Source organism: Nycticebus coucang, chromosome 2 (genome assembly GCF_027406575.1).
Source record: "Nycticebus coucang isolate mNycCou1 chromosome 2, mNycCou1.pri, whole genome shotgun sequence".
In the NCBI taxonomy this organism is placed as follows: Eukaryota; Metazoa; Chordata; class Mammalia; order Primates; family Lorisidae; genus Nycticebus; species Nycticebus coucang.
The window spans coordinates 41,923,277-42,211,634 of record NC_069781.1 but is presented as its reverse complement, the minus strand read 5'-3'; the positions used below and the strand labels follow the sequence as shown (position 1 = coordinate 42,211,634).

Below are 288,358 nucleotides of genomic sequence, written 5' to 3'. Positions count from 1 at the left end.
GTTATAAGGAAATATGGAGGAAAACATCACCTGGCCACACTGAGATGGAGGACTGGAGGCTGGGTGGGTCCCTGGTGGATCCGGATGACCCTTGGTTTACACACTGTGCCCTTCTCTGGAGCTACATGCAAATGTCAGGGACATGGCTTTTCTTTTTTTTTTTTTTTTTTGTAGAGACAGAGTCTCACTGTACCGCCCTCGGGTAGAGTACCGTGGCATCACACAGCTCACAGCAACCTCTAACTCCTGGGCTTAAGCGATTCTCTTGCCTCAGCCTCCCGAGCAGCTGGGACTACAGGCGCCCGTCACAACGCCCGGCTATTTTTTTGTTGCAGTTTGGCCGGGGCTGGGTTTGAACCCATCACCCTCGGCATATGGGGCCGGTGCCCTACTCACTGAGCCACAGGCGCCGCCCAGGGACATGGCTTTTCTTCAAGTGAAAACTACCCCCATCCACCTACTCCTCTGTGGCCAGAGCCTGGGCAGCCAGGGAGCTCCCATGGCATTGGCGGCTGCACAGGTGACATGGGCCAAGAAGGTGATTTGTTACCAACCCTGTCCTCTGCCTCTATTCCAGGCTCCTGGTCACGCCTCCAGCCAGCATTGAATAAATGGAGGCCTGTGTCCAGGTGGGGGCTGCAGAAGTCTCCTATCATCAGCTTCGGTCAGCATTTCAGATTCAACACGAGGCCTCTTACTTTATCACTTAAAAAAAAAAAACAACAGGGTGGTGCCTGTGGCTCAAGGAGTAGGGCCCCAGTCCCATATGCCGGAGGTGGCGGGTTCAAACCCAGCCCCGGCCAAAAAAAAAAACAAAACAACAAACCTTTGTTGCTTACTTTTATCATTATACAAATAGCGCACATTTGTGATTAAAGCCAGAAATTATAGATAAGCAAAAAGAAGAACATAAAAGTCATATATAATCCCAACATTGAGGGAAACCCTTTATAACTTTTCGGGATCTATTATTATCTCTGAATAGGTATTTTTCATCTTTACAGAAAAAGGATCAGATTATTATGCATTATTTTTTCATTTAATATAATCCTAAAATCTTTATGTTCTACTAAATATACTTCTTCAACATTATTTTCAGCAACCACATTGTATTCTACTAGGAGCTGAAATGCAGCCAATCATCTCTTATAGATACATACCTTTTATATTTCTAATGTTTTGGTTTTATAAAACTGAACAACATGAAATTTCTGACATTTGATCTAAAATATGGCAATTTTGTATTATGTGACCTAACATAAAGAATGCTGTGGCTTGAGACTAATCTTTGCATAATTTTTTTGATTACCTATATAATTTTTTTCTTATTACTTCTAGGATTACGTTCCTAGAAATGCACTTTCTGAGTCAAAAAGATGCCTGCTTTTAAGCAGATCCATATAACACACTGATCTCCTGGTGTGTGTCCACAGCAAAGACCAAAAGAGTGAAGGCCTGTGGATGAGGAAATTTCAGGAGCTGCCTGCTAGGCACTGGGGATGGAGCAGGAGTCCCCGCTGCTTCCTGACCCGGCTGTGGCCCTGGATCAGTCACTGCACAGAGGAGTAACTCACTGTGAAGAGCAACCAGTAGGCTCTTCATGGTGGGACAACTGGTGTTTCGTTTCATAGATACTGGAGTGGTTGGAATTTCAAACTCTGCCCACCTTCCATCAGGCTTTGAAACTCTTTGAGTTTCAGATGCCCTGAGCCTTGAGATCAGAAATCCCCTTTTCCAGGGAATACGGCCTTTGCCCTTTCTGCAAAGAAGGACCCTTTTTTAAAGGACTCACAACTGCTTCTGTGGTTTTGAATGTTTAAAAATGAAACTTGGCCTTGAGGGTGGACCCAGGCCTGGCTGTGCAGTGAGGTTCTGATGGATTCTGTGGCAGCAGACCTCTGGAATCATCGAAGCGTGCAGGCTGAATTTTAAAAATAATTGTCCTTTTTTAATGATGTAAAACATGTCATCTAGATTAAAAAATAAACACACTTTATTACTTTCCCAGCCCTTTCTTCCTCCCTCCCAGGGTCAGATGGGGATTACTCGAATATTTCTGGCGTATTTCACATATTTAATAACGCCCTTGGAGGTTCTTACCAGAGCTGATGAAAATGTGGGATTGAGCTCTGCCCACAGACACTGTTCACAGGAAAGAAAGCTGGTGGCAGGCGGCTGTGTGCTGGGGTGGGAATGGGGGTGGGAGGGTTAATTCTGTTTTCGAAGCAGCGGGGCCTACAAGTCCAAAGGCATGTACTTTTTATTTTGAACAACAAAGAAAATTGTTTTTGTGGGTCCCCATCTCCTCCTTCGTGCCTTTGGGGGTGGGGGAGGCGAGAGGGAAACAGCAGCTAAGCCAACTACAGCTGCTTCTAGAAAGAGCAGCCTTCCCCGACAGCTTTCCGCCAGCTCTCTTGAGCCGCAGCGAATCCAAGAAAATAATTAAAGCTGTAATTTATTTATACATCTTCTCTATAGATATTATGGATCCGACAATTGCCGCCTCCTGGTTTATTACGCACGCGGAGCCCGCAGTAGCCGGCGCAGAACAATGGCTCGGGGCGCGGCGGCCGCCGGGCGCACCTGGGTGATGGGCACCCCCGAGACTCCCCGGGACGAGGGCCTGACAGGCGCGGGGCTGCCTCCTTAATAGACTGCGGGCGCGTTCTCCGGGAGAAGTCTGCGGCGGTCCCCGAGGAGAGATCATCAGGCAGAGTGGTCCCCGGAGCAGGATTTATTAGCAGACAGGATGGGGAAGTTGATTAGCCTGCGCGGCAGAACGGACACCCTGTCAGACAGGCCTCTTAATCCAATCACTTACCTGTCGAGGGGCGCGGCGCGGCGCTCCCTCCCGCCCGGCTCGGCGCCCCGACCCGCTGTCTGCAGCGCGGGGCCGGGCTCCCTGGGCTCCTCCAGCCCTCCAGCGCCGGTCTCGCTCTCTGATTCCATTTCCGTGGCGATGGAAGGTTGCTCTTCTGGAGCACAGCCCTGGCGGTGACTCTCCACTGCACGGAAACCTCACCTTCTGTGGCTCCCTATTCTCCACTCAGGAAAATCCCACATCACTCGACCCTGACCCACCTTTTCAGCTTCATTCCCTGCTGTTCCGAGTGTCCTCTCTGCTGGGCACTGCTCTCCCCATTTCCCAGACCTCTCTTCGCTGTCCCCCACCCTCACCCTGCCCTTGCTCCGGGTAGGAGGTCTACCAGAGTGCTCTCTCTCCTTCCAAACCCTTCTTGTTCTTGGATATCTGGTTCAGAAGCCTCATCTTCTCTAACAACATCCTCCACCTGGCTAATTTCTCCTTGCTCTGAAGCTTTATCTATCTGTGCTAAACTGAGGACTCTGGGCCTCCCGCTTCCAGCAAATTCTAGCTCTGGCTTCCTGCTCCTGGGCACCAGGGCAGCAAGTTCCTACGGGGGTGTGCTGAGGACCAGTAAGGGGATGCAGGCTGGCAGCTGGGGTGATGCCTGGCTTGCAGTAGCACTCAGTTGTCAATATATGTCCTGCCTGTGTGGGGGTGATGCTGTGTGGTGCTGAGTTCCCTTAGGACAGGGGCCGGACCATCCCCCCTCCTCCCCTGCTCCCACCCCTGCCCCCAACACCATGTACAGCCCTGTACAGATGAGATGGTGAGTGACCTGGGGGCTCCAATCCAAATCCTTCTTGTTCTTGGATATCCTCATTTCCAGCTGACCCAACCACGGGAGAAGCAGCAGTGTGAGGACAGGGCCCCCGTCTGCTTCTGTGGGACAGGCATTGAGACGTGTGTTCTCTCCAGCTCTTGTCAAGAGTTTAGGAATTCAGATCCTATTGATCCACTGCATCCTCACAGCCATCCATCATCATTAAGAAATAGGACCTGAGCCCTGGATGGGGCGGGTGGCACTGAGTAATTTAGAGGGTTTTACACACACACACACACACACACACACACACACACACACACACACACACACCCAGATGTAGTTAAGAGAAGTCAGCCGAGGCAAGCACTGAACACTTAGCAGCAGGGAGGGAAAGGACCCAAGGGACTTGTAGAAACCAAAGGTAACTGCCCAGGACATACATTCAATTCTACTGCCTGGTCGGGGATTTTTGTGGTTGCTTGTAATTGCCTGTGAGCATTTGACTTTGGCAAGCGTGGACGCTGAGGTCTCACCAGGCCCTGCCACTTCCTGCTGATGTCTGTCTCTTCTTGTTGTTCACAACCATCAGTCTTGTCAGGGCCACTGGTCTCTGATGTGGGCCACCTTCCTTATTTCCCTTTAAAACAAACCAGAATAACATTTGCCAGGCCACAATCATCAGGCATATTTCCCATGCCTTGATGTTTCTCAAAGATCTCTAACCATGGCCAGGTAATCTCAGCATGGCGGAACTTAGCATTGGAAAGGGATCTAGAGCACAGGGCCTGGCCAGGCACTGCAAATTTGCTGTGTGGTCCTAGGTGGGGGAGGGGGCCATCAACCTATCTTCTGTTGTCTCCAGTTCTTGCTTTGGGCCTCTCTATTCAGACCTGTAGTGCCCTCTCCAAAGGGGACCAGCTGAAAACTTTCCATGCCAGGGAGCTGGGCTCCCCTCAGGGGTACAGCAGGTGCTGACTGAGGCTTCCTTGCCCCTCTCAGAGGCACATGCTGGTGCATAGACCTGGTCTGCGTCTCCTAGAGGCACAAGTGGTCTCTTGGGTTATGCTATGAATGATTCTCATGGAAGCTGGGAAAAGGGAAAGGGACTCTCTGCCCAGCCTGTGGGCACTGCCTTGGGACCTCCAGAACCCTTCTTAGATAGGCAGGAGTGGTTAGGATGTGGCAAGAATGAGGAGGATAAATTTGCTCAGGTTGATCAAAACTTGTGAAGGGAAACTCCTGATGTTTCCAAGATGATTAAGGCTTTAAAGCTGAGAGTTGGATGCACAATACAAGTGGTGTGTTGTGGAGTACAAGATCCTGATTCCTTTGCCTGTTAGGGGTCAGCCTCTGCATATAAAGCAAGGGCAATGACACAGATTTGAGAAGAATAAACTGGTGTTTGGCTGAAATCACTGAACTATTGACCGAGCCTAAAGGGCCCGGTTCCTGAATATTCTGAGGTTTGAAAGTTGCCCAGTGTAAATCTGGGAATATGGGGCTCCTTGGTTCTCTGTGGCAGTTCCACAGGGCTTCTCATGCTGCACCAGGGTCCCCCCACTCCTGTCCAGAACCTCTGTGCCTACTCAAACCCTAGTAAGGAGCCAGTCACTCCAAATGGCCAGGAGTGGGCAGAATGGGATCGCATAGTCATGTGATGCTGGCTGGCTGTGGGAGAAGGGAGGTGGGAGAAGGGAGACAGCTGGTTGGGGTTTTGGGATCAGGGACAATGTTCTAATAAGCTTTGTGTCCCCAGCACAGAGTACAGGGTAGGTGCTCAGAAAATGTGTTGTTGAGTCAGAGGATAGCTAATTAGGAGTCCGTGTGTAGTAGAGAAAGGATAGGACACTGCAGACTGAAGAAACTGTGAGCAAAGGCCACCGTGCGGGACAAGGCTGAAGAGGGCATGCTGGGGAACTCAGCATTGGAGGGCTTTAGAGAGCTGCCCACTTCAAGTTCCCTCCCCATTCTGAATCCATTCTATAGCCCCAGCAGCAGCCTTGCTGGAGATATTCTGGCTTTACTTGAATGCCTCTTAAGGCAGGGAGCTCATTCCCTTGACATCCCTCTGTGTCTTAGGGCATCTTTGGTGGCTACTAAATTAATTGCTTAAACTAGATGGGCACTGATTGTTTTAGGGGCCCTGCTCCCCAAATGCCTACTGTTTTGGTGCTACATTACCAACGGCTTTGAGGGTCAGGTCAAGCAATTCAGTCTTTATTATGCACACAGAGGGAGCCTAGGGCAGCCTCTGGGCAGGAGGACCATGAACAGGCAGAGCTCTGCTTAGAAAGATGCCCTGCTGGCCCAAGCAGGGCTGGAGTCCTAGAGGCAGGGAAACCCAGAGTCTGCCTGTCTCTTTCTGCACTTATTCATACCCACTGAGTGAATGAATGGATCTGAGGGTAGAAACCCACTGATGACTGTTTCTCTCCTCAGACAAACATGTCCAAGGCACATATAAATGTTTATGTCTTAGGTTCATCCCAAGTCTGAGTGTCATAGAAGCCTCCCAAACCCTGTTGCCCCTCTAGCAGGGGTCTTCAACTTTTTAAACAGGGGGCCAGTTCATTGTCCCTCAGACCATTGGAGGGCCAGACTATAGTTTTAAAAAAAAAACTATGAACAAATTCCTATGCACACTGCACATATCTTATTTTGAAGTAAAAAAACAAAATGGGAACAAATACAATCACACTGCCTCATGTGGCCCATGGGCTGCAGTTTGAGGACCCCTGTTCTAGAGTCTGTCTTTCCACAGAACCAAAGATGGCAGGCAGGTGTGGGTACCTGGAGTCTTGGGGTAAAGAGAGTCGCCAGCTCTCCTTTGGCCCTGATAGAGGATTGGCACTTAGTGGGACGGGCATTTGGCCCTCCATCCCCAAGGTCAGGGGGCACTAAGGTGGGCCTGCAGCACCTTTACCTACCCCAAGATCCCTGCTGACCTTTTTGGTCTCCAAAAAAAGTCAAGGTAATGACAAGACAGATCTATTGCATCTCAGCCATCATTGCAGTTGAAAGATGGGCCCGGAGCAGGTGGACTGCTTCAGTTATGATGGATGAGGACGGTGACAGCTCTCTGGAGAGATGCAGGAACCTGGCAAGTGTTCACTCAGCTATGACTCCTCTGGTAGCAATTTGACAAGATCAGAGCACTTTATGGAAGTGGAAAGTTTGGGGACCTTGGAGTTTGCTTGGCCCAGGGACTCTGGCTGTGGAAGCCCGGAACACAGGGCAGGTCACCACTGCTGGCTGCTCTCCTAGGAAGGCTGGTGTGGGGCAGGCAGGTGTGGCTGGGGGGAGGGGCTCTGCCTTGTGAGGCCTCCTGGCCTGGAATGCAAGTCAGGGACTTGCCTGCTTCAATCTTTCTTCCTTGCCACTAAGAGTGGTCCCCACTGCCACTCAGGGAACACCATCACAGCTACTATCACAACCTCGCAGGATGACTGGGCATCTCCTCTGAGCCAGGCCCTGTGCTGGGCACTGGGTGACAAGGGTAAACAAGCAAGTCACATCCCGTCCTCATGGTGCTTTCCGTGTAGACTTCCAGATAGTTCCTCCCATTTGTGGTCAGATGTGACACTGGACATGGCCCCTCTACTCTCTGAGCTCTGGTAGGGCCATTTCTTTATGGGATGGTGGATGCCTATTAGGTGGAGTAAACCACAAGGAGCACCCTGCTTGTCAAGGGTGGTGTTGACCAAGTGCCGGCTTTCCTTTCCTGGGCTCTGAGGAGATACCCAGTCATCTTGTGAGGTTGTGGAAATAGCTGTGATGGTGTCCCCTGGCTGGCAGGGGGGACCATTCTTAGTGGCAAGGAAGAGAGATTGAAGCAGACATGTCCCGGACTTGTGCTCCGGGCTAGGGAGGCCTCACAAGGCAGAGCCCTTCCCCCCAGTTTACCAGTTCAGTTGTACTTTGGTACGTTTCTTTATTCATTCAGCAAACTTGGCAGAACCCTTCCTGTGTCAGGCGCTGGGCTTGGCTCCTGGGAGTTAGAAGTGATTGCAGATGAGAGGCTGGCAGTTTCACCTGCTTAGGGGATGTGGACCTGGTTGGGTCAGACTGTCCCATGGCCCTTGCTGCCCTGCAGGGGTTGCTGGGTGGAGGCGCCTGTCTTGCAGAGTGATGGCAGGACACAGCCCTGGCTACCACGCTTCTGGGCTAGAAGCTGAGGCCTGGGGATCCCTGGGTCTTCCAGGCACTCGTGGCTTTCTTTGCACCAGTTCTGTTCTGAAGCCAGAATTCAGAGAATTCTTTGCTCTCGAGGGTCACCTTCCTGCAGCTGGTTGGGGGTCTCCAGTGCAGGCAGCTCAGCCCAGAGGTACTTCAGTCCCTCAACTCTGCCCTGGGGAGAAAGTTGGGGGAGAAGCAGATAAGACTCAGCCAGGTACTACCCTCCAGGGGCTCTTGGGCCAGGATAAGGATGGTGAGGCGTGAGGCATCAAATGGCATACAAGTGCTGGCAAGGAGGCCCTGGGGGCTTCAGCCACGCTCTGAAGAAGGTACTATCCATTCTGGCAAAGATATTGGGGAGGGCTTTGGAAAAGAGATGTTCTGTGAACTCAGAGGAATGCCCCAGAAGAGCATCACATTTGAGCCCTCACCAAGGGCACCTAGGCAAGGCCTCTGTGTCTCCATTTACACGGTGACAAGGCTGTGTCTGGGGTTTGCCTCAGTCCTCTGGGTCCAGACACTGGCAAGCTCAGGTCTCCACCTTCCCCTCAGAGTCAGCACCCAGGGGAGCTGCCCTAAAGTCCTCCCCAGAGACTTCCCCGGTGCCCCAGAAGCTCCCTGCACCCCGCGCCCCCTACCTGAGGAAGAATCCTCAGCACAGTCATACCCACGCAGATATTAAATAAATGGTGCTACACAGTTTACTGAACTATTATTATTTTGGATGGAGAAGATTTTGATGGTGATGTTGATGGCAAGAATATTAAAATCACTCACCAGCTGTGTGTCCTTGGGAAAATGACACCCTCTCTGGGCCTTAATTTGTTCCCGTATAAAACGGATGTGTTAGTCCTGCCTGGTGTAAAGTGCTACCTCCAGGAAAAAGCTGATAGTGGAGGAGACCTGGTGAGGGAGATTTAAGAGGAATGATTTCCAAGAAAGTCAATGCCAAAGTGCCAACATCTGCCCTGCTTCTGCAGCCTCTTGTTGCTGTGTGTGTGGGGAAGGGTGGCGGAGTGTTGTAGCATTTTCCTCCCAGACACACGTGGCCAGATACTGACAGGGCTGGTTTCTCCCATTTCTGCCTCAGGCTACCTCTCAGGATAGCCTCCAGCAGGCACAGGGCACTTGGCAAGGGCAAGGGCTGCTCCACACAGACCAGATCCCCATTGAGCTTGGAGGAACCCCAGAGTCGAGCCCACAAGCTTACCTGGGTTATCTCCTGGACCTTCTTTTCTGGTCTCTTCTGTGTCCTAACAATCACTTCAAGGAAAATGGAAGACCCCCAGTCCAGCTGCCACTGTCCAGGCCTGTGGATCCAGAGGACTCTGGCCCCACTTTTCTCAGTCCCACCTCATTCCTACCATGTCTCTTGGTCTAGGAGCCAACTCTTCAGTTCCGATCCTTCCTGTTTTTGAGACTGAGAAGATTTTCCAGTGTCTCTTTCAACTTGCCAAGTTAGTGTTTCATGAGCAGGGAGGCAAAAAGCCTGGACTCTGGGTCCAGCTGGCCTGGCTTAGCCACTTTCTAACTGGATGACACTGAGCAGATCATTTCATCTCTCTGAGTCTCAGTTTCTTTACCTGCAAAATGGGTATTAAAAGTGCCTATTTCACAGGGTGGTTGTGAAGTATAATGAGATAATATGTGTGACACTGGAGTGAACTTTTATGTTTTTCTGCCTAGTCAAGCACCCCCCTCTCCTGAGAAGCGCTTCCTGTTGTCCCTAGGGCTGCACATCCCCATGTGACCAAGGGGAGCCAACTAGAGTCTGTCCTTAGACATTTTGTACTCTAGCTAGGGAAAGAAGCTGTAGTAAAGATATAAGATGTAAGCTTGAAATTGCCTTACAGACAGGGTTCTGGTCTTGGAAAGACAGATGACCCATCAGGAAAAAGGCTGGAGAAAAGCAGAGAAGGGAAAAGAGAGAGAGAGAGGGATATGCACTTGGATACCTGGTTCCAGTAATTTATTGGTTGAATGTCATCCCTGTCCTTCCTGAGGTTTCACTACTTGGGTGAATGCCCATAACATTTCCCTTTTAGATTAAGTTTGTTGGAGTTGGGTTTCTGTAACGTGCAACCAAAGGATCCCAACTAACATAATATATACTTAACACGGTACTTGACTCATTGCAAGGGCTCCGTTAAGTGTGATCTCTCAATATTGACCCGAGTCAGCTCTGTGAGGCTTGATGTTGGTGCTGAATTTCCGTCTCCATTTACCCTGGCTACCCTGGCGTGAGTGCTTGTGTGTCCCTCCTGCTACCCAGAACCCAGGACTCTTGGGCTGCCTGCGTGAAGCACCAGGCTTGTGGGTGGCCTGAGGCCCGAGTCTGCCTGGTGAGGAAGGCAGCGGTGCTGGCCCTTGTACAAGCAGGACCATGGACAGCGGCAGCCCAGCATGCAAATGCCTGCCGCAGGACACAGACACAATCAAGCTGCCGACATCCTTCCCCATGTCGGGGCCTGATAATGAACAAGTAATTTATGTCCAGGAGTCAGTGGAGCCTGTCGCAGGCCAAGGCTGAAATGTTACTACGAGGGATTCTTATGAAGGTCATTGCCCTGCTCTTGTCACTGTTAAGGGTTGTCTGTAAATGGCATCCCCTTGGAGGTGTCACCTTGTTCTCCTGGCTTCTTTTGGGGGAGAAAGGTAGACCTTTGAAAAGGTGGGTTGGGAAAAGCACTGGGCTTCCTTTGAGGCATTCCCTTGAAGTGGTCCTGGAATCTTTGTAAGGTATGACCTCAAATAGTCTATGGGTAAGAAGAGGTGGCGCATTTGACCAGGTGGCGCCTGTGTAGAATCCGTGAGTGTGTGTGTGGGGGTGGGGGGTGGGGGGTAGGAATTGGGTGTCCTTCATTCGGGTAAAAAATATGGCTCCAAAGGTCTTCTGTCTGAATTAATTTGAATCAAATGGCAGATATGATAGGAACAGTATTCTGGGGACGATGTAATGGAGCATCTCTTTTGAGAGTATGAAAGGACAGAACGGGATGAAGGAGAAAGCATTAGGCTAGTGGGGAGATGAATCACTCAGCCTCCTTGTATGGGCCTAGTTTTCCTACCTATAAAGGTACTAGAGAGTTTTTGACATTCTGGGATATGATCAGATCGTGTTTTAACAGTCCCATTTCATGGATGAAGAAACCAAGGCTTAGAAGTTAAGTCAGGTGGCTTCTATATTCCAGAGTTGGGCTTTTAGATTCTTGGCTGTTTCTGGAGAGTCTGGGATCTCTCTTGGGATCCCAGCCTCTGCCCCTCTATCATTTCAGAGTAACCTTCCTTTGGAGGTCACCAGGCTGACTCCTGCTGGTGGGGACAGGGTGTCCCTTGAGATTGAGTTCATCTTACAGAGGTTTGTGTTTGTGCCTCAGCTGGTCTAGGTTCTGGAGGGCCTGAAAGCAGGACCATGTCCCTGTTCCTGCAACATGGGGCCATCAGTGGCTTCCTTTCAGTCCCTTTGCTATGGTGGAGGCTGGAGTTTTCAACCTGAAACATAACCAGTGTGCCCTCCGCTGAGGGCTGCAGTCTTTTCCTTCCAGGTAGAAATCACATTTAAATTGACTCGAAGGTTGAAAAATAATACCTTCTATAGGAGACCAAAAAAGGGATGGGAACTTTCCTACTAACAAGAGAACATATCAACCTAAGCCAGTCCCCACAGCTGTGAGCGGAGCCTGCTCTGGAAGCCTGGGTCTTGGTAACCACATTTCATCCATCAGGTAGAGTCATACTGATAGCGTGGTTGGCTCCTATGACTTGGGCTTCTACGAAATATCCCCAAACCCAGCTTTTCTTTTTAGGTCCCCTTTGCAAATTCTGGAAAGCAGGAAGGTCCTGGGTTATCACACCCATTTTGTAGGTGAGGAGATGTGGCTCAGAGTGGGAGCGTGGAGGAGACAAGCAGGTCCTCACATAGGACCCTTTCTGCTGCATCACCTCTCTGTACCCCCTCCAGCATCAGCAGGTGCAGAAGGGGCTGCACAGACCCCCAGGGCTCTGGGGCACCAGGCCAGATGCTCCCTGAGCAAGTTAGAGGAGGCAGTTTCCCTCCCTCGGTCTCAGAGCTGGGAGTCCCTGAGCCCCACACATCTTGCGTGTTTCTTCTATTCCTTGAATCATCACCCTCCTTGTCTGTGAGAATGTCCCAATAATAAACTGTATTGGTTTTATTTTTATGGGGAGATTTGCAAAAGGGATATGTGACTATTTTGAAATATTGGGAAAACAAAGCTGAAAGGGTCCCGGGTCCGGCTGGTCATTCTTTTCTGCCTCTTTCTCCTGCCTGAACCCTTCTTTATTGCTCACCAACTGCTTGTGCTGTCCAGAGTCACTGGGAGTCAGACTGGGTCCAGACATCAACCCCACCACATCCTAGCTTGTGACCTGGGGAAAGTTACCTAAATTCTCTGAGCCTCTGTCTCTTCATCTATAGAGGGAATAACAATTAGGGTGACTGTGAAGGTTATCCAGACAGGGACATTATTGAGAGTGAAAGCAGAACTCTTTTTTTTTTTGAGACAGAGTTTCACTTTGCTGCCTTCAGTTGAGGGCCATGGTGTCATAGCTCACAGCAACTTTAAACTCTTGGTCTCAAGTGATCCTCTTGCCCCAGACTTCCAAGTGGCTCGGACTGCAGACACCTGCCACAACACCCGGCTATTTTTTTAGAGATGGGGTTTTGCTCTTGCTCAGGCTGGTCTCAAACTCCTGGGATCAAGCAATCCTCCCCCCTTGACCTCCCAGAGTACTGGGATTAAAAAGCAGAACTCTTAATGAGTATGTTAGGACATCAGGTGTAACTCAGGACTGTCCTGGTAAACCAGGATGTGCAGGCACTTACTGATTACAGAAGTACCTGCTCGTGGGTGATTGTAAGGATGAAATGCTAGAGTGCACAGAGAAACTAGCACAGAGCAGGGAGTGCAAGTTCTCAATGTAAGACAGCTCAATTGTTATTTTGTGTTTTCTTTTAATCTCAGGACAACTGTGTGACTTTCTTTTGAGACTGGGGGAACATAAAATGGCCTGATATGGGATTATTTATCTTCCACATGTGCATAATTCTATGCAGTATTGTCTTGTTTAGGATTGCATTTTGGGAATGAGCCCAATGGCTCTGAAGCATCTCTGACTGGGGCTCTGCTCTCAGACCATGATGGCATGGGGTCACATATGGCCCCATGAGGTCACCAGCCAAGATCCTGAGAGCACACATCTCTGAATTGGGTCACATTTGTAAGTTTATTCCTCTGGTTTCTCTCACTAATACTTCCCATTGCTTATGGGATGTAGGTTGTTAGGGTGATGGCTGGGTAGTGGGGAAGGGCAATTTTGCTCAGGGAGAGAGTAAGTCTAGACAATCCTTTTAGAAAGTTCACTCCTGGGGCTCAGCTGAGGAGGGTGCTGACCATACCTTCTCCTGTGGGCTGAGATTAGACAGCCAGACTAGTCTCTGTCCTGGCATTCTATCCTGGAGAACCCAGGAAAGCCAGCTACCAAGGGGCCCTAGTAATTCAGAAAAACACAGAAGACCATCAAAATAACTGGGTGCCCTGCATCCCTGGATGTGGCTGACCACAGTTCACATTTTAAGGCCAGGTCTCCTGTCTGATGTGGGCGTGTATTCATATATACTCTGTGGGAAAGAATCTCACAGCCCAAGATCTGGGTGCAAGGTAGATGCTTGCAGATGTAATTTAATTCTTCCTGGAACTGGATTTTGCTTCTTTCTTATGCCCCCATCTGCCTGATGCAGAAAAATCAGTCTAGTTCCTTCTTACTGAAGCAATTATTCAGAGACTTCTTAGTGCTCCGAGTTGTGCTCTGTTGCACTCAGGACTGCTTCCTCCATCAGGGCTTCCTCTCTGTCTGCTCACTTCCAGTTGACACTAGGTGATGAGGAAGGCACTGTGATTCTGCCCAGGGAGGGTGTGAACCCTGGGGCTGGAAACCCACCAAGTATGGCTGAACATACCCAGACCCTCTTAGGAGGGTGTACGAGCCGTGAAACCTTCACTGGCCCATGACCTTCTCTTCCAGGCAACTTCAGGGCCCTATTTGGAGCCATAAGAATGCTCTGGGTGTGCACCCCGTGCAGTCCTTGCATGGCTGGGTCAACAGTGGGCATCACATGCCTATGTGCACCGTGTCGCTTGTGTTTCTCCATCAGCTGCCTCCTTGATAGCTGGGTGGAGGCACAGGAGCTCTCTGTCCGGGGTCTCCACACTTATCAGGGGCCTTTTAGCAATCTCTCCCCTCTCATGAGATTTGGCCCAAAGCAGGTAGATGGCAGAGGCCAGGGCTCTCCTGCACCAGCAACACAGCTGTAGCCTCATCTGCAGACTCCCGTGCCTTTATTTAGTCTACTGGGCAGGGGAAAACTGATCCATGTGGGCCATGGCCCCCCACACTGACTTGTCCAGCCTCCCCTTAGACCAGGGCTCCTGACTTAAACCTGAGAACTTTCTGACAATGACCCCGGGAGGTAACAATGGGACCGGAGTGGAGCCTAATGTGATCTTACAGAGAATGACGGCTGTCCATGGGGCAGGGGAGGCAGAAGACAGGGTGAACTTGCCAGAGTAATGTCCTGTCTCAGAGATGTGAAAACAGAGCAGCTGGGACTCCCATTCCTTCCTGGTGGGGATGCAAGATGGCACAGCCATTAGGGAAGACAGTTTGGTGGCTTCTTACAAAACCAAACATACTCTTACCAGAAATCATTCTCCTTGGTGTTTACCCAAAGGAGCTGAAAGATTGAAATGTTTATAAACATTGCACATGGATATTTTTAGCAGCTTTATTCCTAGTTACCAAAGCTTGGAAACCACCAAGTTATTGTTCAGTAGGTGAGTGGATAAGTCAATGGTGGTATGCTTAGACAAGAGAATGTTAGCAATTCATTGCCAAAAAGAAATGGTCTATGAAGCTATGAAAAGACATGAAGGAAACTTAAATACACATTACTGAGCGAAAGAAGCCAATCTGAACAGGACACGTACTGTATGACATTCTGCAGAAGGCAGAACTATAAGGGCAGTAGAAAGACCGTGGTTGCCCAGGGGCAGGGGCAGAGAGGGATGAATGGGTGGAGAACAGTGGAGTTTCAGGGCAGTAAAACTCCTCTTCACAATATTCTAGCGGTGGATCCCCCCACCCCGCCCCGCCAACTTGCCTTCACGGCTGCCACACTTCAGCTGTCCACTCTTCTGGCTATTCCTGAGGTGAGCCCTCCCCTTTCTGGCCACACACGTTACTGATTTTTTGCCCTGCCTGGAACTCCATTCCCCTGTTGAATGGCGTTCTACCACAGCCCCGTTCCACCCCCTCCAGGAAGCCTTCCTCAGCCTCCAGATGAGACGAAGCTTTGCTTCCTCCTTTTCCTTACACTTGCTCCCTCCAGCTTGCCTGTGGCAGCTGGCCTTGTTCTCAGCATGGTTTCTTCTGTGGCTATCTGCATCCGTTTCTGTCTTTCCCTATAGGCTGTGGGCTACTGGGAGCAGAGTCTGTGAGCTGCACATCCCTGTCAGCAGCAGAGCCCAACACAGAGCTCGGCGCAGAGCAGCTGCTCCAAGGAAAGTGTTCATTGCCCGGAGGGAGCGGCGGAAGCCGGGCACGGAAAGGCAGAGGGAGGAATAACTGGACTGGAAGGCGCGGCATGCTGTAGAGAAGGCGACCGGAACTCAGCTCTGAAGGGCCAGAAAGGTAGTAGATAAAAAGAGACAGAGGAACAGATAGTCCAGGCAGAGGAGTCGGTGCTGGCAAAGGCCTGCAAGGGGGGAAGTCAGTGTGTGTTTAGGGGAAAGCGAGGGCTCCCGTGGCTGAAGGGGGTGGGGTGGGGGGAGGTATCAGAGAAAGAGAGGCTGCAATCTGACCAAAGAGGGAGATGCCCAATGACCCCAGGGTTTGCTTGATGTGAAAACTCTCCAGCTGGGCATGACCAGGATTGCACATAAGGGGTATGAAATAAAATATAGACACCATGTTAAGCTTGAATTTCAGATAAACAAATAGGAAGCATGGGACATACTTACACTTCAAACTTATTCCTCATTTGTCTGGAATTCAAATTTAGCTGGGTGTTCTGTTTTTATTTGCTGAGTCTGGCAAACCTGTATGTGAGGAACACAGAGACAGTGCAGTGTCAGAGGTGTCATTACCATTTTTTGGGCCATTGCTTCATGAGCAAAGACAGATCCAAGTGCGTAAATCCCCACAGCACCTAAGCGCAGATAAACATGACGAACGGTAATGGCTCCAGAGGAATCGTCAGTAGCGTTTGTAGCAGCAGGTGAGTGATGGACACTGGAAATGGCTCGGGCCCCACCTGCCATCACGGGGTCTGAGGTTCACAGGGGGCGTCTCTTCTGAAGGAGCAATGCTTGGGCCTGGATAAACAAGGCTAAAATGAGTGATTAGGTTCCCAGACTAGCTCACTCCAAGTCTGTTTTGCTATTAAGAGGCAGGGTTTTAGCAATATTATGAATGAGATTGGTTTGGGGGCTTGCCTGGAGCCCAGCTTTTATATGGAGTCCCATTTCTTTGGTAATGGGAACTCTGTGGTCCCTGTTTCCATAGAAAGATTGAGGCAGCAGAAACTTAGTTCCCTCCACCCCCACCTGGCTTCAGTGGTCTCTGGGCCATGGTTTAAGGAAGTCGGGGGTGGGGAGCATTCATTTTATTGGAAACTGGGGAGTGATGAAAAGGTGAGATTCCCATCACCTTTCTTCTCTAGCTGCCAGACACCCAATGGTGGGAAGTATTATTGGCTAGGCACAAACAATGAGCTAAACGCTTTGGGTAATTATATAATTTTACAACACTTAATTTGATTATCTTATTTTATGGAGATGGGAACTGAGGCTCAGAGAAAAGAAATAATCCACCCAAGGGCATATAGCTCAAAAATAGCAAAGCCAGGGCTAGAACCTATGTGTATGTCGCTTCAAAATCTTGTTTTTTTTTTTTATTTTGGGCCACATTGGAAATAATTCCCTAGGAGTCCCCACCACGGGCCCCAGACACTGACTACAGGATTTCCTATTCCTGATCCTCTGAGCTGCCCACAGCTCCTGATCCAGCCAGGCCCAGTGGAATTGATTGGTCATTTGTTCACCAAGGAACTTGCTCTGACACCAAATCTGGTGGCTGCTGCCATGCTCCTAGGAGGACTCAGTGCTGCTGCTACTTTTCCCCAGAGCCCTCCTGCTCCTGTTTGTACCTGAACTACTTAGTCTTTAGGCTCTTTGAGCCTTAGTTTTCCCCTGTTTATGGACCTAGAATTACAGGCAACCCTAAGTGGCGAGCTCTTGGGATGGGAGTTGGGCAAGCACTGAGTTCTCTCTTCCTCTCTGGTGCTCCAGACGTGTCCGGGGAAGGGAGAGAGCTCTGCAGTCCAGAGAGCAGTCTGGACTAAAAGAGGTGGTGACCTGTCTGCCCGCAGGAATGCTGACTGGGCTGGACTGAGCTTATCTGCCTGGATTGTTTAATATCTGATATCTCAAGAGAGCAATGGTGCATTAGTTAAGGTAATGCCAGCTACTTTAACCAATTCTCAAATACATGGTGGTTGAAATGCAGCAGATGTTTATGTCTAACTTGTAAGTACCAGACAGATGTTTAGGGTTGCTAGATAAAATCCAGGACACCTAGTTAAATGGAATTTCAGATAAACACAAAATTGTTTGTATAAGAAGTTCCTAAGTGGTAGCTATCTGTCCAGTTTCCATAAGGGCCCAGAACTGCTCCAGAAAGGGGTTGCCTCTGTCCCTAGCTTGGGACATATTATACTAAAAAAGTATATTCATTGCTTATTTGAAATTCAAACTTGACTAGTTGAGTGTCCTGTTTTTGTTTTTGCTAATTTGGTGACTCTAATAGGTGGATAGTTCTCCTGTCCCAGGCTCCTTCACCTTCAAGCTCTGCCCCTTCAACCTGTGGTTTTCAAGGTCATGACACTCATTTGAGGATGGGAGGTAGGTTTCTTCAGACCAGAGCAGTAACCAGAATACATGGCTCTGCTGCATTCTGTTGGCCAGAACCAATCACATGGCAATACTTAACTGCAAAGAAGGTTGGGAAGTGCAGTCTAGCTCTGTGCTCAGGAAGAAGTGGAAAGAGGATTCACGAACAGCTGGCCAGTCTCTGCCACACTTGCATACACTCATGCACACATGCATACACAGGCTTTTAAAAAGAAGGCATGAAGCTTTTTCTAGGATCATCTTTTGAAGACTACAGCGTTATTTCAGCAAACACACACTCCAGGAGGGAGCAAACCTGTGTCCATGTTTCTTGAAAATACTTATTCTCTCACTTCCTTTGCAGAAAACAAACACAACATTTATTTCTTCCACTTTGAGGATATTTTTTTCTACACAAACTCCTGGTAATGGATAGTCAAGTTTTATGTTCTTAAGCAGCAGAAGGGAGAACCATACTTTGAATCTACTTATCCCCCAATTCATATGTTGAAATACTAACTTCCAAGGCAATGTTATTAGGAAGTGAGTCCTTCAGTAGGTGGTCAGATCATGAGGGTAGAGCCCTCATGAATGGGATTAGTGCTCTTATAAAAGAGGCCAAAGGGAGCCTCCTACCATGTGAGGATACACCATCAGGACACTGTCTATGAACCAGGAAGTGAGTTTTCACCAGACACAGAATCTGCCAACACCTTCATCTTGGACTTCATAGCCCTTTGAACCATGAGGAATACATTTTTGTTGGTTTTAAGCTACCCAGTCTATGATATTCTATTCTAGCAGCCCAATGGGCTAAGTTTGCATCCAGCAGACTTGGGATGGATCCTGGTGGAGCCTAGAACAGCTCACTAGCTGTAGAACCTTAGAAAGTTACTTAAGCTCCTTGAGTTTCAGTTTCCTTATCTGTGAAATGGGGCTAATGGCATTTACACAATGAGTTGCTATGAGGACATAGCCTAGTCCAGCACTTGGCATATACTTAGAGCTCAACAAATAGGAATCACCTTGCAGTTCCTGTGCCATTAACATGCCTGTTACAGGGTCCCAATTTAATCCTGAGTTGAGTCCATCTGGGGGATTGATTGAAAGATCCTCCAGGTATCTTCCTGTGGCAAGGAGAACCAGGTTGACAAACTCAGCCTGGCAACCTGCCTGAGCTGTCACCAAGGAGAAATATTTGTCTCCTGGTCCGAGCCCATCAAGGATTCATGTCTGCGGACTCTGGGGGAGAGAGTTGTACAGGGTAAACATGGAAAAGCCTGTCCTTATAAGACTTCTGCAAAACACTGGAATGAAAGCTTCTCTGCAACAATACTAAAGTTGGGGAGAGGCAGCCCCCACGGGACACAGAATGGCTGTACCCATCTTAGGTACGGACACATCTGTGGTGGAGATGGCGCTGCCCAGTGGGAGATGGCTTCAGGCACAGAGACAGAGGAGGGTATTCTCCGATGACTAGTAGAGAGCTGAAGGGGGAGAAGGAGAAGAGTAGCCAATAAGACCTCCTGGTAAAAACATAGGAGTTTTTCTGGAAATAATTGAGGAGGTACTGAAAGTAGCTAAATAGCCAGAATTATCAGGTGGAAGGGGCACAGTAAATCAGTGAAACATCAGTTACCAATTATGGTGTGACCCCATTTTAAACCTAGAGTTGATATGACTGGGGTAACCTAGGTCATGTCATTTCTTGAAAAGGTTAGCTCCCCAAACTACATTTGGTTGCCCTTTGCATGATGGGTCTCTTTGACTCTCACCCACCAATTGATCTGCCTCCCCCCAGGGCTCTGTATCCTCCAGTAGAAATGGTTTGTCATCCTTCATTCAGACTCAACCTCTCTGCTCTTCCCCTGCCTGTGTCCCACACCCCTCTGATTATGGAAAGATTGTCTTTTGGTCTTCAAATCATTCATTTTGGTGGTGTAGCTTTTGCCTAGGAGAGCATTTTCTTCTCTATAAAACTCTGATTATAAATAGTTCAATAATACATGACTCAGGCTTATGTAATTGGAAATCTGGATGTGAAGCATGTTAAAGCTGATGCCATAAAGACAGTAAAATAATTAATCACTTTGCTCTGTTTAATAGATTCTAGGGCATGGGAATAGCCTTCTGGCCAGGGTGAGTCATCAGGGGTGGCACTTGCTATCACGGTGCTCTTGGCAGGCTCTGGGGAGACAGGCCCTGGAAATCAGCCTGGGGGTCAGAGGATGAGCCCTCACCAAGACGTGCCCCTCCAAACTTCATGAGGCCCTACCTATCGAGGTGCCAGGCATCTGTGATCCTCTGGTCTCCTCAACTCCCTTCTTGTCCCAGGCTTCCTGTGCATTGTGGATGTCCTCAGATTCACACAAACCTGGTCCACCCAGCTGACTCCCTGGGCATGGTTGCTCTGATTAGAATATCCATCTCCCTCCCACAAAGGACTTTTACACCCTTTGTTTTACTCTATCCTCACAAGACTGTGTGATGAAAATAGGACAGTTATTCTTTCCGGCTCACTTTCCTAAGAAAAAAACAGAGGCTCATTGGTTCTAGGGGAAATGGTCCATCATACACTTATCTTTCTCAAAGTCACACAGCCATTTGGTGGATCCAGGCCTTGCATTTCCCAGGAGGGTGATGCCTCAGCCTGTACTGTCTTGGCTCTGCCTCACTGGCTGCTGGAGCAGCTGAGAGCACAAGGGTGTGGGCGTCCACCCTGGGGAGGCTGCAGGGACCAGCTGGGAGAGCCAACATTATTTGTACATTGACAATGTGCCAGGGCCTATTCTAACCACTCTCACACCCACTCACCTCACTTCTTCTTCAAATCACCATCTAAAGTAGCTGCTGTTCCCAGTTTATAAAGAAACCAAGGTACAGAAAGGGTAGGAAGCTCATGCAAGATCACACAGCTAATAAATGGTAGATGGAATTTGAACTTGTGCTCTTAACCACTGTAGCCCTGGGCTCCTTGGAAATCCAGGAGCAACCTTGAGATGGGATTAATCTCTTACTTCACCTGGTGCCTCATAGTTGATTTCAGGGCCTGGCACAAGGAAGGAGTTCATGAACCTTTTTTTTGGAGGACTGGGAAGCCTGGCCTGGTGTGGTCCTGTAGCCTCTGCGCTGACCAGGCCCACACTGTCCTCATTTGTCTGTTCCTATCACAATCATTTCCTGTTCTGGGAATACAGTTGTGGATGAGCCACAACCTCTGTCTGTGAGGACAGGTGTGCAGTGGGGCAGATCATAGCCAAGTCATATGGTAAGTGCACCATGGATGCCCCATAAAGAGCCATATGACTTGGTCTATGACAGGGCAGCCCAGCAAGATGACAGCGGGAGAGGACAGGCACATCAAGTGGAGGGGACCATACCTGCAAAGGCCTGGAGGCAGAAAACAGCCGGGTGAGTGGGGTCCATACAAATTACAGGGGATGGGCAGGAGATTGTAAGGCTTTGAAGGCTAAGGTAAAGACTTTGGGCTTTCTCTAGAGCCACGGGGGAGTTTCCTGAGGCAGTGTTGTTTTAGGAAGACAGGTGTGGTGAGAGAGCCTGGAGGTCAGGAGGCTGGGAAGAGAGAAGGGATGCAGTGGGAATCAGGGCAGTGGCTCTTGGGGGTAGAGTAGAGGGGACACTTGGGGGCCTGCCTTGACTTATGCATGTTTGTGTCAATGCCAGGTTAAGGCTTTATCTGTGGGCTGCAAATGAGCTCTGGAGAGCAGGTGGGAGTGATGCATTTGAGTTTCCCAACCCTCTGGGCTTGCAGACTCTCTGAAGTCGGCAGCAATTCTTCTGTCGGGGTTCTTGGTACTTTCTGCCTGAGTCTGTCCAAGGTGACTTCTCAGAGCAGGGGCAGCCCGAGGCAGTGGAGATCATCTCTGAAACCAGACTGACCTTGGTTTCAATCTCAGTCCTACCACTCAAAAGCTATGTGACCTTGGAGAAATTATGTCTCCTCTTCAAGCCTCTGTTTTCTTATCTGTGAGGTGGGGGTGACAGTCATCCTGCTGTTAAGCTGCTGGGAGGCTCAAGCAGGCTTTATCTGGGAAGTGTCGGGCACGCCTGCTGGCACTGAGAGGTGCTCAGTTACAGGTCATTCCCGGCGCCTTTGTCATCCCTGCGCTGGAATCAACACCTCATCGGTGCTCAGGAAGCACTTAAGAAACTGCAAAGGGATGTGGTTGAAGTTATCTTGTGGCTGCCCAATGGCTCGCAGGCAGTGGCAGGTGGTGACCTGAGCACTTCTGCCGTCTCCAGTGAGGGATGCACTGCTCAGGTGAGAAGGGCCTTGCTCAGGGTGACTGTGAGCTCTCAGTGTGCTGGCAAATGGACCCCATCCATCCTGGGGAGGAGGGACCCCAGGCTCTCACCCCACACACTTGCTAAGGTGGGCATGAGCTCTCCAGGCACCCAGAGGAGCATGACAGCTAGCTTCCTTAGGACCCCAACAGCTGAGGACAATGCCTGGTGCCAAGCCATCCAGTGCCTGTTGGGTGACCTTGAGGAGTTGCCTTCCCTGGTGGGTGCTGGTAGAAGTGGGGGAACAGAGCTCAACCACAGGATGGAGGTGGAACATGTGTGGATGTGTGTAGTGGAGAGCATCACCCCAGCATCTTTGGGGGAAGCAGAGTATCCTAGGCCCTGTCAGCTTGTCAGACAGGAGGGGAAATCTGGGAGAGCCTGACCCAGGCAAGGTCCACTCCGATGTCCTCCCTGGGATCTGAGCTGGAACCTGTTTCTGCCCAGTCTAGCTGACTCTTCCACCTACAATGAGTTGCAACCATAATCACAGGTAACAGTATGTGTCAAGTACTCTTTAAAGTATACATCTATATCTCAACCCACTTTGCAGCTGGGGAAACCATGGCACAAAGGGCTTAAATAGTCCAAAGTCACACGGACACCAAGGGGCAAAGTCAAGATTTGGAATCTGCTCCCAGCACCCACCAGTCACTTCCTCCCATCCTGCTGCCTCAGAGGGCCACATGCTCAAGAAATGCTCTTGACCTGAAGCAGCTTAGCTTCTGTTGGGGGCCCAGAGAAGTCAGGTAATGTCCTGTGGGCTTCAGAGAAGGAAGAGGACCAAAACGGCAGGCGTGTGGTGTGTGGTACCTTTGTGGGTATGCAATGCGTGTGATGTATGTATTTGTATGTATGGCATGTGCATATGTGTGGGGTCTGTGTGTGTGTGGAGAGTTATGGAGGAGGTGGCATGGGCACTTACCCACAAAGAGTGGGGAGGGCATTCCAGACCAGGGGACTAGCAGTGAGCAGTGGGACAGAGGTGTACAATGCTGTGAATGTGCAGCTTGGTCGAGATGTCGAACATACAAAGTATTGTTATGAAAAAATAAGATTGGTTGAATTGGTGTTAGATTGTGGAGGACACTGACTATCAAGCTAAAAATTGTGAGATTTATTGTGAGAGTACCGGTAGCCATCGCAGGTCTTTAAGCAGCAGAGTGACTGATGAGGTTTGAAGTATGTTTCGGGAAGGCTCAGCTGGCAGTGGGCGGGTGAACACAGATTAGAAAGCGACAAGGGACGAGACGAGATGATAAAGACAGGAACGAGAGCAACAGAGACGTGGGATGGGGTCTGCAGGGCTGGACTGGGGAAGAGCTGGGGATGCTGGGTTTTCTGGTCAAGAAAACTGAGAGACTGGAGACCTCACTGACAGAAGAGGAGGGCCAAGTCTGGGGAGAACTGATGCCTCACTGACCAGAACTGTTTGCTCAAGCACCACTTCCTCAGTGGGGCTCAGCTTTTATCTCTTCAGAACAATGATTATTATACGGCAAATAATTGCACTCATCACATACTTGTATTTTTTTTAATCTGTCCCCAACTAGCATAGAGAGAAGGGTTTCTGTCTGTCTTGTCAGTTTGCAAACTCACGCTAGAAAATGTGCTATGCACCTCGTTGCTAACTATCACTACAGTGACCTTCCGTTGTACTCTCTTTGGCCATCTGGTGACCAAGAACTTACAGCTGTCCCCAGAACTTACAACAGTGTCCAGCACATAGCGGATGATCCCTACATATTTTTTTCAGAAAATTATTTTATTTCATTTTATTTCATAAAATGAAATTATTATTTCATTTTAATTAAATATTTTAAATTTCAGAATATTACAGGAGTACTAATGTGTTGGTTATATACATTGCTTTTGTACTATTTGAATCAAAGTTATAGGTGTGCCCATCATCCAGATAGTGTGCATTGTACCCAATAGGTGTGAATTTACCCATTCCTTCTTCCCCCTCCCACCTACTTGATTTTTGATGAGTGTTATTTCTATATGTGCACATAAATGTCTATTGATTTGTTCTAGTTTATTAGCGAGTACCTGTGATGTTTGGTTTTCCATTTTTGTGATATTTCACTCAGAAGAATGATTTTCTTTTTTTTTTTTTGAGACAGAATCTCACTATGTCGCCCTTGGTAGAGTGCTGTGGCATCACAGCTCACAGCAACCTCAAGCTCTTGGGCTTAAGTGATTCTCTTGCCTCAGCCTCCCAAGTAGCTGGGACTTACAGGTGCCGCCACAATGCCCAGCTATTTTGTTGTTGTTGTTGTTGTTTAGTAGGCCTGGGCTGGGTTTCAACCCACCAGGCCTGGTTCATGTGGCCAGTGCCCTAACCACTGAGCTACGGGTGCTGAGCTAGAAGAATGATTTTCATTTCCTTCCAAGTAAATGAATGTAAGAGGTATTAGTTCACCATTTTCCCTGGTATACATATACCACATTTTATTAATCTACTGATGTATATTGATGGGTACTTGGGTTGTTTATACATCTTTGCAATTGTGAATTGTGCTGCTATAAACATTTGAATGCAAGTGTCTTTTTTTATAAAATGTCTTTTCTTTCCTTTGGGTAAAGACCCAGAAGTAGGATTGCTGGGTCAAATGGTGGTCTGCTTATAGTTTTTGAGGTGTTTCTGTACTACTTTCTGTAGAGGTTGTACTTGGTCCCACCAACAGTGTATGAATGTTCCTATCTCTTCACACCCGCACCAGCATTTGTTGTTTTGGGACTTTTTTGTTTGTTTGTTTGTTTTTGCTGTGTTTGGCTGGGGCTGGGTTTGAACCCATCACCTCTGGCATATGGGGCCGGCGCCCTCCCCCTTTGAGCCACAGGAGCTGCCCAGTTTGGGGACTTTTTGATAAAAGCCATTCTCACTGGAGTTAAGTGATATCTCATTGTGGTTTTGATTTGCATTTTTGTGATAATTATAGATGTGGAGCATTTTTCACATGTTTGCTGGCCATTAGTCTATCTTCTTTTGAAAAGTTTCTCTTCAGGGCGGCGCCTGTGGCTCAGTGGGTAAGGCACTGGCCCCATATACCGAGGGTGGCGGGTTCAAACCCGGCCCCGGCCAAACTGCAACCAAAAAATAGCTGGGCATTGTGGCAGGCGCCTGTAGTCCCAGCTGCTCGGGAGGCTGAGGCAAGAGAATCGCTTAAGCCCAGGAATTGGAGGTTGCTGTGAGCTGTGTGAGGCCACGGCACTCTACCGAGGGCCATAAAGTGAGACTCTGTCTCTACAAAAAAAAAAAAAAACAAAAAAAAAAAAAAAGAAAAGTTTCTCTTCATGTCTTTTGCCCGCTTTTTCATGGGGCTGTTTGTTTTTTCTTGCTGATTTGCTTTTTTTTTGGTCTGGTAGATTCTGGTTATTAACGCTTTATTGGATGCATGGTATGCAAATACTTTCTCCCATTCTGTCGGTTGTTTATTCATTCTATTGTTTCTTTGGCTGTGCAGAGGCTTTTTAATTTGACCAAGTTCTATTTATTTATTTTTGATGTTATTGTGATTGCTTTTAGTGTCTTCTTCATGAATTCTTTGCCTAAGCCAATGTCTGTAAGAGTTTTCCCAACATTTTCTTCTAGAATTCTTATGATTTCAGGCCTTAAGTTTAGGTCTATTATCCACTGTGAGTTAATTTTTGTGAGTGGTGATGGGGTACGAATCCTGTTTCAGTCTTCTACATGTGGCTATTCAATTTTCCCAGCACCATTTATTAAATAGGGATTATTTTCCCCAGTGTATGTTTTTGTCTGTTTTGTCAAATGTTATGGCAACATGAGGAGGGTTTTATATCTGGCTTCTCCGTTCTGATCCATTGTTCTATGTCTCTGTTCTTATGATAGTACCATGCTGTTTTGGTTACTACAGCCTTGTAGTATAGGTTGAAGTCTGATAAATTGATGTCTTAAAATATGTTCTTATTGCTTAAGGTTGATTTATCTATACAGGGTATTATATGGTCCCATACAAAGTATAGAATTATTTTTTCTAGATTTTCAAAAAATGACTTTCGTATTTAATGGGGATTTCATTGAATCCATAGATCACTTCAGGTAGCCTAGACATTTTGACAATGTTGATTCTGATAATCCATGAGTATGATATATTTTTCCATCTGTTAACATTTTCTGCTATTTCCTCCTTCAATGTTTTGTAGTTCTTCCTATAGAGATCTTTCACCTCCTTAGTTAAATATGTTCCTAGGTATATAGTCAATATTCTTTGTTGCTTTTGTGAAGGGTATTGAGTCTTTGATTTGGTTCTCATCTTGACTGTTGTTGGCATATGTGAATGCTATTGCTTTGTGAACATTGCTTTTGTAACCTGAGACTTTTCTGGATTTATTTATCAATTCTAGGAGTCTCTTGGCAGAATCTCTGGCATTTTCTAGATCATCAGCAAAGAATAATATTTTGACCTCTTCCTTCCCCATTCCTTTGGATACCTTTGATTTCCTTCTCTTGTCTAATTGCTCTGGTTAGGATTTCCAGCACTATGTTGAACTGAAGTGGTGATAGTGGGCAACCTTGTCTGGTTCCAGTTCTAAGTAGGAATGCTTTCAGTTTTTCCCCATTCAGTATGATGTTGGTTGTGGGCTTGTCATATATGGCTTTTATAATTTTGAGGGAAGTCTCATCTATGCCTACTTATTAAGTGTTCTTATCATAAAAGGATGCTGAATTTTGTCAAATACTTTTTCTGCACCTATCAAGAGGATCATGTAGTCTTTGTTTTTACTTGTATTTTTGTGGTGAATTACATTTATAGTTTTGTTAACGTAATGGGGATGCCTGGGATGCCCACTTGGTCAGGGTGAATTATTTTTTTAATGTGAAGCTGAATTAGGTTTGCTAGGATTTTATTGAAAAATTTTGCATTTATATTCATAAGGGATATTGGTCTTTAGTATTCTTTCTTGTTGAGTCCTTTCCTGGAGTTGATATCAAGGTGAGATTGGCTTCATAAAATGTGTTGGGAGGACTCCTTCCTTCTCAATGTTATGGAATAACTTCTGTAGGATTGGGGTTACTAGTTCTTTGTAGGGTTGGTAAAATTTAGGTGTGAAACCATCTGGTATGGGACTTTTTTTTTGGTTGGGAGATTTTTTTATTGCTATTTCAATACTGGTACTTGAGTTTGGTTAGTTTAGGAATTCTAAGTCTTCCTGATTGAGCCTAAGGGGGATGTGTGTTTCTAGAATTTGTCCATTTCCTCTACATGTTCAAGTTCATGTATACAGAGATTTTTCTAGTATTCAGAGAGGATATTTTGTATTTCTTTGGTATTGGTTGTTATTTCTCCTTTTAACATTCCTAATTGAGCTTATGAGAGTCTTTTCTGCTTCTGGTTAATCTCAAGAGTGGCTTGTCAATTTTGTATATCTTTTCAAAGAACCTACTTTTTGTTTCATAATCTTCTGTATAATTACTTTGTTCTCAATTTCATTTAGTTCTGCTCTGATCTTGGCATATGTGAATGCTACTGCATATGTGAATGCACAGCTTCCCTCCTGCTGAGTTTGGGATTGGTTTGTTTATCCTCTTCCAATTGCTCCAGACATTTTATTAGATTATTTGTGATTTTTCTGTCTTTTGGAGTAGGAATTTAAGGCTATGAATTTTCCTCTTAGGACTGCTTTAGCGTGTCCCAAAGCTCTTGTTAACTTGTGTCCCCTTATCATTTGGTTCAAAGGATCTTTTGATTTTCATATTAATTTCCTCCTTGGCATGACTATCATTCAGCAGTAGGTTGTTTAGTTTCCATGACTTTGTGTAGAGATGAGTGTTGCTGTTGGAGTTGATTTCCAATTTTATTTCACTGTGATCTGAGAATATGCATGGTATAATTTCTATTTCTTAAAACTTTGTTGAGACATGTTTAATGTGTGGCCTAGGATGTGATCAATCTTACAGAATGTTTCATGAGCTGATGAGAAGAATGAATATTCAGTGGTTTTTGAGCAGAATGTTCTATAAATGTCTGTTAGCCTATTTGTTCTAGAGTTCTATTTAGGTCTATTGTTTCTTTTTTATGTTCTCTTTGGAGGCTCTGTTCCACTCTGTTAGAGGAGCTTTGAAGTCCAAGCTATTATGCTACTATGCTGCTACTGTTTATCATTCCTACTTGATCTAAATAAAGATCAAGTGGGAATTGCTTTATGAATATGGGTTCATAGTAGCATATTCAAATATGCTACTATGCTGCTACTGTTTATCATTCCTACTTGATCTAAATAAAGATCAAGTAGGAATTGCTTTATGAATATGGGTTCATCGGTGTTAGGTGCATAAACATTTATGATTGTTATGTCTTATGTCTTCTTGTTTAATTGCTCCCTTTATAGTATAATGACCATCTTTGTCTTTCTTTACTTTTGTTGATTTGAAGTCTATGTTATCTGATATGAGAACTGCTACACCAATTTTCTTTTGGTTTCCATTTGTTTGGAATATTGTTTTCTATCCCCTCACCATGAGTCTGAATGAATCTTTGTGAGTTAGATGTGTTTCCTAGAGACAGCAAATGCTTATATTTTTTATCCATTGAGCCAGCCTATGTCTTTTCAGTGGGGAGTTCAAGTCATTCACATTTATTGAAAGAATTGATAAGTGGGGTAGATTTCTGTTCTTCCTATTGAGTAGAACCTTATTGCTCTATTATGCCCCTTGAACCATTGTGGTGACCGCCCTCTTATCTTTACCCTGGGACGGGGGTTTACATGGATGAGCATCTATTGTGCTGATCCATGTGTAGTGCAGGTTTGAGTACTTCCTGCATGGCAGGTCTGGACTTGGCAAATTCCTTCAGCATTTGCTTGTCTGAAAAATACTTAATTTCTCCATCAAATGTGAAACTTACTGTGATCTGTTTGCAGGAACAAAATTCTAGCCTGGCAATTGTTTTGTTTAAAAATATTGAAGATGGAGGTATAGTCTTTTACGGCTTGTAAGATTTCCATTGATGCTTATGGTTTTTTCCTTGCTTGTGTCCAGCTGCTTATAGAATTTTTCTCTTTTACTTTTACTTTGGCCAGGTTGAATGCTGTGTGTCTTGGAGATGTTCTATTTGCTATGAATCTTCCTGGAGTTCAATGACCATCCTGTATCAGGATGTCTGGATCTCTGGTGATACTGAGGATGTTTTACACAATAATTCCCTCAAATAAATTCTCCATGCTTTTAGCACTTTCTTCTTCTCCCTTGGGGATACCTATAATTTACATTTTTGTTCGTCTTGTGTAGTTCTATATTTCTCTAAGAGGTTGCTCTGCCCTTGTTGTTCTCTTCTCTATCTCTCTAAATGTTTGGGTTAGCTTGTCTTCAAGCTCAGAGATACTTTCTACTCCTTGGTTTAATCCATTGCTGGACCTTTCTGCTGCATTTTGACAATCCCCGAATGACTCTTTACTTCTTTAAGTTCTATCATATTCTTCCTAAATTTTGTCAAGCTCCTTTAGTGACTTTTTCATTAATTTCCTAAAATATTTTTTTTGGCTTCTTTTTGTTGGTTTTCAGATTTTCTCTTCAATTCCATTCATTTTATTTGCCTTCTATATTCTGAATTCCATTTCTGTCATTTCGATAATTTCCATGTAGTTGGAGTTCACTGCTTTAGCTCTGTTGTGATTATTTGGGGGTGATGATCTGTTTTGATTTTTCATGTTGCCAAGGTTCTTTTGGAGGTTTCTTCTTATCTGAAACCTCTGTTCTCTATTCTCTGTTTTGGGTTACTAGGGTTGCAGGGCTCTCACTCCTTGCTCAGAGCTCTCCTGATAGTTATAGGATATTTAAGTTGGGGGCTGGATGAGACTTTCTTCACTAAGCCTAGTATTGTGGGGATTTCTCTGCCCAGGATCTCCCCACAAAGGCAATTGCAGAAGCTGGGTGAGATTGTTGTGGGTTCCCAGTCGTGGGTTTGTTCAAAGCATGTTGCTGTATGCTGGTGGCTTGAGGCTGAGGGCTCATTAGAAGGCTGTTGGGTTTGGGGAAGCTGTCCCAGCCTTGCTTTGGTGGTGGAGGCTCTATGGTGAGGTATTGAGGGTCCAGGTGCAGAAATGGAGACTTGGGAGTGGTGTTATAGGCCTTGTGGGAGTTCTGAGGGCACAGGGGTGGAGCATCAGGCTCTAGCAGGAGAGCCTCAGAGCTGGGATCCAGGAGGAGCTGGAAGCAAGACCACCAGCAGGGACTTTATGCCTAAAATGGAGCTGTGCTGACCCAAGCTAGAGAATGGGGTCAGGGCCAGGCAGGCAGGAGGCAGGTGGAGTCCAGGGGCTGGATTTGGGTGAAGCAAGCAGCAGGTTATTTTTCAGGCACAGGAGTCCCATGGATGCCTGATCAGGTGTGCAAAGGTCACAGCTCTCCATGCGATACCCAGGACCTGCCTAAGTGGTGGCCCAACCCTTCTCGGATCAGAGCTTATTGTGCCCTGGCATAAGTGCCTCTGAGCTGGGACTGGAGTGGAGCTGGAAGCAAAGTTTCTATTCAGAGTCCCTGGGCTGGAAGTAGGCCATGCAGATGGTGGCTAAACTGACCTGGAGGGCAGGGTCAGGACCAAGCAGGCAGGAGGCTGCTGGTACCTGGAGGGTGAATTTGGGCTAAGCAAGCAGCAGGCTACTTGTCTGGCTCAAGTGTCTGGTGGGTGTCTACTCAGATGTGTAGAAGTAATAAGTCTCCATGTCCCACCCAGGACCCACCAAAGTGGTCACCCAAGGCCTCTCAGGTCAGAGCCTGCTGCGTTCCAGTCAGTTCCCTCCCCTGCCTGGTACAGGCCTGGTGTGGTGCACTTGAAAGTTCAGGATGGCTTTGGCTGTTGTCTGATCCCCACAGTGCCTGCCATACAGCACAATGGCTCTGCACTGCTTTCAGGCAGAACCCTATCAAGCAGGTAGGAGGTCAGATTGCACTGTGCCAGGAGGATGAGCATGGTGCTCCTGCACTCCTGCACTCTAGTCTCCTGTTGTTCCCCTAGCATTCTCTGATCTTATTATATATATCATTCTGTCACCTTCCCCCCCGCCCCCTCACACACACACTGAGTGTCCTGTGTTGCTTTTCTGTAGCTTTCACTTCTTTTCTTGGCAGCAGGATGCTGGGAGGCTGCCTCTAGCCCACCATTTTTGCCCTCCTTGGTATATATATATATTTTTTTTTTTTTTGTAGTTTTTGGCTGGGGCTGGGTTTGAACCTACCACCTCCAGCACATGGGGCTGGCGCCCTACTCCGTTGAGCCACAGGCGCCGCCCCCAGGGTATATTTTTTTAATGACTCATGTGGTGCTGGAAGGGGACTGTAGGACAAGTATCCATCTGAGCAAACAAGAATCTTCCACACTTGGAGGTCAGTAGTGCCAATCCCAGTAGAGCATCTGAGATGGTCCAAAGAGAATGTACAGGAAGAACTCTGGCTCACATTTTGTACTGCTGGCACCTGTACATAGCCTGGCACATAGTAGGTTCTAAGCGTTTGTTGACTGAATCAATGGATGTACCTACTCTTTGGCCAGGAGTGAACCTTCTGGTCCGTAGGGCTAAAGCAGGAAGCAAGAGTTATTTAAGTAGGAGGCCCCAGCTCCAGGGGTGCCCATGTCAGAAGTGTGACTCCTGGGAGGCTCTGAGCAGGGGGCAGTGGGAGCTTGGGGAAGGAACAACATGGTAGAGCCTTTGCTTAAGGCCAGGGAGGTGGAACTTCTTAGGGCAGGTGGGTGGCCAATACAGAGGTGCACTGAAGAAGAGCCTGCCCCTGAACCTCAGTTGTAGAGGAAGCCCTGGGCTGACCCCACTGGCCTCATCCCAAGCACTTCGAGCTCACAGTTATCCCGACACGCACTCACCTCCAGGCTGCCATGGTGGCCTGTGAGGCCCCAGAGGGGCTCTGGGCTGGGCCTTTATCATCTGCCTTCCCCTGGCAAAGGCTCTAGATCTCATCCTTCAGGTTTCCATTACCTTAGGCTTCTTTTCTTTTAGGCAAATACTGGTCAAGGGTTAGCTTAGTGAGTCTGGTTTAACAACATGTACATATTCGGTACTTCTGCGCCAGGTGCTGGCCTTGTTTCTGAGGATACAGCTTCAGACCCTGCCGTCATGGGCCTCACAGTCTAGGGGTGGAAATAGCAGAAACATACCCTCAGTATACTCTCTAATTACATGTTGTCATAAGCGTGCCAAGAAACAAAATAATGGGCACAATTTAGGAAGCACTACTGGGAAAGCAACATTTGGGCTGGGCTTGAGAGAAGGATTTCATTCCAGGTTGGAGATTGGAGATGTCCCCAGGAAGAGGGAACAGGATAGGCAAAGTCCCGGAACCTGAATTGAGCTTGCTACATGCAGGGCTGAGCCCCCAGGCTGGAGGGGAAGGCCCGAGGTGAGAGCAGAGTGGGACAGGAGACACAGAGCTCCTTTGGCTGTTTTTAGGAGTTTAGATTTTTTTCCTCAGGATACTGGAAAGCTCCTAAAGATTTTATAGGGAAGTGTCATGTGATTTTCAAACAATTATTCTGACTTTGTGTGCAGGATAGATTGGGGAAGAGCGAGAAACTTTCTATTGGGGTAGCCTAATTTTATGGTAATTAAAGGGAATTTGACATTCAGAACTTTGACTTGAAGGGCAGAGCATGAGAGCAGGCCTAGGTTAGCCCCAATCCTCTCCAGAAATATCTGAGCTTGCCATGTGGCTTGAGCAGGCAACGGCCAGGACTCAGATCAGGAGGGGAGGGAGGGAAGAAAGACACGGGGTTATTTAAGCCACACAGGTCTGTCCAGGTGCTCCCCTCATCCGAAGGTATTCCGCATATCCTGCCTGAGGATAGGCACCAATCCTGCCACCCCATTTTCCCAGCTGGGCTCTTCTCAAGTCCTGGGGAGCCAGAAGACAGGATGTGCATTCCTGAGTTCCTCCGTTTCCTCACAGGAAGCCTTCACCCTTCTTGTTTGGATGTTCTGTTTCTGAGAGGCATTTACCTTTAAAAAATCTGACCACTTGAACTCGTAGTTGAAGCAGGGTCCAAACAGTTCATAGCAAATGCGAAGTGCCCTGTGTAGCCAGCAGTGGTTGGAGAGGCGGCTGCGTTGCTCCTCGAGGTTGTGGAGACGGTAAGAGCAGGTGCTGGTGAGTTTCTACTTGGCCCTGCATTCCCCGCACCTCGACATAGCATAGCATGTCCTCAGCAAAATAAATATTTGCTGTGAGCATGAGGCTTTTGCCATGTTTTCTAGACTCTAAGGTGCCATCAACTATAAGAAATACTGTCAATTCATTTACAACTCTTCAGGAAATACAGACGGTAGACATGACACTAGATATGCACACCAATTATAAGATGCATTTTGACAACAGGAACAATAAACTATGAAAAAAAAATGCATGCATTTGAGAAGTCAGAGCTTGTGTTTTAACAGTTATCTGTCTGAGAACCAGTTTGCAAACCAACTCAAGTGGCCAATTCAGCCGTGAAGGGCCCAGTGCTTTCTCGTTCTCCCACCAGGGCTTACTTTTCTGTAGACACATCCTGAGGCCTGAGGATTTCTCGAGCCCAGTTTTCCTCTCCTCTAGAAAGTAGCCACAGCCCTCCATCAGCAGATGTGCATGGGTGAGCCCCCTATGCCATCTCACCACCGACTTTGTAAACGATGGACTCCACAACATGTTTTCTTTGGAGGTTATAGGAATAATGGAAGTGACATAGAACCATGCAGCCAGATTCAAATGAAAGGACAAATGTAGTTGGCCAAAATGAACAATTATAGGAAACAAAGGGAAAATAACGATTAAAGATCTTTCATTACAGCTGGCTAATTATCATGAGTTCTGGACTTAACTGTTCAGGCATAGAATTAAAAACCTTAATTATATTGTCACCTTTGTCTCTCAGCTCCCATTGCCACAAATGAATCCATTTACTGTAAGTGCTGCTGATGAGCAGAAATTGATGGCAGTCCCAGCGAGGTGGGAGAGGGGGCCCAGGAATGTGGGGGGCAGGGCGCCAGGCAGTACTACCAGGCCCGCACAGCTGGGTGGCATCTGCATTCCAGGACATTATAAATTAGAAACACCTTTAATGAGACAAATACAGGTTTGATGGATTTTATGATTTCTTCTCCCCTTCAAACACCACTAACAACGCTCCTCCTCTTTCTGCCTTTCTATTAGAGCTGGCCTCTTGTTAAGTGATGGCGTTAATGGTCTTTGGAGACAGGCTGAGCGAGGGAGGACAAGAGGGACTTCCCTTGTGAAGGCACTGGAAGGCTCTTCTCTCTGAAAGAAGACTATTCCTGGCTATTGTTTCAAATGGGAGCCTTTTAAAGCCCGGCTCAATGAGTAGAAATGTGAGATCACTTTGCAAGAAAGGGAAATTGGAAAAGAAAGCAGCAGGCTGGTTGGGGAGATAAAATCCTCAAATCAGCCAGTTGGTCAGTTTGATAGGCCAGGCAGTTCAGTGAGAGCCAGGCGAGGCTACTGGAGAGATGGCCACGTGGTCAATTTCCTGACTTCAGGGTATACTGGGAGACAGCTGGGAGTGAGGGCCCTGGAATTACAATCAAATGTAGTATTGCAGTTCTGGACACAAACTCAAGAGCCAGACTGCCTGAGCTTAAGTCCAGGCTCCATCTCTTCCTGTGTGACTCTGGGCAATTTACCTAACCTTTCTGTGCTTCAATTGCCTTCTTTGTAATTTTCCTCCTTTGGCGCTATTGGTAGTATCTGCCTATAGTAATGAGGATTGGAAGAGTTCATATGCGAAAAACACCAAACAGTGTCTGGCATAGTGTAGGAACTACATTAAAGTATTAAATATCCCAAGTAAAAACAACCTGAAATGCAAATTTAAGTCTCCGACTTCATGGCATTGTGACCTTGAGCATGCCACTGGGCTTCCATTTCTTCTATAAAATGAGGAGAAACACCATGTATTCTTCAGAGGGTTTTTTTGTTTGTTTGTTTGCAGTTTTTGGCCAGGGCTAGGTTGAACCTGCCACCTCTGATATATGGGGTTAGCGCCCCACTCCTTTGAGCCACAGACGCCACCCTACACTTCAGCGTTTTACACCAGGGAGTCAATGAGGAAATCTTGACAGCATGGCCGCTGCTACTATCACTACGTGAGCTCCAGGTCTGCTGTGTGCCCAGAGCTGTGCAGAGAAAAGGCAGGTAAGTGGTCGTGGACAAACTTAACCTAAAATAAGCTGAAAGCCATCTGCGAACACTCAGTGGCCAAGGCTGTCTTGGGTGAGGGGTTGTTTCTGGAGACAGGTGCTGGGCTGGGCGCATAGTAGGAGCTCGGCAGTGCGGCTGCTCCCCGGAAGGAGCTGAGGTCTCGGCCGCCCTGTGTGTCGGTGGAGTTCAGACCCACCCCGGTGTTGGCGGCCTATCTCCTATCTTTGGGAGAATAGGGAGCCTGCGTTGCCATGGTGACGTGGAGGAGTTAATGGGATGGAACTTGTCGCAGGGCTGGCAGTGGGATGGCAGCAGCGTTAAGATGTGGAAAACAAGGGCAAGCACCTCAGCCACGCAGGGTCACACTCAAACCCGGCTCTGGGGTTTCCAGAGAGCAGGAAGGAACCTCTGCTGCCACGCCTCCCGCCACTGTCTGGGTCCTCGCCCCGCCTCGACGCCCCGCCCCCAGGGTCCACCCCCAGCACTCTCGGGAAGGGTCCTGAGGAAGCGCAAAGGTAGGGCAGGAAGCGGACGTCAGGGAGAGGCCAACCAGGCCAGGCAGGGGAAAGAGGGCACGAGCGGACACAGAGAACAATGTCTTTCCTACTCTCTCACACCATGAAGGTCTCAGTGAAGACCACACACAGCCGGGGCTTTTGTGTCCTTTATGACCTTTGTTTCTCCAGAAACCCTAGGAGGAACCAAAGCAAGGTTTATCGTGCCCATTTTTCTGATGAGCAAACTGAGACCCTGTGAGATTATGAGCTTTCCTCAGGTCAGCGTCCAAGCTAGACTCAGCCTTCTAACTCTAGGTCTAGCATCCCTTTTCTTAACCAGGAGATGGGCAGGACTTTGGGGTTGGAACAGGCAGAAACTCCACTGCCCTCACTCCAGGCCTCTGTGTCTTTGTGGCTCTGGCTGTTGTGCAGAAGTCCAGGCACCTTCTTCAGCCCTGAGACCAAGTCACGGTGCCAGGGAAGCCAGCCTGCTGAGAGCCGTTGCTCCTTCTGCAGGTCCAGCTCCTCCCCCAGCAGGATCTCTAGCATTGACTGAGGGCTTGTTGGAGGAGATGGAGGTGAGCGGCATGGGTCGTCAGGAGAGGGCCGGCCCAACCCACACCCCCACCAGGAGCTCAGTGGCAGACCTGGAGTTAGCATCCCCCTGAGACTCAGCTTCCTGATCTGTAAAATTGGCCAGGCATCACCTGCCCTCCCACCTCACAGGTTGGCTGAGACACTTAGTAAGGTGAATAGTGTGCTTGTGATGAGCATGAGCTGGGATGCTGGTGGATGTAGAAGCTGCTGGTGTCCCCATGGCTCCTGCAACCCTCAGGATGCAGTGTGAGCTCCCAGCCTGACCCTGCCATCCAGAGGGCTCCTCCCCATCCAGCACAGCCCTCCTCTCCATGGTTCCCAAACTCCCAAGACTCTGAGTCTTTGCTCCTGTTGGTTCTCCCACCTGTAACTGCTGCACGGATGCTTTCCTGATCCCGGAGCTGTGCCCTCCTTGGTGTCTCACTGCACTGCAGGGTCATTTGCTAACACTATTGCCTTATTCGAGGCCCTTCTCCTCAGTCAGACCAAGTGTGTGAAGGCCCCTGCCTGGTGAGCGTTTGCTGACAGCCTGATGGGTGTGGGCTGCACGGCTATCTTCATGGTACAGATGTGGAGACAGAGGCTCAAATCAGCCCAGTGGCTCCCCGAGTACCTGTGTGGGCTTGAAGCAGTGGTCATCATTCTGGCCCTGGTCTCCCCCCTTCCTTGCTTGTGTGGGTCCCATCCTTGAGGCCCGGTACATTGATGGGAATGTGTCTGCATGAATCAGCATTCATGTGGTTGCAGATAATAAAAGTAACTTTAGCTGTTTAAGAAAAAAAGGGATTTAAGAAGGGGACCAGGTGATTATAGAATCACAGAAGGGTGAAAGGAGCAGGGCCTTGGTGGGGGCTCCAGAGATGATGCCCAGGACAGCAGTGTGGTGCTGGTCTGCCAGAGCAGCCCCCACCTGTGCCACTATCAGGGGCATGGGGAATCCAGAAGCAGCCACCAGGTAGTTCCACAACAGCAAAACAGTGATGGCTAGGGTACTGCCTCTTACCTTACTGGGACTACTGCAAATACTCCTGTGCAAACGGAAGGAGCAGAAACGCAGCCCCCTGCCTCACCTTCACCTGCCAAAGGCCCTTGCCCAAGAACCTCTGATCGGCTGGACCTAAACCATGTCTTAGCTTAGGGCCTCTGGGACTTGGTCTTCCTGACTCTGTGGTATAGGACAGCCCACTGGAAGGAGGCTGGAAATGATGTTGTACACAGAGCCACCACATCTATCACACAGCTGTGAGGCTGAGCTAAGGACAAGAGTCAGGGACCAAATTGGACCAGAAGGGTTGTTTACCCAGGGAAGAACCTGTCCTTGGCTAAAGGCTCCTGCAGTGTCCCATTTTAAGCAAACGAGTTTTGTACATGTACATAGAGTCTAGCGCCCTCAGGCTCCCATTTCTATCTATAACTGATGGTGACTTTGGACAGCTCTCCACAGGTGCACCAGGACACATCCCCATGCAACTGGCCCTGGGACGAGCAGGAAGGGCTGGTGGGGAGGAACCTCTATAGCTTAGTCTCTGCTTGAGTCCATGTGTTGGAGTCTTTAAGATCTTGTCTCTGGAGTCAGGCTGCTTGATGTGTGGGCCATTCTGTGAGCTTGCCTCATTCTGCCACCATCTGTTGAAAGCCAGGGTCCAGGAGAGGTTAAGAGCACGGCTATGAGTCCACATCTGACGGCCAGCCTGTGCCCGCCCTACTCCAGAGAGCTGCCTCAGAGCTAGAGTCCTACCGCCTACTGGCTGTGACTGCCCTGTGCCCCCACCTTAACCAAGATGAGGAACTGACACCCAGAGAGGTGAGGTGATGAGTGTGGCCCAGCCATGGGGCCAGAGGTGAAATCTGCCCTGTAGGACCCATGGGACCCTGGTCAGCTATCGCCTCCTCTAAGCCTCTGGCTCTCGTCATAAAACTGCCTTCCTGTCAGTGTCACCTAAGGCTTAAGGTGAGGAAGAAAAGTGACACAATTCAAGCAAGGCGCAGTGCCCTGGACTCAATATAGGAGCAGCAAACATCTGCTTTGCAGCCATCATGGCTTCAAGTCTGTGTCCCCACTGATGCGTCATAACCAGTGTGTCATTATTCCCTGCCTCTCCTTGTACAGGTCACTGCAGGGGCTGCCCCTGAGCCCACTGAACCCTGTCATACATTAACCATTTGGTGGCTGGCAAGTTGCTGATCTTGGGGCCTGAGGAAAGGAATGGGTGTGTGAGTAAATTGGGACTGAGCTTCTCGGCCCTGGCTGCACACTGACAAATACTGATGCCAGCTCCAAAGGCAGAGATGGGATGGAATTGGTCCAGGCTGGGGTCTGGGCATCATGATTTGTTTACTTATTTATTTATAAAATAAAGCTGATAAGTTTCCTGGTGATGCTGACATGTAGCCCAAGCTGAGACACCCTGAACCAGTTGTCTGATCCTGTGATTTGGTTCGGTTCGGACAGAATAATGTTGACCCTTGCATCTCCTAGCGTATATCCTTGGCTTCTCTGCTTCCTTGCAGGGTAGGAATTAAGATCCATTTCTATGGATAAAGAGAGTGAGGCTCGTCGGGCTTGGAGGACCCTGCCTCAGCCCTCTGAAAGGGCAATGAAGAAGCAGAAGACTATCACTTTTCTGCTCTTACTTTGTAAGAATCCCCCAGAGGAATTACAATCAATAAAGAATCTGTTGTTAGGCCCATTGGGCTCTTGTAGGAGCCAAGGATTTCCAGGGGTCCTCAAACTTTTTAAACAGGGAGCCAGTTCACTGTCCTTCAGACCGTTGGAGGGATGGACTATAGTTACAAAAAAAAAACAACAACTACGAACAAATTCCTATGCACACTGCACCTATCTTATTTTGAAGTAAAAAAACAAAACAGGAACAAACACAATCACACCGCCTTATGTTGCCTGTGGGCCGCAGTTTGAGGACCCCTGCTTGGACTGTCTGGCGAGGTTCAGGCTGCCTTCCCCTGCCCCTAGCCTGCCTTGTCTCCTGCTGCAGGGGATGTGCAAAGGGTCCTGTCATTCTTTGAGGGAAATAAAATATCTGGTGGTAAGAGGAAAGAATTCCTGCATGGAACAAAGTGCAGTTCCTTTCAGGGGACCCATCTGTGTGGTGGCTTCTTGAGCCCAACAAACCCAGAGAACAGTTTGTCACATGGGCTCAGCCCTAAAAGTGGCTGCTTGATTCTCCCAGTGAGAATTTTACCTCCTGCCACGTGACTGGGGCACATTCATCACACTGAGTGTCTCAAGCATTGAAAGAGATGGGATTATAGATGGCGCCAGGAGAAAAATGGAGCTCTCGCTCCTGAGTAAATGAATTTATCTATTCCCAGAGCCAGGTTGGACAATGCCGGCAGGAGGAAGTCATTTATCTCTTTGAGAGATGATTTGAAAAATACAGTTGTGGATGTGTCAGTTCTGTGCTTTGCGACTTAAGGGTGAGATGGGAAGAACCAAAGTGTCTTCTGCCACTGAAGACGGCAGGAGGCCCCACGGTGACCAACTGCTCTGCCTGACAGCGGGCTCCAGGCACCGGGTGCTAATTACTACATCCTTTGCTGAATTGGAGTCTGTGCTGTTCCCCTCCACTTCCTTTTGATTATCTCGGGGCAATTTTGAGAGAGCCTGGGACGAATTAAGCAGAGCTGGTGTGCACATTATTATGGCCTCTCTCTGGGCGTAAATGGCTCTCGAAAATAGGCCTTTTTATTTATCCTCTCATCTCCTCTCCTTAAATTGTAGCCCAGCCCTAAAGGCGTGGATTGATTGTGCATATCTTGTGCCTTGTAATGAGCTTGTTTATCACTTTGGTAGGTGGGAATTAGGAGAGATGGGCTGCCCGGAAGGCTCCTCCCACCAGCTCTCTGGGCCACTGACACCAAAGGCAGCTCTCCCTCCAACCCTTCCATTAGGGGCTGGTGGACATAAGATGTATGTGATGGGCAACTGGAGTTTTTGTTTATTTCCCCATGAGCGAATGGGCCTTGGCTCAGAACAGGGACCTTTAAAGGTCTATTCAGATGAGGGAAGCCATACCCATTAATGTCCGGGTGGCAGGGTCATAACAGATGGCCCTGGGCCCAGAAGGCATCCAGATGAACTTTCATCAGTCAGGAGCCTCTGATTTCTGTCCCAGGGCAGCGATTTGTTCCCTGACTTCTGATTATGGGAGTTAATGGCAAAGCTGGGACCAGAGGCTGGCCCTCTCACTGACTCTTTCCACAACAGCCTTCTAATCTTTCCTTGATCTTGACTTTATCAACATTTTAACTCTTTGACAACTTTTTTTTTGGGAGGGCCAGAGAGACAGAGCCCACATTGTGTGCCCGGGCTTGTGCCCCTTGCAGTGGTAGTGGTCCTGCAGGCAACACACCCCTCTTGGGGCGCTGTGAATGGACTTTGGCTGGCGGGAATGATGCTGGCTGATGCAGGCTTTCCTCTGCACCGGGCCCTGTGCCAAATGCTTCCCGAGGATTAACCACTGAATCCTCACAACAGCTCTCTGACACTGTGCTATTATTATCCCCACAGTACAGGTGAAAACACCAATGCATAGAGAGGTTATATAACTTGCCCATGGTCACACATCCAGTGAGGGAAAGCCAGGACCAAACTCAGGCAGGCTGGCACCTCACCTTGAGTTCTTCACCACCCCCTGACGGAGCCTGTTTCTGTTTGGCCTTCTTAGGCCCTGGATAACTGATGCTGTGTGTACATGTTACTCTATTTGTAAAGCAAGTTTAATTATTTCTATTTTTGGAGCCTAAAGCAAATATAAATTCATTTTAGAAAATTTGGACAATCTGGAGAATCTCAGAAGAAAATTAAAAATATTCTCTATTCTGTGTTTATTTCATATTCTAAAATAAAAGAAAAAAGATCGAAAAGATCTATACCAAAATATTGACTTGAGGACTATCTCAGAATGGCTTTTAGACTTTAGCCACATCTGTGAAGTGACATGCACCCATAGTAATCCCCCTTCTTTGGGCCACGTTAATGTACTAATGTACTCCTTCCTTGCTGCTTGGATCAATACCATACTTACTGTAGATTAAGTAAATGAGCCAGCACAGCTGGGAATGAGCTTCAGAGACAATTACTATGGAAAATGTGGCCATATTTTAGCGGGCACCACATGCATGAGGCTCTTTGCAAATATCAATATGTATTTGCTTGCTTGACAAATATAGATCAAATCTGAGTCAGGAGAAGAATCCAAATGATCAGACTGGCAATGATCCTTATTGTACAAAATGTGGCAAACCTTAACCTTTTACGTGGTTGCTGTCATTTAGATTGTGCTGGAAATAACCCCAAACGGGCTGGTGGCTGGTCCATGCAGTAGAAATAGTAATGATGCTGACGGTGATAGCCATCATATTTTCATAGGATTATCTCACTTGATCTCCACCACAACCTTAGAATGCTCAACAAATGCTTATTTAACAAATCCGTTCATTTAATAAATAATTCTTGAGTAGCCTTAATGTCCTGGGCATTGTTCGAGGTCTAGGGGAACAGTGGTGAACAGGACAGAGTCCTTTTCAGTGGAGCTTAAAGCCTGGCAAGGCTTACAATAAACCAGTGGCTCTCAACCTTCCTAATGCCGCGACCCTTTAAAACAGTTCCTCAGGTTGTGGTGACTCCCAACCATAAAATTATTTTTGTTGCTACTTTATAACTGTAATTTTGCTGCTGTTATGAATCATAATGTAAATATCTGATATGCAGGATATATTCAGGTGACCCCTGTGAAAGGGTTATTCAACCTCCAAAGGGGTCGCAACCCATAGGTTGACAACTGCTGCAATAAACAAAGAAAACAATACAAATGGATATGTGATCTCATATTGAGGCAAATGCTCCCTACGAAGAGAAAAAGACACGGTGCTGTGTAAAGGAAATACCTGAGGTGCTGGTGCTTAATTTTAGTGGGTGGTTGCAGAAGGCTTCTCCAATGAGGTGACCCTGAAGTTATAGTTGTTGGATGAGGAGGGAACCAAGGGTAAACCAGGACGAGAGGAGAGGAGAGCGAGAGTTCCAGGCTGAGGGACCTGCTTCTGCAGATGGTGTGGGCTGGGACTGAGGTGGACAGTTGCAAAGAACAGAAAGGCTGCTGTGTCGGGCTGGAGCCTGGGGAGAAAGGGAAGAACAGCACACCACCAGGAGCGACAGTGGACAGAGGCCAGACCACACAGGCCCTGCAGGGCACGGTAAGGAATTTGTATTTTATTTCAAGGGGGATGGGAAAGCCATCAAAGGACTTTATAGAGGGAGAGGACATGGTCCAATTTACAATTTTAAAAAGATCACTCTAGGTCCTGGGTAGAGAATGAGAGGTATTCTATGTTCATTTTGATAAGCTGGTTCCGGAAGAATAACAGATATAAGTAGCCAGGCTGGCAAGGTGCATATGGGGGCCTGAGGTAGAGTCTCCGAAGGGCTCACTGGGATGCGAGGGCCTGCCACATCTGCAGCCTCTGGGTCTGAATTTTGTCTCATTTCCCATCTCATCTCACAGCACCGCTTTCCCTTGGGAAGGCTTGTCACTGGCATGATCCTTGGCCCAGTGAAAAGGCAAGTCAAAGGGTGGAGAAGAAAAGAGAGTTAGGAATCTTTGATGTCAGCCTCACTGTCCCAGCCCTGGCTGCTCTGATGCTCGTTTCCATCCCAAAGAATAGTATGGGAGCCCTGTCACTGCACGCTCAGGCCACTGGGCACAGAGCTTGAGTGGGCTCCTGCTGGCTGGTGGCCCAGGCTCAGGGAGCAGGTAACCTACCTGAAGCCCTACTCTCCTGAAGATTGGGTGGCTGGTTGACAAGGTCTCTGGCCACCTCAGCACTCAGACTGTGCTCAGGTTCTTCTGATCACTCACCCAGCACTATCCTGGCAAAAGTCAGTTTCCTGTCCTTGGACCCAACAAGTCTCCCATCCTTCCCCCAAAATCTTCTTGGTTCTCTCCACACTTCTTCACACAAGTTTTACCTGAAAAAATGACAACAGTGCCTTTGCTGGGTGTTTGAAAACAAGTTACAATTCTAGTTAAAGAAGTTTGGGGTGTAGTGATTACAAAAGGAGTTCGATGGAGACCCGTTGTCTTTAGACTTGAAGAAGCATAAAACTCAGTCGGTACTTAAATGTTCAAAAGGTCAACACCGAACAACCAGGAGCAGAGAGTATGACCTCAAAACTAGCAGAGGCGGAAGGTACCAGAGAAAACAGAGCCCACCAGATGGTCGGCTGACTTCTAGTAGGGCAAGTGACAGAGAGAGGGGAAAGGAGAGAAAGAGAGGGGAATGAGCTGAGTTTCATTTTATAAACAGGTTGAATATTCTTATCTTATCCCAGAAAACCTGGGGCAGTTCTCTTAGGAGGTTGATGGGGACGTGGCAGGCATCTCTGTCCGCACACCTGGTCAACAATTCACACATCTCTCTTCAGTTTTAAGTAAGGTCCTCGGGTGGCAAGGCCAGACCTAGTCTGTCTCTGTACATCCCCTGCAGGAAAATAAGAGTCTGTGCTGTTTTCAACACAGACGCTTTGCCCTTTGCCCTTTCTTTTGGCTAACGCCATCTTCTTTCTTTTTTTAAATTTCAGATGAATACAAGGGTATAAACAGTTACATCATTATATTTGAGCTTGTTAAGTGAGGTCCTGTTGGAGTTGCGTCCTGCCCCCAGGAGGTGTGGCATATACTCTTACGCTGGGCACCCCGTGCTTTTCCATAAAATGTCACCCCTCCGCCCCTTCCCCACCTCCTGTGGGGCTCGAACAGTAGGACAACCACCACCTCCACGGTTACAGGGTGGCTCCTCTCTTGCTGGTGGGAGCACCCATCCTCCTCCCCCCAACTAAATGGAGTTTTCTCCTGTGCGGATGTGTAGTAGTTCCCCCATCGCAATGCCATCTTCTGAAAGGGCTGGATTCAGAGCCAACTCTGAAGGCAAAGAAAGTCAGCAGAGCAGACCCAGAAGCTAAGGACCCGTGTCAGTGTGAATCTCGCTGCGGATGAACCAGCAGGCACAAAGCTCTGGATATTTGGGGACATGAGGTTTTCTTACCACACTGGCTCCCCTTGTCATTTTCCCCTCCTCCCTTTCTCCTCTTCCTCTTCCTCCTGCCTCTTTTGACTTTACCCTGTGGGGGTACCTGAAATAAAGCAGTTTTCTGAAAGGCAAATACGAATTTCCCTTGGGAACTCTGAGACCCATGAAGACTTCCCTTAATTCTCTCTGGTCCCCAGAGCACTGGGGAGCCGCCATATGAGACTAGTGCTGTCCCAGAGGTACAAGGATAACATAGTGCCCACCATCCGCAGGGGCCTTCAGGATGAGGAGTCTGCAGAGATGACTCACACCCGCACCAGTGACCTCCGCAGAAACACAGGGAGAAGGCCGGAAGAGGGCGGTGTGGCAGGATCTTGCTCTGGGCTAGAAAAGTCCATCTGCTCGTTACCCGACCTTTGCTAAGTACACCAACTAATGGAGCGAGAGACATGAAAGATCTTCCAGGCCACGTGGAAATGTAATTCAAACCCAGCCCGAGGAGGTCACAGTAAGCTAGATTAATTTTCATCCTGCCTTTCCTTACAATGCTAACCTTTGCCTTACAGAAAAGTTCTTTAAAAAGAGATAAGCCGGCATTTATTTGGCATTTGAAGGAGTTTGAATACTAGCCATCCTGCTGGAAGTGTTTCTGTTTCCCTGGGATTCAGTGCAGGAAACTGTGTATTGATCCTTTACGTCAGAGATAATTGTTCCAGATTTGAAATCTATCAACTACTGGAAATTCAAATTAAATCAGTTGTGACATTCTGTTTAACAAGGGTTATCAGCTGGGAGAGTCGCTTATTAGTGGCACCTGTGGGCCTCTTGGCCCCCCTCTGCAATGCTTCTGAGGGGCCTAGGTCTTTTTTGGGCTAGTAAATGGCAGGCAGCCCACCCTCCCCCCTACTCTCCAGTTCTCTTTCTGCTCAGATCTCCTGAACAGACCAATTTCAAGCACTGAGATCAAAGAAACAATAAAAAAATCTTCCAACAAAAAAATGCCCTGGTCTGGATGGCTTCACACTAGAATTTTATCAAACTTTCAAAGAAGAGCTTATCCCTGTACTGCAGAAATTATTCCGAAAAGTTGAGGAGAAAGGAATTTTCCCCAACACATTCTATGAAGCAAACATCACCCTGATACCAAAACCAGGAAAAGACCCAACTAGAAAGGAGAATTTCAGACCAATTTCACTAATGAATATAGATGCAAAAATTCTCAAAAAAATCTTAGCCAATATATTACAGCTTATCATCAAAAAAGTTATACATCATGATCAAGTAGGTTTCACCTTAGGGATGCAAGGCTGGTTTAATATATGCAAGTCCATAAACGTTATTCACCCTATCAACAGTAGCAAAACCAAAGACTATATGATCCTCTCAATAGATGCAGAAAAAGCATTTGATAAAATCCAGCATCCTTGTCTAATTAGAACACTGAGGAGTATCAGCATAGGTAGCATATTTCTGAAACTGATTGAAGCTATCTATGACAAACCTACAGCTAATATTTTAAACTGGAGTAAAACTGAAAGCTTTTCCTCTTAGAACTGGAACCAGACAAGGGTGTCCTCTGTCACCATTACTTTTCAACATAGTGCTGGAAGTTCTAGCCAATACAATTAGGCAAGACAAGGAAATAAAGGGAATCCAAATGGGAGCAGAGGAGATCAAACTCTCCCTCTTTGCTGACAACATGATTTTATACTTAGAGAACCCCAAAGACTCAACCACAAGACTTCTGGAAGTCATCAAAAAATATAGTAATGTCTCAGGATATAAAATCAACGTCCACATATCAGTTGCCTTTGTATACACCAATAACAGTCAAGATGAGAGGCTAATTAAGGAGACAACTCCCTTCGCCATAGCTTCAATGAAAATGAAATACCTAGGAATATACCTAACAAAAGAGGTGAAGGACCTCTATAAAGAAAATTATGAAACCCTAAGAAAGGACATAGCAGAAGACATTAACAAATGGAAGAACATACCATGGTCATGACTGGGAAGAATCAACATTGTTAAAATGTCTATACTTCCCAGAGCAATTTACCAATTCAATGCCATTCCTATCAAAATACCAACATCATACTTTCAAGTCTTGGAAAAAATGATTCTGCATTTTGTATGGAACCAGAAAAAAACCCGCATGGCTAAGGCAGTTCTTAGTAATAAAAATAAAGCCAGGGGTATCACCATATCGATTTCAGGCTGTATTACAAGGCCATAGTGGTCAAGGTAGCATGGTACTGGCACAAAAATAGAGACATAGACATTTGGAATCAAATAGAAAACCAGGAAATGAAACTAACAACTTACAGCCACCTAATCTTCCATAAACCAAAGAAGAACATCCACTGGGGGAAAGATTCCCTATTCAATAAATGGTGCTGGGAGAACTGGATATCCACGTATAGAAAACCAAAAGTGGACTCACACCTTTCTCCACTCACAAAAATTGATTCAAGATGGATAAAGGACTTAAATTTAAGGCACGAAATAATAAAAATCCTCAAAGAAAGCATAGGAAAAACACTGGAAGATATTGGCCTGGGGAAAGACTTTATGAGGAAGACTGCCATGGCAATTGCAATAACAACAAAAATAAACAAATGGGACTTCATTAAACTGAAAAGCTTCTGTACAGCTAAGGAGACAACAACCAAAGCAAAGAGACAACCTACACAATGGGAAAGGATATTTGCATATTTTAAATCAGACAAACTCTTGATAACCAGGATCTATACAGAACTTCAATTAATCCACAAGAAAAAAACCCAACAATCCCATACATCAATGGGGAAGAGAGATGAATAGAATCTTCTCTAAAGACGACAGACGAATGGCCAGCAAACATATGAAAAAATGTTCATCATCCCTAATTATTAGAGAAATGCAAATTAAAACCACCCTGAGATATCATCTAACCCCAGCGAGAATGGCCTATATCACAAAATCTCAAAACCGCAGATGCTGGCGCGGATGTGGAGAAAAAGTAACACTTTTACAGTGTTGGTGGGACTGCAAACTAATACAACCTTTTTGGAAGGAAGTATGGAGAAACCTAAAAGAATTCTTTCTTTCTTTCTTTTTTTTTTAGAGACAGAGTCTCACTTTATCGCCCTTGGTAGAGTGCTGTGCTGTCACAGCTCACAGCAACCTCCAGCTCTTGGGCTTAGGCGATTCTCCTGCCTCAGCCTCCCGAGTAGCTGGGACCACAGGCGCCCGTCACAACGCCCAGCTATTTTTTGTTGCAGTTTGGCCGGGGCTGGGTTCGAAACCCGCCACCCTTGGTACGTGGGGCTGGCGCCTTACCCACTGAGCCCCAGGCGCCGCCCCAGTTCTCTTTCCATGCCAATCCCTGTCTTTCGTTTCCCATTCCCTTCTTTCTCCTCCCATTGCCTGTTTATTCTGTGTCCCGCCTTCCTTCCAGCCTCCTGCCTCTTTCTTCTCCCGTCAGAGGCCTCTGAAACTCTCCAAATCCTCCTTCAACATGTTAGGTTTTATTAAATTATTAAAGCGTATCCACTTTATTTTTTAGACAGCGTTTCCTTCTGTTGTGCTGCGTAGAGGACAGTGACATCATGGTTCACAATAACCTTAAACTCTTGGGCTCAAGTGATCCTCTTGCCTCAGTCTCCCGAGTAGCTGGGACTACAGGCTCCCATCTCAATGCCCGGGTAATTTTTTCTATTTTTAGTAGAGCTAAAAGTCTTGCTCTTGCTCAGGTTGGTCTCCAACTCCTGAGCTAAAGCAATCCACCTACCTTGGCCTCCCAGAGTGCTAGGATTACAGGCAGGAGCCACCACAACAGGCACACATTTTTTATTATAGCACTTTTCACTTGGGCCCGAAACGCCATCTTTTGCCCTCCATGAACTGTCTCCTGAGCACCTGGGTCCGGAGTCGATGGCGAGTTGCCCGAGTTCTTCTCCAGCCTTCTGAGTTTTATGGAATGTGACCTTGCGTATTCTCACAGCCCAGGGGACTCCATACTGAAAGGTTCTACTGCTCAGGGGAAGCAGTAGGGCACTGCTTTTGAGTACTTAACTGTCTTTTGGTGGGACTCTGTCAGCCCTGGGTTTCTTGGAGACGACAAAGGACCAGACTGGAAAGTTGCTTGGAGAGGAATTGCAGGACACGGGAGGCATGTGGCATCAGTGACCCTTGCCCCGTCTCTTCCTGCCCGTCCTTCCTTTACTTCTCTCCCAGCCAGCCAGCAAACCTTTCTTAAAGGCCAGTTTCCTAAGGCCACACGTGAACTTCATGTATATCTGCCTTCATTTCCTTTCTTCTAATTCTCTCTGCTTCAAACTTGGGAGGCGGATTTTCCCTGATGAAAACTCCCTTCAGGCCCGTGGTGCCACCTGCTGACCACTCTCTGGGTTTTGATCCATGAGGACTATGTGGATCGCCCTGTGTCATTTTTAAGAGACTTAGTTTATTACGTGGCAAGAAACGAAGGACATCCTCAAATAGTAACATATGCAGGGGACACACCGAGGGGGCAAGATGACAAAGTCCCCGGGACCCATGTGGGACAGTAAGGTTCTGCAGAGCTGGATGCCCATGTGTGGATTGGTTCAACCCAAATCAGGGAGCTTAATCAAAAACATGGCTGTTTATTGACTCCCACCCCTGACCTCTGGCCCCTGGATGGAGAGTCTCAATAGTGAGTGTCATCAGCACAGGATATTAAGTGTGACTTCCAATCAGGCCTCTCTTGAGAAGCAGCGTGCTGCCCTGCTATGTGAGCTACACAACCTTAGGCAGTTTCCTCGTTTAAAAAATGGGGATAAAAATAGCACAGCCTTATAGAGCTGCTGTGAATAGTGAGTTAATTTATGAAAAGTTGTTAAATCAGAATGGAACCGCTAGTAAGGACTATGTAAGTATAAGCAGCTAAACTTTTGTTGTTGTTGTTGTTGTTGTTGAGGCAGAGTGCCACCCTATGCCCTGAGCAGAGGGCAATGGCATAGAAGCTCACTGCAACCTCAGACTCAGGCTGTGGGCAGCCTGCTGCCTCAGCCTCCGAAGCTGCTGGGATTATAGGCACTCGCCATGGCGCCCAGCTGGATTTTTCTTTTCTTTTCTTTTCTTTTCTTGTGGTTTTTGGCTGGGGCTAGGTTTGAACCTGCCACCTCCGGCATATGGGACCGGCGCTTTACTCCTTGAGCCACAGGCGCCACCCGGATTTTTCTTTTTTTTTTTTCATGAGTCAGGGTCTCACTCTCGCTCAGGCAAGCCTCGAATTCCTGAGCTCAAGCAATCCTCCCACCTCAGCCTCCCACAGTGCTGGGATTACAGGCTTGAGCCACTCTGCCTGGCTGCTGTAACAAAGTTTCACAAACTGGGTGGCTTAAACAACAGAAATTTATTGTGTCCCCGGTGGTGCCTGTGGCTCAGTGAGTAGGGCGCCAGCCGGTTCAAACCCTACCATAGTCGAACTGCAACAAAAAAATAGCTGGCCGTTGTGGCGGGTGCCTGTAGTCCCAGCTACTCGGGAGGCGGAGGCGAGAGAATCATCTAAGCACAAGAGCTGGAGGTTGCTGTGAGCTGTGATGCCATAGCACTCTACTGAGGCCAACAAAGTGAGACTCTGTCTCTAAAAAAGAAAAATTCATTTAGAAATTTATTATCTCCCAGTACAGGAGGCTGGAAGTCTGAAATGGAGTTGTTGCCGGGGTGAGGCTCCCTCTGAAACTGCAGACTGAATACGTTCCTGCCTTTTCTTAGTCTCTGGGGGTTTGCAGCAATCTTTGGCATTCTTGGCTTATAAGAGCTTCACTTCAATCCTCTGTGCCTCCACACCATCTTCCCTCTGTGGGCCTTGGTGTCCAGATTTCTCCTGTTATAAGGATGCTGCTCATACTGGAGGAGGGCTCAATCTCGTGACCTTGTTTTAACTTGGTTCCTTCTTTAAAGACCATATTTTCAGTTGCTGAGGATTAAGACTGCATCATGTCTCCCTCTCTCTCTGTCTATCCATCCTCTTTCTTTTGCTTTCCTCTGTGTTAGCTTCATTCAATGGAAGATTTCCCCCAGGCTTTGGCAGAGGTGGTCATCGCAGTTCTGGGATTACAGTCTCCTGTCCTGGCTTCTTACCATCTTTTCTAACAGTTTCAGGAAAAGTCTCTGATTGTCTTTGGCTCAGCTTGGATCACGTGCCCACTCTGGAGCCTGTGTCCAAGGGCACGTGGTGCTCACACTGGGATCTCTGGAGCAGGGGCTGAGGTCATTCCCACTCAGATCATACAGATTATGGGCTGGGCAGAGGTGGTTTCCCAGAACAAAGACCCAGCTTTTATTTCCTTCCCGGGAGAGGGGTGCTGAGAAGAGAAATAGATGAGCCTTAAATACTAGAAAGAACATGGTCCTGGAAAGATGTCTTCAATGCTCTTAATGCCATTATCTGAAATGGGGTTGGGTTTATCTGGGGAGGATGGTCAGAAAGCTAGAGAAGACCAGTGGGAAGAAGGACAAGTGGCATATTTAATCTCAATATGAGGAGTACTCCCGGGACACAGAGCAGTCAACAATGGAAGGGGCTCCTTTCTTGGTATAAGGTGGTCTGGATCCTACTCCTGGAGGTGAGCAACAGTTGCTGTGTATTTTACTGAGAATGCTGTAAAGGTGATTCACATAGGGGGAGGTGACTTTCAAACACCCATTACCATGACCCACAGATATGGATTTATAGTGTGAACCAACACACACACACAGACAAAACAAAAGTTTCACAAAGCAATTTTACCTTTACAATGAGCAATGCACACTGACATCCTGATATAGTCCCTTCTCTTCTATTTCATTTTTAAAACACTTCCAGCTTGCTACATTGATTGCCCAGCCTAGAGTTTGGAAACTTGGACTAGATGACTTCTGAGGTTCCTGCAGCTCAGCGATTCTGGGATTCTCTGACAGGTACTACTGAGACAAGAAGGAGGAAGTGTGACTTCCTACTACCAAAAAACACCTGCATAGTCAGTGGTGACACTGGACTGGAGCCCGGCTCTCTGGACCCTCATTCAGTGCTTCTCTCATACAACCTGCAGCCCAACTTTTGATCCTCCTTCTGGCCTTCTCCTCCATCTTTGATGGCTGCCTTGTGAGCCTGGAAAATGGAGCATTTGTGATCACATCACTTTTTGCCCAGATGCCTCCAGGGGTTCCCCAGTATTCAGGGTAAAGGTCAATGTTTTCATCTGTTGACCTCACAACCTTACCCAGGAATCTCTCCCAGTGTTTTTACAAAGGTCTAGCCCCTTTGAGCTGTCACCTCCACCATGGTTAAACTCACACCCTTAGACCTACCCTTCCCTTGGTTTGGGTGTCTTCCTCTTTCCCCCCTTCTCAAAATTCTCCCTATCATCCCAGGTACAAAGTCAATATCCCTCTTCTAGGGGCACCTTCAGCTGGCAAGAAGCTTCTGCTCCTCTGAGTCCTTTCAGACTTATATTGTTCCTGTCACTCCCAGGCCATGAAACCACTGACTGAGGAGGGTGTGGTCATTTCTGTGAGTTCCCCATAATACCCAGCCTGGCATGTTGAGAAAAGATGCTCAATAAATGCTTCAAGGATGGATTGATGGATGGAGGAACAGATGGATGGGCTTCATGACACTGAATCTAACTCACTCATTCATTCATTTGACACATATCTCTGAGCACCCATTGTGTGCCAGACACTATTCTAGGCACTGGGAATACCACATTGAACAAAACAGACAAAGACCCCTGTCCTCATGGAGCTTACACTCTATGAAGAAAACATGGTATATAGTGCACATGGTATATAGTGACAGGACCAAGAAGAAAAATTAAACAGTGGAGGGGAGTGGTGGAGCTACTGCACTTGTACATAGGACGGCCAAAGAAGGCCTCCCTAAGAAGGTGACATTTGAGTAAAGAGGAACGTGGGCGCATGGGGAAGACCCTCCCAGGCAGGGGTAGAGCAAGGACAGAGGCCCTGGAGCAGGGCATGCCCATCATGCTGAGAGGCAGCAAGGAGGCAGCCTGGCTGGAGCGGAGAGAGGAGAATGGCGGAGGCTAAGGTGAGAGGTGGAAGTTAGGGGCACAGCTCCCAGGGCTTTTTCATAGGTTGTATTCCCCATGAAGCAGACTCTGCTGAGATGAATGTTAGTGGGTGGTGCTCTTGGGCTCAACACATATGGGAAAGGAAGGGAAGAAAAGGGAGGAGAAGGGAAGGGAAAGGGAAGGGAAGGGAAAGAGGGGCAGGAAGCAGGACGAGGCGAGGGGGATGGTGACAGTGGGCAGAGCTGCATTCTCAATGGAGGCCTCAGACCACCCTGCAGGGAGGTGTGAAGAGGGGATAACCCTCTCCAGGGGTGCGGAACTGGGCTGAGATGGCTGGGTCTTTTGCCCCTGTGTTGATCAGGCATTGGGTGCAGGTTGTCCAAGAAGAGACCTTGGGTGAGGGGTCTCTCTTCAGTTGTACAGTCCCTACAGGGATGGTGGCTGCAGACTGAGGACTAGTGCTGCTCCCAGAATGGGGTGGGAGGGGCATAAGTCCTTTATTCCTGAAGGGGAATCCAAGGGGCATGTCATGGCATCTGTAGCCTTGTAGACCAATGTGGGGACTTGTTACTCTGAGTGACACAGGGAGATGGTGGAGGGTTTTGAGACCAGCAATGACATAACCAGTCTTAGATGTTTAGAGCCTCCCTCTGGCCACTTGTGGACAGCAGTGGCAGGGAGGCAGCGGGAGCTCAGCCAGGGGTCAACCTCACACAGTCCAGATGAGCAGTGAGGGCTCCCCGGGGAGGCAGCAGAGGCCGTGTGAGAAGTGGGCAGATCTGGGACATATCTTGAAAGCAGAGCTGCTAGGATTTGCTGATAGATTTGATGTGGGGTTTGGGAGAAATAGAGGAAGAAGGATGATTCTGAGCAGCTCCAAGGATAGAGTTGTGGTGACCTGAGATGAGGAGCTGGGTATGGAGGAGGTTGGGAGAGAAGTTTTACACGGGCTTAGTCTGACATACCTGCTAGCCATCCTGGAGTCATGGCTGGTCAGTGTGGAGCCCAGGTCTGCAGTGCAGGGCAGAAGCATGGGCCGGACGTATTGGTTTGGTGGTCATTAGCATCTGGACCCTCCATCAGCAAAGGCTGAGAGTGTGTGTGTATACACATGGGTACACATGTGTGAAGGACATGGGGGAACAGTTGGGATACCTGTGTGTGGCTGTGTCAGACGCAGGGCTGCCCTTTCCTGACTGTGGCTGACAGAAGGATCTCTCCAGGGAGCATCTCAGGTCAGGCTGACGGAGCATCGTAGGGGCTGCCCACCCCTTGGAGTGGTCTGAGCACTGGTGGGCCTCTGTCCCTGCACTGGGGGGCTGAGAGTGGAGTCTTGATATGGGGACAAGGTGAGGCAGTTGCCTCTTAGGTCCCTTCCTGCCGTGATCCTTCCTCACCTCCCTTCGCTCCTCACACATCTTGCCCTATCCCCTCAGGAGCCACTTCCCTGGGAGGCTGCAGGTATTTCCCTTGTTTCATTCTCAGTCTCCTCAAACTTCCCAGTGTTATAAGTAGGGCGCAGCCTGAAGAGGAGAGGCGAGTTGACAAAATGAATTCTGACAAAGATAATTGCGTGAATTCTTCAAAGCTCAGCCCTCAACATGGCTCCACACTGTCAGTTTTTATTTCGTTCAAATCCTGGAGTTAAGCGTCTGTCCACCTGCAGGTGAGGGAGTGGTGCGAGGTGAGGAGAAGGGGACAGGGATGCAGGCCAAAGGCAAGCTTTACCCCCCTGCCATGGGAGCCTTCTAGGGACAGGGCTACCATGTCATCTCCATGGGCTGTCTTTGGTTTGGGGACCTAACACTCTCTGGGATGGATAGACCGACATGTGAAGGGCTTAAGGGACCACCACACTGGCACTGCCTGCCAGGCTGGGAATCACAGCCTTAATGAACATTGAGTTTCTTGATGAAGCAGGCACAGGCTTGTCCCTCTTGGGTGAGAAGGGGGAGCCCCTGGAAGGAGGGGGGTCATAGTGACCTTGCAGAATGCACTGCAGCTGGCTCTCCTCAGGGCTCCCTGCCGTCATAGCTGGCAGGGGCCTCTGGGCCACCACCGCCCTCCACGTGTGCTCTCCCTCCAAATTTCCCAGCTGCCATTTGCCAGACTGCACCCCAGAGCCCAGGCTCACGGGGTTTTTTGAGTCAGGAGCCAAGTGGTCCCGGGGTGGTTGGTGTGAATGGTCCTGTGGGTGGGCCCTAAGGCTGAGCTTCTGCCTGACCTGGTCTCTTTGCCTAGAGTGACCTTTCTCCACATCCCAATTTTTGCTTGTGAAATCCAGGTCCCCCATCAGCACTTTAGTCTTCTCAACACAGGCTGTAGGCAACTGTGACCCGCAATGACCACTGGCAAGTGAGGTGAAACACATTTACCGTTTTAGTGACGTTGGTTTAGTTTACTTGTAACACGTGCCGTAGGTATCAGATGTGGTCTGGCCTCTATTATGACAGTTTTTCATGTTTGGTGGTGAATGTTTGATCATTGTGCACAATGTTCTTAATCAGGAAAGGATAAACTCAAACAGCTAGATAGTTGAGCCCATCCTTTTGGAGGTCAAGTTGACCTGCCCCATAGCTGTTTAACACATAAAAAAATTATGTGAGCAAATGCCTACATTCCCCACATTAAAGGCCCTAACACACACGTATACATTTTTTAAGGACCCTAATAGGTGAGTATGTGTGTCCTGTCACTCACTTCTGTGAGTAAATCAGTCTTGCCAGTGGAACTGGCCCAAACACTCGCTGAGGCAATCTCCATAGAAACCTGCCATCCAGAGTTAATTGTTTTTTTTTTTCTTCCTTCTTGATCTGGAATGACCCCTTGGCCCTCATTGCATGGAATAACATCTCAAAGAACTAGGAGTTGTTGGAAGGGGGAAAACGTTTACTGCAGCTGAGGACCTCTGAGATGGCTTCCTGGAAAAGTGAGATTAGATATATTGGGAAGGCAGAAAGTTAAGAAGTTTGAGGCTGCAGTGAGCTATAATGACACCACTGCTCTTTAGCCTGGGCGACAGAGCAAGACTCCATCTCAAGAAAAAAAAAATGGGAGAGGAAATGATAGGCTTCTCCCAGGCTGTTGCATATAGCATGAACAGCCACATCAGGCTTTTAAGGACTTGAGCTACACAGTATCAGATATCAGCCTAGGCCTATTCCTGCCATTGTCAGTGGGATTAATATTAATACACCATGAACAGCTTAATAAGTGCGCAACCATTGTCTTTGTCTAATAGAGTCGGCCTGGTACCTTTCTCTCTACAGCTAATCAGTCAATTTTAAAGGAACATTTCATGACTGTGTTGGAAGAAGGAATGATGGAAGCTTTATTCACTCCCTCCTTCCTGCCAGGCCAAGACTTTAGTCATCGTTATCAGCTGTCCCAGGTTCCTGGGCTTAAGGCACGGAGCTCTGGGAACTGACCACCTGACTGAGACATGGCTGGTGTTTGGACCTCAGAGTGCATGTTCCTGTAGCCATTAGCCCTTTATCAGATGTATAGTTTGCAAAAAAATTTTATCCCATTCTATAGGTCATCTATTCACTCTGTCGATTATTTACTTTTCCGGAGAGAAGCTTTTGGATTTAATCAAGTCCCATTTATTTATTTATTTTATTTATTTGCCTTTGGGGTCTTAGTCATAAATTATTTGCCTAGGCCATGTCTAGAAGAGTTTTCCTACATTTTCTTCTAGAATTTTTATGATTTCATACCTTACATTTAAGTCTTTTATCCATCTTGAATTAATTTTTGTATAAGTTGAGAGTTAGGAGTCTTGTTCATTCATCTGCATGTGGCTATCTAGTTTCCCCAGCACCATTTATTGAATAGGGCTTCTTTTTTCCAGTGGGGGGTGTTGTCTGTTTTATTGAAGATCAGCTGGGTGTAGGTAGATGGTTTTATAACTGGGTTCTCTATTCTGGCTCACTGGTTTATGTCTCCTCTTTTATACCACTACCATGCTGTTTTGATTACTATAGTATAATTTGAAATCTGGTAATATATTGCTTCCAGATTTGTTTCTTTTTGCTTAAGATTGCTTTTGCTATTCAGGCTCTTTTTTGGTTCCAAATAAAGCCTCAAATTATATCTTCTAGATCTGTGAACTATGACATTGATATTTTGACCAGGATTGTGTTGAATCTGTAAATCACTTTGTGTACTATGGACATTTAAACAATGTTGATTCTACCAACCCATGAGCATGAGATGTTTTTCCATTTGTTTGTGTCATTTGTGACTTTTCACCAGTGTTTTAGAGTTCTTCTTGTAGAGATTTTTCACCTCCTTGGTAAAATATATCCCTAAGTATTTTATTTTCTTTATAACTATTGTCCTATGGAAATAGATATTAAATGGTTATTTGGTGCCCAGGCCAGCTGACAAAGGCTGTGTAATCAATCCTTTGTGGAACTATGGCCATTTAATATAAGATTCTCTACATTCATCTGATAAAAAAAAACAAATATAGAAGCAAAACTTTCCTTAAAGCTAAAAGAGGGCTCTATAACTATCCCTCTATGGCAGGACCAGGAGAATGACAATTGTGTTCAAAATCGTACAGCTATTCAGTGGCTGGATTGCAAATGAACTAGCAAAGAAGCTATACTACATGTACCAGTGAGGAAATAAAATTCCAAGTCCACAAAGCTTATGAGAAATAGGTTGTTATTTATCTTGAATATTGATGTCTGAGAAAAAGCTGGTTGAATTAGATGAGAGATGATAGATACCTTTATGAAGTTCTAAAGGGCTTCCAAATACCTTTAAAGAGGTTCAAGATCATCATACATGATAATACGTGGTGGTTCATACTTGTAATCTTAGTACCCTGGAAGGCCGAGGTGGGTGGATTGCTTCAGCTCAGGAATTCAAGGCCAGCTGAGCAAGAGCAAGACCCTGTCTCTATTAAAAAAATAAATAGAAACACTAGCTGAATGTTGTGGTGGGTACCTGTAGTCCTGGCTACTTGGGAGGCTGAGGCATACGGATCACTTGAGTTTAAGAGTTTGAGGTTGCTGTGAGCTATGGTGCCATGCCACTCAACCCCGGGGTGACTAAGTGAGACCCTGTCTCAAAAAAAAAAAGATTTTTTTACATGAACACTTTCTCTCTCTGGGCATGTGTATGTGTATCTGTAGAGAACACATACATAAATAAGAAAACAACTGTTTTTTTTTATAATTTTTTTCCTTTTAAGAGTTGAAATTTGTATTTCTCTCTTACATAAAGTAGAGCAATATTGTCCAATAGAAATTTCTGCAATGATAAAAAAGTTTCACATCTGCACTGTCCAATACAGTGACGCTGACTACATGTGGCTATTGAACACTTGAAATGTGGGTAGTGCCACAGAGAAATGGAATTTTAATGAAGTTTTCTAGATGTTAATGAATGGAAATTTAAGAGTGAATAACCACTTGTGGACTTGTGGCTAGTGGCTACCATATTGAACAGTGCAGGGCAGCATTATTACTGAGATGATCAGCCACAACAGATGTGAGGCTCTCGGATGGAACAAAGTGGGGTAGACTGGGGAGGACAAAACACAATAGAGACAAAGGAAGAAATCTAATTAAAGGTAATTAGACAAAAGCTAGAGAGGACGTGCGTTTACATGTAAGGGGGCGTCTGAAGCAGCATAAATTGAGTCATGAACAATAAGAGGCAGAGAGAAGGAAGTGCTTAAAATGCTCAATACTCTCCTGTAGGGTTAAATAAGGAAGCAGGTGGTGAAGAAGCAATGGTTGGACAGTTCCACCCACATCTTGGACATAAGGGTCCCCCATCGACCCAGTGTAGCTTGGTTGCTGAGGGGAGAGGGGCGAGGTATTCCTGGCAGGGAGAAGAAGGGTGACACAGAAAAGCAGCAGGGTGGTCAAAGGGGAGGAGGCGATGACTCAGCACATTGTGCTAAGCGCCACTTCGCACACTTTACAAACACTACCCTATCAGTTAGCCTCCATTTTATCACCCCCATTTTGCAGGTGGGGCAACTAAGGCACAAATAGTTTGGATAAATAATTTGGCTAAAGTCACAGAGTTTAGAATTGGGAAACAAACTAAGTGTGGCTCCAGAGTCTGGGTTAACTATTATACTCTGCTACTCCCAAGGGAATCCTGCCACCCGTAAGGTTCTGGAGCCTTGCATAGAGTGTGGAAGTATATTACCACTCCGCTGGGTTAGCTCCATTCACTCTCAGTGGGAAGCTATTGGAAAGGTGTGTGCAAAATATTATATTCTTTGTACTTTTTTTTTTTTTTTTGGCCTATAGCCACTTTTCATTTTCACTCATTTGTCCATTCAGGTGTCCAACAAGTAAACATGGCACATGCTCCGTGCTGAGGCCACCTTCAGGAATTTTCAGCTTGTCAGGGGAGATAGGAAATGGATGCAAATACTTGCTACACACATGCATGGCATACTGCCTTGGGGTGGGGACCGAAACAAAGGGTCCTTGCCAGCTGGGGTGTCCCACAAGGTTTCTTAGAGGAGGGGGCCCTGGTCGTGAACTGTGAGGACAAGGCAGCATTTGAGCAGGTCAACCTTTTGTGTTTTGGTGCCCTTCTGCTGTGGGTTGACAAGCTGTGTTGCCACTCACTGGAGGACAACCTTTACCTGAAATTCAGAGTTCCGCTCATCTGGGGTTGGACTATCCTGTCCCTTGGTTGTGTGATCTGGTGTGCTGTGAGAAGGCGTCCGCTCATTCAGGCTCCTCCTGCCTCCCCACCACTGACCTCCCTCAGCCAGAACAGTGACAGCTGACCTCTGAGGCCTGACCTTCCGCACAGGCCTTGCCCACACTCCGGGTGCCTGGATACCTCACAAGCCAGCTCCCAGGGCCTGTCCAGCAAGGCTTGGAAGCTCAGGTCCCCACAGACCTGCTAGTTAATGAGTTCTGCAAAAAACTAGGTCTATCTGTAATCAAAGTGGGAGTACGAGGCTCAGGCAGTCTCTGAATTAATTCAGCCCTGTTAGAAAGAGAGCAAGGCAGAGTTTCCGCTGCTGCCTGCAGGACCCATGGAGGGTTCTGTCTGCCCTTACTTCCATTTGGGGACCCATTGTTTTCCATCACTTCAGCACAATCTGGAAAACATTCTCCAAGTCTATTATTCCTGTCTCCTGCTGCCACACTGAGGCAGTTGTTAACAATGCCCTCTGCCCACCCTAGACGGCTTCTCCATTTAAATACCAGTCTGATGGGCAAAGAGAGTATTTAATGACTGCTCCAGACTAAAACATTCCTATTATTTTATTCCCTTTTTACTCTTGCTCAATTTCCTTCCAGATGGGGACAGGTGGGTATAAAATAAATGAAGCTGGAATTACAATCACAAGAAGACAGGTCTGGATCCACTGGGGGAAATTAGATGTGGTTGGAAAATTTCTCCAGGTCCCTACAGGTGTGTCTCCTGAGAATTCTTAGGTTGTCCTCCCTGCCCTGAGTTTGGCTGTTCTCTGAATGGTCTGGGAATGGAGAATAAGAGTGACCAAATCTCCCCTCCTATTGAATCTGTCTGACAATCCAGATAGGAGGAACGAGGTACTCAGCAAGGGGGGTGACAGCCTTTAAGAGATGCAGGCAACGCCAACCCAGGGCTGCCTGACCAACAGATGTTAGGTCCTCAGTGTGACAGCACGTAGGCTTTGTGCCTTTCTTCTGGGATTCTCTTCTCTCCTCTCTGTACTCAAATATCATCTCCACTGGGAAGCCTTCCTTGATTACTCCAGAGTCAGCTTCTTCCTCCTTCGTGCTGCCCCAAGTCTCTGTTAATGTCCCTATGAAATGATTATTGGCCTATGATATGCTTCTGCATTGCAACCCTGTCTCCTCTTTTGATGGCTGGTGACTTCCTATCCAGAGACTCAAGCATGTGCTTGAGTACGTGACTCCTGTTTCCCACTTGCTTGCTGTGTGAGTTTGCACAAATTTCTTAGATCTCTAGCACTCAGTAACTCCATCTGCAACATGGGGACAATAAAATCTAAGTTACAAGGCTGTTATACGGAGGTAATGAGATCTCAACTCCCTTCTCTCTGCCGCACAACGATTTGTTTATATTCACTATTAGGGCACTGGGCTTCTGGAGTCAGGCCAATATCCCGCCCATTGTACTCTGACTTGGGGGGCTCCCTCCATGGCGTCATAGTACCTACAAAGGAGGCACAGACAGAAACATGATGGCAAACGGCCTCCTGGAGGCCTAGACTTTCTAGAGTGGGTGTACATGGAGTTGGGGCATGAAGGGCAGGACGTCTGTTCTGGGTGTTTGGAGGAGTCAGAGTATGGGCTGGAGGTGAGGGGAAGAGTGAGATTGGGGTCAGTATTGATGGCAGCAGCATTGCCTCCGTCGTGCAGACCAACCTCAGGCAGCTACCTGTGTCATAAATACTATAGAAAGGAATGTTGATCATGACATCCTGGCAGATGGCAGCAAATGTCTGGAGGAAGGGGTGCTGGGCTGGGCCTCTCTGCCCCCACCCCTCTCACTGCTGCCCTGGGTCCTGGAAAGCTGATGTCTACAGTCAGCATCTACCAGGGTCTCTGCTCTGTGGCTTCCTGCTTAGCCAATGGAAGGGACCAGCAGGGGATGGGAGGTGAGGGTGTGGGGGGAGAGAGTCTTGGCTGTGACTGTGTGCCTCTGTCAGTCTCCTCTCAGATGCAGATGCAGCTCCAGTGGGATTTCATAACTACTTTCTCCTGATGTCTCTTAGGCCTAAGGGTGGCAACGGCTCCACTCTGTCACTAGTGAGTTTCACCACTCTTTGCCGATCCTTTTATTAACCATGGCCGCATCTTCACAAATAATGTCTTCATTAAACTCTCTCAATCACCCCTTTTGAGTCACCCATGTGTCTCCTGCCAAAATCCTGAAAATATAGGACTCTTTCGTAATTCACACAGTGATGCTAATAGCAGCTTCCAAAGCCTATTCTGTAAGGTATATGGGCATTATTCTGCACAGGGACGTCAGGGCACAGCCCAGACTCCATCTCTCGTGGGATGGCTGAAGCAAAGATGACAGAAGAGGACAGGGACAATGTGTTGGGATCGTTTGCCCTTTCTCAAGACTGTTGGCACCTCCTAGGATCTCTGTGAATATTGTGCTGAATTTATTAAATTTTGCAAGCCAGGGCAGAAGAGGTGGGGGCTCTGGTTGTAAATAACAGTGACCAGCAGGTGCATGCCCCTCCCTGCTCTCACTTATAGGTGGGCTTGTTGCCTCAGTTTCCCCATTAGATTGTGAAGCCTTCCAGGGCTGGGCCTGGCTTCTCACCTCTTGGCAAGTACAGCCTCATGGGAAAATAGTGGAAGTGAGCTGAGTTGAGCCGGTTTGAGTTGAGCCGAAAACCTCCTCTGTTGGACCCCTGGTAGGTACACTTACCCATGTCAGAAAAAAGTCAGACTTAAAAGGATTTGGAAAACACCATTTTAGTCTTTTTCAAATCGTACAGTGAATGATCAAGAGCATTCCTCCTGAGTCCAATGCTGTTTCCTCTCCAGTTCACTGCCCCTCAAGCCAAATCCCAAGTCTGCTTTAATGAATATAGAAAACTCACTTGTCATTAGTTGGACAAAAGCTAATGGACTGGAGTCCTTTAGGACGGTGGGTCTCTTGAGCAAATTAAACACTCCCCTTGCAATCTCGAAGTCAATGTTAAATTGTTTATCAAACCTTTCCTTCCCAGATAGCATTAAGGTGAAATTTTCCAAGTTCTAGCCATTAGGTCAGAAAATTTTATTGGACTGGAGACAGGAGGAAGGAGGCAATTTCAAAACAGTTCTGTTTTGAAGAGGAAAAAGTCATGTTGGTTAAGGTCTGGGGAAGGGTCCATAAATATGCCTCACCTCTGGTGTCACTCTGGCCATTGCTTGTGGCAGACATTACTAATCGATCATATACTCCTTCTTATCAACTCAGAACAAAAACTACTTGCAAACCAAGGCCTAGAGTAAGTAGGGCCTGTAGTCAGAAAAGAGGATGTGTTGTGAGGCAGAAGAATGTGCGCTGTGCTGGATGTCAGAAAGCCTGGCCCCCGTTCGGCTTTGTGACCTTCCTTGGAACCAGTTCCCCTTTGCTCAAGTGAGGAAGACTTCCCTACCGGCCACCTGAGGCTGTTGTAAGAATCTGTCAAGGGTTTGGCCAGAGGAGCTTGCCAGGGCTACAGAGCTCTGCCATGCCAGCTGCGGTCATAGTTGCCCTGAACACTGCCATTTGGCACACACCGCTGTGAGCTCTCCAAAGAGTGGAGATGGCTCTTCAGTGGCTTCTTCCTTATAAGGCTGATGACGTTTTTGTCCTCTGTGCTGCACAGCCATGTTGTGGCCTGTGGGGTGAGGGATGTGACTTGGGAGGATGTCTTAGGTCTAGGGCTTCCAGGGCAGTGGTGTCAGAGAAGCAGAATGATAGGGCATGGTGGTGATGGTGGTTGGGGATTGAGAGCCTGGTCTTAAGTGGCAAAGAGTCCTTTGGTTGTCCATTTGTTCATTTGTTTCTTATGAATTAATTCATCCATACATGTTTTCTGTGAGGGTCTAAGCTGGCTCTGATGATTCACCATCAGCTCAAGCTGGAGCTGATCAGTACCCTTTTATGGATGTGCACAATCTCATCGTTGAGAGAAGCCCTATAAGAGGGCATGGCTTTGGAGACAGATCCACCATTGACTGGCTATGCGTCCTTGGGCAAGCCATTTCCCCTGTGCAAGTCTCAGTCTCTTCATCTGTGAATCAGGGGAAATATTCCCATGAGCAGGCCCTCCTGGGAGATAAAATGAGATCATATCTGTAAAAAGGCCTAGCACATAGCATTCAAGAACACCAGCCAACTGCTCGGCATCACGACGGAGCAAATGCTTACAGAAATGGAATTCATGCAAATACGCAAAAGAAGGGCTTTGGAAGTGCTGGAAACATTCTCATATTTGTGCAAGAAGAGAACAAATATTATTTTCTCTAAAACTGTGAGGAGCATGCTAAAAGGCTCAGAATGAGGTCGTTGAAAATTGAATAACTTCACTTGCAGACGTGGCGTCAATTTCATTCAATTTGTAAGCAATTGTCTCTGTAGTCAGAAGGAAAAATGAACTCAGCTTGATCAATCAGCCTGTTCCTGGATGGTTTGGGGGAAGCCACCCTCTTTCAAAGGCCCAGGAGGCTTGGTGTCACCTGGAACAGAGCAACCGGAACCTGGTTGTTTTTGTGGCAAGTTGAGGATAATACACACTTCATCAATTGCCTTATTTTTTCTCTGTCCCAGATCAGGTATTTGCAAGGAGTGGCTTTGAGAAGGTATCTCGGCCCCATGTTTGGGGGGGCATTTGGAGAGGATCAGTGAGGGCATGCTATGGCTCCCTCTGCAGCCACAGTTCAATGCCAAGATGAGAAACACACAAGCAGAAGAGGGGCATGTCTGCCCAGGAAAGGCAAAGAGAAGATGGAAGGTAATTCCAGGAAGTGGCCACAGCCTTCTTCACCTCCCCTTCTCACCTCTGTTTTGCAGTACTTAACCAGGCCTCTGAGCATGCCCGTGGCCATGGCTAAGTACAGACGTATATCTTTCTGGCATGGACATTGCTGTGAAGGAACTCTAGGACTAGGTCTCTGATACCCACCTTGTCATTCCTCCCGTGGCTCAGAGCAAAGGTGCTGAAAGCAGAAACCAGAGACTTGAAAGGAAAGAGGGGCTTACCCACTAAGCACAGGTACCGATGAAAACGGTTTTACCTACCCCATGGTGGTCCTCTTTCTCCTTTCTCTCCCCTTCTTTAAACATTCCAGCCTGGCCAACCCACCTAATGTCCCACTGGGATTCTTTAAGTCAGGACTTGCCATCAGGAGCTGCGTTTCTATAAATTGAGTGCTCAAGTATCATAGCTGCTACCGAAGGCAAGAAGATGTGTCGATGACCTATATTCCCCAGTCCCTGGCCACTTAAATGAGGCCAAGACATGTCAGAATCAGGAGATATGGCCAAGCTGGGAGAGGTGGGCACTCGAGTGGGGCCAGTGTTTGCATTTGTCCTGCCCCACCTCCTCGACAAAAGGAAACCAGGAAGGGGAGAAGGAGGGGGATGATCTCGTGAGAGAACCCCGTCTGTTGGCGTTTGTGCTCAGTTCAGAAGACAAGACAAGCCGCGCTCAGCCCTGCCAACACCACCCCCACCATGAAACAAGCTCTGATTGTGTTAAATGTTGTCTATTCTTGTGCCACACCCCCTTGGGGACAGATTCTGGCGAAGATGATCGATAGACCTTGGAGTGGGAAAGCAGATGATGTTTGAAAACATAGCACTGGGGGAGAACCTGTCTGGGGCTCAGAGAGAAGAACACATTTTGTTTGTTTCAGCTGGATCACGTTCAAGAGAGAGAGGGGAGGCTGCAAAATGCCCCCTGTGTCGGCTGCAGGAGCTGAGGCTTCAGGAGGCTGGTGTTCAGCATCCTATGCTGCAGTGTCAGAAGTTCCCCCTCCAGGTCAGAGGCCAGACCTTTGGGGTCTCTGGAGACACAGAAAGAAATCAGATGTGGTCCCTGCCCTGAGCACGTCAGTCTGAGGGGAGACAGAGCCTGTGCAGACAAGGATGGTGCAGAGCGGCCGTGCTGGGATGGGGCGGGACCGGGGGCTGGGGAACATGTGTGCGTGTGCGTGTGCGTCTCCGTGTGCATTAGTGTGATGGACAGAAGAAAATGAAAAGGATCGGGGAGGAGGGGATTCCTACCTGTTTGTGTCTGGGAGGTCTGGGTAATACGAAGTCACGTACGGGTGGTGGCCAATGCCAGGGTCTCGTGTAGAGAAAAGACAGGAATAAACACTGAGGAGGAAGCAGGAAGCAGTTCATGGTGGGTCTTGAGTTCCAGAACTTTCTTGTGAGAGCACTGGAGAGACACAAAATGGTCTTAATAAAGAGGGACCCAGTGTGATTGGAACTTTGGGAGAAGGATCTCTCAGGACGGGAGGGAGAGAGTGGAGCAGGGGAGAAGCAAGTCCATTCGCTTCCTCCCCTACCCGTGGGGCCCAAGCTGCCTCTGTAAAAACCGTGGTTGCCCAATCAGCAGGCTGAGGTGGGAAAGCAGTTAGGCAGAGCACCAGGGAGAAAGAAGAAAGGAGGAAGTGTCATAATGTAGTGGTGGGAGCACAGACTTTGGAATCAGACAAACATAACTTCACATTCCAGCTCCATATTACTTAACATTACTGTATCAGTCAGGATGTCTAGGTTACAATGTAGTAACAAACAGCTCTGAAATCTAAGTGGCTTAAAATGACAGAGGTTGATCTCTTGCTCATGCTACATGTTCACGTGGGATTTTCTAGAGGCTCTATTCATAGCAGTAACTCCAGTTTATGTGAGGAGGGCATGCTGACTCACTGGTCCTTACAACGAGCCACCTCACTTCTATTCACATTTCACTGGCCAGAGCCAGTCTAGCCATGCTTATCTTCACAGGGAGTGGGGAAGTGAGAACTGAAATAGTTGTGAACAACCCACATGAGCCTCTACATGTGTCTCCATTTTCTTTTTTTGTAGAGGCAGAGTCTCACTTTATGGCCCTTGGTAGAGTGCCGTGGCCTCACACAGCTCACAGCAACCTCCAACTCCTGGGCTTAAGCGATTCTCTTGCCTCAGCCTCCCGAGCAGCTGGGACTACAGGCGCCCGCCACAATGCCCAGCTATTTTTTTGGTTGCAGTTTGGCTGGGGCCGGGTTTGAACCCGCCACCCTCGGTATATGGGGCCGGCGCCCTACGGACTGAGCCACAGGCGCCGCTCGTGTCTCCATTTTCTTATCTACACAATGGGAATAAAACTACCAGCCTCAGATGGGCAGTGTAAGTCTGATAAGAGAATGCCTACGGTGATGGAGGTGAAATACAGTCACATTTAAACCATGACGGCCAAAACCAAAAAAAGGTATGGACAAAAGGGGACTACCATGAAGCATTTGTTGCTTTGGGGGTTTTCTAAACATCATGGTTGATTTACCTGGGAAAAGCAATCGTGTCTGGGACAGCTGTATCAGAGCTGCAGCTCTGCATGTGACCCCTTGGATCTGTCCCTGGTGCTCCTGGAACTCCAGCTGGTGAAAGGCTTTGCCAGCCTCCAGGAGTCTCAGAGCTGAGCTGGGGGTGTTCTCAGAGGCAGCTTTGGGCCTCCTCTCCAAGACTGTGCATTTCAAACACCAACCTAATGCCTTTCCTGCTGCTGCTGCAGCCCCCTGGAAATAGCATTTCTATTCCACGACTCAGCTCCCATTCATCACCGTGAAGCACGATACCTGGGGGGAAATGGTAACTGAGACTTTGTGATTCTCCAAAGACTGGAATGTGTCTGCATGAGCTGAGTAATTAGAGCAGTTTTCTGCACACATGCCTAATCTTTATTTAAGACATTTCACTTAGGTACACATCTAAGTTATTCAAAAGTCAGTTAGATTTGAGACATGTATATCATCAAACACTTTCTCGTCGCTATTTGAGTGGTTCAATAAGCACCGCTAACCACAACTACCAAGTATTTATCAAGGCTAAATCAAGTATTTATGTGCTCAGCAACTGAACTCAGCATTTTACTCAAAATAACTCATTAACTTCTTGTAATGATCCTTTATTGTTTTCTGTACCTGATCTGAGAGACTTATAGGACTCCTAAATTATTTCCATATGAAGTAATCATAAATAATCTTAAAGGAGAATATGGTGAATAAATAGAGAACATTTAGTCTATGAGACTAAGAAAATAATGGTAGTTAACATGTACACAGAGCATAGTATGTTCCAGGCACTTAGGTATATATGCTCATCAATCCTCTCAATAGGGTGGCACCTGTGGCTCTGTGAGTAGGGTGCCGGCCCCATACACCAATGGTGGTGGGTTCAAACCCAGCCCTGGCCAAACTGCAACAACAACAACAAAAAAAATAGCCGGGCATTGTGGTGGGCGCCTGTGGTCTGAGCTACTCAGGAGGCTGAGGCAAGAGAATCGGCTAAGCCCAAGAGCTGGAGGTTGCTGTGAGCTGTGACGCCACAGCACTCTACTGAGGGCGACAAAGTAACACTGTCTCTTAAAAAAAAAAAAATCCTCTCAACAATCATTCAAGATAAATACTATTGTTACCATTTTATGGCAAAGATAACTAAGGTATGGATTACATAACTCTCTCAATAAGAGGTGGCAGGTAGTAGAAGCAGGGGTTTGAACCCAAATAGTTAGGTTCTTAACCAGTACACTATATTGCCTCTTGGGGTCTCGCAATCTCAACGTCTCAACATACTGGGGACACTGTCATGTGGAAGACAAGAACGGGATGATTTTTCGCTAACTTCTAGATAACTGAATCAGGATCTATGGTAGAAAGCCACAAAGAGGCAAATTTTGGCTTCACTCGTGGCAGAACATCCTCTTCTCTAATGTTGATCAAAGATCAGGGTTCCTTGTAGAGAATCACCAGAAAGCCTCAAGAATGGGCTGGGTGACCACTGTTGGAGAAACGTGGGCAAGATTCCTTCCCCAAGACTGACTTAGATGTCCTCTGCTGTCCTTTAACATAATTTTATGACCACAACAACTGCCATGACATCAGAATATGGCAACACATTTTCAAACTTTTAAAATTCAGAGCAGATGACAAAGCTCCATGGTAAATATGAAGGCCTAGGATACCTTACTGGAGCTCAGTGGTATCATCAAATTAAACTCATAGCAAAGCTATTCTGACACATGATAATGATGCAAATAATTGTTGTTACCTGGATGATCAATTAACCTCAATTCACTTCATTGATTCTAAGTAGTATAATTTTTATTAGTCAAAGCCACATTTTTATGTTTTTCTGTTCTAGCTTTATTAATTTACCTGATTTTTAAAGTGGGGCTAAATGCAGTAGTTATTCTTGATGCTGCAGGGAGGTTTTTTTTTCCTTCTTGGAGCAGCCATAAGAGGACAGGAAGCTGGAACGTCACTCCTTGTGCCAGATGAGCGAGGTCAGAGCCAAGGACCAGTGTGGTAAGTGGGGAGCCCTGCATAAGGGAGACCCTGAGAGGAGTATGCTGGGGTCTGGGTCTGGAGGGAGCAGACACGTTGGAAGCAGAAGGTCAAAATGCAGAACCTGTAGCGATCCCATAAAACTGATCCCAGGCACCCCAGGGAGAAAGCCCAGGGCAAAGGGTAAGGAATGGGTCAGGGTCAACAAAACAGGGCAAAAGCAGGACGCACACACGGAAGAGACTTAGCTCTTGCTTTAGCTTCTGCTTCCCCAGGGCAGTGCCAGATGCGTGTGCTTAGGCTTTGGATACCAGGAAAGAAATTAATTGGTGAAAGCAAAAAGACACAGCCCAGGGCTCCCAGGAGCTCCTGGTAGCAAGTCCAGACCAGCGTTTGCAGGCAAACCTCCTCCCTCCCCTGGCTCTTATCCCCACTGAGACCACAGGGCCAGGGCTCCCTGCCTCAGTACGCAGCCTCCTTCTCTGGCCTCAGTTGCTCATCTCTATAGGGGAAGAATTGGCCTAGAGATTACCAAAGGACCTCCTGGGTGTGAGGCAAACACAACAGAGGCAGCTCTCACACATTTTCTTTCCCTTCCAAAGGTCTGGCAGGGTGGTTTAAACCAACTTTGAGTATCTCTCTCCTAGTCTCAAGAATTGAGGATTTCTATGAACTCAAATTTTTGATTTACAGTCCCAAGAGCAAAGTGATGCAGGAGGGAATAATAAGCTCTTTAGACTTGGAAGCTCCTGCAAGAAATGATGGATGTCCTCAAGGGAAGGTACATACAGGAAAAATGTCCCCAGGCCCCCAGCAGGAATCAATCTCCCTGTCCCCTGAATGCCTGACATCTCCCTAATAGCATTTTCTACTTGTGTTTTGAGCAGCTGTGTATGTGTCTTATATCCCCCAAGTAGGTCATGCACCCGCTGACATCAGAGACCTTGCACCTAGGGGGCTCGTGGGCCATATTCATGGAATGGCTGCTGTCTGGATGACTGGATGGGGCTTCTCTGACTTTTAACCAAGTCTTCTTTCTGAAGGTGAAAGTATCCCACATCATCCTGTTGGGATGATCTGCCAGGATCTGTGCTGCTTTAAAATTACACAAAATCCCTTGTACTTTGAGGTTTTTTCAAGTAGAAAAAATCATGGGGGTGGAAGGTCAGGGTAGGTGGAAGCCTACCTTGGATTGGGACCCCAGGAAGCTTTGTCATCCTGTCTATGGCCTTGATTCCACTAACACTACAGCATAGACTCCTGCGGACCCAGGTCTCAGGCTGGCATGGGGGCCCTACCAAAGACTTCTCACTGCCTTCTGAGTGTTAGCGACTCAAGAGCTGGGACCTAGTGGCACCGTGCTCCAAATAACAGAAATAATTGTTAACATCTCTGAGAACATGTATTTGTATAAATCAAAGCTAAGCACTGGGCGGCGCCTGTGGTTCAAAGGAGTAGGGCGCCGGCCCCATATGCTGGAGGTGGCGGGTTCAAGCCCAGCCCTGGGCCAAAAACTGCAAAAGAACAAAACAAAGCTAAGCACTTTACCCACTGAGTTTTCTCTCATCATGACCTCATAGTGGTAGAACTACAATCACCCCTAATTCACATAAAGAAACTGAGGTCTAAATCCACACAGCCAGGGATGTTTTCCTCTGGCTTCTTGTACAGACCCTTCTTGCTCCTGAGGCCTCTCCTCAAGCACCCCTTGCTCAGGCTGGCCTTTTAGACCACCATGGTAAAGTAGCTTTTTACCACCCCATTATTCTATTTCTTAGGTCCTCAAACTCGAGCACACACCTGAGCCAGTTGGAGGGCTTGTTAAAACCCAGCTGTTTGGTCCCACCCCAGAGTTTCTGATTCAGTAGGTCTGGAGTGGGGCCTGAGAATCAGTATTTCTAACATACTCCCAGCTGATAGCAATGCTGTTGGCCCAGCACTACACTTTAATATCCATTGCTTACAGCACTGTTTATTTCCTTTAAAATACTAATTGGAGTCTGTGATTATTCAGTTTAGTTATCTGATTGATTGATTATTGTCTCTTCTACCAGATTATAAGTTTCAGGAGGGCAAGGACAATATCTGTTTTGTTCACCTCTGTGTTGCTAGCTCCCAGCACAGTACCTGGCACATAATGTATGTTCAATATTTTTGAGCAAATGAGCAGAGTGGTGGGGCTGGTATTAAATCCAGGCTTATCTGGCTGCAGAGCCTGTGTTCCAAACACTGCTTGGTACTGTGTTCCCCTGACTTTACACCCTCCGGCCTGGATACCACACCACTATCTGTGCCCAAAGTGAGAGTTCTGCCACAGTCTAGTGGTGTATATTCTGGAATGATCATCAGAGCTGTTGTCGTATGAGAATCTGACAATTGAGTTCAAGAGCATGCCACCATGTGCTTATGTTGGCAGCACTGTACAAACAATTCAGTAAGGGGTCATAACCTTGGTATATCAGTGTCTCACAGCTGTGTTGTGTTGACAAGAGGCAGTGTCTTGCCAAATGGTGTTCATTATTATTGTTGCGTGTTTTCATGTGCCACATGACATCTGTGATGGCCATTCCAGAAAGAGTTCCAAAATTGCTTTGAAGGGTAGACAAGGCACTGGCTTCTATACATAGCTACCCCAAGAGGAGTGCTTTGAAGGTGACCATAGTGATATTTAGCAATGAGGTATGTAGCATTTTTTCTAGGGTGAGTTCACAGACCTCAATAATAAAAGAAAATTGCACACCCTTGCCTCTTTTTTGCCAAAGTAAATGCTCATTGAAATTAAGATAAGCTTGACAGACTTTTGTTAGCAGTTTTGGGGACCTATGTGAGAATATTTTGCCTTAAGAGACTTTTATTAGAATTGACTCCATAACTAATAATGTGGTCTCTGTCACTTAACTCAAAAGTCCCTCCTGGATCAGCACAGTGAAGCGTTAAGCAAATGAAATATTTTTTTTTTCTACAAATACAGCAAAGTTTGATTTGTTGAGAACATTTCTTCAACTGACAAGTTACAAGCCATGTCTGAGAGGCCCACTGGGAACTTTCAAAATTTGAGCAGCAGTTTCTAATCACTGGCGATCATTAGCATTTTAGTGAATAGATTTTTGATAAGAAAAATCTTAGCTCTGTGGGAAGAAAAATAAACCCTAACATTTGATAATGCAAACAGAGTAGCAATTTTAATTAGGCCTCCAGCCCTCCTTGGTGTAGCAAACATTGCACAAGATCCAGATGTTTTCCATCTTGTAGGATATGAATCTAAGGCTACGTCAAGGTCATTACCAGGTACTGTGTCACCAACTGGATCTCCAGGGCAAACAATATGTGCCATTATTTCCTGAGCACTTACTATGAGCCAGATGCTCTGCTGTTTCACATGCAGTGCTTCAATTAGCCCTCATATTAGTCTTCAGAGGTGGCTACCATTATTATTACCCCCATTTTACAGATGGGAAAAGAAAAGCTCAGAAAGTTTCACAAACCTGAAGTCCCCGAGGTTGCTAGTGATGAAGACACTCACCCAAGTCTGTGTGTGACTCCAGATTTTCCACACTTGCCCACTGAGATACCATTCAAATGGGGACAGGCTGAGTGAACAGGGAGGAGTGTTAGGCTCTCACCCTGGCTCTGTCACTGAGTGTGTGACGATTCAGTGACCTCTCCTAGCCTCAGCCTCCCTGTCAATGGAATAGGGTTACTATCAGCCACATCTCCTTCCTTGGACTCTTGGGAGAACCTCAAAAGTGGGTGGCTATACTTAGGAGAATGTTCTTTCTTCCCAGACACCGAGTACCATCTTTCCCTTGATTTTAGCCCTATCCTTGGGGGCCAACAAGAAGAAATCTGATCCCTTGCCCCAAGATCTTTGGGAATTTGTAATGAACTCTCAGGCTTTTAGGTTTTTTTGATTTTATATTCTCTGAACTAAACACCTCTGATTCCTTCGACTAGTCTCCAGATGCCACGACATCGAGTTTCACTATTCATGTAGTACAGATCTGTCATCTGCATAATGGAAAATAATGATGGTCAACATGAAGATTGACTAAGTTTTTGTATGATGCTCTGAGAACAAGGGCTAGGATTGTAAGTAAGTGTGTGTGTGTGTGTGTATGTGTGTACACGTATGCATGCATGCCTAATTGCCTGCCAAATATCCATCTTCCTCTAAGTGATGAAGCCAAACTATTATCTGAAACACCCAGAGGACATTATTGCCCAGCTTCCCTTGAAGATAGGGGTTGACCCATGCGCTATAATTTGCACAAAATGAACTGGTCAGATCTCAACTGTACGTTCCTTTGACAGAACTTTCCAGGAAACCCCATCCTCACCCCCAGTTTTGTCTATTCTAGAATAAGTGGAATCACATGTTAATATACTTTTCAAGTCTGGCTTCTTCCTTTTGTCATAATATTTTTGAGATTCATCCATGTTGCAGGAATCTGTAGTCTGTTCTTTTGTATTGCTGAGTGGTGTTCCACTGGATGACTATAACACAGCTTACTTATTCATTCTTCTGCTGTTAGACAGTTGTTGCCAGTTTTAAAACTATTTCAATAAAATTTCTATGATAATCCGGTACCAGGCTTTTTGAGGTCACAGGTTTTGAGGTCACCCAGTGAAATTGCTGGGTCATAGGGAAGTTATATGTTTAGCTTTTCAAGAAATCATGAAACAGTTTTCAAAAGTGGTTGTACTATATTATCTAGCAAACTGCAATACATGAGTTACAGTTGCTATACATCCTCTCCGAGATCTGCTGCTATAAGCCTTGATCATTTTAGCCATTCTAGACAGCATGTAATGATCTTTTGTTGTGGTTTTGGTTTGCATTTTCCTGATGACTAATGATATCGAATGACTTTTTGTGTCCTTTTTGACCATTTATATCTTTTCTTTTGTGAAGTGTCTGTTAAAGTCTTTTGCTCTTAAAAAAAATAAATTAGGCTGTTTTTATAGTATATTCTAGAGTTGTGGGCATCTATATATTCTAAATACAAATCTTTTGTCAAGTAATTGTGTTGTAAATATTTTTCTCATTCTATGGATTACCCATTTATTTTCTAGATGGTACTTTTTGATGAGCAGGTTTTAATTTAGATCAAGTCCCTTAATTCTGTTCTATCCTTTTGCCAAAACCACACTGTTTTGATTGTTATAGCTTTATAGTAAGTCTTACAATCTGGCACAGTATGTCTCCTCATTTTGTAATTCATTTTTGAGTTTGTTTTGGCTATTATTGATCTTTTGCCTTTCCAATAAATTTTAAAATCTTTTTAATTGAGATTACATTGACTCTTATAGTAATATTAATACTATATAGTTATAGTAATATTGAGCCTTTCAATGATGACTTTTTAATTCAAATTTTAATTAACTTGATTTATTTAGGTCTTTTAATTCCTTTCAGCATTATTTTACAGTTACAGTGTATTAATAGAATATATTATTATGTTTTGTTAAGCTTATCCTTAGTATCTCATGTTTTTGAATGCTATTTTTAATAGAATTTTCTAATTCTTCATTCAATGTATAGAAATGCAATTGATTTTTAATTGCTTTTGTATATTATGATACTCTGAATTTATTTATAGTTCTATTAGGTTTGTATATTTATTTTTGTAGATTCTTTGGCATCTCCTATGTAAATTGTCATATCATCTATAAACAGAGATCATTTCAGTTCTTTCTTTGCCATTGTATGCCTTTTATGTATTTTTCTTGTCTTATTGCACTAGCTAGGCTTTTCCCCTTTGATACCTCTCAAGACATTCTTGATTTTGGTAAAAGTCAGTCTTTGCACAGGTCACAGGTATTGGGATTTGAGGTGTTCTTTTTTTTTTTTTGCCTTCCTGATAAAAAGCACAACTAATCAGTTACAAAAGTCCCTTTTACCTACAAAGTTGCTATTTTTCCAGATTTAATGACAAGCTCAAGAAATTGGCATTAATTTTCTCCTTGGCATGGGATGAAATTCAACTTATGTAGAAGTTATTAATGTTATTTGCCAACTATTTCCAGGCTTCTCCATCTTCTGGGAACAGATATATTGCATTTCCTGGATGCCTTGTGGCCGAGTAAGTTTATATGATTAGTTTTGGCCAAGAAGCAAGGCTGAAGTGGTATGTGTCACTTCTACATTAGGGTATTGAACCACTACTAATGCAAGAGTTTCCAGAATTCTCTTTTTCCTCTTGCATACTAACCAATGATGTTTGAGGTGGAAGCTACTCCATCTGCTAGATCTCTGAAAGTCTACAATAAGCAGAGTCCCCCTGATGACTCAAAACATCATATGGCTTGAGAAATAAAATTGTGATGTTTTAAGGCAGTGAGGTTTGGGGATTATTTGTTATAGCAGCATTATCTTGCCTATCTGACTGATACAACCTACATGAAGTTTTAATAGAGAGGTGGCCAAGCAAAATGATAAGTGGCAATGTAAGTTAACACATTGTTTTCCTCTCTAGATGAGACAAAGGGCATATGTCCCCAGGGAAACCAGTGGTGAGCCAGTGCCCATTCTTATGCTGCTCTTGTGTATAACCAGATGCCCAGTGTTCAGCACATAGTAGACATTAAAAAAAAGTGCTTGTATTCAAGTAAGCCAGAGTTCTCCTTTTCCCTTGAGCTCTGCTTAAGTAGATACATAGTGCTTTCCTTCACTTTCCCCCACTACTTTCTCCTTGCCTGAAAATGGGAATGACAAAAACAACTTGTCCTCAAGAATTGTTGGGAGAAATTGTGCTGATTACAAAACACTTTGCAAAATGTAAAATCCTATCTAAGTGGCAATTTTCTCCATTGCTGTGCCAATTGTAATAAATAAATACTGTTTTTTAAAGCTGACTCCTGGTTTGCTTTCCTGCGGCCACCTCATCAAACACTCCAAACGCCTGGGGTTATTGTCCACTCTGGATTTGCATATGTGTGCATGGTGCTTATGTAATACTGTTTACTGAGGACTTGAGTGAGCCCATCTTGTAGCAATAAAACTTGAGAACGATGTCATACCCCATTGGAGAGGTGATGGATCAGAACAACTCACACAGGACCACTGTACATGGAAGGGCAGAGGAGGCTTGCTTCAGTCATTTCTGATGCCCTAGTGTGCCTGGATTAAGGAATATTCTCTATGACTATTAAAGTATTTTAGTTCTTAGCCCAGCTTAGATTGGGGGCTCTATGTTCCTGCTCATGTTATAGCCATGGGTAGAGTCCAGGAACTCTCATAAACTATGCACCTGCTGATGGTTAAACTCATGTTTATTATATGCTGGGCTATATGCTGAGAATGATAAGGGGTGTAAAGATTGTTACTGTCCCTGACTCCAGCAAGCTCCCAGTTAGTAAGGGGCTAGAAGAGGTATTTATTTATTCATTCACATACCTATTTGGTTATTGATTCTACCAATAGTGGTGCCACTAATATTGACTGGTTCTCCAGGCATCATTCTAACTACAAAACAAAATCTCAGCCCTTGGGGAGCATATGTTTTAATAGAGGGATACAAACCCTAATCAAACAATTACAGTAATTTTGTTATTAAACATTGTAAGCACCATCAGAGAAGAGTTTTGCGTTCTGTGAGTACAGGAAAACCAGGGGAACAGACTTTGTCAGGAGAAGGCAGCCAACAAGGCTTCTCTGAGCAAGTGATGTTTGAGTTGAAACCTAAAGGCTGAATTAAGAGTTACCCAGTTTGGGAGTGGGATGAGGTGGGGGAGAACAAGTCAGAACACATTTAATATAAGACAGACTGTGTGGAAAGCCACTGAGAGGAGTGGATAACATGCTAGGAGAAGCGGTGTTATTACCAGGGAAATGAAGCTGCTTGTAAGAGATGGTACTGGGGTAAGCTTAAAGGGACAGGAAGGATTTTCATAGGTGGGTGTTCCACAGGAAGGAGGCAGAACAGCTCAAGCAAAAACCCAGAGATAGGAAAGTGAGAATGGGAAATCTAGGGCAGACTGAAGAGTCTTAAATGCCAGGCTAAAGGTTCTAGACTTTCCTCACTGGTGGTAGGAAGACACTGGAGGTTTTAGAACAGGAGAGTAATGTGATCGGAGAACTTGAGTGAAAGAGGATCATTCATCCCCCTGGAAACAGTCCTGTGCATAACCCCCAAACACCTCAGCACCTCTTGCCACCCTTGAGACCAGAGACGGATTCAGTGGTCAGCTTTCTTTTGCCCACAAGAAGAAACCCCAAGGCCTTGAGAAGATAGTGCAGAAGAGGCAGAAGGGAACATGGGGTCTTGCTTCCAGGACCTTTGGAATACATGGCTGTGTGCATGCCAACTGTTGTGCAAAATAGGCTGCCATGGGAAAGGGTCTTGTATTAAGTTTTAAGATGCTTTCAGGTGCAGGGGAAAGAACTCCAAATCAATCGCGCCTGTGGCTCAGTGAGTAGGGCGCCGGCCCCATATGCCGAGGGTGGCAGGTTCAAACCCAGCCCCGGCCAAACTGCAACAAAAAAATAGCTGGGTGCTGTGGCGGGCACCTGTAGTCCCAGCTACTCGGGAGGCTGAGGCAAGAGAATCGCTTAAGCCCAGGAGCTGGAGGTTGCTGTGAGCTGTGATGCCACAGCACTCTACCAAGGGGCATAAAGTGAGACTCTGTCTCTACAAAAAAAAAAAAAAAAAAGAAGAAAGAAAATTACTTAGCATGAGGCGTTTCTGAGGATAGTACTGGCTTCAGGCATGGCTGAATCCAGGGCTTATGCCAAATCATCAGGAGTCTCTCTTTCTCTCTCCATTTCTTGAGTCTTCATTTGCATTATTATTTCATTATTTCCCATTGCCATTGAGCTTTTTTGATGCAGTTAAAGAAAAGAGCTCTAAGCTTGCATTGGAGCAGAAAGTGTGAGTTTCTGTGTAAATCCCAGGGAAGTACTCTGGTCTTGGTGGGTCACATGCCTGTCTCTTGGACCAATCGCTATTGCCAGAAGGAAGACGTACTATGGTTGGCCAGGTCTGCCCAACAGCTGACAGCTAGCCCCAGCCCAATCACACACAGTGAAGGAGAAGAGAGCCCCAAGGGAAGTAAACCTGAGCTGGTCCTTTTCTCAGGCTGTCCACTGTGGGGAAATGACCCATGGGGGAGTGTTTACAAATCAGATCGTTCACCTAGAAATCTGGGAGGCCAGTCATTGAAGGAGAGAATAATAATTTTGTATGTGTGTGTATATATATTTATTTATATATGTGTGTGTATATACTTAATGAGTTTTAAAGACAGTTGTGGTCAATAATTTTCATATGACAAGATTAATTAAAGCTGTGGATGTCTGCTTTTTGTAGGGTCTAGTTGCTCCCTCATGGGGTTTTGATGCTAAGAGGACAGTGGTTCTGTTGCATTGTGGGAAGAGCTCTGCCGGGAGTCAGGTGACCCAGGCTCTGGCGCTGGGCCTGTCTCTGCCGCACTCTGTGATCATTGGGTCCTGAGAAGTCAATAGAGCCCATGGAAGATGGTGACCAAGGACTTGGGTAGCCCAGAGTAGCATCTGACTCTGGGGACAGGGAGGCACCCTGCAGTTTTCCTTACTCAGAGACAGCTCCAGGCCAGCTGGGAAGAGGGCTAGAGGTTGGGAGGGACAGGAAGGGGTGACCAGGTGGTGCCAGCTCCCTAGGTGCAGACTTCCCAGTGGGTGGGGCTTGCCACCAACACAATGGCACCTTCCTGTTTTGTGAAACTTTCCTAGTGAAATATTTCTCATGGGCAAGGGGTCACTTGAGAGAATTGGCACTTAGCTCTGCTTGAAAATGGAGACTATTTCCTTGGGTCTGATTTAAAGGAAATTAAAATTAAGGCCCTTTAAAAGGTTAAGGAACTGCTGAGAGGGGAAAAGAATGAATCAGAAGGCTGTAAAAATAAGTTTACATAAAAAGCAAGCAACGCATGATACCTGTGCATCTGACAGTGTAGCATGTGCTGAAGAAACAGGGAGGCCTGGGTGAAGGCCCCCACCCCACCCCGCACCCTAGGCCTGGGGTGGCGCCTGGACGAAGCCGGCCCACACCTGGCAGCCTGCCCCTCGCTGGCCTTGGCCTTAGATCACCTCCGGAAAATGGGGCGAGGCGCAGGCAGCAGGGGGCCTCCAGCCGCTCAGCGGATGACGGGAGAGGCAGGGACGGAGGGAGCCGCTGGAAGCTTATAATTAATAAATGAAATGCCCTGGGACTGCTGCCGAGCCGCCTCAGATGACATATCTGTCGCGGGCTCGGCAAACCATTAAATGACCATTTTCTGACAGAACGACTTCCCTGCCGCCGCCGCCGCCGAGCTGCCAGGACTCGCAGGGTCGTATTTTCTCTCCTCACTCACTCTCCACGTCTGTCCCCCGCCCCTCTGCCCTCCGCTCCCAGGTCTCGGGAGCCTTCTCTCGCTGTCTTGGGGTCTCCGGCGACTCTCCGCCTTGTGTGTACGTGTACCTGTGCGCTGTGGCTGTCTCGGTCTCTCTCCACGTCTCTGCCCGCCACGCTCCCTCTCTCCCCGGCTTGTTACTGCCTTCCCACGTTCCCTGCCCTCTGCTCAGGAGGGAGCCAGAACACGGAGACAGCAGGGGTTACCGCAGAGAAAGGGTTTAATATTGCAGGTGCCCTGGGAGGAGACAGGAGATTCTCAATCCCTCTTCCTGAGAATTTGGGAGAAAGGGTTTTTAAAGATAGTTCAGTGTGGACAAAGGGCTAGGCAATTAGGTCTGCTGATTGGCTGGGTTCCAGGTGGAACCATAGGGACATAGAAATTGTCTTCTGGTGCTGAGTCAGTTGCTGGGTGGGGATGGCAAGACCAGATGAGTCAGTTCATTGGCATGAGCCACTGGTCTGGGCGGGTCAGCCGGTCCACCAGAACACAGGGACTGGGAGAAGTCCCCAAAACTTGCCCTAGGTTTCACAAGGGTGATATTATCTATGGGAGTAATTAAGAAAGTTAAGAATCTTTATGCCCATCAGCTATTGTGACTCCTGAATAGCAATTATAGGAAAGCAGACTAGGGGACATTGGCTGGTATTATATATATTTTAACTATGGCCATACCTTTGCAGAGTTCAGGGTCTTACCACAGTTCCCACCTTGTGCCTTTTTATTAGTTTTACAAAGGGAAGTTTTAGTCTCCCGGCCCCCTTCTCCCCACTGCTCCCCCCCCCACACACACACACATACACAGGCTGGGCCCACTCCAGTCCCTCCCACTCCCCCACACCGCCTCGCCTCTGCCCCCCACCCTGCCTCTCCTCTCCCCCGCACCCCGCCTCTCCTCTCCCCTGCCAGCTTCTCCCCGCGCCTGGCTTAGCCTCCCCTCCCCACGTCCCCCCTCCCCGGCTGCCTGACGGCTCCAGTTCATTTCTGCCTGTTTAATTGGGCCCCGGATGAGTTTGGTCGACAGGGCCATTCATCATGTGGCCGCGGCTGGCGGTGGAGCCCGGGGGAGCGGGGCTGACAGCTCCGCCTGGCTGGGATGCGGCCTGCGTCGGGAAGTTCACATATTTGGGCATTAGTGCAGCTATTAGTTTAACAAGCTTCGTTTATCCTTGTCACTACCACTTCAGCTTCCCATGTAATCATTTGAAATGTAGATTACAGCCAGACAAATGGGACAGCGCAAGACACACGGGGTGGAGGGAGTGACACACAGCTCGTTAGGGCCACCTTCCTGGGCCCATCCCTTCCCAAGCAAGGCTTTGATTAGCTTAATATTCGCATGATTTCGGTGGGAAGCGCCAGTCACCTGTGCTGGATGGAGGTGCCCAGGGTGCATCCAGGTGAAGTTCCTGGTTCCAACTGATCCAAAGGCCTCCTAGCCCTACAAGGAAACATGCGGGTGGCCAGGGCCTCAGGGCCTGCCCCTGCAACACCTCCTGAAGGGGTCTTCTTCACAGGGTGAGGTGACCTTCCCTGTTCTGTTTGCCCTGATTTCAGCAGCCTGGGACCTGAGCCACTGTCTCTCTGTGTGAGCTGAACAAGATCTGTTCCTCTCTGGGCCTGATGTCCCCATCTGGAAAGTGTGGGGTTCAAACTGGATCCTGCAGGCTCATTTCTACTCCCCTGGCAAGTCCATGTCACCTTGGTTCCTCTGATGAGGTCACCTGCCTCCTACCTTGTTTCTATTCTCCATACTGTGGACTAAGGGCTCTCTCTCTCTTTTTTTTTTTTTTAGACAGAGTCTATCTATGTTGCCCTCGGTAGAGTACTGTGGCATCACAGCTCACAGCAACCTCAAACTCTTGGGCTTCAGTGAATCTCTTGCCTCAGCCCCCCAAGTAGCTGGACCTACAGGCACCGGCCACAGCATCAAGCTATTTTTTGTTACAGTTGTCATTGTTGTTTAGCTGGCCCAGGCTGGGCTCGAACCATTCAGCCTCGGTGCAAGTGGCTGGTGCATAACTACTGTGCTATGGGCGCCCAGCCAAGGGCTTTTTTTCCTACTAATGTGAATCTGGGTGTGTCCTAAGACCTGCTGGCCCTCAGGATAAGGCAGAATCTCTTAGAGGTCTTGTGGTGAGGTGGGGGAGGGCTTTGATCTCCAGGTGCCCCTCAGTTCCTCTCCAGCTGTCCCTCCTCTGTGCATACTCCCTCCCACCTCTTGCTCACTCCTGGGGTGTTGTACACTCTGTTTCCTCTTCCAGGAGCACCACTGTCTCTGTGCTCCCACCCCCAGATTTTTTCCTTGGACATCTTTTTCCCACTTTTCATGTTCTCAGTTTGGATATTCCTCCTGGAAATCTTGCTCCTGGCCCTTCTTCCCAGTGCCTCTCCTCCTCTGGTCTTGGGATCCCTGAGCCTCTCTACAATAGCACTGAACACACAGGGTCACCCCTGGGACTGTAAACTTTATGAAGGCAGGGGGTCCCTGGCCCCCAGAAGCTACCCAACCAATGCTTGTAGAAAGAATAGAGGAAGCTCAGGCAGTGACGTGCCGGAGAAGCCTCAGCCAGATGAGTAGCCATGCGCTAATATTCCTCACAGAGCAGTTGCTTTACTTTGAGACTTCTTCCTCCTCCCCACCCCTCCCCCACATATGCAGCTCCACAAGGTTCAGGCTCCTCTGAATTAGTCCCAGTACCAGGTGGTCAGCCCACTTGAAGAATTCAAGGGAGAGAGTTTAATGAAACTGCACCCAGAGATGTGAGCAGGGCGACCAAAGAATGCTCAGAGATGGTGCAGCGTCAGGGGGAAGCCCCTGCACTCCTGGGGTAAGGGAGAGGAAATGTTGTCACCAGGACCTAGAGAAAGACCAGGAGCCATGGAAAGAGGCCAAAAGAAGCTGTAACTTTTTCTTTTTATTATTTATTTATTTATTTATTTATTTTGAGACAGAGTCTCACTCTGTTGCTTGAGCTGGTCAGACTCCTGGGTTCAATCTCAATCCTCTTGCCCTGGCCTCTTGAGTAGTTGGGACTTAAAAGCATCCACCACAATGCTGGGCTAATTTTTTCTATTTTTAGTAGAGACAGGACCTTGCTCTTGCTCAGGCTGGTCTCAAATTCCTAAGCTCAAGGGATCCTCCTGCCTCGGCCTCCCCAAGTGCTTGGATTGCAGGTGTGAGTGACTGTGCCCTACCAGAAGCAAATTTCGAAGGCAGCACTACCAGAATTGGGGTGAGGCAAGGAGGAGGTGGGGGATAAATCCTCTGACTTCTCAGTCTTCTTTCTCTCCATTTTCTTGCTGTGCCTCCCACTGGCTGGATCCATCCACTCTGAAGGCAGAAGACAGGGAGTCTGGGCCATATGGCCCATGGAGGTCAACTTCATGGGATACAGAGCAGGACAGAGAAAAGCGATGGAGCTGGTGGGGGGTTAGGGTGAATGGAGAATACCCAGCTTATCCTCTCATGGTGCCTCAGGCCACCCCCAGCAGGGAGGCCATGGCCTCCTCTGAGAAGCCACAGGAAAATGTGTCTCAGGACCAAATAGAAATGTCTCTACAGAGGGCTCTGCATGGCATAGACATGATCAGCAGCTGCCTTTTATAGCATCCCTTCACTGTCACAGCGCTCTGCCCAACCCAGCTGGGCCAAAGCAGTTCTAAACTCTGAGTTTCTTTTTTCACCTCTCTCCCTGCTGAGGAGCTTGTCTCCGTTTTCTTTCTGACACCTTCTGAATAATGACACCAGACCTTGAAACCAATGAGTCGTGAATCAAAGTGGCTTCTTGCTATCATAAAAGAGATGTTCTAAACCCCAAACATAAAGATCATTTTATCTTTATTAATAGTTTAATGCAACCGAGAAAGCTATTTGACATTTTTTACACCTCCAACTCTTTCTTTCATGCATTGCTGGTCAGATTACACCAAGGTTCAGCCACTTAAATCCACTTAATAACTGACTAAATTCTACACTGAATTTACATTGAGCTACAAGCTGATTCTAGGATACAGATGAATTTTCTAGTGGGGAAAAAAAAAAGCCCCAGCCCATGCCCTGACTCCAAAGTTGTAAATCTGCTCTAATAATGAAAAAGGAATTAGTCAAACTATTGGGAGTGATATCATGTTTAACAGCTCTTCCTGATGGAGACATGGCAGCACATAGTAGAGAAAGGTATGTCGATTCATAATCAAGCATGAGACATTTTCTTCACCTCTATAATTAAAGCACACACATGAAAATGCACATGGGAAATTAATTGAAAACACCTGGAATTGAGGCATGGCGAACAATTTGACCTTTCCCAACTGCTGGAAGGCCCGGCACACATTAGTGCATGACATTGTGAGGAGAAAGGTTTGGTCATTAATGACACCTGAGTTAGAATAACATCTAATTGGCTAATTTCTCCATTATAGCGACACACACACATACAGCATTACAAACACTACCACCACGGTCGCTATCATCACCATCACCCCCACCACATCACAAACACGTATCCAGATACTTAGGACTACAGTTAACCCATGGAGCTAACTACACACTGCAGCCCAGCACCACACACACAGATATATAAGCCACATCCTGCACACATACACGCAAATATTTTTTCAGTAAGATGTACGTGCATGAGCTTGTACGTTGCACACAATTACTCACAAGAAAAACTTAGTGGAGAAAGGGGAAAGACATTTTTTCAGCCTCTCCTCAACTTCCCAGAAGGAAAAAAATTGTAACTGTCAGAAATGTGATAGGATTGTCAAAGACACATGGAAAAAACCCCAACAAACCATGTAAGTTGTGAAACATAAATCCCAATTCTATTTGTCCTGTGACAGTGTATAAACTACACATTTTTCATCAAAGTAGAAAATTAAAACCCTCCTCAGGTTCAGAATTGCTGAGGAAGTTGGATAAAAACCCTATTGTCCTGGTAAAAGGAGAGACATCTCTTGGTTGAGGATGCTTCAGGACCATGGACAGCAGGGTTTGGCTGGCCTCCCTTACAGTGCTGCTGTGACTGTGTCTACACACCCAGGGCTGTGATGGGCCAAGTATTCCATAGGCTTATTCCTTATTTTAAAAATTCTTTGATTAAGGAGCCCGGGGAGTCCTGGGGCAGCCTCAATCTCCACATGGCTCCTAGCTGCATCTTTTGCTTCAAATCCATAGCTAGTTCTTTCCCTCTACTGAAGCTTACCACGAATCCTGGAAGCTCTTCCAGTACTTTATTTAATTCTGATTGGCTTAACTCCTTCCTCACAAGGAATTCTCCTCAATAACTATCAGACATAACTAAAATCACTTAATCCCATCCCTTGAAAATTAGAAAATGTTTTTGTATTCCTTCAGAGAATTATCTGTTTATTCCCACATTTAGCTTTCTTTTTCCTAATCCAGTTTGTTAACCAGAAGGAAATGACCTAAGATGTTTTTAAAAAATGCAATTCTTTTAGTGGATTTCCTGTGAAATGTTTTTTCAAAGCCACATGAAGACTAAATAACAACATATTTTGGTTTATTCTCAGCCAGACATCATTCTTCCTCTGAAAAGCCTCGTGGGCTTTGCAGAAGCCATACTTATCCCCTGATAGTTTGTCTCCCTTAGACCCTCCAAGTCACTATTTTTTTTTTTTTCAGGCAGAGTCTCATGTTGTCACATTGGGTAGAGTGCTATGACATCACAGCTCACAGCAACCTCAAACTCTTGGGCTTAAGCGATTCTCTTGCCTCAGCCTCCCAAGTAGCTGGGACTACAGGCGCCTGCCACAATGCCCAACTATTTTTTTTGTTATTGTTGTTGCAATTGCCATTGTTTTAGTTGGCCCAGGTTGGGTTAGAACCTGCCAGCCTTGATGTATGTGGCCAGCACCCTACCCACTGAGCTACGGGTGCAGCCCCAAGTTTTTAATAGCTCCCCTTTGAAAACTTCTCTTCATGGGCAACCTGACTAGGGGTTACATCCAGTGATAGGTGGCTCATGTGGCCAGAATTCTCTACTTTCTTCCCAGTCTTTGGGTGGGCATTCGTGTTCACTGAGCTCTAGTTCACTAGATCAGCAGGATAAACTGCCTGGGGGCTTTCAAGCCTTTTTGAAGGCCCTTTCCACATGAAAGACCAGACCCAAGGGCCCTCACCTTTGACTCTGAGTCTTCCTGGTGAATGCTTGGTCCCTTGATTGTGATTCATTTAGAACCACACAGTCATTGAGATTGTGAGGTGGAAGGACCAGAAATCACGTGGTTCATCCTTACGTCTCCTACTCAATTGTGAAGATGAGGACCTTCTGACATGCGTGTGAAAGTAATTAGGTAGCGTGATGACAGTTCTCTCTTGTGAATTTCTGAAGCAGGTCTGAGTCCTCTGCCATCCTTACACAAGTCTTCCCTGTCTCCTATCTCTTTTCAATTTGCTTCAATAAATATCTATTCAGTAATGATTTGTTGAATAAATGAAGAAATGTGTCTCTACTCTGATCAACGAGGAGATGGAGATACGGCAGAAACTACCACTGATGTTCCAATATCCACTCTCTCCCGTTCCCAGAGTGACAGGATTTGTAGCTGGACAAGCAGGGTTGCTCAAAGTGGAGATTATATCTCAGCTTCCCTTGAAGCTAGATATGGCCCCAGGGTCCAGTCTGGTGATGCAAGAGTGTCAAATTCCCGCTTCCTAGAACCTTACTCAAGAAACAGCTGGTTCCCTGTTCTTCATCTCCTCTGTCCTGTTGTCAGGAATCTTGATGCTGCCATGTTGGGTCTGGAGCTGAGGCGAACAGCCTCAGAGGGTGAGGATGACTGAGTCTGGTCCCTGTTGGCCTCTTCAGCCAAGTTTCTGTGTTAGCCCTGGATCGCCACCCCCAGACTCCGTATGTGAAAGAAGATAATCTGTCTTCCTGTTATTTGGAAGCAAGGCAGAAGGTCAGAGTGGATCAGGAGCAAGACAACTGATTGCAATCCAAGAGATTCTTTCAGTTCTTCCAGGTTCACCAAGCTTGGTGTCAGTCTGAGTTCAGCCAAAGGCAGGGCAAAGGTGAAGAGCAGGGAGCTGGGCAGGGCGTGTTCCTGCCATTCTTTTGCTTCAGCTTATTCTGCCCTCCATGGCTCCAGAGTCAGCAGAAAACACTGAGTGAAGCTGATGTTCAAATTCTCTGGGATTCACAGGTGCCGTGAAGATACAGTTTGGCTAGCTGTTTCCTAGACCCATTTTCTGTTCTTCCTCAGCCACAGCTGGATTACAGTGCTCAGCTTCTCTTGTAGTTGGGTTTGGCCACAGGACTGGGTTCTGGCCAATAGAATGTGAGTGGAAATAATAGGTACCACTTCCAGCCCTGCCCATAAAACCTCCCAAGGCAAGATACTCCGTGCTCTTTCCATTTTTTTTTTTTTTTTGCAGGCCTGCAGGCAAACAAGGTGAACTTGGAACTTGGAAGACAGCAGAACCAAACCAAGAAAAGAGACTGGATCCCTGAGTCACCTTGTGGGAGACTGCCTGCCTACCAGAAATGCTACATTCAGCAGTTACGTGAGCAAAAGATAGATTTCTATTGAGTTAAGACATTGCAGGTATGGGAGATGTTTGTTACATCAGCTGGAATCACTTTAACCAATACACAAGTTCACACAGTGAATGAGAAAACAAGTCTGCATCCACATACTACATGCTTTAAGAGCTTCTAGTTTTAGGATTTTATTTGCCATGCTCTATAAAGTATGCATAATGTTTTAATTCCACTTCACAGAAAGGTTTTCTTTCTAAACCCTCTTCAGGGGCCTTCCCTATTAAAACAGCCCATTTATAGAAACTACTACTTAGCATTTTTGGAACTTGTTATCCTATTCAGCAGAGTCTAAGTCAGGAGGCTTTGAACTCGGACAATTACTGCTCTTGATTAACAACAAGAACTGATGAGTTGGCCTTTCCAGTGTGCTAAGCAAACTCAGCCAAGCAGAAAATATCACTGAAGGGGAAACAACGGGAAGTGATTTTCTTGGTTACATTACGAGCCGTCACGATATTTACACATGTTTGTGGATAATGTGGGAACCTCTGCTGTTACGTGCCCTTTCAGGCGACACCACTAGGCTTGAAACACAGTGTTTCCCTCTTGACCTGGGCTGTCAGTGTCATCCTGTGTTTTCAGGCAGCAGCCAGGCTAGTGGAAAACCCACAGACCGGAGTGGCCAGGCCCCAGGGCATGCTCTCCACTCCACCCTTTGAAGTCTCTACCCCTCCAGGGGTCCCCCAGGCCAGCACCCAGGCGTAGAGATGAACGGGCAGCTTGGCTGCAGTACAGGGGCCTGCTTGTTTCCCAGCACATTTGCCAGAACTGGGTATTTTTTTTTTTTAAGATCTTTGTGAAGTTGATTCATATTTTTAAACTTGGACTGAACATTCATTAATATTTAGTGTGCGTTCATTTGTGAATGACCCGTGCTTGTTCTTTACCCATCTCTCTGGTGAAAATGGTAGTATCTTCATATAATTGCACACACATTTTTTGTATTTTAAGGGCCTTGTACCTTTTCACATTTCTTGAGTTTATTTTCCAAGTTATTTTTCTTTGTATTTTGTTAAATTGGGGGGCGGGGCATATAAAATGAAAAAAAATCAGTCAACTATTTCAATCTTTTCCTTTGAGACTTTTCTATCTTTTCAAAGCTTGTTCCATTTGGAATTTTGAAATATGTTTCTCTATCACTCCATTTGTTTTATTTTAAAAACTTTTACTGTAACTTTCTAATCCATCAGGAGTTTATCTGAATGTAAGGTAAAGACCTGCCCGAGGCCATGTTGGGAGTTCATATCTGAGGACTAGAAGCCTCTGGCTTGGAGAGACAGGGTAGAGGTTCCTGGGGAGAGGTGACTTTCAACAGGCTAGGATTGGGTTTGGGGGTCTCTTTACCCTCAGGTGGTATTATGGACTAAATGTGTCACCCCCCAATTTTATTTATTTCTTTACTAAACACTGAGATTAACAAGCAATACCCTCAAATTTATAAGTTGAAGTCCTCACTTTCAGTACCTCTGAGTACGACTGTTATTTGAAAATAGGGTCGTTAAGAGGTAATTAAGTTAAAATGAGGGCATCGAGGTGTCATAACCCAGTATAACTGACACCTTTATAGAAAGAGATTATGGCCAGGCTCAGTGGCTCACACCTATAATTCCAGCACTTTGATGGGCTGAGGTGAGAGGATTGCTTGTAGCCAAGAGTTCAAGGCTGCAGTGAGCTATGATCTCTCCACTGTACTTCATCCTGGACAATAGACAGAGTGAGGGTCTGTCTCTAAATCCACAACAACAACAAAAAACCGAGAAGGAGAAAGAATTTAGGGCACAGACACAGTACTGAGAGCAGACCCCTCTGTATAGACACACTGAGAAGGCAGCCATCTGCAAGACAAGGAGAGAGGCCTCAGAAATAACCAACCCTGCCAACACATTGATCTTGGACTTCTAGCCTTCAGAATTGTGAGAAAATTAATTCCTCTTGCTTTAGCCTCCCAGTTTGGAGCACCGTGCCATGTAGCCCCAGCAGACTAACGAAGGTAGGCTCAGGGCTGGTTTGAAGTGTGGTTTGTCAAATCTTCCATCACAGCCTGCTGGTCAGACCAAGCCAAGATAACAATGTTAATTTTAAAAAATTATTTTTATGTTGTGTATAATGCATGTGCACTGAAGAAAAATTAGGCCAAATAGATAAATGAATAAGAACACTTGGGCACCAATGCCCCTATGTCTCCTGCAGAGAGGGCCTCCCAGTGATGGCTCTTAGAGCTGGCCGCCTCCTTCTCCTCAGGCTTTTTAGTCCCTGGGTCTTGTCCAGGGACAGTTATGGAGGCAAGAGGCAGTGTGCTGGCGAGGACATAGTCATACTAAGTCAGCCAGAGAGTTGCCTCCCCTTCCCCTGGCCAGGAAGTCCTGAGGCTATTAGATCTGCTCCCACCTCCACCTGAAGTAAGCGCCTCCCTGGTGCCCCCTGAGGAGGGCTGTAGCCTGTTTGTATCTGCCACCTCCCTTCCTACTGGAGCAACCCCATCAACTAGGAAATGGTATGAGCTCAGGCTAGCTCTCACCTTTGATCCAGAACCCAGCTTAGCCTTCCCCTTTGACCCAGCAGCACTCAGAGAGCCTGGGGGCCAGGGGAGGCCACAGTGTCTAGTTAGCTCAGAGGCCAAGAGTTTGGTATCTCCTCCCAACACACCTGTTTTCCCATCTGTGGGGCTGCATTCATATTGTCACCCCTGCTTGGAACACTTTTCTTTCCTACTTTCTCTGCAAAGTTTCTTGTCGAAATGTTGCTCACCTTTCACAGTTCAGCTCACGAGCCACCTCTTCCAGGAAGCCTTTCCTGAATACCCTTTCCCCAACTTAATGGAATCCCTCCTCTGAGCCCACACCTCCCTGTCTGCCCAGCTGTAGGTGACACTAGCCATGTGATACCTAGAATTAAAGCATGCACATTACCTGCCCCCAGAGATCAAGCTTCTGGGTGGTTCATTCCATCCTCCTCTTCTCAAACCTAGCAAGGAACTAGGTTCCTTGTAGAGGAATATTCCTAGTGGAGGAACTGACTAGGGTTTGACTTTTGGGTGTAAAAGTTTGACTTCTTTACAGCTGAGAAGCCATCTTGGCAAAACTCCTGTTGTTCATTTGGAAAAACTTTCACACAAAGCATGAACAATGTTTGTTTCTCAAGACATACTTAAGGTAAATGCTATGATATTTATACCCATTATACAGATCAAGAAACCAAGGCTTCCAGAAGTTAAGAGACCGCTTATATCAGCAGACTGATCCCAGCTGTGGCTCTTAGGAAGCCTGTAGTGGCTTCCTCCTCCCACGGATGGTATCGAGGTACCTAGCTCTTAGCCCTGGGCCTGGCTGCAGAGGACATCGTCTGTGACTGTCACTGAATGCAAAGGGGCTGCTGGAGGCTGCCTGAGGCTGCCCAGGGCTGGCACTTTCATCCCCCTTACCTGGAGGCCTTGCTCATTGCCTGTACTTTGCTGTCATGTGGGGGCTGCATGTGATCTGATTATTACAGATCCTGGTACCCCATTTCTGACAAGAGCAGGCACATTGACCCCAGAAAACCAGGGACAAGAGCCACAGTGTCAGGGACTGAAGTGTCAGGGACTGAAGTGCCTGCCCTGCTTCATCCATTCCCATTCCTGTAGTTCTGGAGTCCAGTTTCAGTTGCTAAACACATTTGCTTCTATTTGAAGTTTATGCTCTAACTCGGGAGCATGGGAAGAAAGGAGCGGGCCAGCACTCTGCTGTGTCTCTCTCTCTCCCCCCCAGGAATCACCTTCGTCACCGTCCATTGCAGAAATGAATGGAGGCCGTGCATCCTGCTTTATTAAATATGGATGAGTTGCAGTCCACGGCCCCCACGCGGTCACTTGCCCACTCCATCTCTGGCAATTACTGAGTTGCACACACTGTGCCAAGGGGCGCAGTGGTCCCTGCCTGCCCTTGCACGCTGACATCGCCCGGCGGGGCAGGGCTCAGGTCTGCAGCTTCCCTGCCCCCTGATGAAAAGCCACCTCTGGGTTTCCATGTAGCCAACATGCTCAGTTGTAAGGACTTAGGGATGAGGCATCTCCCATAGAAGGATTGTAGATTCTTCAGATTCTGAACTCTGGCCAGATATGGCCTATGGCTTTGGGACCTAAGGAGAGGTCTCCTGGCATGAGTTGCTCCTGAGCTGTGTCTGCACCCAGACATCTTAGGTCCAAAAGACTCATCTTGGATCAAGATGAAAAACATATAAACAGTCATACATTATTCACTGAGTATTTGTCATGGGTTAACTTCAGGCTCATGACCTCCCAGGGGATTGTCAACCTTACATTGTTGGGGTCCTTGTTTGCTCTGTATGCTGCTATACCCCCCTAGTGCCAAGGACAGAGTAGATAATCAATATTTTTTGAATAAATGAGGTGGGTATTGCTAACCATCTGGGGGCTGAAGAAGTTGAGGTTAAAGAACTTTGCCTGTTGCAGCCCAATTCATAATTGTTAAGTCATGGAAAAAGCCCAAGTGCCCATCAATCTACGAATGGATTAATAAACTGTGGTATATGTACACCATGGAATATTATGCAGCCTTAAAGAAAGATGGAGACTTTGCCTCTTACATGTTCACATGGATAGAGCTGGAACATATTCTTCTTAGTAAAGTATCTCAAGAATGGAGGAAAAAGTATCCAGTGTACTCAGCCCTACTATGAAACTAATTTGTGGCTTTCATATGAAAGCTATAACCAAGTTACAACCTAAGAATATGGGGAAGGGGGAGAGGGAGAGAAGGGAGGGGGGAGGATGGGCGGAGGGAGGGTGATTGGTGGGATTACACCTGTGGTGCGTCTTACAAAGGTACATGTGTGTCCCGACCCGCGGGACAGCAACGGGGGGCGCAGGAACCACCTAAAGGAGAAAAACAAACAAGGGGCGCGAGAAAGGGAGACAAGACAGTTTTCTGATCAAGTCTCAAATTTTATTGAAAAAATTTGTGCTTTATAAGCATTACGGGGAAGGTGGGTGTGTCTTGTTGGGAGGTTCAGAGGAGTTGTTAACTGGGAATTGGCTAGAGTAAGTAAGATGGGGCATAAGGTGATTGGTTGGCTAGTTGCCGGGTAAAGTTACCGGGAAAAGGTAAAACTGTTTTTTACTTGAAGAGGAAGTAAGGCCGAGCTGTACCTTATATGGCTTCCGACACATGTGAAACTTAGTAAATGTAGAATATAAATGTCTTAACACAATAAGAAAATGCAAGGAAGACTATGTTAACCAGTGTGATGAAAATGTGTCAAATGGTCTATAAAACCATGGTGCCCCACGATCGCATTAATGTACACAGCTATCATTTAATAATTAAAAAAAAATAAAGAACTTTGCCAAGGTTCCATAGCTCATGACTTTCTCACCTGGGAGTCAATTCCAAGTGGGGTCTCAATCATCACTCTACCCTACCAAGCCAGCCAGCAGCTTGCCTGGGGACCTCTTCATGGCAGACTTTGCCCCTCCCACCCCCTACCCAGGCCAGATTCCAATGCCACACACAACGTATCATTCTGGATGCATGCATTTGTTCTGACCCCGATGTAATCTGGAGAGCCTCAAACTCCCTGCAACCACATGTGGTTTTGTCATGCTTGTCAAAGATCATCTACAAACTAGTAAAAACAAACGAGATCATATCCTTTTCTTGAACTTAAAAAATTACTTTTATTTTAGGAACCAATAAAATTATGGCAAATATTTACAAATAATTATCTCACATAAAGGTTACATAAAATCAATTCTTCACAGGTAACAGCCACTCATGAAAAGACACACAGATATTGAAACTACTCCAATCTTATTGCATGTTTCTCCAACTAATCTAAAATAAAGGTGTTGCAGTCAACCATTTAACTTAAAATAAAGCCACAAATTTCAGGTTTGACAAGGCAAAAAAAAAAAGTAAAAAAAAAATGAAACCAAAACCCCACCCCTGTTTTCTCCCAAGTCCCACCCGCCCCAGCCCTGCCCTCCTCCCAACAACAACAACAAAAAAATATGTCCAACATCTTTGGCAAATTGGCACTGCTGTAATTACATTCAAATATTATTACGCACAAAAGCAACACACGTCACTAAGAAAAAAAAGAAACCACCAATATTTCAAGTCAGTTATTTTCTACTAGAAAAAAAGAATACAAAACATACACATTTTTAAGAAGCATTATTTTTTCAATCTGTTGGAGACACATTATCTCCCACTTTCAAAGGCAATTCAATTGTGGGTTTTTTTGTTGTTTTTTTTTTTGTACATTTTTTTTTTTTTTTTACAAGTAAGCGTCTATGCAGGCATCACAAACTTTGGCGGATACAGTAGATATGTATTTCTTTGATGCTGGAAGGTCAGTCCCTAAGACAAAGTCAAGTGTCTCAAAGAATGAAAAGTGAAACCCATGTGTCTTCCTGGCAAAGAGATCCATTTGCGAAGTAATCTGCATTTCTACAAATACTCAATGTCCAAAGGCCACTACAGAGTGAAAAACCAGGGCAGCATCAGCATCTTCCAGCAGGAGTCAGGGCAAAACCAGAGTCAGATGCCATCCTCAGCCCAACCTGAGGCCCAGCAGCTGGGGTCGAGAAGGGAGGCTCAGGTAATGCCTGGCCCTCTCCACCCACTACCTGACTTGGCATTGGGGGCTCAGGGTCAGGGGATGGACCTGCCTCTTCCTGAGCCCCAGGACAGGCTGCTATCAGATCTGCTCACCTTCTCTGACCAAAGGCAAGGATTGGCATGAGAGACTCGCTTTTTCTGAGTTTCAAGTATGTCTGAGGTGTAGGGGTGTGTGTGTGTGTGTGCGTGTGTGTGTACACGTGTACGGGTGTCTATGCACATTAGAGAGGGGAGGGTCAGATTCTGAGGCTCTGAGCTTTGCCAGGTGTTTAAAATAGACTCAGGATTTATTTATTTTCTTTTTAGTTTTATAGCAATTAATTGGCTATTGATTGGTTGGAATGTTCAACTCTCCATTTCCTCAAATACAATAAAATAGTTTCATTAAAATGTATTCATGCTTGAAAATAAGGGAGCCATTAAATGGTTTCCTTTCTGTTCCACTCCAAGGGAAATACGCCATTTGTAAATCAAAAATCCATCATCTAAAATCACTTGTTCCTAATGATGCTTTTGGAGAAGATGAGGGACGTGGCCATAAGCAGGTGATTTGGGGGACAAAGGCAGCTCAGTGGCCCAGCAGCCACAGCCATAAGCCCAGGTGGGCCCAGATTGTAGCAGGGGAAGCTGCAGTGTGGCCTCCTCCTGCTGGGTCCCAGGGCAGGGAGGGGGAATGTGACTGCCAAGTCACCCCTACCCTGCTGTTTCACCTGCTTGTCTCCCCTGACCCTGCTCAGTCACTGGAAGCTGATGGGCAGGTTTCTGCCTCTGTCTCTCCTGCTACAGGCCAAGTTCACTACCCGAGACCAGCTCCATTGGGGAATTTGTTGAGATTCCCTCAGTAAAGAGATAAACAGCTCTGTTTTCTCCTTGCGCTGCTCAGGGGTCCAAGATGTGGGAAGAAGAATATCTAGACTTACTGAAGGTTGGTTCTGTTTACTCCTGGACTAAAACTCTAGAATGGCAGTGACAAGATTCTGAGGTCCCCTTCCAATGTGGGGGTGTCTAGGGATGGGGCCTCAGTGCTGAGGAATTACCAGAGAAGGAAGGAAAGACTGGTGCTTGCCTGCTCCTGGTAGACAGCCTGTTTCAGAGAAGCTGCTGCCTCGTCAAGAGAGCGAGTGGGCAGGGGGCTCACTGCCCGGCCTCTACAGCCGGCCCCTCGGGACCTGCCACTGCTAGAGGTGCTGCTGTGAGCTGACAGTGGGGAGCACAGATCAACATTGTGACTCCCCATAAATATGCAAGAGGGTGTCTTGAGGTCCGGGGACAAGGGGGCAACAGGGCACACGGGCTGCAGGGGCTACAGGGGCTGCCGAGAGGTGGGGCAGACTGTAGCTAGGAGTCGTGGCCTGACTGTCCAACTTCCAATAATGCGTTTTGTTACCTCTTGAGAAATGCACTTGCCTTGGACCTCTGTGAGGCCAGAAGAACTAAAAGAATAAATTTACCAGGAGGGCTGGTGTGCATGCCTGAGAATCATCAGAGGCAGGCCCTCGATGGGTGACAAGACCTCTTAGCAGGGCCACTGTGAGCTGGTGCAGCCCAGAGTCCTATGGGACCCACTCACGCCAGCTGGGCCTGGCCTCTCTGCGGGCCTGGATTTGTTTCTACCCTCCTGGGAGGCTGTATCTCAGAAATAGCTTGTTTCTGGGTTATCTGTCTGAGTGGTTGGTTTGTTTTTAAGATTTGCTCTCCATCACTTGGAGCTAAATTCTGCCTGAAATGTCATCCAGAGGGGGTGACTGGAGCCATAGGCTGCCAAAGGCAGGGCAGTCACTTGGGGGTATGACTTCTCATAAAGGGAATCGCCCTTCAGTGCCCTGTGGCCACATTCAAGCCTATTCCCTGTGCTTGTGAAAGGCCCCACCTTAAAGCCAACAGCTCCCTGCATCCCTACCAGCTCTGACATTCTGCTTTACGCCACCTTCAAAGCCCATGGTCTGCGAGAGTCCAGACGATGCCTGGGACGGCTGCAGGGGCTGGGCGTGCCTGTTTCTGCACGGACTTGCTGGACAACCCGAAGCATACCTCTCACCTCTCCGGGCTCCTGTCTCCTCCACATCTTCAACAAGGACAAGAAGGTGAAGAAGAAAGGGGCATTTGACAGAGACCAGGGTCACAAGCCAGTAGCCAGCAGGTCAAATGTGGCCATAGACATATTTTTCTCTTGACTGGCAGAGCATTTTACCTTTCCATACTTGAACTTGAACACCAACAGGCGGGGGGGACAAGCGCCCTCTGGGCGTCTCAGGCCCCACCACACTGTACTGCCTGTGTCCCGCCTTTCTCTGGCTGGCCTGGGAAGCAGTTAGTTCAGGGCCCTGGAGATTGTAATCTGTGTTTGCTGGGCCTGGGGATACCCTGATGGCCCAGGCTTGGACACTCTGTGTATTATCACACCCAGGCCTGGACTCAGTTCCAAAATGGGGAGAACAAAGTAAAGGGGAATGAAGAGACAGCTCATGACATGGGCACCCTGGGTCCCGGGAGTCAGAGCTGTGCAGAGGTCTATCACAGATTATGGTGTGGACTTGGACAAGCTCCAACCCCCGAGTCTCAGAGTACAGGAGGAAAAGACTCTGAATGAAACCTCAGAAGTGCTGTTGTAAATTTGGGCAAGACTCTGCAGGATGCAAAGTTTATGGGAATCAATTTGGACCAGTAAAGCCACAAACCCCCAGACCCCTAGGTCCGGCCAGCCTCTGGGTCTTTGTTCTCTTTTTTTCCTTATTTGGGTCTGGAGCGTTTCTGGGAGAGTGAGGGGTACGTATCTCTAAGGAGAATAGGCTGTGAGCAGAGAACGGGGCCTGGAGATCTAACAGTTCCCTTCCCTCTGTCTTGCCATGTGAGTCCCAAATGTCAGTTTCCCCATCTGTAAATTAGGCATCATGATCTCTGCCCCATGGGATGGGGGAGGATTGCAAAGCACCACACAACACCAGTTATGAAAGGACTGACCCTAACTAAGGCGCCTTGGAAAAGGGATGTTGGGTTTGATATGTCATCAGATTTCTCTAGGTTGGAAGTAGACTAATGGTATGAATTTTTTTCATTAAATCCACAATTTCCTTTCCAAAAAGTCAGAGCTGGAACATAGGGCTGAAGGTCTGTGAAAAAATGCCCCTAGGCCTCCAGCCACAATGCTGGTGAAGCTCTGGACTTGTGTTTTCCGTTCAGAGCTCCACTCAGAATTCAGAATACTCAACGACTGTGTCCTTCGGAAACCTCCTCACCAAGCCCCCGCAGCTTTGCCAGACAGCGTGGGTGCTCCGAACCGGTGAGAGCAGGTCACTGCGTATGAGAACATCCGTGTGCATCCGGGTGCTCTTGTGCTTCTGCCTGGCAGCCCAGGAATCATGTGGTTGTCTAATAAATACAAATTCAATCTGAGGACCAGCAGAGCTCAGGTGAGAGATGAAGGGCCTGGATAGAGCTCGTTTCAGGGCCAAGAAGAGGAACAGCATGGGGAGAGGGGGCTGCTGGAGGCCAGATGGGCTTGGTGGAGGGAGGGTGCTATGTGACTTAGGCAGCTGGTTCAGGGGAGGCTGAGCTCCTCCCAACAGCCTGGAATCACATGGAGGGACCAGGGTCCAAAGATGTGGGTGCACATCATTCTAAGGGAGGAGTGACAGGGGGCAGAGGCCTAAGGCCTGTGCTGCAGACTGCTGACCCACTACTTCCTGCTAAATAGGGAGGAGGGAGGAGTCAGGTAATGTACCTTTTCCTTCCTTACCTGGCAGGTGGAGGCTGGAGCCAGTTTATCCCGGCTCCTGGAGATGGGCTCTGACTCCAGTTACTTTGCTTTTTTGCCCAGTAGGTTCCAGAGGGTGGGTATGACATTGCTGGGTCTGGATGACAGTTCTAACACCCCCTGCCACCCAGTCTGGGGCTCAGAACCATCTCCTGCTACCCTCACTGTCAAACTGTCTCCCCAGGGCTAAGAAGTAGACAGATAGGGTGACCAGGATCACCATGTATTGGAGGTCAGGGGCTGTAGTCCCACTCCCAGCTCTGCCAGTCACTGCTTGGGGACTCCACCTTGCTGAGCCTCAGTTTTCCCTTCTGTTCCACCACCCTGTAGGGGTTTGAGAGGCAAAACACTTAGTGCTGGGATGAGAGCATCTGTTTTGCTCTGCTTTGTCTCCCTGGGAGGTCTTGGGCTTCACCAAGCTGGGCCTCAGTTTCCCCTAAGGGACCTGAACTAGGTCTTTGTCAAGCCGCTTGTGATTCCCGTGACTCTGGGCGTTCTTGTTTCCTGGTAGGACTCAGGTACCACCCCACATGTTTGCTCAGGAGTGGAGGGCCTGTCCCAGCTAGCCCTGCCATGGCCTTAGCTCCTGCAAAAGAGGAAGGGAGGGAGAGAGCTACTGGGTGACCCTATAGGTGACTCCCCTATCCCAAGGCAGCCAAGGCTCAGAGAGGTGAAGGCTCTTGTCTGAGGCCCCACAGCAAAGCAGAAGAGTGGCTGGGATAAAACCTGCCTGACCCCCATCCAGGCTCTCTCTGCCATCCTGGTGACATACAGGCCTTAGAGACACTGTCACATGAGATGACCAAGCCCACTGTCATTGCTGCAATTCAGCCTGGATTTGGACAGGGGCTCCACTTGCCTGTTCTGAGATGGCAAGAGAGACTATATGGGGAATTGAGGCCCCAGGCATTAGAGATGGTGGCACCTGGCACCCCCATCTCAAAACCAGTCCCAGGTCACAATGCCACACTTCCTCATTGCTTTCCTGTTTTCCTTCCCCAAGAGGCCTTCCTCTGTCCCCTATATCTTCCTACCTGGCTTCCTCTGGCCATCCCAGCCTACAGGGAGTTCTCCAAGTCCCCTCTCTGAGCTCCTGTGGTCCTTGGCCATCAGTGACCATCACAGCCCCTTCGATCAACAGGTGGGCATCCACTGTGCAAAATTAGACATCTGCCCCCAACCCAGCACCTCTGCCCCCAGCTGCATGCTAAGCTCTATGAGGACAGGGAGGGACTGCTCAAGAGGACATGCAGAGGTTCTGGCTGGCTGCTGTAGGCTGTTTGTGGTCCTTAGTGCAGGGGAAAGTCCCTTAAGTTAACCATTGTCTAATTGGCTAGGACAGGCTTGCCCAGAATCTGCTCACGAGGGTCCTCAAGGGAAGGTAAAGTGTCCATGGTCAGTGTCCAAAGTGATTTGGGCCTGAATATGCTTCAGAAAACACATAGCTCCAGGGGCTGAGGGAGTCCGGAGAGCCTTGGGCCCCTCTTGGGCTTGGATCAGATGATCTCCTGCACCCCATCCAGCCCTTGGAGGATATCTTGCTTTGCACAGTAGCTGAGGAATCTGAGGAATCTCCCCGGCAGTTCTCTTTGAATTCTTTGATCTGGAAAAAAGCTGCTAATACTCCATTGGCCCCAGGGAAATGGAGACAGGAAGCCAGGGCTTCTCCCAAAAGTGTGTTCCTCTTGGGGAGTCTCAGGGGGAGCCTGCAGCACAACCAGCCCAGTGAGACTCCTGGTTGAGACATGAAAGAAGTAGAGATGAGCAGGAGGCTGGGGGGGCGTGGGCCGAGATGGGCATCCTCTGGTGTCAAGGACAACTCTGAGCTCACCTGGCAGACGGCAGGCACCCAGGGCACAGGGGATGCTCCGTGCACAGGTCTAAGATGTCCCGGGATCCACCAAGAGTGCAGGATACATAATGAGTTGGGCAGTCTGCTAGGTTGGACCCTTGGGCCCACAGAAAATCAAAAAGGTATTTACATGGGTGCTGCTAAAGCAAGTAAAGCAAGCTCTCCTTCCTAGGGCTGGCAGTTGGCTGGGGGACTGGCAGGCTGGGCTGGGCTGCAGTTGTCTGTAGAATGGTCCATTGGTTCTCGGAGACTCAGTGGCCACTGGGAGAAGCTCATCGATTGGCTCTCAGAAATGGACAGGCATCCGGAAGTCCAATAGACCTATCATACAACCCAAGTCCCGGCAGGAGAAGGGGAAGGAGGGAGTTTCAGGCGACTGGGGGAGGTTACTGGGGATGGTCTCAGCAGGCCCCTCTGGCTGTCTTCAGAGGGACTGAAGGCTATCACCCTCAATGATATGTGACACAAGTGCTTGGCGCTCACGTGGCTCCAAGGGTCAGTGGCGGTCGTAGGCAGTGGCGGCTGCAGGTGGGGCAGCTCCTCGGGCAGCAGCGCTGTAATAGTAGGGGGAGCCTGGAAGAGACCGGAGAGAGGGCTGAGGTCAGACCTGGGGTCCCCTTTCCACCAGTCTTCCCCACCTTTCCTCCTCCCTCCCTCTCTATCAGTCCAGGCCACCATCCTCTCTCACCAAGATCTCTGTCCTGGTTTGTTCCCCAACTACAAGACCAATCAGGGCCCGCTCAGGAGATTGCAAGGCTCCTTGCCACCTAGAGCTGGGGTCAGCAGCCAGAGACCCTCAGGCCCATTCCTCCCAACTACTTGTTTTAATGAATCACTTTTCACTGGAACGCAGCCTTGCCCATTTTTTCGTCTGTGGCCACTTTCCTGCTACTATTTAAGAATTAAGTAGTTAGTTGCAACAGAAACTCCATGGCCCTGAAGTCCTAAAATATTTGCTATTTAGCCCTTTACAGAAGTCGATTGCCAGCCCCTGACCTGGAAGATGAAAAATACTCACTTTTTCATTTGGCCTCTTGGTGCTTGGTGACCTAGCCCTTCTGGACTTACCTCCATAGGAACTCCCCTGCCACTCCGCACACACCACGCTCAAGCCCAGCTCAGCTGCATGCAGCTGTTTCATAATGCTGTACGTAATGCTGACAGCTATCCCTCTTCCTCTGTGCCTGGCACTGCCGTGTCCCAGGCAGGTATTAGCTCATTTAAACCTGTGGGGTAAGCCAGGCACAGTGGCTCGCACCTGTAATCCTGGCCCTCTGGGAGGCTGAGGTGGGTGGATCCCTTGAGCTCAGGAGTTTGAGACCAGCCTGAGCAAGAGCAAGACCTGGCTCTTTAAAAAAAATAATAATAAAAAGACAAATTGTACATAAACTTGAAGGGTAGGCACAGTGGACCTAAGTCATACTCTTATGCCTCTGTGTCTTACCCTACACGGTGCCCCCCACCTGGAATACCTGGCCTGTAATTTCTATGTCTCGTTCAAGGCCCAGCGCCCATCTCTTCCCCCAGGGAAGCCTCCTGTCCTGGAGTCACAATACTCTGCAGGCTGGACCAGGTGCTGTGATTCTTTGCCCCACAGAGCCAGGGGCTGGGTTCTGCTCCTCTTGGAGTCTGGCCCAGCTCCCAGCCTGGAGCCTGGCCGTGGCACATGCTCAGTTGGATTGGTTGTGTCAATGCACAACAGCGCTGAGTGAGCAAACAATAGTGGAGACCCTCCCTCACTGATTCATTCATTCACTAATTCATTCACTCCTCATTTCCTGACCTCTTGGGTGCAGGGCTGAGCAATAATGGGGCAAACTCAGTTCAGGAGATCTGAGCTCTGCCTAAGAAAGCAGCTCTGGGAATAGCAAGATTGTCTGGCAAGTCAGCTTCAGGAGGAAGTGGGGTCAGGCTAGGTTTGGGGGATGTGAGAAATGGGGAGGGGTCTCTGGGATAAACGGTAGGGTATAGGCCCCCCTCTTGTGGCCCCGGGACATGTCCCATGGCCCCCGGACATGTCCCCCAGCCCCTGCTGCTTCCAGGCTGCTTTCCTTGACTACGCCCTTTGGATGGAGTGGGCAGGAGCCCTGCTCCATGTTAAAACTCTTCCTCAGGGAGGACAGAGTCCAGGTTCTCAGAACCACCGAGGAGAGCCATAAGGCTGGTCTCCTTTTGCGGGTTGGGGAAACTGAAGTCCAATGAACCAAAGTCATGTGCCCAGAGCTACAGGGCCTCTCGGTGCCAGGGCCTAGCCAGGAAGGAATTCAGGCTGTCTGTTCCCAGCTCAAGACTCCTGCAGTTTCAGGCATATACACCTTTCCCTGGAGGGACATGTCCATTTAGAGGACCTGCCAAGCTTCTTGGTTCCCCAGATGAAGTGACTCATACTTCACAATCTAACCCAAGTCAGAATCAAATCCAAACCAAACCCTGGCAATCCTCCCAGCTGCAATTGAGCATCCCCAATCCAAAAACATGAAATGCTCCAAATCTGACATGACATTCAAGGGAAATGCCTATTGGAGCAGTTTGGATTGAAGAAGCTCAACTGGTATAATGCAAATGTTCAACAATCTGAAATCCAGCAGTTCTGGTCCCAAGCGTTTCAAATAAAAGACACTGGGGTTTGCAAACTGTGCTCTACCACTTCTTGGCTGTGAGGCCTTCAGCAAGTGACTTCATTCCCTTGAGCCTCAGTTTCTTTGATCTAAAAGAAGCAGGTCACAGTGGGGCTACTGTGTGGGCATTGTGAGACAAGGATGTGAAAGAGCTGCGGAGAAGGTCACTTTTCTAAGTGACCTATATCCATTAACTCTTTTAATTTCCACAACACTATCTGGTAGGAACTATTACTGTCCCATTTTACTGATTTAAAAAATGAGGCCCAGTGAGGTTAAGAAGCTTGCCCAGGGCTATACAGCTGGTGGGCCATCAAGAGGGTGGGATGGGGCCCTTCCATGCATGCTGCCTCCCCTCCGAACTCAGCCTCAGCCCCGATCAGCACGTACCCTGCTGCTCCCTCCCTGTCCTCCCTCGTGCCACACAAAGACAGTATGGCCACAGGTGGCGATGACAGTGCTGGGGCCGGCAGGTTGTCCTGTTCTGGAAGGCACAGACACCAGCCCCAGGCCTAAGTATTTCCAGAGATGGTCTTCTGCTGCTTCCTTTGTCCCTCCCTGGCAGGAGTCCTGACTTGGAGAGACCTGTGGCCTTCTGCTGTTCTCTCTTCTGTGTGTGTGTGGGGGGCCAGCATGGGAACAGTCACTCTCAGGGCACCTGCAGGGCCAGCCCCGCATCCTGCCTGAAGCAGGCCCAGGGAACAGGGACAAGTGTACACAAGGAGGACCATCCCTGCAGACCTGGGCATGGCACAAGAGCAGGAAAATCACAGGGGCCTAACCCCCAAACCGGCCCCCAGCAGCAGGAAATGGAAGTCAAGGCTCCTTCCAGTAGGATCCTCGGCCCTGCCGTCCAGCCCCCACCTGGCCGCCTCTGCCCTGAGCTCTGACTCACACGGCTCCCAAGGGCTCTCTGCCAGACTGTCCAGCGGGCTTCAGCGTGAGAGTTTGCATCCACTGTGAGAAATGAAAACATTGCCTCACAAAGCACTCTGTCCTCCTGGTGCCCATTAGACCTCTATCTAGAATAAACTCGTCTTTCCTTATGTCATTTTTGCTCTCTAATTCACATTATCATCAATTTCCTGCTTGACATGGTCATTCCAGCTCCACTCTGCCTCTAATCCCTTTGCATGGGCCACGGGCACTCCCGTCCTAATCCTAATTGACTGTCTGGACTTTCTCCCCTGCAGCCCTGCACCTCTATCTCTGGAGCCCCTGGTCTGGGGCCCCAAGATGCTGAGTCACAGTTTCCCTGGCTGGAGATTGTGGGGTGGGACGTTCTCTGGAGAGGTCAATGTGCAACGAGCCCTTTGGCTTCCTGTGATGGCACTGCTGACCCCCAAGGTTTTGGGAAGGAGGCTTCAACTGGGCCAGCCGAGGTGTGGCTAGCGTGTGCGAGGAGAGTGTGTGAGTGAGGATATGAAGGTGTGAGCACACACATGTGAGCGTGTGTGTGCATGTGCACACTCCACAGGCTGCCCCACCTCCTACCCTGCTGTCCCTTTGCCACACGCCTGCAGAGTTTCTCCCCACTTCTCCATCTTTTGAATTCCCAGGCAAATAAATGAGGGCCACTGCCAATGTATAGGACAACTTGCGAAAACAGAAAAAGGTACACTTTCTGAGCAGGTATGGCCTATGCCAGGGCTCAGGCCTTTGTGCCATTCATGGGGTGGATTTTTAAGCCCCCACTTGTCATTTTGGGCAGTACACAATTACAAGTGGCAGTTCTGGGTCAACATGACCTCCTTGGGAGTCATATCCCCAACAGAAAGAGTCACTCCCACAAGCTGATGCCCAAGTCTCCTTTGTGCTACATTCGTGGGGGTCTCCCAGCAGCACTGGGACCAGGGCCCTGACTCCTAGGCTCAGGCCTAAAGACCCAGCCTCTCCCTTCACCCCTGCTAGAAGACCCTGGTTCAGGAAGACCATGGACAGCCCATGCCTCCCCGTCTCCTGACACTGACCACTGGGTCATCTCAGAGAGTCTGTTTAAGAAAAAGCACCAAATAAGCAGAGATATTGGTTCAATATTTAGAAATTATTTTTGGCCCCCCCCAAAAAAAGACTTCTAAAAAGAGATTAATCCACAGATTGTGCTCCTCCCAGAGACCACTGATAATAAGAGCCTGGTGTTCTTCTGAAGGCTCAAAATCTCCCTTGCACAGTGACCCGTAGCACTAATTGGCATTGTTCTTATTTCACCCACTAGTTGTACACAATCCACCAAAATGCTCTGGACAGCCTGGGGCCCAAGAGCAGGGAATGGTGGTATCAAGAGAGTGGTGGTGTCCACACCAGGTGTCTGTCCTAATCACCAAACAGGGTTTGGGAAGAGGTCAAGGTCAAGGTCAAGGCTTTACACACCCATGGTATGGCAACTTGAGCTTGAAGATACAAGTTTATTGCTTTTCTGATGAACCCTAGTTTCTTAGTCCTAAAATAATTAAGGATCCAGGGAATTAAAAGACTCTTTTCCCCCCCCCCTCAGGAAGTGAGGTTTATTAATCCCATTTTACAGATGGGTAATCTACAGGGATTGAAATACTTGCCCAAGTCCATACAATTAGAAATTGGTAGTCAGGACTCTTTTTTTTTTTGAGACAGAGTCTCACTTTATTGCCCTCAGTAGAGTGCTGTGGCATCACAGCTCACAGCAACCTCCAACTCCTGAGCTTAGGCAATTCTCTTGCCTCAGCCTCCCGAGTAGCTGGGACTACAGGCACCTGCCAGAACTCCCGGCCATTTTTTTTGCAGTTTGGCCAGGGCCGGGTTTGAAGGCGCCACCCTTGGTATATGGGGCCAGCGCCCTACCCTCTGAGCCACAGGTGCCGCCCAGTGGACTCTTCTTTAAGGAGGCCTTGCTAAACCGGATGGACAAACCTGGGTGGTTTCAAAGGGCTCTTCCACAGCTGACCTTTTAAGGTTCCCACTGGAAAACTCTTAGCTGACTGCTGAGGGCAGGATCAGTGTTGCTGCCTGCAGGCTGATTGGCTGATTCTGGCCCCCAATGGTGACATCTATGAACCCAGTTCTCTGCCTCTTGTTCCAGAACCTTTAGCTCCAAGGGGGCACTCACTAGCTGGTTTCATATAAGTCCATTTCAACATAACAAAAGACTCTTCTTGGGCCTTTTGAGGACTAGGTTAGTTGGTCTTTGGAGTGGCCCACATATCCTGATGATGTCCACAGATCCAACTTGCCCCGATCTCCCAGTCCAGCTCAGGCAGAGGGTAGACATTGACTGAGCTGTGAAGGGCATGCCTCAGCAGGCCTTCCACCATAGGGCAACTAGTATCCAACGGAATTAGCTCTGGAGACGTCCATGGCAGACATCACTAATCAATTGCTGAGCTTCAGGGTCCCTATCAAGGCAGCTACCAATCAATAGAAGTTGATGCCTTTACTGCCTCTTATTAGAGAGTTCTCACCTTAGTATTTAGGTATTTACTTCTTAAGAAGTACAAGTTATTCATGGGCAGGCACTTTCCCCACCTTCCTCTTTCTTTCTTAACACCCTTTCTTTGCTGTTCCCCTGCATGCCATTTTTCCTGACCCTCCCACACATCTAGGGGAGGAACAAGGGCCCCAGCAGGGCTGGAGTGGGCCTACTGTCCTAAGGCTCCATGACAACCCCATAGTCCAGGTGTCTAGGCAAGCTACCCACCCCCCACAGTGACCAGACCAGGATGTCAGGGCACTCTGGCCCAATGAGGAGGCTTAGCTGGGATAGCTGATAGCCGGGGGCCCACAGGACCTCAGCCAGTACTCACCAAGCAGCCCCGGGTTGGGGAACCTCCAGGAGTCATTGTACGAGGAATACTGAGGGTGGCTGTAAGGACTTCCAGAAAACTCGCTCCCTGTGGGTAGAGAAACAGGAACCAAATATCAAATCAAGCTCAGAAAAGGCCCTGGGTCCCAGCCAGTCTGACTGCCAATGGCACCTGCCTCTTACCAGAGCTGCAGGTACTTCTGTAATCAACAAAGGCAAGTTAGGTCCAGACCAGTATAGCCTGGACAGCTGTCTCTGGCATTGTCTGTACATCCCCCTAAAGCCCTTTTTCTCAGCAGGAGTGAGTACCAGCGTCTCAGACGTGCACCATGGAACTTCTGTATGCCAGCTGTTCCTTGGCCCATTTTATAGTAAGGGGGCTGATGCCCAGGGTCTCTCATGAAATGGTCTTGACACACTTTGCCAAGTCCAAAGCCACACACTGCTTAGTTCTGATGCCTGACTGAGGCCACTCAGGGACCCCAGCATGAGTTCAATCCACTTGCCATGAGTTCCCCGAGTGTCGCTTGATATAGAAGCCAAAGGTAGTCTCAACCTAGCCTGGCCCTCTGTGCTGTGAACCCCAGGGTGGCTGTTCCTGGGGCTTCAGGCCCTTTGCCTGGAGGAGGCAAAGGGGCATTTGCTGAAATGAAGGGACAAGCCAGAGGGCTCAGAAAGCATGGAAGAGGCAGTTGGGTGGAATCTTGTAGGCATGGGGAAGTGGGAGCCATTAGCGCTGTGGGCTGCCAGGGTGCAGCAGTGGCAGAGTGAGAATAGCACTGGGTGTGGTGTGGGGTGGGCCCCGTTGCTCTTGGAGTGTGACGCTTGCCCCTGGCACTTCCCTGAGCTCTCACTGGCAGCCCCTGGGGAGTCCCTCACCACCCACCAGGTCACAGTAGAGTTCACAATTCTGTCCCTCACAACCTGGCTGCCTTGGTCTTTTGGCGAGTAGGGCCTGTCAGTCTCCCCAGAGGTTGGGCTTTGGCCCTAACACTTTACTGGGTCCTTCAGTGCCTGGCAGAGAGTCTGTTTGGGAAGGCCCTGGACTAGGGTGTGGAAAGCTGCCTGCTGAATGGCTCTCTAAAGCCGCCAGGTATGGAGCACATGGGACCTTCCCTATGGGAGCTGACAGGAGTTACACGGCCCCAGGAGACCACCTGTAGCCCAAATGTGCCTCCAAGATGTCCCCCAAGCATGCCTATAAAGGGGGAAGGGCCAGAGCCTGCAGAATGGGCCCACCAGAACTCAGGGCCAAGAGCCACACTCTCTCCCCTATGGCCAAACCTGAATGTGGCCGCGGGGCTTGGTGAGGTGGAGCAGGAATAAGGAGGCAGGCTTGAGGGGCTGGCTGCTCCCACCCCTGGGCCTGGCCAGCCTCCTCCCCACCTCCGCAGGCAACCACAGGCAGAGCAGGTCCACACACACAGGCGCACACTCACACACACACTCACACACTCCTCCCGGGCCTCTCTGGGGGCCACTCCCAGCCTGACAGGCTGAGCCTTCCAATTCTCTGTTTTTTATGCCTCAGTGGTCAGGGTGTCAGGTTCTGGCGTGCAGAGGGAGAGGATGGTGACAGTGCTGGGCCGCAGCAGCCCAGCCTCGGCATATCCATCAGCGCAAGGCACCTCCTCCTTCTCCTCAGGGGCAGTCTGGGGTGAGTGGAGAGACAGAGCAGCTTGGGGAAGGGGGACAGCCACCCTCCCCTCTGGGTACCCGTGGAGCTGCCCCATCAGATGCACTTCTTGACAGCACTGTGCCTGGGCCCAGGGAATAGGGCTATTGTGGCAAAGGCCACCTCTGCATCTCTGTTTAGCAACATTGCTTTTGCTGCCAGGCCCGGGGCCAAGGCCACCTCTTCCAGGAAGCCGCCCTGATCTCCAGCTCCCCAAAGTATGAGTTTCAGGTCCATTTGGCTGGGTTAGATAATGTTATCCATCCTCAAACTAACATAAGCTCCTGGAGGCCTGCAAAGGGCCACAAGCAGTTCCCAACTCTTATAGAGGATGCACCTAAGTCAGTGTGCACCTACCTCTACCGTGTCTCCACTCAACTGGCCTCACGGTACTTGGACACGGTACTGTGACTTGGACACCTCTTCCTCTGGGAAGCGCCTATGCCTCATGGTTCCACAGCCCTGGATTTGCCCTGAACTACTCCCATGTAGATGGGAGTTCCCCTGTGGCATGGGTGTTGTCTAGCCCTGCAGGTCCCTCTCTGCACCTGTGTGCCACACCACTGCCAGCATGACATCCTGTCCACAGCAGACAGTGGGTGCTCCAGAAATCACATGTAGCTCACTGTCTCTCCTGTAAAATGACATTTCCCCCGACAGATGTCACATGGCTCTTCCCTCACCTCCTTCTAGGTTTTGGTCTTTCCTGTGAAGCCTTCCCTGATCCTTGTGTTTAAAAAGAAACTCCTTAGGGCGGCGCTTGTGGCACAAAGGAGTAAGGCGCCAGCCCCAGATGCCAGAGGTGGTGGGTTCAAACCCAGCCCTGGCCGATAAATAAATAAATAAAAAGAAACTCCTTCCTTTCCTCTTTCCTTCTTTATTTTTCTCCATAGAACTTATCACAATCCAATCTGCATTGTTTAGGATGCTCATCTTATTAATTACCTGTCTCTTCCACTAGGATGGAAGCCCCATGGGGGCAAGGGGTTTTGTCAGCTCGGGTCTTTATCCCCACCTCCAATACAGGGCCTGGTATCCAGTAGGCATGGACAACTATTTGTTGAATGAATGAATGAATGAATGGGAGCTCCTAATTCAACCAGGGATGTGCTTTCAGAGCAGATCTCTCTAACTCAGATGATGGTTCCACTGTTCCTACTATCAGCACCAATAGCCAGGGGTGTATTGAGTACCTGTTATGTGCCAGGAATCAAGCCAATTTCTCTGACTCCATTTCCCACACCCCCTCCCAAGCTAAAAGTGGTGGTGTTGTGGGCACACCCAACATAGGCCCCCTGAACTGTAAGAATGACACAGTTTGGTTAAGGGGAGCTTGATCATCTCTGGGGCAGGGGACTGACATAGAAGCTGGTCCAGCCACCTGTCAGGACTCTGTGGTGGTATACAATTATCTGAAGTGCCACACAGGAAGTTGGCTGAGTGGAGGAGCCCTCGTTCCATGAGATATGGAGAAGCCAGGTCCTCAGTCACCAAGGAAGATGCCTGCTTACCGATGTAGCCTAACCAGGCCACCAACCCAGCTGGGAAACAGCGTGCTGCCACCAGACCCCATGGACCTCAGTCAGAGACAAGAAGCAAGGTTCGAATCTGGATCTACCTCTTCCTTGTTCTGTGACCTTTGGCAGGTCACTCAACTTTGCTGTGCCTCGGTTCCCTCCTCTGCTAAGCAGGGGCAGTTAATAGGTTGCCATAAAGACTATATGATTGTTGTGGCATACAGTGGGTGCTCAGTAAATGTGTAATGACACATAACAATGATCCTACATTGGTCACTAAGGCCTCCTTGGCACTCAAAATTTCACTGAATCTGCTTGACAATCCTGTGACACTCACAAGGTGGGTATAACTGTCTGCATTATATATATGAGAAAATGAAGCCTCAGAAAGGTGGGGAGACTTGCCCAGGCCAAGAGGCAACTCCACGGCCAACCTCCTGTCTTCCAGCCCGGAATGCTCTCACCTACATGGTGCATCCTGGATAGGTCAGATCAGGGGACACCTATAGGCCCTTCCTGTCTGCCAATCCAGGTGCCCTGAGTGCCCCACCTGATCCTGGCTTCCCTTGGGTCCAGGGCTCCCATCCCCTGCTGTGTTTCCCCTCCTTGAACTCACCACTGTCATCGCATCTAAGGAGCACTCATCTTCCTTCCTGGAACCTCATAAGGACAGCTTAGAAAGTGCAGTTTTCCCACCCAGAGAAGGCCTGGGGATGCCCTGGGGCCTTCAGGGTAGAAGGGAACCCATGAGCCAGGCTTTGAAGGACAGGTAGAGTTTGGGTGGCAGACAGAAGCAGGCACTGAGGCACAAGCCAAGGCCTATGGGCTTAGCAGAGTGTAACCTTGGAAGGCCAGGACTTCTCTGAGGCCCCAGGAGAGGCAGCCACAGGACAGAGTGGGTATAGGGCAAGAATGCAACGTTTTTCCCTCTAGTGCTGGGATCAGTGAAGGCTTCAGACCAGGGAGTTCTGGGATCTGGAGGACAGGCTGGAGGAGCAGGGCCTGCAGGAGGCTGCTGCCACATCCAAGCGTCAGGGACTCAGCCTGGGAGATGACATAGCTGCAGTACCCACAAGCAGGAATGATGCTCTCAGGGCAGAAAACAAAAGTCCCTGCTTCTGGTTTTTGTTGGGGCCTCCAGAGGTGCGCCCAGCAGGTCCCACATAATAAACACTGTTTCTGACAACCCCATAGGCCCCTTGCCACCTGTCAGCCCATAGGTCCAATAACTGACCTATGCTTTTAGCATCTCTCAAAAATCCCAACCCGTTAAGTTGGGAAACTTTCCATGAGGCCTGACTGGGTACCAGCTCATGCCTGGGTAGCTGTCACTCATTGGGCAGTGGCGCCTCCATCTGGGAGGCACACAGCACATGGGCCCTCCCTGCAGACAGCTCCTGGTGCTGTCCAGAGTTGGTCACATGTAAACCTCTAAGAACTCTTTCAACAGGAAAACATACTCCATGATCTTCTCCATCCCCAGCCCCTGAGGATAGAGCAGTGTGAGGGGAAAGCAGGACTAGACAGACCTCTGGCCTCTGAGGCCTTACTGAGGCCACCCCGTAAGGCGGGTCCCAGTACAGTGCTGTGGGAGCAGAAGGCAGGCAGGCAGGTGGGTGGGTGCAGAGGCGAGACCCCGGCATGCTGGTGGCAGGGCTGAAAGCACACTCTGCGTGCAGCCCCTCTGTTCTCTGGTTGCATGGCTTTGAGCAAGGGAGTGAATCTTCTTGACAGTCTCTTCATCTTGAATATGGGCCTGATAAAGGCGCTTGCATCACAGGATCAGGGAGGGGTGACTGAGGTAATATCACCTGAAGAGCAAACTACCTGCTCTTCATGCTGAGGAGACCCCGGGAGATAAGGAGGGAGGGAAGAGGAAAGAGCCTCCCCTAAAAACTGAATCAGTCCCTAAAGTAATTTTATAGCTTTCACTAAGTTCTTGGCCATGCGAAAGGAAGCCCTGAAGCGGGTTTCAGGGCACGGTTTCCTAGACTGAGCAACTGTGAGAAGCTTTGCTCTTGAGAGTGAGAAGCAGAGGATAAATAAGGTGCACACGCCCCAGGTGGGGAGGGGGGGACATTTAAGGACTTCAGTTGTCCGGTAGGGAGCTTGGTCTACCCCTGCCTGTGTCCCCTGCACTCACACTCAAACGTCCTGGACGATGGGCTGTTTTCTCCCCACATGGAAATTACAGGAATTAATCCACGTTTGGTGGCTAGTGGGCTTGACACGAGAGAATGTGGTCAAAGAACAGTGTGGACCGCAGAGCCCGAGCAACCTGGGCCACCCCACCAGGAACCAGGCAGATACCCTGAGGGGAAATCAGACTTTCCCAGTAGGTGGCCAGTGAGGCTTCGCATCAGTCTTATCTTGATGGCTTCTAGGTGAAGCCAGCCAGCTGTTGCTGTTATTTGAACTGGAGAAAGGGGTACGCAAGGGCTATGATAGGATTCCAGGGTGTATGGACTGTGCCTGCTTCTTTAGCCACCAGCAACAGAGAAGACAGGGCTGGTCCCCATCTAGGCCCATGCCCAGGTCACATGAGGGTGTGCTCCACCCTCCACTCTTGCCCAGAGCTGCCATCTAGAGGAGAAGAAAGGAAATATCCCCTGGAGTCACACAGACCCAGGATCCAGGCCAGGCTCTGCTTCTTCCAGGCTGTGTGGCCCTGGACACATGTATTTACCTCTTGAGCCTCTGTTTCCTCATCTGTGAAACGGAGGAAAGTCTCTACTTCTTAAGCTTGTGGAGGTCAAAGGGCTTTGTGGTTACAGGTGATCTCTGTGTGGTGAGGACTTAGTACCTCTTCTCACTGAGGGCAGGGAGAACAAACTCAGAATTTCTGTCCCCACCCCACCCCCTGCCCTGAGGAGGTGCGAGAAGGAAACACAGGGATGGAAAGAAACAAAGAGCTGTGGAAATGTCTGCACAGCCAGTGACCAGGTGGATGGCCGCACTCAGCGCACTCCTGGGCCGCAGACTGGGAGGCCGGGGCTCAGAGAGGACACAGGGCTTGACAGAGGCCAGGCAGAGGGAGTCCCTCTGAGCCCAGGAAGACAGGAGGGGAGGGCTGCTTGGGAAGTGTCTGATGGGGCTCTCAGAGGACAAACACAAGGGCAAGCCCAGAAACAGAGACAGTCATGAGTCATCCCTGAGGGCGCAGTGGGGACTTCCTCCCACCGCAACCAGGGGAGGATGGGGGAGCTGAGGAGCAGAGGAGCTGGGGGTGGGGCATGAGGAACTTGTCTTCTCCCTAACCCCAGCATCCTAAGGTCATTCCTGCCTAACCCCAAGCAATTCTCTTCTTCCCTGCACTGATGGAAAATAAAATTCTCCTACCACCCTTTGCACGACAAATTTATCTTATGTGAAACCTCATGGACCTGTGTGATTACTGATAGTCACAGATTATCAGACCTGGGATAACTTTAGAAACCATTTCCCTCAACCTTCTCATCCTCAGGGTCATACAGCCAGTCAAGGACAGTGCAGGGCCTGGGACCTTGGCCTGTATTCTCAGACTCCCGGGCCTCCACCATTCCAAGGAACACTTCACCAGGCTGGGCTAGCAGGGAAGAGGGAGTCCTCCCACTATACCCTTCCCTAAACCCCAATCAAACACATAGCAAAACTGGAAGAATTGTACAGCAAACTCCCAAGTACCTACCACCTAATTCTACCATCTATTTCCTCTTACGCTAGCTTGTCATACATCTCTCTATCCCTCTAACCTTTCTTTATCTTAATTATTTTTTCATTTCCAAGTAAACTGCAAAGATCGGTACACTTTCCCCTAAGTACTTCAGCATGCATGTTATTAGATAAAGTTCATTATTTGTTTACAAGTTTTTTCCCTGGATGTAAAATTTACACATAAGGAAATGCACACATCTTCAATGTGCTATTGCTGCATTTTGACAAATGCATTGGCTTGTATGACCCAAATCCCTCCCAAGATATAAAACATTATCATCACCCCCAAAAGTTCTCTCCTGAAGAAGAAGGCCTAATAACCAGCTGAGAACCCAGCTATCTGGGGATTAATGGAGTTATTCCCCCATGAATAGAGAGCTCCAAGGTTAGTGCTGAGAACCAAGACTCCAATCGCTAAAAGAGGACCCAGCCCCCAGATTGAAAGTGCCTCCAAAGCTACTAAACAGAACAAAGCTGGAAGAGTGTACATTCTTTCCTCAAAGTCTCAGAAAGCAGAGGCTTAAGAAATTCAGGATAAATGACTGGGTTTTCCCCAAACAGAACTGTCTTCCAAATATAGAAGAGCTGACTGTAAAAACCATTGCAGCAACTAGGAAAATACTGATTAAAATAAAATGTTTAAAGCAGGTTGTGATGAAATGCACTTAACGCAGCTGTCCTAGAAGTTCCAGGGGCAGGAACATCGCCAGAATCAGAAATGTTTTCAGTTTCCCCTTCATTCAAAGCTCAGAGATGGCAAGAAAGTCAAAGTTTCCTAAAATTCTCCGAAGTGACAGGTAAATGGGCTCAGTATAGCTCTTAATTAACCCAAAACGACACCTGCCAGATGACGGGGATTTGCAGAGCGTGCTGGGGGCCGACCCCATCTGCAGATGGTGGGTTCCCACCTCTGCTCCAGCCCTTGGCCAGCTGCAATTAACATACAGAAAGTCTTTCAAAGTGACTTCGCAGACAAGTTCTATTTCTGAAGGATTCAAACTGGGCTTTGAAGGAAAATCTTGGCAGAGGAGGGAAGGAAAGATTTGAATAGGACCCTGAGATTTCTCCAGCTCCTCCCCATTGCTTTGTAGAACTGCTTGCCATGTGGGATCAGTGGGGACCTGGGGCACTGCTGCACAGAACTGTCCGTGGCTATAGAGTAAGCATACTAATGCAGGCACAGCCAACCTTTCATACGTACACACACACGAATATGTACACATATGTTACATTGCATGGTTTATTATGTATGCATACAAGTTTATGTACCCTGGACATGAACGTGTGCGTGGATACACACACGTATATGGATGGATTGACAGGTATGTGTGTATACATGTGTGTATGTGTGCACATAAACACATGCATGCACTCTGGATGCACAGACTCTGCAAAGCCTCTCTGAGTCATCTTGAGCAAGTCACTTTTCACCAAACCTCAGTTTTATCATCTGTGAAAGTGGTGTATGTGGGAGAGACTTAAATAAATGACCTCAAAGGCCTTCCTAACTCTAAGAGGCTCACTATGCCCCCACCTTCATTGCACCCCCCCACCCTCCCAGCCCAGCCCCCTCGTGGCCCAAGGCTTCTCACCTTCCTCCTCACCACAGCGAGACCTTCCTGGGCTCCCAACAGGGAGAAAAAGCCTGAGCTCAGTAAAGGTCAGCCCTGTCAGGCCAGACAGCCCGGCACGCTGAGCAACGATCCATGCCTGGGAAAAACCTCTTCTCCCACCAGCTCAGGCCAGCCACGAAGGCCTTCAGAAAAACAGAAGGAAGAGAAAAACCAAGAAAGAGGGCACAAGTGAGGGGGAGAATACGGAATATGTCTCCCTTCTCTTTTTCCTGCATAGCCACAGACTTTGCAGCTGGACAGCAGTGCTGGGTGGGCCACAGGGAGCCTGGAATGGAAACCAGGGCTCTGACACTGGCCACCATGAAGCAGCTGGGTGACTTTTCTGGGCCTCAGTTTGGTCCTCCATGAAGAAGAGGCTGTTGCGCCCACTTCCTATTGTCTACATCCACAAAAACCTCAATGCAAGGGTCCTTTGAGGACTCAAGGAACAAACCCCACTGCTGCATTACAGCACCCCTGAATGGCCCCCGGGCACACACCAGACTCCACCAGCTGACATCCCTTAGAGGCAAGAGCAGGAGTTGGGCCACATGGGCTAGCAGGGATGGGCTGTTCTGTGTTTTAAAGGGGCCAGCGTGTCATTAGCTACAGAATAGACAATTTAGGTCAACTGTCATGCCCCCCAAGGCTGACCTCCCTTTTTTCTAGAACCTGCCTGGCCCTTGTAGCCATTTCAATTTGAGACTCCTGGCTAGGCAATGGCCCATTTTGAGCAGTCCTGGCCCAACTTTAATCGGTTGTGGTCTTATTACAAAATTTGGCTTCATCCTGCCCTGATCTAAGCAAACGATGGGAAAAACCATGTGCAAATGGGTCCCTGCAGCCTCCCTAGGAAGCAAAAAACAACTGATTTGTTTGCTTGTGTGGGGTGCAGGGGAGTTCCCAGTTATTGACATGCTGATTCCTGCAGTCCTACAATGCCCTGTCCCTGGAGTGCACACAGAAGGCACCCTTATGAGGACCAGTGCCCATGAAGCCTCATGGTAGCAGTCAAGGCCCTTCAGGGTCTGGTGCCCTTGGAGCTTCCCAGCCACTCCTCCCACAACCCCCCGCATGCCAAGTTCCAGTTTACCACACCATCTGCCCTTCTGCACGCACACTGTCCCTCTGCTCTTGCTGTTTCCCTAATTTGAAATGCCAATTCCCTTCCCATTCTTGTGTCCAGTTCCTCAGCTCGCCAAGACCCAGCTCAAATACCACCTCCTCCAGGAAGCCTTCTGAATCAATCCTCCAACTGAGAGCATCCCTGCACTTACTCCTGAGTCCATAACCCTGGTCTACCACTGCCTGTGTCTGTAACCTATCCTGTTTCCCCTGCTATTGAGTCTGTGGCTCTTCCTGAAGGGCAGGGACCAAGGCTGACCATCAGAGGCTGACAGACCCATGCAGACCCTGCTGTGCTTAGCACAAGGCCCTACCCACAACATAAATGCTGACCGAATGAGCCCTCAGTGTGCCCAGCAGATGTTCCTCAACCAGCACCTTCCAGAGTCGGAACAGAAAAGGGCATGAAATCGATGCTAGACAGAATCAGTGAAACATGGGTCTTTGTTCTTTTTGATAGAAGTCTGGAGACAGAGAGACAGAGAAATACGACACCCAGAAAAGGCAAGCAGGGTATGTTTGCCACAGGGACCACAGTGTAGGTCCCATGGGGGAAAAGGGACACTGGATGGGTGCTTTCCTCAGGGGATTAGCACCCCTACCCCAGGCCTCAACAGGCCTCCTTGTCATATAACGACAGGCCTAAGTTTGGCTCACTCCAAAAAAACACAGAAATAGAAAATAAAATATAAATTTAAAAAATGTTTAAAGAAGGAATAAAAAATTACTGATAGTTACAGTTCAGCAAAGAGCAGGACCAGTCTGAAGTTGGATTAGAAAGACAGGAATGTTCTAGGTTTTGTCCCAGGTACCTTTTCTCTACAGCCATCTGGCTATTGGAAGATGCTCTTTCTGGAACCCCAAACACTTTTTGAGTGACCAGACTGTTGCAGGAAGCCCCCATCCTTTGGCCTCACCCACCAGGCCCCAGGTCCCACAGGGCTCAGTTGGAATAACACTGAACTATAGTCACAAGAAAACCCAACTCACATAGACGTGATAAACAAACTCACTAAGTTCACATGTGTCCAGCCTAAACTGGATTTGCAAGGTGCTAACAGTCCACATACACTCCCCATGATTCTACTGAGAGCAACTTCAGAGTTGGAATGAATGATTAAACAGGTAGTGCATGGATGGAGCTGGAACATAGTCTTCTTAGCAAAGTATCTCAAGAATGGAAGAAAAAGTATCCAATGTACTCAGCCCTACTATGAAACTAATTTATAGCTTTCGTATGAAAGCTATAACCCAACTATAGCATAAGAATATGGGGAAAGGGCCAAGGGAGGGGAGGGGAGGAGGGAGGTTGGGGTGGAGGGAGGGTAATGGGTGGGGCCACACCTACGGTGCAACTTAGAATGGGTACGGGCGAAACTTACTAAATGCAGAATACAAATGTCTTCATACAATAATTAAGAAATTGCCATGAAGGCTATATTAAACAGTTTGATGAAAATATTTCAGATTGTATATGAAACCAGCACATTGTACCCCTTGACTGCACTAATGTACACAGCTATGATTTAATTAAAAAAAAAAAAAGGTAGTGCATGGTAGGCGGTAACATTTCTCCCCAATTTCTAAAGTTCTTCACTGTCCTCATACTCTGGTTTTGGGGAAAACAGATCTCTGATTGCTTTTACTTTTAGATGCACATCTTGGTGATGCTCTTTAGGCTGATAAATCCATTCAGTTCAGCATTCACAGCAGTCCTACCGTGTTCAGAGCTCTGAGCTGGGCTCTGAGGGTACACTCAGTAAAATGGGCCCAGACCCCAGACCTCAGGGACTCTTTGCCATTGAAGAGGATTCTTAATCCCAGAACTAGACATTCAGGTATAAGAAAAGGGCAAGGTGGATTTAGAAGCAGAGTAGAATTTGAAATTCATTCTAGCTAGGGTATCCAGGAAGGCTTCCTGTAGGAAGTAGCTGTAATTTGGGCCTCGAAGACATTCAGACCTCATCATTTAGTGGGTTACTGAAATCTGTCCCCGTCCACCACCTGCCAGCCCAGGGTCCAATCTGAATACTGCCCCTGCTCCCATGGAAGAGAGTTCTCCAGCCCCTCCCACAAAAGAGGCCTGTCAGCAGGATTTGATGTGTGCCAGCACGGAAGGGGCCAGAGACCCAGTTCCTCTTGCTTTTGACTCCTCAGCAAGGCAGCTGCTAACATAGAACACTGGCAGATAAGCCCAGACCCTGGCAACCCTGAACCACATCATGTATTTGTAACGAACTGTGAAAATGTAAAAAGCTCTGACTTTTCTGCACAGGAACCGTGAGCAGTAGTGCCTGCCTCTCGGTGCTGGGGAACGGGAGGTGGGAGAAGCCCTGGTGCAGCCACTTAGCAGAGCTGCCTTGGAGAAGTCACTTCACCTCTCTGACCCTGAGTTCCTCTTTTGTAAGGTGGTAGTTACAATACTCACAGGACTAAATGATACTGATGCATTTCCAAGACCTTTGGGAATTAAAAAGTGTTATGGAAATGTGAGGAGCTATTTGATGCCTAAAACTCAATCCTTAACACATAGCACATGCATTGAATGACTATTAAAAAAAAAAAGCGGATGTGCTGGGACTTGTTTTTTAAGAGAAATTATATTTCCAGATATTATTCTCATGTTTCAACAAGTGTCTAAATTTCTTAACTGTAAGGAAAGCCTCCAACTAGGAGTCAGGGCCCCTGATCTTGTTCTGTCTCTACAACAATGTGGCTTTGGACATGTCCCTTCCAGGTTCACTTAGCCTCAGTTTCCCCACATGGACAATGGCAGGGTGGGAAGTAGACAAAATTGTTTTCCAATCTTTCTGCCACTAAGGAATACTTTTTCTCCCCCAACTCCTGCTCAAGTGACCTTTTGCTTTCTTAAACGATGAGTCCAATCCCATACCTTTAAAAAATATTCTGAGGCCTTTTTGTGGGCAAAGAGACAATTTCTACCAGGCTGACTGTAAATCTGAAACAAATCCCCCACTCCCAAACTCAAAACATGGCCTAGCCCCCTCCCTCTCAGACCCTCTAACATCTTCCTTCCCTGCCCCCAGCATATTCCCAGGGCGCCTAGGAACTCCTTCTCTCAGCCCAAAGCTGACTTACTTTCCTGTGGCCTAGACCTTGGCCTGTCCCTCAGAGCAGCCAGGGATCCTCTTGGGAAGAAATCACCTCCCCCAGCTTGGCTGGGCCTGGCGCTGAGGCCTGAATGTCCTGCCACTGACTAATGAGACGGAGGGTGAAGGTGTCATACCTTGCTGGGAAGTCACAGTGCTAGTCCCGACCTGCGCAGCCTGCCATCAAATTTTAATGCTGCTGCTGACATATTTATGGAATGCCTCACCAAGTGTTTGCGAGGAGACCAGACAAGATTTACCTCCACAATTACGACCACAATGTGAGGGCTTCGCCGTGCACTGGGAACTCTGCAGCACAGAGGCCGGGAGTCCCCTGTGCCCTGAGGAACATGCTCAATTCTGCACACCTTTCCTGCCCCCAGCAGGCCGGCCTAGGGCTGGGGAGGCAGAGATGAATCAGACACGGTCCCTGCCCATGGAGAACCCACAGTCTGCAGGGGGAGGGGGCAAGACACACATAAATTATGTGCACCCCAGGTGGCTGGGGACCAGTGCACAGACAGGCTGGGCTGCAGCTGGAAGGGAGAGTCCTTGCTCCAGCCTGAGTTAGGGTCAAGGAGAAAGCCACCCAGCTGCCTCAGCTCTCCCGGTCACTCCTCTCTCTCAAGGGGCTCCCTGCAGCTCTGTCCCTCTCCATGTAGGTCTTGGGGTATTAGTGACTCCCCCTCCTTTAGTGCCTGCATTTCCCACTCAAAACTTTGGGGTTCCTTCTCCCAAGGCTGACGGGGAGTGGGATATGCCCCCCAGGTCTTCATCTTTCCTCACCATGTCACCAAATTCCTTCCTCTTTACTGCTCTCCTACCACAAAGCTTCTCAGGAGTGGGGGTGGGGGTGGGGCAGGAGACATGTGCAGTGTCTCAGGCTAGTGGCTCTCAAACCTTGCTGCATATTAAAAATCATCTGGGGGGGAGCTTTCAAAATCCAGATGACCAATCTGGATACAGCAGCTCACAGCTATAATCCAAGTGCTCTGGGAAGCTGAGGAGGGAAGATTGCTTGAACCAGGAGTTTGAGACCAGCCTGAGCAAAAGCAAGATCCTGTCTCTATTAAAAATAGAAAAATGATCTGCGTGTTGTGGTGTAGTCCCAGCTACTTGGGAGGCTAATGCAGGAGGATTGCTTGAGGCCAAGAGTTTGAGGTTGCTGTGAGCTATGACGCCACAGCACTCAACCCAAGGCAACAGGGTTGTCAGAAGGAAGGGAGAGAGGGAGAGAGACAGGAAAGAAGGAAGGAAGGAATAAATAAATCCACACGACCAGGCCATGCTCCACACCAGTTCATCAGGATCTGTGGTGAGAGGGCGGATATCAATGTTTGTCCAAACTTCTGAGGTGATTCTGATGTAAAGAAAGTTTGGGTCCCAGTGGGCAGGTACTTGCTATCCAGTGTGTGCAGAATGTTATAATCGCAGCATCCCAGGCCCACCCTAAACTTTCTGAACCAGAATCTGCTCTGAGATGATCCCCAGGGATTTGTGTGCAGCAAAGTTTGCAAAGCACTGATCCGCGTTAAAGTTTCCCAGCATCCTCAGAGGCACAGTGGTGTCAAATTCCCAGGGCCCTGAAATGGGGCTCCTAAGGAGGCAAGCTACAAGAAGGGCTGGCTTACGGGTGGACTCTAGGCAGGCCACTGGGGCAGCTGCCACCACTAACCAGTGAGCTCGACAGGCTTGCATTCCAGAGGGAGTGGAAAGAGGACTCTCACCGCTGGTCCTCATGGCCAGATGTAGTCTTGTCCTGAGGGAGAGCTATTCTTTTTTAACTTCAACAGACACTTGGACCTCACTGGGAGGTGGCTTTCAGGGGAGGGAGCTGGTGGGATAGGAGGGGAAGGAAGACATCTTTGGGAGCCAAGGAAGGAAGAACAGAGAAAGCTCCAAAGGGAGCCGGTGCAGTGCCAGCTGAGCAGCCCCACAGGTGTGCTGAGGAGCCTGGCGTGTACCAGCCTTGCTGCCAGGCACACTGCAGACAGTCAGTTCTCCAGCTACCCAGCCATCCACCACACATTGACCGCGCACCTACTAGAAACGAGACACTGTTCTAAGCACTAAGGATACAGCCCTGAGAAAAGCCCTCACAGAGCTGTCCCTGTCCTGTCCCCAGCAATATAAACAGAAAATGGACAAGAAAAATAAGTAAAGATAATGATATGTGCTAAGGAGAAAATATAAAGCAGGAGACAGAATTAGAAATGTTGGGGAGGAAGTGAATTTTTAGGTAAAGTGACTAGGGACAACTCTGTTGAGGTGACTTTTGAATAAAGAGCCAAAGGCAGTGAGAGTTAGCCATGTGACTATCTGTGGGAAGGGCACACCAAGCAGCAGGAACAGCAAGTGCAAAGGCCCTGGGGCAGGAATTCTGGCAATATGTGTTGGTGGGACAGCAGAAGGCTTGCAGTGGCTGGAGAGGGAAGGAGGGAAGACATGAGGTCATGGAGGCAACGGGGACCATGCAGGGACTTTGGCTTCTGTTGAGTAATCACAGGAGGGACATGATCTGACTCTGATTTTAACAGCTCACTCAGGCTGCTTTGTTGTGGGTAGGCTAAAATGGTAAGGGTGGCAGTGGGAGGACCAGGAAGACGTGGGCTGCAAACACTTCTTGAAAAACTGACCTGTCTACAGAGTGGAAATCTCTGGCCGTTTGGGGCCTAATGCAACAAGGCTGGAAAAGGCCAGGCCACATGGCCATGAGAACCCATGGTCTGCTGGCCAAAGCCAACGACACTCATGGACCTGGACCAGATGTGTGGGGCTGGTGGGTGGAAGGGAAAGCACCTTGGATTCTAGTCCTGGCCCTGCATGACCTTGCTCCAGCCCCTTCCTCTCGCTAAGTAATAAAAGGGTACCTATGAGGTTGGGGTGAGGACTCTGTGAGAGTACGGAAGTGGAAACCTTGGGTCTGAGAAGCATGTGGGCAAAGCAGGGGGTCCTCTCCTGCCACACACCAGAATGTGGGAGGCTGTGCATCTTAGCTCTCCACTAGAGGGCGCCTGGAGCAGACATGTAGGTCATAGGTAGCAGTTGGTCTCATCCAGGGAATTGCAGCAGCCCCCAGCAAGACTCCCTGGGGTGGGGACAGCTCTGCCCCTGAGCTGTCACCTTAGCGCCCGGGGTCCTATGGTTGGCAGGACTTATTCTCTGCAAAGGCCTTCTGAAAAGCCCAGCAGCAGCTCTTTGAGAAGCTGACTCATGGGGCCCTGAAGTTCCATACATCTCATGCCATGACCCTTAATAAACAAACTAAGAAGTAGATGGAAAAGCAAAGCCACCCCTGACTCAAGGCATTTGGTCTGAAGCAAGCAGGCTGGATGGCTCTCAGTTCACCCCAGCACACAGTTGTGTGTTTGTTTCCACTCTTGGCCCTCAGGTTATTTAAGATGGCTCCTCAAAAGTTCACTTAGCATCTGCCCTGCACCAGGCTCTGTGCTGGGTGGCAGGTGGTCCTGCAATGTAGCAGAAACTCAGGCTCAAAGGTCTCCCCTCACCCCACAGAGAATGAGAAGCCAGCTGAGGTTTTGATTTCTCCAGGTCCCTTTCATCTCTCTCACCTCTCCATTTATCTGAAGGTTAAAAAGGCCCAATGGGATGTGCTTAAAACAGACAAAGGAGTCAGGGCAGCCAGGTAGGGATAAGTAGGTTGTTTACTGCACCAGAGCAACCAGCTGACTGGGCAAGTATGGACTGAGATCCAGCCTGCTCTCCACCTTCTAAACCCTGAATCTTGGCACAGAGCTTCAACTGCTCATGACAAGGAAGGGACAAGGCCCTGAGAAACAGCTTGAGGACAGCCCAGGGGAGGTTTCCAGACAAGCTACGTGACCTCCTGCAGTGGCCCCTTCACTCTTGTCACAGTTAGGAGGAGGACATAAGGACAGATTCGGTGGCTCCCTAAAGACAGTCATACTGGGGCCCACCTTGGTTCTCTTCTTTCAGGCCAGGAGCTGTGAGAGGCACAAGTCATCCGTGAGGTGGGGTCATCATATATTTTACAGACGAGGACTCTGAAGCCCAACACAGGAGGAACATGCTGTGGGCCACACTGCCAGGCAGAAGCATGATCTGGCTCTCTGGCCCCTGCATTTTCTCTGCTCAGGGCTATAGAGCTGGGGAGATTAGCAGGCTCTATCCTGGTGCTGCTGTGGGGGTAGGTTACTCTGTGCAAGGAGATGCCTTCCTTCTCTATGAAATGGGATACCATCAACGTGGACCTGGTGGGATCACTACTAAAGGCAAGCAAGTTGGGGAGTGAAAAGAAGCTGGCACAGGTCAGTTTCAGCCCTGTCCATTCATGACCAAGGGCATACAGAAGTTCTCAGTACATGTCAGCTATTGCTACCAAGCAGCACCTTCTCCCTGTCTTACTTGCCCTTACAACAGTCCTGGGAGGAAAACCATAAAGATGCAAGTGGAGGCCCAGGGATAGGAAGGTGACTTCCCTCAGAGTCTGGTCAACCTGAAGGCAGGACTAAGGCCAAGGGTGCTGAGTCATGGTCTAGAGCTCCTGCCCACACCACACGGCATCTTTAGCCTCTCCCATTCTCCCCTATAGGCTGAGGAGTTCCAGACTTGGATTTGGACAGAGATGTTTCTGGTATGGCAGAGTGTGAGGAGGATATATGTGAAGTCAGGTCTGGAAGACAAAAAAGGAGGAGCAGGGCAGGTCTTGAACTTGTCCTCGTAGATGTGTAAGTGAGAAAAGGCGTCTCAGAATCCCCAGGGAACTTGTCTCAGAGCCCACCGGCTGTGAGGGTCTCTGTGCCCCAGCCAGGGCCCAGGCCAGGGTGCCACCATTCTACCCTCATCTGCCCTATTCGCCCAGGCCAGCCAAGGCCGGTGGGTGGGCCTGAGTGTGGGCCAGCCTCCCACACCAGCCCACCTGCCTGCCCTCATGCTCTGTCCCAGCCGGCATGGTGGCAGGCCCTGCCTGCTCCCCTGGGAGCCTGCCACCAGGCCTGATGGCACTGATGGAGGGAGGGAGGCCGCCAAGCTGTCAGTCTGGAGGTGCCCCTCGGAGCCCCTCCTGGCTGGAGCAAGGAGGGTGGGCCAGCGCCAGAGCCGGCTGTCAGGGCCTTCACAGAGACGAGGCCGGAGAGGCTCTGCCTGACAGCTCGCCCACCGAATTAGGACCATTTGCATGCTAATTTCCAGAGCTCTAACGGGCTGGCAGGCTGGCTGGGGTGTGTAGTGTGCAGAGAGAGGCACCCCGGCCTCCCCGCCCCGCGATGGAACAATGCTTGACTGATCTAGCTGCGTTAACGAGCAAATTATGGTAATTTTGTTATTACAAATGCATAGAAATTTCCAAAGCAGGCAGCCATTCAGGGCAGCTCCCTGCTCTTCCCAGCTCCTAAATACTGAACCCCCCCATTTGCACACATAGGCTGGGCACCCACTTTAGGGACCAAGATTTCCAGGGGCTTTCCTCTGAGCTCTTCCAGGAAGGCCCCAGGTGAGCTAAGTGGGGCTGACCATGAGTCAGGGCACCTATCCCTGTCAGCAGCCAAGCCTCAGCCTCATTTTGTCCCCTAGGAGTCTCTGCCTGGCCCCTGGTTCCTAGCAATCAAGCAGAACCTCCACATTCAAGCTGGTTTCTTCCCATTCTGAGCAGGCAACATAGAAAACTATCCTCACAGATGATCCCAGGACTTAAGAAATTCATTCAGCCACTTGTGTGCCTACACTATGAACAGGACTCAGCACCCAGGAGGGGCTCAGAGATCGTTTGATGAATGAATGATTAAGTGAGTGAAGGAAGAAGAGAGGGATGAAGGGAGGAAGAGAGAAAGGAAGGGATGGAGGAAGACCAGACATATCCAACATACGAGGACAGTCCTGAGAGACCTGACCAGCTAGCCCACTGGCGGCATAATTAATCCAAGGCTTCACCAGAGGAGTTTATTTGCCAACTGGCAACCCCTCCCAGTATTTATAATTGTCCACTGTCAAAATTACAATTGTCCCAGTTTTTCTGGTGATCTTCTTTTTGATTAAAGGTATGTTTTTGGAAGCATGATCTGGAATGCATCCAAGAAAGTGAGCTCCTGGTTCCCAGCAGGACAGCATGGGTGACTCCAGGCCCAAGGCTAGCAGCAAGGCAGCTCAGTGGTACAATCTGGGAGAGGCCAGTCACCCACCCTCGGGCAGGCAGGGGGCCTCCATCCACCCTGTTCACAGAGAAGCCCTAGCAGTCCTTTATGTTACAACAGGGATTTGGGGTTAGGGCTGATGCTACTGAAAAGTCAAGAAGTGGCCTCAAATCCATTTTGGAAGTCAGTGGGGAATAAATCATCAATTACAAAGGAAACCAACAATGAGGAAGGTCTGCTCCTGGTGGCTAAAGAAGCCAGCACAGCTGGGACTCACTGGGGCGCGTGTGAGGCAGAGGCCCAAATAGAAGCCAGGACATCACAACTTCAGCCAGGGTCGTGGTCAGATTTTTCTATTTGTCTGATTTTCTAATTGGGTCACAACTTGCAGAAGGAAACCAAACCCAGGAAAAGAAAACAATCAATTCATTTTGTCTAGCTGCCCGACACCAGGGAGGAGGGAGCCTGCAGGTCTCAGGCTGACTTGGATGGCAGGGCTGAGGAGCCCAAGCCTGCAGGTGCTTAGGCAGGAAGCCAGGGCCGAGGGAAGGGGGAGAGTCTGGGCTCAGGAAGAGCCCAAAGGTGGGGGTACGGGGTCTCGATTTGACTTGTAGAAGCCAGGGCTCCTGAGGACCAATCCATTAATACCAACCTGCACCAGGAGAGGAAATGAAAATGCTTCCTTTTACTTACTTTGGTGAAGAACTAGGGGGTATGGGGTGGGTAGACAGGGCAGGCTGCTGCACAGAAAGGGGGCTAACCTGGCTTTCCTTCACTTGCCACATAACCTTGAACAAGTCCTTTCCCTACCCCATCTGCGTGCTCCTGGGCTAAGGATCGCTGACAGAGAGAGAAGTAGCTCCAGAACTCACAAGGGTCTCTCCTTGTGTCCTCTCTGACACCCCAGCCCACACCACACACCCTCCAGTTCACACCTGTGCTAACCGCCTTCAGTGTTTTCCTACATGGCAGATTCCCACGATGGCAGGGGCAAAGACCTTGGCTGGGGCTCCGCTGAGTCAATTTCCTTGATGCTGCCTGCCCTCAACGACCGGCTCTATAGCCCACAAAAAGGTCTCAGCTGGTGGTGGCTGGTACAGAGCTGGTCTCTTCCTTCCCTTTCCTTTCTTTCTTATCTTTTTTTTTTTTTTTTTGAGAGACAGAGTCTCACTATGTCACCCTCGGTAGAGTGCCATGGAGTCACAGCTCATAGCAACCTCAAACTCTTGGGCTGAAGTGATTCTCTTGCCTCAGCCTCCCAAGTAGCTGGGACTACAGGTGCCCGCCACAATGCCCAGCTGTTTTTTTGTGGCAGTTGTCATTGTTGTTTAGCTGGCCTAGGCCTCCGTGCATGTGGCTGGAGCCTTAACCACTGGGCTACGGCCACCGAGCCCAGATTCCAATTTCTTTGCACTCATTCTTCCAATGAGTCTCTGGCTTATCCCTGGGGAGTTCTTCTCCTTCTGGGAAGCCCCCACCCAAAGCACTTGTGGAAAAGCTTCCATTCATAAAATGCAAAGTTTTAAGGGGTTATGGGGGCCTGCTTCAAAGTAAGATTCCCTGGTACAGACATGGTGTCTCCCCTTAGACCAAATCGTGCCCAGATCACACAGAGAAATCAATTTCCAGGCTGTAATACAGCATTTCCAAGAGTCAAACTTCCAACCGGCAAAGCCCTTCCCTGGCCATCGAGACCCAGTCACTCACTAGCTGTGTGGCCATACGCAAACCACTTTTCCTGAGCCTCGGTTTTCACCTCTGCAAAATGGGGCTAACAACCATGTCTTCCCCAGGCTCTGCGAGGAACTGTGGTGATTGCTCACGAGAGAGGCTTGTGAATGGTAGAGCTCTGTGCAGATGGTGGTTCATATTCTCAGCATTGTGTGAACAAGACCTCAAAATGGCCACAACTGTCAGGCATCCTGTCCTTGCAGGACAATGCCCATGGCATTTTGACCTGGGATTATGGTTTAGACGAAGGGCATGATAACACAGTTGTCATTTTCACATTTTCTGTCCTCCCTCTTTTATCTCTCTTGCTCTCTTTTCCACTCCTTGCCTCTTTCTTTCTTTCTTTCAACACTGGATTTAAGACTCCCTGTTTTGGGTCCTTTATTTGTGCCCGTTGCACATAGACTCCTTATAAAGAAAATTCATTTGTTCAGGGTCACCGCGTGGTTTTTCATTAAAAACAAATTACCCGCACTCAGAGAGGACATCTGGGCTTCGCGGGTCCCCTTAATGACTATATTTCCAGCCTCCCCGGCCCGGTTGGGCTCCCCTTGCCTGTCACCCTGCGTTCCCGGCCCCGGGAGGACAATGAGAGTGACAGTCAAGTGAAAGGGAAAACATGAGGGATGAGGGCGAGAGGCAGGTCCCCCGAGAGGGGAAGGAGGGAAAAGTGAAAAAAATAAATAACTCAAACAGAGGGTAACAAGGGCCATTGTCTCAGTGTCTTCCAGCGAAAAGCCAGAGCAAATATTGGAAGAATGAGCAGGGGGTGTTTCAGTGGAGCTCAAGCCTTGTTTAATTACACACTCAGACCCCAAGGCCTTGACCATATCCACTGTGTCCCTGCTGTATGTAGGGAGTGGGCAGCTGGAGAATTCTGAGAGGTATTCAAGGCAAGCTCTGACCTCTGATGCACCAGGAGCTGGGAGCGCATGTGGTCTCCCTACAGCAGGCCATGGGCAGCATCCTGGCGGTGCACTCAAGGGGCAGGTGAGGATGCTGGGGTGGAGGAGTTGGCTTCTTGTAACAGGGAGTCTTTGATTCGGGCCCAGGAGGGTAGGTAAAGATGGGGAGGGAGGAAGGAATATTTTAGAATCTAGAAGAGCTTTTCCCAAACCATAAAAGAACTGGAGTTGGGAAGGCCATCCAACTGAGGGAGTATCAGGGAAGCCCAGACCCTCCCTTGGGACCTCTTAGTCCCCATAGGCACCAGCGGCTGGGTAGCCTGGGTGTGAGTTCCAAGCTGTGGCCCAGCTGCCCCCTGCCTGGCTGTGTGTGTATCACCTCTCTGAATTCTGTAGCTTGTCTCTGAGATGGGGTCTCCATTCTGGCCCCAGAGCATAGTTTCAAATGGCAGCCAGGTTAGCAGATGTGTGCTGCCTTTACAGCCTGTGAAGCCCTGTGTAGGTTGTGGGGAAGGGGCCTTATTGGTAGGATTAGCTTGCAGGTGTTGCCGACTGGCTTTATCTGTGAACACACTCCTTTTGGAGGGTAGCAGCCAAGTCTCACTGGTTCTCACTGCCCCTGAGGGCTTTGACCACTGCCTGAAGCTCTCTGGGTAGAAATGTCCCAGGTAGAGTGACCCTCAGGGATAGAAGCAGTGGTCAGTCCAGCAAAGGACTGGCAGTTTCCAAGACTGAGGTCTTGGAGACAGAGGCTGCGGGTGCCAGCAAGTCAAAGAGAGTGAAACAGCCTCAGCAGATTAAAGCTGGCTTTGGAAAGCCTCCAGTATGCAAAGGAGCAAAGCACGTCTCAGAAGTTCTGCATTCCCTGTCCCCACCCCATCTGAGACACTGCTTTTCTCCCTCCTCACTCCTCCTCCCACTGGCTAACACAGGTTTCTCCATCACCAACAAACCTGAGCAGCTCGATTCTTCCCCTGCCCCAGGGGCAGCACCATGGATGACTTGGAAGACTTTAGCTGTGCTCTTAGCCTCCCCCGTTCCTTGATGTAGACAATGGTGTTTTCTAAATCTTTGAAAAACTCTCTGTAAGAGCACCTTCAGAGACATCCCTCCCCCAACTCTTCTATACAAAAATCCTGGTACTTTGTGTGCCCAAAACCCTCAGTATGGGCTGGATCCCTCTTCTCTGTGTTCCCAGAGTTCCTGGACTTACCTGTTATCACACTTGTCCTCCTTCAGGCCCTTACTGACTTATAGACAAGGGTATCCCTTCCAACTTGTACCCCTAGACTTATGCCAGCATGGGTAGTGATCAATAAATGTCAAAAAGGAAGAAGGAAGGAAAGGAAGGAATGATGGATGGATGGATGGATAAATGGACGTCACTGCAAGCTGATCAGCTTGAGGCCCTTCCATTATTTATAACATTCAGTACAGTTCAGCATACTTGGGAGAGTAAGGCAGGAGGATCCCAGAACCAAAGAGTTTGAGGTTGCTATGAGCTAGGCTGATGTGATGGCCTAGGCTGGGCAACAGAGTGAGTCTCTGTCTCAAAAAAAAAAAAGTAATAATTATATATGTGTGTGTGTGTTTGGTTCAACAAGAAATCAAGCTGTCTTCCAAGACATTAGGTACCATCCTATGCAGGCCCCTTTCCAGCCCACTTTGTAGCATATCATACATGATAGGCCCCACAATAATGACATTTTTCACTCCAAAAATGTAAAAAGCTTATTTTTATAACTTTGCTTTTGAAATTATTTGGCCATGAGTAATTTAATTGATGATTAGCTATGATTTCTCAGCACTCAAGGTACAGACTTAAGAATTCTGGCAAAATGGGAAAATCTTACCCCCTAATTATCTTCAAATGTAATGGAATTTTTGTAAGCCATAAATTTAATAGTTAATGAAATTAACATAATGTTACCATTTGATTTTACACTTATTAATGCCAGTTTTCCTGTTTCCCTTTTCAATTTCAGAAGCAAAAATTTTTGTTCAAACCTCAAATTGTTGTATGGGCTGGGTACGGTGGCTCATGCCTGTGATTCTAATACTCTGGGAGGCCAAGGCAGGTATATTGCTTGAGTTAGGAGTCTGAGACCAGCCTGAGCAAGAGCAAGATCCCATCTCTAAAAATAGTTGGGTGTTGTGGCAGGCGCCTGTAGTCCTGGCTACTCAGGAGGCTGAGGCAAGAGAACACTTGAGCCCAAGAGTTTGAGGTTGCTGTGAGCTGTGATGCCACAACATTCTACCAAGGGTGACAAAGTAAGACTATCTCAAAAAAAAATTTTTTTTTTGTTGTAAATTCCTGGCAAGTCTGTAATCCTAGCATTCTGGAAGACTGAGGCAGGAGTTCAAGACCAGCCTGAGCAAGAATGACTACAAAACATAGAAAAATTAGCTGGGCATGTTGGTGCCACACCTGTAGTGCCAGCTACTTGGGAGACCGAGGTGGTAGAATTGCTTGAGCCCAGGAGTTTGAGGTTGCAGATGACATCACAGCACACTAACCCCGGCAACAGAGCAAGACTCAGTCTCAAAAACAAAAATTGTTGTACATTCCCAAAATGCTCTCAGGCCATTCGCTCTGGACCTCTCTGGGGCCCTGCACTCCCATCCCTGGCCCTGGAACATCAACCTCCTCTTCCAGGAGTTTCTCCAGTCTGGTAGAGGTGAAGACATACTCACAAATTATGTGATAAAAAAATAAAAGGACCTTTTGGGGGCAAGATACAATTATAAGAGGGACTTTACCTAACAAATGCAATCAGTATAACCTGGTTTCTTGTACCCTTAATGAATCCCCAACAATAAAATATATACATATATATAAATTATATATGTATATATAGAAAACAAAAATAATAACAACAACAAATAACCAAATAAAAGGAAGAACAACCAGGAATAGTGAGCTGGGTCCCAAGTCTCAAAGGAGAGAGCCACTGTCCAGTGGATGAGGGGGGTGGTCTGAGCCCTGGACGACCCAGCATGGGGAGTGCTCATAGTGGGGGCTACCCGACCCAGGCTCCTCTTGGGGCTTCAGCTTCCATTTCTGTCTTCCCTCAGCCAAGCCAGGCCTAAAACACCTTTTCCTCATTTGCACCTAACAAGACTCAGCCACATAAACAGAAAGAACTGTCACCTTGCCTTCTTGACAGGCCTTTGGGCAAGAAGTGGCCAGGGAGGCATTTGTGGCCACATGGCTTACATGTCAGACTTGCCACTTACCACATAGCCAGGTGCTGAGGACAGCTTCCCTGCTGCCACTCTGCTGGGCACACACGACCTGGACTGCAGTTCTGTGCATCCCTTAGGGGTTAGCTCCTGGATTCACGTCCACTCTACCTCTGGTCAGACTCTAATCCGGCCATAAGGACTTAGTAGGAGAAGGCCCAAGGCCCAGCAAGGCTGCCATTCTGCTCAGGATGCCCACCTTTGGGCTGTCCTGTGCCTGTTTCTGCACTAACCAAGGATCCTAATCTCTCAGGGCTGGGAGAACATTAAAGTTCACCAGCCCCAGCTGGACCCCACTTCCATTAACCAGTGCTCAGACTTCCCACAAATCCTTACTGTGTTCCCCTTGATCTCCTAAAAAGCCATCACAGTCCAGTTGTTGCATTTGCAGTTTGTTTTTAAGAAACACCACTTATAGAGGAATTGGGGGATAAACTGTAAGTGAGGAGTCTGAACATGTGGTCTCACACACTCATGACTGGGTCAGTACATTTGGGTCTGGATCCCAGCAACCGCCATCAGAAAGAGCTGGAAACTGGGGAAAAGTAAGAAGTAGACTCAATGCAGGGCTACACAGAAGAGATGAAGGGACCCTCAGACCCCAGCTCCAAGCAGCCCAGCACTGCCCACTCCCATTGTGGGCCAGCGAGCACCTGACTTAGGGCAGGACACTCTCCTGGCTGGGACTCTGCTTCTTATCTGTCCTTGCAACTGGTCATCCCAGGTATGGAGGACCCGAAAGCCAGGCCTGGCCTGCTCTGGCAGTTTCTGGGGCTTTCTGGATGGACGCATGTGAAAGGTGCCTGGGGTTAGGAAATCTTCAGGCTTCCTGCCTTCGGTGCCAGTCATTGGAAGTCATTACCTGGTTACACATGACAGCCCAGGGCCATTGACTTAACACTTCGCAGCCTCGGATCTGAAGGGAACCTGGAAGCATTTGCTGCCCATGTAGAACAGAGCCCTCTAGTCTAGCCAGGCTGAAGCTGAGGTGCTGGATGACGGCCTTCATTAAGGCTGTGCACCCTGCCTGCCTTTCCTGTTGGTCTCCCAGAAGCTCCCCAAGGCTACGCTCACCCCCAGCTCCTCCCTGATGCCCATGCTTCTTATGCACCGGTCTGTTACCCAATAATGCCTCTCCAGCTTCTCAGACTGGCAAACTCACCCTTCAAGGTCCAGCTCAAACGACCTCCTCTGAGACCCTCCCCTGACTTCTTTCACTCTACCCTGTTGCCCAAGTGGACTCGGCAGCCCCTTTCCCTGAGTTGCCCTGGTGCTTCGTACATTTTTGAAACAGAGGTCTCACTCTTGCTAAAGCTGGTCTCCAACTCCTGGCTTCAAGTGATCCTCTTGCCTTAGCCTCCCAAAACTCTAGGATTACAGGCAGTTTCTGGTTCATTCCTGGTCCGTGCCTGGTCCATTGCTAGGTTTTAGCTCTTACCATAGCATGTGGGGATTTCTTTTACATCTGTCTCCCCAATTAGATGGTGAACTCCCTGTGGGCAGGGGCTGTGCCTGAAACTCCACCCCTAGCACATAATTAGCACCCCATGTCTTTCAGCAAATGTTGGAAGAATTAATGCATGAACAAGTGAATGGCCACCTGCATTTCATCCAGGCTGTATCTGGCATCTACCAGGTGGTTCTATGCTACATTCCTGGAGTGGCAGAGTGGCTTGAGGCCACTAGAGGGCAGCAAAGAGTCAGGAACAAGCAACAGGTGCACGCCACAGAGCCTGGGTGAGGTTGGCAAAAGGATGGAGGGAGCTTAGAAAGTGCCAGGCCAGAGGCCACCAGAAACTCAAGCAAGAGGCTTAGGTGGGTGGAAGTGAGAGGTAAGAACAAGGGCTTCATTCCCTAAGCAAACATTCCCTGAGCCCAAAGCTTAGGCCACAGAGGCTCTTGGGCAGCACTGCTCCAATCTCCCACCTGAGGCTTGAGTCCCCTCCCCCAAGTTTCTGCTAGTGTCTGCTGGCCCCTCAGGGAGGCCCATTCCAATGTCTTTAGCTTGAATTGTTGGAAAGTTTCTTGATGAGGCTGGAAAAGGTGTCCCTTGGACTCCCACTAACTGGTGTCAGTCTCGCCTATGAAACTGTGCAAAATATGTTTTACCTCCGGTCCACATGGCAAATAGGACACAGAGTGGAAATGACTTGTTGGATCTCACAGTCAGTCCCCAGGCTGAGCTAGGCCAGGATCCTGCCTGGTGCCAGGCCCCCCATCCCTCAAGCTGACATGCGTTCCACAAAGCAAGCCTGTCGGGCAGGCAAAACTCAGGCTCAGGGATAGACATATTCCACCTCACAGGGCTTCCATAGCTGTGCAGCCAGCATTTACATGATCCTCACAGACAGCAGGCAAAGCAGGTTTGGAGCAGTCACAAAGCTCATCACACAGCCATATGCTTATCAAAGCATCTCTCACTTTTCTGGGGCATCTCCACATCTCTCCCTGGACCAGAACTTGCCCCTGTGCTCCTGGCCTGTCTGCCCTTGTCTGTCCCCTCTGCCTGCAGAGAGCCTCACCTGCATGTCTACTTGGCCTCTAAAATCTGCCAAGCCCCAATCCGGATCTTGTAGGCCAGCAGCCTTCCCCCACCAACTCCCCTTCCTGCCAATCTGATTGACCCCATTCTCCACCCATCAGAACCCACGCCAGCCCCTAGGCTTAGCCCTCTGCCCCATCCTTAGGTCCCCATCCTCCTCTTAGATGGCCAAGCATACATTTTTCATGGCCAGCTCCAGGCCCCCCTTTGCCAGAAGCCTTTTTCAATTGCACCAAGCACAGGTGCCTCTCTGTTTTCTGTAGCCCCGTAGAGTTGGGAGGGTTACCCTCACTCCAGCGTGGCAATGCTCTTGTTTGTGAGCTCTACTTGGTTCTCCCAATGCTCTAATTGGTTTTCCCAATGATCCAGAAGTTCCAAGGGGTCTGAGCTCTGCTGGAAAGCTCTTTAGTTGATGCCAACTAGGTCATGTCAGCTTTAGCCATGCCCACTAGGCGTCACTCAGGCCAGCCCCCTGCATAAATAATCATAATAACAATTAATCCTTACACACCACTTTCATACGTATCAGGCAAAGTTCTAAGAGTTTTACATATATCACATCATTTAATGCTTACATTTATCATCATCATCATCCCCATTTTATACATCAGGAGGAAACTAGGACCCAGAGAAGTTATATAACTTGCCCCAAGTCACACAGCCTGTGAGAAGCAGGAAGGTAAGCCAAAGCCTAGCAGTCTGACTCCAGAGCCCATCCTCCTAACCACCTCGCCTCCCACTGCTTCATGGCCTGGCTGCCACTCCCAGCCCTGAGTCAGCCCAACACCCTTGGCTGCTCAGTCCCATCTCAGACTCAGGGCCACAGCAGAGGGGGCCAAGCTCTCCTCGGCAGCTCAGCCTAAAATTCCTCTTTTTTGATTTCAGCTACTATGTCCTGAGCACTACTGGTGCAAAGCACTGTGCCAGGAGCCAACGACAGCAGTGAACAGACACAGCCTTGCCCATTGTACCACCCTCACCTACAGCACAGACATGAAGGGAAGCAAGGGAGGGACAAGTAAACCGCTCATTAAATGACTTCAACTGTGCTCAGTACCACAAGCAAAAAGAACAGGATGCTCTGAGAGAGGAATGATGGGGTGCTGGTTCAGGGGGCAGGTGGTAGGAAGACCAGTGCTCCCTCCGCCAAAAATGTCCTCATCTTAATCCCTGGAATCTGTGACTATGGGAAGTTATAGCAAAGGGGAATTAAGGTTGCTGGTGGCGGTTGCTTATTAGCTGACTTGAAGATCAGAAGATTACCCTGGATGGATCCAAGGCCACCACAGGGTCCTTATGGGTAGAAGAAGAAGGCAGGAGAGAGACCCAGGGAGATGGCAGCAGGATGAAGACTGGGGCTAACATTTCCGGCTCTGAAGATAAAGGGTGGGCCACAAGCCAAGGAACACGGGCACCATCTACGAGCTCCAACAAGAAAGAACACGGTCCTCATCCAGAGCCTCCAGAAGGAACACATTGTTTGGACATCTTGACTTGAGCTCAGTGAGACCCATTTTGTACCTCTGACTTCCAGAATTGCAAGAGAATAACTTTCCATTGTTTTAAGTCACTAGTTTGTGTTAATTTGTTACGTCAGTGATACAAATCTAAAACATATCTGGTCACTGAGGAAGGCCTCTCTGAGTGGGGGAGCCCCAGAGAAGTGAGAGGGAGCCAGGCAGACTGGACAGAGAGCAGGGAGGGGCAGAGGAAATCTCAGGGGTTGAGGTAGAAAGGAGCAGGTGCCTCTCATGCCCTCTGCCCATGTCCAGCAGGTCCTTGCACCTGCCTGGCCCTCACTGCTGTGCCAACCTCCCCACTGGCCTCAGGCCCCCACTTTACCCTTTACCCTTACCTTCTACGCCTTTAAGAAAATAAAACCATCCGTTTAGTGAGCAGCTTAATTGAAAGGTACCTGGAAATGACGTCCACCAGTCCATGGCAAGTGGAGTGCCCAGGGCCATCAGGACCCAGCCACATTCCTTGTGTGCACACTGCTCTGTCAGGTACAGGGGACGGGGCATGTGGTTCCTGGACTGGCTCCTCTTAAAGACCTTATCTCGCTTCTCATACTCACTGAAGCCAAAGGGCAGTAACTCCCCTTCCTTTCTCCTCCAGCCCAGAATTTTTAAGAGTTTCAAATGCCATGTCAATATCTGGTAGGTTACAAAATATCGTTGGGCAGGAATCAACTAGTTACAGTGATCAAGACACTATGAGAATCTTTGGTGCAAAACTTTTGGCATTTGCTGGGACTCTATGGAAATAAAATCGAAAACTGTCTCCATTCTAAGCTGATATAAGATGCCGTGCTTGCCTTCTTCAACATATCAAGGACTACACAGGGTTAGCAGAGCTGCAGAGAGTGGGTCTTCGGACTCAATGGAACTGAGAAGTCATTCTTTGCAGATCTGAGGATGCCCTAGAGCCTGAAGGGGCAGACAACACCCTGATGACAGCATCACAACTCAATGTGAACCTTCGCCAACAAGCTGATATTTAATAGAGAAAAATGTTATGTCTATTTTTTCAGGCCCCGAAGTACAGCAGCCCAAGGGTATGCCGTCTCTAGGCTGTGGGACAGTCCTGGGAACAGTGCCTGCAGAGACAGTGTGCAGAGGCCACCCAAGAGACACAGGTGGAAATCGTGTTGAAAATAAGAGGCCCAAAGACATGACCCTGGTTTGGACTTCGAGGAACAGGAACTAAGGGCTGTGCCCGCTAAGCTGCGAACTCCAGCTCTGGCTCTGGGTCTGGCACTGTGTAAGCACTGGGGATATCTGAGAAGGGCAGGCAATGGGGCCAGGCAAGGGGGGAAGAAGAGAAAGATGCAGAGAAGAAAAGAGCAGAGGAAAGGGAAAGGAAGAAGTCACTGAAGGCTCCTGTGCAGCAGCTCCCTGCCAAATTCTTGCTCTCCTCCCTCCCCACCCAGAAGACAAAGTCCCCAAGGCCACCTCTGTCCAGCGGCTGCCAGCAGGCTTGGTCTGTGCCCTTGCTCAGGCCTGGGATTCCTACTGCCATTGTTAATGGGCAAGGAGCCACCACGCGTTCCCGCTGGGAACTCTGCCAGGCCGACAGCCATTTGTATTAAATATCTTGAGCCTAGTAATTAGGGATGGAGGAATACTGGGGACCAGAGGGCAGCCTCTGTTTGGATAAACTTGGCAAATTTCAGCTGCTCCTCTGCACTGGGCCTCTTTGGGGTTTGCAATAGGGAGCTGTGAAGGCCAGTGGGGGGCCTTAGCTTCACCTGCCAACGTGCCCTTGGCATACAGTCCAGGGCCACCTCCAAGCTGAGAGATGCTGAGAGCACACATAGGCAGCTCGGTGAAGAGGAGGGAGCACCTATGCATGGGGAGTGGGGGGCAAGTGGAGGGAAAGCCCTAGGTTCAAGTCCTCTACCTGCAAGCCACCTAGCCCAGGGAAATTCTCTCAGTTCTGTGAGTATCAGCACTTTTGGAAAATGACCACTACACTCCTGACCTTGCCCACCACAGGGTTGTTGCATCACAGGACCCCAGGGTAAATCTTGGCAGCCTATAAAGTGCTACACGAATGTGAAGGCTCTACCTCTCCAGCCTGGCCTAACCTGCTGAATGTCGGGAAATGAGGAGCCAGGGCTGGAGGGGGGGGCAAGGGAGGATGGGGTGGGTCCCATCACCCGTTGGCCTTGTGCACAGTACCTCCCTGTGATCTGCAAGGGTTGCCCTCATGGCAGAGAAGGAAAGGTTCTAGAGGTGAGGACCTGGCAGGCCTCCCCAACACTGGCAAGGCCCAGGGCAAGAGTACACACAGAGGCCATTCTCCATATGTCTCATATTAAAAGTCATAAATCAAGCTAACAAACCGTTAAATGAAATATGCTCCCTCCTCCTACCTTGTTAAATACATCTTTGCAACAACCTGGAAGGCCAGGATGGAATTTAGAATTCTGAGCCGCCTTGGCATTCTGTGCCAGGACATGGCTGGCAGGGGGAGCCTGCCCAGCCAGGATCTGACCTGCTGTTCTCCCCACCCTGGCTCCTTGTTGCCCCGGGGGGCCTTGCTCACATGTCTGAGGACACCCAGCCTTCACATCCAGGCTCTGTCCACACACTCTGTCTTTAGGAGGACAGCCCCAGGAAAGAGGTTGAAGAGGCCTGGACCTATTTGGGTGGGACTCCAGGGTAAGTCAGAAGGAGGGGTATAGGCACATCCCTTGGGCCTGCACCCTCTTGGTCCAGGGTGCCTCAACAGGACCAGGTCAGCAGGGCCAGATCAAGGCCCTCTGAGGAGGAGCTCCCACAGCAGGGTCCCTCTCACCTGGGTCTAAAGGTGGCCTTCACTCTGGTGACCTGGGCATGTCCCAGACCCTTTCTGGGCTCAATTTCCTTACCATTAAAGTGGGGTGAATGATCCTTTGCCTGTTTCAAAGAGCTGTTGTGAGACCCCAAAGAGAAGCAGTGGGAGTGGGGGGTTAAAATAACTGCAGGCAGTCCCCAAGTTACAAACATTTTGTTTATATACAATTTGCATTTACGAACAGAATCTTTTATAGTAAGTCCCCAAATTACAAACATCAACTGATACACAACTTATGGACAGAGGCTATTACCAACTTACATACAAATTCAACTTAAAAATAAACCTACAGAACCTAACTTGTTTGTAACGTGGGGACTACCTGTATGCTGGCTTTTAAAAATGCCCAGAGAGTCAGCAGCATGTGTTGGGAGAGAACCAGGCCCTTAGAGCCCCTGGACACTGGAATAAATCGGGTGACCCCCCTGTAAGTGACTCCAAACAAGAGATAGCATGATGACGATAGTTAATAATAATGCATTGCATATTCCAAAACAGCTAAAAGACAGGATTTTAGCTCTTCTCACCACAAAGAAATGATGAATATTTGAGGGGACAGATAAGCTAACTAGCCTGATTTGATCATTACACATGACTTGTCAATTAAAAAAATTAAATAAATAAAAATTAAAAGAAAAATTTTAAAGAGACGCTAACTCGGCAGTGTAACAACATCCAGAGGAGCCCTGCTGTTTTCCTCTGAGTTTTTTAAACATCTTTCAAAAGAGGATCCTTTGGGTAACTCTGCTATGCTAATGCCCTTAATACCAGAGAGTGAGCACAACAGCAATGTGTCGATGTGTCGTCTTGTCCCCACGCCACTCACAATGCAAGGAGACCTGGTGACCTCCTTTCCAAATGTCCTGAAACTGACACTTCACTGGCAAGAGGGGATCAGGTTCCAGTGGCCACAGGGTGTTGTTTAGAATCAAGTGACAAGCCCACCAACCAACATCCTGTCTGTCTTGAAGGCATCGTCCTTCACCTCAAGGAGTAAGGCCACTGCAAGTGCCTCAGGGGCTTCCCACTTGTCTGTGTCACACCAACTGGGTGGGAGAGAAAGAGTGGGAACAGGGCGGGTGGGAGATGAGGAGAGGCCCCCTCTCCATGGGCTGGGTGGCCTCTAGGCAGCCCCTGCACCCCTCTGTGTTCACACTTCCCTCCCATGTGGGCAATGAGGGCTGTCTGAGTGACAGTCAAAGACCCCCTATACACATGTGTCCTCCTCAGGGCCTGTGCTGTGCTGGCTGGTCCCAGCCCCGCTGCAGGCCCAGCTGCAGAGAAAGAGGCTGAGAGCGCAGACCTCTGCCTGATTTATTCAGGTCCGCATCTGAGAAGCGCAGAGGTCACCCGGGCTGTTTGGGGGGATGCCCCCCCACCGAAACCCCTCCGCTGCCTGCTGCGGAGATGCAGACAGCGCAAACTCACCAGGCACCATCCCTGTCAGCGTCGGCGCTGAGTAGCTGCCCTGTCCAGCGGGGGGGACGTGCGGAGGGTACCCGGGGAGGGTCGTGCTCGCCAAGTCACGGCCTGAGGAATCAAAGCAACAAATCACAGGGTGAGTATCTCCGCAGCTAGCCGCTCATGTCCACAGCTCCCTGGACACTTCTGCACATTTGTCACGTCTGGACGCTGAATGCCAACGTGCCCCCAGGTCCCCCCTGTCGCTCATGTGTGCTCTCACAAAACACATACACACTGGCATGCACACGCATCTCCAGCTACTCTGGCTCCACTCAGAAAGAACTGAATTGGGTCTCTGGACTGTCCCTGGGAAACCGGAATCCCATCTTTGGGGAGGTGGGACAATACAGACGCCAGCACATCCTGGCTTTGGCCAACTCTCTTCGCTCTCTGCTGCCCAAGCATGTCTTGGGTATCTCCACCCCCCACACTGTTGCTTCTGCTGAGCCCATCGCAGAGTCTCCCTCCCTCCAGCTGCACACAGCCTGCCACCACTGCCTGCAAAGACCAGCTCCTCTTTCTCAACAGCCCCGCGGTGGGCAGGGAAACACTTGCCTCAGAGCCTATAGCTCCATCTGTGACCCAGTACCGAATTCTTCCTCCTCTGGCCTAGAGCTACACTTTAATTCAGTGAAGATGCAGGAAGCAGCAAACACTGCTCTGGTGCCGGGACATGGAGGCAAAAGCCTCGGCTCTCTAGGTGTGGATAATCTAATGGACAGCGTACAGCTAGAAGCAGGCTTCGGTGCTCTGACTATGATTCCAGACTCTTCACGTGTCTTTCACCTGGAACACTATCTCCATTGTTGATTGACTTCATTGTGCAGAAGGAAATTCATTCCATTGCAGTTTTGATGGGGTGTGCATATTAGGTTGACTGCCAGATCTGCCTTATGAAAGATGGAAGGCATTCGGCCCATAGAAGGCTGCCTGACACAGGTGCCCACATCCTACCCAGCTGCCAAGGATAGATACAAGGGTTCTCAGAGGGGACATGCCCAAGGACACTGAGCTGATTGAAGGCAAGGCTGGGGCTGGCGCCCAGCTCTGAGACTGGATTCTTCCTTTCACAGGGATTTCTCTTTTGGTTGTGTCTGAGCCCCAACAGATTTTGTTGCTATTACACATGCTTTAAAATCTTGATCCCTAGGAAAGCTATGTTAACTAGTGTGATGAAAATGTGTCAAACGGTCTATGAACCAAGTGTATGGTGCCCGATGATCATACTAATGTACACAGATATGATTTAATAAAAATAAATAAATAAATAAAATCTTGATCCCTAAAGTAAAGGTTCAAAAAATCAGTGCCTTGCTGAAGCACTCAACTCAAGAAGCCAGATAAAAAACAATAAAATGAACTTAGGGAAAATATCAGTAAAGAAAAATCAGAAAATAATGAATTAGAAAACAGAAAAAAAGACACAACAATAAATATAACCAAGAAGTATTACTTGAAAAGACCAATAAAATAGATAAACCTTTGTCAAGATTTAAAAAAATAAAACAGCACAAATATCAAAATAAGGAATAAGGTGAAGACATAACCAGAGATATGGAAGATTTAAAAATTAAATGGAAATCTCAGCAAGAAGTACAATTTCTAGGAAAACATGAATTACCAAAAGTAGTTCAAGAAGAGGCAGAGAATACCATCAGCCCAATTACCTTTTGTTTTTTATATTAAGCATCTCATCCAACTAGCTTCTCGGACAAGTTTTTGTTAGTACAATCTATTTTTTTTTTTTTTGGCAAGCTTTTTTAAACTGTCAAGGGAAACATATTTCTGTTATTTAACTGTTCCAAGATATGTAAAACTACAAAAATATCCCCAATTTATTTCACCAAACTAGCATAATCCTAAAAACATAACAAAAGTAACACAAAATATAAAAATAAAGGCTAGTCTCACAATTTATTCAATATAGATGCAAAAAGTCTATTAACGCACTTGTTGAATAATATTAGAATATTATATTAAAGAATAATATACCATGGCCCAACAAGGTTGATTCCAGGTATGCAAGGATGGTTCAATATCAAAGCATTTGTCAGGAGATCATATTAACATATCAAAGAAGGAAAAACCATATGATTATGTCAAAGATATGGAACAGGCATTGGCTAAAATTCAATATTAACTCCTAATGACACCTCTCAGTAATTAAGAATTGAAGTATACTTCTTTGATCTTATATTGATCTAAAGTCAATATCATACTTACTTGGTGAACTAGAGAATTTCTATTAAAGCAAGAATATATGTAAGGAATCTATTCTCAATGTTATCATTGAAAACTGTTCTGAAAGTTTTAGCAGCCGGTGCAAGACAAGATATAGACATAGGGGGATATACATCAGGAGAAGAAAAACTCAAAATTATTATTAGCTTCATATGCCCAAGGCCTGGGAAATCATAAGAAAATCAATTCATCTACTGGAACCAATGAAAGAGCTTGGCGAGACAGTCGGGTGATGGTTTGTGACCACTCTAGCCTTGTGCAGGACCTGGCCGTCATGCTGGGGGCTCTGTCTGTTCCCAGCCCACCAGGATGGCAGTGTGCACCCTGGGGGGCTGAAAAATGGCCATCTGTACTCTACAAATCATGCTGCCTTTGAGTACCCATTACTGAGGGGCTCCTTTGCCTTGCCCATGGCTCCATTTGTATCCAGCAAATGTCCCTAGAACACAGGCTTCATCCTGTGACTATTTACTTTCCCTGGACTAGTCATGAAAGTAAAGAGCCTGAGTTTTCACTTTCCAAGGGAGGGAGAGAAACTTACAGCTCTCTATGTTGTCTGGACCTCCTGAATCACTACAGTGTACCAGGCATTGGGGTAGGCAGTTGACTGCCACTGTAACCATGACAGGCCATGATATTGACTTTAGATTTAAGATCAATATAAGATCAGAGAAGATTCCATTTAATCTTTGCAGCTCACAAAATTCCTGATGAAAACCTTATGGGACTGTGTAGGGAAGTCTCAGGGAGATTACAGCTCAAGGGAGAAAGGCACAGTGATAAAGAATGTCAAGTCTGCCCAGGCTAGCTGTATGACCTTGATGACTGTATTACCTCAGTTTCCTCATCCATAAAATGGGGGTACTAATACCCAACACTAACACAGAGCAAATTCTGAGACAGATCCACACATACACATTTACTCCTCATACTAAGGCCACTAGGGAGCTACTAGTATCCCAGTTTTACAGAGGAGGAAACTGAGGAACAGAGAGGTTAAGTAACTTGCTGACAGTCACACAACTAGGAAGTAAAAAAGGGAGGTTTCAAGTCCAGTCAGTAGAGCTTGCAAGTCTGCTGTACTGTAACCACAACAAGCCTCATTCACTGGGCCGTCGTGAGGAGTTGGTGGGAGGGTACATGAGAAACAAATGTGTGGAAGATAGAATTACAACCCAATCCTTCACCCTACCCATAACCAGCCATCAGCTTGAAAATGAAATAGCAGGGAGAACATAGTACTAAACTAATTTTTAGAGCAAATAAATTTAGTCTTATGAAAAAGTGAAAGGAACCTTTGCAGTCCCTCCCACAGGAGTGGAGTGTACTTCTGACCCTTAATTTTGGGTCAGCTATGTGCCTTGCTTTGGCCAAGGGGGATACTCAGACACTCAGCAAGCAGAAGCTTGATGCGTGCTTCTGTGGCTGGGTGTGCCCTTTTGCACTTCTCCTGCCACCATGAGAACATGTCCTGGCTCACCTGCGGGGCCGAGGAGGGAGACACGTGGAGCAGAGATGGCCCTAGCAGCACTCAAGTCAAGCCCAGACTTGGTCAGCTGATCCCCACTGGCCCCACATGCATGAATAAGGATAAATGACCACCGTGTGAAGACCTGGATTTGGGGTGGTTTGCTACGCAGTGGTGTTGAGGCGATCACTGACTGATACAAGACTTAATAAATGTTACCTGCTCGTTTCATCATCATTATTCTCTGCTGAAGGACACACTACCTGGGACCATTAAGAACACCAGAGGCTGGATACTCCCTGTTGGGAAACCCACAGGGTGAATTCAAGCTTCAAATTTGCTCCAATGGCCTACAAGGACTCTCCTGGCACTGAGCCCAGAAGTCTGTGACCTTGGAGGGTGTGGACATTTTCTCCTTCTCAGTCCCTTCTCTAATGTGTCTCAAGCATGTCGCCAGGGTTGGGGGTGTTTAAAAACCTGTCAGCACAAGGCAGCTAAGGAGATGCTACTGCTCCTGTTAAGTGCTAATTCAGGCTTCTGGACCGGAGTGGGAAATCAGAATTAATGCATTTAAACTCGATATGACATCAAAACACATATTTGTATCATTTTTTACCAAGGAAGGAATTATTTGTATCATTTGCAACAGCACTAAATGTTATCAATGGCCTATAATAAATTTACAAATAACTAAATAAACCGAATTGAGTTCCTAACGTAATTCTTCCTACTAATGGCACATAAATACATCTTGTGCAACTCAGGAGTGGCCTTCTCTTTCCACAGAGAATAACCAAGACTTGGCCTCACTTACTTATGGGAGTCCATGCAGAGCTTTGGAACTCAAGACAAAGACCACTCCTCCAGAAGAGATACTTTAAAGTGACTCACTCTTTTCAATCCTGAGAGAAAGGGAAAGAATTATCACCTACCTCAATGAGGAAACTGAGGTTCAGAGATGAATTCTGACTGGCCTAAATCACAAATTCCTCATCTTTGCTGATAGAACAGGGGCTTCAACTCAGATCTCATGGCTTCTAATTAAATGCAATTCTTGCAAGATTACTCAAAATGTTCCCCTCAATTGGACTGCCCTCTCAAATGTTAAAACATTCTACAAAGTATTTATAATTAAAAGTGTGGGGTGGCACCTGTGGCTCAGAGGAGTAGGGCGCCAGCCCCATATACCAGAGGTGGTGGGTTCAAACCCAGCCCTGGCCAAAAACTGCAAAAAAAAAAAAAGTGTGATACCAGCACACAAATAGAAAATAATGAAATAGAACAAGAAGTGCAAAGTCAAGAAGTGAAAAAGACCCAACTATATAAGGAAATCTATCAGATCATTAAGGTAGAATCTCAAATATGGACTTTTTATAAATGGTGTTAGGACAACTGGAGAGCCATTTGGGAAATAAAGACTAAAAAATACGACTTTTTGCACCATACATAAGAATGAACTGAGAGGTAAATACGAAAAATAAAATTAAGCAAATACTAGAAGAAAACCCAGATGAATGCCTCTCTAACCTCAGGAAAGACTTTCTAACTATGAATGAAAACCAGATGCACATACCACATAAAAAAATTGAAAATGAAACAATGACCTAAATTTAAGAGTTAAAACTATAACATTCTTAAAAGAAAACACAGGCACAAACCTTCATGACCTTGGATCAGGCAATGGTTTCTTAGTATGACACAAACAACAAAAGAAAAAAATAGATAAACTGGACTTCAAAATGTAAAACTTTGTGCTTCCATGGACACTATCAAGAAAGTGAAAAGACCCACAGAATGGGAGAAAACATTCACAGATCATATATCTGATAAAGGATTTCTATCTAGAATATACAAAGAACCTGTACAATTTCATAACAAAAAGACAAATAACCAATTTTAAAATGAGCAAAGAATCTGAACAGGCATTTGATAAAAGAAAAATAAATGAAATGGCCAAGAAGCACATGAAAAAGATGTTCAACATCATTAGCTATCAGGGAAATGCGAATCAAAAACCACAAAGCAACACCACTTTACACCCACTAGGATGGTTAAATCAAAAAGACATAACAATAATCAGCAAAGATGAGGAAAATTGAAGCCCTCATCCACTAGAGGTAGAAACATAAAATGGTGCAGCCACTTTGGAAAATCTGGCAGTCCCCCAACAGGTTGGATATAGAGTTGCTATGTGGCCCAGCAATTTCACTCCTAGGTGTGGACCCAAGAGAAATGAGAACATACGTGGACACAAACATGTATACGCAAATGTCTGCGGCGGCATTATTCATGATAGCCAAAAAGTAGAAACAACTCAAACGTCCAGCAGCTGATAAATGGGTAAAGAAAATGTGGTATATCTATACAACGAAATATTTGGCAATAAAAAGAATGAAATAACAATACAAGCAACAACATTAATATCCACAATGAACCTGAAATGACAGTGACAAAAGTGTACATGTTGAAATAAGCAAACCTACTGAGACAAAATTTGATTAGTGACTGCTAATAGGGGATAGTTTTGGGAGTTAATAAAATGTGTGTAATAACATGTTCTAAAATTGATTGTGGTGATGGCTGTACAACTCTGTGATTATACTAAAAATCATTGAATTGTATACCTGAGATGGCTGAATTGTATGATATGTGACTTATACCTCATTAATGCTATAAATTTTTAAGTTACCATCTATTATTGCCATCATTTTGAAAAAGAAATGGCAATCTGATACCAAAAATGTAGGAAGGGCTAATAATCTATTTGGTTTAAAACACAGTTAATATAAATGAACTATTTTTTTTAACCAAATAAAGTTATTTTATGGGAATAAAAGATGCAATAAAACATTGATCATTTTGTATCAAAATGTATCAAAAACTCTTCACTGGTAAAAACAACATAAACAAAATCAAATGATAAATGACAAATTGGGAGAAATTATTTATAGTACGTGCCACAGAGAAACGGTTACTATCCCTATTTTTTATGAACTTGTAAACATTTAAGAGAAAATAAAAACTATAGAAAATGAGCAAAATTCATGAACCTATAACTCATCAAAATATTTGTACATACATATGTATATATTAATATGTAAAGTCGTCATTAAATGAATTGAAAAGATGTTCAATTTCACTCATAATACCAGAAATGCAAATTAGATGCCGAACGGTACCACCCACCTGGAGGAGAATTTAGCAATATCTAACACAACTACATACACATTTACCCTTTGAACAAGCAATCCCACCTCTAGGGATTTACCCTGAAGATACATATACTTTTAACAATACAGAAACGCAGGAGGGAGATTGGTGAGCTCCCACTTAACGAGCACAATTTAAGGGTATATGGCACGCCTCTTGGGTGTGGGACAAAACTGCAAGAGGGACTCTACCTAACAAATGCAAACACTGTAACCTAATTGTTTGTACCCTCACATTAACCCCAAATTTAAAAAATATATATACAAATGTGCCAGGGCATGGTGGCTCAGGCTTATAATCCCAGCACTTTGGGAGGCTGAGGCAAGAGGATTACTTGAGGCCAGGAGCTCAAGGCAAGCCTGGACAACATAGTGAGGCCCCATAATCTACAAAAAATGAAAAAAAATTAGCCAGGCATGGAGGCACATCCTGTAGTCCCAGCCACTCAGGAGATTGAGGCAGGGAGATTGCCTGATCCCAGGAGTTTGAAGCTGCAGTGAGCTGTGATCACATGACTGCACTGCATTCCAGCCTGGGCAATAGTAAGACTCTGTTAAAAAAACAAAACAAAACAGAAATGCATATGCATATGTACAAGGTTATTTGCTGCAGCATTATCTGTAACTACAAAATATTGGGAACTAGTTCAATAAGGGTTGTACTGTGGAGCTGCACAAGAGAAAGAGAGCCTTGTGATCTCAACCTGGAGCAAGTGAAGCTCAGAAGCTAAACAGTGGCCCCTACAATTTGGTTGCCATTCTCCACACAGCTCCAAGTCAGAGCCTTAGGGAAGGACAAGCTTATGTTCTAAATGACTAATAGAAAGCCTTGGAGGGACAATAGCACGGAAGGGACAAAAGTACGTTTTGGCCCCAGAGATGTGAGTTCAGAACACTTAATAGATAAACAAATAAAGAGAAGGTGTAAACTCTCAGGACATATTTGGGGGAGAGGGCAGGGCTGGGCAAAGGCAAGCCAGTAGCTGACAGTGGTGGAGGAAGCGGCCTGCAAAGGGCAGAGAGGAGGAGATGCTGGAGCCAGCTCCGAGGGTATCAGGCTTGAGAGGGGTATGAAGCCACCCACAACTGCTGACCCCTTCACACAGGCTCCCCTGTTGCCTCTAGAGCCAAATCTAGACCCCTGTGTCTGGCAGGGGGAGGTGGAGTTTGAAGTTGCACAGGCCTGGGTTCAAATCTTAGCTCCACCATTTTGGACAAGTAATGCAATTATCTGAGCCTCTGTCTTGCTTTTGTACTCAGAAAAGGAGGGTATTTACTGGGAGTGAAACAATGGTACCTTCTGTGAGAATACTAAAGCTCACCTGCAAATTCTGTATTGCCCTGCATATGGAGCAGTGAAGTCAACGTCACCGCACCTTGGATCTAGGCCATCCTGGTGACTGGCCAACCAACAGGGCTCCAGCTTCCTTAGAGGCTCCTGGGAGCCAGGTCCTGGCCAGGCACTTCCCAGGCCTTATCTCATCCCATGCTCACAACAGCCCATAGCTGGGTGGTGCTGTTCTCCCCGTCCCACAGGGAAGGAAAGGAAGGCTCTGAGCAGTTGATGTGTCCAAGGTCTCACAGCTGATAATAATAACAGCAGCTAACATTCGTGCAGCACTTACTGTATGCCGGGCACTGTTCTAACACTAGGCAGTGTTCCAGACACTGTTCTCTGTGTTTTAGAGATACTGTCTCATTTAATCCTCAAAAACCATAAGGTGAGCCCTATTATTATGCCCATTTTACAGATGTAGAAGCTAAAACACAGAGAGATGAGCCACCTACCCCGGCTCCTACAGCTAGTGTGAAATGGAGCCCTATCCAAACTCTTCACATTCTCCCATCACTGGGCACTGGCCCTCCTCCTCCCACCCCTGGACTGCAAGTGCTAGGACATAAAAGACTGCTCTCACCCCTCCTTCCCTTGCACTGACTGGGCACACAGTAGGTGCTCAGAAAATCTTTGCCAAGATACAAAATTAATCAAATGACAGACATTGGCTCCACTCATCTGAAGCAAGTACGGTTCCCATGTCACCAATATCTCAGAAAGCCCTTCATCACAAGCTCCACAAAACAACTAGGCCTGATTTATCAGTTTTTGCTTAGATGCAACTTTTTCTTTTTCATAGAGCCCATTTCTAGATAGGTTTTTTCTATATACACTAATGGGGGGGGGCTGAATCCAATTAACTTCAAATTTAGCTCATAATGAACTTATCTCATTTTGCTACCAGCTCGGTTCTCATCGTGTGGCAGTAATTAACCACTGGGGGTTGTCACTCCCAGACACATGACACAGAGATCCTCCCAACCCCTTGCTTCAAACCCTTGCAGAATTCATTACCCTGACAGTGTGAAAACCCTTCACTTTGAATACCATAGGGCACCAACCAAACTCCCCCTCCACCTACCTGAATGTGTGTGTGAGCGAGAGAAAGAGGGAAGCAGGCCACTGGAGAAGCCATTAATTATTGCAAACAAGATGGAAGGCGGGGGTGGGAGGCTGGCAATGGCTTGATGGCCAGAGAGGGTCTGCCATCCTTGACAGCCCTGGGCAAGAGGAGGGAGATCTTGGCACAGAAGGCCCAAGTTATAAGGGAATATGGCAGACATGGCGGGAAAGGCAAAGTCCTTTGAAAACTGGCAATTTTATCACGTATTCACTGGGGACTCTTAATGCCCAGGAAGCCAGCACACCTGAGGCAACAGTGATTGCTGCGTGATCTCAGGTAAACACTACCCCTTCTCTGGGCCTTGGTTCTCCCAGCTGAACACTCAAGCAGTGGGAACAGATCGTTTCTGAGGATTTTTTCCACTGCAATGTTCCATAAGTCAGCAGCATTACTCCCAGGTTGATGGAAAAGGAGGCTGGTGCTAATTCTTAGAGACTGATACCGCAGTGCCTGCCTGCTGTGGCCTCGGCTCTCCTGCCCACAGTATCCCCCCATCTCCCTGGGGCCCCTGAATTAAACCCTAGTGAAAGGAGGCTAAGCATAAGGAACCTAGAGAAGGAGATGGGGATATCCAACCTGCCAACAGAAGAAAATCCTCATTTTACATACCATTGATTTTATATTTGTATAAGAGTTACACTTTGGGGCAGCACCCATAGCTCAGCAGTTAGGGCTCCAGCCACATACACCAAAGCTGGTGGGTTCAAACCTGGCTCAGGCCTGCTAAACAATGACAACTGCAACAACAACAAAAAAATAGCCAGGTGTTGCAGTAGGTGCCGGTAGTCTCAGCTACTTGGGAGGCTGAGGCAAGAGAATCACTTAAGTCTAGGAGTTTGAGGTTGCTGTGAGCTGTGATGCAACAGCACTCTGCATAGGATGACAAAGTGAGACTCTGTCTCAAAAAAAAATGAGTTGGGCGGCGCCTGTGGCTCAGTGAGTAGGGCGCCAGCCCCATATGCCGAGGGTGGCAGGTTCAAACCCAGCCCCGGCCAAACTGCAACAAAAAATAGCCGGGCATTGTGGCGGGCGCCTATAGTCCCAGCTGCTCGGGAGGCTGAGGCAAGAGAATCATGTAAGCCCAAGAGTTAGAGGTTGCTGTGAGCCGTGTGACGCCACAGCACTCTACCCGAGGGCGGTACAGTGAGACTCTGTCTCTACAAAAAAAAAAAAAGTTACACTTCGCACTTTTTAAAATGTGTATTTTGACACCTGTTGTAGGAGAAAATGATCCATGTCTGAGACAGTGACATGAGCAGATGACAGTGAACAATTGCTATCTTAGCAAAGAGGAAGAAAACAGCCCAATAGTTGGGATTTGGGAATCCTGCTCCATGAGCTTCGGTGTATGTGTAAGCATAGTGCATGTACCATCAGGCTCGCTCAGTCCAGCTGGTGTTTGAAACACAACAATTTGAACAAGGGCCGCTCTGGAGTCTCCCTTTGTTCAGACCTGCCACTAGCAGAGGGCGGTAGTTGCAGTAGTTCCTAAGGAGACAGGCTCTGGGATTGGTGGTGTACGAGCCTACCTCTGCCTGCAGACAGTGGATGCGCTAATTGCGGATGAGCTGTATCCAGTCATTAAAGCAGATCTGGCTTCTAATGACAGGTTTATTAGTTATTAGTTTAGGTGGTGTTATTTACCTAGAAATAATAACGCTAAATTTCTTTTCCCAAAATTACTTAATCTCCACTTTAAACTCTAATAATTCTGACTGGCCTCCCTCTAATTGTCCTGACTAAAGTATCATTTGGATTTGGAGAGCCAGGAAGCTAACCCAAGAACCCTCTGCCCAGGGCACCATTTATTTTGCCAAAGCCCACCCTCTCCATTGCTTTCTTTGAATTGGCCACATCCCGGGAATCTCTGGGAACTATCAGATTCCAACACTGTGTTTCAATTTTGAGAGAGTTCCTGATTTCATTTGCCTGGTATTTACAGCAGACACTGGGACTCAGTCAATATTTCCACATACATCTATTACACGATCTTCCTAAAATAAGCAACTGTTGATCCAACTTAATGAAATGACAAAGCAGGGTTCTAATTAGTAAAGCAACACAAGCAGCCTGATCATGCTGACGGTTTGGGGCCTCCCTGCCAGGACAGGCACTGCTCCAGGGACAGGAGGAAAGAAGTATTAACAGCAAGAGGATTCCCAGGACAACTGTGGGCTAGGCTCATGTCTTCCTTCCTTCCTTCATTCATTCATTTATGCATGTATTCTGTGACACCTGCTAAGCTTTAAACACCATCCTGAGTGCTCCAGTGGACCCAAAGATGATGATAATAGTAATAATAATGATCACAACAATAACAACTGTCATTGACACAGCATTTGTGTGTCTTATCTCATTTAAGCATCACAGTCACTCCAGGAGATATGAATCTTTACAAACCCTAATGTGCAGGTACCATACCCAGCTAGTAATAGGTGAAACTGGACGCCAACTCATGCTCTGACTTCACACCCTAACTCCCCCACCCCTGCCATACTCGATATCTTGCTTCAACAGGCACATAGCAAAATACAAAAAGCAACTCCCCCCTTGAATAAGTTATTCTACCTCTAGGACTTGACCTGTGGAAATACACAGAAAAGTACACCAACACTTACAGTTAATGGGAAGGAGGAAGCTATCCGAGTGTCTGTCATAGCTGGGATAAATAAATGATGATACTTCCCTATGATGGACTATGATGCAGTGTTAAAAACCAGTGAGGTAGATTTGAATGTGGGGATTATGGAAAGATCTCCAAGGTTCATTACTGAGTAAAGCAAAGTGCAGAGGAATAATGTGTATAGTATGATTCCATTTGTGCAGGTAAAAACCTGGATAGAACCTAGGGGCTCATCAATGCAGAAAGACATGACTGAAGGTATCTGCTAACTTTGGGGAGAGGGACTTTGGGTGGGAGGGTGAGGCCAGGAGAGGGAGATTTATTTTTCATTTTATATTTTTCTGTATGGTTTGAATATTTAACCACATGCATGTATTACTTTTTATTCAAAATTAACTTTTTGATTTAAAATTAACTTTTTCTTAAGAACCAGACACAGTCTGTGCCCAAAGGGCTCACTCTCAGTCTAGAAGGGGAGATAATAATGAATCAAGAGGCGTGAAGTACAGGGCTCCTCCCTGCCCCCTGCTCCCCTCACAGTGGCTCTCAGGCTAGGGTATCATGCTAAGAACTTTTTGCTTTCAAGGACAGCATCATGACGGCAGCAACACCTTGGCCAAGTCACAAAGCTCATGGCCTCTCCCAGGCCAGCATCCAACCCGTAGTGGTGGCTGCCCTGCTGATCTGCAAAGCACCATCTAGCAATCTCAGCCCCTACCATCTGGCCATGAGTAGCAAAAAGGTGGGCACAGAGTGTCCCTACAGTCCCTCTTGCCACTAATGCTGGCCGGCCTAATATTTCTTTGCCCACAGTTCCAATGAGCTCAGGGCCTTGGCTTCCCAGCTCCTCATAGATTTAAAACAGTAAAATAAGAAGTGGGAAAGGAACTTCTAAGGCCAGGCCAGGCAAACAGACATTAGGAGAAGTGACAAGTTAGCAACAAGGACAGAGAGAGGAAAACAATACAATCACACATAAGATGTCCACACCTCTGCAGTGTAAGGTGTTCAGTGGAGGAGCAAGCTGCCTGCTTACAGATGCCAGGGGCTTAGCGGTGGTATCTGGCAAGGTTCAATAGCCCTGGTTTCCAAAGATGAAACTAGAAGATGTCATCAGAGGAAGGGGATGGCATGTCAGATCAGCACGATTATGTGCATGTCTTATTTGAGAAACTGATATGACAAAGCACTGTTTGATACACCTGTAAGATAACATTAAATAATTAGCATGTGGAAAAAGCCTAGCTGTCCACCTGGGTCCAGAGTGGTTCCCTGGAGAACCTCTGTGCAGGGCCTGGCAACAGAAAGACCTCTAGGAGGTTCGATTGCTGGCCCACACTCACCATTCCCCTTTTCCTGGGTTCAGTATGTGCCCATACCAAATGCCCAAGCCATTTCCAAACTAGAGAATATAGAGGACATATCTTTGCCTCATGATGTTACAGAATCATGGAGTCCCAGGACTAGAGAGAAAGTTGGAACCACCTAGGTGCCCTCCTACCCAAGGCTGACAGTATTCCCATCACATGTTTACCCAGTGTCTCTTCCACACCCCCAGGTAGCAGGTAGTGGCTGCTCATGGAGAGCACACTTCCCAAATCTAACGGTTAGGAAAGCCTGCCTTGCTGTGAGATGGATTCTATGTGAACTAGATGATTGCTAAATGAAAAAAGTGAAATGAATACACAGAAAGCATAGGTTCTCCTGAAGTGGCCTTCTAGACTTGGGGACATTAAATCTGTATAAGGCAGGTGGCACGGTCATTAGGGACAAGGGCCTCAGGGATGGTGGTCTCCATTCATATTCTGGTTCCACATTTGCTGGCTGTGTGATATTGAGCAAGTTTCTTAGCCTCTCCACGGTTTTGCATTTATAAAATGAAAATCATCCTATCTGCCTTTACAAAGCTGTTGCATGGATTAAATTAACAAATGCATGTAAAGCCTCTGGCGCAGGACTTGGCACAGCATGAACACTCAGTAATGCCACAGCCAACCTTAGTCCATTCTGAAAGCATGGTCACATCAGTCTTTGAAAGCATAGCTCTGTTCACATCAAGCTGCTCTCAAGAGTCTTCGATGGCTCCCCAGTGCTTACACAGCAAAGTCCATACTTAGCTAAGGGCATGGGCTCTAACGGCCCAAATCCCAGCTCTGCCACTTGCCAGCTGCAGGATTTTCTCTTCCTCAGCTGTGTAAGGAAAAGGGCAAGGGACCCAACAGTTCTTCTCTACTGGAGTGACCGCGAGTGCCACATGAGACCATTCTATGGACACATCTAGATCTCTGCCTGGCCTCACATTCACTGTACCTTCCTCCTACACGCCTGTGTTTGTGCTGTGCCTCCACTAGGCACCCAAATAAAACATGTGAAACTTTGAAATGTGGAAGGTGAGAAGTGCAGAAGAAAGCAGACCTTTGCTCAAAGGTGGAAAACCTCAGGAACTGGTCACACCCACCCCCACCCTGTGTGTTCCTGCACCCTGGCTGAGCACACATGCAATGGGTGGAGAACAGTAGTCAACCCTACGGGGCTCTATTTGCCAGAAACTCTTCTAAATGCTTTGCTCACCTTGTCTCATTTAGTCATTGGGACAATTATAGGAGGCAGAAATGGTGGTGCCGGTTGTTAAGAGGCTGAGCCTGGCAGAGCACAAGCTTGGGGAGCAGACTGCTTGGATTAAAATCACCAGTTACTTCATGAGCCTGGGCAAGATTATGCCTCAGTTTCCTCTCCTATTAAACAGGCCTACGAATATCACCTCCTTAGACTGTTGAAAAGATTAAAGACTTAATACCTGTAAGGGACTCAGGAAGGAGCCTGGCACATGTAAGGGCTCCCAAATGTCAATTCTCCCCTCAACGCCTGCCACTATTGCTGATGTACAGAAGGCGGGGACTGGAGCTGAGAGAGGGCAAGTGATTTGCCCAAGGTTGCACAGGAAGAACATGGGCTGGGGGTGGTGTTAGGGGGCAGGCATTGGGGGTAGGTAGAACCACCAGCAGCCTGTGCTCTTACTCACCAAGTTCCACTAAGCAAGGTTCTTCCTGGGGCTTGAATCCAGGATAGGTTTGAATTCGGGCATGGCAGGAGGGACCTACTGGACCTTTCAAGTTAAGAAAAGGTCAAGACTGGAGGGTCAAGTGAAAAGCCCATTGAGGCCCTCAACTGGAAGCCAGAAACCCCCCCACTTCCTCACTGTGCCTGCAGGCAGGGTCCCTCTCCTCTCAGAACATCCTCGCCTGTGACCCAGGTCACCTAAACCATGCTACAGAGACGTGAGGAATCCAATAGCATCCTCCCATTCTCTAATAGCCCATATTATTTTAAGAAAGAGTCCATAGGTAGACATCTCAGCCTCTAATAGGCTTCTGATTTCTTGTAAAGGGATTTGGGTCTGTCACAAATGCTAACCAGTGCTCCGGCCCATCCACCTCTGGTCCAGAAGGCAACAGAATAGTACATGTCACAAAGCCAGGTCTGGCACTGAGAAAGCCCAGCCAGACAACACTAATATTTTGCAAACCCGGCTTCCATACCTCTGATTGTTTCCTGACTCCAAACAGCGAGGCAGGCAGCCTCACAGGAGGCCCACACGAGAGAGGCAGGCTGGGCAGGTGTGCTGCTTGCCAGGGGAAACCAAGCCCACCCCGCAGAGGCACCTCCTGGAGTGCACGGCAAATTAATGTGCTGCAGAGAACACGCATTAAATCGCGCTGCTGGGCTGGCGCTGCGGGCTGCCAAAGTGCCAGCCCATCTCTTTCGGATCCCCCCCCACTTCCCTGAGAAGCAGTCAGGTGCCAGGGCTCTGCTGTCTCACAGAATTATTGGCTGCTTCTGAGAGGTACTAGCATAGCTCAGGCTCTTGCTGGCAAGCCGTTGCCAATTCTAGGTCTCAGTTTCCCCTTTGTAAAACCCGCTGCTCACCCCTGCCTGCCTCCCCCAGGGGCCATCAGAAGCCCCAACAGGGATCACAGAAGTGAAAGTACTTCATGCAATTCAGTGGTTGGTGGCCCTAGTGACCAGGAGCAGCACATGGGGAAAGTACAGGAGTCGGTGAGGCCTGGGCTGATGGTTGTTCACCATCTCAGAGAGGCAAAAGGCCCTGCCCAAGGTCTCTCATGTAGCCACAAGTAGTTCTGGGGTTCAGTTCCTGCAGATGGACTGCAGACTTTCTGGAGGGGAAGGCACTGGAAGTGGGCCTCACTGTGCAGGGTTTCCTGAGGAGGATCTAGAACGCAGTTCAGGCTGAGTCGGGACAGGGTTGGCCACACAGGTGGGTGTGTGAACCTGCCTGCCTCCCGTCACACCAGTGGGTGGACCTCGAAGAGCAGATGTGTTCAGGACTCAGACTGAGCTTCCTCAGGCACAGGGCAGCAGCTGTGGTGTGAGTGTGAAGGCTGTGGCCCCAGAGTTGAGAGCTGGGTCCCGGGCTTAGCAGTGGACATGTATTCTGTGAGCCACCTGTAGGCTGGTTCAGAAACCCTCTGTGTGATCAGGGAGTATCAGTGCCCGAAGGACACTAAAGGTCAGCCAGTCTAGTAGGGTCGATCTACTCTTCTGAGCCTTCAGGGGGACCTCCGAAGCCTCTGGGACTCCCATTCTTTTAACCAACCAACCTTGCTTCTAACTAGTTTACATAAAGCTTCCCAGGAAGGTTCTATCTGGAAAAAAAGGGGGGTTTTAGGCAAAATAAATAAAAAAAGAAAGAAAGAAAAAGAAACAAAAAAAACCTTAACAACTGTTGGAAAATCATTACCTGCCTGTTCTACAGGTGAGAGAAGCCCCTGCAAGGGCAGGGTCATTCATAGCCAGGCCTCCGTCCTAGAACCACCATGGGGCCCAATTCGAGTTTCCTTTATCTGTTTCACTCTGTTCCTTCCCTCCATTCTCTCTCTCTTCAGAGAACACAAGAGAATGGAAACTGATGCTCAAGAAACTGATTCTTGACTTTTTTCTCTACGTTGTCCAGGGCACTCCTGTCCCTGGTGAGAACCAGATGCTTGCTTTTGTGAATAGATCTGAGAAGACCAGCATCATCTCAGGTGCAAGTGTAGCTGAGGTCAGCACTGTCCCCAGTCCAGGAGGTAGGGCTGAGTCCTCCTAGGGCCTGTTGGTCAGGGCCAGGTAAGGGGGACACACAGAAATCAGACTTCCCAGATTCGCCACTGACTTTCTCCTTCTGTGCCACCAGGGAGATGGTCAAAGTTTGATAGGCCCATGCTTGCCATCCAGCCAACTGCATCTTATTTATGTAGCCTTAGGGGCAGGTCATTTAATTTCTGCCCTTCCATTTCCTTATGTAGAAACTGGAGCTAATAGCACCCTCTTCACAGGGTAAAGGGCCTCTCTTCTCCCCTCCAGCCTCTGGCCCCAAGAACCCAGCAATCTCCTCCCCTCACAAGCTCCTTCTGCCCCAGCCCCCACCCTGCAGATCAACCTTCCCGGGCAGGAGGACCCGGAGAATTAAAACATGCAATCAAACAGCTTCTTGACGGGAAATGCTTTGGAAATTTTCGGCTCCATTTACTTCTCAATCTAATTTTGTCCTCGGATGCACATTATGCGCGAGATGGGATCTCATGTGGTTTGCTTGGCGCTCCACACACCAGCAGGAGGCACCCGGTCTCAATTGCTGCTCCCGTCTCTGCCCTCTGCGTGAGAGGCATAATGAGGGCACCCAGCAGGCTCATGGGGCACCCCTGGGCAGGAAGATCCAGCCCGGACATCCTGGCACCCCCACCCAGCCTCTCTCACCAACAGTCCCAGGGTGGTATCAGCCACAGCACAGACTCCCATGGCTACCTGCCCCGCAGCTTCCTCTGCCTGGCTCCAGCTTCCTCTGGTTGTACACTGCACTCCACAGCTTTCCACCACCTCTGGATCAAGTCCAACTCCCCCCCTCCTTCCGGAACATTTCCTCTGGAGTTTTGTAGACTCACCCAGCCCTAAATAGCTTGCTTTCTCCCACCTTGCCTCTGTGCCTTGGCAGGTGTTACTGTTGTGCGCAGGCAGGCACCTGGCAAATACCACCAATGTCATCTCCTGAGGAACCCCCCCCAGATGCCCTGACCCTACCCCCTATAGCCTCACACTCCCTCCTTTGTGCCCACAGAGTCCTTGTGCACAGTTCCTCATGCCAGCACACGTGAGACTGTTGGGACAGCTGGCTGTCCAGTGGAAGATGCTAGACTGAATCCTTGCAGCGTGGGGACCATGTCCTATTTACCTCTATTTCCCTGTAGTGCCTGTCATGATGCTTGGCACAGAGCTGAGCTCAAACAAATGCTTAGGTTTGTTTGTTCTTTTGCTCAGAAAGCATTTTCCAAGCCATTCCTCTGGGCCATGCCTGCTGTAGGTTTGGGGGATTTTCTGCCCATAAAGACAGGAGGCTTTTTGAGACCAACAAGTTTTACTTTCCATTCTTCCTGCCGAGAAAAGCTGTAAACCAAAGCCTCCCCACCACCCCCAGGACACCTGGGGGTTGGGACTGGCCACTGGATTCTTGCTTCTCTCTCCCTTCCCCCGCCCCAGTCCAGGCATTCACTGCCGGGCACTCACATCCTGAAGGACAGCCCCACCCCACAGGCTCCTGCACCAGCTTCTGCCCCTCACTACGGTCTTTCCCTGGGTTTCAGGCCTCGACTGTCCCAACCCCCACCAGAATCCAACGCAATCATTTCCCCCTCTCTCTGCGTGGCTTCTGGCCTACGTGCAATAGGCCTTTGATTTTAATTTAATGCTGTCTCAAATCCTGTGGAAAGAGATGGACTGTAGCAAATAAAAGTCAAAAAACAAGGCCTCCTTACAGCCAAATCCAATGGATACTTCCCAGCCCTTTTTATCCCAAATCTTTTGCTCACTCTCTAATTCTTCAAACATTTTTAGTCACCTGACATTGAACACCCTTCTCTTGTTCAGGGAATTTTCCACTTGAAGTGTTTAAGCTTCTTGAGGCAGAAGTCAGAAGCATGATTTCCCAGGCTCCCTTGCAGCTAGGGCACAAGCACGTTCCTAGGTCCATCAAGCAGATACACATGTATGGGTCTAGTAACACAAAGACGCAGGCCCCTTGTGGAGCCCTTCTGCTGAGGGAGAGGTCCTAGTGGTAACATCTGGTGTCCAGCGATGGCAGTGTGAACTGAAGGGTCTGTATCCACAGGCCATGGTGTGCGGTGTCTCCATGATGAGGCGTCTCCATGAGATAGTCCTGCAGGGTGGTTCTGGTGTTCTTCCTAGCTGTGAAGCCTCCAATCCTGGTTCTGTGACTCTCTTAGAGACCCTGAGTGTCCTAATAGAGTTGGAAAATCCTTCTTTGCTTAGCCAGACAGAGTTCTGTTGTTACTACAAGCTGTGACTGCCACAGTCTCCAAGTTGGAGCTCATTCCTGTTCTGCTCTGTCCTTCACCAGTCACCTCTTCCCAGACTTCTCCAGGGCTTCCTCTTTCTCCAGCAGCTCTGGTTCCCCCCAGTCTTCCTTGTCTACGTGTCTTCCCTGAGTGACTCAGACCCTCCCACCATCTCTAAGTCCATGACTTCCCCATCCATTTCCCTAGCTCTTGCCCCTCTCCCATGGCCCTCTAGACATTTCTACTTGGGGTCCCTGTGGGGCAAAACAGTCAAAGGCAAGCTCCTCTTCCTTCAGCCTTTGTCACAGCCAGTGGCTCCTTTACCTACCCAGTCTCCCAATCTCCACCCAGGGGAGCCATCCTGACTGCTGCCAATGCTGCCCCTCAAAGCTCTTCCTCCACCCGCATCTCCACAGCCTGGGTGCGGGGCCTCTTCCTTTCTCTCCTGGGCTCTTACAGCCACCTGGGTGGGGCAGGTCTTCTTGGCAAGTCTCATCCTCGTTTTGTCCATCTTCTGCCAAGACTCCAGAGAGATTTCTGTGAAGATGCTACTCCCATGAGGGCTCCCCAACACCTGGAGGTTCTGACACCAGGTCCCTGGCAGCCTCAGTGACCTGACCCTGCTCTCGCCTTGCTCCCCCAGCCCCTAGCCTGCTGTACTTCTCTATGCTGTTCCTCACTCTTACCTTGCCATTCCCTCTGCCCAGATGCCCTTCCTTGCCTCTTTCCCTAGCCTGGTGAATTCCTGCTCGTGCCAACGTGCTCAAGTGTCACTTCTCACAGGGAGCCCTCCCTACGCAACCCAGGAAGGTGTTAGTGGCCCTCCTCTGAGACACCTGTTATTGTCCTCCCATCGCTGTTCCGCCTTTTATTGATTATCTCTGATAGGGAGGAAACCTTGCTAAGAAACTTACATGCACAAGCTCACTTAATCCTCATAACAACCCTGTGAGGAGAGTGTTATTCTCATTTCCAGGTGAGAAAATTGAGAATTTAAGGGGTCTTTGCAGGGTCAGCTGTTAAAAGGTGGGGGCTGAGGATGGGAACGTAAGGCCGCCTGAGTCCACACCCTACACTCCTGGTGGAGTTCTGCTGCTGTGCCCCAGGGGCTCCCCGAGTGGCATAACCCTGGCCAAGACACTTAGCCTCAACGAACCTCAGTTCCCAACTCTATAAAATGAGGATCAAAGATGGAAGAAGGATCTGAAAAATAACAGATGTAGTATCACATGGTAAACCCTAATGGGTGGGGCGCGTGCAAGAAGGTATGAGCACACTCCCAGGATGCTGTCTCACTGAACAGTTTCCTTGCTCACCTTGAAGCCAAAGGCCTTCCACCTGCTCCTTCTTTTAGAATGAGGGGGAGAGAAGGGCTGCATTTCTTCCCTAGACCAGGGTGTCCCTGCCATTTCTAAAGTCACTGTATAGCTGTCCCCATCCCCTCTCCCAAAACACAGTTGAGACAGTCAAGCAAAGAAAGGCAAGAGGAAAAAATCCATAAAGGCTCAGCAAAGCAGTGGCCGGTAGAATTCTCCAGCTCCTGACCACCAGTTAGTGACGTCAGGATTTATAACTGTATTAAATGGTGTGACAGGCAGCCTTGATATATCAGTTCCCCCTTCTTCCCAAATCACAGACAATAAAAGCTTTGGCAGTGAAAGTCATTCATCATCATAAAGACCTGAGACATCCCAGTCATCAATTTCACTCACATCCTTAATACACTGGAGAGAGTGCAGGAGTTGAGCACCTCAAAAAGGGAGGAGGAAGAAAACACGAAGGAAGATTGAACAGGAATAATTACAAAGGTCAAAGAAGGTATTCATCCAGGAGGATGCTGTGAGCAGAGCCCATTCCTGCTGAAGGTATGCTCAGGCCACAGAGAAACGGGGCAGCCCAGAGGCCCAGCCCTTGGCCAGGTCCTGTAAGACTGGGGTGAAGGGACCAATACCAGGCTGCAGATCAGAGGAGAGAGTGTCTGGGGATGGGGAGCCACTGCCTGGGCTCCATGGCCTTAAGTTAATGCCATTTACTCCATCAGCCTCTTTAGCACAAAAGAGATTTTAAAATAACAATAAAACCACAGCCATCTTTTCATAATTCTACCCCCACATTGGCTCAGATGTCTAATTTGTGTGGTCTTCCTGTGGGCAACACCTTTAGAGCAGCTATCCAGGGCTGAAATTAACTGGTTGTGCCTCCCAAGCTGGGAAACAGTTGCTGTTTCAGAATCCTAATGCACCTTCTGTCCTATGGCCCCTCTCCTTCCCCAAATCTATTCACTTTGACCAATCATACCTGGGAGACAGGAAAGAAGGAGATTGACTCCCAGGTTCAGATTGGCTCAACTGAATAGGTGGGTTCTCCCTCCACACTTTTCAGTGTGGGGGAGAGACAACCTCGAAGAGCCCCAGCTCTCCACCTCCCATCATACTCACCTCCCGGTCATCCTTGGCTGGGGTCCCTAACGCTGTACCTGAGTGCCGGGGCCAAGGCTCCCACCTCTCCCCACCTGGGATTTTGCTTGGCCTCTTTGTCTCTCAGGTGGGCAGGGCGGTAAAGGATATGGAGGCAGGACCCCCGGGGTGTGGGCATGAAGAGGTGGGAACTTTACCTGACTTGTTCCTGAAGAGAACCGGACTTAGGGCCTCTGACTCTTCCCCACAGGGGGCCTGACCCTCTCTCTCCCAGACTGGAAAGAGGGAGAAAGGCTATTTAAGAAAAGCAGTGACAATTATTCCTCTTTTACTTTTTTCCCTGAAAACAAAACAACAGAAGAAAACTTTTGTCTAGGTGGGGAGTTCCTTTAAGGGCTGGGCTCCCTGCCTAGATGATATGCAGCCCAGGGATGGGGGGCTGCTGGGACATCTCCAGGTAGCCTGGCCCAGGGAGGAACATGCCAGAGCATACACAGCATAAGTTCCCAGGAAAGAAGGAATAATAATATCTGCTGTTGTCTGTTCATCTCCTTACAGAGCCTTAACTGAGTGTGTGACCCCAGACCGGCTTTGACCTTGTCTGTGCTCTGTTCTCCAGATCAGGGTCTCTCCAACTCAGGCCTCCTCCAGGAAGCCTTCCCACCTGTCACTGACTCACCAAGCTTGGTGAGAGCAGTGTGGCTCAGAGGTGAAGCACGTGGAGGCTGACTGCCCGCATCTGACTCCTCACTCCACCATTTACAAGCTGTGTGAATGGAGAAGCTTCTCTGCACCTCAGTGTAAAACAGGGATAATAAGAGTAACTCCCTCATAGGATTGTTATGTGGGTTAGAAAAATTAACATAAGCAAAGTACTTAGAGCAATGCAATGAGATACAAGCATTAGTCATCACTCTTGCTGGTGACTCTTGGTTTTTTGGCGCCTATCCTGGGCCTGCCTCTCTGGTTGTTAAGGATTGAGAGCAGCTCTAGGGGGATAACTCCTTAGACCAGAGGTTCTCAACCTTCCTTATGCCACAATGTATTCTCATTGTTAAAAAGGGGTCGCGACCCACAGGTTGAGAACCGCTGCCTTAGACCCTACCCTAGATGCCAATTCCCCAAATAGACTCCCCCTTAGCTACCCTATCTTTGAGGTGGGCATGTGACTCCATCCTGAACATGGGTTAACAGAGGTATAGGAAAGGGAAACACTTCTCCAGACAGGCAGCAGGTGCCCCTAAGCATTCGTGCTGAAAGCAGCCTTCCCAAACACTTGCAGAGTAGAAGTTCTACAGCCTGTCAGATAATGAAAATAAAAGTTAATAGAGATAAATTAGAGAGAGGATTTTTCCTGAGCTATGAACATTGGTTAAAAAAAAAAAAAAAAGGCAGCAGACTAGTAGAAGCTAATGCATGTGGAGAGAAATAATAATTACGATAATATCTTGAATTCAAATATGCCTTTATGCTAATCAAAGATATGCATGTAAGTATGTGAATCATGTCAATAACCTTGACAATGACCTAGAAGGGTGGAGTGTGGGACAATTAGTAACAACCTATCAGGTAGACAGCTTGTTCACTAATTTGTCCGTCCATCCATCCACTCATTCATTCAACAATCATTTTCTAGTCTTACTATATTTAAATCTCTCACTAGGCTGTGCTGGAGGAGGCAGACAATTCAGAATCTTATAGTCTAGGGAGAAAGTTAGGCAGAACCTAAAGAATCATAAATCAAGGCATAGTGGAATAAGAAGCATGATGGTGGGCTGATCCAGGGCCCGAGGAAGGGTGACATCCCCTCTGACTTTAGGGTAATGGGGGAGGCCTTCCTGGAGGTGGTGGCACCTGGAGACTGCTCTCAGGAGACATGTGCTGAAGGCACATGGATAGAGACTGACAGGCCTGCTGGTGAGAGCCTTTTACAGGGCAAGCCCTGGACCAGCTCTCATTCACCTTCCTGCTGGGCAGGCAGGACCTGAGGACCTGGCACCGTGAAGGTGGTGGCTCTCCATGAGCTCACAAGAAAGGTCCAGCTGCTTAGAGCCGGTGAAATATTTTCACACACTTTCTCTCGTGTGCACTTCACTACAGCCCTGCAAGGAGAGGATGAGCTGGGATCATAATTCCTACTGGGCAGATGTGAAAACTGCAGCTCAGAGAGGGGAAGGGTGTTCTCGAAGTTACCAGGAGTTATGGCAGAGCTGGGATGAAGCCCATGACCCTTATTCTAAGTCAGGTTGGCACTTGTCCTTTCAGAGCAGACCACCACCACCTCCGAGCAAATGACAGAAACATCTGACACAGAGGAACCCACAGAAACAATGATGTGGAGTCAGAACCTGGCCTGGTTGGGTGGGAAGAGGGTTAGAAAGACAGGCCTGGATAAAAGGTTGGCTGGGCAACTTCATAGAGGAGGCAGAAGGGTGCCTGTGGAACAATCGGGCTGAGAAAGGAGGATAACACAGAAGAAAAAAATCATGTTCTGGAACTTCTGTGTGTCCCACATGAAGGAAGGAGCACTGGAATAGGAGTCAGGGGATGTGGATTCCAGAGCTGGCTCACTTTGGGAGAACTTGAATTCCTCACTGTCCCCGTCTATTCAATGATGGAGTTGAACTAGGAGATCTCTAATGCGCCCACCCAGCACCAATGTTCCAAAGTCTCTTGACCCTGGATACCTGGGGAGGCCACAACTTGTCACAACACTGGGGCAGAGGGAGGAGACAGAGAGAACTAGGAGAACTAGCCAGTGTTCACAGAGATAGTGGGGAAAGGACAGGCCAAAACAGCCCAGTGCCCTCATAGATGATGGGTCATCTCAGGGACGTAGGCGTTGGTCCCCAACCTTTTTGGCACCAGGGACTGGTTTCATGAAAGACAATCTTTCCACAGACAAGCTGCAGGGTAGGGGGACGTAGGTGGTGCTCAGGCAGTGATATGAGCCACGGGGAGCTGTCAATACAGATGCCATTGCTTCCCTCAATCGCCTGCCACTCACCTCCTGCTATGCAGCCCGGTTCTTAAGTTTCATGGAAGACAATTTTTCCACAAATGTAGGGATAGGGGGTCTCTGCAGCACTGCTCCTAACAGGCTGTGGCCTGAGGATTGGGACTGTCGAAGTAAGGGATACAGAGTGTTTAAAGAGAGTCTTATATTGGGCGCTGGAGAGGTGTGGTAGACAGAATAATGGGCCCCCAGATTTCTACATCCTAAGCCTCAGAATCAGTGAATATGATATCTTACGTGGCAAAGGGGACTTGCAGATGTGATTACATTAAGACTTTTAACACGTGGAGATCACCTGGATTGTCTAGGTGGGCTCAATGTAATCACAAGGGTCCTTATACAAGGGAGGCAGTCACAGAAAGAAGACAGGACAAGAGGAGAAGAGGTCAAAGAGGAGAGACGATACTACCCTGCTGCCTTTGAAGACAGAGGGAGGGGCCACAAGCCAAGGAATGGGGCAGCCTTTAGGGGCTGGAAAAGGCAGGGAGATGAATTTTCCCCCAGAGACTCCAGCCTTGGTAGTCTTTGATTTTAGGACTTTTGACTCCCAGAACGGTAAGATAATAAATTTGTGTTGTTTTAGCCACTGAGATTGTGGAATTTGTTACAGCAGTAACTGGAAACTACTGTAAGAGGCCAATGTACTACCCAAGACAGTGAGCCACCAAGTCTGCTGCACACCGGGAAGAGCCCACCCCATGTGCTCTCCCACCATCCCCTCACTTTGGAGGACCCCTACGTCAGACTCTCTGACTTGGGCTGTTTTCTTTTGCTTCAGATTTTCAAAACAACATTATATAGCCCAGGCAGGGATTTTCAAGTATCAGCTCACTTAATCCACTTAACGAGGTTCTATCCCCACTTTATAGATGGGGAAACAGGTGCAAACATGCGTAAACACAGTTGAGAAGCTGAGGTCACCAATTCACAAGGGGCAGAGCAGGGATTCTAAGCTAGGCAGTCGATCCAGAATCTGCACAAGAGATGATATGCAGTTTGCTGGGCTTCCACGGACCCCATAGACACCAGCCTAGCTGTGCTGCAGGGGAACGTAAGAAGCGCTGTGCTGTGTGGACACCATGATGGTGCAGAGCTCATCACTACTAATGGAAGGACAGACAGTATGTGAGTTAGGAGAAAGCCATCTCTACTACTTACTAGCTGTGTGAACTCAAGCAGTTTCTTTAACTGTTGCTTGGGACAAAAATAATACCTATGTTTCAAAGAGTAAAGGATTAAATGAACCAAAGTACATAACAAATGCTCAGTAAACATTAGCTATCATTGTTATTATCTCCTCAGGCAGCCTATTCAACTTTCCAAGAACTCAAACTGTTAAGAAGTTACACTAAAGCTTGCCTCCCTGCGGCTTTCCTTTTTTTTTTTTTTTTTAGAAACAGTCTTACTTTGTTGCCCTCGGTAGAGTGCCCTGGCATCATAGATCACAGCAACCTCCAGCTCCTAGGCTTAGGGGATTCTCTTGCCTTAGCCTCCCAAGAAGTTCGGACTACAGGCGCCTGCCACAATGCCCAGCTAATTTTTGTTGTTGTTGTTGCAGTTTGGCAGAGGCCAGGTTTGAACCCACCACCCTTGGTATATGGGGCCGGGACCCTACTCACTGAGCCACAGGCACTGTCCAAGAAATTACACTATAGCTTGCCTCCCTGTGGCTTTCAAGGATGCTGATGGGGAAAGCGAGTGCTCCCACAGCCTCGTTCCCTCCCCTATCCCCAGCTCTATGCGGGTGGAAGACAACAGCCAGGCCCCAAGTCAGCTGTCTCTAAGCCCATAGCCCTGGGCCTTCCATGGTGACAAGGTGGGGGGAACACTGGGGCAGTGTTCACCTGCCCTCTCACCTTCCTGGGCCTGTCCTCTGAAGCTCCATGTAGCAAATACGTAGAGGGATCCAGTCTCCAGCCTGAGGACGTGGACTGAGTCCACCATATTTCTAGAGAAAAGTCCGAGAGGGCTCATCCAGATGGTTAAAGAGAATAGAAGATCTTCACCTACCAAGGGTGTCCGTAAAACATGAGATACCATATTTAATAAATTAAACCATCTGTAGAGTATGAACCCATTTGTAAGAAATAAACTGCATATGTATATCCTATACATTTTTTAATGCACAGAAAATGTTCTGTACAGGCACATACTGAACCATCAAGTCTGACGACATCTGCAGAATGGGTTCAGAGTGGGCTAAGAGATATGGTCACAGTTGCTGTACATACTCTGTACCATTTGCATTTATTTTATAATGAGCACATGTTACTTTGTGATTGAAAAGGAATTATTTTTAAAAGAGGGAATGATGAGAGACTAAACCAAACTTCAGAGTGGAGAAGCCAAGAGTACGTGGCTTCCCGGGGGCAGTTTAAATGTTGCCTCCTCCACAAAACCTGCCTCAAGCCCCACAAAAGAGAAGCAATTGTTCCCTCCTCCATGCCTCAAAGGCACTTGACTTCTCCCGTGGTCCCCAGATTTCTCTGTACTCGCCTCATTTATTTTGTTTTGCTTTGCCTTGTACATGCACCCCGGTTTGCTTCCCCCATCAGACTACGGGTTTGCTGAGCGCAGGGACTCTACAGCCCTCAAGATCGCACCTAAGCTAAGGTCTGACACAGAGCAGGAGCTCGGTTTTGATGAAGAGAGAAGTGAATAAATGATAAATGGCAGCAGCTCTGCAAGCTGCTCTTGTGCTATGATTTGACGCCTTCTCTCCTCCAGACAATGATAAGGCAGTAGAAATCTCTGACCAGGAGAACAAGCTAATGAAACCCCTACTTTAGGAAGATGGATCACAGCAGGGTGGGCTGGGATGCTGGAGGCCCAGAGACCTGCTCAGAGGCTATTTGGAAGGGTCGGCTTCTGGGCTGCCACAAGCATAAAAATCTATGAGTGCATTACCAGGAGGGCCATCCGGCTTTGTTTATTTTTATCCTACAAAATACAAGGTCAGAAACAACTAGAGTACTTTCTGCTGAAATTATTTTTTTTAATTGACACTGCACTTTACACAAATATTAATTCATTTTATTCAACAAATAGTTCTTGGGAACACTGTGCTAACCTGAAAGCAAATCACATTTTTCTTCGATGTGCATTTTAATTATACAGATGCATGAATTTCATTTTGGCTTTAAAATCACTAGACCTCTGGCATCTCTGAACCTTTGAGTGTCCTTCCTAACACTAAGATTCCAAAATTCTAGGTTTCTAGGAATCTAAGATTCTATAATTGTGAGTCTATTTAACACTGTAAAAACAAATACTTTAAATCTCAATAGGATTCAGCCCTAATCTGTCTGGAATGCAAATAGCTCTGTATCTCTAGGGAGAGTTCCAATCTTGGATATTGCATTTTCACACTGCAGCCCCGTTAGTGGTTCTGGGCTGTGGTGCCCTGAAGCAGGCCACTGCTGTTGCAGAGGGCCCTGACTATTTAGTCTGGACAGAGTGTGGTGTCACTGTAGTGGGGTGAAATGCTGTGTGGTTGCACATTCCCAAGGCCTTCTCCACTGAATGGTTTACACTGTGCGCTGATGATTAGGGAAAGTCATGCCAGGCAAGCAGAACAGCCTGAGCAGAGCCCTGGTGAGGGGCAGCCAAGGCCAGCTGGAGGGCCAGCGGGCGGCCCTTCATGGCTCAACAGAGGGGTTTCTGTTGGGCAGAAATGAGCTAAGAGGAGGCAAAAAGGATGGGGCCATAAACTACAGCAGGTTTGAAAACTTGAATGCCCACAGGTGCCAGCAGGCAAGGTGTGTGTGTGAAGATGGCCAGGTGGACTCTGGAGCAAACAGGAGACCAATGGTTCATCCAAAGGGGCAACCACTCCACAACTCTTCCCAAAGGTGGCCACATGGGCACATAGACTCAAGGTGGCAAGTCTTCCAATTTTTCCAGCAAAGCTAGACCTTTTACTCTGTATGTTAAATCTCCTGCTTTTTAAGGCACTTTTAAATTTAACTTTCTGATAGTTTAGATAGTGATAAGGTTCAAAAAAATTTTAATGTAAAGTGTTCAGTAAAAAGTGCTCTTCCCACTCTCTCTGCCTAAACACAGTTAAGTTCCTGAGTATTCTCTCAGTGTCTTTAACTTGCACAAATGCAAATATGCATTCACATTGTCCCTTTTATACATAAAAGGTAGCACACTGTGCCCACTATTTCTTTTTTTGAGACAGAGTCTCACTCTGTCACCCCACCTAGAGTTCTATGGTGTCAGCCTGGCTCATAGCAAACTCAAACTCCTAGGTTCAAGTGATCCTCCTGCCTCAGCCTCCCAAGTAGCTAGGACTTCACAATGTGGGGCTAATTTTCCTATTTTTAGTAGAGACAGGCTAGTCTTGAACTCCTGAGCTAAAGGGATCCTTCCACCTCAGCCTCCCAGAGTGCTAGGATTACAAGCGTGAGCCACTGCACCGGGCCTACACACACTGTTCCTTACCTTTTTAAGGAATAATGTATCTCAAAGACCCTTCCCTACCAGGACATGAAGAGCTTCCCCACTCTGTTCTGCAGGTGCACAGAGCTGCTTTATACACAGAAGCTGCCCTTCATTTAACAGGTCCCCTGCTGATGGACGTTTGGTTTGCTTTCTTCTCATCTTTAAAATGTTAGGTCTAATTTTTTTTTAAGTTTCAAAACACAAAACAACCTTTGAGCTGGACTGTTGGGGGCACATGCCAAGCTGAGGGACATGTTGTGTGTGCCTGGGCCCAGGAGTTCTCAGAACAGATGCCCCCCTGGGCTCTGCACACACCTCAGCTGCCAGGCTGACAGCAGGGAAGGAAATCACTCCAACTGAGAACAGCTTCAAGTAATACTGTCTGGAGTGTTTTTGCCCTTGAGGTAGTGAAATCCCCAACCACACCCTGATGTGGAACTGAGCCTGGGCTGGGTGATCAGTCCGATCACCCAGTCTCTCTGGTTTCCCCTGACTCTGAGAGTTGGGCTGACTTAGAGGTTGAACCCCTTTGTCCACTCACTCATTTATACATTTAAAAGGCATTTCCAAGGCTGTATCATCGTCTGCCAGGAATACCTTTCCCCCAATCCTCCCAAAGCTCCTCATTGTTTAGATCTCAGAGCAAATGCCACTTTTTCAGAGAGGTGCTACTCACCCCCACCTGGCCTGACTCACAACCTCCCATTAACACCAGTCTCTCTACTCTCCTCCCTGGTTTTCTTCAGCATACGTGCCATTGTGAGATTACACTGCACATTTATTCTGTGTTTACTGTAAACTGTCTGGCACTCCCCAGCACGTCAGCCCAGTGAAGGGAGGGACTGTCCATTGAGGCACCATCATACTCTTGGTCTGGCACAGTGCGAGAACCCAGTAAACTCTAACCTAGGTAAGCTCCGTGGCTGCATACTTGGTCACAAAGTTTTATGCTCTGTTTTACCTCTTAGTGTAATTTTTCGCAGCGCCTATTGGCAGCCTGGATACATAAGGCATTTCTCATATTTTTGCTTTCGTTATTCATTATGATTTCACTCTGAGGGATTTGCTTGCATTTGATGCAAAGAATGGGTCCAAGGAGGCGCTCCCCACAGAAAGGTAAACAAGCAGCTGAGCAGCTGTTCAAAGCTGCCTGGCACCCGGCCAGAGGGGGCACAGCAGGAGGCAGAGCTCATCTGAGGTAGAAGCTTCAATAACTCAGTCCCCAAAGCCCCATTGTCACTCAGCCCAAGGGAGGGTCTCCCCCATGTAGCCCTTGAGAATGCCTCAGGGTCTGAGGTCCAGGGATTGTCAGTCTGAAAGCAACACCACGCACAAGTTTTGAGTGTTTTCGGGACGGTAATTGGTGGGATTACACCTGCGGTGCATCTTACAAGGGTACATACGAAACTTAGTAAATGTAGAATATAAATGTCTTAACACAGTAACTAAGAAAATTCCAGGAAGGCTATGTTAACCAGTGTAATGAAAATATGTCAAATGGTATATAAAAACAGTGTATGGTGCCCCATGATGGCATTAATGTACACAGCTATGATTTAATAATAATAAAAAAAAGTTTTGAGTGTTTTCCAAAATCCCCAGCCACATAGCAGATGTAACTGCTCCTAATGATGGACACTGGGACTCTAAACACGTGGGAAAGAGACCCCCACCATGCCCACTTTCCCTCAGCCAGATATGCTGACAGGGTCTCCAAGATGGAATCACCTTCTGTGGATTTCTGCAGGATGAGGGCCCTTCTGAGAGATGGGCCTACAACACAAGTTGTAGCTGGGCAATTTTCTATTTGTCTTATACCACCAGGGCAGAGGTAAAGGACTCTCATACACAGTCCAGAAACAAACAGAGCAGTAACTACTATCTATTGAGTGTTTACCATGCGCCAAGCACTGTGCCCGGCTCCCTGCATGGACCACTCATGAAATTCTCACAGAAGCCTGTGAGAGCTCCATTGTTCACCCCATTTTACAGATGGGGAATCTGGCCCAGAGGATAGCAACTTGCCCAGGGTCACCCAGCTAGAACACGGTGAAGCTCAGGCAGTCTGGCTTCCCTGCGGATATCCTCAGTTGCAAGCTAAATGAAATGCCTTCCTGAAATTTGAACTGGGATTTTTCAGTCCATCCAGTCATATAATAGCAGCAGGCTATGGAGACCAGGGCCACTGGGGAGCCCCAGCTCCAGCTATGCCTCACTGGATGTGACCTGGATCTGAGCCTGGGTCTCCCTGGCTGTGGAAGTGAGGGGTTAGACCCTGTGATCCTCCCACTGTGCCTCGGATGGTCAGGACGCTTGCTCTGAGGAAGGCAGGGACGTGCCAATGCTGGATCCTGAACCCCTTGGACCTCCTTCTCCTATAGCTGCCATATACATTCGGGTGCCCCCTTGGCAGTTCTCAAACGCTCTCCTCCCACAGTCACATTTTATACATGAAATAGTCAAGGAAGGCAGGTGGGGTCAAAATGGCCATGCCTATTTCATAGGAAAAGAGGCTCAGAGAAGATGATCAATTTGCCCAAAGATAGAATCAGTTAGTTGAGAAGTCCAGAATCAAAGCTGCTCCTCTGACTCCTGTCTAGTACTCTTCCCCCAGCCCTCACTATGGCTCAGATTTAAAAGGCGGAAGAGAGTGGACTTGTTTGGGCTACCAAGTTTGGGGTATTAAAGCTTCAAACACTGAACCAGAGTTGGTGACAAGTCAGAGCTGGTAGACTCAGGGACTTGGCAGCCATTCTGTCTGTTTGTGTGGATGGCTCTTGGAGGAGCCTCTCACTCCAGAGCCTGGATCCCCTACCCAGCTAGTGTTTCTCAAACTCATTGGACCACAAGAGACCTCTTTCTGTCACCTTCTGAAATGCCAGCCTGCTGATACAGAGATGGTCCTCAGGGAAAGTGGCCAGTAAGACTCCAGACTAGCCCTGTTCCTTTGTTCTCCCAGACAAAAGGGTAAGACTACCAGGTCCTTCACCAGCAGAGAGGTGAGCAGATGCTGGGAGCCCAGCACCCCACCTGCAGTCCTCTTTGGCAGGTAGGCAGAGTGGCTGCCCCATCAGCAGACCTATGGCCCAGAACACACCTGCAGATAATTAGTCCCAATCAGGACAGGCCCAAACTGCTGACGGTGCAGTAACAGTCTGGTCATGTCACCAGTTGGCAAATAGTGAACAGTTTCTGAACTGTGGCCCAGGCTGGGAAAGCGGGGGTTTAAGTTAATATTTAATGCAGCATATAAACAAAGGAGAGAAATCGACTCTTCTGATGATACCTTCCCTGGGAATCCCAGAGTGTAAGGCGGAGATGGAGCAGCACGGAGGCCACCTGTCTTCCAGTCCCCAGGCTGACACAGCCCCCTAGCCTCCAAGTAGAGTCCTGGGTGGGGCTCACCATCCAACTGAGCACCTCCTGTGCTATGGGGCAGAGGAGAAGGAAAAAAGAGGGGCTGGAAGACTGTCCCATGCTCTTGGGGACATTCCTTCATGGTGTTCTAACAGTTCTCAGTGGAGTTGTAACTTCCCCAGAGTGTGTTTTTAAAATGGGGGGCAGGGGACTTTTATATGACTGAGGGGCAGGATGGCTTACAAGCAGAACAGTCCCACACAGCAAAGAATTTTTGTTCATCCTGTACTATTCTCATGTCCTGCCAAACATTCATGTAGGTGAGAAACCTGTTTGTAATTATTTTAATCTAGAACTGAACTTCATTTACATATAAATGTGAACTTGCGATTTCCATGGTCCTAATAACCCTGAATTTTTGAGGAATGCAACTATCGTGTAAATTGAGCTTGCACTTTGTTTTACTTGGAACTTTGCCAAGAATTCCTCATCTATTTGTAAAATCATACTTGTAGTATGAGTTACGATTAGTCCCAAGTCCACACCTCTGCTTAAGTCTATGTTCGGGACTGTTGCATTCTCGGTGATGCTATGCATGGGAAAAGCCCTGGGCTACTTCACTATGTCTTGTAGTTTAAACATACAGAGGGTTCACATATCAAAGTTTATATTATTTAATCATAAATAATTTTGCATTCATTTCTCATTTGCCTTATAGTTAAGGCATTGTTTTGACTTTTTTGAAGTTTATTGACTTTATTGACTTTTTTGAAGTTAGATGTGAAAATAGACTTTTTTTTTTTTTTTGCAGTTTCTGGCCGTGGCTGGGTTTGAGCCCGCCACCTCTGGCATATGGGGCTGGCGCCCTACTCCTTTGAGCCACAGGCACCGCCCAAAATAGACTACAATTTTACTAACTCACTTTCAGGATAGTAAAGGGGCTCTGTAAATATTTGTTATCCCAAGGGCATGCTGGGTAAGACTGGATGAGAAACCCCACTGTGATGCACCCCATCACACACCAATTCCCCCAAAAAAAGCAGTGGAAGAGGCTCAGGGATCCTCCACCAGTCTTCACATACAAGCATCTGATACAAAGTGTGTGTCTGTGCATCTGTGTGTCTGTCCTTTATATTTTTTCACACAAATGAGATCATACCTATATTATTCTACAAATTTTTTTTACTTAGCAGTATGTCTTAGACACTTATTCCTGTCAGTACAGTACAATTCTACTTAACTCTTTTTAATGGTTCATAGTATTTTATTATGTTAAAATTTATTTAACTAGCTCCTATTGATGGATGTTGCATTGACTTTGTTTACCATTATAAATAATTCTGTAATTATTACATACATAGATATTACTGTGTATCTATGAGAATATATCTGTAAGATAAATTGCTAACTGGAGCAGCGCCTGTGGCTCAGTGAGTAGGGTGCCAGTCCCATATACCGAGGGTGGAGGGTTCGAACCCGGCCCCAGCCAAACTGCAACAAAAAAATAGCTGGGTGTTGTGGCAGATGCCTGTGGTCCCAGCTACTTGGGAGGATGAGGCAAGAGAATTGCCTAAGCCCAAGAATTTGAGGTTGCTGTGAGCTGTGATCCTACAGCACTCTACTAAGGGCGACAAAGTGAGACTCTGTCACTAAAAAAAATATATAAATTCCTAAGAGTGCAGAAAAGTTCTGAATCAAAAAGGTAGGTATGTGCATTTAAAATTTTGATAGATATTGCTAAATTTCCCTCCAAAAGAGATTTCACCAACTTATACTCTTGTAATGGTATATAAAAAGATCTGTTTTTCATACCCTCTCCAACACCAAACTTTAATCTTTGATAAGATACTGCTGTTTTCAAAGTGTCTCATGATTATTTTAATTTGAAGTTTTAAAACTATGAGTTGGACATCTGCATTTTTCCCAGTGGACTGTCTATATCCTTTGCCTATTTTTTCTACTGATTTTTTATTCACCTTTAAACACTCTTTATATATTAGGAAATTAGCTTTTTGTCATCTGCGTTCCAAGTTTTTTCTTTGACTTCTGAAAGTTTCCATATACATACCGAAGATTTACACTTTTACAGTTATATTTATTTTTTTTGTTTTCTGTGTTTGGAATATATTTTAAACAGCCTTTCCCATTCTGAGATTATAAAAAATTCCATTGCACTTTTTTCTAGTTTTGTTATGATTTCATTTTCTGCCTTTAAATTTTTGTTCAATCTGTAATTTATTTTAATATAAAGAGGTAGAGATACAGCTGGCCCAATTGTCCCAACACCATTAACAGAATGAATAATTCATCTTCTCTCTACTGATTTGAAATGCCGAATTTATGAATGTCCACATATATTGGGGTATATTTCTCAACTCCCTATGCTGCTCCATTTGTTTACTTTGGTTTTAGTTATTATAGCTTCATCAGATGCTTTTAGATATGCCAAGACTTTCACTCGGATTTCTATTTTAGAATTTTTCTAACTATCCGTGAGCATAATTTTGACAAATTCTGAAAGAAATTCTATTGTTATTTTGATTGTGATAGTTTTGAATTAATATAATAGATTACTTAGGGGGAATTGACATCTTTATGATATTCAGTGTTCCCCTCTAAAAACAAACTACATATCTCATTTATTCTTATGTTCCTTAGGGAAGTTTTAAAGTTAAGTTTAGGGCTGGGCACAGTGGTTCACACGTATAATCCTAGCACTCTGGGAACCCAAGGCCAGTGGATTGCCTGAGCTCACAGGTTCAAGACCAGCCTGAGCAAGAACAAGACCCCATCTCTAAAAATAGCCAGACATTGTGGTGGGGGCCTATAGTCCCAGCTACTCAGGAGGCTGAGGCAAGAGAATCGCTTGAGCCCAGGAATCTGAGGTTGTTGTGAGCTATGACATGATGGCACTCTACTGGGGGGTGACAAAGTGAGACTCTGTCTCAAAAAAATAAAAAAAATTAAATTTATTCCTAGGCATGTATATATATGTGTGTATGTTCTTTTGTTAATAGGCTCTTTTCTTCTGTTTTCTAGTTAACTATTATTTACATACAGAAAGGTTAATAATGATTGTATTGATAATTAGAATACTTCTCATGTTTCAAAATTAAGCACCATTCTGACTTGGGCCTGAGATATTTATAAGTTTTTTTCTTCATAACATAAAAATGCAGGATGAAGCAGCAAGTGCTAACATAGAAGCTGCAGCAAATTATCAAGAAGATCTAGCTAAGATCATTGACGAAAGTGGTTACACTAAACCTCAAATTTTCAATGTGGATAAAACTGCCTTACACTGGAGAAGATGCCATCTCGAACTTTTATAGCTAGAGGGTAAAGGTCAATGCCTGGCTTCAAAATTTCAAAGGACAGGTTGACTTTCTCGTTAGGGGTAATGTAGCTGGTGCTCTATAAACAGAATAATAAAGCTGGATGACATACATCTGTTTACAGCATGGTTTACTGAATTTTTTTTTTAAAACAGTCTCACTCTGTTGCCTCAGCTAGAGTGCAGTGATGTTATCACAACTCACTACAACCTCAAACTCTTAGGGTCAAGTGATTTTCCTGCCTCAGTCTCCTAAGTAACTGGGACTATAGGCACATGCTACTATTCCTAGCTAGTTTTTTTATTTTATGTAAAGACAGGGTCTCACTCTTGCTCAGACTGGTTTCAAACTCCTGACCTCAAATAATCCTTTGGCTTGGCCTCCCAGAGTGCCAGGATAACAGGCATGAGCCACTGTGCCTAGCCAGTATACTGAATATTTTAAGCCTACTTTTGAGATCTACTGCTCAGAAAAAAGATTCCTTTTAAAATATGATTACCTATAGGCTGGGTGTGGTGGTTCACACCTGAAACCCTAGCACTCTGGGAAGCCAAGGCACATGGATCCCTTGAGCTCAGGATTTAGAGACTAGCCTGAGCAAGAGCAAGACCCCATCTCTACTAAAAATAGAAAAATTAGCCAGGCACCATGGCAGCACCTATACTCACAGCTACTCAAGAGGCTGAGGCAAGAGGATGGCTTGAGCTCAAGAGTTTGAGGTTGTAGTGAGCTATGACACCACAGCACTCTGTCTCATAAACAACAACAACAACAACAACAAATGACTGTTTATTTTACCTAGTCACCAAAGAGCTCTGATAAATATATACAAGAAGGTTAATGCTGTTTTCATGCCTGCCAGCATAACAGTCACATCTCAGGCTCCATTTATAATTTTAATTCTCTTGCTATTTTCATCAAATTTGCAGTTATTCTGCAAATGGAAATAGCAAAAGAACTAGAATTATAAGTCTTAAACCCCTCAAAGTCTTCCAAGAGTGTTGGAGTCAACTTCCTCCAAATTCCTATTAATGTGGATATGTTTACCTCTTCCCATGAATCATGAGCATTCTTAGTAGCATCCAGAATGGTGAATCCTTTCAAGAATGTTTCAATTTACTTTGCCCAAATCAATCAGAGTAATCACTATCTGGATAGTGAACATAATTTTTATATATGCTAGGAAACCACAAATTATGTGACTCATTTTATTACAATATTTGCTTTATTGTGGTGGCCTGGAACCAAACCCATAATGTTTCCAAGGTATACCTGGAATGTCTTTTTGTGATCTGCCTAAGCCCAAGTTTCCCATGAACCCCAAAAATAAAACCTCCCCTCTGCAGAACAGTCTCCTCTCAGGACCCTGAGAGGCCAGGACCATTTTGCATATGGAAAAAGTGAGGCCCAAAATCCAGAGAACAAGGCAGTGACAGCCCTGGAGGAGCCCAGGTGAGCTGTGCAGTGGAGTGGCCTGCAGCACACGCCCTGGTGTTCAACTGCAACTCGGCTGCTCAGCAGCCATGATCTCAGGCTACTTAACTGCCCAGAGTTTCTCTGAGGGTAAAACAAATTCACTTAGCATAGTGCACTCAGTAAAGTACCACTTAGTATTATTAGCTGAATAGTACCACTTAATATTATTAGCTAATCCAGATTTCTTTCCACTCTACCAACCCCACCTCCTGAATTATTTGTGGTTCCTTGGACAAAGTAAGGACCCAGGATCTAAGAGACAGAAGTCAGCTCTTATTCTCTTTTTACCTCTCATGTTGGGCAAGCCCCTCCCTGAGACTTGGTTTCTGCATCTATAAAATGAGGGTGTCCTCAAAGGTATTGTCACAGATTCCTCTGATGCCAGGGGAGAGGACCTCATTGGACATCTGTGACATTGGTAAAAGTCACTCTGACTGAGGCTCCCTGGCTTCCTGACCTATGGCCAGCCAATACCTCCCCACCTCAGGCTCGTCTGCCCCCTCGGCTCTTGCCCCATCTCGGACAAGGGACCAAGTCACTCTTGTCACTTGACTGGCCCTCATGTGGTGCCTAGATTGCAAGAAGAGCCCTCGCTGCTCCTGCTGAGCCCTGGCACTGATCTGAAATCCTGTTCTTAAAGCTGCCCCTCCCTGCCTTGGAGCTTGGTCCTAAATGGCTCATCCCTCAAGAGCTAACCTGAGTCTAACCCAGCTTCCCTAATGCAACAGCAGTCACCTGCCCCTTGTTTCTATCACTACTTCCTGGGTCCCCCCTACCCACCCATAGGGACATCCTACTACTTAAGACTTGATCCAAGGCTCTGGCCCACGTGCAGCCCACCAGCCCCACTGTGTACTTGCCCAGTACCCGAGAGGGCCTCCTGCCTTCCGAGTTGGACAACTCGCCACACCAGCCGCTGGTTCTGTCCATAAGAAGATTCCACATTATCCTAGTGTGGCTGGGGTATGAGGTCTGCCCATCTGCCCACCCCCACTCGACTGGCCCTTCTGTAGCAACAAGGCCCAGGATGACCAGCCACCAAGAGAGGAATAATACCTATATTTATTGTGTGCATACTATATGCTAGACTAGAGTCTAATTACCTTATATGAATGAACCTTTTTTTTTTTTGTGAGACAGAGTCTCACTTTGTCAACCTTAATAGAGTACCATGGCATCACAGCTTACAGCAACCTCAAACTCTTGGGCTTAAGTGATTCTCTTGCCTCAGCTTCCCAAGTAGCTGTGACTACATGAGCCCGCCACAATGCCCAGCTATTTTTTAGAGACAGGGTCTCATTCTTGCTCGGGGTGGTTTCGAACTCATAAACTCAGGCAATCCACCTACCTTGGCCTCCCAAGTACTGGGATTACAAGTGTGAGCAACCATGCCCGGCCCCTGAACGAACCTTTTAATGGGGTAGGTGCTAACACTTGTCTCACTTTATAGAATCTTTATATGACTCACCCAAGATTGCACAGCTAGGAAATAGCAAGGTCAAACCCCACAATGTGTCTTCAGGGCCCATGACCTCTTTATAAGAGGCTAGCCCTGGGCCTTCCAGAAGGGCAGCTGCTTTGCATCCACCCAGAGCCTTCCAGCTTAAGCCTTCTGCCCTTCTTGACTCAGACTCTGCCTAGATACTCGAAATGCCAACAGCCATCAGCAGTCTGCAAGGAATCCCACTTGTTCTAGAAGCTGGCATCCACCAAGCCTGGCTTTATCATGAAGGGGATAAATTCTAGGCCTCTGAAAACTCAGCCCCACCCACAGAGACCCCCCTAAAAGGACTTTCCCTGCTCCCACTCTGTCCACAATCCATTTGGTATTTGTTCTCCGTGGCTTTATTGGAACAATATACAGCCACATCTAACCACAGCCCAAGCCTGGCCCAGCACCTGACTTTGTTCCCGAACTCCATAACCTCATTAATACAAAACAGGCCAGTCACACCCCAAAGCACCAAGAGGCGATTGTCACCACGCACAAAATCTCTCTCTCTATCTCTCTCTTTCTCTCTCTCTTTCCCCTCTTTCCTTCCTCCCTCCCTCCCTCCCCCACGAATTCCCCCATACCCCAGGTGCCCTCACCTGTCACAATGGGGTAGGACTGCGGGCCAGGCACACTGCTCCCAATGTCAGCAGGTGTGGGACTGGTCAGGTTGGCCTTCATGTCGTCCAGCCCTCCAGCAAGTGAGGCCATGGCTGAATACTCAGTAGTCTGAAAGAGGAAACAGAGATGTCTCAACACTAAGACCATGAAGTAGCCTAGTCAAATACCACCACCACGTTCTAAGCTCAGCCACCAAGCTGGGCTAATCCATGCCTATGCCAAGGACCCCCGGGCTTGAAAGGGCAGATTCAGCTTTGTCAAGAAGCAACAATTCTTCCCGGGTGCAGAGGTAGGCAAGACTCAGTGCAGCTTCTCAAGAATTCCAACCTTGCTATGTCTGTGGCCTACAGGGTTCCCTCACCCAGCTCCAGCTGGTTAGAGAAAACCACCTTCTCAGTACAGGAAGGGAGAGATTAGTAACCAAAAGCAAGACGGAAAGAACAGTCTTCCTGCCAAGAGGATGGAAAGAATAGTTTTTTTATTTCTGTGCTTTTAAATCACAGAAGTAGAATCACATAGACCAGTGGTTCTCAACCTGTGGGTTGCAACTCACAGGAATTGGATTACAGGCTCATGGCATTAGGAAGGGTGAGAACCACTGACATAGACAAAGGTTCAAAGGAACCAGGGAGATTACCCAGTGTAAAACCTCATCTCCCAGACAAGCAAACCAAGGCCCAAGGGGAGGGGGCTTTGCCCATGGTCAACAAGGCCAAATCCCAGGCCAGGGGTGGGTCACCATAATAATAATGCCCACCATTACCCAATACATGAAGTCTAGAGGCACACATGCTGAAAACACGTGGGGTACACACATCTGATTTACCAAGTCCATTCATTTGACCCACAAGTAATGTTCCTTTCTTTAAGCCAGTTCATGAAATCAGAGCTTGTGATGAGCCATTTCCTTGCCATCCAAGCCATTGTCAGGATGGTCCCCAGAGAAGGCAGCAAAGAACTCAACCTGGATCTTCCCACTCAGGACAGACTAAATTATAACATAAACATAAGCAAAACACATCTCTTCCTACAACCCAACCCCCAGGCCTATTTTCAGGTAACGAAAATATTTGCAAGCACTTAAGTCAAATAATTTGGTGTTGATGATAAGATTTGGTGAAGGACCCTGGCATTGTCATTAGAGGACACATCCCTGTCTGTCCAGGGAAGCAAACAGTCTTCTGCAAGGAGTACCCAAGGCACCCTGGGTGACGAGGCTGAGCCACTAGGAGGGAAACCAAAGGAGCCACTGAGCTAGTGGCAGGCAGAAGGTACTCCGACTGGCACTTTTCTCAAGAAATCGGTTAAAAAGTACATTCTGGGAGGCTTAAGAGCCAACCAAGGTTGATGGCAGCAGTGATTCCAGAAGGTACTGTGGGCCCAGGCTCTCTAAGGAGATTCTCACTGAGGACAGCTTAGCCAGAGGACCTTGGGGTCCTTTCATCGTCTTCCTTCAGAGGCTGAATCTGAGACATGTGGTGAAGAACACAGGCCAAAGAGAGCCCAGGTACTTCTAAGGGAGAGGACAAGGCTGGGGGAGGCCTATCAGACATGGAGAATGACTATAAAGTGACAGTAATTACGACTGTGTGGTATTGGCACAGGGGTAGATAAATAGACCAATGAAACAGGATGGAGTCCAGAAACTGATCCGCGCACATATGGAACTGTGATATATGAGAGTGGTGGTGTACAAATCAGCAGGAAAGGATGGACTCTTTAATAAACAGAGGGGGGTAACTGGTTATCCATTCAGAAACAGGAGAAAGAAAAGAAATTGGATCTTTAGGCCAGACACAAAAATCAATTCCAGGTGGATTAGAAGGCAAAGGCATCTAGTGTGGTCAACTCTAGGTCCAGCCAAAAATCTTTAAGAATAAATCTGCCCATCCTAGAAGAGAAACCAGGGCCTTTTCTGCCCTGAGGTGCTTGCATGGGTGTCCTGGTCCTGCTGAGAATGGTAGTGAGTCCCTGTCATCCAGCCACCCTGCCTCAGTGCCGCCTCCTCCAGGAAGTCTTTCCTGACTACCATTCTTCCTCATCAAAAGCTCACACTTAGCACTGAACCTAAGTGATCCCATTTCATCTTCACAGTCACCCCTTGAAGTAGGCTCCTTATTAGCCCTAATTTACAGGTGAATAAACAGAAACTTCTGTTATAGAGGGAAATGACTTGCCTAAGGCCACACAGCTTCTAGGTGTCCAAAGGCTGGGTCTGACTCCAACATCTTGACACTTACGCTAATGACTTTCATACTGTGGGTCCTGAAATCAATTCACTAGTCCCCATATTTCTAAAAATGAAATTGGAATGAAATAGAAGAAAAAAATATCCAAGTTCTCACACAAGGAAAGGGTCAGTCCTGCTTTGTAAATCTTCACTTCACATATCAGTGGGTATGTATGTACTAGGTGGAGATTAAGATGTATTTCTTGCTATAGGTCACAACCACCAAAGTTGAGAAAACACTGCATTCTTTCCATTCAGCAAGGAGCTGTTGGGAAAAGGTCACTGTCTAGACTTCATCTCCCACAGAATGGGACTTGGTCATGCCATTAGCCTCCTAATTTGCTAAGAATGAATTTGGAATAGAATTCCACTCACCAGAAGCAGCTCCTTCAATGCATCACTATGTGCAAAGATGAGAGGTTAGATGCCTTGGATAAGGTTCTTTTCCTAGATGGCATCTTCTAAAGTTTCTGGGCCCCCAGGAGTAGGTCCCAGTTCCTCCTTCCTCTTTGCATTCCAGAATACCCTAGTGAAGGCCTGAGCATAGCGGGTATGCATGCACTCAACGTTTGTTGAGCCCTGTTGCATGTAAAACCAGAGACACACTTTGACTCTCATGCACCAACCCCACAAGAAAAGACATACGGCCCAGAAATTTCATCCAGGGGAGACAAGAGCATGGAGCCTTTACTTTACATAGGGTGGGAAGTGGTCAGGAAGGGTTTCTTAAGGCCAATTTAACATGGGACTGAGCAGTCCCTGGCCAAGGCTGAGAGCAGTTGAAGAAAAGCTCTCAGGCCATAGGATGGGAGTGATCCAGAAACAGCAATAGCTAGAAGGAGCGAAAATATAAAGGAGAGAGATGGAAAGGAAGCGGTAGACACACTGGCATTTCACTGTGAGGGCTTGCACAATGAGCCCCATCAGGAAAAAGAATGAGTGCTCCTTCATAGGACCAGGCAGCACCCAGCCAAGAGGCAGCATCCCTTCACCCATGCCGAGCCTGCTCCATTCCTAGACTCCAGCCTCTCACACGGGATGGGCCGCCAGGTCTGCAAGGCAAAGACTCTATTTCCCCCAAGAAAGCAAAGCCAACCTGGGTTTAAGAGAACTTTAGAAAGGGTAGCCAGCAGGGATATCCTGCCTGTAAATGTATTTAATTTCCAGATGGAAGAGCTTTTTTTGCTATTTGATATTTGCTTTAGTCAATGAATTCAGTATCAAACCAACTTCATCCTATCACTTCAACACTTGGGTTTGAATCATCTTTTCAAGATGTAAACTCTTCAACTTTATACATGCAGTGGGAGGTCCAAAACCCCAGTCACTAAACCACTGTTGGCTCCCAAAAAGGAAAGTAAGCCTTTCTAAAGAGCTGGTGTCTGGGAGATAGTAGGACTCAGAAATGAGTCCTTGGCAACCCTTCACCTTCTCTGTCTCCCACCATCACCATCTTACAGGCCTTGCCCACAGCTCAGCTTTTTCTCTTCAGTAGGATTCCCAGCTCTAACTCTGTTCCTACATAGCCAGGGAAGGCTGTCACGCAGTTTTCACTGTTCCCTAAGTCCTTACCACTGTCTGTCCCTTTGAGCTACCTGTGATTTTTAAAAGCAACTGCATTCTGAGACCAATATAGGCCCTACCCTAGGGGATTTAACATGTTGGACGGGGTTGTTGCTTTCTGATCATCTGATTTGATGAGGGGTAAAGGGGGGAGGGGATAGGGGACTGTTAGAATAGCACTTGGAGCTCTTGTTCAAATACTTCCCAGTTGCTTTTTGAGTGTTGTGGCTAATGTCATGCTACTGGACCATGTATTCATCCACTCAACAAGCAATGAGGGGGCACTGGGTATCGTTCATGTTCCATGCTTTCAAGGTAACCTGGAGTGGATGAATACATGGTCCAGTAGCCCCTCCTGGGCTCCCTGAAACATCACTACCTTAGCTGCTCCTCAGCCATTCCACACTCTGTGCTACATCTTCCTGAAGGGCCCATCTCACTCAGTCACATAAAGAACTCCTACATTATCCACAAGGCCCACCTCCATATCACCTCCTCAGTGAAGCCAGTCAGGGGCCCCGCACTCCTACAAAGAAATAATCTCTCCTTGCCTATGTTTCCATACTTGGTGGCATTTTGCACAACCTCCATTATCATCATGTGTGTATAATGACCATTTGTCTATCTCCATCCAGGTTACCTTGAAAGCATGGAACATGAACGATACCCAGTGCCCCCTCATTGCTTGTTGAGTGGATGAATACATGGTCCAGTAGCATGACATTAGCCACAACACTCAAAAAGCAACTGGGAAGTATTTGAACAAGAGCTCCAAGTGCTATTCTAACAGTCCCCTATCCCCTCCCCCCTTTACCCCTCATCAAATCAGATGATCAGAAAGCAACAACCCCGTCCAACATGTTAAATCCCCTAGGGTAGGGCCTATATTGGTCTCTGATGGAATATCAGACACTCAGCATCTGTAAAAGATAATTTAAAAAAAAAAACAAAACTAGCCAAGTAAAGAATGTATTTTTAAACCTCTAGAGACACTGCTCATTAGAATATTCAAATTCCTTGTCAATCTCTCCTACAATTCAATACCAGGAAAAAGGTTTTTGCCCCCAGATTAATTGTTAACTGCCTCTGACTGAACAACAACGGGAACACTAGAAACCACTGCGTATCCCTTTTTGCTTTGGCTGCCAGGAAACTCAGTCAAATTCAGTGCTCAGTCACCTCAACCACATTATTACTGACTCCTAGTGAAACAATCTTTCCCTTTTCTCTACATTTCTGAACTTTTTTTCAGATTTAGCTAACTTAGATATAATTTTTTATTTTCCAGGCCATCTCAAGTCCCTTGTTTAAGAGGGGACTGGAAGAGATGGGCTGATAGAAAAAGAAGGATAGAAAAAAAGGGAACAAGAGATGGAAAGACAAGAAGAAAGTATCATTGGTGCTTCTTTTCCTGCTAATGAAGGCAATCTTTTTCCATTTCTCATAGTTTTTTGGGAAGCCAAGGGGGGCTGGCGGGGCACAGAGGTATGCACACAGTTACACACGTGTAAATGTCCTGGTGCACCTATGCACTCGGCTACCTGGTCCCCATCCCCACCCCCAACCACTGACAATCACAGGCAAAGCTGGGTTCACATTTCTTACTTCTCTGAAGAGCCCTGGGGGTTCTTTCTTAGGACATCATTTCAGGCCTCTGCTCCCTCCTCATCAGGGCCCCCTGGTGATGCTCTTGACCATGACCCAAGAAGAGAAATGTGCTGAGGTCAGCAAATCACAGACTGCCCACTCCAACCAGTTAGGATAAAGCTCTCTCTGCCCACAGCTGCAGACCCCTGTAAGACCTCAAGGTCAAGACCACCAGGCCCACGTGTGTGCAGTCTCCTAACAGAACACATGCTGCCAAAAAAAGAAAGCATTACTCTCTTGAACGTCAGCACAAGAAGGATACTCAGGGTCATCTTTCCACATTTGGAGAAACTGAGGTACAGGGCAAGGGATGGTTTCCTTAGTTAATTTTTATCGGCATCATTTATTAGCCCTTGACCCAATGGTGGAAAAAACAGTGAACTAGGAGTGATAACACAACCTTCTTGTCCCAGCTCTGTCTCTTTTTTACCTGTGTGGCCTTAGGTAAGCCAGGCCAGCTCACTGAACTTCGTTTTCCTCATGCGTAAAACGGGAATTCAATTCTAATCTCAGCCACCTGCCTGGGTGATCACGAGCATCTCGGGGGAAAGGGAGAAAGCCAAGCACCATGAGAGGTTAAGGAATCCTAGCAAGGGACTCAAGGAGGCATGTGCCCTAGGAAAGTATGTGCCGGGCGTCATTTGGGTCCCTAGGAAATTACCTGGAAAAGGACTGCCTGGGGCTGCACCAAGTATTGTCTCATCAGCACGGGGCACCACTGCCATAGCATGGAGGAGAAAAGAAACACAGACAGTGAGAAGGAGGGCAGCAAGGAGAAGGGCAGTGCTTGGGGTTGAGGTTGCAGGGCTGGCCACCTCAGATGGCCACCTCAGGTCTGGAAGCTCCCCCATCACCTGCTGGGCTCATTACCAGACCGCAGGTAGCCTTGGGAGCTGGACCAGAGCCAGGCCAACCACTCCCATCTTGACCAGATCCCTGACCACCTCTACGCCTACCCAGAGAGGGGCAGAAGCTAGAGCTGGTGGGGTGGGGGGCAGCGTATCCCCAAGGCCTAGCCCAGTGAACTGAGACTGAGGAAGCAGAGGGATCAGTAAGGCCCTCCCTTCACTGGCCTCTGCCTCCCCATTTCTCTGGGCACTTTCCCCCAATGCCCTCTAAGTCCTCTTCCACTGCTGATGCTCCTTGCCTCTAGCACTGGCTTGATGACAAAGTCTGGACTCCCTCTTTAGCAAATGAATTGCAAGGCAAGAAAAGAAAGATGTGAACCTACCGGTTAAAGGAGACTTAGAGAGACATCAAGAGATCACAATGTGGACCCTGATTCAAACAAATTGTATAAGTATAACCATAACACAAACTAACAAACTATGACATGGAATGAAATAGTTGGAAATATGAGCACCAATTGGGTATCTGATGACATTTTATAGGTGCAATAATGGTATTGCGCTTATGCGTTTTTAAAGGACTTGTCTTTTAAAGATTCACTCTAAAATATCTGTAAACGAAGTGATATAATATCTAGAGTTTGCTTCAAAATAAAGTGTGGTTAACAAAATGTGATCTGTCTATACAATGGAATACTATTCAACCGAAAAGGAGCGGAGTACTGATACATGTTACAACATGGATGGACCTCAAAAGGATTCTATGCTAAGTGAAAAATCCAGATATAAAAGACATGCCATTTATATGGAATGTCCAGAAATGGTGAATCTACAGACACAGAAGTCAAAGCAGTGGTTGGCTGGAGCTGGGAGGTGAGAGAGGGTACAAACTATTAATATAAACCAGCGGGAGAGGGCTGGGTGCAGCGGCCCACACCTGTAATCCTAGCACTCTGGGGGCCCCAGGCAAGAGGACTGCTTGAGCTCAAGAGTTCAAGACCAGCCTAAGCAAGAGCCAGACCAGTCTCTACTAAAAATAGAAAAATTAGCAGGTACCTGTAGTCCCAACTACCCAGGGATCTGAGGCAGGAAGGTCGCTTGACCCCAAGAGTTTGAGGTTGCTGTGAGCTAGGCTGATGCCATATACTCTAGCATGGGCAATAGAATGAGACTCTGTCTCAAAAAAATAAAAATAAAAAATAAACCAGCAGGAGGAGTCTCTTTGGAGTGATGAAAATAAATGTTCTAAAGCCAGACTGTGGTGATGGTTACATAATTCCTTAAATTTACTAAAAAATCATTGACTCACACACAATGAGTGAATTTTATGGCATAAAAATTATACTTCGATAAAGCCATTAAAAAATAAAGTAGAGTGTAACGGGAGGAGGGGTGTCAATGAAACAGACTAGCTGTGAGTTGGTAATTGTTAAGTCTGTGGGAGGGGTGCTTAGAGGTTCATTAGACTATTCTGTCTACTTTGAAAGTCTCCATAATTAAAATTAAAAAACTCAGTCTGCACGTATTTGACTTGTGGCACTGCTTGCCACCACTCATCTGCTGTCCAACAAATACTTGTGGAATAATAAGAGAATATCAGAGGCTAAGGACAGTGCTCCCCGGCCAGGCCTCAGTGACTCCACCTGTCATGAGGGAGTTTGCTTTCTCACCTTCTCTCCCTGTGCCCCTGCCCCATTCTTTGAAGGCCATTGTCCCTGCATCTTTGGAGACTCCAGAGTCCCCCAAATAAGGAGCTTAAAACTTCTTGTCTGCATAGTCCTCTCCAGTTTGCAGAGTCCTTGCAGGTCCTTTATGCCCTTGGGAATTCTGGGATGTGGGCAGATGTGGGAGTAGAAGTCAGAGAAGGGAGCCCTGGTGTGCCATGCCAACCAATGCCAAGCCCAATGCCAGTGCGCTGCTCCCAAAGCAGAGATAGAATTGCAAAAGATTTTCACTACCAGCCCTGAGGTAGTGACTATCAGTCACTTTCCAGTCACTGAGATGTCAGTGATGTCTTCCTACTAGAAAGGCCCTGGCCAAAGACCCAGCTCTACTCTTCTAGCTAGGGAGAGAGCCCTAAATCCACAGCCAGAAGGAGGAATGATCCACATATTGTAAACCTGGGTGCACAAAACTGCACCCAGCAAAGCATATGTTAAGGAGTAGTTCTGTTTGGATTACAATGGATTACACTGGCAGAGGGTCTGGAGACCTGGATCAGCCCTGGACACTGCAAACTGAGGTAGAGCCCTCCATGGCCAGGCCTCAGTGACTCCACCTGTCATGAGGAAGGCCCTAAAGCCTCACCCAAGCCGTGCCCCAAAAAGGTGGGATCCTCATCCTGTGGAATGGGCTGCTCTTTGATGTGGCCTGGCTGGGCACAGGCTTCAGTCTATGGGTTGGTGAAAATGTGGCCCATTCTACAGGCCAGACTCCCTAACCCAGTGGCCTGGCAGCCATTGGGGGAGGTAGTGTGGTCAGGAAGGTCCTGGGGCCTGGGGCCAGGAGGACATAGTTCATGTTTGACAAGGCGCAGTTTGTGCTGAAACTAGGTCAGGCCCCTCATGGCTTTGGCTCCTTTTCCCCTTGGTAATGTGGGGACATCCAACCTATGTCATAAGGTTGTGAGAAGGCACAGAATGGGAGATAAGAACATCAAGTCCCTGAGGATAGGCCCTTTTCTTTTCAGTTTTTTGAGTTGCCAGGGCCAAACAAGTAAATAAATACTTTTAAAATATCTACTGAAAAAAAATCCTTGTGGTGATGGAAATAATCTGTATCTTGGACTCAATGTCTATCAGTATCAATATAATACTATAGTTTTACAAGTATAAAGGGGCTAAGGAGTATGTGGGATCCCTCTGTATTATTTCGTATAACTGCAGGTGAATCTACAATTACCTCAAAATAAAAATTTTAATTGCATGATGCTTGCAAAAGTACCCCATAATTTACAAAGTGCTACCACGAATATTAACTAGGGGAAGAACTGCTAAGGATGCTGAAAGGCCTCCCTCTTCCAGGATGCCCTCCCTGATTCCCCCTCCTCCAGGTTCCTAAAACACCCAAGGGTTCCTCTCTCTCTCTCACAGCGCTTATCATTCTGCATGTTTAGGGCCCTCATCCCCCAAATGGAGTGTAAGCTTTGTAAGGCTGAGACTGTGTCTCCCTCATCTTGGTGGCAGCAGCTCCTGGCCCAGTGCCCAGCTCTGAACAGATGTGACATATCTGTCTGTGGAACCAAATGAACTGGGACAGGTACCGGGGCCTGGCTCTCTCAACAGTGCCAGGGGTACTTCCCAGGATCACGGAGAGGGTAAGTGATGTCAGGGTGCTTTCATTCATCAGAAAGTACCAGAGGCATGGACAGGACATACTCTTCATTCATTTTCTTCTCCAGAACTGTGCCATGCCTGGTTCAAAATGGTTTGTAGCAGAATTCAGGGACTTCCGAGAAGAGATTTGCAAAGTTTCAATGATTCATCTCCCCCTTGTTTACAGCCTGCCAGGCACCCCAGCACACCCCAGACAGGCTCCCAGGTGGTGTGTACCAGCAGGGGAAGCCCTGGGGAGGTGGCTAAGTCAGATCCTGGGGCTTCTGTACAAGAAAAACTTTTCCAGCAATGACTAATCAGGGGGCCCTTTTCTTTCCCTGGCTTCTTACAGAATTTTAGTGAACTTGAAATCTCAGGGCCCAAAGGAGCTCGGGCATTTGGAGGCTGGTCTTTATCTGATACTAGAAATCCACCAATGGGTATCTCCAGTGACAGGGAACTTACTACTTTCTGAGGCAGTCACTCTAAAGTCACACAGCTCTGGTGTGAGAAGTGCTAAGAGCTCCTTGAGGCCTCCCCACACTGGTCCTGGGTGTGCTCTCTGGGACTCCACTTCCAACAAACATCCTACCGGTGCCAGTGCCCTCCCTACCTGGATCCAGAGCAGGGCCCCAGGCCCTCCACTCCTCATCTGGACATGCTGTCCAAAAGTGCCTACAACACTTCCTTCTGTTTTCCTGGTAGCTTCGTCACCTCACTGATTACCGCTATTCTCACAGACAATGCAGGGCTCACTCTAAGTTCATTAGAAATGGAAAGTGACTATGTATATGAAAAAATAATAATAAGCATTCATCTTCCCTCCCCTAACTAGTGTGCTATTTGCAAGCTTACAAGTCTTTCCAAATACAAGGACAGAAAGGTTATCCTGACTAGGATATCCTTATTACCCTGACAAGGCTTGGAGCACAAAGCTCCATTTCTGGAGAACAAGAACTAGGACCGAGTAGCCAAGGTCCCAATTTTCAAGGCCGCCTGAATGATAAAATCATAGCGGATCTAAATCTGGGGTGGGGAATGCAGTGGGGACTCCCTGTCTAGGGAGCCCCTGGCCCTGCTTAGCTCTGCCTGGCTGTGTCATGAGCAGCTCCTGAGTCTGATATGGACAAGAGGGAGGGAGAATTCCTGGCAGCCATCTCCAGGCAGCCAAACTCCATGGGCTTCCTCAGGCAATGTGGGCCTGGCTGTCCCTTCCTGCTACCCCCAAGGAATGCAGGACTCAGCTACCATGGGGTCCAAATAGGGCATGTAAAGGGAAGACACCTCCCTTCCCCATCCTCAAGTACCTGCCTAGAAGGGGAGCTGCACCCCAAGATGCCCACAGTTCTCTTTCCACGTGACTTCCCAGCTGTGAGGAAGACAGAAAGGTTACCCTGGGACAATAAAGAAATGAAAAGAGAAGATTTCCCTCTAGACTGCCAGATCAGCAGTGTGGGGACAAAATGGGGACAAGGAGGCTTGTATGCTCCTCCCCCACCACCACCTCTGGCCATGTGGGGGTTGCACACACACATACACCTCAGACCAAAGGCTACCTCTCTGCCCTCCCGCTCCCTGTCGGAAAGAACATTCTAACAGGTGATGCTCCGTAAAGGAATACACAGGCAACCTTGGGAGGAAGTGCCCTCTTGGTCACCAAGGATTCCTAAGGCCAAACAGAAACCGAGTGTGCACTGGAACCACCAGGAAAAGAAAGCTGAGAAGGCCAAGCCTCCCACAGCGAATTCACACTCCTTGGTTTGCAATTCAGAAGACTCTATGAGCTCTCACCTAGACCCTAAGAGTCAGAAAAGCTGGCATTTACTGAATGCTTACTATATCCCAGGTACTTATCTAACTAGTAAAATACATAATTCACTTAATCCTTCCAACAGGCCTACAAGGTATTACTCACCCCCCCTTTACAGATGATGAAAATGAGACAGTAGATGCCAGAATAACATGGCCAAATAAATCATCCTCCAGCAGATCTTAAACCATGATAACCCACCTCTCTGCCGCTACTATTAACCCTATTATGTTACAGATGAGAACACTGGGGCCTAGACAAGTTGAGTATGTTGGTGAGCTAGGGGTTAAACCCAGGTTCTGTCTGATTTCAAAGCCTGTGTTCCTCACCATGATTCTAAGCTGCCTTACAAGAAAGAGCTAGAGCCAGAGGCAGACACCATCTAGGCCAGGTGCACCTCTGCAGACAGCCCACTGACCCTAAAGCTCTGGTGTAGCCAAGCTCTCCATCCTGAGCGCTCTCCCATCCTTGTCTGTCTACCCCTTCCAGTTCTGGCTAAAGGTTCTGCTACCTCTTGCAGAAGAAGCTTCCAGATTAGTTCAGCCATGAGTGCTGTTAACTTTATCCTTTATTGTCCCCATATAGACAGAAGGCTCCTATAGGATCAACTCAGGGGATAGTGATGCCCAATTTAATGTCAACATTAGCAGTTCATCATAACAGAAAAATAAATGGTAACACGTGGCAATATTAGGACCATTAAAGAAAAATCAGGCATTTGACTGTTTGCTTGGTTCAAGCCCTCTCTGTTGTTTAATGAAGGGGACATGTTGGCTTTTAGAAAAATTAAAAACTAAAAGAAAGAGACCCTAGACTTAGGTTTTAGGCATGATGTATAAACCCCAATTTTTTTTTTTTTTTTTTTTGAGACAGAGCTCTGGGTAGAGTGCTGTGGCATCATAGCTCACAGCAACCTCCAATTCCTGGGCTCCAGCGATTCTCCTGCCTCTGCCTCCCAAGTAGCTGGGATTACAGGCGCCCACCACAATGCCTGGCTATTTTTTGGTTGCAGCCATCATTGTTGTTTGGCGGGCCCAGGCTGGATTTGAACCCACCTGCTCAGGTGTATGTGGCTGACGCCTTAGCTGCTTGAGCCACAGGCGCCGAGCCTAAACCCAAATTTTAACTGATGATAGTAATAGAGAAAAAACTAGTGCAGTGACAATGCTTGTATACCTTTTTATCAAGGTTAACTTTACTTAAGAGCCCTGCTTTTAATTATGAAGATACATTTGCATTTTGCCATTATGTGTTAATTTCATGAATCTTCCGTTTCAAACCTGGAAACAAAGCATAATAATTATTTTTTGTGCTAATACCTATAATTTACTTAGATAAGCAAGCCATTTGCCTTGAGACTAGACAAGTAAATACTCTCCTCCTGAAGGCTGCATTTGAGGTTGGTTTTTAACAATTCCTTTTTCTCCTCAGACACATACATGCATTAATTTAGCCTCTGATTTTATTCCCTTCACCTCTCCTCCAAAAAATCAAACCTCAAATAACATAAAACTGCTGGCCAGAAACAGGCTTTACACAAACAAAAGCTTTCAAGCCAAAGACGACTGAGATGTTCACATCTCCCCATCCAGCCATCTCTACTTCCTTTCTGGTCCAACAAAACAGATTCTCTCTGCCCAACTGCCCTGGAAAACTCTGGAATATCTCATTTTCATTTCCAGGAGGAGAAGAGGTTTGATGCCCAAATAAAAGAAAAGTTCAGTAATAACTGTAGGCTGGGAAAACCCAGGCAGGATCCTCTTTGCCACCCTCTGTCAAGCTCACAAAGAGAAAAATCGTAACATCCGACATGGTTGGGAGAGTTTAATCCAAAGCAGTGCTAATTAATATCCCCAGCTTTCCAGAAGCCAATGCCACATACAGCTGTGAGGGCAACAAGGCTGTTCTCACTTCAATTTTATGGGAAGAACATTTTCATTACAAAGCCTCCTCTCAGATCCTCCTCTCTCAGCCAGATTAGCCTCGAGAAGGAAGCGGATGATCCATGTATCAGAACTCCTTCTCGCCTCCATTAATTTTATTATTTATATCATGTTTTAAAAGTTTATTGGTGAAACTCCCTATGTACCTGGCCAGGGCCCTCTGATGAGCTGGATACCTTCCCAAATCCCTTTCTCAGAGGGAGTCTATGCATGTGTCACCAGAATGTGTCAACTTTTTGAAATTTGCCTTGGAGAAAAAGCTGACTCCAATGACAATTTCCCCCACTACCTTTTTTTTTTTTTTAAATAAATGTGAGAAGGTTCTAAACGCACCCTTTTGTGAGATACATGCAAACTTGACTGCTCAGTGTGAACCATGGGTGATCCCCAGAGACCCTTAAAATCCTAGGGGATGGCCCTATGTGTCTGCCCACCCCCGGCCAAGCACCCTCAGCAGTTAGGGCAGTTTGACCCATTTTTAACTCAAAGGGCCAGACCTCCGGCAGGCCTGGTGAGACCACGTTTCTTACCACTTTGTTCTAAAACCCCACGCGCTCAAGGCTGTCTCCAGACTCCTAAAGGGACCCCAAATCCAATCTAAATGTCTTGAATTTACCTGTTTGTCTTTTATACATATAAATAGCTGCATTTCCATTCTCTCTTTGTTTCTCATTTTCATTTGGTTCTAATATCTGCATGTAAATGTCGGAAAATAGCATCTGTAATTGGAGATTATGAAGTATGGCCAGCTCCTGACAGGCTGCTAAGGAAGATGGATTATCCTCATTTTTCTGTAAATTTTGTCAATTTTGGAATTCATAAGCTATCAACACTGATCAAAATGGGACTTCACAGCTGTGTCAAAAAAAAAAAAAAAGAGAGAACAAGAGAGTGCTGGCGGGTGGGTCCATGTAGGAGCCAGCTACAAGCAGCTGACCTGTGGGCACAGCAGATTGGACACCCAGCATCAAGGCGCACTTTCCTCCGTGTCACCTTCCACACTGGCAGCTCCCTCAGCACTGGGCCTTGCTGGAACTCAGGCTGGGGCTGCCTAGTCCCCTGGCTAAATCAAATAGCTAAATCACGAGACTAGAAGGCGGCAAATCCTCCAAGGCACCCACTCAAACCAAACCCGGGCTTAATTTATTGCCGGGCGCTGCCTTCCTTATTTATCCCGAGTCGGTGGCTTCCAGGCTCGGCCTGGGAGACATGCTACTCCTTCTAGGCCATCACGGCCCACTTGAGGCAATTGTGTTGGTCTCTCTCTCTCAATTTTCCCATTACTGGGAGTAAGTACTGTTGGGACTCTGTAATGGCCCGACTGCAGCCCATATCAATAACAGATGAGGTTTAATCGTCCAACACAAAAATTATTTAGGCGCAGTAAGGACATTCAATGTCATTTGCATAATGGCATTTCTATCCACGCACCTAACCCGTCTTGCATAAACAAGGCCTTGGGACCATAAATAATAATAAATCATGACGTCTGCACGCCTCTTGCGGTAATAGGAGCCACTCTTTGTGGAAATTATTTCTGCAGGAAATGGGCACTGCAATTTTGAAGACATGTGGCGGGTGAGGCACGCTAAATCACGCGCTGGCGCACAGGACCCAGGAGCGCCCAGGACCCGCCCTGCGCCCACGTGGGCACCCCTAGTGGCTGGAGAAAGCTGGCAGGCTTCCAGGGAGAACTCTGGGGCCTCCGGAGAGGACACTAGGATGTGCCACTGTCCCAGGAAACGGCGGGTGAGAGGGAACAGGACAACCAGAGCCCATCAAGAGGAGGGAGAATCTCCCGGGAGAGGCACCCATTCTTGTCTGCTGCCATGAGAGGAGATAATCCCGGAGGCAGGCGGTGGGTAGGTAAGAAGAGCCCTAAAAACAGGTTAAGGTAGGATAGAGACAGACCCAGCAGGAATTGCGACAGGTACTGGCATAGAAGCTGTGGCCCCACTGACTTGGCGAGCAACAGAGTGAAAATTCCTGTAACCTCCAACAGGCAGCTGTGCGGGGAGAGAAAGCGCCCGGATTGGAGGGAGGCAGAAGAGCGGGTTAGACTCCAGCTCTGACCACCTCCAAAGACTGACCACCTCTAACCTCTGTGCCTTGACTTTCTGGTCTGGGAAACAGGGTGAATGACATTTCTCACCTCTCAGAGCTATTGCATTCAAAGCATTAAATAAGATACATGTGCAAAGTGACTAACGCTTGATGGAGCTTTGCTATCATTATTATTTTTACTGTTGCTTTTATTCTTCAGGAAGCAGCAAAAGTGAGCTCAAGTACAAGCCCTGCCTCTTACTAGCTATGTGATTTGAGAAGGTCTGTCCTGAGGGACACCCCCTGCCCCACCCAGAGTCTCCAGGACAGTGTGCTCAGTGGCTGATGGCCAATGTGTGAATTGGCATAGCCAGGAGCATGCCCTACTCCTCAGCAGGGAGTAGGCCTCTTGGCTCAGGCCCACAGCTCCAGACAGTGTCTGAGCTGGAAGGGATTTGTGGTCTCCCCCATTTTCAGATAGAAGTTGAGGGGAAAAGACTTTGTCAAAGGAACACTGTTGGCGGTCTCAAATCAGAACTCAGGTTAAAGGAAAAGTAACACTTGCTGTTGGGAAGAGTAAAGAGCAGGCTATATTTCTCTGGCTCTCGCTTGCAAAATGGGAATAATTGCTTCTGTCTGCCTTCATGTCACAAATATGGAAGTAGTCAGGCTGTTTCACAGTGCTTTTTTTTATAGCTAAAACCCCCACCTCCACCACCATGTGCTGGGTGGAGCTTGAGGAAGATCCAGGAGTAGGTATAGGGACATGTCCCTCTTCTGTTGCAAGAGTTGTGCTTAGCTCTGATCCAGCTTTCACTGTGGGCTTCACTGTAACTCAGTCAGAGAGGTATTGTTATCATTCTTCATCCTCTTTTATAGATGCAGAAACTGAGGTACAGAAAGATGAAGTGAGAGTCTCATGATCACATGATTAACAAAATTGTAACCTAGATCATGTGGCTACAAATGCTGATGTTGAAGGCAGAGCTTTTAGCAGAGGAGCTACTAGAGATGCTCGGTCCCAGCTTTTCCCCCAAAATAGGTAAGCACAGGAAGACCCTGAAAGGTCATGGCCAACTGGACAGGGCCCGGTGGCCAGGCAGCTGCCTTCAGCACAGCTGACTTTACCCTACTGGGCTGCAAATGCCTTTACCATTCACAGGGAGTGTAACCTGGCCCTTCTCTCCCAGCCCTCCTTCTCTGTGCCCAGCCCCCAGTTTTCTCACCGGGCCTCGGTGCTCTTGGGTTTACCTTCCTCCAGTACAGGCACATCCCAGCCCTGCCCAATCCATCTATTCTTCTCTAACTCAGGCCCACCATCCCCCACCCCTCCTTCACCCCACTGACTTGGTGAGCCACAGAGTGAAAATTCCAGTAAACTCCAACAGGATACTATGGAGGGAGAGAAAGTGCCCGTATTGGAGGGAGGCAGAAGGCCAGGTTAGACTCCAGCTCTGACCACCTCCTTTCTCCCCATGACAGAATCATCTTACTTTTGGGTCTCTGGTCTATGTGCAGGAGACCAGGTTTGCCTCCCTGCCTTAAGGTGGGTGCTGACCAAGGTGGGAGCCCAGGTAAGAGATGGAGCCTGAGGTCCCCAGGTCTCCCCCAGTGTCTGCCTACCTGGCTCCTGGCATCTCATAAGCGGTGGCTCTAGTCCCCTCTCCATTCTCTACTAGCCCTCCAAATGGTTCTGCCTGGCCTCCAGGACATGAGCCGGAGTTTTACACACCCAGTTTTATTTCTGAAAATCAGAACATCATGGTACAATAAAGCTGATGTTACTCATTCACTTCAATTTTACTGATATTGCTAAGGATTTGTGAATTATTTCAACATTGACATGTGCACATACAAAAGCTGTATTTTTGCAAACTACTTAATACCAGAAAAGAGGGCCTAAGGATCGCTGTGTAAGAATTGGGGGTAAAATAATGTTGCAGGAGAATTTCTGTAATGAAAGCAAAAAAGATACATGGAAAACTTTGAGAGGAATAAATGTATCCACAAACAACCTGTACCTATTAGCTGTGGCAATGTTCATTAACTCTACTTATTAATTCATTCATTTTTTCATACCTCACTACTTTCCAGAAAGATTTAAGCAGCTTACAAGGATTAAAAAACACACACACACACACACACACACAGAGAGAGAGAGAGAGAGAGAGAGAGAGAGAGAGAGAGATGGAGGGAAGAAAGGAAAATGAAGGAGATAACATAAAATGAAGGCAGCCACAAACATGGACAACATGTTCATGTCGCCAGGCTCTAGGCTTCTCAGGAACCATGCCTTAAACCTCCAATGCCCTAAGAGACAAGCATTCATATCCCCATTTAGTAGATAAAGAAACTGAGCAAGGCCAAGTAACCTGCCAGAAAACCCCCCTCCCCCCACCAGCTGGCAGGTGATGGAGTTGGGACGGCACCTGGGTTGTCTGGCTCCAGCGCCCACACTCCCAACCACTCTACACACGCTCAAAGCCAAGAGATGAGGCTAGAGGTTGTAAACTTGTTCCAAGAGAGGCTGCATTTTGCCTTCTTAATGGACAACTGCAGAAGAGAGACCCGGTCGGTACGTGGCCTCACAGAGTCCATGAGATACAAACTCTCCATTACTCAGAGGTTCTCCGACCAATTCTCCAACCAGGAAGGATTTCCCCCCAAAGGCCCCTAAAAAACAAGCTGAGAAATCACCAAATGCCTTTCAGATCCAGGGATGATTTCCATGGGTGATTTCTCAAAGCATTACTTACAGAGATTCAGACATCACCCCCAAAAAAGCAACTCAGCATAAGTAACTTTAAAGGCACCATGGTGGTTCAGTCACCCAACTAAATGATCTGGGAATGGTTTTAAAATAAATGATAGGCACATCAATTATATGTTCTACAAGCAATGTTCCCTGTGTATTACTTCTCTGAGCCAAATTAACGATAACGGCTGGAGGCATTTTGACTTCTAACAAGTGGCAGGAGGGAAGCTGCTCTCTGCCCACAGCTAAATACAGACCTGTGGTACTGGCAGTGGCACTGACACTGCCCTGTGAACATGGCAAGGCCTGACAGGGACTCAGGCCTGAAGCTACCCAGAGTGAGCCAAGAAACAACCCACAGACAGGGACAGGAATCTCCAGAGAAGATTGCTTTGGACACTGTCCAATACTCAGATCTATAGATGATGGAGATTCAGAAGTTCTTCTCCATTTAGCACAGTAACAGGTGCATGAACTAGAATAGACTTGGGGCAAGACCCGTCACACTCCCTCCTCTGCTCCAAAAAAACAAAGGAAATAAAACTCTCTTTGGACAACTATCATTGATCAATGCTACTTCCAGTACCTTCCAAGATGAAACCTATGCCAAGATAACCCAATAAAGTGGCCTGTCAAAAGGAACTGCTATATATGAATCTGTTTCATGCAAGAAACAGGTCCTAAAAATGGTAACTTTTATTTTAGAATGCTTGATTCACGGTCATTCTTTTCTGGCAAATTAGATCAGCTGGTCTAGTTGTTCAGGCCACTCCTTGAATGATATGGAGGAACTAGTCTTCAAATCTTAGCACCATGACATACTTACCAGTCTTGAAAAAGTTTTTGTTCTTCAGTTTCCTTTTCAGCAAAATTATGATAATAAAAGTCCCCACCTCACAGAGCTGTTGAAAGAATTGAATGAGTTAACACAAAGTGCTCAGACCAGTGCCTGGCACATTGCAGATGCTCTATTATTATAAATGGTCAGGGACTAGAGAGTGTTAGGATGCATGCATACCCCTCCTCCTGAGAGAGCACGCAGGAGACTTTGCACTGTTCCATCAGAAATCTATTTCCTCAAGGCTCACAGTGGTGCCAAGGCCCAGCTTCCCCTGAGCTTCAGGAACTCTGCCAAGCCATGCCACTCTGAGCATTCCTGTGCACATCTCCCAGTGCACAGAAGGACTGCTTGAATTTTTAAACCAAGTATCTGTTAGTGGAACCAGTTAGAGACCTAGAAAAACCCCAAGCAGTTGACCTCAGTTTGCAGCCCTGGGAAAATAAATTTCCCCAAACTAGCCAGAACCCAGGGCCACATGCACCGGGTTGAAACCTCTAGGTATTATGACCCCAAGCCTTCCCCATTAAGGGATCTAATGGCCAATGTTGAGTCCTCCCATAAGACTTTCCTGTAGCTATGCTTCTCTACAGCAATGAGGAGTTCATCTTTCAAGGTCATGTGTGTATATGTCTGAGCTCTTTTGCCCCCACAGCATAGATGCAGTTTTTTTTTTTTTTTTGAATTTTTTTTTTTTTTGTAGAGACAGAGTCTCACTTTACCGCCCTCGGTAGAGTGCCATGGCGTCACACGGCTCACAGCAACCTCCAGCTCTTGGGCTTACATGATTCTCTTGCCTCAGCCTCCCGAGTAGCTGGGACTACAGGCGCCCGCCACAACGCCCAGCTATTTTTTTGTTGCAGTTTGGCCGGGGCTGGGTTTGAACCCACCACCCTCGGTATATGGGGCCGGTGCCCTACTCACTGAGCCACAGGCGCCGCCCATAGATACAGTTTTATGACTACCAGGTAATGGAAGAAAAAATCAGGAGATAGGTCACAGAGTCACCCTTTGTGGTTTCAGTCCATTTTAAGTTATTTGGAATTCACTGGTGAGCTGGGAAGCATTCCCAGGAGACGCTTGAGGCAACTTCTTTACCAACAGGCAGGTCCTCAATAGAATCTGAAAGCACCAATGGCCCACTTTCTGCTTCTTGGCTCCTAATCTCCTGAAGCACAATATATAACAATGAAACAGCCATGTCCAGGGCCCAAACAGGAAGGAAATGGTTATTTTTTCCAAATCCCAAATATCCATTCTAAAGATAGGCAGAAGCCCAGAAAAAGTATAATAGCAAGGAAATTTATAGAGTTGTCTCAGGGCAGAGATACCATAGGATTTCTTCAGACTTACTCCATATGCTGTAATTTGACACAAATAAATTCGATGAGAAGAACCCACGTAAATGAATACACCCGTTCCTACAAAGGTATTCCCATAGGGAAGCAAGGCTCTGCTTGCCAGCAACAACAGGTGTGGCCCCTCAGGCCCACCACTAGGCCTCACCCTTGAACAACTAAAAGTGATAAGGGCTAAAGTTAGAAGACAAGAAAAATTACCCAGTGCATCTAAACCTACCATATGTGTCTTTCCAGACAAGTGTAATGTGGAAATTTTAAACCTTTCTGTGGATCAAGTATGATTCTCTCAGTTTCTACATATATAAGAAAAGTAAATAAATACCTAGAATGGTCTAAGAATTAAACGAAATAAAACAAAGTATTTAAGGCTATGTACTGTCCAGATATGTTATTATATTATATATTATACTACATTTTAGTCTATTACATATTTGTGTGTGGGAGTATATATATATATGTATATATCCACATATATAGTTTTGTTTTTTAAATACACTTTCCGGAGCCATCACCGACACCCCTACCACGCTTCTCACTCCAACCACCTGAATCCACTCCGCTTTTCCCAGACTGAACACACATGCATCCATCTCTGTGCTTTTACTCCTCCTTTCCTCCTTCTCCACCTGGAGAGCTCCTGCTCCTCCTCCCCTCACCTACGATATGTGCAACTCCCTCACCCCCCAGTTATAAGCACTCTGGGTGCAGAAGCCTCATCTGTGTTTCTGGGCCATTCCCTGAGGATGTAGATAACAGTGATAAATAACACCCACTGAATATCTCCCATGTGCTGGGCACTGTTCAAGACCTTCACACAAGAGCCTCACACTCATACAAGGGCACGCGCAGGCCACCTCTCCTTGCAGGTGGGTGAGCAACCTGTCATGACCATACAGCCAGCAGACGCTCCTGCCAGACTCCAGGACCAGGCCAACCCCAGAGGCCTTGCTCTTACTGCCTTGCCATTTGGCCAACATAGGCACAGCCTTAGCATGAATGGGAGCAGCAGGTGTCTTCAAGAACCCAGTTCCAGGGCTGGAAGTCTTATCCCTTCCCCCAGGAGGGCTGTGCAGAGCTCTGCAAGGCTAGTCCCTTAGACTATCAGAGTCTTGGTTTTAATACTGCCTCCCTGCCCTGGAGGCAGATCTAGGAGGCCAGAGAACTCCTGTCCTCTGATGCACCAAAAGGGAAATATTAATTTGTTTGTTTGTGGGAAAAATTTGTATAATACAACCCAGAATTAATAATTTATTACAAAGAATTCTTAGCTCCTCAGGCAGAAGTTCTGAAAGTGACACAAATCGTTATTTTGATTGCTTTAATGGAATTTTCCCCTTGAAGCCTGGGCTCATTTGCCTGTGTAATCTGCAGCCAGGCAAACAGTGAAGACAGAGAAAGCCTGGGGAGAAAACTTTTCCCAGCAACTCCCGCACAGGTCAGGTGGGGCCTTTGGTCTATCTCTCATCTCTCCCACCGGACAGTTCTTAGCCACTCTGCTTCCCAGGGCAAACTCCCTCCTGCCTCCTCTCCAACTTCTTACCTGCCCCACCCATCCTTATCTACCAGGATGTTCCTGATCCCTTCTCTCATCTCTCTGTCCTGTGGAACCTCTGATACAGCAAAATGCTCCTTACTAACCATAACAAAATAATAATAATAAAGTAACATTTTAAATGCCTATTAGAGGCTGAACCCTCTATTAAGCCTCCTTTAATCAGTACAACCATCTATGACACAGGTACTGTCATAGGTGGACACACATACATCTGTCTCAGTGAACATATGAACCATAAAACCGAGGTTAAAGCATCGGCAAAGGCAAGTTGGTTTGAAACAGAACTCTGTATACAAAGGAAGAAAAGCTACCGTTTGTGTGGGATGTGATGGTCACCAGCCTGCTCAAACCCAGGAAGAAAGGAGGAATCATGCAGATTCCTGGGGATAAGCCTGCAAACACTTTTATTACCATAACCTTCTAAGAGATTGTTAGCTCAAAACTAACGTAACAGGTTGCAAAGTCATAGCAGCTGCTTCCAAAGTCTGTGCTCCTAACCACAACACCATACTGCCTCCAGAAGTTCTCTGGGCACAGTCCTGGTGGACTCTCTTCTGCAAAGCATGCCTCCCTATTCTCCTTGGGATTTCCTGGGCTAGGCAGGGGGTCTATAAACTCACTGGTCTCCAGTGCCAATTCTAGGTCATTGCTCATCGCACCCTCCTGCCACAATGTCTCCTCCTTAGAATGTCACATCATCTGCCCAAGCCAAGCCCCTCATAGTGTTAGTGAAATGCCTGCCATCTCCCCTTCCTCACTACTTCCCACTGTCACCAGCACCTGCCCTCCATCTCCTGGAGCTGTAACTCCCTGGCACCATTGTTCTTTTTTTTAATTTCAGGTTAATAGGAGGGTACAAACAATTAGGTTACAATGGTTGCATTTGTTAGGTGAAGTCCCTGTTGTAGTTGTGCCCTGCACCCAGGAGGTGCACCATATAACCTTACATTGTGCCCATTAGGTGGAAGGGCACCAATCCCCCCTCTCCTCTGCCTTCTTCCCCCTGCTAGAACTGAATTGAATTTTTCCCTTGTGTGAGCATGAATTAGGGCTCCATCGTTCTTCATCTCTATTCCCCAGCTCCAGCCTCATGGTTTGCACAGATAGGACCTTATCCTATTGCTTAGAACTGGTTCATGTCTAAGACCTCGAATCCCTAAGCTCCCTTCTATGAAAGCTCCTTTCTCATCATCTTCCTTCCACATGCTCATCCTGATCAAATGGCTCTTGCCAAGAACCCCCAATCCCAGTGACAAGAAATCCACAGCCCGACCCACATTTGGGCAGCTCTGCCTGTTTAGACGATTTCCTTCAACTGAACTGAATGCTGCCTCTAAGTTCCACCTAGGCCCTGGGTCTGCGCATTGAGGCCCCAGAGAAGTTTAGGTACTTCCGCGCCCTTCTATGCTCAAATTTCATTCTTCTGTATGCACTGGGCTTCCTTTCCACAGGCCAGCCAGCTCCAGTTCCTTCATAAATTCCCTACCAGACAGGTTTGGGGGTGGGAAAGTGGGGTGGTGGTGGGAGGGTAAGGGGGGTCAAGAAAAGTGGGTGCTTATGGAAGTGTTCCTTCCATGTGTGTTTGAAAAGCATGTGTATTCTCTAATTGTTGCCTTTTTGTATGTCTATTTTATTAAGCTTGTTAATTATGTTGTACAAATCTTACAAAAATCCTTGCCAATTTTTGTCAGCTTGATCTGTTCATTAATAAAAGGAGGGGCATGTGACAGCCTCCCCAGAATGTCATGGAATATGTTCTTTGACAAGTTTTGCTATAAATATTTGGAAACTGTATTGCTAAGTGCATACAGGTTCAGGATTATTGTATCTTCCAATGAACTGCAATGATTGTCTTTGAGGATGCTTTGGGCCTTAAAGTTTATTTCATCTAATAATGATATTACTCTTTCTACCCTCTACTATCTAGTTTTGCATTTTTAAGTTACCATGCTTTTGTCTTACTTTTTTCTTTCTTCTCCCCTGTCTTCTATTGGAGCCACTGAATATTATATATATTTCTGTTTGCCTCTTATAGTTTAGAAGTTATGCATTCTATTACCATGCCTTTAATGGTTACCCTTAATTTGCTCACCTGCATCGTTGACCTAGCCCAACCTAAAATTTATCTATATATCTACCCTCCTCCTGATCTTAGAATATTTTAATTTACATCAGCCCCCTCTCAATTGCACATATTATTGTCTTTTATTTTCCTACTCTGTTTTAAACCCCCAAACTAGTCATTCCTTTTACAAGCAATATCCTTTATTAGATAAACCTATTTAGATTATCCCTCACTTATCTGTATATTTGGTTACCATTGCTTCTTAAATCATATTCTCTCCTTCTATATTTCATATCCTTGTAGCAAAATATAGAGTCTTGCATTTTTTACACACTCTGACAATCTTTCTCTTAATAGGTATGTTTATATATTCACATTCAAAGCGATTATTGATATAACTAGATTAATATCTACTCTGTAACTTTTCTATTTGTTGAACATGTTTTTTGTTTCTTTTTTACCCCTCGTTTCCTCCCTTCTCTGTTTTTTGTGTGTTTGTTTGTTTGTGACAGAGTTTCACTACGTCACCCTGGGTAGAGTGCTGTGGCGTCACAGCTAACAGCAAACTCCAACTCTTGGGCTTAAGCGATTCTCTTGCCTCAGCCTACCAAGTAGCTGGGACTACAAGCGCCCACCACAACACCCAGCTAATTTCTTTCTTTTTTTCTTTTGCAGTTGTCATTGCTATTTTAGCTGGCCCAGACCAGGCTCGAACCTGCCAGCCTCGGTGTATGTGGCTGATGCCCTACCCACTGAGCTATGGGCACCGCCCCCTTCTCTGGTTTTAATTGAACATGTCATATTATTCCAATTCATCTGCTCTGTCAATATTTAAATTATACTTCTTTTTCTAAGTCGTAGTACTTTCTTTAGAGTCTGCAATATACATTTAAAACTAATATAAATCCACCTTCAAATAACACTGTCCCCCCTTCATTGTGTACAGATACCTTTTAACAGAGTATTTTCAATCCCTCCTTCCTTTCCTTATGAATTTCTTGCGATTCTTGTCACTTACCCATATGTAATAATCCCACATTTTTTTTTTGGTAGGTTTGTTTGTTTTTTCAGAGTTTCACTATGTCACCCTGGGTAGAGTGCTGTGGCATCACAGCTCACAGCAAACTCCAACTCTTGGGCTTAAGCAATTCTCTTGCCTCAGCCTCCAGAGTAGCTGGGACTATAGGCGCCCACCACAATGCCTGGCTATTTTTTGGTTATGGTTGTCATTGTTCTTTAGCAGGCCCTGGCCGGGCTCAAACCCACCAGCCTCAGTGTATGTGGCCGGTGCCCTACTCACTGAGCTATGGGCACTGAACCAGCCCACATATTGGTACTATTATTACTTTATAGTTACCTTTCGGAGCAATTAAGAATTAAAAAAAAAAAAATCAAACTTTCACTTTACCTTCATTTATTCCTTCTCCAACTTCCTTCCTTCATTTATGTAGACCCAAGTTTCTGACCTGCGTTTCTTCTGAAGAATTTCTTTTAACACTTCTTGCAGGCTAGCTCTACTGGTGATAAAATTCTCAGTTTTTGTCTAAGAAAGTCTTTATTCTTTTCCTTCACATTTGAAGGATAATTTTCTAAGATATATTTTAATTAGAATTTTAGGTTGTTGAGTTTTCTCTTTTAATACTATAAATATTTCACTCCACTCTCTTTTTGTCCATATGGTTCTGACAAGAAATCCCCTGTAATTTCTTATCCTTATTTCTCTATAAGTAAAGTTCCTCCCCACTGCAGCTTCTTTCAAGATTTTCTCTTTGTCTTTGATTTTCTGTCGTTTGAATATGATAGGCCTGGGTGTAGATATTTTGGTGTTTAACCTGCTTGGCATTCTCTGAGTTTCCTGCATATGTGGCTTGGTATCTTTCATTAATTTTGGAAAATTCTTGGCCATTACCACCTCAAATATTTCTTCTTTTTCATTCTCTCTTCTCCTTCTGGCATTATAATAACGCACATGTCATTCCTCTTAAAATTATTCCACAGTTCTCGGATGTTCTGTTCTGGTTTTTCAGTTTTAGTGTTATAATATTATTTTTGTTGTTTTTTTCTTTGCTTTTTAGTTTGGGAAGTTTCTATTGCCATATTTTCAAGTTAATTTTTTTTTCTTTGAGACAGAGTGTCACTTTCTCACCCTGGGTAGAGTGCCATGGCATCACAGATCACAGTAACCTCAAGTTCTTGGACTCAAGCGATTCTCTTGCTTCAGCCTCCCAAGTAGCTGAGACTATAGGAGCCATCCACAACGCCTAGCTATTTTTTAGTGGTGGGGTCTTGCTCTGGCTCAGGCTCGTCTTGAATTCCTGAGCTCAAGCCATCCACCTGCCTGGGCCTCCAAGAACACTAGGATTATAGGTGTGAGCCACCAAGTTAATTTTTTACTCAGATGTGTCCAGTCTACTGATGAGCTCATCAAAGGCCTTCTTTCTTTCCGTTACTGTGATTTTTTTATTTCCAGCCTTTTCTTTTGACTCTTTCTCAGAGTTTCCCTCTTTCTGCTTACATTAGCCATCTGTTCTTGCATACCATCTACTTTTTCATTAGCGCCCTTAAAATATTAATCAGAATTATTTTAAATTCTCTGTCTAATAATTCCAGGACACTTTATCTCTTTTCATTTTGCTTTTTCTTGCCTAATTTTTTTTATTATTAAATCATAGCTGTGTTGCCTAATTTTTTTCTTTGAAGGCTGCATATGATGTATCAAGTAATTGGAACTGGAAGAAATAGACCTTTAGTGTGGGGTTTTATGTTAACCAGGCAGAGCTCAGACATAACTCTGTATTCTTATGCCTCTCCAGATTTTGGAGCAGCTGTTTACCCTGTGACCTCAATTCTCTGATAGGTCAAGAAAACTCATGATTTTTCCATTTCGGCTTTCTTTCCTATTATAAAAATAAGAATGATGACTTACAAGTTCTTTACTTGTCAAAGATGAAACTAGAAGTCTCTCATGTGTTTCTTACTGGAGCGCATTAGTTAGCAGTTCAACAACAGTCTATGAATGGTAAACTCTATCTTTGATTAAAAATGCTTTTATTTGGCTTCACTATTAAACGATCATTTACCTGAGTATGAGTCAACTTGTCTATCTCTTAACATGTGAAGATATTTTCTATTGCCTTTTGACTTCTAATGAGGCCCAAAAAAGTGTCCTGGCAGTCTAAAGGTTACACTTTCTCTCTGGTTGCTTTTATAATTTTCTCTTTGTCTTTGATGTTCTTCGATTTCACTACACATTGGTCCAGATGTCCATTTATTTTTATTTAACTTGCTTGATATTTAGTATGCTTTTTTAATCTAATGAAACTTGTCTTGCAACAATTATGTTCTATAAAGTCCTTAGCCATTATTTCTTCAAATATTGCCTCTCCTCTTTTTTCTATTATATTTTTCCAGGCCAACTATTAGATGTATTTTGGACTTTCTCATAATTTTTGTCTTATCTCTTACACTCTTTCACATTTCCTAACTCTTTAGACCTCTATGTTATATGTTTCTGGAAATTTCCTCAGCTCTGTCCTCCAAATCAATAATTTTCTATTCTGCTGTGTCTTATCTGGAATTTAATATATCATTTGAACTTTTAATTCTGATGTCCATAATTTTTGTTTCTGGGAAACTTAGTTCTTCCATCTTCTAGCCTGTTTCTTCTTTTTTCATGGTGTTTTGTTCTTTTGTAATGATTTCTAGACTTTCTTTCACCTCTTTAGTCATGTCATAGTCTTCCCCCCACCTTTTCCTCTTAATGACAGGGTCTTCCTCTGTCTCCCAGGCTAGAGTTCTGTAGCATCATTATAGCTCACTGCAACCTCCAATTCCTGGGATGAAGTGATACACCTGCCTCGGACTTCCAAGTAGCTGGGTCTATAGGTGCACAACACTATGCCTGGCCAATTTTTCTACTTTTTGTACCTCTTGCTTGGGCTGGTCTTAAACTCCTGGCCTCAAGTGATTCTCCTATCTAGGCCTCCCAAAGTGCTAGGATTATAGGAGTGAGCCACTGCACCTGCTAGTTTTTATATTCATTTCTTTTCTTGGGTTTCTTATGCATAATTCAAAGAGAGATGCCACACCTGTATATAACACAGGCTTGGGATTTCACTTTACCATGGGAAATTTATGTTCCACTGTCACTCCCATATAGAATCAAGTTTCCTTACTGCTTCTCTCTATCTACACATGGAAAGTACCTAGTGCCCATTTCATGGAAAGTGAAATTCTTCCATGTTTCAGGTTTCATGCAGGGAGTTCAGTTCTAACTCCCACATCACACAGGACTAAGACCATATCTTTTGTCCTAATGTCAGTGTCAAAACCCCACCTCTGTTGACTAGGGACTATATCCAGCAACAGTATCCTGGGCCACAGGGACATTAGCTCATGTACTTTAGGTTCTGGCTCTGACCCCCTTCTTCATTTTTAGCCCATGAAAATTTCCATCTCTTTGTCTACATGAAAGATATATATCAGAAATATTTTATTGTTACATTTAATCCAATCTTTCTATTGTTTGAGATGGGAGAGACACCTACAATAGCTCAGACCTTAAAATCAGAACAAAAATCTATGTTGTTTTTAAAAAATTCATTTAGAAAACAATAAAGTTTTGTTTGTTGTATTTTTAAGAGCTTTGTGAATAGCCAAATTCCTTAAGCCAAACTTCTATTGCACTTTGAAAATAAATAAACTGTATGACTAGAATTATCTGGGTTTTTTTTCCCTAAGCTGCTTCAAAGAAAGATTTTTTTTTTTTAATTGCAATTTGGTTAACCTTGTTTGAGAGGAAATTTCTCTACCCAAAAGTCAATTTTCATACAGTACCTTTGGCTGCGTCAACTGCTGCTACTTTATGCCCCACAGCACAGCATGTGTGGTCAATGTCACTGACATGGCATATCTGTAAAAATTTCTTGGATGAATGAATGAATAAGTGAATGAAAGAAATAACATCCCAGCAAGATACAGGCAGCTCTTTGACAATTGACTTGTAATCTTTAAACCCCACATATACAGAATTTGCCTGTCATTGAAAAGACTGGAATAGACGGGAGGAAAAACTGTAAACAAGTCAATATAAAAATTAGAGATGGATTTCCAAGTTGTTTTACCACTCACAGGATGTTAGCGCTCAAATGGATCTCAAGGATGACCCAGTCCAATCTCCCATCCCAACTGCAGAAACTACAAGCCAGAGAGAAGAGCCCAAGAGCCATCCCTAAAGCCTGGGCACCCCATGTTTTACACTATGGCTACATGCTCAGTGTTCCCGCAGATACTCCCCAATCTTACAGCACGGACGCAATGATTTTTCTTGGGAAACCACCCTCCTACTTGATGTACAAGAAGACAAAGAATACTCAGAATATTCAGTTTTTTAGAAAATATTTTAATAGCTATTTAGAAACAAATAGGTATCCCAAGCAAGACTCTAAGTGGCAAAGAAATGATGAGGGCTGAGGTCCTACAAAGTCACTTTGTCACCTTGGGTCACTTTGTGATGATGACAATACAAGTATAAGGGAGAGCGTGGTTGGTGGTAGGGAGTAAGAACTCAGAGTAATCCTTGTGACTAGTTCATTCCAAAGGCAAGATAACATCCAGGGTAAGCCTTAAGTATCCTAGTGTTTAGGAAGATATTTCTTACCCCCTCTCCTCATGCTGGGAACAACTTGGACCAGGACTGCTGCTTTCTCCCCTTGCCCTCCTGTAGCTCCAAACACCAGAGGAGTCACTCGTCTGACTAGTCAGGACCCAGGACATTTGCTGAGCTGTATTCACTAGTGGGTATTGTCACTGTGCCTTGAGGGTCACAGTCCTCCTCTGGAACTTCAGGCTCCCAGGAAGTAGCTAGGTCTGGCCATGCCTGTTTCCCATGGAAAGACTCAGCCCTGTCCACTCTCTCAGTTCCACCCTGTCCACCTGCCACTTGGTGGGTGGCCAGGGAGGGTCGCTCCATAGGGCAGAGCCCCACACAACCCCCAATTCTTCCTGACCACAAAAGAAGAACCTACAAATAATATGCCAAGATACCAGATTCTCTCAGGTTCTGGATGACCAGGTGGGACTTGGGGAAGCCAAAATCGACAGGCCAGTTGCTATCAGCCACAAGCATCCTCTGTTTGTCCTGGTGTGTTATGCAAATACTAACAGCTTCTATGTGTACAGCCACTCCCTGGGTTATGAACAAGATAGGCTCTGCAGGTTCATTCTTAAGTTGAATTTGTATGTAAGTTGGAACATACATTTACCTATTACCTGTAATAACCTCCGTTTATAAATGTGAGTTGTATGTAAGTTGGATGTTTGTAGCTCTGGGACTTCCTGTACTGCAGGGTGAAAAAGATGGAGAAGTCCTCAACAAAAGCACATCCAGCCCACCATCTGCTTCTTTAATCTCAAAAACATGACTCCTTCCTCCTTCTACGTTCCCCAAATCCCTATATACCAAACTCTCATCAGAGAAGTTGAATGCAAACTACTAAATTCTTGTTCCCATCAAGAATTGAGTTGATGGCTCAACACCTGTAGCTCAGTTGAGTAGGGCACTGGCTACGTACACCGAGGCTGGCGGGTTCTAGCCCAGCCTGGACCTGCTAAACAACAATGACAACTGCAACCAAAAATAGCCAGGCATTGTGGCAGGCAAGCTACTTAGGAGGCTAAGGCAAGAGAATCGCTTAAGCCCAAGAGTTTGAGGTTGCTGTGAGCTGTGACACCACGGCACTCTACCAAGGGTGACATAGTGACACTCTGTCTCAAAAAAAAAGAATTGAGTTGATGGAGCTGGGTTGTTGGTGACCACCAAAGGTGCCTTCTCCAACTGGGAAGAACATTTTCCCAGGGGTGCCCTTTGGGTGGCAGGAAGTCTCAAAGCCCCAAGGTAAGAATGCATCTTCCTGGAGCATCAGACTAGAAAATCTAGGAAAACTGCCCTAGAGCATCTGGCCTTTTTCTTAATTGAAGTCAGGCTGTTAGAAAGGCTGCATTCTGGAGGCATGTGGTCTCAACAGCCCTGCTGCTGCAGAAATGCACTGGTTGGCATGTGATCATCATACTCATCCACCAGACAGAGCCCTATCAAACCACTGCAGGACATGTAAGTGTGCTGTGGAGGACTGTGACCATTGCTGCCCCATTGGAAACCCCCGTGAAAATTCCCTTTCCACTTTAAAGTGTCCAAAGAAAGAAAACATGGCTTCCTTTGAAGAACTGGACTTCTTTCCTCTGGTGGACAGTAAGAACACAACTGATTTCATTTCCCATTTTCCTTTGACCAACAGGAATCTCAGAATCAAATTTGAGCTCAACTCTAGTAGCCCTGGGAGACACTGAGGGTGGTGGGAAGAGATGGGGGGCAGAGGGATGAGGGGAGAAGCAATGTGTCATGGGGCTATGCTTCCTTGGCAATGCCATAGGCTGGGGAGGAGAGCAGCCCCAAATAGGCCAGACAGCTATCTCTAGGGATACAGCAACATTACTGTAGGTGACATCTTCCTGGTTACCCAACCCTCCAATTCTCCTCAGAGTTGCCAGAATGATCTTCCAATCTGTGTTTGGATCAGATCCTGATATTCCCTCATTAAAGATCTTGCAGAGTCTCCTCCTTGCTCTCAAGATTAAACCAAGGCCCTGGCCCACAAGTCCCCTTGCACCTTGCCCCTGCCTCCCCACTAACCACATCACTATTCCATGTTCTCCTTCCTTGTGTACCAGCTGACCCTTCCCTGACGGGACCTGGCACTAAACTCCCAGGCAGAGAGAGCCAGGTTCTACTGGAGGGAGTGAGGCTGACAGCAGCCACCAGTATCTAAACCTCTCATCCTGGTGTCTTCAGCAGAGAGCCCAGCCCTGTTCCAGGCCCTGGAGGAGCTGGAGTCATCCACTGGTTTCCCAGGACCTTGCAGTCTCCACCCCTTTGCTGCTTGGGGCCATGGTCCCTGTGACCTAGGCTGACCCTCTCTAGTCAGGATTCCTGGGGGCAGGGAAGATTGCCTATCGGTGCCACCCCAAGCTTCAGTATAAAAGGTCTTCTCTTCCCCTTGCCCTCTTACCACCAGACCCTTCCACTCTTCCTATTTAAAGCATTCTTTTGTGTTGGAAGGGTCTTGGCATTTAGATAATTAAGTCCCCGAGATCCTTAAACTTCTAAAATAGCATATATGGAAAAGGGTAGATTCTACTTACATGCCTCCAGTGATGGGAAGCTCACTACTTAACAAGGAGACCCAATCCACTGTTAGAATGATTGGGTTATTATCTTATCTTGTTCCTTGTTCACATCCCCAAGTCTTCCCTTTTTCAGACTAAACAGCCCTGATTTCTCCAGTCATCCCTCCTAGGAACAAACTCTATTCTATCCTAAAGGAGGAACTTGGTACTGAGTACAGCCCTGTGAGGAGAGGCACACGGTGAGAGGAGGAGACCGAGCTCATGAGTAGAAGAGGACAGTTGCTGGCCTCCACTTCTGCTCATACCCACAGAGACCACACTGGTTTGTGTGGCAGCCCCAGCACCTCCTGACTCATGTTCAACTCCTAGCAGAGTACATTGAAACCAGGCAACTGCCCATCTCTCCCCAGGAAACTGCCCATCTCTCGGAATCAGTGGGTAGCCTGACTGTGCCGGAGCTGGGGGTAGCCCAGAGGCCACCAGCCTAGGCTCTGGAGCCAGAGATCTGGCTTCAAATCTTGGCTGTGTAGTTATTTGTGCCCTTGGCTAAGTCAATGCACTATTCCCACTAAGGCTCAGCTGTTCTGTCTGCACAATGGGGATGATAGGAGTTGTGACTTTGTAAAAAAAAGTGGGGCAAGGGCAGCACCTATGGCTCAAAGGAGTAGGGCACTGGCCCATATGCCGGAGGTGGCGGGTTCAAACCCAGCCCCGGCCAAAAACTGCAAAAAAAAAAAAAGGGGGGGGCAAGTAAGATTCTCCTCAGAACAGAGCCAGGCACAAGGCAAGCAATGAATACACAGTAGCTGCAACAACTGACTACAGCAATAAGGAAAACTGAGCGCATTTCTGAGCACGGACATACGGTCAGTGAAGGCCTCACAGGGTGGGCAGGAATGCGACTGGGCCCAGACAGGGGAGGATTTAGAATCAGGCTGAAACAGTGAGCAGGAACTTAGAGTCTGAACAACGTTAGGAAAGTAATACAAACTGCAGTACCTTCCACCACACATGCTCCAAGCTCAGAGCCCTGGTGTTCTTGCACTCACATGCACACACACACACTCGTGTGCAGGCTCTTTTGGGCATGCTGCCCCCAAAGCAAGGTGACACTTTCTCACCTCCATGTTCCAGCCCTGTGGGGTTTGGGCCCCTGACCTGTGTTCATTCACCCACAATCTGACCATCTAGACCCCCTCATTCTGCCCACACGTGCCTTCCTCCAGACCTTCACCCCTGAGGTCCCGTCTGCCTACAATGTCTCTCCAGCCGACTTTGGACCATTTCCACAGGGCTGGATTCTGCCCCTCCCTGAAGGTACTTCTTCCAGGAAGCCTTCTGGTCTCTTGGCCTGGCTGCCCTGTCTCCCCCTCCCCTCCTCTCCTTCCCACCTCCTCACAGTGGGACACAGATCCACTATGGAGGAAAATGTGCTCCCCGAAGAAAGCAAGCATGTCCAGCCCTTCCACTGTCTCCCCATAGTACCCAGCCCTTTTTCTGACTCACGGTTGGAATCAGGCCACCACTGATGACTAACCTCAGTCATGCCAACCCCTTCCCAGGAATAGGATGCCCACAGGGGTGGGTGATGCTAAGATTCTTCTCAGCCCACTATCTTGGAGAAATGCCACCATTCACAAGGCAGTACAGCTTTTGACAGCAGGAGGCATTGCTGGTAGCTTTCTCTGTTAGACAGCGGACAGACCTTCTCCTAGTTTAACCCCTGTGACCTTTGAACTTCCTGGGAGGTCAGCAGCAGGTCCCCTTCCCCAGCTGTCTCTCTGTCTCTGGCCCGATGGGAGGGAGGGCCTGGCCCGTTCCATTTTGCGCCTGTATTGATCTGCTGGCAGCAATGGGCTGGATAATTAGCCAGGAATTAGGGTTTCTATTACAGCCAGGAGGCTGCTCCAGCTGATTTATCACCTGAATAATTTACTGTGATTGAAAGGAAATTAAAATGAACTCCATTTGACAACTGTGAGCTTTTATGGGCTTTAGTGAAGGCTCAAAAGGCAGATTAATAGCCTGGTGTTGGTTAATAGTCTGCCGAGAGTAAATACGGCAGGCTGTGCGGCCGTCTTCCCACGCGGCCGGAGGAGAGACCCGCTGCCACCAGCAGTGCTGGCCCACGACAGCATCGATGTGAGTTTGACAGAAACAGATTCGGCTGTCAGAAACACACACAGGCACACTCACACATACACACCAGCAGTTGTTTTTTTTTTCTTCTCCTCCAAGGTGATTTTTACTCACTCCACATGTAGGGAAAACAGAATTGCTTTTTCAATAACCATTTGGAAAAGGAAGTGTTTCATTGCCCCAAGAGTGGGTCTACATTAACTCCTTCCACCCCGTGTAAACGGTTTACTATGTTTCCCTAACAAAGGCAGAAGCCTGCGCCCACCCACCCAGCAGGGATGTCGGTAAGAAAAGCAACAAGCTAGGGGCAGGCTCTCAGCTCAGGGAAGCAGCTGCCAGGACCCCAGCCTGGCCCTAAGAGGGGAGTTCTTCCTGGGATGGCATGTGGGGGACTTAGGAGGATGTGAGCTCTCTAACTGTGGCAATATTCTGAGAGTTCTGGAATGATAGGCAGTCTCTGGCAGTCCTGAAAACCAGCCAATCAGAAAACTGGCTCTTAGAATCATCTGGTTCATGGAGGCCCGTGGAACTATCCTGCTCAAGATGAAGACAGAAGATCATAGGGTCAGATACCCGCTCCCATAATCCCAGAAACTCCTTGGGCCTGAAAATGGGGTGAATAATGTGTAATGAAAGGTTTTGATCTGTAAAATGGGGTTCACAACTCTTGCCCAGCCTGCTTAGTAGGCATTTAAATGGAAGTTCCAGTGAGAAAATGGATGTGAAAGCTCTTTGCAAACTGTATACTGTCAGGATGGATGGGGAAGATAACTGCTGTTAAGTTGCTGTTGCTACAATTTTTTTTTTGTCACTCTTTTTTTTTCACTTTGTCACCTGGATAGAGTGCCGTGGCATCACAGCTCACAGCAACCTCCAACTCCTGGGCTTAGGCAATTCTCTTGCCTCAGCCTCCCGAGTAGCTGGGACTACAGGCGCCCGCCACAATGCCTGGCTGTTTTTTGTTGCCGTTTATCCGGGGCCAGGTTCGAACCCACCACCCTGGGTATATGGGGCCGGTGCCCTACCCACTGAGCTACAGGCACCGCCCAGGTTGCTGTTGTTACCATTATTGTTGCTATTGTCGTTGTCATCAAAATCATGACTACTACTACAGATTTAGAAACTAATGTCCAGAAAAGAAGTGACTTGCTAAACAGGGCAATGCCAGGACACAAATCCAACTCCCCTGAGTCCAAGGCCAGTAAATGCTCTTCCCTACCAGCGTGCTCAATGAAAGTGACAGCAAGACTGGCACCGAGGCCACGAGGCCATGGAGAAACAGACTCAGACAACTTGATCTGCTCAGAAGGGAAGAGGCAGCCAGGCTCCATGGCTAGTGCCTCAGGTCCCCTCCCCATCCCACTGCCATGTGGCAGTGGGCCTCCTAATACCAGGCCTGTGGAATATTCACCCAGCAGAACACAAGCACGAGGGGCTCAAGGAACTGGTACCCTTGACTTACATCCCTGCCCAAGCTGCAGCCCCTTGCTCGGGCATCATTTGTCCAAAGTGATTGGGAATCGGGCATGAGGGTATGTCATTCATAGTCCAGTGCTTGTGTGTGTGCAGGGCAGCCCTGCAACCTCACCTCCCATCTCTCCTCATTAAGGCACATTACGGGGAGGTGAAGCAGATTAACCAGAAAACACTGAGTCAGTCATTATCCCACTGGAGGTTCACCTGTGGGCCCCTCATCAGAGCCCAAGCTATCAGAGACGTGGGCTCTGCAGATGTGCCCACGTCATTCTCAAGGACACTGCTGGAATCAGAGCCCTCACAGAGTTTGTAATCCAGGCCTTTTCCTCTTTGGGTCCCCCTCGTGGCATGGCATGAGCCCATCAGACCTGTCCTTCACATTCCCCTGCCAACACTGCCTCCCCCAGACCATTGTCCCAGATGCTGCCAGCAAGCCATCTTAGCCCTCTCTGGCTCAACACTTCATCAGTATCCACAGAACCTTCCCTCATGTTCTGCAGCCTCTGGGTCCACATCACACTGCCCCTGTGAGGCTGGACAGAGCTGATGAGTGTGTGTCGCTGTGCCAGGCTCACAGCCCCATGGGCAGGAAATATGTTAGATAAATGAGAATATGCATGTCTGAGGATGAGTAAGTGAATTCAGGACAGCTTTGGACTCTGCACAGTGATTCAGCCCAAAGGTCTCTGGCCAGTCTTTCTGGCCAATCTAAACTAAATGAACTATGGCTGAGATTCTGAGTCTTGGTAGGAATGATGGAAAAACACACAGGAATCTGTAATACCACATGTCTGAATTAACAAAATACAAGCTTAACAGAAATGCCAGAGGCTTGTGCTGTTGAGGCCAGGCTGAGTGCAGAGGCCTGCCCCCTTACTCTTTACCACTATTTTGCTGGGTAACCTCAGACAAGCCCTGTCTTCCCTCTGGACCTCTAAAAAAACAAGGGTCTTGAGATCTTGCCTCCGTGGTCACCGTGAGCCCTAAAATTGTGTGTCAATGGGTAGAAGATAAATTTTCTCTCAGATTTTGTAGGGAAAAGTAGGCCTCATCCAGGAAGGTTTCCTGATTGAGTCCTCTCTCTTTCCTCTCCTGTGTCAGATAAAATATGGCTTCTGCCATCCCTCAGAAGGACTCTGAGCAGGGGGGAGAGGCTGTTAGTGATGGAAACAGACTTCACCTCAGGACCTTTGCACCTGCTATTCCTTCTGCCAGGTGTGGTCCCTCCAACCCACACCCCTTCTTGTTCACACAAGGCCTTCAGGGCTCAGCATAATGTATTTCCTCCAGGAGGCTGCTGTGGCCTCCAGGCTGGCACAGCCTCTGCTTTAGGCTCTCAAAGAACCTCAGACATCTCCTCAGCACCAAGCACACCCATAAACCACAACCCTTTGGGTAATTTTTATTTATTGTGATTCTTCCACAAGTCTATAGGCTCCCTAAGAGCAAGTCCAACCTGTCTTGTTTACTGATGTACCCTAGTGCCTGGCTCTGTGCCTTATAGAAAGCAAATGATAATGGATATTTGTTAAATGAATACATGACTTGCTGGGTAGCTGTGGACAAGTTGCTTTGCCTTTCTGGGCCTCAGTTTTCCCATCTGAAAACAAAGTGGCTAGATGATCTGTAAAAGCCCTCAGAAGAGCTGCTCAGAGAGAGCCAGACTGTCATAAAATGATGGCCCAGAGGCCTTGGCCACACCTCAGCACCCAAGATTCCCTCCAGCACCTCACCTTTAGCTGGGAGCTTGTGCATGGACCCATGCTATTTTGAATGGCTTTGAGGGAAAACTCCAGAAGCATCATCGAATTAGCAGTTAGAGGAAGCTCAGCAAGGCCGGTCCTTACCACCAGCACCAGCTAGGAAAGTCCTGGGAAAGTTATTGTTTATAGCGTCTCTGTGACTCGCCTTCCAGATGGGAGCTCTTGGCAGGCCAGAACCATGTGCATGCAAGGTAACCAGTCAGGGCCTGGCATATACCGAGCTTCAGGAAATCATCTTCTGAATTGAATCTGGAACTTTAAGGACCTCGTTCAGGCCCCATGAGTCTCTTGGGAAGGGCCTTTCTGGTCCCATCTTTACAGCCACAGCAGGAACTGCTCCTCTGCCCAGGGTCACACAGGCTGGCTGCTCACAGTCCTGCTATTTCCCACCCTCTCTTGCAAATCCCTCAGGAGGGAGTTTGTATAGTGAGACATTTTTTCATCTGCTGACCCCTGGATTCAGTCTCTAAAAGCATACTAGGGACCTGACAAGAGAGCTGACCCAAGAGAGGGCTGCACCAGTACCATCCTAACATTGCTCATGGCCAGTGAGCCTTCAGGCCGCTGATGGCTACATAGTTCCACCATCACCCTGACTGAGGGGATAATGACCCAAGACCACCTCAACTGGCCCCAATGATCATTATAACCCCTGTCCAAAGAGCCCTGTGGAAAGGACACCATTCAGCAACAGCAAAGCAGCCAGGCAATTCACTACCCCCTGGCTGACAGAGGGACAGAGCCCACCAGGGCAAGAAGCCATCAGAGCCCCAAACAAGTCCTTCTGACCTTGTGGGATGTTGTAACTGGCCAAGTTTGACCAAGACCAATGAAAAGCCCACTATCAGCAAAGCCCAGAGTGCCTTCACTCACACCCTGCCAGATGCTTCTGCCTTCAGGAGGGCGGCCCTGGCCTGTGTGTCAGTGGCGGCTGCGGGGGGCATGAGTTGCGGGCATACCTGCTCAGGCTTGATGGGCTCCGTGGTTGTGAAGATGTCCGAATAGTGCTGCCTCTCAAACACACGGTCCAGCACCTCCAGCTGCTGCTGCGTGAACAGGTCTCCCCGCATCTGCTTCCGGAGGAAATCTCTGCCTGGAAGTGAGTGACCGTTCGGCACCGGAGACTCCTGAATACCTTTGATGAGCATGAGAGAGGAAGGGTGAGTGGAGGTTATACGTGTTGCTAAAGAGAGACAGGTCAGAACCTGGGACTGGAAGAGGGGTGAGAGACCCTTGGGCCAAGCTCCTTCCCTGACAAGAGAGGAAACAGGGGCTCAGATAAGGGGCTGCCTTGCCCAGGGCACCAGCCATGAGTGCAGAGCCAGCCACCCATAAGCATGGGCCCAGCACTGTGCAAAGCCCCTTTGACAAGCACCATCTCATCTAATCCTTACAATGACTCCCAATATATATTATTACTGTCTCCATTTTGCAGATGAGAAAATTGGGACCCAGAAAGATTAAATGATTTGCCTGAATATGAACTCTGGCTGACTCAAGCTTAGTCATCAAGAGCTGCTGTCCTCCCCGTACTGAAGACACTCCTTGGAGGTACAGTTCTCAGAGCTGATGTCCTTATCCTGGACCTTTGCACCACATCATGTGACCAGTCAATAAAACACCATGCTAGGAAGATTGTTGGAAAACAGATGCTCTCATACAGTCCTGGTGGAAGCTGGTCATACACCTGTGCTAGACACTTTGACAAGTTCTATGAAAATCACAAATGCCCATTCTCTTTGATACAGTGATTGTGCTTCTGGAGATATATTTTACAGCTAGACTTACACATATGGGAAGTGATGTATGTACAGGTTTCTTGTAACCAAAGACTAGAAACAACCCAATAGTTTATTTGTGGGGCTCCTAGCTGTGTAAGTTATGCCATGCTTGCATAATGGAATACCATGCAGCAGCAGAAAGGAATGAGGACTCACTCTGTGAGTTGGTAAGATCTTCAAGATATACCGTTATGTGAAAAGTAAAAAAACAAGATACAGCACAGCATGTATCATATACAACCTTTTCTGTAAAAGAGGAAGAAAATAAGATTTTATGTGCCACATATATATAGTAAGGATATATCTCCAAAGGACATGAGAAACATTTATAGTGGTTACCTATTTGGGGAGGTAGGAACTGAGTGAACTTTGTAGTCAGTGGGAGACTTTTTGTAGTGTGCTTCTTTGCTTGGTTTAGTTTCAGAAGTTTGACTGTATTACCTATTCAAAATTCTTGTAATTCTTGTAAGTTAAGAAAGTACAAGATTAAATTCCCTATGTGTTTTGTGTTGTTAGCTATTCACATTGTGAATCTATGATAATGATGATTACATTTCAAAGAAAATATTATGAATTATCAATTTTAAAAAATGGGATGAAAGTCTTGGGCTTGAACTGCTCAAGATGAAAGTAAGCATGAAGGGCAGAAGTTGCCAGTGAGAAATGGCCCCAGGAGGTATGTCTTTCCCAGGGCTTTCTAGGACCCACTGCTCACACAGGGCTGACTGGAGGCATCACTGAAACTCAGCCCAGAGGTGAACACCAGCATGGGTCAGCTCTCATGCTGAAAGGCATCCGCATGGAGGCTAGATCTGACCCCCAACCCCTGCCGGGACACTTCTGCCATAGACTAGACTTCATTCATCACGTCAAGCACCAACCTCCATGGAAGGAATGCGGCCAGACCAAGGAGTATGAACCGTGGAGTATCATGTCACTGAGACCACCAAGACTCGCTGCTTCCTCAACTGTCCTACCTGGAACAACTGCAATGCGGGCACTCACGTCTGAACAAAGCCACCAGCTTCAGGCCTTCACGTGAGTGTTGGCCTCTCTGAGCCCCTGTGGAGACTGACGGGCTCAGGGTACCCAGCAAACTCTATGGGAAGGGCCTTCAGAGACTCCTAAGCCCTCTGAGAAAAGGGAGTCCACATCAATTTTGGCCCAAGAGTACATTGAGGCTAGGCCACACCCTGAATGACCAGATATTCTCATATATGGGCCAAGGCAGAAGCTGGTCTCTGACCAGATGTCCCCAGCCTAACTCCTGGGTCCCTCCTTTGGCAGTCTGTGACACTGCCTTCCACAGGACAGGTGCCTGCTCCTGCCCACAGGACATCATCCTCAGAGACCCTTCTTTGATCACCACCCATCCCCTGGAGACCATTCCCACAGGTCATGGAGATTGGCAGCATAGGGGACTCACAGCCCAGTCTGTCTGCCCAGCAGTGCTCTTCCATCAGTCAGCATCCACCAAAAGACCCTATTCTCACAGGTGCTATGCATCTAAGCATACACATGTGTACACATACACACACACACACACACACACACACACACACACACACACGGAAGATAGCTCAACTCAGCTGTTGCAGTGCCCAGTCATCCTGGCCCACATCACTCCTGCCGGAGTTTGACTGTGGCCTTGGGCCCTGTGCTCCCACCAAGTTCCACTCTGTCAAAGAAATCTCACCTACATTTTTTTTTTTTTTTTTAAGAGACAGAGTCTTACTTTGTCACCCTTGGTAGAGTGCTGTAGTTTCACAGCTCATAGCAACCTCCAGTTCTGGGCTTAAGCAGGCAATTCTCTTGCCTCAGCCTCCCGAGTAGCTGGGACTACAGGTGCCAATGTCCAGCTATTTTTTTGTTGCAGTTTTGCCCGGGCCAGGTTTGAACCCTCCACCCTCAGTATATGGGGCTGGCGCCCATCTCACCCACTTTTAAGAGACTTCTTTCTCCCTGCCCACCACTTTTAATTATACTCCTCAACTCTCCCAATTCTGCCAGCCTGGCTCCCAACTCAGTGAAACCTTTCTGTCAGCCAATTCCTAAGGACTCCTATGAAGGTGTCACTTAGCTTCCCTCTGAGTAGACCCCAATTCCTTCCTGCCTTCGGCCTGCCCCAACAGATATGCCCAACTGCCCCCTCAAGGGAGGCCTCTCCCAGCCAGGCATTGGGCCTGCTCCCTCTCCCACACTGGGAACCCAGGAGCTGGACTCTTCCCAGCTCAGAGCCCTGGAAGGGCAAAACTTTGCCTCCACTGAGAGCCTCCACAGGCGAGGTCACTGTCTGGCCAGCAAGTAAAGCCTGGCACAAAGTAAAGGCTCAGGACCAGGGTCGACTCAAGTGTATGCACCAGGGGTCCTTGGACACCCTCCCTGAGGACTCCACACATACTCAGAGGACCCTCTGCAGGGCCTTCCAGGAGAGAACTGGCTGCCTCCTGCTCTGGCTTTCTGAAAGTCAGCCATGGCACCTATCAGCTGAACCTGTAAGAACACACAGGCTGGGCGGTGCCTGTGGCTCAGTGAGTAGGGCGCAGGCCCATATACTAAGGGTGGCGGCTTCGAACCCAGCCCTGGCCGAACTACAACAACAAAAAAATAGCTGGGCGTTGTGGCGGGCACCTGTAGTCCCAGCTACTCAGGAGGCTGAGGCAAGAGAATTGCCTAAGCCCAAGAGCTGGAGGTTGCTGTGACCTGTGACACCATGGCACGCTACTAAGGGACTCTGTCTCTAAAAAAAAAAAAACCACACACACACAAAGAAGACACAGGCTGCCTTGGTGAGGACTGCAAGTCGGGAGGAGCCTAGCTCTCCAGGCATTCACCAGCACCTCCGTTTACTGTCTTTACTGGAGAAGTAGGCATTAAAGTCTGTCACTTCCTAAAGAAGATTTGGGACACTCCTAAACTCCTGACCATCATTCACTGATTTAACAAATATTAACAAAATGTTTACTCTGTACCATGTAAGATGTTTTTAAATAAACAATTATATTTTTTGAGACAAGGTCTTGCTCGGCTGGTGGCCAGTGGCATCATCATAGCTCACTGTAACCTCAAACTCCCCAGCTCAAGTGACTCTCCTACCTCATCCTCCCAAGTTGCTGGGACTAGAAGTAACCCTCCCCCCCCCCGCCATATATACCCACCTAATTATTTTAAATTTAATTTTTTTTGTTTGTTTGTTAGTTTTGAGACAGAGTCTCACTTTGTTGCCCTCGGTACAGCGCTATGGCATCATATCTCACAACAACCTCAAATTCTTGGGGGTCAAGCGATTCTCTGGCCTCAGCCTTCCAAGTAGCTGGGGCTGTAGGTGCCCACCACAAGGCCCAGCTATTTTTAGGAATGGGGTCTCACTCTTGCTCAGGCTGGTCTCGAATCCATGAGCTCAGGCAATCCACCTGCCTCGGCCTCCCAGTGTTAGGATTATAGGCATGAGCCACCGTACCTGGCCAAATTTTAATTTTTTGTAGAGATGTTGCCCAGAGTGGTCTTGAACTCCTGGCCTCAAGTGATCCTCCCAATATCAGAGATTATAGGTATGAACCACTGTGCATGGCCTATTTATTTTAATATTTTTAAAAATACAATTTAAAAAAAAACAGAGAAATATAGTGATGACCAAGACAAGCCTCTCCTCATGTTCTAAAGGGGACAGCCCACTTTCATCATGATGACACAAATAAACATAGGACTACCAACTGTGATTGATGCTCTGGAGAAAAAAAAGAACATAGAAATACATACATGTGGCCATGTACAATGGGGGAGGGAAGTGAGCTCATGTGGGGAAGAGTCGGGAAAGTCTCCAAAGGGAAGCCATGCTTGGACTGCAGTGAAGGATGAAGGTCACAGAGCAGAGGGTGGGACAGAGGGTGCCAGGCAGAGGAGACTGCCCAGACAAAGGCCCTGAGATAAGAAGGAAAGAAAAGGAGGGAGGGAGGGAAAGGAAACACCAGAGAGGGCCGGGGAAACAACTGCCCTCGGAGTTCCTCAGACTCAGTTCCTGAGTCACTCATTCCTTTAGAATAAGCTCCCAAGCCTCCTCTCTTGGTAGAAATTAGTGGCCAGAAAAGATGGGAGTTTGCATTTGTGAGTGTTTGAAGGTGATGCGTGGGAGCCCAGCAGTTGGCCACAGATGATCCAACACACCCAGGTGGAACAGAAACCATTCCTCATTGACATGTGCCTTGTTTTCCAGGCAAGCACACATGCCTCCTCCTCCAGGATGCCTTCCATCATGCCCCAGCCAATCCCAGCTCCTATTCTCAGAGCTCTGACTACTTTCCCCCTTATCTTAGGAACCAAATCCTCTGGACCCTTTACTCCCATACTGTGTTCTTAGCCAGCTTCTGGGGAAAAACTGGAGGTAATTCATCTCTCTCTCCTCTACAAGAATATCTGTGAGATAAATAAACAAGTTAGTAATGCCTATGGCAACCACCTTCATGTCTTGCCTGTAAATGTCAGGATGCCTCCATCTGAACTCACTCATTCATTCTTCCCTCAGCCAAGCTCAGTGAGCATTAATGCTAGAGATACAGCAACAAAAGTTGACCCAGCCCTTGTCCTTATGGAGACATGTTCACTGGAAGAGGCAAACAGTAACTGAAAAATAATCAGACCAGTAAAGATGCAAGTATCAGCCAACTCTAGTATTGTGACAAGGTACATGGTTCTAAGAGGGTGGGGATATGCCAACTGGCCTCTGGTGTCACAACAGTGAGTGCATAGTGAGAATCAGCCAAATGAACAGATTATATGCTCAAAGACAGATACCAAAATGAATACCAAAACTCATCCCCTGCATGAGGGCAGGTGTGAACCTCCAGGCCTCCGGTGTAAGCATCTGTAGCATTTCTCATCTGCGCTGCAAAGATGCTGTCTGACTTAATTGGAGAATGTAGTCTTAGAGGCAGGCTACAGAAATGCTCAGACCCATTTTATTCCAGGGAGAAAAATCTGAACTCACAATGTGAACGGTATGCTTAAATATATGGACAGACACAGGCAGAAGTACAAAGGTATACAGGGGGCATGGTATCTTTAAATCTTTTTTTTCCTACTCCAAATCAAATAATATGTAATAGACCCAGTGCTGGGCTTAGTCAACCATGGCTCATAGAATTAACATTCTGGAAGCTAGCTTCAGGGGAGCAAGGGGCAGGAAGCCCCGTCTCAGGGAGCAAAGAAATGCTGGCTTTAAATTTTAGGTTAAACCAATGTTATTCACAACCGGGCTTTGAAGCTAAAAGCTTTACACAATCGGGTCTGGTCACGCAAAGAAGGAGGAAGCAAAATAGCCTCAGATTCCCATCTGTCAAGAGAAAGCTGTCTCTTGTGTGTCTTAAAAGATCATAAACCCATTGCGTTTTCTTTAGAGCACAGCAGATTCAGGGGGTTTGCATTTTTCTTGGACGGTTCTGGTTTGTTTCTTTAAAAAATCATCATGTGCTTTATGTCTGCAGATGTTCACTGGGAGGGAAAAAATAAAACAAACAGGAATCTCTGAAATCCCTTCTGGCACCCTGGCCATTGAGATGCAACCCCAGCGGGGGCTCCTCAGCCCCAGGGAAGGAGGCTAAAGCCACAGGGTCAGCCTCCAGCCCTTCTCAGACTCCCGTTTCTCTAGAGCCCAGGCCAGAGCAGAGCCCTTACAGAGCCTTTTTCATGCTCACAGCTGCTCCTCAGCATGGCAGGGCAGTGGCAGGGCTGAGTGGGAGAAGGGTTAGGAGCCAGCAGACCTAGCTTCTAGCCCCAGCTCTGCCCTTCCTTGCTGTGTGAGCCCAGGTAAGTTCTTCTCCCTCTCTGAACCCCAGAGCCCCGTTAGTAAGCTAACAAGATTAAGGCAGTCACTTCACCCTTTTCTCCTCCATATCCACCTCGATTTTGTTTACTAAATAGTATTAAGTGGGCATTAACTTATTTTCCCATTTGGGTGTTTGTGTAGTCTTATAGAGGGATCCCTGCCCAGTATCCATTCCACCCTTAAATGACTGTCCTAGCCAGCCAAGGGGATGGCATTCTGTTTGCCAATACTTGATTTAGGAATGAATGTACATGTGAGGGGAAGCCTATTGGTGTTTTCTGAGAAAAAGCCAGACAGGAAGATACCTCGTCGCTAGGATACATGTACTCTTAAGCTTTTGAAATTGTGAAAATAATTCCCAGGTCCTATTACTGTTGTTATGCCCTACAACACCCCTCACCTTACACCAGGGTTCAAGATCATCTTCAGATCAGCCCATGGGTTGCTTCTTACTGCATTCCCAGACCTGCCTCCTCCATTGAGGCTGGGGGACAGAGACAAGTCTTGGGAGGTTACCTGCTATAGCAATTCAGAGCCAGGGTGACTGGGAAGACAGCACTGATGTGATATGGGGCATTTTTAACTTCAGTCAAGTGAGCCCAAGGAGCTTGAAGTTGGTCTCCCTAGGTAGCTTCAATGGCTAATTCTAAAAGCAATCTAAAAAGCAGAGACCAAACAAATTCAGGACATGCTAATTTGCAACTTTAAGAAGTTATTTCAGGTCGGGCACAGTAGCTCACACCTGTAATCCTAGCACTCTGGGAGGCCGAGGCAAGTGGATTGCCTGAGCTCACAGGTTTGAGACCGGCCTGAGCAAGAGCAAGACTTCATCTCAAAAAATAGCCGGGTGTTATGGCAGGTGTCTATAGTCCCAGCTACTTGGGAGGCTGAGTCAAGAGAATCACTTGAGCCCAAGAGTTTGAGGTTGCTATGAACTGTAATGCCACAAGGCCCTCTACTAAGGGCGACAAACTGAAACTAACTCAAAAAAAAAAAGTTGTTTCAGATGCAATTTTTAAGAAGTTTGCTGAAGGCAGTAGTGGCTGCAGAATTTCTCCCACAGAGGGGCTAGGCATGACCTTGGATTATAAAAGGGGAGGGAGTCAGGAGATTTATTCTGAGGCTATGTTAACAAAATTCCTTGTATTACATTGAGAAAGCATCAGCTGTCCCTAGCAAAAAATGAATGGGCACTGACAAATAACAGGGACACAAGGTTCTCTAAACCCAGTCCTCCCCATCCTCACCTTAGGTGGAGCACTGTTCGGTGTCAGGCACTGTGCCAAGTTATTTTTGCATCCCTTATTTTCTTTGATACTCAGAGCCTCTGTGTAAAGGTTATTCTCATTCCATTTTACAGATGATAAAACTGAGGCGCAGAGAGGTTGAATCAGTGAGGTCATTCAGCCCATAAGAAGTGATGCTGGCATCTGTACTGAGGCCTCTTCTCTGCAGATCCAGTACTCATTACACTTCCCTTTATTCTTCATCTCAGCTACTAAGAAAACCTTGTTTTCTCATCTGTAAACCGGAAACAATGGGATGCAGGACAGCCCTTGGGGCTTTTATAAAGATTAAATGAGATAATCTCAATGACATGTTTAGCACAGTACCTGGCACAAAGTTCAAACAATGCTAACTGCTGTCATCATCATTTTCATCAGAAAAACCCTTCCCAAGCTCCCCTAGGACAAAGCCCAAGGCCCCCAGGCCTCTATAATCTGCCTCCCCAGTCAGGATCACCTCTCCACTCACCCCACACATCCTTCCAGCAGGCCACACAGGTGTCGCCTGACCACTGCTCCTCAGTACCACCGTGCGTTCCGTTCTGTTGCTGCCATGCCCTTCACCCCGCCCATCAAGACTCAATCCAAAAGCCACCTCCTCTCTGAAGTCTGCCTTCAAGTCCAAAGGCTGAATAAATCACCCTTTCTTCTGGCTCTCCTCAGCAAGTTGCATGGGCCACCTCTATTGCCTGGAGTTAATTCTTCGCAACCCATTCTGTGAGCTTGGTCTTCTTTCCCATGTTAAAGGTAAGGAAATTGGCACAGAGAGATTAAGTAACTTGCTCAAGATCACACAGCAAATACACAGCAGAGCACTTGCTCTCCTCATACAAACAATGGAGTAAAGCTGAGCACTGACAGGTGTGGCACAGCATACTGGGGAGGCCTGGGTGCTCCAAACCCAGACAGGCCCAGGTTCAAATCCTAGAGCTCTGTCTCTTACAAGACCATGATATTTGAGCAACCTCTTTAACCTCTCTATTGCTCAATTTTCTTATTGAAGAAAATTGGAGTTGATGAAAGAAGTGTATGAGAATGTATATAAAATACCTAGCATAACATCTGACATGGGAAATGCTCAATAAATACGAGCTGTTTCTAGGATTATTATTTCTTTCTTTCCTTTCTAAGAGTATGAGCTGAGCATAGAGCCCATGCCTGATTTACCTCGAGCATAGGAGATGCTAATTAATGTTTGTTGACTGAATGAAGGACCTAGGAAGACTTGAGGGGTTGCAGGGCTATATAGTCAGAGGAACTCAGCAGTAGGACAGTCTCTAGGATCATCAGAGAACTCAAGAGTGACCTCCTCCTCATCCTGGAGGAGAAAAGAATGAAACAACTAAGAGTTTATGTTCTGCCTACTTCTAAGAAAGATCTGAGACAGTTCATAAAATTTTGAACTAGAGAGGATGATAAACTACCAAAACTCAGCTAAGCTCTAAGCATCCTGATAGCACATACCAAAAGGAAAATGCACCAAGCCATATATTGCTCGGAGTCCAACAACAGCAAGAAAATGCCATTCACATACTCAAACTCAAACTAATTCAGAGTTTCTATTCTCTGCTTGGTGCTACTCAGAGTGCTTAGAGTGACCCAGAGATCACTAACAATAGGAAAAGGGTATCCTAGAAAAGAGACCGTCTGAGCCAGGCCTGGGAGACAAAGTGTCAAGGTAAGGAGATGAGATTTCAGCCATGGATAACCAGCTGGCAAACATTTCTAGGACATCTACTATGAACCAGGGCCAGGGGCCAAGGTGGCAGGGCTAGAAATTTCCAGTGGTAACCCAGAACCAGAATCAATGTTCCAAGTGATTTTTTAAATCCCATCCTCAACTGGAGCCACAGACTGAGAAAAATCAAGGTAGCATGGAGGAAAATTCCATTGGAACTACCATTATTCAGCCATTAGTTTCGCTCAATCTCTCTTCTCGGAGACGGAAAACGCAAAATTGTAAAATTGCCAAATACGTTCAGGCTTGACCAGAATGAATCTGATTGTGCCGGATGTTACCCAATGAGTCATAGGCTGTCAGTGAGGGGAAGGCCCCAAGAGGCTGTGATTCCACACTTAAGGATGGCAAAGGGATTTGTCCAGGGCCAGACAGCAGAGCTGAAGGGAGCTTGGCCTAGGATGGAGGTCCCTTGATCTGCTCAAAGCCTCATGGATCTGTTCATTCCTGAGCAGCATGTTGGTCTCACCCTGCCTTTGGCATCTGAGCTGGAGGGGGGTTCAAGTCTTAGTCCCTGTCCTTGAGTGGAGAATGTAGACAAGTGAATAATTACAAGGTAGTAAGGTGAGTATTGGGAATCTGAGAAGCTGAGACAGCTCTGTGAGCCAAAGAGATGTAGCCAAATCCTATTCAGAGATTACTCTGAGAGGCACTGTTCTAAGCACCTTACCTACTGAATCCTCGCAAAACCCCTGTGATGTCCAGTCTGTTATTGCCTCCTCCCATTTTACAGATGAGGGAACTGAGCCACAGGGGGCTTAAATAACTTGCCCAAGGGTCACACAGCTAAGAAGTGGAGGAGCTCGGATCTGAACCCAAACCATGTGGTCCCAGAGTCTGCTTCTGACCCTACACTAAATCACTCTACTTAATCCATATTGGAGACAGCCGTGATCCAGAAAGTCCCCTGGAAAAGATGTAGCTGGAGTCTTAAGGATGGGTAGGAAGGAGTTAGCCAAAGAAAGAAAGGGAAGTGCATTCTAACCAGAGGGAATAGAATATGCAAAGGCCTAGAAGCTCAAAAAAGCATGGTGCACAGGAATCACGGGTATGATTGGAGTGCAGGAGTTGGGGGAGGGAAAGGGAGCAAAGTGAGCAAGCTGTCTAGTTGCTTCTGTCTAGACAGTTTCCTCTGTCTAGTTGCTCAGCATCATTATTCATTATCCAGAACCTAATATACATTCTGATACACAAACAGTGCAAACACATTATTGAAGCCCTCGTGGTATTGGTATGAAGAGATGTTATGTCTTTGTGCTTAAATGAATCAAGATGACCTCAAAGAATAGGCAGAAAGAAAGTAATACCTGTGCACTGCCACAGGACAAGTCTGTTCTCTCTAATCCATACTGTCCAAGTCCATAACCTTGTACAGTGGTACCTAATTACTCTACTTTAGCGAGATGTGTGCACTAATTAGGAAGGATGTTAACCACCATAGTGAAAATATTCCAAAGCAAATGAAATATTACTAGAAGTAAAAAGGCGATTTGTTTCTGTGAATTGTGCTTTCAAATGAGATCAAAAAATGCTAAAAAGCTTTCTTTTAATTATACCTAGAAGGACTTCTGTATTTGTCCCTTTTTTGGCTTTCATGCACACAGCTGTCTGTCCCCCATCCTTCACTGTGCAGAAATAAATAAATAAATGGGTTTAAAAATCATATTTACTCTGATATCTTTGCATTATCCCCATTTGAGTTTCTAAATTACTCTATTTTTTCCCCAAGCATGATATAACTAAAAAGAAGGTTCATATTTTGAAGTGTATCTATCTGATCATTGCACAAATGTTTTCAGGAGAAATCACTATATTTCTCCAAGATGGATATGGGTTTTGTCATAGATCAAAGTGAGAGGGAGGAAAAAAAGATAAATCATCAGAGATCCAAAAATACTTTTCATTTGGAGAAGATATCAGGCCATTTCGATGGGGCTGATGGAGTCCTTGTTCTGTCTCCATTAACCGCAGCAGGCAGCCCTAGCCAAGGAGCCAACTACTGAGATTATATTCCCCATAAAATGGTCCCCAATATATATATATATATATATATGATCTTCAACCTCTATTGATTGACCAATTTCACAAGCAAAGACTGGTGAAATGAAGCTGAAATGAACATCATGCTTTAACTCATTGAACCTATCAGGCCTGAGTTAATCTTACTGTCCACTGTCTCTGATAGAATTCAATTGATCAATCATGTTTCGGTGATAGTACCATTTCACTGGCTTATTGCTTCTTCATTTCAGAGCTTGACCTGTTAGATATACTCAGACTGGCTCGACTCCTCTTGGATACACAGAGATCTGCCAACGTGTGTCATCTCCTGTCCCTGTTGAAAAGAACTTGAGAGGCTTTTGTGTTCCCACCAAACACGCACACATGAATTGTGGATTTATAATGGTATGGAATTGAGCAGGCGCAAAATTGTAAGAGGGGTTCTTCATTCTTCATAGAAATACTGTTATTTCTCTTTTACATAGTTAAATTAACTTGCTCAGGCTCTGTACTCAGTAGGGGCATATTCTTATACTGGCAAGCATGTATGCCTGAACAGAGAAAAGCATCTAAAAATATGCGGGGAGGGAGGGTATTTGGGGGGACCTTACCTAATGTGCATGATGCAATGGTACATTTCAAAACTATTTAGAAATGAGTATAATTGTGATGGATGTGTTACTTAGTTCAATATAAGCATTTCACATTGTATATTGAAGCAGTACCCTGAACCCCATAAATGCATCAATGTCCAAAGTTATAATTTAACAAAAAATAATTTAAATAACTAAATAAAAACAATAATAATAACATTTGACAAAACATTCATCAGTTTATCTGATTCTCACGATAACCTCAGAAGATTGGCAAAATGTTACTGCTCCCACTTTACAGATGAGTAAAATGGGTTCAGAGAAGGGTAAGTGGCTTGCCCAAGGTCACACAAGAAAGACTGACAGCTCTCGTGTCTCACCTGCTCTGTGCCTCTTACCCTTCTGAGGTCGACCTCCAGGCAATTTCAGAACTGCTAATCCAATTTGGAAAAACCACTTTGTCCCTGACAACGCAGATGGATAAACGTTTATCCTCAAAATTCAATTCAGAGAATTTTAGAGCTTACATGGATTCTAAGATTATGTGCATCTTCTTGTAAGACTTGGAAACTGAGCCCCAAAAGGCAGTAGACTGTTTCCCCAAGTCACCAAGACACTGAGCAACCTAAAAAGGACTTGAACCTGGATCTCAGGCCCTCCAGTTTAGGACTTTTTTCACTTTCCCTTGATACCTCCATAATTTATGTCAAATCAATGAGCTCCTACCAACAGAGAGAACTTCATTCTCCACTGTCAACATGGCCCAATGTGCTGTTATGGTTCCTTTGTGGCATTTAATTAATTTTCCCAACTCAAAGCCAGGATTACACTTCGGGAAACCAGGGACCGCCGCTCACCACGGCTGTCTGCCTGAGGGAGGTGGCTCTTGGAGACACAAGACTGAGCCCACCATGAGGGTCTCTGGAGGGAGGCCAGAGCAATGACAGTTTGGAAATAAGCCCGGCATCTGCTCAGAGCTGGCAGACTCTGCAAACACACCAATGGACTTCCCTCTGACTGCAGGGAGCGGGCGAGAAGCCTTAAGTAAAGCAGGCACCTCTGGGAGGAGCCATTGCTGAAGCCAGAGACACGCCTAGGGATGAAGACCTTGAGCGTGGGGAGAGGCTTTGGACCACCCACTGAACTGCACTGCCTCCTTTCCCCACAAAACGACAGCCCATGTTCCAGCAGCCCCCAATCCCCACATCCCAGATTCTCAGTCTCTGTTCCGAACAGTTGGTACCTTGTCTGACCATATCAATACATTCACAATTCACTCCAGAGACTGAAAGGCTGGTGGGGTGGAGCCTCATGTGGTCTGATCTAGCCACACTGTGGAGACTCCATTGGAGGGGGATTAGACAGAGGCCCGAGGGTGAGTGGGGGCTCCTCACCCAGGAGAGTGCTATAGTGTCTGACTGGCTACCCAGAGAAGGGGGCAATTTCAGGGAATGATCAGGAGCTAAAGTCTGCTGGAGTTAGTGACTCACTGAAAGGAGGGGACAGAATGCACCTCGGAAGTTCCCTGACAGAGGTTCTGTGTCCCCATCCACTGATGCCCCATCTCACTCTGAGCAAAACCTACAATCTCTCCCAGCTTCCTAGGCCTTGCTATATCTGGATAAACCTCGGCCGCACCTTTCTGGCCCCACTCCCTCCCGCTCTCCCCTTCTTTATTCTGTTCTGTCCACACTGGCCTCCTGACTGTGCCTTCCTCAGGGCCTCTGCACTCACTGTCCCCACTCTCTGAAACATTCCTCCTCCAGGTATCTTCTTGGCTCACTCTTCCCTCCCTTCAGTTCTCTGCTAAAATGTCATCTCATCATTAAGACCACCCTGCAGAAAATAGCAAATACCCTACCCCCACCTATGCTTTATCTCCTTACCTAGCTTTGTTATCCACCAGAGAATTTAGCAGTTTATTTTTCTTATTTATTCTCTCTTCCCTTATTAGAATGTCACTCATGTGGGCAAATATTTTTGTCTGTCCTGTTCACTGCTGTGTCCCCAGCTCCTAGAACAATGCCTAGCACACAATAAGAACACAATAAATACTTTTATACTGAATTCCATTGAAACTGGCAAAAAAAAAAAAGGTACAAAGGAGACAGCTGTTCCTTGGTAATTTTTCTGCCACAGTGGTACAATGGCCACACCTCTCTGAGAGCATCTGATGCTCTCTTCCGTGCCTGGCCTGGGACTTGGGAGACAGAACTCCCTAAATCAAAACAAAGGGACTACCAGGTCTTTCCCACCACAGAAACCACAGTACCAACATCAAGTCAGGAGCCAGCGGATGGATGACTCCCCAGGGAAGAGGCTCTGCCTTGGAAGTGTTTAAGTGACAAAAGTAGTGGAGCACAGGGGCAAGCTCTGGTTCTGCTACTTGCCAGCTGGGCAACATTATACTTTCCTCATCCCATCTGTGCAATGGGTCAATAAGCCGTGCCAAGCCTGCAGCACTGGTCAGAGCATGCAAGCTGGCAGGCTCCAAATGAGAGTACTATCTGCACAGCAAGCATCTCATGTCAGTTCATGAAGGCAAGAGAAAGGAAGCCATTTGCTTAAGTAAAAAGGACAAGATGTATACAGAGAGGAGCACCCAGCTAAGCTGAATCCCTGGTTTAAGAATTCATTTATCTGTTGCTGGTGCTCTGACCCCAAATATAGCCCTATGAGGGAACCCAGTCCCAGCTCTCAAGGAGTACATTGAGACAAGGCCTAGAGATGGAGTTACAGTCCAAGCATGGGAAAGTCCCATCTCAGGACCCCAACAGCAAGCAATCACAGTCCAGAGATACAGAGAAGCTGTCTGGTATGGAGGGAGGGAGGTCGGGGAAAACTTTCTGGAAGAAGGAGGTGACATTTGACCAGGACTGGGATTTGTGTGCATGAGGCAGAAGGCATCCCAGACAAGAATAAGATGAGGTGGGGCTGTGCTCACTGACTAAGGCCCCCTGGGAACTTGGCACCCACAGAGTGGGGTCATGTAGCTTTCACATATAAATAAATCAGGCTTTGCTTCTGTATCTCCCCAAGGAGGTCTTGCACACAGTACACAATATATACACATTTTGTTTTAACAGATTCATAGAACTTCCCAAAAGGAGGCCCTATAGAGAGACCCATTTTGTGCCAGTGGTTCTCAACAAGAATAATCAGATCAGAGGAGATTTAGAAATCTACGAGTTGTTATGGCTATTGGGCAGAAGCTGCAGCATTTATCGAGCAGAGCCAGAGGTGCTACCCAGCACCAGGCAGCACAGTGAAGAGCTGACCCGCATCCCACACATCTTTAGAGTGACCATCATATATTGAGTTGGGTAGAAACTCTCTTTATGAATATTTGAGCCAAGAACTTAACTCTGATTTTAGTGACATACACAAAAACTTGATGTTTTCATTTATACTGACTTTTTCAGGAGTACAATCACCACACAAATTAAGGAAAGATTATGCTTTGCTTTAGTTGGAATTTGATCAAGATATGCTTACAATTTCAGAAAATCAGTTTGCCGATAGCAACACCACCAGAGATGTTTATTTTGCCAATAAAACACAGCTGTCCACATTTGTAGCTGCAGCATCCATGGAGATTCTACACATAAGTGCAAGAACTAATTATTATGTCTTCTGGTGTAGTCATGCCTGAGTATTTACAATTTCTTTGTTTTTTGTTTGTTTGAGACAGAGTCTGAAGAGTCTTTTTTTGTTTGTTTTTTTGAGACAGAGTCTGAAGCTGTTGCCCTGGGTAGAGTGTCACAGTGTCACAGTTCATAGCAACCTTAAACTCCTGGGCTTAAGCGATTCTCTTGCCTCGGCCTTCCAAGTAGCTGGGACTACAGGCGCCCACCACAACACCCAGCTATTTTTGTTGTTGTTATTGTTGTTACAGTTGTCATTGTTGTTTTAGCTGGCCCAGGCCGGGTTCAAACTACCAGCCTACTGACTGAGCTATGGACACCGTCCATTTATATTGTTTTATTATGGTTTTACTTTTCTTTCCCTTTTGTTACAATGGAGCATTCCATTGATTTTTTTTTTTAGTTATATGTGTAAATAGATTATATTTTCTCTAAATTTAATTTTAGAATAGCAAAGGAAGCACTACAACATATTTGTTTTAAAAAGAGAACACCAGGTTAAGTTTTAAAATCACTATATATGATTCCAAAGCCTCTCCAGTTCTACCATTTAGGACTACCCCATGTTAGTCCTAATAGTAGTTAGTCCCCATGTTAGGGACTATCTTCCTAATCTATCTTGCCAAAAAGAGATATCTCCAGGGAGATAAAGATTTCTCCAAATGCCTTTCAAGAGATAGAAAGGTACCAAAAACAATTCTAAAATAAATGTACTTCTTTGACATACCTAATGAAAGTTTGTTCCTAAAAGACAAGACCTGGATTCCCTCTACCTTTTTTAGAAAACCATTTTCCAAATACAAGAATCCAGCTAGGAATAAGCCAAGAAGGGACTCAAGTTCCCACAGCAGCTTTTCCTTCCTGCCAGAGCTATCTCTCGGCTCTCTGTACCTAGATCAAGAAGGAAAGGCCAGGAGAAGAAAAGACACCTTGGACAATCAGTGCTACAGCTGCCCTGCAAACATGCAGGAGGCATTTTGGAGCTCCAAGAGCAAAGGAGCTGGGACTGAGACTGGGATGAGGTGTTAAGTGCAGGGAAGGGGCCTAAGGGGGGCAGTTATAGACTGCCCTTGCCAACTAGCAGAGGAGTTAAGTGCACAGACTCTGAAAAAAGACTGCTTGGGCTTGAATCCCAGCCCTGCAATGTACTGGTTCTGTGCCCATGGACTAGTTATTAAATCTCTCATCTTTTCTATCAGCAAAAGAAAAACAGTGATAGTATCTACACTTCCTAAAGCTGCTATGAGCACATTGCTTGTCACACAGTGAGGGTTTCACTCTCACTATCACCCTCATAAAGCTGAGAAGGAGAGCAATTTTTTTTCCCTAATGGTCACACTACAAAACCAAAGGATGAGCGCTGAATTAGGAGAAGAGACCTAGATCTTGGCTACATTTTCCCTATAGACCACTTACACCCACCTGGCCCTCAGAGATCATCAATGCAACTCCCAGGTTTTATAGAAGGGGACCCTGAGGCCAAGAGAGGGGAAGCAAATGGAAGAAGCTTACATAACAGACTCGTGCTGGATTCCCAGTCTAGACCCCTTCCACAGCATTATGCTGCTTCTCAAGCATGTTGAGCATGAGTTTGTACATCCATAAATGGGGGTGACTGCCATGGGGTGGCACCAGGGAATCACTGAGTGCAATAACAAAGGGGAAAGCCCTCTTTGCATCTCTTGCTGACCAGCAAGTTCCCAAGTGCAGGGCTTCCTTGCATCAAAGGTTGGTTCTCAGTTAATGTTTGTTTAGTGAATGAAGGAGTGAATAGCATGCTTGAAAAAAGAGCTGGAATAGAAAAAAGGAAAGGGGAACTCCTTGGTGTCTGTAACCAGAGGGAAAGCAAGAGATTGCAAAGAAGAAAGAAGCCCACTCCTCACTCCTTCTACATCTGTGCCAGGACCCATGCTGGGCACTGAGGCCACCTGGAATGAATAGGGGGTAACCCCTGTCTTGGAACACTTGAGGCTGTGGGGACTTGGAGGCACCCTACTTGATAAGGCCTCTTTGGAAGGCAAGGAGGAGCTTCCTGAGGTCAGTACCATGCCACCGAGGAAGGGGATGTAGGCAGGAAATGGAGATTTAAGGAAAGCCATCTCTCCAGGGCACAGAGCACACACGGTGGGTTAAAATCCAGCCCCTAACTCCACAAGACACCTGACCTCATAGAAGAAAGAATGCCTACTCTGCCTGTAGCTCAGCAGCTAGGACGCCAGCCACATACACAGGAGCTGTCAAGTTCAAACCCAGCCCAGCCTCCCAAACAACAATGACGGCTGGGAGTCGTGGCGGAGCCTGTAGTCCCAGCTACTTGGGAGGCTGAGGCACACTTAAGCTCAAGAGTTTGAGGTTGCCGTGAGCTGTGACACCACAGTACTCTACAAAGGGTGATATCCTGAGACTTTCTCAAACAAAAAAATAAATAAATAAATAAAAGGAAGGAAAGAAAGAATGTTTTATGCATTCTTTTCTTTCTTTCTTTTTTTTTCTTTTCTTTTGAGGCAGAATCTTACTCTATTATCCTGGCTAGAGCGCCCTGTTGTCAGCTCACAGCAACCTCAAACTCCTGGGTTCCAGCGATCCTTCTGACTCAGCCTCCCTAGCTGGACTACAGGCGCCCTCCAGGATGCCTGGCTATTTTTTAATATGTTTATAGAGATGGGTCTCACTCTTGCTCAGGCTGGTCTTGAACTCCTGACTTCAAGCAGCCCTTCCGCCTCAGCCTCCTGAGCCAGATCTCCCTTTTCTATTTTCCACTGGTGCAAGAGACAAAAAGTTTATTTCAAGGCACCACGCAGCAAGACCAGAACCCATCCCAGGCTCCGGAGGGAGAGGTGGGGCAGAAGGAAGGGAGCAGGAACACCCAGGAGGACTGGGGGTCCAACAAGCGAGCGAGGAATCCTAATGAACTTCCATCCCAGCTCCACGCCGCGCGTCCATCATCCCCCGCAGCACCTCCCCGCTAGCGCGGCCTCTCCCGGGCAGGCTCAGTTCTGACTTTCGGTCTGTCCCCGGCCCCCGCCCCGCGCCCCTCGCCTCGGTGCGCATCATCTGCTCGGCTGCCCAGCTCCCGGCTGCCGCCGCTCCCGCGCCCCCCGGGGCCCCGGAAAGCTGGCATCCGTTGTTACCATAACAAACTCAATTGTTCTCAGCAGGGCCCCGGCAAATAAAGTCATTCATTACGGGCCTCTCCCGGCCGCCGTGGGCTGCGGGCAATCAGCGGGCCGCCGGCCGCCCCCTCGCGGGCCGAGCCACGCGCCAGCGCCATTACCTGCCGCGCGGCCCCGCGCCCCGAGCCCCCGCAGCCGCCGCCGGCGGGGGGAGCGCCGGGTCGCCGATTAGTTTTATCTCGGAACGTCAATTGACTTATACTGATTGGCTTCCTGCCGCCAAATGTCAATTAAATTGCAAATGCTTGGTGGAGGCCGGCGCGGGCGGGCGGGCTCCTTCCCGAGGGCGCCACGCGCTGCCTTCCTTTTGCGCCACGTTCTGCAGCGGTTGAATTGATTTCTCCTTCCACATCGCGCAGGAAATCCAGATGTCCGTTTGGAAGGCGTCCGCCCTCCGTCCCCTGCTCAGGAGGCGGCCCGGCCGAGCCCGAGCACTGAGTCCCACCAGGCCGCCCGGGCCAGCAGCGCCCAGGAGGAAGCACTGTTCCTCCCCCGGGCCCTCGGCCTCTCTGAGGGGCTTTGTTCCCAAGGTGGCACAGAGGAATCCCAGGACATCTCTAAAGATCTCAGGAGCAAATCCCTTCCCGCTCCCTCCCAGCCGGGCTTTCCTCGCCGGCCACCACAGGGAAAGAGATGATGGCTGGAGTCCCGTCCAGCCTAAGCCCGGTGTCTGGTGCCTGGAGGGGTGAGGTCTGGCGCTGATTCTGTGCCGAGCCGTGTGTGGACACGCCGTAATCGTCTCCGCAACCTTCTCAAGTAGACACTATTGTTATCCCTCTTTCACAGAGGAGAAAAATTTAGGCGCTGGTTAGGAAATTGCCCGAGATCAGCCCGGACAGCCACATTTCGGAAGCCTGTGGCTTATTTACATTTTCCGTGTGCCCTACTCAAGGGGAGGCTCTCAAAGAAATAAGAATGGGGAGGGGCGGCGCCTGTGGCTCAGTGGGTAGGGCGCCGACCCCATATACCGAGGGTGGCAGGTTCAAACCCGGCCCCGGCAAAACTGCAACAAAAACAGCCAGGCGTTGTGGTGGGCACCTGTGGTCTCAGTTACTCCGGAGGCTGAGGCAAGAGAGTAGCCTAAGCCCAAGAGCTGGAGGTTGCTGTGAGCTGTGATGCCATAGCACTCTACCGAGGGTGACAAAGTGAGACTCTGTCTCTAAAAAAAAAAAAAGAAGAAGAAAGAAAAGAAAAGAAATAAAAATAGGAAAAGGAAAAGACCCTCACCTAGACATGGGCCCCTCCCACTACCAAGAACTGTGAAGGCACCTTTACATCTGTGATGGAATTTTCACAGTAACTGTATGACTTACATATTACAATCCCCATTTTACAGATGGGGAAACTGGCCCTTGGAGGAGTGAAGAAATGTGTTCAAGGTCACAGGGCAGGCATGTGAAATGAACTGCAATTACATTGGCATAGGTGATACAGCTTTGCAGTTTTCAAAGCACTTTCTCATAGATTGCTTCTCACGGAATTTGCCCAAGACTTCTGAGGACGGCTCCCTGCTCTCTCTTTTGCCAGTAAGAAAACAGAGGCCCAGAATGGATTGCCAATGACTCCAAGTCTGGGACTCCAAGCTCCACCTCAAAGGCCTTGTGCAAAGATGACTCAGTCATAGGCTCTGCTCTTGCCCCTCTTCCCCTTCTTTGGGGAGTAAGACGGAGACAAAAGTCATAAGCTGGAGTCAAGCTGGAAGATGCTCTGGGGAATAGGGAAGGGCAGGAAAGGGGCTCCCAGGAAAGAAGGCGTTTATTTGCTGAAGGGACCATAAATTAGTTCCCAAAAGAGGTTTTGTTTTTCATTCAGCATCTCCCAAAAATCTTTCTTTCCACCACCCCACCTATTCAGGGTTATTTCCAGAGAAAGAGGTATGCAGGTTCTTAACTGATGAAACTTGCCAGTGTTTAACAGATACAAACCTGACCGATAGTCCTTTTCAGAAAGGAGATGTTCACGGAACAAAAGTACTATTCAGAAGTGCTGGGTGGCGTTTGTGTCTCAGACAGAAAGGAAATGAAGAGAAAGAAGATGGAGGAGGAGGGAGGGGGTGAAGAGGAAGCCAGTAAGAAGAAAGGATCAGGAGCTAGGAGGTTGTCCTGGCTCAGCAGGCAGGGGAACCTGACTGAGATGGCACAGCTGGGCAGCAGCTGAACCAGGATGAGGAACCCAGAGTTCCCCAGCAGCGTGTCAGCCTTGCCCTACCTCCCACCAGCTGCCCTCACCTCCAACTTGAATTACATGGTTTCTGAAATGTGGAGCTGCTAGTACAAATTCTGGCTGAACTTCTTTTTCTTCTGACCCTAGCCTGAATTAGACTTAGTATCATTAGGCTTAGGAAAATAAATAAAATGACCATTAAAAAAAGAAAAAGAAAACAAAATTGCTGAGGATTTAGAAGTTTCTCAACCAAGTCTTCCTGAGGAATCTGGATTTGGGGTATAATTAAAATAATGATAGCTGATATTTTTTAAAAGTTTCCATGTGCCGGCTCCGTGCCCGTAGCACAGTGGTTATGGTGCCAGCCATATATACTGAGGCTGGTGTGTTTGAACCCAGCCAGGCTAGCTAAACAACAATGACAACTGCAACAAAAAACAGCCGGGCGTTGTGACAGGTGCCTGTAGTCCCAGCTGCTTGGGAGGCTAAGGCAAGAGAATTGCTTAAGCCCAAGAGTTTGAGGTTGCTGTGAGCTGTGATGTCACAGCTCTCTACCAAGGGCAACATGGTAAGACCCTGTCTCAAAAAAAAAAACAAAAGTTTCCATGTGCCAGAGCTAATCAAAATAGTATAGGTAATATTTTCTAATTACAAAAATAAGCAGGAATTATTATCCCCTTTTGACAGGCAAGAAAATAGAAGCTCAAAGAAGGTAAGGTTCTCTGCTGTCAGAGCTCACACAGTCAGTAAAAGGAAGGGCTGGGCTTAAACCCCTGTCTGCCCACTGCACTACTACAGTGATTTAAAACCCACCTGTGATCGGCTGACTGCACTTAAAGCGGACCCACTTAAAGGTATGACAGGGGAGTATGCACTGCTGTATTGAGAAAGCCTCAGAACTAGGGTACCTGAGTGATAAAAAGGCTCTGAGTCAAGGTCCCTCTAAACTCAGCCTGGTAGAATAATGGGGACAGAAAGACTGGGGAGAGAGGAGCAAAGCCCCATGTTGGAGAGAGCTGAGATCATCCCCATGGAGGACACTCAGCCCAACAGTGATGACCCTGATTATGACACTCTCTACGAGAGGCAGACCATTATGGCAGGTAAGGCTACTCTGGAGCCAACCATCTGGGTGCCAGTCCCAACATTGCCACTATTGAGCTGTATGACCTTGGGTAATTTCCTTGATCTCTCTGAATCTCTATAAAATGGGGATAATAAGAGTATAGCAGTTGTTGAGTATTAAATGTGTTAATAATGTAAAATCTATACCATCAACATTCAATAAGTTCTAATCATTATGGCTGCACCCTACTGCTGTGCCTATCTGGGGCCACGGTCGATACACGCATGGAGAATATGCTCAGGTAGAGCAGGAGGAAGAGGACTGCGGGCACATCTGCACATGCGTGAGTACTTGTATGCACGTATGTATTTAGAATGTGAGCAAGCTCTCTCCACCTCTGAAATGGTTGTCACATCATCCTGAAGGATGCAGGCTTTGGGGTCAGGTGGGAGTGGGAGTATGTTTGATGTGCAAGGCTCTAGTTTCTACTCAGCTATCTGTACCCACTGACCAAAGAGGCTCATGCCTTCTATGATATCCATGGCCCCATTCAGTACACATTTGCTATCACAAACCAGGTCCTGTCCTGGGCAGTAAAGTGAGAACAGTGACTGCTACAGTCCTGGTTCCTGCTTTCATAGAGCTCCAACTTGCTGGGAAAACCGACAAGTGACCAATGCGGTATTTTTATTAACAGGAAGATTCTGTGTGCTGAGAGTTGAGGGAAGCAATTAGAGGGGAGCTAGCAGTTAGCAAAAAGCATCAGGGAAGATCTCACTTAGGAAATGGCATTTAAGCTAGACCTGAAGTTTGGGAATGTGAGCAGGGTAAATAGTGGATGAGGGAAGAGGATGGTTTTCTAGGCAGTGGGAACAGCATCGTTATAAAAGGTATGCTTTATAACCATTTATCATCGTGTAATGGGGTCATCCTGGGCACTGTGCGTGCATTACCTTATACAGTGCATACAACAGCCCAATCGTAGGCACAGTTGGTGCCCTTGTTTTATACGTAGGGAAATTGAGACTCTGAGAGGTAAAATGACTTGCCATAGGTGACAGGAGTGGTCACTGATGGAATCAGCCCTAGAACCCCGGTTGTCTGACTCCATTGCAACTCTTAGAATGCAAGCAGACAGAGCATGTGGCATTCAAGGGATAGAAAGAGATTTGGGGTGACTAGAGTGAGCTTGAAAAGAGAAGAGTTGGGAGAGCCTTGCAGCTTTGTGAAGAAGTTTGGATGGCTTCTGAGAACAGTGGGCAGATGTGAAGGGTTAAAACCCTTTGGGCAAGTCACTGATCAGAACTGTATTTGAGCTACTATGTGGCGGACAGACTACTGTTTGGAGAAGTCAGTGACATTGGAGGTGGGGATCAGCTAGCAGGCTAGGACAATAGTCCAAATGAGGGAAGAGAGTGCTTGGACCATGGTAGTAGCATATTCAAGAGATATTTCCAACAGAAATGCCATGACCTTCAGCAAACACCTGCCACAAGGCCTTTGTCTGTGGCTACATGCAGAGCCACAGACTTTCTAAGTAGCAAGGATGGTGTAACCTCTACTTCTGGCTAATTTAAATTCTAGGAAGAATTATAAATAACAACCGCTCCCTCTCCTACAGCACCAAAAAAGATCCAAAAGCATTTTCTAATCTACCGTTTTGTATAAAAGTCAATGAGGGAGATTTTTTTTTTTTCATTTTTTTGCAATTTTTGGCCAGAGCCAGGTTTGAACCCACCACCTCCGGTATACAGGGCTGGCGCCCTACTCCTTTGAGCCACAGGTGCTGCCCGAGAGAGATATTATTAATCCTAAGTCTCCACAGGTGAGAAGTGACATGACCAAGGTCACGCAGTCAATAGAGAGAACAATACAAAATCTAACTCCAACTTTGTACACCACAGAATGTCAGAGCTCAAAAGACCTTTAAAAATCATCTACTCTAATCTCCACATTTTAACATAAGGAAAACAAGGCTCAGAGAGAAGTAAGTTGGCCAAGGTCACACAGAAAGTAAAACCTTAGAGTAGAATCAAGGACTGGACTCCTACAAAGGTTTTATCAAAACATTTGGACCATGAGGGTGAGAAAGGATCCGATTAAAACCCAACAATGCTAGTCCACTTGCCCCTGCCCAACTGAATGCTGGCAGAAAAAATGAGACTTAGGCCAATGGTCAGCCTATCTGGGCACTGCTGCCTCCAATCCTGTTACAAGCATACTAAGCTCATGAATGGCCAGTATGCACTGCCCTGTTACCCCTCTTGTCCCTAACCCTGGACAGCAACTAAGCTGTCCTGGGTCAATGGTGCCACCTGGTGGCTGGTGCTGGGAAGTGTATAACCCTGTTAACATTTTACAACCTCCTCCTGTCAGTCCCTCAAAGAGCTGTGCCTTTCTCTCTGCCTGTTTCCCCTCATAGATCAGTTAATTGCAGTACAAGCAATCTCTTTTTCACACATACCTTTTCTAACACCCTTTATCGTTGTTCCTCTCAGATTTTCTCAAATTACCTTAGAACATTCTCTTTTTCTCCCTCTCCCCCACTTTATTCTACTGATGGAATAAAATGATCCAAGAAAGGACTAATGCAAATGGTAACTTATACTAATGAAAATGAAAACTGGAAATTTCAAAATGAAGTGAGTCACACACACACACACACACACACACACACACGCACAGAGGAGTCACCAACCGCTGGCATTTCAGAGATGCCCATAGGCTCCTATAGAATCAGAACAAAAACCTTCCCTTTCCCGATTGCCTTTCAGACCTGCTTTTCCTCAAATACTGAGTCAAGATAAATACCAAATCCACTTCCTTATTTCATTTATTTTGTTTCATTCCTAATCAACATCACTACTGGGTTTTCTCCCACCAAAAAATATGCACAGGGTGCGATCTTTAGGAATCTGCAGGCTAGTGCAGGGCTCAGCTGGGATGGGAAGATGTGGTAGAGTTCCAAAGCACCCGCACCCCAGACTCTCAGGGAGCACAGGTAGCTGCTGTTGTCACAGAAGGCAACAGGCTTGGGGGAGGATCAGACCTAAATCCTACAGACATTCTTCTGGAAAGAAGAGGAGCCTCAGTAGCTGTGCCCTCCTGTGGGAGTTCAACCTGGCATGGGAGCAGAAAGCACTAAATATCTCCATCTGCTAGAGGAGGATTTCCAAAGCCCGGTGTGTCTTGTCACTCCCTTCCCATCTCAAAGACCTGCCATAGCTCCACTGCTTTCAGGAGCCAAGAACAGGAGAAACTCTGACACTCCACTTGGGCTGTGTTTATTCCTACTCTGGGGCATCAGCAGGCAGTCCTATAAAAATAATAAAAACTTTACAAAAATATTTTTTTCAATGCATTTTCCTTTGTCAAATAGGTTTTAGCCACCATAAAATCTTTCTGATAAAACCTCTTCTTCCTCAATATATGCTCATTATAAAGGATTTGGAAAATGGGGAAAAAAAGAATAGGAGAAACTATCTGTATGAGTAATAAGCAAGCAAGTTCAGAGTTGATAGCAGCATAGGAGTGGGAAAAGGGATCCCCAAAATATTTCCAGGGGATCTGTGAGGTCAAAATTATTTTCATACTAATGTCAAGATGTTATTTATTTGCCTCTTTTTCTTTCACAATTATACAGCAGAGTTTTTCAGAGGCTACAGGATGTGTGGTATTACAACAGACTGAATACGAAGCAAATATGACCATCTAGCTATCTTCTCCAAAGAGATTTGCAAAATTGTAAGCTAATGCCACTCTACTAAATTTTTGGTTTGTAAAATATGGTTCTTTCTTATTTTAAAAAATATTATGTTACTTTTTTATTACTGTTTTTTCACTTTTATTCATTTTAATTAACCCACATAAACTAAAGCTCCTTGATGTCCTTGATAATTATCAAGAATTGGAAGGGGCCCCAAGACCAAAAGTTTAAGAGCTATCGGTCCAAAATTATGAACACTAAGAGGACCTGGGATAGAACCAGGGAAAACTTAGAATTTTGGTACCAGAAGAAAGAACTCTAGCAATCTCTTTATCTCATATTTTAGATGGGAAAATTGAGGCCCAGACAGAGTAAGGGATTCCCCTAGATCACCAGCAAGTCAGTCACAGAGTCAGGACAACCCAGACTCTCCTGCCTCCCATCTCCAGGGCTCTGTCCCGCTAGCCTCTAGTAGTTTGGAGTCTTATAAAGTCCCTGAAATGAAGATGCTACCGCCAAGAATTACACAGTATTCCAAAGCCAGAAAGGACTGTAGGATTTTCTGCCCCACAAAGCTGCAGGACATGCTGGATGGGGAAGAAAGCCAAGTCCATTTCACCTTGCATCCCAGATTGCCTTGCCAGGGGGGCTGCCCACCATGGATGAGACTCTGCCCCCAGCGCTGGCCCCTCCACTCTTGCTCTGGTTGACCCCCAGACTGGCTTCTGGAACAGATCCTCCTACTGCACCACCTTGCCCTTTCTATACCACCAGGACTCTCCAGAACACCGATACACACAGCCCTGTGGGAAAGGAAGGTGGGGAGGCGGGGGCCAGGGCAAAGCAGGTGCGCAAGCAGGGAGGGTGGAGGTTCCGTGGCACTGGCTCTCATACGGGCCCTCACTCACTGAATCAAAGTGAAACTAGGGGACACACAAGCCAGGAGGAACTGAAACCTGACCCTCCCCCACCCATGGGACAGGCCTCAAGCACTAGGGAAAAGCCCAAAGAGCCCCCCCAGTTGACCACCGGCCTTCGATTCTCTGCTTTACCAAGCAGGCCTCTGGCAATTGTCTGTCTGCATCTCAGCTGAGGTGCCCATGACTACAAGACCAGGAGGGAGGAGAGTGGCCAACCAGGCTGGAAGATGGGAACCCAGGACCTTTCTTCCTGTGCCACTAACTACCCCCTGCATGTGTTTGAGCAAAGCCTACACCCTCCGTGCCTGAGATCCCCTCCCTGCAGGGTGTGGGATAAATGACCTGCCAAGGAGTGTGGCTCCTTGGCCATGCCCTAAGCGCTTGCCTCCCCTGCCCTACCCACCTCCGACCTGTGAGCCTAATTGCATTCCCCTGGCCCCCACCCCCCACACCCCACCATGGCCTCACCAGGCCAATTGCAGGATGTGCCTTCCACAAGTTGCAGCTGTCACAGACTAAACTGAACCAAATTCATTTCTTTATAGACTCCAAAAGCTCAAAACCCTCCTGGTCAAGAAAACCAAAGCACAAGTGCCATGAGTGAACTGGTCAGGTGCAGAGCATCTGAGAACAGCAGGCATAGTAGCTCCAGGTGGTCATGCCATGCAAGAATGCCCACTTCATCTTGCTAGATCTGGGTTTTCTCCCCCAAGGAAAGCCAAGCATCATATACAAAATTTCCTGAGTTTGAAAGGTTGGTTGGTAACTAATTCAAAATCATGGTAGATACAAGGCAAGTTCTAAAGCAAGGTTTCCAAGCTGGCAATTGCCCCCTGAGTTCTGAGTGATGCCTGCCCAGCAAGAACCCTGGTCCTGGCCCCTGCCTGGATAAAAAGAGAACTTCAGGGATGAGCCTTCCCCACACACACATGAATGTACAACCAGGGACATTTCATGGAGGGCCAGGGAGAGGACCAACTCTGGGGAAACCTCAGCAGAGGACAAGACAAAATGGCAGTAACCACCTTCTTCCGGTAATCCCCTTCCTCCAGAGGCCCTTTGGGGCCAGGAAGGAAGTTACCATAATTTTGCTCTGGCCTCTGCTGAGCCTTTCCCTGGGCTGGTCTCTTCCCTGGCCCTCCACGAGGTGTCCCTGAATGTACTCTCATGTTGGAGAAAGAGCTCAAGTCCAGAGGCCAGAACAAGGGTTCTTCCTGGGAGGGCATCACTCAGAATCCAGAGGCAATTGACTCTCTCAGATAGAAGACCCTGCCTAGATAATGGCCCAGAGTCAGAGAGCTCAGAGAACACCCTAGGGCTGAAGCGCAGAAGGAATGAGAGGAGAAATGGGGGCTGGTGGGGAGGTCAGGGGTCACCATCCAGAGCTGAGGTAGCCCTGGGGGATCAGTGGGTCAGCAACACATGGGGACAGATGATGGGGTCAAGGGTCGGTGGCTTTGTACACTGGGGATGGCACGTGGACCTGTAAGGAAGGGTGGATTAGGGGAGGAGGACTGAAATTTTTCACATCAAAAGGCAGTAGGGGGCAAGGATTTTCTGAAGAGCTATTCTCTCCCTCCAGGTTTTCTGTGTTTTACTGTGTGACCCTTCAGACAACTTCTCTTCCCCCATTTCCATCTGAATATTGACTGGTGCAGGATATCCTAGATGCTCTCCAAGCCCTAACAGCTCCCACAGGGGAGTCTCGAGGTCCCAACTGGTGGCCCCAACAGCCTTCAGGTGCCCAGCTGCCAGGCCTAGCACTCTGCCCTCTGCCTCCACCCTGGAAGCTTCTACCTCTGTGCACCCAGTGCCTCTCTTCATGGGAAACTGAGGCTTGGCCTTTTTCTTCTTCCATGAAAGGGGCTAGGAGACCCAGAGTCTTGAAGAGAAAGGAAGAAAAAGGCAGCAAGTGGCCCTTCATTCTGCAGCTGACACCTGGGGGCACTGTTGCTCAGTCTGGATGACCACGGGCTCCCCAGCCTCTGTCACTCAGTTTCTTCAGCGCTCATCACAGAGTAGCCTGCTATAAACAGGAAGTCTGTGGTGGGCAGATCGGCTACTTTCAGATGCCAAACAGAACTGTGGCTAGAGTCTGCCTTCCCAGCTTGTGACCAGCCTCACAGTCTCGAGCCCCCGACTTTCTCTGTGGCCAACTATTAGGCGCTTTTGGAGCTAACCCCTTTGCAGAAGTCACTTCCTTTTATCCTGACAATAACTCACAAGGCTCATGTTGCCTCATTTCCCCCCACGCCCACCCCCAGCTAACAAAATGAATATTCAGAGAGATTAAATAACAAGATTTCCCCCCAGGAAGTCTTCAGACCATTTCACCCCCGGCCTGTGAGCCTGTGGCCTTGGTGCAGCATCTTATGTGTTCCTCTCCCGAAATCAGAGCTCTGTGCAACCCTGGAGCCACAGGGCTGCCTGTAACTCCTGCCTCCGGAATCCTGAGCTTTTCCACATACCCCTCCTTTCTGGGGAATCTGAGAAGGGTCTCCTCACTTTCTGCTCACTTTCTCCTCTAGCTTTCTGCCCTGAGCTCGGGTGCAACAGAGAGGACCTAAGTGTTCAGGAAAGGAAAAGTGTCCTAGGAGAGAAGACAGGATCAACTCATGGTTAGAGGGGCCCAGGAGCCCACAATGGCCTGTGAGTGTCTGAAATCCCTTCTTCCTGCCATGGCTCCATGGGGGTCTGCTAGGCAGAGGCTCCTAGCCTGAGAAAGATGAGTAGAAAAGAGTTGGTGAGAAAGGGAGGGAGAAAGGAGTTGTGGACAGAGGGAGACGGAGCTCGAGCCAGAGAGAATACAAGAAGGGAGGAGAGAATGGGGCGGGGGGGCATGTATGAGAAAGAGAGAGAGAAAACTCTGAGGAAAAGAAAGCTAGTGAGCACTAGACCAGGAAAAGGACACTGAGGAAGGTTTGATAAAAAAGATATAAATAGGGCAGCGCCCGTGGCTCAGTGAGAAGGGCGCCGGCCCCATATACTGAGGGTGGCGGGTTCAAACCCAGCCCCGGCCAAACTGCAACCAAAAAATAGCCGGGCGTTGTGGCGGGCGCCTGTAGTCCCAGCTGCTCGGGAGGCTGAGGCAAGAGAATCGCGTAAGCCCAGGAGTTGGAGGTTGCTGTGACCTGTGACGCCACAGTACTCTACCGAGGGTGATAAAGTGAGACTCTGTCTCTACAAAAAAAAAAAAAAGAAGAAGAAGAAGATATAAATAAAGCCAGGTAACACAGAATGAGATACTCCCCCACACAAAAGACAGGGAGAGACACAAAAACAGGGCGGAGACAGGTCCCCCCAAAAGAGGGATGGTAATAACAGGAGCCCCCAGCTAAATGCCCCAAACCTCCTCATGAGGACCTCACTGGATTTGGCATCTTTTGAAAAGTACAGGCTACCTCTTGGTCTTGGCTGCCTTTCTGTACCTGCCTCGGCCAGAAGACCAGAAATTCCACTTGCCATGTATCCCTACGGCCCCAAAAGAAGCCTCTGGCCCCTGCAGTCCACGTTGGTGCTGAACTGGTTGGCTTTCTGAGCTGGTGAAAGAGATTCGCACTCCAGTGACCTCGGTGTGTTCCGGTCTTTTCAAACTCTGGGGGCATGAGGGGCGAAGGCGGGGGACCTGAATGGGTGAGACAAGCGGAAGGAGGCCTCACCAGAGATCAAAGGCCCAGGAAGGAATAGAGGGTCTGAGGCTGCCCTTTCACCCATGGCCGCTATTCACAGCCCTGCCTGCTCTGCCAAGTCCAGCCCTGCCACCACCAACTCCAGGCCTTCCGGGGAGGGAAGTACCACCTCAGTCTCTGTCCCCCTAACCCAGCGGGATTCCTGAGGCAATGCTGCCACAGTTTCCACCATAAAAGCTCTCAGTTTAGATTAATCTAGAGCGACACTGCATCTCACGACGGAGCAGGACCCAAGCCCGACTCTCAGAGCTGTCCCACAGCCTCCTATGCATCCCTGTGAACTGGGCTGTGCCAAGGGGCTGGGCTGGGAACGGAAATGCATGGGCTGTGGCCTGGGCTATGGCCCCTGCCCTGTCAAGTTCACATGAATGGCAGACTTGCCATCAGGCCGAAGTGGGTATTCGAACCACTTGCAGACACAGCACAGTCAGAGAAGCACTTGCCACCCAGATTGTAACAGGTTCAAGTCATGGAGTCCAAACCAGAAAGCCCTCCTGACTTCTGCCCCTTATTTGTGCCCCTGCTCATTACCTTTCCAAGACAATGCTTCCATCCTTGGCCCAGCCCGGCTGCTGCCTGAAAGCTGTCTGCTGCACACAGCCTAATCTGCCTCCCTGTAGCTTGCTTTAACCAGGCTCAGCTCTGCCTTCAGAGGCCACAGGGATCTTATCAGTTACATCAAATACATAACAGTTAATCTCAGACTTGGACACAGTGGTCATGTCTCCAAGTCTGGTCTTAGAGGCAAACCATCCTGAGGACCCGTGATTGAGGAGACTACAGACACTGTCCCCCATTCACCCTCCACACTAACTGGATCCAGTTCTACCAAGGAGCATTTATTGAGCATCTACTATGCACCAAGCACTTGTATTAGAGCTGTGCTGTCAAATACAGTAGTTACTAGCCTCATATGGCTAGTAAACACAGCTAATAACAGCTGAGAAACTGAATTTCTTTAATTTTATTTTAATTAATTTAAAAATAGAAGCAGTATAAAATATATTTCCACTAAACCAACTTTATTGTCCTGACAGGACTATGTTTAACTGTCAAACATTTAGCATCCAAATTGATATGTCCTGAAAGTATAAAATACATACCAGATTTCAAAGACTTAGTACCAAAAAAAAAAGGGAAAATATGTTATCCAATATTTTGTATGGATTAATGTTAAAATGATAATAATATTTGGAGTATATCAGACTACATAAAATATAGTATTAAAATTAATTTCACCTATATCTTGTTATACTTTTTAATGTGGTTACTAGAAAGTTTTAAATTATATATGTGGCTTGCATTCTGTTTCTATTGGATAGTGCCGGGTTAATTACTTTTACACCCACCCTTATATCCTCATTATTCATTCATGTATTTATTAGTGGAGACTGGGTCTCATTACATTGCCCAGAATGTTCCAAACTCCTGGCCTCAAGAGATCCTCACACCTTGGCCTTCCAAAGCACAATATTTCTTGAGTCTTTAAGACAGAGCTCAAACCATCTTCCCACTGCTTCCAGAATAAAACTTCAAAGGCCTTGGTCAATGTCTGAGGTACCCCAGTCTTTCTTTCTACCTCTCTCCCTTTCCAAATCCTGCCATACAGGTCTTTCCCTGAATATGCTCACTGGAGTCCCAGCCTTGGCACTGAAACACCCTCTCTTGTCTTTGATTGGAGATGCCCTCTCCTCCCTCTACCCAGCCCTTGAATGCCACTTCCTACAAGGAGTCCTCCCAAATCCTTTTGATCCAAATTGGCCCCTTCCTACCTTACTCTTTCCCCTTTGTATCACTTTACACACTGCCCTGCCCACCAGAGGGACTTTGGGATTGCCAGTCTTGCCCATCAGCCCACTTTCTGTGGCTGTACCCTATCACTGTCCACTTCTTCCCTCAGGTCAGAGGAAGAGAGTGGCCCACAGGGCAAAACCCAAGTCCAAGCTGGAAATGACTACAAACCAGGAAGCTTTGCCTTGTAAAGCCTCAGTCATCTCATCTGAAAAACGGGGCAAAGATCCTGCTGTCCTCTTCTTGGCCTCTAATGCCTCTCCTACCCTATGACTCTTCCCTCAGGCTGCTGAGAACTCCTGAGATAAATGGTACCATCCTAGAAGCCAGCACTCAAAATTCCACACTCTATAGACTTCACAGGCCAGTCCTCCAGTATACTCGGCAATTTCCCTCCCTTTCCCCAATGGCTGGTTCTCACTTGTCTCTGCTCTCCTGAAACCTCTGACCTTCAGGTCTCACATCACTCTTAGTAGCAGCCAGCCAACCCAAAAACTCTTCCCCATACCCCCTCCCCAGGCTCTGCCTAGCCCTAGGCTGTTCTTCTCCAAAGGGCCTCCCTGAGGGGCTGAGCAACAGCAGGTAGGCAGACAATATCAGGACACTGGGGTCTCATGAGCCGTCCAGCTCCTCCTGACTCCCCATTCCATACAAACTGTGGCTTTGCCAATGTCACAGGCCTCCCTGGGGCCTTGGTTATTTTCCCTAATAAAATGGAGCTGGTAATCTCTGCCTTTTCACTTCCCCCTGTAGCCAAGGAGATATAGAGAAAAGATCAAGAGGACTGAGAAGGCCAGGAGGGGGCACATGCAATATGCCCTCCCAGACACTTCACTTCCCTGATGTGAGTAAGGACATTTCTGCCCACCCCTGGGCTCAACCATGTACACTCTGTGAGGAGGAGGCTCAGGTTTCTGCTTAGGTCCCCCAATCTTCCCAGTCATATAAGCTTCCAGGAGCATCAAGCTGTTCTCCCTTAGTCCACAGGCCACAGACTGGACTACCTGCCAAGTCTGCTTAAGGGTCAAGACTCCCCCATAAATTTCAAAACTGGAAGGATCTTGAAGATCTTCCAATCCCATATCTGATTCTTTTATGGCACCCCAACAGGTGACCATCTAGCCTCCGCTTGCATAACCCTAGAGATGGGGCATTCACTACTTCCCAAGGCATCTGCTTTTAACTCCTAGACCACTCTTACCTGTACAGAGTTCTTTCTCACACTGAGCTGAGATCACCTCTGCATCTGCTATACACTGGCCTTTAAGGCCACACAATAACATCTTGTCCTCTCTCCTCACTTGCCAGCCCTCCAAATGCTTAAAGGCGACAACCCAGTCCTGCTTATTCTGCTCTTCTTTGTGCCAAAGCATCCCTAGATCCTTGAGGTGTTCCCCAGGTGCTGTATCAGATTGTTCTCCACCAAGGTTACACTCATCTGGACACAACCCTATTTGTCACTTTCCCTCTTTCAAGTCAATAGCCCCAAATGAGCCACAGTCCTTGCGGAATGATCTGGCCGGCACAGAGTAGTCAAGACCAACACCACCCATTTTCTAACCACTCTGTGCTTTTAAAGCAGTTTGAGAGCCCAGACAGTGACTGCTGACCAGAGACTCCAGCCAAGACCATACTCCACAACTACAGTAAACAATCCCCCCAAGCCAGGACCTGTGTGTTTGGTGATAAACGTCAACATGCATTTTTTTTTCTTTCTCCAAAAATCTCTGCATTGATCCCTCAGCCTCAAACAATCCACTCCCCCACCATGGTCCAACCTGGCTTGGGCACATCTGCTGCAAATCCAGGTGACAAAGGAAAAAACGATGACACCATCAACACAATAAGCAAACAAAGATGGCAGGCGCGCTGCCTCCTGCAGCAACAGAGCACAGCAACCCACTGAGTTAAAAACCTCTGACATCTGCTCAGGAGCGGCAGGAGCAGGCAAAAGAAGCAAGCAAGGCAGGTTCCAAGAGCTGTGAATCAACCCCACGCATTCCCCAGCTCTAAACCGAGGCCACGGGCTCAGCTTCTGTGCTGCCTGGCACATGCAGACCACAGGCCAATCCACTGCTGGGCCGACTCAATTTTCTAGTTACAGATCTTAAGTACTTGGGCATGTGCGCACGAGAACATACATCCCTTACACGGAGCTAAGAAAGGGAATTGTGCCGAGGAACAGAATAATTGAATCAAGATTTCTGTCACGCTGCTCTCAAGCCCTAGACCATAGCCCTGGGTTTTTTTTTTTTTCTTTCTAAGATTTTACAGACTCCCTGGGGGTTGTTTCTCCTCTCAAACCCATTAATGTCAGCCAGAGCTGGCAGCCCATCCACGGGAAATGAGACAGGCTAAGGTGCCCCATGTCCAGGACGGAGGTGGACGGCTCCGGAGGCCCAGGCAAAGGGTTGAGAAAAACTAACCAGGAAGATTGTCATCTTTGTAATCCTCATGAGGCCCCCTGCGCTCCTTTCTTCCAGGCCCAAGGGCAAGGATGAGATGATTATTAATTTCCTCCACGCCCCACCGTCACTAGGGCTGAAGGCCTTCTCTGCTGAGGGACTGGCACAGACTCAATGAAAACCCACCTCTCCCCCTCCCCAACATGTGTGCCCCCCTCACGGCTGGACTGGGAGGTTGTTGCTCTGTGCAGGCTCCCCTACAAAGGGGACATCCATGGGTGTTGTGCTCAGACCTGTGTACCCTGCCCTGGAGCATGATATCTGCACACACAGGGTCTTCTTAAGGCCACAGGCCACAGAGCGCAGGCCACAGGGCTCTGTCAGGTCCACTTTCTCTATCCAAAGGGTGATGATGGGAGAGGCCAGCAAGGATTCCACAGTCCCACCCTGCTGCCTGTCTGCCCTCAAGGAGGGGGCTGAGCTTAGATCTGGGCACTCCTCTGCAGAAAGGAGGTGGGCTCTCGGGAACCTTTGTCTCCATCCCTGACAGATGGTGAGTCCATCCACTGTCCACAGGGCTGCGCAGCTGGTGTCTCTTACCTTCATCCCTCTTGCGCTTGTTGGTATCAGCGGTGGGGGACGTGATGCCCAGGATGCCGCTGATGGAGTATGAAGAGCCAGCCGAGTCCGTGCTCACCGATGACACCTGCGTCACGGAGCCAGTGGACACTGTGCAGAGGGAAAGGGGCTGTCAGGGCCGGCTGGAGGGCCAAGAAGCAGGTGGGTGCTTGGCACTCACCACACACTGGGCTAGGGGGACCTACTGAGAGTGCAGGGAGGGAGGACACTCACCTTGTGGCAGCGGCCCCTCCTCCCCTCAGGAATGTGGCCTGGGGGCTTTTGCACAGGTTCCCAACAGTGGGGAAGGAGGAGGGGGAGCACTGACTGTGCAGAAAGGAAGATGGGAACAGAGCAGGATGGGCACTAGCTCAAATCCTGGCTGTTCAAGGATGAAGGAAGCAGGGGATGGAGAGGAGGAAGAGGCAACTGGGACCCACCTTCAGCCAGTGCTAAGAAAAAACCCAAAGCACAGGCTACTCATTAGACCTATTCGCTCTCTTCTGGAATACCCACCCCTGCAGGCGGTAAACCAGCACACACACACACAAAGCCAACAGAAACCCAGCAGACTGCACCTTCTTCTTACAGCTCCTCAGTGTCTGTTCTCCTTCCAGTTTAGCTGGACTTGATTTTTAATATTCATCAGGATGATAATGATAATAAACATTTTCTGAGACCTTCCCTGTGCCAGGCATTGAGGCATTATCTCATTTAATGCTGAGAACAATCTTATAAGCTAGACAGTGTTATTATCCTACCCAAAAGCTAGAAGAACCAAGGCTTAGAGAAGATAAATGACTCACCAAGATCACACAGCTAATAGGAGGCAGAGTGGTGACTGGAACCCAGAGACTAACCTCTATAACTTGTCTGTTCTTCACTAAAAGAACAATAATATACTTCACTTTAACACAATGTTTTTCTTTTAGTGATTGCAACAGCCCAGAGTACTATTATGTATCCCCATTCATCCAATGAGGAAACCGAGGCCCCACAAGGTGAAGTGATTCAAAGTCATCTAGCTAATATTAGCAACAAGGACTTAAAGTCTACATTCCCTTGCCCAGAAATATAGCAGAGGTTGGTGACTTATTATGACTAACTATCTCTTAAGTTCCTAAGGATCAGAATGGGGGGTGGGAGGGGCTTTGTGCAAGTTTCACATTAACTCCTGTCTCCTAGGGGCCAGTTCATTGTCAGGGGCTTATCTGGCTGTATATTTGAATTGCCATTTCTGGGCTATAGGTATTCTTTCTTGGTTCATTAAAACCAACAGACCAGGGCGGTGCCTGTGGCTCAAAGGAGTAGGGCGCCAGCCCCATATGCCAGAGGTGGCCGGTTCAAACCCAGCCCCCGGCCAAAAACTGCAAAAAAAAAAAAAAAAAACCCAGACCACTCTCAAATCCATTTCCTTGGGCTATAACTAGCTGGAGGCAGGAAGAGCAGCCTTTGAGTCTAAAGTAGGAAATGCCTAGAAATAGTGGCGATTTAGAAGCCTGAGTTTTCCTTGGACCAGATTCAGCTTCTCACTGTTATAGACCTAGAGGGAACAGTGTCTTTCTTATCATGTTTCCGTTTGATTTCAGATCTTCCTTAAGAGACACAGAAGCAGAAACCATTAACTTCCCTTTTTCTTCACCAGAAGAAGCTCCTCAAAATAGATTTATGCAAATCTCATAACCTTTTCTGTATTAAGCTACAAAAAAACAGAGGAAGAAAGACAATCCAAGGTCATTTGGTACCTTAAACAACAAGCACCACATACATATAACCAAGGCTTACCATGATGCTGGCAGGGCTGATGACATTCATTCAGTATTTTGTTACTGCTCTAGGCTCAAAAGACCCAAATTCCTGTTCTGGCTCCACCATTTACTGGCAACATGACCTGGGCAAGTCATTTCATCAATTTCTAAGCTTCAGTTTCCACACTCCTCATTAAGTTTGTAAACTCTAAGGAGCTATATGCATGTGAGATATAGTTGTAATAAAAATTTCTCTACCTGGGACAAAACTTTTTTTGGATCTACAGTAGCATGATTCCTCTAAACCAATTGGAAGAATATTAGCAGTTACTCCTACCTTGGTTTTCATTGTTGTGTGACCTGAAATAGTTTCAGCCACACACATTCTTCAAAAAGCCTTCTTCTACCCTCTTCATCCAGCCCAACAAAGTTGGTGATTCCCTTCCTTCTGTTCCCACAGCACCCAACCTTTCTTCTTGAGTTTCATCTCAGTGTTTTGCAAACTTCTCTCCATTCCATTCCCCTGTTACACTGAAAGCCTTTGAAAATGGGGATATTGTCTTGCCTTCTTTGTAGCCTTGGTCCCCAAGTCCATGGTCTGCATAGCAAGAGCTTGGCAAACACTTTCTGAAGAGATTGCTAAATGAAGAATTCTTTCATGGCAAGGAGGAAATCTATCTTACCTTTATCCAAAGAGGTAACCATATAGGATCAGAGACCTTAGACAGCACCTGGTTTGTGCCCCTCCATCCACAAATGGAGAAACTGAGGCTCAGAGGGGTGCAGGGAATTTCGCAGTTCATTGAGAGTTAATGACAGAGTTGAAACTATAAATCAGGCCTCTGCCTGTTCTCCATCACTATGGGGAGTTCAAGTTTTCAGTTAAAGAAAGAGTGACCCAGGTGCAAAAATGTTACACAACCTGAGCTGAGATTATGGAGAATTGGCTTTGGCAACCAGAACCATCAAGAGACTTGCTGAATGGTCGCTCACTTTCTTATAGCAGAATAACTTTTCCTCCAGCTAACCAGAAGTGTTTCCTTTGTCCCAAGTAAAGAAATAGTACACCTGAGAGAGACACTTTTCATTTTCACTTCCCAATCATGGGAAGGAAGGCAAGAGAAATTTCTGACCTCTTAAGTGCTAGGAAATGTAACTCATATTACTCATATTACTTATGAGTAATAGTCACTCTCTGACTTCACCTGTAGGCACCAGAAACCCCACTGGCAGCCCTTGACAATTCACAGAGTACTTGAGATCGAAGCAAGAGAGAGAGAAAGAAAGTTTGGGAACTTTTGCCACATCTTCACTCAAGACTGCAAGTGCATAAAGAATTGTAGAAGGGCTGGTTGATAGAAGAAAAAAACACATTCAAAACTACTTACTGACTAATGATGCAGAAAATGTTATGAATAAGTATCCCTTTCTTGATTTATTACTTTAATTATCTGACATTCTATAGACCCCCATTAGTGGATTTTTTTTTTTTTGGCTTAGATTTCAATTTTCTGTCTCATGGTGAAAGCTATTTATCATAATAATCAGTAAAATTCAAAACCTTTTAGCAGTATTTATAAAATTCATTTACCAGGTTCAGCCCTTGGAGAATGACAAAGAAGGCGCATTAGTACGTGTGCCGAAGTGTTTTATGCAGAATTATCTGTCCATAAGAATGATTAAAAGTTCTTTAGAATATTTGGAGCCCATTAGATTTTTAAATTTTTTTTAAAAAGTTCTTCTTACCTATGCTGTGACTGGAAGCTGGGACTGGCTGGTTGGGTGGCTGTTGTACTTTTGTCCGGATGATCCTGTAGGCAGTTGGGAAAAAAAAATTCGCTATTTACCATGAGGTAAGAGAAGAGACCTCAACCAGCTATGTACAGGCAACCAGAAAACCCATACCCATGCTGGGCCATTGATCAAGCTCGGGCAGAGGTTGGGACAAGATAATGAACTCAGATTGGGCATCAGAAAGTTGGAAGAATTACAAACTAGTCCTAACACATCTTTGGGTAATTTGCATCCCCTCTCTAGGGTCAATTGTCTCTTCTGAAGACAGGGGGTGATGTGTTAATGTTACAAGTAGGCATCCCCTTCTCGGGTATAGCTCCAGCTGCATACGGGACTCACTGAGTGACTTTAAGGAGTTCTTTCTCTTCCCCAGACCTCTGCCTCCAATCTGTGGAATGACAAAATTGAAACAGGTGACCTGTCTTCCAATAGCTCTCACATGCTGGTTTGTCTCCCCTAGAGAACTGGTAAGGAGGAGTAACACCCCTGCCCACAGGAAATTGCCAAGGGAGGGGATGTATGTGTCACTCTGAAACTAGGGAAGGTTAAAGTGCTATCAAGAGACACTCAACTTGGCTTTGCTAAGAGAAAGACCACTTGGCACAAAACATCACAGAAAGGATACACAGGACTGGAGCTGGGGGCATCACAGCTCATCTTTCTGGAGACCTTGCTTAAGTTCTACTATAAATTTGACTATGACCTTGAGCAAGTCCATGCCATTGGGGGCTTCAATACAATGAAGGAGTTGAAACAGATCACTCTTTGCTTATTTTAAGTAATCAAACTGTCCAAAAAACAAAAAAAAAAATCTTATCGGAAAGCCCAGTATATAAAAGAGGTAACAGCTGTACCGCCTTCCTTTTGCCACCTGGCAGCTCTGATTTCCTTTTATGTGTCCTTGGGCTCTAGGGAGCTTAGACTGTAGATTTCCAGCTGGGACAATGTATGGGGCCTTGATGAGACCACGGGCCCAGTGAATCTCAGAGCAGCAGAACAAGCCAAAAGTCCCTTGAGATTTACAAGAAAGTTCCTTCCCTGGCATTTGGAAGAAGAGGGGGTCAAAACCATATGTTCAGCTCCTTTGGAAAAGTTCTATTCCAGCCTCAAACTATTACCCTTTAAAAGGACATTAATTAAAGCGTTTTCTTCGTTGAAAAGTAATATGTGCTGATTGTAGCCTATTTGGACAGCATGGAAAAGTATAAAAACATCTAAAACCACATTTTGGTGTGTTTCCACTATGCCAACATTCCTGTGCATGTTTAGAAATATCCAAAAGGGGCTTTTATGCTTAAATGTTGCCTCAAATACATTCAGGTGTTTACTGTTTGTTTTCTCCAAAACACAAAGGTTTTATTTTGACTAAGCACACTTAGAACATATTGGACAAAGACTTGGAAATTAAGTAGTCCTCTTGATCACCTGAGTATTAAGCTGGCATCTGATCTAATTTTTGTATATGTCACTGTCTCTGTGTCTGCAGAGATATAATGGTAGGTGTGTGAATATATGGCTATATCAGATAATAAATATAGTTTATTCGTATATAAATATATGGCAAAATATACATAGTATCACTATAGTTCAGCTTAAAGTCTTAACTTTTCAAAGCAATGTATGCCTATCAAATCTGTACATAAGCAAAGCAAAGAAAATGATGTTTTCCTCATTTAAAAAATGTTTATAAATATCCCTAGTAAAGCATTATTAATTGTTATAAATCATTGATAGGCAACTGTAGTGTAGTGATTGAAGGTATAATATCTGGACTACTAGAGTTTGAATTCCATCCTTGCAATTTACCAACTACATGACCTTGGCTAAATTACTTCTCTATTCCTGTTTCTTTATCAGCAAAATGGGACTAAGAATCAGTCCCATCTCTTAGAGTTATTATTAGGATTAAATTATCTGCTTAGAATAGTGGATACTTCATAGTAAGTGCTCTGTTAGATATTATTTTCAGTGGTGTGTTCATAAAGATTAATGACAGTTTCAACCTTTAATTTTTTGTTTTTTTGAGACAGAGTCTCACTTTGTCACCCTCAGTAGAGTACCGTGGCCTCATAGCTCACCACAACCTCAAACTCCTGGGCTCAAGTGATCCTCTTGCTTCAGCCTCCCAAGTAGCTGGAACTACAGGTGCCTGCCACAACTAGTTTTTAAAGATGGGGTCTCTCTCTGGCTCATGCTGGTCTCAAATTCCTGACCTCAAGCAATCCACCCACCTCGGCCTCCCAGAGTGTTAGGATTACAGGCATGAGCCACCTCACCTGGCCTGACACTTTCAACCTGTAAAAGTTCATATTTTTTACATTTGCTTTAAAAAACACATGAGGTCCCATTGGAAGATAGGGTGGGGAAAGTAGCCATCCTCACACCCTACTTTAAAGCTGCAGTGGGGCTACCCTTTATAAGGAATTCCAGAATCATAGGGAACTCTCCAAAGCTGTCTGCAGGGGTGAGAGATTTGCCCATCTGCTTGCAGCAGCTGCCAAGTAAAAACAAAGTGTATCATCTTCCATCAAGAAGAAATAGTCTTGGAAATAAGAAGACTATAATTGAATCACAGCAATTTTTTAAAAACTAAAAAAAAAAAAAAATGCAAGTTATCATCAAGACTTGCCACAATAAGAGCACACTCAAGACTTCTTCTAAGCCAGAGATAGTCTGGGTAAATTGACAGTCAACGCTAAAAGGCATATCCTTTACTTTGCTGAGTTAAGAGCATGACAGTGGATGTCATACTGTATGAACATCCTAGATTGTTCAACATTGGAGAGAGCTCAGCAATCAAACTGTGCCTATGGATAAGGAAATTAAAGCCCTGAGTGCTCAAGTGACTCGCCTGGGGTCACACAGTAAATCAGCCCAGACTCCCAGTTCTCATGCCTGAGCACTTTTCTTTGAGCCACCTTCAAAGGAAAGTGATCTCTCTGCTAAATGCTTTCTATATGAGCCATAAAGCCTATTTGGATTCAAAATCCATTTAGAATTCAAGGCTTAAAATTCTGAAGAATTTTATGTATTACAGACATTTAAGAATTCCAGGTAAGCATCACTCCCCTTCCTTTGAAAGGCTAGGTTTTCTCACCACCATCCCCCATCATCCTTCACAAAATTACATTGAAAGAGAAAAATCATGGTGCCTTGAAAAAGGAAATGGGGAGATAAGGCTGAAGAAACACCCATGTCTATGGCACTGATCAAACTGTCATTGGTGCAGTAAGAAGCTTGCCAATTAGCTATGCTGAGAATCAAAAAACCAGAGGTCCAAATCAGCCAAGGTGGGATGAGGCCCACAGGTGGAACCCAAGCCTGCAACTCTCATGGAGAAGAAATAGGGGGTGTGTAAATCATCTCAGAGGGTTTATCACTGAAATTAGAATTAAGACTAGAATTAACAGATTATCTTTCCCACGCCACGGCCAGCCCTGAACAAGTTTTGTTTGGCCTATACACTATGTTTATTTTTATTTGAATGAGTTATTAATATTTACAAGTTAGCAGACTTCTCATAAATAATACCTGATTTCTAGCTTTTGGAAAATTGGAATCACATGACAACAGCCAGTTTGTGCTAAATACAGCTGACCCTCTAAACTGGGAATGCCACTTGTAGTTCCCACCACTCGGCCCCAGATTCAGAGCCACAAGACTCCCTTCCACCCACTGTTTGGGTCAGCTCTGGAATGGCCACCTCCAACTGACACTCAGACTGGATTCCAAGAATCCCTCATGTGGGTTGCGCAGCAGCCCACCACATATGTGTCTTTAAGAAGTCAAATGAGAGGACCGGGCGAGACGGCTCATGCCTGTAATCCTAGCACTCTGGGAGGCCAAGATGGGTGGATCACCTGAGCCCAAGAGTTCGAGAACAGCCTGATCAACAGCAAGACCCCATCTCTAAAAATTGCCGGGCATTGTGGCAGGCACCCGTAGTCCCAGCTACTTGGGAGACTGAGGCAAGAAGATCGCTTGAGCCCAAGAATTTGAGGTTGCTGTGAGCTATGATGCCACAGCACTCTACCCAGGGTGACAAAGTGAGACTCTGTCTCAAAAAAAAAAAAAGTCAAATGAATATAGTGGTTTGTTCTCAGGAAATCTCTCACAAACCTAGCAGAACTAGTTGAGTGTTGTTTAATCCCGTGTCAGTTGTGGTCTCCCAAGTCAGTCCCGCTGAAAACGGCAGAAAAGCACACACTTCTAGGGGTGGACAGTGGAGACCCTGTGGCCACCAGAAGAGCTACAAATCCAGTCACCACTCCCTCCCTAGCTGTTTGAAATAGAGGAATAGTGGAAAGTTTCCTCCAAGTGAGGCAGGGGCTGGGAGAGAGCTGTAGACTCTCTTACATCCTGACATTGAAAAGGCAAGTACTTAGAAATTGCATCCATCAGAATGTAATGGGAGCTTTGCCTTCACATGGAAAATAAAGCTGGATGCTGGGCTGGCTCAGGCTCTCCAGGGGTGAGGGGTGGGCAATGCCATGGCAGGAGATTGTCTCCCACTAAGTGAGCTATCACTGAAGAGGGCAATGAGGAGTCAGAATGCTCCCAAGAGAAGCCCCCAGGAAGGAGCACTGGGAAGGGCCAAGGATGAGAGGGAATGGGCAGACAGGCAGCAAAACACACAGCCGGTGAGGATCTGAAATGGAAAAGATCCTTTAACTCCCCCCTTGCTTCTCTTCTCACAGATCCTCAGTCCTGCCACTCGCAGAGTCCTACAAGGCAGCGGTGGAAAGAGACTAGCCCTCTTACCATCCAGAGACCCGAGCTCTACTCCCATCTCTATCTCAAAGTGACTTTCCCCTGCACTCCCCATTGAGGGGCGGGGGTCAGTTTCTGTTCCTGCCACAGGATAGAGTCAGTCCTTGATGACCATAGGAGACAGTGTGAAAAAATCTTAGTGGCACAGCCAGAGTGGCCACAGCTTTGGACCAGGACACTGGAAGCCCCTGATGCTAGCATGGCTGTGGGAACTAACACTCAGAACATGTGCATGGCTCAGCTTCAGGCAAAGAGTATCGCGGATCGGTAATGTCCCTAGGCCTTTCACCACATCTCTCAAGGCCTTTGCCACATCTGTAACTACTCCTCTATTTGCTTCATAGGTTTCTTTCACATAACTTACTTTTTGACTTAAATAAATATATTTTATAAGGCAATTGTAGTTCCCTACTATAAGTGAGGGTGGTATCAAGTGGATTCACAAAGTTCACAAACTCACTGGTTTGTTGTAGTATTTATATTTTTCCAAAATATAGTAAAATAAATTCATCATAAAATAGTTTCATCCTTACATTATGGAGGACATAACTCTGTGCTCTATGAATGGGTTATGATTGTCCCACAGGCATTTTTTTAATTGAAATTAGTTACCTCCATTTAAAAATAGAGAGATTTTGGCCAGGCACGCTCGCTCACTCCTGTAATCCCAGCAATCTGGGAGGCCACAGTCAGAAATTGCTTGAGACCAGGAGTTTAAGACCAGGTTGAGCAAGAGAGAGAGAACCTGTCTCTACAAAAAATAGGAAAAATTAGCCAGGCATGATGGTGCTCAGGAGGCTGAGCAAGGAGGATCACTTGAGCCTAGGAATTTGAGGTTGCTGTGAGCTACGATGACACCACAGCACGCTAGCCCAGGAAACAGAGTAAGACTCTGTCTCTCAGAGGGAAAGAGAAAGAGAGATTTCATATACACAAACATACATATATATGTAGACAAATGTCCTGGTTTCCAGCTTCTCTTGAAGAATGGGAAAGAGTCTGGCACATGTCTTATGTCTGGCCCGCTTCCTTCATTATCATATCTGCCTGGCCCCATGTAAGGCATTAGAGTTTGTGATCCCCAAACAACCTAAAGTTATCTCGCAACTCACCAATTACACGTGTTCCCTACACAGAGAAACCTGTGGGTCCCTGAAGCCTGACCAGCCAGGGGGTTGGCCGAGGTTCCTCTACAGAGCAGGCCAACTGCCTATCATGTCACTGGGTATCATGGAAATTCTTTTTATTTGAGACAGAGTCTCACTATGTTACCCTCCAGAAAGTGCTGTGGCATCACAGCTCATAGTAACCTCAAACTCTTGGGCTCAAGCAATTCTCTTGCGTCAGCCTCCCTTGTATCGGGAATACAGGCGCCTGCCACAACACCCGGCTACTTTTTTACTTGTTTGTTTGTTTGTTTAGAAGGCTGGGGTGGGGTTCGAACCCATCAGCCCCAGTACACATGGCTGGCACCCTACCCGCTGAGCTACAGGTGCTGAGCCATGTATCACGGAAATTCTACAACAAGCCAGAAGTAGAGGACTCACAAAACACATTGGAGCCCCATAATCCAGAAAAATAATAGGAGTTATTTTTTCCAAAACTCACCATAAACATTACTAACTCCTCAGGAATTTTGTCCAGGTGGTGCAGACTTCCAAGAGCATGTCTGAATCCCACCCTGGATGAGGAGCCCCTCTAGGAGAGACTGAGAACTGTGTGCCTGAATTCCCTCAATTCCCTCCACACCTTGCATGAAGTGAGGGCCTCTGTGAGGGTTTGCTGTTTAGGAAACAGCAGTATTTAAAATGTCAACATGATGCATATGGTAAGTCTGTGCATTTGAGCCATTACAGAAAGAACTGCCAGGACCAGAGGGGATCTCAGAGACTTCTATCTGACCACGTCGTTCTGCTGGGGATGAGTGTGCCCTGTGCCCAGACAGACTTTGTATAGGTGATGGTAGAGAAGAACCTTGGAGAAATCAAACTGTTCAAATTTTCAGTCTGCTGAGTTCTCCTTTCTCTGCAGAGTTTAAGAACAATCATTTCTGTTCATCTCACAACTGCATCCCTGACTTTGAGTTTAAATAGAGTTGAAAATGCACCATAGAAAGCATTCCTGCAGGCATTTATTTTTAAAGCTCAGAGAGTGGTCTTTGTTGTATCTTGGATCACAACAGGGAGGAGAGGGAGCCACTGTGGCCCCCAGGAAGATCCTCGGCCTGGCACCTAGGGTGTTTCTCTGGTTCTTTCTCTCCATGTGTGAAACTTGAGGGAGTTGAGGAAAGGGTAATCCCTTAATTCCAGAGCATCTTAGCATCCTGGAGGCTGTAGACCTTCATTAGAACCATCAGGGTCCCGCATTCTTAGATAGAGGAAGAGCCTCATCAAAGTCCCAAGTCAAGCTTGTGGCAGAGCTGGAACATGGAGCCAAGTCTCCCGACGCCAGGTCAGGGCTCTATTCCCCTTACTCACTGGCTCCACCTCTGCCCAATTCCTAGAAGCAGGATTTTCTTCGTGGGAACCTCTGAGATAAGCCAGTGCTAAGACCTAGAGCTCAGGGATAGTGACATTTATGAAGGCCTAGTCAGAACAATTCACTGCAATGTGCTCCACACATATAGGTGGGCAGTGAAAGGAGTGATAGAAATCACTCTGGGCTCAGAAGAGTCTCAAGTAGGCAGCGTGTTGGCAGGGCCCCTTTTCCCTAGGCCTAGGGACTCTAAGCCACTTTGGTAAGAAGAAAGGAAAGGTAGCAGAAACCTCCCACAGGCCTCATTAGCATCCCTCCTGTCTAAAAAGCCATAAAGGACCTTGGTGAAAGAAGAGACCAGATTTCAGGGGAGGCATACACAGAACCTCCAGGACCCCACTGCCCCCCAGGTCTCTACCCACAGGCACCAGCTGCTCACCTGTTGATGGAACTGACGCTAGGCACCGTGTCATTGTCACACACCCGCTCCGCCAGCAGCCGGTCCCTGATCTCCCAAGCAAACATGGTAGGATTTTGGCGTTTATACTCAGCGATTTTTTCCACCACTTTGGGCGTGGCGACCTTTGGTTTGGATCCTCCAATTACCCCAGGCTTGATGCTTCCGGTCTCATAATACCTAGGACCCAAGGAGAAAGGAACTTAGCCATGGGAAACTGGCAACAAAACAACAGGCTATTCTCTCCTGGAAACATCCAGATCTGCATGTTCAGTAAACACCAGCCACATGTGGCTTTTGAACATCTGAAATGTGGTTAGTCTGGGCACAGTAGCTCACACCTGTAATCCCAGCACTTGGGAAGCCAAGGCAGGAGGATCACGTGAGCCCAGGAGTTCAAGACCAGCTTGCAACATAGCAAAACCCCATCTCTACAAAAACTAAGAAAAAATAGCATGTTGTGGTACGTGCTTGTAGTCCCAGCTACTTAAGAGGCTGAGGTAGGACAATCAATTGAGGCCAGGAGTTTGAGGTTACAGTGAGCTATGATATGCCACTACGCTCTAACCCAGTTGTCAGAATGAGACCCAGTCAGAAAAAAAAAATTTTGTCTGGTCTGAATCAAGATGTGCTATAAACATAAAACACACACCAGATTTTTAAAACTTAGTACAAAAAAATGTAAAATGTCTCATTAATATGTTGAAATGATAATTTTTTTATATATTGGGTTAAATAAAATAAAGTTAATGGTGCCTGTTTCTCTTTACTTTTCTTAATGTTCTACTAGAAAACTTTAAATTTCATAAATGACTCACATTATATTTCTTTTTTTTTGAGACAAAGTCTCACTGTGTCACCCTCAGTAGAGTGTCTTGGTGTCACAGCTTGCAGCAACCTCAACTCTTGGGTTTAAGTGATGCTCTTGCCTCAGTCTCCCAGTTAGCTGGGACTACAGGCACCGCCAGAATGCCCGGCTATTTTTTGTTGCAGTTGTCATTGTTTAGCTGGCGTAGGCTGGTTTCAAACCCGCCATCCTCAGTGTATGTGGCTAGCGCCATAACCACTGTGCAACAGGTGCTGAGCCTCACGTTATATTTGTAATGGACAGTGCTGATGGGAGGCTGGACATTAAGTTCTTTCACATTCATCTACCATTTTTCAGTCCACAGAAAATTTTCAAGTCTGTTTTCCCACTTGATCTTCAACAATTCTAAAGCACATACTTTGTTTTGAATGAATGAATGAGCAAATAAATGAGCAGGCCTTCATCTACCGGTCTAAAACTGAGATTTATAGAGCTTAAACAACTTCCCTAGAGTCACACAAGATCCAGAGGCCATGCCAGGACTGTGGCCCAGCCTCTTGAACTGAAATTTTCCCAGCAAGGTGGCTTATACTTTAATTTGTTGGCTTTCCCACTCTGGAGCAGAATCCCCAGCACTCTGCGAAACTGCCCCCCAAAATGCAACTTGTTTTCCTATAAGAGAAAAATAATAGCCTTCGTGTAAAATTAAAAGGATTATTGGGCGGCGCCTGTGGCTCAGTCGGTAAGGCGCCGGCCCCATATACCGAGGGTGGCGGGTTCAAACCCGGCCCTGGCTGAACTGCAACCAAAAAATAGCTGGGCGTTGTGGCGGGCGCCTGTAGTCCCAGCTACTCAGGAGGCTGAGGCAAGAGAATCGCTTAAGCCCAGGAATTGGAGGTTGCTGTGGGCTGTGTGATGCCATGGCACTCTACCGAGGGCCATAAAGTGAGACTCTGTCTCTACAAAAAAAAAAAAAAAAAAAGGATTATTGAATTCCAGAATTAACTGGAAATGCGTGTTGTAAGTCAAAAGCTAAGCAATCAGAAAAACCAACCACAAGTCATGGCAGCTCTTCCAGGGACCTCCCCTGCGGTAAATGGCTGTTTCTAAGGACATTTCCATGCTATCAGCTTTTCCTCATTAATGAAAATAGGATGTCAGGGTTTTACAGTAAAACCAAGATCGGGGAGGAGAGTGCCATGAAAGATCATTTCGGGGGAAAAAAATGACTTGATTCCTTTTCTGAATCTGAGCCGTCACTGCATGTCTCTCTCAATATTTACAGAGGACTTCTTGATTTCCTCTTCCGTAGAAGGTTATCTTGCAGTTGAATTTTTTTTTAATCAAAAAGACATTTTAGAAATGACTAGTAATTTTTAAACCCAAAAGAGTTTATAATAGGTAAGGGAACGAGGCAATTCTGAGACAGGTGGGAAATGTTACCCAGGAACAATGACTAGTCACAGTTATAGAGATGCTAAAATTCTCATCTGAGTAAGTCTGGCTAGGGCCAAGTTAGTGAATATTCTAGAAAAGATGAAATAATTTGAGAGCAGTGATGTGGAAGTGAAAATTCTATTTTTCATTGAGAAGAGTGAGTCATTTACAAACTTTGACCATAAGGCAAAACTCAACCTATCCTCTCTCCTTCTAAAAAATTGCTTTCAGCAATTTTCCTATAATTGCTGAAAAACACATTACTCACAAACAGTCCTTTTAAAAATTCAAGAAAATACTTTTTTTTGCCAGAAGTCTAGAAAAGTACTTAAATCAGGGCACACTGCAATCTCTGCAGCCTCCAATTGTCCCATCAAATTTATCATAGAAAGTCAGTTTTACCATAACATAACTCGTTATTTAGGCACAGCACTCCAAAGTATACAGAGCTCTTCCTCAAATTATCTTGATCTCACACTAATCCTCTGAGGCTACAGGGCTTTATAGAAGAGAAAATAAATGATCAGAAGACTAAGTGACCTGCCCAACTCTCTTCTGTAAATTAGAGGCAGCTGCAGCTTTCAAATCTGACTCTAAATCCCACGCTCTTCCTGATACAGCAAATTGCTGCTTTGATTATAAAATTTAAAATAGTAATTCTAACGATCCCTTGCACTTGTCAAATGCTTTACTGTTTACCAGGCATTTTCATATGCACTTTTCATTCAGTCAGTCCCTCAATCATCACCAAGCATCTGTTAGGGCAGGCACAATCTCAGGGTAGGAGTTACAGACACTTAGACAACACTAGGCTGGAAACTCAAGCATGTTAGTTGAATGGGACGGCAATATTCACACCGCAGCTCTGAGAGGGCAGCAGGTTGAAGCCCCTGCCTCCAGCCCTCAGTTACATGGTTAGTTCATGGCAGCACTCAGGCCGCCTTCCCAATCCCACCTGTGCAGTGCCAACCATGGGAGGCTGTGGTCCTAACACGAGAGGTCTCTGTCTTTCTTTAGACTGACACATGGGCCAGGCACTTTGAAGGCAACCCTGACACTCCTGAAACCCCACTGGGGTCAAGTGAGGATTCAGACTTAATAACAACTATCCTTTCATCTCACCAAAACAGCCGTGCAGCCCTTTGGCTTTACAAACAAAAGATGAACAGCAACCACCAACACACAGTATCCTCCAGTCAGCACAGAGAGCATTAGTTTATAAGTCAAGAGGCGTAGGTGCTAGTCAGTGGCTCTGACATTAACTGGCTGTGTGATCTTGGCCAACTCGCTTGGCCTCTCCAGGCCTTAGTTATCCCATTTACGTGATAGAGGAAGGATGTGTGTCCTGCTTCCCTTACAGGCTATTGTAAAGATAGAAATACAGAATATTAAGAAAAAGCTCTGTAAAATCTAAAATAAAGAGCATGTGCTAGGAATAAAATCCCCAAGTGTTTATTATTCCTATATAACATACCACCCAATTCCAAATGACCTGAACCTCCCAACCAGGCTCCCGTGAAAAAAGACAACAGTCAAGCTCTGGGTGGATTTAACTTGGCCTCACATGCCACCAAGCTATACCTCTCAACCCCTCTGAAGCCTTGAGCTCTGTGGATTGACTACCCACACTCCTAGCAGACCACCCACCTTCCTGAGATGAGGGGGGTTTCTGTCTGCCCCAGGAACTTTGCCTGCCTAGCCACACAGCCACTATACACCACATGCTTTCTGCAATCTGTCACCTCCTGTGTACCCATCAAATTCTTCGGTGACCAAAAAAAAAAGCAGAAAAATCTGTGGATCAAACAGCCCCAGTTCAGAAATCCCCAGTCACTCTGTTTTAGGGCTGAACTTGCTTCTTAAAAGGCAGTTCTAATTAGAATGACATTTTGTCCACTGTGGTTCTTAGTTATGAAAATAATGAGCTATGAAATTCCAATTTATTGTTGACAACTTAAACGGCCAGGCACCGGAGCGGCACATAACTTCCAAGTGCCGCTCTACCTAGTGACAAGTCTATTCCGGGCCAGGGGAGGCTGCCCGTTGGGCTTGGAAGGGTCCCTGTCCCACTCAGTCTCCATGGGAGATTTGGAAGTCTCTAGAGCACTAGAACACGAGGAAGGACTCCGCATTTGGATGTCCCCTCTATAAATGGCTCAGTGTCTTATACCCTGAGAAGATTTCAAATAGCGAGCAAAATGTCGGCTCAGCAAAGATGTCTCAGCAAAAACAAAGGAAGGGCCTTCTTTCTCTCTCCCTCTCCCTCAGTACAATAAAGAGGCTCCACAAAAAGATATCAAAGAGCCATTTAGCCCTCGAAGTCTGATGCTGAAATTCACTAAAATATTTCTCTTTTCTTTCTCCTTCTCCCTCCTTTTATTTTGTGTGTTTTCATTTCTCCTTTCTCTGTTTCTTTTTATTTCTTTTTAAAATGATTTCTTTCTCTTTCTCTTTTCTCCATCCTCTTTTACTATTATTCTTCCCCTCCCTCTCACTCATCCTCTTGTCTAAAACAGCTCTCTAACAAGCACACCATGTTGGTACCCTGTGTTCCTGCCTTCACTCTATCTGGGGCTCCTTTGCTTCCTGAGTGCTAAACATGAGTGGAGACTACAGCCCCCACAGCTGAAAGGACCAGCACTGGGACAGAGAATGTGCAATAAACACAGGGATTGAGATCCCTAAAGGACCTGCCAGACCCCTGGCCCTGAAACATCTTCCCTTGGTCTCAAGCAAGGCTCCTCCAGTTTATTAGAAATTGTTGCTCCCTCCATCTGAGAGAATTTCTTGAATTCCAGCAGATGAAAGGAAAGGAGCAAGAAGAAAGCCACGATGTCACTAATAGACTTCAAAATGTTTGTAAACCATAATGCAAGATACAGGACATAGGTTGTTTTTTGACCCAGGGAAAGAAATAAAAAGAAAGCACAGAACAGCTAAACCCAAGAAATGCTCCTTCCTGCCCTGGCATACCTAGAACCACATCACTGGCCAGCAAACAAACCCGTGGCTTTATTTTGGGGGTGTGGTGAGACAAGGCTGGCCTAGGGGTCCTTTAGGCTTACCTGGGTCAGTTACTTCACCTCCTTATGTTTGTTTCCCCAACACAAAATGTGCTTTACTGGATCATGCTGAGAATAAACCAGAGTGCTAAAAGGCTGCACAGCCCTCTGGGACAACCATCATTGTTAGTATTTTGCTTGCAGCAAATCGCTGGATCAAGTGGCAACTTTCAAATGTCAGATTTGAGAGTTAGTGTGTGTTTGTTTGTTTTCCTCCTCTCTAATTTAATATATACTTAGGGTGCCTGTCACTATGAAGGAAACAAAACACAGAGAAGGGAAATACTGCAGTCTAATAAGGTTGCTAATAGTCCCAAACTGAAAATGACAGCTGACTTTTAAAAGTGGAGAGTGGTTTTTGAAAACATTGAAATGAAATGTTGAACCCTGGTTGTGTGATACTACAATCTAAAGATTTTTCCACCCAGTCCAGCTCAGGGCCCTCACTGATATAAGATATGTAGGGGAAATTCCCAAGAGCCTCTTACTCTTGAGTTCTTTGGAACAATTCATCAGGCTTTCAGAAAACATGTCATCCCTCCTGACTAGGTCACCCTATTCCACATGTCACTTGATACAGGGGTTTCCCGGGACTACTTTGAATCGGATGGCCTCTAAAGAGCTTTACAAATTCTAAAGTACTATACATGCTGAGCAAAATGCTGCCATGATTCTAACTATGACAGTGGCACGTTTCATAGCTGCTGGGTCATGTTTTAGGTCTTTATTTGAAAGATCAAGGGAAGCCTAAAGCTCCTGCCTTTACCTGCCAAGAATTTTGCTGACACAACCATGGCTGACCCGAAGCTGCCTGGAGATGTCGCAGGGCCTGACCCCTTGATGAGCAAGTTCCACTATCCTTTGGCGGACTACATCTGGGAGTGGCCGTCCGTTCACAAAAACCCCCCCAAGCTGATTCACTCCTCCATGTCCTGAAACAGATCAGAAACAAAAGGAAAGGGAAAGAGTGGTTAGAACCCGTCATACAGTAGAAGCATCATTGTGAGCACCCAGCACTTCTCTGATCACAAGTGACTGGCAGGCTGGATGTCTTATGCCTAGAGTCCTATTGTGCAGATTACACAAGAACCCTAGATTGCTTCTTAATATTAATCTTAGCCTTTGTACATCTGCAGCCAGTCAACTGAGCTATTGACAGCAAGTATTCCCATACTATGTTTCCTTAAGTTACGAGCATTTTCCTTATAATTTTTTTTTTAGCAACAAAAGACCCCAATCTATACTAAAGGGGCATAACTTACATGATGTTGAAGTCTAAGAAAGATCCTGGGGATAAAATATGTTTTAAAATATGTCAAATTTAAAGAAAAAAGGGAACTATTTTCCTTTTAACAATTATCTTTTAAAGTGAAAGGAACTACTCCAATAAACCTATATCTCAGAAAAAAATTTAGTCATAAATATAATTCAAGGACTAAGGACTTAAAAAAATTTTTTTAAACATCACATGAAGACTAATGAGAAGAAACACAACCACTGCCTTGTTAAAAATCTTTCCTTTAAGAAGATAAAGCTGACATGCAGACTAGACCACTGTACCTGCTCAGAGCAACAAAAGAAATGTGTCATAGGATCTTCTACATACAGTCACTGTATCTGGATTTGTTATAAAAGAGTTTCCCTAGAATTTCTGGAGTATTTTACAATTGACATACAGCTTTAATTTGGTTCAGGGGAAAATAAAGAAGCCAAAGACATCTTTGAGTCCCAGGTTTCATAAGGGCTCTGGGATAGATTTTAAGTAAATGAAGTCTGGGAAAGCACCTCCTCCACCTATTTGCTTCTTTTTCTTACATCAAGATCCATCTGGAGGGAAACCGGGATGGAAGGAAAATGAAGACCTAAGTAAAACCACTAGTAAACATAAAGCGATATATTGTAGCAACAGCATTGACCTTATACTTATTAATCAGCCACTAACTGACTTTGCTGAAGACTGGAACTGAAAGCCAAATCCAAGCATTTGCTAAAGTTGTTAGTAGCTCAGAAGCCAAGGAAGAGGAAACCTCCCCTAAACCAGGATTGGGCTGGGACTGGACTATACAAGGGAAGCCAAGACATGTCAGAGGTCACACACATATAGACACTCCAAATCTAAGGTATAAAATAGCTGCCTCTTCTTGGCTATTTTCCCCAGTACTCAAATACTTCTCAGGTTCAAGGATAGCATATGTTACAGAGAGCACAGAAACAACCAGAACATAATCTATTTCCTAAAAACCCGTCCATGCCATCCACTGAAGTTTCCCGTGAATATATTCCAAAATTTCCAAGCTTTATTTCAAGGAAAAACAAAATTTTATAGATAACTTCAATACTAAGTGCTAGTTCTAAGCTGAATTTCTCTCTGATTTTCAAAATGAGCTTTAATTGGTTTTGATTGTTCTAAAACACTCTAGACATAAGAAAAGAGAAAATCGTTCCCAACAAGATTTTGCAGTCCCAGCCCACTCCTCCAGAATTATACGTAACTGGATAGTTTACAACAGAAAGACTGCAGCAACCCTGGTCAAGAGCCTTTATAAGGCTTTGTTCTGAGGCTGGAAAAAGCTAATAAAAACAGGTTGTTCAGATCTTTCGAGACCAGGCTTGATTTAAGTAAAAGAAAGTAAATTCAAAATTGGTATGAGCTCATATGGGAGGACAAAGGACAAAGGGCAAAGAGAGTTAAAACACCTAGAACACTTTTGATATGATCTGGGGGTCCAAGCATTATGGCCCATGTGCAATAGCCTATTCCCTATATCTCTGGCAATTGAGACCTTCTGCCTAAAACACAGTGTCAGCTTTCAGAGGACTTAAATTCCAAAAGCAGTCTTGCAGGATATTTATAAGCTTTGAAGGCTATTTTGTATCAGAGAAAAAAAAAAAAAAAAACAAAGGTCTTCTAGAACCTGATCTCTCTAGGTAGTAGCAGTCCCCAAACCCTCTATCATTGACCACGAGGCTGAGTTGCTAAAGCTCTTCCAGAGACTGATGCACAGGTCCAAAGTTGACACCAGATCCAAGGTGACCTGGGCGCCTCTTACCTATTCAAATTCCTGGAAAGGCCCAAAGTCCACCTGGCCATCTCTGCCTTAGTCACACTCCTAGCCAATAGAGCTCTTTGAAGGTAATGATAAGAAGTATTACAAGTGTGGTCTAAGGAAGGCCAATTACTCTGGGATTGGGAAGAAGTAAAGCTCAAAGTCTTAGAGAAGGGAGTCAGGACAAGGAATGAAAAGAGGAAAAAAGAGGTCTGTGAAAAAGAGTGCAAGGATGAGAACTAAATGAGATAGACAGTAAGGAGAGAGAACCTGAAAAGGAAGCAGCAGGCTAGGCAGGCAGAAAAGAAAAAAGAACAGAGAAGCTAGAACAGGCCAAGAAAAGAAAGGTGAATGTGACATACAGCAGGAAGCAACAGCAAGAAAAAAATGGAGGAAGTCCAGGAAGGGAGCCTCTGGGACGAGGGACTCCTGTGAGAGGGACTTTTGTTTTCAGGGGCCCCAGCTCCAGCCCTGCAATTCCTTGGAGAATCCAAGTCCCAGCCTCTACTTCCTGTGGACTCCACAGTCAGGGCATATCCCATAGAAGGAAAGGTGGCTGGGGAAGATGGGGACTCAGCGACACTTTTCAGGGCAGGTGGAATTTAGAGAGACTGATGTAGAGACAGTTGCAAACAAATCAAAGGGAGACCAGGAAACAGACCCACAGATACGTGGGAAATAGACTAGGCCCTAAAGGGCAGACTGAGCAGGGCTTGCCTGGGAAGAGAAAGATTGAATTGCAGATGTCCCTGGGGCCTTTGTGGCTCTGGTCTGGAAGGGGCTACCTTCCACGGGTGCTTCTCAGGCTCTGACAGCAGCATGCTGTCCACCAGGAGCCCTGCCCATACCCTAAAGATGATGGCTGGCCATAGGGTCCTGAGGATGGATCTTTGATGACTCAGCCACAGATTGAACTCCAGAACCCACAAGATCATTGAAACTCCTTCTAGATGCACCAGAGAAAAAGAATGAAGGGGCGCAGAGACAAACAGGAGCACAGAGAAGGAGGGATGGAATCTCCCTAATGGACTCTCCAAGCATACACAGGTATTGGCACACATGGATAGCTGGGCTGTGGATGCAGACACAGTTGGACTAGACAGAGAGAGAGCTTTGCACATGGTGTGCTCACTCAGACAGTTCATTGCCCTCTCTCTGGAATCTGAGTCCCTCTATCTCCTTCCGTGAATTCTCGGAAGCATCATTTTTATGCCTTTTTCAGACAATCTGAGAGACCCAAAAACCATGTGAACTTCCCATTAGTCCTTTTGTCTCTCTGATCTCAGTATCATATTCTGTAAAATGGGTGTAGCTAAAGATGTAGGCAACACTCAGGACACTGACAATAAAAGTGCTCTAGAACTGGTAAAGATACTGGGGGAAGGAAATATCTCAGGAGGGGAGCAGGAGGCTATGGTACTAGTAAGAATAATGAGACTTGACTAGGGGGTGAGTGTACCTCAAAACTCAGAAGCCCAGTTCTTGCCTGTTCCTCCCCACAGAAGCTGCCCTGCTTTGAAACCATGGAGATGGGGGTAGAGGCCAGTAGAGGTACTGTAAGAAACTGACCAGGGCCAAGAAAGAAGATGAGGAGGTGGAACTTGGTCTGAGCCCCTACCACCCCAGCCACCTCCCAGGATTTACTATACCCCCACCTCCACGGCCAGACAGTTGGGCCCCAGAGCAGGCCTACATTATGCAAGCAAACATCTTTAGGCATCAGAATAGAGAACATTTCCGGAAAGCCAAGGGCTCAAAGCTTGCACCAGCTCTGGAGCTAGCTGGCTGGGGCCCAGCCCCCACTGTGCTGCCAGGTAGATTGAAAATAGGAGGGAGCACTTCCCAAGGAGGGGAGATTGAAGGCTGGACAAGGAGGCACAGACATTAGCAGTTGGCTAACCTGAACCTGGAAGAAGCTGCCTTCTCCCTGCTGATGCACAGCCAGAGACCATTAGGTCAGATGCTCTTTCCCCACCTGCCAGGGAGCTCTGAGCAGGAGGAGGCAGTGAAGGCCTGTGGATTCCTGCTAGCCAGGGAAGAAGTGCAGGGACTGGTCCTCTCACCATCTTGTCTCCCCAGTCACTCCTTTGCTGAGCCAAGGGCTTGTCCACCTCTCAGAGTATTGCCCCCAACTCATCTGTTCTGGGGCATACTCTGGAATATCAGAGCCTCCCCAAAGTCAGGCTGCAGTCTAGCTGGAAAAGGCTGTGGAGGGTGCTGGAGTCACCATGGACTGAAAACCATTTGGTCACAGGCCCCAAGAGGAATCGTTTAGGCTGGGTCCAGAGCAGGTGGCTTGTTTGCACAAATTTCCCCATCGCTTTGGCGGATTACTTTGGAAATTGACACAAAGAGAATCTGACCTGTCCGCAGCCAGCCTGGTTGCCTAGACCATCCTTCCTCTGCTGGCCAGGCCACTCAGCCCTCCGTGGCAGACGCGACATGCTCACCGGAATACTCGCCTTCTCTCCAGCCGGGTCTCTGCCGCCTTTGTTAAATAGGGGACCCGAATCTGGATCCCCGGCTGCCTAAAGGGAACCAGGCTCCGGAAGGCCCCCCAGCCCTGGAGCAACTCCCTAACCTAACCTTCAACCAGCACAGACTCTAGCGGGGCACCCAACTGGAGGCTGCCAAAGCCTGGCGCCTTCCTCCAGTCTGGCTCTGCAGCGAGCAGAAGGAAAACGCGATTCGTTCCACTTGGAATTTCCTTGAAATCTCCGAACCTAATCCGGCGTTAACTCACCGTGAGAGGAGCGCTCATCTCTCAGGAGGCTGTGCTAATGGGAGAACTGGCAGGATCCCCGCGGGTCAGGCAGCCAGGAGGGCCTTGCCCGCGCCCGAATTGACCCTTCCCGTCTCCTACACACGTTGTGTCTTTCAGAAGGCGGGGGCGCCTGTGTGGTGACTAATTGGCTTGCTTTCTTTCTTTCTTTCTTTCTTTCTTTCCTTCCTTTTTTCTTTCTTTCCTTTTATTTTTTGTTTAAAGGGGAGAAGCCATGACGAGGCAGGCATCCTGCAGAGAAGGACCCAGTGGGGTCTTTAAGGGTCTCTATATGAACTGGCCGGCTCCTAACCAGAAGCTTAACTCAGGGACCGCTACTTCGTTGATTTTTCAAATCCCCCTCCTCAACTCCAGGACGCCTTTGGAGCCCTGGAGCCGGTGTCCTCGCTTAGCACTCAACCTCTTCCTCCACACATACAGGCACTGGTCAGGGCCTCACTTTCCCTCAAAGCGTCTTGATCCAGCCCCATGGCTAAAAAAGGCGCCATCGGGGCTGGGGCGTGAGACTCGGGCTGACCTCTCCCTACAACTTCGTGCCCTCCAATTGGCCCTACCCGGAGCCCTCTATGGATCCAAACCAAGGTTCTCCGAACGCGCTGAGATGTGGCTGCCAGAGAAGCGGAAAAGGCTGCAGCTCCCGCAGCCTACAATAAGCGTTGCCGGAGGCGGGATTCCCGGACCAGGTGCTCCGGCCAGAGTGGCCGAGCGCGTTGTTCCACGTTCCCTGCCGGGAAGCCCTGCACTTTGCAAAGTTCGCTGAGAGGCTACACAGGTCCGGGGTCCCGCCCGGCCTTAGCACCTCCCCCATGGTCCGGCACCCCCAACCCGGTCCCGGCCGGAGAGTGAGAGAAGCGAGCTCGCCGCCTACTTACTATGCATGGATGCAAACGGGTCGTGCTTACAGTGTATTTCCATCGGGGCGCTCCAGACTGCAGGCCGGCCCACGCCGCCGCCTCCCGGCGCCAAGGGGCTGCCCAGGGCGTGTAGGAAACCGCGCCACCAGGCCGGGCACCGTGCGAGCTGGGTTCAGAAATCACTGCTGGAGCTTCGGGGTCTCTCTGAGAGTCTCCCGGCTGGAGACCGCCGAGAGCTGCGCAGAGAGGCGGGAAACGGCGCTAGCGCAGTCGAGCTGGGAGCCGGCGCCCAACTCTGGCTGGCTTCTCCCTCTGGCTGGCTCAAGCCGCGGTTCCGGGCCCAGCCCAGGGTAGCTGCGGGCAAGGAGCCCGCGGCTTCGGGAGCATAGCTTAGGGGCCCGCCTCCAGGACGGCTAAGATCCCCTAGCTCGGGTTAGGAGCGCCTTTGAGGAGGCCACGGGAATACACAGCCCTTGGCTTCACTCAGGGGACAGCGAGACGCGGGATCTGCCAGGCTTGGTCCGCGGCCTCGCTGCCTCTAGGGTCCCTCCTTGACCCTCTGGTCTCCGCCAGATCCTTTCTCTTTCTGCTTCTCTGAGTCTCCGTGGTTCGGACTTGCCCACTCAGCCTCTCTTCAACTGGCTTTCCGACGTCTGGCACGAAGTTGCAAAGAACTTCCTCTCTGGCAGCGCAGGGGTACTAGCGGGTTCGGAGCTGCTTCCGCCACTGACGTTGGGGCCGACACTCCGGAGTCCCCAGGAGCTTGCAGCCCTCAAAACCCGGGACAGACTGCCTTCAAAGTTCCCGCGCCCCCCGCTGCTTCCCCATTGCTGGTACCAGGAATGGGGACAACATCGACCGGCTCCTCCTCGCCTGGGTATCTGCCTCACGCCTACCAACTCTTCGATCCCTGCTGCCCTCCCTCAGAGCGTCTGGCTCCACTGTCTTTCAGCTGCCTCTTCCGGGACGGCCGCCGCGCCTGCACCAGGCAGTGGAGCGAAGAACTGAGGAGAGAGTGGAGGGTCCCCTCCTCCAAGGCCGCCAGGGCTGCGGGGGCTGAGACCCAGCCGCAGCAGGCTTTGACCGCCCGCCCTGGTACTGCTGCCGCCGCCGGCACTAGCCCTCCGCTTGCTTGGCGCGCACAGTGCGCCACCGCGCCGCCCCGGAGCCGCTTTCAGGACCCGCTGCGTGTGGACAGCGCCGCCCGGGGCTCAGCCTCCCTCCGGGCGGGGGCGGGGGTGGGGCGGGGGCTAACATGCCAATCACGCTCCATCAAGCCAATCAGAACGGCGACACTAGGCCCTGGCCCGAAACACCGCCCTATTGGCTAAGCAACCCTCCGGCTCCGCCTGATTAGCGGACACCTGGGCAATAGGAGAGAATGGAGGGCGGGGCCCAGGCGGCGGCGCCACGTTCATTGACAAACGCGCTGGGCGAAGGCCTAGTGGATGGAGGATGCGTGGAGGGGGAAGCAGGCCCACGCAGTGCTTGGAGTGTCCCGCCGCAGGTCCTCCCGGCTCTCAACCTCCCTGCTGCGGTGTTGGGATCCTGGGAAGCCCTGAGGGATTGGGAGCAGCCGAAGCGGGGTGAGGGTAAAGGAATAGTCTCAAAAAAAAAAAAAAAGTATAAAAGTATGTTGGAGAGAAACAAGGAGCGCTTTAGAGATCTTTCACCTTCAGACTCGTGATGACTCAGAGTGTGCGTATCTGCCCATTCTGAACTCATTTACCTCATCCGTAAAATGGGCAGAGTTGAGTCAACTAGTATTTGATGAAGGCTCCTTTCACAGAAATATTTCATAATTTCATCATGCACCTATTAAGCTGCCTCCTCCCTCACTCTACCCACAGGGACCCGGTTCTGTGTTAACTAAAGGCGGAGACGTTGCAATGGGTCGGGGGAGGTGGAAGGAAGAAATATCTCACACTCCTTTAAAGCTAGTAATGAGAAGCTCCTTGGGGGAAAGGCAGGGGCGCTTTGAGCCATGTTGCCCAAAGCACAAAGCGGCAGGCTCTCTTTCCAGCATCAGACCAGGAGCTGCCAGACGCTTTGGGGGCTAGTGAGCAGGGCAGGTGAAGTTTTCTGTCCGCAGGAGAAATTCCGCGGGAGGAGAAATTCCGGATCTGCGCGAGGCCTCTTGGGAACCAAATGAGCTGAGTAGTTTCCAGTGCTAATGAAGGTCCCTGAAGTGGGCGGTAGGTGGGTATATTGTATCTACAAGAGTCCAGCAAAGCAGTGCCAGGCACACTACAGTGCTGCAGCTTCCAGCTGTCAGGAAAACCTACCCTTTCGCTTCCAAAGAGTCCCTGATGTTAGTTAGACAAAATAGATGGATTCCTATCAGAACTCTCCAGACCAATAAGGGCTTTGACCAGTGATTGATTCTCTGTGTCTTGGGGGTGTAAGGCTCTGGGACCACAATCAAAGAAACTGGACTTTGGAAAGGAAGCCATTCTTCGCCCACGAGGCTATAGTTCTGAGAGCCCTATGCCCTGAGCCCAAATGCTGAGGATACCCTGACCCCAGCAACTCTTAGGAGTGATGCTTGAAGACTCACCTTTGGAATTCATAAGTGATGATTCTCTGATATTAAATGTAAATCCACCAAAACAAGGGCTCTGAGATGCCTGCTGCAAGACTGGGCTTGTAAGGGAACACAGCACAGGCTGATCCTGGGAGGATTCCTGGATCATCATCTTGCTTCATTCTCTGCCTCAGTTTCCCCTCCTCTCCCTTCTCTCTACCTCCGCTCTACTTCTGACACTCCTACACTCTTGAACCCACCGTCTGTCTCAGTCCCAACCCCATCTGCCTTTGGCCAGTAGAAAAGTTTCCGGCATTGACTTCGGTGATACCCACCCCCACAGGGCACAGCTGCAGAAAACGGCCCTAGGCAGGCCTCTGGGGACTCTTGAGGCTGCCGTGTGGGGGTGGGGGTGGGGAGTGGGAGGTTGACAGCGTTTTCTCTCCTTTGTTAGGAACCCTGACTGTCCAGATCATCTTAGCTCCTCCTCGCCCCCACCTCCCCAGCCTTAGGGGCAGGAAGATTGCAGTAGTAGAAAGGGAGGGAGATGAATTAGGGTTTCTGCATTCACTTCACTGGATGGAGCCCAGTGAATCTGAAATGACTAGAATTCAGAGTCTCAGCCCAGGCTAGAGGTGGTGGTTCTGTGTACCTACTAGAGAGGCAGAAGTGTTTGGGTGCCCTGAGAGATGCAGTTAGTGACACCACAATTTCCAGCTCCAGATGTTGCTGGGGCCTACAAACCCAGATTCTAAAATCTTAGAGCTAAAAGAGACCCGAGGCTATGCTTTTTCCATTTTACAGGTGTGGAACCTGAGGCCCAGAGGCAAGATGAGACTTGCCCTAAGCCACACAGCAAGTCTGGGGTAGAAGAAGAAAGGCTGTGAGCTGGAAACCTCTCAGGCATCCTCAAACTTTTTAAACAGCGGGCCAATTCACTGTCCCTCAGACCGTTGGAGGGCCAAACTATAGTTTAAAAAAAAAACAAAACTATGAACAAATTTCTATGCACACTGCACATATCTTATTTTGAAGTAAAAAAACAAAACGAGAACAAATATAATTACATCGCCTCATGTGGCCCATGGGCCGCAGTTTGAGGACCCCTGACCCACCCTCAGAATGGCAGGGCATTGGTGGGGGAGGAGGACTCCCAAATCAAAGCACCTGGATTGAACATGCTGGCACAACCAGTTTCCTTCTGATATCTCTGTGTGTGACTTAGATAGAATCCCCAGAGCACTGCTGGGATGAAACTGCAGATATATCTGAACAGGAGTAGCTCAGATCCCCCATTTCACACAGAAGTTGTTCGGCTTCAGGAGAATGTTCTGCTGCCTCAGCGTGGCATACACAGAGCCAGCCTTACCTGAGTGCTGAGAGCAGCCCTTTCCCACACACTTCCTGGTGCTCTGAGCAGAGGGAGTGTACCCCCCACCCCTACCGCCCACTTCAGGGACCTTCATTACCACTGCCTGTGCAGTCTGTCTCCGGAAACTTCCAATCCCAAAAGACATGACCGGATCTAATATCCTGACCACCTAGCCCACCCTTACAGACCACTAAATGGTGGCCCAAAGGGGTAATGTGACTAGTCTGAGATTGCACAATGAGTTTTTTGGCAGAACCCAGCTACTGAATCTCCATCTTGCCTCTGAACACCCAAGAGGCACAGTCTGGGTCCAGGAGAGACTAAATGCAGTCGGCATCACTATGCTGTACAGTACTGTGCTTTCTTTCTCCCAGAAGCAGGGCTTTGGGCTGGGACCTGTGCTAGGTGCTGGGAGCCAAACACCAGGAAGGGAAACCATAGGAGAAGAAACTCAATTTATGTAAATCAAATTTCCTTTGAAAGTCTTGTTATTGAGAATAATGGGCCCATTATTCTCAAGTAGACTTGAGAATGTCTACTACTGTCTTGGGCCAGAGACCTTGCTTCACTAAGGACACATCCCCACTCTCGGCTTCCCCTATCTTGCCTCACAATTCATAGCACTACTATGGCATTAGGATATAATGTTGGGGCTGCTACAGAGCTGTGGGCCTGAGATTGACTCCTCCAGCCCAAATCCAGCCCATTTCCCTGCTCTTGCTCCAGGCAAAGTGAGGCCTATATGATTCAGACTAGTTGCTCAGTTCAGGAAAGATCGGAGATGCTGCAGCCATCACTGTCCTAACCTAGGAGGCTCTCTCTAATCCTCATTTTTTAAAAAAGAAAGAAAAAAAAAGGAAAGAAAGAAAAAAGTATCAGAGGGAAAGCTAACTAACTGACCTGAGATTACACAGCAAGTTTGGGTATAGGGGATTTCTCCATGATTCCCGCTCCTGGATCAGGAATCTGCCCTACCCTGCCCAGGTCTGTATGAGGGAGTTGTTGAAGATGATGGGGGGTGGGTGGGTCAAAATAATTTAACCCGGTTTTTCAAGAACCGTGTAAACCTCCTTATTAGAAGAGTGTTAGCAGCACCTGGGATTAACTCTCTCGCAAACACTTAAAACAAGCAGCTCCTTCTCCTGGGGTAGTTGCCTCTCTGTGTGTCTAATGGTGAGAACTACCCCTGACTTGTGACCCCTTAAGCTTCTGTGAGATGAAGTTTTATGCATAGGGGATTATTTCTATCAGTCCATTCCAGGCTAATTCCAGACCTGTAAGACTGGATGCCAATGCCCAGTGGGAAAGCATTCAGGCTATCTAGGTCTTCCAAGTCTAGGGACTCAGGATTCCCATAGGCACATAGCTTGCCCAGTATTAGGTTTTCTCCATCCATTCCTATTCCCTCCATAACTCATGCTTTATAATCTCCTACAAGTCCCAGGACTCATTTACTCCTGATTATGCAGATAGAGAAATGGAGATTTGAGCAAGGAATAGAATATGGTTCTGAAGGAAGAAAAGAGAGGTCTAGTGGCTCATAAAAGGCCTAGAAGTTGGGAGAGGGAAGAAGCCCTCATAAAAACTGGACCTGGACACCCCTTTGACTATTAGCCCAAACAGCTTTGCAGCTTGCTTTTTTCCCAGTGATGGCCCAGGCTGGTGCAGACAGGAAGGGGTGCCATTGCCCTTTCTTGAGCAGGCAGACCTCACCCAAACATTTCTGTGAGGAGGGAGCATGGCTCTAGATTTCAAGCTTTGGACAGCCTAAGGTTCCCGCACCCCACCCAAGTCCCACCCAGTCCAGCTGCGCTGAAGAATGAAATGCTTTATTGATTAAACGATTATTCAGGCAATTGAACTAATCAAAGAGCCCATCAACCACCATGAATTACATTCTTCGGAGACAGCTTGTTGGGACAGATAGCCCCAATAACTGTGCAGCCCCTCACCCTGCCTCTTATATACCTCCAATCCATTTCTAACACACACACACAACCCCTAGTCCTAGGCACAGGTCCTTCTGAGATTCCCATCTACTGAGAAGTCCATCACCAGGGGAAACAAGGGCCTTCTGGGAAGTGGGGATGAAGAGGAGGGTTTTTTCAGGCTTCTTTTTCTGAGCCTTCATCCTGGGAATTCTCTTCCAGCTCCCCTGCCTTTTAGATCTCAATCCTTACTTCTCTTCAGTCACAATTGCAGAAATACATTTATGCCCAGGAAGTTGTGCTGGGTTTAGGGCCTAAGTTTACCTTTCTCTGCTCTTTGAGCTGTATTTAGAGCTTGGGTGGAGATAGGGGCTCACAGATGATACAAGGATGGGAGAAGGGAGCTTCTTACCAGGGCCAGGAATGTGTTTGCGTGGGGGTTAGCCCAGCGGCCTAGTGAGTGAAAGACACCCTATGCCTAACTTATGCTTCAGGGCGGATGGAGGCCTACTGTCCCTGCCATCTCTCTCAGACATAAACACACCCTGCTACCCACTGCCTGGGCCTGTGGGCAGCACAATTGGCCGAGTGCCAGGAAGGCCTATGTAAATGTAAACACCAGAGATGAATGCCCAGACCAGGAACACACATCCACCCACTTGTGCTCTCCTCCATTGGAGCGGCACCCACAGGATAAAATCTGAGGACACAATGTGTCTGTGTGCACACACACATACAAGAGTCAGGGGCTTGTCTGGGTAAAACCAGAATAGGCTGAGAGTCCCTAGAAATGTCATGACTATCCTATAGACTATCTGCTCTCACCTGCAAGGCTGTACCTGCCACAGCAGTGCTTTTTGTACAAATGGTAGGCTCAACAGTGCCCACATAGTGAGGCAATACACGCTGCACCCTACACACCCTGAATTCACACCTTCACTCTTGGTTCTTCACTCTCCCAACAGAATTGAACCTGGGCCTGACTGTGCACATGCTTAGCAACACAGACCTCCATAAGCCCCAGATCTATGTCTGTGCTTGAGGCAGGCACTTTTGTGTTCATTGGTTTGTACACACTAGACAGTCATAGAAATCCAAACATGGATAGGTCAATGTTAACATCTCTTTCTCATTTCCAAAATCACTTAGGATAGGACTGGTGAACACAGACCCTTAAAACAGTAAATGTACACTCAGAAACTTATTCCAATTATAAAAATGACACTCCTAGACACACATTTTGAATACTCAAAAGAACACACACACAAATACTAACTCAAACACACTGGTACACTCATGGTTATACAGACACACATGGGCATACAAACTTTTGGACACAAACTCAGATATTTTGAAAATATGTATACAGAGACAACTTAATGTCACTCATTCACACACTGAGACTCTTATGTAAACACACAGACCGGAACTTGCAGACCCCTAGATAGAAACAAGCATAAGCATTCAGAAACAGAGAAAAACACAGGCAAACACGCAGACACTTGGACTGTTGCAGAAGTGTGTGAACAGACAGAAGAAAAGACATACAAGCACAGGGCAGATAGACATACAGTCAGAGTCTGAGAAAATGCGGCGCACCCCTCCTCCTCCAGGGTCGCCCTGCGCGGGGGACCAGCGCCTGGCTGTGTCATTGAGTTAGCATGCCTGGAGCCCGTATCGCGGTCCTACCTGTCCTGCTGGTCCGAGAAGTCGGGTAATTTTTCTCTAAATCCATTTTGATTTTTTCAGAACTTGATGGAATGGACAGGGATAAAAAGTTTCCACTTTTTTTGTGCCTTTTTTTTTTTTTTTTTTTTTTGGTGCCAGGGGCCGCTCACAGGTCGGAATAATTCAAGCCTTCCGCTCCCCCGCCGAGCTGGGGTAGCTGATCACTGAGCTGAAACTAAACGTTTTAGGTGGAAAAAAAGCGTCCGAAGGCACCGTGAAATGATTAAGGAACTAAAGAGCTTCTCGCCATGTGAGATCATGTCCTGTTCTCGCCAACATCACAAGATGTCCCCAGACGCGCCGCGCCCCCAGCGCGCAGCCCAACACTGCCTGCCCGGAGCAGGGAAATGGTGTTGGCGCTGCGCGGCCAGGCCTGCACAGCGTGCCAGACGTGGCGGACCGGGCCGGGCCGGGCCGGAGCAGAGCTGGAGGCCGGGAAAACAGCAGTGTAGCCGCCTCAGCGCCCCAGACTTTTATAGGGGGTGAGGGGGGAGGGAAGAAGGCTTCAGACTGCGCCCGGCTCTAGCCCGCGTGCCTTCGGGAAGGGACAGACGGAAGCCTAGCCTGGATCTCTGGCCTCGCAGTTACACCCTCTATCAAACCCTGCTCCTGGGGGTCGCAGCCCTCTGCGCTGTGCTCAGGGCCGGTGACCCATCCACGTGCAAACCCCACCTCATAGAAGGGAGCAGGCCGGGTTTTTGTTTCAAAAGAAATTAACCACTCTGCCAAGCAGTTGCTTTTGAAGGGAGTGCAAAGGCTAGCAGAGTTTCGGACATACAGGGACATTGCAATTTCCTCAGACTCACCCCTAGGGCGGCGCCCGCCTCCGAGGTTCCCAGCCACCCCGCCCCCACCCCAATTTGCAGTTCCAAAGCTATTGTAGGGCTCCTGACTCTAGGGCAGCGCCAGGTCCCTAAAGCCACCAGGTCCCATTCAGCCTCCTGGTCCCAGAACCCTTCCCTATACCATGTCCCATTCTAGTCCGGAGCATAGAGGATAAGCTGTGAAATGCTGGAGATAAAATCCAGGCTTTCGCTTTGGAGCAGAAGGGCAAAGCAGAACATTTCAGTAGGTTCTGGAGATTGGCCAGAGTTCCGGACACCTTACCCCGGCCCGTGAATGGAATCCCATTGCCCTCAAGCCCTGAGGCGTTGCAGAGTTCCCGAGCCCCAGGACTTGATTCCACGGGGGGGAATCAGATCCAGAGAGGCCAGGCAAAGGTGTGGCATGTCCAGCCCACTTTCCTCAGCCCAGGCTCAAGTTTCCCCTCCCGTGCTCCTCCCCAGTCCAGCCGCTGGGCCTAGCCGCAGGAAGCCTGTGGGGCCCCGCTGCGGGGTGGTCGCAGGGGTTAGGTTCTCCAGGGCGGGAGAGCGCTTCGCAGAAGGACTCTTGGCCCCGCAGGACAATGGCAGTTTCAGAAAGTGAATCGTCCCCAGCGAAAGTGTTATTTGTTTTTCGGAGGGGGGTGGTCCCGAGGCTGGGCTAAACCTAAGGGGGATGAGCCTAGAGCTGGGGTAAAGGGGGGCCCCGGGTGGGAACCGGACATCGCATAGCCACTGAGCAGATTTCGGCACAATCGGAAATGTGGCTGTGGATTCCCGGGCGGCCCCCCCACCAAGTGGTCTGCGCATTCCCCCTGCGCCGCCTCCTCCCTGCAGCCTACGGGTGCGGGTCCCTACCCGGCAATTTGATTTTTGGCCATCTGGAATCGCTCGATTCTTTCCCTAGGCAGCCGGGTCCCAGTCCCTGCTTCCCGCCCTCCCGCCTCGCCTGCGCGGGGTGGTAGAGCCTGGGAGGAGCGGCCTGTCCGCGCCCGGAGATCAAAAGCCCTCCCGGAATTGACATCTCACCCCAGGCTGGGGGCGGGAGTTGTTTGTGTGTGTGCGTGTTTTTTTCTCCCCATTTAGGGGGTTTGTTTTATTTTTGTTTTTCCTTGAGTTTTCTTTTCATCTATAAGAGAGTCTTTTGTTTCGTGTGATTTGCGTGTTGTTTTTCCATGGAATTGATTGTAGTGGGTTTTGCTTTGTGGGTCTTGGTTTTGGGAGTGGATTTTGTTTTCTGACTTTTGCGTTTTAATTTTGTGTGTTTTTTGTATTGTTTTTATAGGTTATCTTTGTGTCATTTGTAAGGCTTTTCCTTCTGGGCGGTGCTTTTATGTGTTCTGATTTTGCATTAGTGGGTGTCGTTTGTGTGTGTTGTATGGCGAATTTTGTGTTGCTGTGTGTTTTGTTCCTTTGATTTGGATTTTGTTTCAATGAGCTCTGCGTTTGGATGGGTGTTCGGAGTCATGTTTTCATGTGTTTGGTTTTAGTTTTTGTGTTTGTGGGATGCTCTGGTGAGTTTCGCGTGTGTGTTTTGGTTTTGTGGGGCTTTGAGATTAGCAAGGGGACGCCGACTATTATTCCGTTCCTGCCCGTACCTGGGAAGGGCAGGGGATTAGGCCAAACGTCAAACGGTGCGTTTTCGGTGCTCGGAGATACCGGACCCCGGCGCCGCCACATCGCGCTCTGAACGCTCCAGACCGTCATGAAACAAATGTGGGTTCCCGAGGGGGCGCCCGCTAGTAGTCACAATCCGGGTCAGAATTCGCAGAGCCCCCTCGAAGGGTACCCAGGCCCAGCCACGGGCCCCTTGCCCACTCAGTCCGTTCTGAGTTGGTCTTCCCCTTGAGACTGGCCAGAGCAGTTCGGAATTCTCCGACTCCCGCAGCGTTTGTCCAAGGGCGGCTTCCCGCAGCGAGCAGGTGATGATCCACTTCGGAGGACACGGAATTGATGCTGAGGCCCTAGAGATACCGGACAACTGGCCAGAACGCGTGGAGTCTAGGTGCAGATTGCCGTCGGGATCCTAGAAAAATCCCCCACCTTCCTTGCCCGCACGCAGCCCTAGAATCCCAGAAACCCAACTCCGCTCAGCTTTCGGTTTGGAGAGCCCGCCCTGGTTTGCAACCATAGATACATAAATCCACATCCGAACGCAGGCATAAACAGCTGGAGAGCGAGCGAGAGCGAGCCGGCGCCGCGGTAGCAGCGGCCTGCAAAGCGGAACCTGCGCGGGCGCCGCCTCAAGGGAAACTAAACTGTAGTGACCAGAAATGTTCCGAGGACAAAATAAGACATTCTTTCTGCCCAGGTTGCCAGGACTTCTCCAATCTCGACACACCTTGGTTTGCTTAATGCTACAATCAGAGAGAAAAGGAGAGGCAAATTTAGAGGCGGAGAGATACGCCGGCTAAATCGGCAAGAAAATGCGAGGAAGAAAGAAACATCGAATGGGAAAGACAAGACTGTGAGGAAAGACAGATTGGATGCCCACAAAAGGGGCTGAGGCGGAGGCTCCTCCTGGGCCCTGCACGCTGTGGCCTTCTGTGAGAGGGAGGAAGCAGAAACCGAGAACAGACAGAAGGGAACAGAGACGCAGAAGGGGTTGGCCTAGGCACGCTGCTGCGAGCTTCCCTTCAGCTAAGACGCAGCGGGCAAGGGAGGGGAAGGCCCACGTTGGCAGACAGAGGCCAAGGTCTGGCTCTTCAACCAGGCCAGGACACACCGGGGAGATCCAGGGCTCGTGAAGCAGGGACTGGGGCTCAGTTCCGACCCAGCGTGCCCTGTCCCCAGACCCCTAGCCTGAAATCTAGCAAAGGTTGGGCCGTCGCAGTGGCGGCTGGGCCTCCCTCTGTGCAAGCCCTAGGAGAAGCCACAGGCGATGTCTCTGACTCTGAGGCTCGGCTCAGGCGCTCGCGCCTGGACATGGGTGGGAGCCGATGTCCAGGCAAGAGGCAAGGAAGATGCCCCGCCCTAAAGCTGGGGACCCAGTTCTGCCAGAGGCTGTGTCCAGAGCTGGACTCTCGGCAGGATTCGGGGTTCGCCGCAGCGCGCACGTGGTACTGCATCTTCCGCAGGCGGCGCCCCCAATGTCCAGCCCCGCCCCGCTTCTTTTGCCTGGCCTGGACAGTGTCAAGATTGAGGGCGGACGCCGAATCCTGGAGAGTTGGTCCCTTGCGGTGTAACTTGGGACTTGCTTAGGGGCAGTGTGGGAATGGACCCGGGCGCCTCTCTACCTCTAACTCCCCGGGCGCAGAGCGCAAAAAAGTGCACAGCGCGGGCCAGTCGCCACCGCGGAGTTTCAGGTGGTCCCTGGAGCAGAAGGAGGCTGAGGATTGGTTTGGGTCAAAACACCCAATTCGGCTTTTAGTGCGATCTTCTGTGCCTACAGGGCTTCGAGTTCCTCCTGCTGGTTCACTGGGGCACCATGTGCCAGGGACTCGCCACCAGGGTTGCTCTGGAATACCTGATGGGTTTGTGTTCGGTGGAACCTGGTGGGTTATTGCTATTGTTGTTTTACTTTATTGCTTTCCTTGATTTAATTAAAAGTGTTATTGGGAGAAGCCTCAAAGATCGAAGACCTGGATCGTTTGGATAGGTTCATTTTTGCTCAAATCCAGTAATTCAATTCAGTTACACGATTGCTTTCCTCCGCAAAGGTACACATGGCAGACGTCAAACGTATGCCGTACACATACGCACAGAGAAGCGATTTGAAGGCAACTCTTGAAGAATTTTGACATAAAATTCACTCTCCTGGAGTTACATTCACAATATATGAATATGAAAAACAGGCAGTCAGTTGTATTTAAAATTTGCCAACACGCCCTAGCAATCCACTGTTACCTAAGAATCCAAAATGGGGCATTGAAAAGGTTTGCTGGTGCTCTGATTGTTTGACACTGAAAACAAGTGTAAATCAGATTTATTTCTCTCTTTATTTCCTTTTAAATTCAACAATACCATAAAGTGTAAGTAATAAAATCCTATTTTGCTAAAGAAAGTTTACCTGTAGGGTGTTTTCTATCAGTATTTATAAAATGAACTGTTAGCTCTCCTTTCCCCTTTTTATTCTATTTCACTGTATAATGTGAGCTTTAAATATTCATGTGCTAGCCCAGACTTGCATTTATTTAATGTGTTTTAAACTAATAACATTTTAATGTGATATAATTTGATTCCACGAAGTATTGGAAAATAAAGTATCCTACTTCACAAGTGATTTTGGGTGAGGGTGAGTGCACAGGCTAAATGATTCTTTACGTTTTGGTCACAGATCAGAACATTAAACGGAAGTGAAGTTAGCCTCTAAGTAAGTCCTCTAATGTTCTCACTTCATTTTCCATTTTTCTGTGATAACTTCAGAGCTGTGGCACAGGATCACAGTAGAATTGGGGCACTTTCCCTGAAGCCTGCAGTGTGAACCTGCAGATTGCCAAGTGAATACCTCAGTCTCAGAGCAGGTTATGGACTAATTTTTATTTTTTCTTGGTGGGGGAGTTTTGGGGGAAGGTCAGAGGGCTACAAGATATAAAATCTGGATTTGAGAACATGCCTGAAATAAAACTGTGCTCTAAAAATCTTTCACATTTTCTGCTGATTATCTATTTTTAGCAACACAACCAGCTATTTGCTGGTAGCTTCTTCGAGAACTTAGCCCAGAGTAAGATGGAAAAGAGGAGCGAGGCTTGGGTCCAAAGTGCCTTTGAGATGAGTTCTGAAGTCAGCCCTGGGGTCTAATAATCACCAGAGACACTTCCCAAAGCCTTAACTTCTTCACTTTGTTCTGGAGGTAAAGATCAGACTTTTCTGACAGTAAATACAAAACACTAAAAAATGGTGTACAAAAAGAAAAATTAAAGATGTTCTCAAATTTCTTTTCAGTCAGTTGGATGCCATTTGAAATATCAAGTTAGTATGTATAGCTTATGAACATAGAACAAGAGAATCATTTTCTCTCTAAATCAGACAAATACTTCTAAAGGGAAATCATGACTTTGTATTCTCTTTAGAGACACAAGGTGTCCACCTGTCACATAAGGAAACTCTAGCAATCTACTGTTACCTAAGAATCTAAGATAGAACATTGAAAAGATGTGAGGTCTGAGAACAAAATATTCATACTAAATACACACTAAAATAACTGTGCTAAATTATTCAGACAAAAATCTGCTACAATTTCAGTTGAAACAATTCTTAGAACAAGTACTGGTAATTTTGTGGAGAGGTCTTTATAAATTTCCATAAAAAACACTTAAGGAAT

At 47.5% G+C, this 288,358-nt stretch overlaps 1 protein-coding gene across 4 annotated transcripts; it reads right to left on the bottom strand.

The window, feature by feature from the left end:
• Window positions 1-92,016: 92,016 nt before the first annotated feature.
• On the bottom strand, window positions 92,017-282,468 carry PAX5 (paired box 5). Of its 4 annotated transcripts, none has more exons than XM_053573987.1 (10): window positions 282,236-282,468; window positions 268,806-268,971; window positions 262,715-262,912; window positions 254,983-255,047; window positions 251,471-251,599; window positions 216,053-216,228; window positions 177,538-177,667; window positions 138,015-138,116; window positions 104,983-105,069; window positions 92,017-99,161 (listed from the first exon to the last, which is right to left on the bottom strand). In XM_053573987.1, exons 1-10 carry the CDS (start codon window positions 282,279-282,281, stop codon window positions 99,085-99,087), a joined length of 1,176 nt encoding a protein of 391 aa, XP_053429962.1. In that variant the 5' UTR covers window positions 282,282-282,468; the 3' UTR covers window positions 92,017-99,084. The 4 variants fall into 4 exon arrangements, with proteins under 4 accessions (XP_053429962.1, XP_053429970.1, XP_053429979.1 ...); XM_053573995.1 differs by lacking the exon at window positions 282,236-282,468 and adding an exon at window positions 274,741-275,881; XM_053574004.1 differs by lacking the exon at window positions 282,236-282,468 and adding an exon at window positions 273,830-273,996.
• Between the last annotated feature and the right edge of the window lie 5,890 nt (window positions 282,469-288,358).

Excerpts from the sequence above, each read along its gene's own strand:
- PAX5 (XM_053573987.1), bottom strand. The coding sequence starts at position 282,281 with ATGGATTTAGAGAAAAATTACCCGACTTCTCGGACCAGCAGGACAG. Across the intron at positions 262,913-268,805 it reads GTCAGCAAAATTCTTGGCAG|GTATTATGAGACCGGAAGCA; the intron begins GTAAAGGCAGGA and ends CTTGGGTCCTAG. Across the intron at positions 255,048-262,714 it reads AGCGTCAGTTCCATCAACAG|GATCATCCGGACAAAAGTAC; the intron begins GTGAGCAGCTGG and ends AACTGCCTACAG.